The sequence below is a fragment of the Xenopus laevis genome, chromosome 2S, assembly GCF_017654675.1.
Source record: "Xenopus laevis strain J_2021 chromosome 2S, Xenopus_laevis_v10.1, whole genome shotgun sequence".
In the NCBI taxonomy this organism is placed as follows: Eukaryota; Metazoa; Chordata; class Amphibia; order Anura; family Pipidae; genus Xenopus; species Xenopus laevis.
In genome coordinates, this window is record NC_054374.1 from 111,197,353 (window position 1) to 111,485,710 (window position 288,358).

Below are 288,358 nucleotides of genomic sequence, written 5' to 3' on the forward strand. Positions count from 1 at the left end.
TCCATTCAAATGTTACAGTCTACTTCACTATCCATAGCCAGGCAGTGAACCCTGCCAGAAAGCAGAAACAAAGGCATACAAAATAATCTGCTACGATATATGCTGATAATGCTGCACCAGCCTCCTTTTTGTTAGGAGATCATCCCTTTATAGCAAGGTGCAGAAGTAGAGGCCTACCTGATCCCCAAACATTGCACTTTTTCAAACCATTGTACTTACGGAAAGATGTGGCAGCTTTCCCTTGGCATTACAGTTTCAGGTATGCAGCCAACAGGTTAGAAAATCTGAATCCCAATCGAAGCATATGTGCACGGTTGTCAAAAATGTCACGTGCCATGCACATTTAAATACAGCACATTCCAGTTCTGTCCTTAAAGGCATCCAGAAGGTGCAAATGCCAACAAAATTAAGAGGCATGATATGTTATTGAAGGTGGATTGTGAAACACACCACTATGAGAAACTTTATATTCATGGGCACATCACAGCAATGTGATAGTGGGCAATCAGCACCTAGAAATGGAATAAGAGGAGCCTTGGTCAATAAAAGACAAATCTAAATTTACACTACATAGTATTTTTTCCTCCAAACGTATAAACGTATATGCCCGAAGACAAGCAACACATTCTCTAAGTTCATATTTTTTGATTCACTTGGCTATTACTTGAAAAAAAAACCTTAATGAATGTGAATAGCCTGGAATGCAGATTTACTCTTCTTCTCTTGTGAAACTTTGATCTGAAATACAACGCTGGAATAGCATTCCAGCATTACTTTTGGATAATACAGTGTGAGGCAAATTTGCTTTACTTAAATAATAAAAACAAGCAAAAAAAAATTTTATGCCATGACCCCAAACATCTGTAATCTTCACTTTGCTTAAAATAATATTGCTACGTGAGAGGCAGAATAAATTGCTGGGACACTTGCAAATAATTGAGACTACAGTGACAGGGCTGTCCAAGCATGTGTGTTCCAAACAAAAGCTAACCACCTGAGACCAAGGGCTACAGGATGTGAGCTACTTATAGGAATTCTCAACCAGACTACAAGAATTGCAGGAAAGCATTGCATTCTTTTTATTTGATTTTTTTGTGAAAACAGCTTTGAACTGAGCCGTTTTACAAATATTGATACCTAAAACAAAAATCTTTGAAGGCAGGTTAACGTCTATATCAAAGCCCTGCCACATGTACATGAATAGTTTCCTTTTCCTAGATTTTCTGACATTCCTGCCTTAGGTGAATTGAAACAATAGCAAAATTAGACAATACTATTTTTAATTCAAATGAACGTATGATATAAAACTGTGATTAGAACTACAGGCTACACATGTTTTCATAAATGCTAGATTCAAGAAATATGTTAATTTCTTTATGCAGAAGGAAATAAAGCTTTTAATTTTTCTTATTTGAACATTTATGTTCGTTATAAAACATTCTGCAAGAACTGCTTTTCATTATTGTGCACAAAAACCATTGGTACTATAAATATCATAAACATAGATTGTGAGCCCTTGTGGGGGGCCTCGATACATTCTGGATTGCATTGTCTTTATGTCAATCATTATGTACCCTAAGCAGAGCAGAATATGTTGGTGCTTTATAAATAAATGTAATAATTATAATGTTGCAACATGCAAAATTTCCTACATTTTGCAAAAATGTCAATTTTTAGAATCCCACAGAAAAGTTTAAAGCTTAGATTCCTGGAGAATGCACATTTCCAGTAGATTTAAGAAATGTTTTTATGCAAAAGAAAATAACACCATGAGTTTTTCTTTTTTTGTACATTACTTTGTCTTGTTTAAAATGTTACCAGAATTATTATCAATGAAGAACAGTGCCCAAACCATTGGTAAGCGTAATGGGGGTAATAAGTAACATGGACAAAGTTTGCCCCAGTCTAGCTACCCATAGAAAACCATCATCCCGGACTTAGCAACTACAATTACCCTGAAGCGTCTGATGAGATAGTAGGTACACGTTTATTCTACAGCTGGTAACCTATAGCAGATGTTTCTGTTCAAACGGAAGACAAGCAAATATCAGCTATGGGTTTCTGAGCAAGCTTTGTACTGTTATTAAATTACATTACTCTAAGTATGTCACTATTTTGAAAACAAATTTCTAGTTGAGTGCTGTGAATTATAGAAAATAAGAACAATATTTATAGATGAACATTAATGCTGTGTGTGCCTGCTTCATGGTTTACTTCAACTTTTTTGGTTTACAAAAATGAAATAAAATCAAACAAAATGAAATCTGTTAATAAATCTGGTAAAGTCAATGGCAATCTTTACAATTAAATTCAGCATGGTTTGAATGATGGCATACAGACACAGGCTATACTGAATAAGGAAATTAAGCAGATGAGTGTTTGGTTTTACGTCATGGTTTGTATAGGAGACACTTATCTTTTAAATTATGGATGTAGCTGATGCTGGCCCATGGGCTCCACAGAATTCTTATCATTATATTGTTTAATATAATCTGGACCGCTAATATGTGGTCAGATAATCAGTCCACAACATGGAACACCACATTATGAAATTCAGAGATGACATTCTAAATATGAATGGAATTCAAACTTCAGCAACAAGCTTTGTCATAAACAACAATTTCACTTCCTTGTTGTTACTTTTCTGGTTTTGTAAGAATATATTGTCCATACTGCATGTACATTCCTATACAGGGTTACATATTTAAGCAACACATTAAAAAAAATACCAAGTCATGAAAGTCATGTTTAAGAATGTTTATAACATGACCCTACAGATAAACAACAAAAATATCTACTGAAAGCACCAGGGGAGAAGTTTCTGAAGCAATTGTGGCCAATGTGGCAAAACTGAAGTGGCTTGCACTTCGCAGATTGCAATTGCAGTTGCAAATTACCCCTATAAACCGGGATGGGATGTTGTCAGAGTTTGCCTTCCAGCACTAATAAAACAGTAGAGATTTATGGATTAAACTCAGTTGTAATCCTAGTAATCCATGATCAATGTCTAATAACCCATACAAACGTATTATTGTCTACAATTTACTGATATGTTGCATAAGTATTCATAACCCTAATTTGCCCTCTTTCAACCTGGACTACTGTGTTGCCATGATTTATATACCTATGCCCCAACCTCCCATCTCTGATGTTAGGTGGAGCAGGTTGTTAAGTCCTTATGGCACAAATTGCAGAGGCTTTGCCAGAAAAGTTAAAACAAGCAAGAAGTGGAACATCACCAAAGGGACTGGGTCAGAAAACAACATCCTCAGTGTGGAGGGCCCTGGGAATAGTTGTGACTTCAATTTCCAGAAGAGTAATTTGTTGCCCTGAAACCACCTAATGCACAGGTCCAACAGGTTTTGGGCCAGCACACACAACAATAGTCTGTTGTTTCACAGCAAACATGGTTGGTTTCTGAGAGTCACTGGACCATAAGCAATCACTAGAGATAAGCAGTCTAAATAGTAAAAAGTGTATAGCAGGTACTGGGGATGTTTCTGACAACCGAGCAGCCACTTGGGGAGTGCCCCATTTTTTTACCTCCTGTTCATTACATTAATGTTTTCTACTTCTACTGATCTCTGATGCTTCATATTTTTTCTATAATATTTGGTAAATGCTTGAAACAACCTAAAACCCACAAGCAGTACTAAAAAGATCATTTGTTTTTTATTTCTGCTGGCAGAGGATACAGAATAGTGACCGCAGAATCACAGAAGGAGATGGATCAATATTAACTAACCCAGAAGGTCAAATGGCAGATACATGTTGCTCCAAAATAATTCAAATTAGGCCCCCCTCTGGTTAACTGTATAAATCTTTAAACATCAGTCCATAAAAACACATGGAAAGAAAACTATTTTAACTTCAGTTAAAATATCAGAACAGGGGCAAAATGTACATGACACAACACAGATAGCAGCATTTAAAGCTACTAACAAGGAAACCTGAAATCTATTAACCTTGATGTTCATCTGTTGAACCATCAAGCAATACGTGCCAGAATATTAATGTACTCCAGAGATCTCATAAAATGATTAAAACAAGAAAAATGTTCAATCTTAACTTTCTTTTCATGATGGTTTTTTTTTTATGTAGCCTCATTACAATGACCTTCCTGCCCAGTGTGTGTTACCATAAAAAGTAACCAAGCCCAGAAAAATTAAAGGAACTGCTTAGCATCCAAGTGTTTTATCTAAGGAAGACCACAGTGCCAAGCAAAACAGTTTGAGAATCAAGAATTTAGTTTCAAAGTTTCTTCAGGTGCAGATCATTTTTTTTTTGCAAACCCTCCCTACGTTATATTTTTAAACTACAATTTAACTCCAATTAAATGTATTTGTACAATTCAGTGATACATTAAAGGACCAGTAACATAAATTTTAAACAACTTTAAATATGCAAAGTATTTATATTAAGAAATAACTTACCAATTCTCCGCAGAAATGGCGACATGGCGATGATCCATCATGCGGTGATCAATTTCTCCTCCCTGCCTTCTATAGGAGATAGCCAAGGAGGAGAAATCTAGTGCCGCACAATGGATCGTCGCCCTGTCGCCATTTCTGAAGAGGACCGCAAGCATAGAATCGGTAAGTAATTTCTTCATAAAGAATTCAAAGTTAAAAGTGTCTTGGTGGTTTTTTTTTCATTAAGTAGAAACTAATTTTTTTTAAAAACAATTGATGTTACTGGTGCTTTAATAGAAAATTAAAAACTCCATTGAAAAAAAACATGAGTGTCTCAGCATCTCAAGCCCTTTAATTTCAGCAAAGTACAATGACATCTGCCACAGTTTTTTTTACCAACAACTGACCTAGGCTTCATGCGATTTTGCTTTTTTTTTTTCCAACCTAAATAACTATGTTATAACTTTATATAAACAGGACAGATAACATCATGGAAATTCACTCAGAAATACCCCAGGTCAGTGCAGTTTTCTGATAAGAGAAGCAATGTCCCAGGGTATCAGGTAAGTTATTATAATTATTGAGGGGTTTTTAACATTTGGCACCCCACACTGATTTCACTTTTTCTTCTTCTTTAAAAATTTGCAATTTGTCTGAAGCATGTCATTCTTTCATTATCACCTCCCACAGGCCTCAAGTGGCCATGGACTAGGTAAGTGACAAGCTTCCAATGTCCATTGTCCACTGATAAAATCACTCAGGCAAAGCTGTCAATGAAAAAATTATAGTTTCATGACCTGTAAAGATATACAGATGTACCATAAAACTATATCAGCATTGGTATGCCCTTCTATAACGTTCAGTTTTTATTTTCACTGTATATTCAACCTAAAAGTGCAAGACCAGGAAGTCTGCCTGCTCAGATCTACAATGTAAGTTTTCAAAATGGATGACTAATATAAGGTAAGAAATGACACTCTTAAATTTTGTTTGAATAAACCAAACTAAAAAAGTATGCCTCAAAACCTTGAATTAACATGCAGCATTATGACATAAAATATTAATATTCATTGGCAAGAGGCAGACACTGATTAAAGGCAAGGCACCACACAAGCTTCATCTCTTGCTAATTAAACAAATCAATTATGAGGCTACCGTTGCAACTGCGTAACTGCTGTTCAATAGTAGCAATAACAACCCCACAGGGAGGTCTTTTTACTACATTAAAATGCTGTCCTCTTCAACTCCATTTGATATTATTAGAAACAGTTATTTGCCTCTTGCTGTCATATTAGTAGCAAAGGCAAATTATGGAAATATGCAGACCAGAATGGTCCCAGTATGAGATCAAGTTTGTTTTTCAGCCTCCAAGGGAACAATTGCTGAAATTCCAAAGTTCCCCAAAGTTCGTTAATAGAACTGATAAATCTATCAGCATAGATTCCATTAAAAACTAGGTACGGGTCATATATTTGCATATATCCCTGCTATGCTGATACCATTCAGCAAGATACATTATCATATTCAATGCATCAAACTATATTACACTGATTGGGTTTAAAATTGTTTTGGATAGTAGCATTAATATCTGTTAGATTTTAAATGCTTGCATTGACATCTCACTGAGCAGATACAGATGGGTCAAATTAAAGACAATATCAATGATTTCATTTGGAAACAGTGACAGAACGTGTGGATGTTGATATTATCTGGTGATTTATAGGTAATGCAAAATGCTATTCCTGCCAATGTAACATGTATCCATATGCCATGTACCTAATTGTAAGAATGTATGAACATTTTCCTTTTGTTGTCATGTACCTAGACCAAATGAAGCTTGGTAATAATTCTCTCGTAGCAGAAATAGAATAATAGATATACCCTAAAGTATAAGAAACTTTGGCCTAGCATTTGTCACATTCACTCATAACAATAACCACCACATTTGGTTAAATCTTTACTGTTGGGACTAAAATTCTTAGTTATAGTTAACACGCATGCCTCCTTATTTATTGCAAACCCGTATAGTGCCACAAATTAGAAAAACTATATGCAACTTGAGTGCAAGAGGGCTGACTGTCCAATATCTGATCAAGGATCAGGGGCCAATAAGATATCCTAAATAAAGCCTTCAACCCTTAACTAAAAAAAACCTTACCACCCTACCCTACGTAGACCCCCCCTCCCCCCAGCCTTTTTACAGGGATCGCAGTTCATGGCAGCCATCTTCCAGGTCTTTGTGTCTTCTTCCGGCGATTCGGCAATTTCCATCTATTTCGGCGCATCCGCAGTTGTCGCGGACTGGGAAATGATCAACTGCGCATGCGTCGTTTCGCCGGTCTCAGTCTCAGATTACCGAAGACCCAGAGGATGGCTGCCGCAAACTGCGATCCCTGAATCTGCACCGAGGGGTTGCTGCAATGCTGGATGAGATGATTAACCCTTTAAGTGCCACAGAATGTAGAATCTACGTTCTGTGGAAAAGTATCTTGAAATGCCACAGAACGTATATTCTACGTTCTGCAGCATATGCGTGCGGGGGAGCTCAGGAGCGGCTATAAATGCTGCTCGCTCCTTCCCCGCTCGCTCAGAACCCCCTAGGCAACGAGCGGAGCGGGTGGGAAAGGGGCTCCTGGGGCGCGATCGTCCAGGGGCCCCATAAACGCAACAGACGCATGTGTCTGCGCGCTGCTGCTGCCTGCACTTCCGGGTCCCTCCAGCGACGCCCACGCATCGGATCAACGGATCTGGCGACTCCCTCCTGCTTCTCCACTCCTCCTGCCATCATGGACACAGATCTGCAGCTACACACCCCAGGTTAGTGTAACACACACACACAAAATACACTTACACACACTTTATACACTAATACATGGTTAGATTTACACTTACACACACTCACATAAATTTTTTGGGGGATCAGGGGGGTCACACACACTTGGGGGGGGTACATACACTTGCACACACAAACACATGCACATAACATGCAATTTACCAATTGTACACATGCACACACACATACACTGTTGTGTAGCTTTTTTTTTTTTTTTTCCATATTGCATTGTTGTGTTTTTGGCTGAAAAAAATGTTTTATTGCTTTTGCGAATAGCGTATTTGCTAACCGTACTGTGCAATACCTTTTGTATGTTATTTCGGTGATTATTTTGAAATTTTGGGGATTTTGGTGCATTGTTAGCCATTTTATTGCATTTTCAGCGCTGCATAACTGTTGCTTGCTTTATTCTGTCCTTAAAACCTATTTTGCCAAGCTAAAATATTCAAACTGTAATTCTGATGTCTGATTACACTAGTCTGAAAAAAAAAAGCATAGATTTTTGTGGTTTTATTGGATTTTAGTAATTTATTTAAATTTCACACTTTCTGTATTATTTTGTTATGTCTTGTAAATTTTATCTACTATATATCCAATTGGGCGTCTCTGTGCGCCACATAGTTTGGTAAATCTGTGAATATTGGGCATGAAAGTGTTCAGTAGACACCTGTCGTTCATATTTAGGATGGTTTATGCGGATACTTTACGAAATGTGGGGCATATAATGGGGTAAAATTCAAGCTTTGTGACGATTTTCAGAAGTTTGATAAAAACCGTTACGTTCAGCATTGCTTTGCAGTTTGGCAGTTTGCAGTAGAAACACATATTTACCCATATTGGATTTATCAGAATGTGTACTTTCTGAAAATATATGGTTTTCTGGGGTCTCTGTACTGTTGGGGGGTCTAATGTCGCATAATACACACAGCAGGTGCTTATATTGCAGCAGCCAGAGCGTCAGCCGTGAAAATTTATATACACTATTGTCATTTGGGGGTCTCTGTGGGCCACATAGTTTGTTATATCTATACATATTGGGCATCAAAGTGTTCAGTAGACCCCTGCCGTTCATATTTCGGATGTTTTATGCTGATACACTACGAAATGTGGGGCATATAATGGGGTAAAATTCAAGCTTCGTGACGATTTTCAGAAATTTGATAAAACCCGTTACGTTCAGCAGTACTTTGCAGTTTGGCAGTTTGCAGTAGAAACACATATTTACCCATATTGGATTCTTCAGAATGTGTGCTTTCTGAAAATATATGGTTTTCTGGGGTCTCTGTAATGTTGGGGGGGTCTAATGTCGCATAATACACACACCAGGTGCTTATATTGCAGCAGCCAGCGCGTCAGCCGTGAAAATGTATATACACTATTGTCATTTGGGGGGTCTCTGTGCGCCACATAGTTTGGTATATCTATGCATATTGGGCATCAAAGTGTTCAGTAGACCCCTGGCGTTCATATTTAGGATGTTTTATGCTGATACGTTACGAAATGTGGGGCATATAATGTGGTAAAATTCAAGCTTTGTGACGATTTTCAGAAATTTTATAAAAAACGTTACGTTCAGCATTGCTTTGCAGTTTGGCAGTTTGCAGTAGAAACACATATTTTCCCATATTGGATTCGTCAGAATGTGTACTTTCTGAAAATATTTGGTTTTCTGGGGTCTCTGTACTTTTAGGGGGGTCTAATATTGCGTAATACACACACCAGGTGCTTATATTGCAGCGGCCAGCGCGTCAGCTGTGAAAAATGTATATACACTATTGTCACTTGGGGGTCTCTGTGCACCACATAGTTTGGTATATCTATGCATATTGGGCATCAAAGTGTTTAGTAGACCCCTGGCGTTCATATTTAGGATGTTTTATGCTGATAAGTTACGAAATGTGGGGCATATAATGGGGTAAAATTCAAACTTTGTGACGATTTTCAGGAATTTGCTAAAAACAGTTACGTTCAGCATTGCTTTGCAGTTTGGCAGTTTGCAGTAGAAACACTTATTTACCCATATTGGATTCGTCAGAATGTGTACTTTCTGAAAATATATGGTTTTCTGGGGTCTCTGTACTGTTAGGGGGGTCTAATGTCGCATAATACACACACCAGGTGCTTATATTGCAGCAGCCAGCGCGTCAGCCGTGAAAATGTATATACACTATTGTCATTTGGGGGGTCTCTGTGCGCCACATAGTTTGGTATATCTATGCATATTGGGCATCAAAGTGTTCAGTAGACCCCTGACGTTCATATTTAGGATGTTTTATGCTGGTAATGATACATGGACAATACGATGCTGGAAAGTTGAAGCTTTGAAGCAATTTTCAGATATTTCACCAAAACCGCCAAATTTGGCAAAGCCTCGCGACTTAGTAGTTTGGAGCAGAAAGGCATGGGTACCCATTTTAGATTCAGTAGATTGTGTACTTTCCAAAAATGTATGGTTTTGGGGGGTAAACATATATTTCTGTGTTTTTACCCCGCAAAAATGTAGTCAATATGTTGATTTTTCATTAGCTGAAGTTACCCACAGGACTATTTGTATGCGCTAACTTCATTTTGGGGCCTCTAAATGCCAGATACTTTGGTAAACCTATGCACAGTGGGCACCAAACTGTTTGGAGGACCCCTGGCAATCATATTTAGGGTGCTTTTTCTTGGTGCGTAATGATACATGGGTGATATCGTGCTGGGATGTTGAAGTTTTGAGGCAATTTTCAGATATTTCACTAAAACCGACCATTTTGGGAAAGCTTTGCGACTCAGTAGTTTGGAGCAGAAAGGCATGGGTACCCATTTTAGATTCAGTAGAATGTGTACTTTCCAAAAATATATGGGTTTGGGGGTAAAAATATATTTCTGTATTTTTACCCCACAAAAATGCAGTCAGTGTGTTGATTTTTCATTAGCTGAAGTTACCCACAGGACTATTTGTATGCGCTAACTTCATTTTGGGGCCCCTAAATGCCAGATACTTTGGTAAACCTATGAACAATGGCCACCAAAATGTTCAGAGGAACCCTGGCAATCATATTTAGGGTGCTTTTTCTTGGTGCGTAATGATACATGGGTGATATGGTGCTGGGAAGTTGAAGCTTTGAGGCAATTTTCAGATATTTCACCAAAACCGACAATTTTGGGAAAGCCTTGCGACTCAGTAGTTTGGAGCAGAAAGGCATGGGTACCCATTTTAGATTCAGTAGAATGTGTACTTTCCAAAAATATATGGGTTTGGGGGGGTAAACATATATTTCTGTATTTTTACCCCACAAAAATGCAGTCAGTATGTTGATTTTTCATTAGCTGAAGTTACCCACAGGACTATTTGTATGCGCTAACTTCATTTTGGGGCCCCTTAATGCCAGATACTTTGGTAAACCTATGAACAATGGCCACCAAACTGTTTGGAGGAACCCTGGCAATCATATTTAGGGTGCTTTTTCTTGGTGCGTAATGATACATGGGTGATATGGTGCTGGAAAGTTGAAGCTTTGAGGCAATTTTCAGATATTTCACCAAAACCGGCAATTTTGGGAAAGCCTTGCGACTCAGTAGTTTGGAGCAGAAAGGCATGGGTACCCATTTTAGATTCTGTAGAATGTGTACTTTCCAAAAATATATGGTTTTGGGGGGTAAACATATATTTCTGTGTTTTTACCCCACAAAAATTGCAGTCAATGTGTTGATTTTTCAGTAGCTGAAGTAAAGACCTGAACAATTTGGATGCGCTAACTTCATATTGGTGTCTCTAAATGCCAAATACTCTGGTAAACCTATGCATAATGGGTATCAAACTGTTCAGTGGACCCCTGGCAATCATATTTCAGGTGCTTTTTCTTGGTACCTAATATAGTTTGGGATATGCAGAGCAGCAAAATAAAACCTTTGAAGTGATTTTTCAGAATTTTGAAATTTTCCAGAAAAACCGCTATGTTCAGACAAGCTTTTATGTTTGGTAGTTGGGAGTAGAGAGGCATAGTTACCCATTTTGGAATCAGCAGAATGTGTACTTTTCAAAAATGTATGGTTTTCTGGGGTAAACCTACGGTTTCAGGATTTTTTGCCTTGGAATCTAAAGCATGCCGTTTTCTGCCTTAGTGCTTTCAAAATTCGGTAATATACTGCAGGGAGTTTTTGCTGTACAGAAGTCCTAAATCTCCCTAAAACTATACATATCTGGTATTGGCACGTTCGAGAGACATAAGGCTTTCCAAATCAGTTGGATTTTCATCCGTAAAATGAAATATTTTTCTGGTATAAATTGATATACTATGAAAAATGGTAATTTTTCATTTTTTTTTGGTATTTAGCACTAGAAATTTTTTTGCACAGGTGGAAATACATAAAAACTCGGGCAGATTTAGAAAGCTCAGTTTCTACCGAAAAAAACAATGTATAGTTTTCCTAGGTAAACTATAGGTTTCCCCTCAGAAAATGCCCCTAAAGTGAGAGAGCACAAAATGTTTAAAAAACGGCTGGCATTTCGCGTAACCAAAATGTGAAATTCTGCTGGCACTTAAAGGGTTAATTACATTGTGTGTCTATTTTTGGGCAAAGTAACCCAAATTATACCTATACACTATTAATCCTTCATTCATTTATAAGTGTGTGGTAAGTAACGATTCTTTATGATTTTTATGTTTAAGTGTGATATGATTATAAAGTGCAAAATTCAGAATAAACTACTACAAAATAAGCAGTACTATATGAGAGTATAATAAAAACCAGATAACAGGCATAGAATAAAGGATTATTAATTGCAACTGAAATCAACATTTTACTTACCACTGTGCCCATGAACTGTATGCGTAGATTTCCTGCAGCATCACAAGCAAGACACTAAAAAAGTAATGAAAGCCTGAGTGAGCGATATTTCAAAAGCTATAGAGACAAGAACAGAAGCAACCAATTATCATTTGTGTCGCTTTCTATTTGTTTATCACTATAAATGACTTTGATTGTGCCGACATTTTAAATAATATCGGATTAAGGGAACTTGTGTCACACAAAAAAAAGAAATCGCCTCTTTAATGGGGCAGTACAATCCATCTTCTGAACTCCTTAAACAAGCACCTGTTGTGAAGGTTTATCATGTGTTTGTTGCTGGTAGTGTACCATAAAATTGTATGTGCAGCATATTCAAATATGCAAATATTCCTTAATGTCATGTTTTCAGCATTTTCAAAGCATGGTTTACAAAATCAAATACTAACCTATTCTTACCTTTTTGAGAAAAGGCACATTGTAAGGTTGACTGAATTTTGTAAATTGGCTGTGATGGCTATTTACACTATAAATTAAAGCCAGTGAGGACATTTTTGAGATTGCAAGTGGCAGACCTTCTGGCTGTGATATATGTTGATTCCAATAATGGGTACCGCAACCAGCTGCACCATTTTTCACGATTTTTTTTGTACTGGTTGCCTGATAATGTTCCCTGCCATGATTTGTTCAGTCAAAAACTGACAGCAGATGAGACCAATACACTCAAGGAACTCAAAGACATGTTGTTTGTCCATAAGCTGTTTTCTAATATCTCCCTTTATTTTACTTGTATTTCTATATAGGGCACCGTTTGTCAGAATAAAAGGCAGTATCGGAGGGATTACCAGCCAGGAGTCTGCTACCCGAAAAAAGTCATCTGTATATGTAACTACTCACTGCTAACATGCTGTCACTTTAAACATGTTGTTATGTTGGGAAGGGTAAGACAGTCAGGGGCAGATTTATTAAGGGTCGCATTGAAAATTCAATTCAAATTTTAGAATTTTTTTTATGGCCGAACTCTCAAATTCGATTTATCATACTCTGGCCCTTTAAGAACGCAAATTCGACTATTCGCCACCTAAAACCTGCTGAGTTCATCTATAAGTCAATGGGAGATGTCCAAGGACCCATTTGGACATGTTAGTAGCCTTTCTGACATTCAAGTGTTTTTCGGAGAAAAAACTCAAATCGAGTTTAGTTGAAATTCATTCAAATTCGATTCGAGTTTTCGAGTCGTTAAAATTAGTCCAAATTTTAGATATTCAATTTGTTTTATAAATAACCGCCCAGTCAAATTTCGAGTATATTCAAATTTAAGAGAGCTTTAAAATACCACCTTTAATAAATGTGCCTCCCCAAGTGGCAATGGGGATTAGTTGAGTAGCCATAGACTATGAAGATGGAATGGGAGAAGCTAGATAGAGGGGTTGAGGAGTTCCAAGTATTTCTAGGAAAGCATGTGTAGATCAGTAGATTTTGCACACCTACAAGTTTTATGTGATTATGGTTGGGTCGCTAGGATTGCCAGTTTTGAAAGCATTAAGTCTAGTCATTGCATGCGTTTGACTACCTTATCTGCAGCCACCAAAAAAATCACAGTACCTCTAATAAAACTTGTGTAAAGGCAAGGGCACTCTATTCATCCAGCAAACTAAAATGTATTTCCTCCATAAATCCCTTAAATTTAGAAATCAATACTACAATAGGCACTACCATGTATATTACAATAATGACTATGTGGGGTAAATTCTGCTGCAGTGACGTTGACTTTTCCAGTGATTAGAGTTCTTACTTTATATGCATCTGTTTTTATTTGAATGAGATATGTTTCAAATAGTGGAAAATCTAGCTACTATACAAAGGTTTATGTAAGGTGCAACACTTTTATATTATTATAGTATAATAATGATTTATATTCTGCCATCATGGAAAAAATAAATGTTTCTTCCAAATGTATTACAACATATGACTGCAGTATCATGTGAAAAACACAGGAAGCTGTGCCAGGATCTAACATATTTCTATGTCAGTGATAAATGGGATGGAAAAACCGGTATGAAAAAATTTTGCACAAATCCCAACATTTGCTTTTATAAAAAGGAAACTGGAACATGCACTTTTCCCATAGCTTCTAATAAACAGAACACAGGCCCTTTTGGAAAGTGCAAAGATGAACAAAGCACTGAGTTCCGACACTGAACAGAGTGAGTGCCAAAACAAACAGGGGCCGCAGGCTTGATAAGTTGTCAGTATGTGGCAGCATGAAAAAAGAAAATAACAGACCTTTTATCATTATATTAACACTCCACCCTAATTACCCCTCTTTGGACTATTGTGTTTAATTTGGTCCAACAGAAAAAAGCTATTAATGCTATTTCAGAACAGCATTTGATTTTTGTTGTTCCTGGTTTAACTTTACAATTCTAGCAGAGAAATAAAACAAACATAATTTTTAAAGTAACAAGTAGAGAGACGACAGTATAAAACAAGTCAGATAAGGAATTTATACCCTTATGTTTTAGCTAATAGACAGTCAGGAACTTAAGACAAGTGACTAGTGGAGCAGACTGGGGTCACTGCCCACTCTATAAAGAAAGGCTGTATGGTCTGCTAAGAAGAGAGTCTGCTATTAAACAAGACACTAAGAAAACAAGGTGGTCCTCAATTTAGTAGACTAAGGCTAGATAATTGGAGCACCTTTATATTGAGTAAAAAACCTTAATCTTTATTCTGCACATAGGGCAGGGCACTTGGAATAGAGATCTTCAGCAAACACACAGCCCAGCTGCTTGTAAAATAACCCAGCCATACATTGAATTCACTATGCCTTGTATTCAGAGCAGGACAATGCATAAAATACATTTCTTAAATTAACAATGACATTTGGGGTCAGCTTTCAAAGAAGTAAAATGTGGGGGATGGAAGTGTCTAAAAATCTCAAGGAAAAAAAGCAAAGAAACAAGACCAGACAAAAAGATGCAAGCATAATAACTTTAGTGTGTATATTTTGTATGTGTGCAATTGCTAATATGTGCAACATTAACTTGCTTTACTAACAAACAAATGTTCTGAAAGCTTCACAATCTGTAAGCACACACACACATATATATATATATATCCACACACACACATATATATATATATATATATATATATATATATATATATATATATATATATCATTTATATAGGACATTATTTGGTGTACAAATGCTTTTCCAGCCTCAAATAAAGTCCGTTTTTAATTTGATCTTGTATCGGCCAGTTTATGATCTGTACAACTCAATACTACAATTGAAAATCAAAACAAAACAATGCATATTTCTGCTGAAAATTACTACGACAACAGAATCTTTCTGTTATGGGTTTTTAAAAACTTGAAATATTGATTTGATTTGATTTGATTTGATTGTTGATTTTAATTGCAAAACGCTAGAACACATTTATCTATTTTTTAATGGAGGAGTTACCAAAAAAGCTCCTGATATATATGCTTTTTATAACTGAAAAGCCCAGTGATCGAGAATAAATGTAATGAGAAGTGATGGTGAATATGGGGGTTCCTTTCTACAGAAACAAAAATGCTCAGTGCTGGAGGGTGGAGTAAGAGTTAATTCAATACATTCTGAAATGTTATAATGTTTTGCCTCATCCCAGCAAACCATATCAGGGCGAGATCCATGTCGGCCTTAAGGAGAAGTGCAGTTTTCCACTTCACTACATATATTAATGTAACCTTTGATCAGATTGCAATTAATGTAATTTGTCACTTTCTTTCAGGCAACAAGAGGTCTGAACACAACTACTTGGAACTCAGCTGCCTTGCCACAGGAAATTAGTTCCAGCTAGTTGAGTATCAATGACTTATTCAATGAATTTCAGTGCTACTGCTTGTTGCAATCTGCTTAATACAGAGACTTGGAATGGGCGCATAGCACATTCTCAAAGAGAATACAATATTGTGCTCTAACTAGACATTTTCCACAAGCAGGAAATAAACTAAGGGAAGATGAATAGCAGCAGTATGCAGGTGGATGTCAGCACCATTGAAGAAGGAGGGGGAACTGTAGTCAGGAAGGATTATATTTGAATCCTGGCCATCTGAAAACAATACTTTATACAGAGCATTGCTTGTGTAATGCTTCTTATGGACCAAGCCAGCCAGAAGTTATTTTCTGCCCCAACAAAAAATGGATCATTAGGCCACTATAACAAATATTTAGCTGATAGTATCTTTAAAGGGACATTTAAGTTGCTCCCTGTCACTTCTTGCTGAAACAGGTAGTAACAGGGTCGGATTTACATAGCGGACGCCCCTAGGCCCACTGCCATTCGTTGCCCCTGTCTCCTTCCCTTTAGTCATGCAAATTTTCATCATAGGGACCTGAGCAATGGGGATTGGTGTATAGGAAATTTAAAAAAATGATTGTATCTCCAGCACATCCCAAACAGCATGCCGCCCCCTAAAATCCAGCCACCCTAGGCCGGGGCTTTGGTGGCTTTTCGAAAATCCGGGCCTGGGTAGTAACAAGTCCTTTAAACCAAAAACCATGGACACTATAGAGCAGATTTATCAAAATGTTAGAATAGAACTCCACACAGAAAAAACACCCACTTTCTATTCATTCCTATGGAATTTTTAGAATCGTTTTTATCAATGGAGTTCACCATTTGATAAATATGCTTTTAAATAATCCCATAGGACTGAATAGAAAGTTGGTGAGTTTTTCTGTGGGTAGTTCTATTCTCACATTTTGATAAATCTGCCCCTATTTTAAAAATGTAAATTTCTAAGAAAACCATTCAAATTGAACCATTTAGGGGCCAATTCACCAAGCTCAAGTGAAGGATTCGAAGTAAAAAAACTTCGAATTTCGAAGTAAAAAAACTTCGAATTTCGAAGTGTTTTTTGGGCTACTTCGACCATCGAATGAGCTACTTCGACCTTCGACTATGACTTCGAATTGAAGGATTCGAACTAAAAATCGTTCGACTATTCGACCATTCGATCGTCGAAGTACTCTCTCTTTAAGAAAAAACTTCAACCCCCTAGTTCGCCACCTAAAAGCTACCTATGGGGAAGGTCCCCATAGGCTTGGCTAAGTTTTTTTGGTCGAAGGATAATCCTTCGATCGTTGGATTAGAATCCTACGAATTGTTCGATTCGAAGGATTTAATCGTTCGATCGATAGATTATTCCTTCAATCAAACTTTTTGCGCAAAATCCTTCGACTTCGATATTCGAAGTCGAAGGATTTTCATTCCTCAGCCGAATATCGAGGGTTAATTAACCCTCGATATTCGACCCTTGATGCATCGGCCCCTAAGTGTTTGATGTAACAATAATACAAAAGGCAGAAAAAAGAAGAAGCATTTACCTGAATGGTCTTCTGTATGTCACCAAAGCTGACTGACAATAAGGATGAAGAAAGGTTCTACTCACTGGACACATTCAGGGGCCGATTCACTAAATTCGAGTGAAGGATTCGAAGTAAAAAAACTTCGAATTTCGAAGGTTTTTTTGGCTACTTCGACCATCGAATGGGCTACTTCGACCTTCGACTACGACCTTCGACTTCGAATCGAACGATTCGAACTAGAATCGTTCGACTATTCGACCATTCGATAGTCGAAGTACTGTCTCTTTAAAAAAAACTTCGACCCCCTAGTTCGGCAGATAAAAGCTACCGAAGTCAATGTTAGCCTATGGGGAAGGTCCCCATAGGCTTGCCTAAGTTTTTTTGATCGAAGGATATTCCTTCGATCGTTGGATTTAAATCCTTCGATCGTACGATCGCAGAATTTGCGCTAAATCCTTCGACTTCGATATTCGAAGTCGAAGGATTTCAATTCCTAGTCGAATATCGAGGGTTAATTAACCCTCGATATTCGACCCTTGATGAATCGGCCCCTCAGTGTTGTCCTATCAATTTCCACCTGTTAGGATAGAATACCAGTCTGTTAGATAAAGACAGACATAAAGCTTATCTGAAGTTCATTACTGCACACAAAAGCAAAACTTATTTTAAACAGATGGCTCCCACACAACCTGTCAATTCTGCTATAAAAGACAGGGTCCAACTATACAAGCATCCAGTCATCTCTGGGGAGAGGTGAGAGACCTGTGAACAGCTGCCTCTGAGTACTGCTGCATCAAGTGATTTACAGCAAATAAACAGCCAACCAACTTTTAAATATTTGTCGACATGCTACATTTAATGCAATTCAACAAGTAATATGCATAAACTGAGATGACACAATGTAATCCCTAGACCAAGTTTTGCATAAATGATGCTCCCCAAGGAGCATAACAGAATATTTCTTGGTGTATTGCTATCTTAATTATATATTGAAAAAAATGTTCATTATTAAATCTTGTTGAGTGAAACTTAAATAAATATGCTGAGAAATAATTACCATATTGTAGGAAAAGGTCTGACAAGTGGCTACAATCTAGACTGATTATTCATATTAGATTTTCTCCCTCAAAATACTGATATTTAAAAACACCATACATTTTTCTAAGCTTTAGCTACCTATCACTTTAAATTACCTTTAACCAAAAAAACATAATTTCTTTGCACTAAAGCCGGATCTGTGTTCCAAACAAACATTAAGGAAGACAACATTCATATTTCTACAAAACAGCTTCTTTGTGCTCAAAATCTGATTCAAGCTGACCATATACGCAAAGTGGTACAAATCGAAGGTTCGTACAATTTGTGTGGATCATCTCAAAATTTTTTCGTACCCACATTTTTTCCATACCATGGAGATCAGTCAATTAGTTGATTGGACAGGTTAGAAGATTTCTGTTAACCAATGATAATATATTTGTATGTATTGCCTATCTGACAATATCAGTGGGTGATTGTCAATTCTATTAGTTGGATATAACTTTCGTTCGATTTCTTTGTCAATTTATGGCCAAAACATAGTCTGATTTGTGATTTTTACTACTTTATTTAATCTGAATTGTTAATGGTAGGTCGGTAGAATGCAATGAATGATCGTTCTTCGTACACAGGAATAAAATCTGCACATCTATAACCAGTTTAAGTTTTAAGAAAATCCTTTTGACAGTGATATCATTTTGTCCATTTGCAATGAAGGCAGGGAATTGTAATATGTTAATTTAAAAAATAAGCATGGATTGATGTGGTTATGAAAGTGGTATGTGTACATGTACTGTACAAGAATGCTTATATAGTAAATATTTGTTGGAAACAACATAAGAGTGAGGAACCGAAACACTCTCAAACTGTAGGCCAAAAGTACTTCACTCATAGGGGGTTATTTATCAGAATCCAAAAAGTTCTCACTAGTTTCTGAAAAGGACTGACCAAATCCGCACAGATTTTTTCCCCCTATTTATCAATACATATTTCTGAAAATTTCTTGCGCAGGAAATTTTTTTTATAAAATCGTGAAAAAAATCTGAATTGTACAAGCCACAAAATCTTCAGATTATTGAATGAAATCAAGTGCAGATCAGCACATCTGCCATTGACTTCTACATGAACTCGGCAGGCCTGAGTTGAAGTACTTTTTTATTCAGATGTTTAACACCATCGAGGTTTAATAAATCCCATGAAATTTGAGGGTTTTTTTCTACAAAAAAATGGGTTTTTTTTCTCCTATAAAAGTCAGACCAGAAAAAAAATCAGACTTTAATAAATAACCCTCATAAAGTCAAAAGTGAATGTGAAATTTATGTAAATACAGCCTGTCCATGTTTCTAATATAGTTCGTTAGCCAGCCTTTACACATAGGGGCTGATTCATTAAGGGTCGAATATCGAGGGTTCGACTAGGAATTGAAAATCCTTTGACTTCGAATATCGAAGTCGAAGGATTTAGCGCAAATTCTGCGATCGTACGATCGAAGGATTATTCCTTCAATCGAACGATTAAATCCTTCGAATCGAACGATTAAATCCTTCGAATCGAACGATTCGAAGGATTTTAATCCAACGATCGAAGGAATATCCTTCGATCAAAAAAACTTAGGAAAGCCTATGGGGACCTTCTCCATAGGCTAACATTGACTTCGGTAGCTTTTAGCTGCCAAACTAGGGGGTCGAAGTTTTTTTTAAAGAGACAGTACTTCGACTATCGAATGGTCGAATAGTCAAACGATTTTTAGTTCGAATCCTTCAATTCGAAGTCGTAGTCGAAGTAGCCCATTCGATTGTCGAAGTAGCCCAAAAAATACTTCAAAATTCGAAGTTTTTTTACTTCGAATCCTTCACTCGAATTTAGTGAATCGGCCCCATAATGTAATTTGTAAAGGCTGGAGTGACTGTATGTCTAACATAATAGCCAGAACACTACTTCTTGCTTTGCAACCCTCTAACTCTGAGCTAGTCAGCAACTTGAAGAGGGGCCACATGGGACGTAACTGTTCAGTGAGTTTGCATTTGATCATCAGCATTCAGCTCAGATTCAAAAGCAACAGTTCTGACCCTTGTGCCCCCCCTCAAGTCTCTGATTGGTTACTGTCTAGTAACCAGGGTAACCAGTCAGTGTAAACCAAGAGAGCTGAAAAGCAGAAAGTAGTGTTCTGACATCCAGTCACTCCAGCCTTTATACATTACATTTTTGGCTAACTAACTTTATTAGAAACATTTACCCAGTTTTTATTTTTACACTGAACAGTTCCTTTAATAAAACATTTATAATAAATGTGCCACATTCCATCTACTAGCATTCAAAGATAGACTGACATCTATTAGCAAGACAATTTATTAAAGGGGAAGGAAACCTAGTCGGCGCAAACCCCCCACCCCCCTCCCGTTTGTTGCCCACCCTCCCTCCTCCCCCCTGGCCTACCCGTCCCGCTGGGCAAATGCCCCTAACTTGTTACTTACCCTTCTGCGCAGGTCAAGTCCAGGGAGTTCACAGACGACATCTTCTTCCACGCGATCTTCTTCCTGCTTTGAACGGCGTTTTGGCACATGCGCAGTAGGATCATTTCGCCGGTACGGATCTACTGTGCATGCGCCAAAAGTCACATGCATGCGCAGTAGATCGTACCGGCGAAATGATCGTACTGAGCATGCACCATTCAAAGCAGGAAGAAGATCGCGTGGAAGAAGATGTCGTCTGTGAACTCCCTGGACTGGACCTGCGCAGAAGGGTAAGTAACAAGTTAGGGGCATTTGCCCAGCAGGACGGGTAGGCCAGGGGGGAGGAGGGAGGGTGGGCAACAAACGGGAGGGGGGGTGGGGGGTTTGCGCCGACTAGGTTTCCTTCCCCTTTAAGGGCACAACACCTCATATTTCACCTAGGAGTTACACCAGGTGCAACTCTTTGCACTTCCAGTATAGAAAACAAAGTGGTCCATCTGCACTTTTATGTTGTAAACTTCTATTGGCCATGAAAGGGCAGTGCATGTGGTTGGCCCATGGGTATCCACTGGAATACCCAATACATCAGGGCTGTGGAGTCGGTGCATAAATCCTTCAACTCCTCAGTTTATGGTCCCTCTGACTCCAACAAATCCAAAATTAACTAAAGTATTGTTCTTAGTATTACTTCTTCCATATCCTCCTTCATAGAAGCTATTTCATTTAATTGATCATTTTCAGAGTGTTTTTAAAATTATTAGGAGTGGGCAAATTTGTGGTGACTCCGATTCTTGACTGCTTGGTGGTTGCAAAACACTTTCCCTTGCCCCACAGGGTGTTTTGATCTGTGCCAGGAAGTACTTTACTAACATTAGGTGCAAGTGTTTAGTGTATTGTACTCCAGCATTTTACACTTCAAGCTTATGGTGCACAATGCAAATAAACCTATCGTGGGTGCTAGTTTTGCTTATTTGAGAATTAATTTCACCTTTTTGTATGAAAGCATAAGCCAGTTACAAAATGCTAGGTTTAGGAGATTAGAGAGAAAAAGACCCTTGGCACACAGGTTTGTGTGTACCTTGTTCTTCTCATTGAGAACATAAGTTGGGATCAGAATATCAATATCTGTTTGCTATTGCTCAAAAAAGCTCACTTCCGTGTTCCTGCCTGACAGTGCTAATTTCCCATCTAGGTGTACTGAAGTTGCTGTATTTCATTCACTGCAGCTCTCACAGAGAGGACCTCTGCAATCACACAATCCCATGTGGGTGCCAAATAGAAGAAACTGTATTAAAAACACAGTGGACAATGGTACAGAATCGTGTCACAATGTTTTATACAAAAACACATTTGTCACAATGTTTTACTAAGTAGAAAAAATGATCAAATTACAATATCAAATGAAAAGTAAAAAATGATTTTAAGAGTTTAAGAATATGTCATAGTTTAAGAATATGACATACTGTATGTAATGAATTCAAAAAAATTTATAAAATACATTACAGGAACAAAGATACAAAACTGCATACTAATTTGGATGGGGGATTGAGAAAAAAACATTTTATTGTTACTGAGCTTTGAAGAATACATATCAATAAATAAAATGTTAAACCTTTAATACACATATTTAGGTACTGTATATTTATAACAATGAATGACAAAGAGTTTCCTTAAACTGTTCTGAACATTTAATTTTCCAATGTACGTAAATGGGGAGGAACAAAGCACACCCAATAACAGTTTTAACACCGGAAATTAATTACCTATTTCCTCTGTCATAATAAAAAAATGATAAATCACCCAATTAAGGTCATTTTTATTGCGGTTTGCTGAAACATCATATAAGCCATAATACCATATCATATAAGCACATGCTTGAAAGTGAAGCCATTCATAATATTTAGCTCTTTTATACAAGTTGGACATTTTTGTAATTTATAGTGATGAATTATTAAAGGGCAACTGGCATTGAGATGAACACACATCTAACCTACAGGACATGCTTAATTCTTTTTTGAATATACATTTTTTATTCTTATAACTATCGAGATATAAATGGGTTACGCATGTGCTTTCTCAAACCCAAATAAATGAGGTTCTTACCCCCGATTCTCTGCCACAACCTCACTTAAACATTTCCAATAAGGATGAAAAATATTCCATGCTGTGTTGCTTGTCAAACCATCAGCAAAGTCTATCAGGAGAAGTTTGATATAGAATACATTTTTTTCACATTTTTTTTTCACAGTAAATTTCCCAGTATACAACCTTGGTAGCTTTACTTGCCAAGTTTTTTTGGTAACTTTTTTCCAGTATTTTTGACTGCTCATAGTTTCAGAAAATACATGCGATATTATTTGACTGTGTGTTTTTTTCTTCTGTATATTTCTTGAATTGAATTTTGATAAACTGGCTCCTAAGTTTTTCACTTTTTAAAAAATTTCTCTCTTCCTGTTTGCATTGTTTTAATGCCAAAAATCCTTTAGATCGCCGTCATTTCAGGACTCCTCAATATAAAAACAAAAGTGATCAGTGATCTCTTAGGATACACCACTCCAGTAGATGTAATTAGTCATGGCGGAACATTTATCAAAAGTCGTATTTCGAATTCATGTAAAAAAAAAATTCTTTACTCTAATTACTCAACTGGGTGGATATTTAAATAAATTTGAATGTCGAATATTCAATATAATAGTTCCGACCCGAAAATTTTAATTATATTCGAATTTTAAATTGAAACCTTGAATGTCAGGAAGGCTATTTACAACTCCAGATGGCTCAAGACACCTCTGCCATTGACTTGTACATGAACTCTGCAGGTAATAGGTGGTAAATATTCAAAATAGGGCTGTTTTCATAGTCGAGGTGTGACGCATTCAAATTTAAATTAGAATAGGGGGATTAAAATTCCAATTCCAATTCCAATGTGTGAATTTGAATTCTAATTTACTATTCAACCCTTAATAAATCTGCCTCATAGAGTAAATATTCCAATTAATTTTATTTTCATTTTCTCTCTCCTTTAATGAGAAAAAATTCAATGTATGCTTTCATTTTTAACCAAATGGATTACCACAAATTCCTGATGCATCATGGATGTCCCCCAACACCATTTATAATATAATAATTAGAATAATTAAAATCTTCTACTTGACTCCACTTTAAACAAAGTTTATTTTTGACAACCCTGGCTGGATTATATTATATATATGACCTCACTTCTAGACTTCTGTTATCTGTATAACCATGTTGGGGTTTCTTTTTCCTACCTTTTAGAGTAGTTTTACATTCTCAGATATATTTTTATAGCCCTTCGGAACTGGTTTACACTAAGGGGCTGATTCACTAACTTCGAGTGAAGGATTCGAAGTAAAAAAACTTAGAATTTTGAAGGGTTTTTTGGGCTACTTCGACCATCGAATGGGCTACTTCGACCTTTGACTACGACTACGACTTTGAATCGAAGGATTCGAACTAAAAATCGTTCGACTATTCGACCATTCGATAGTCGAAGTACTGTCTCTTTAAAAAAAACTTCGACCCCCTAGTTCGGCAGATAAAAGCTACCGAAGTCAATGTTAGCCTATGGGGAAGGTCCCTATAGGCTTGCCTAACTTTTTTTGATCAAAGGATATTCCTTCGATCGTTGGATTAAAATCCTTCGAATCGTTCGATTTGAAGGATTTAATCGTTCGATCGAAGGAATAATCAAAGTCGAAGGATTTTAATTCCTAGTCGAATATCGAGGGTTAATTAACCCTCTATATTCGACCCTTAGTGAATCAGCCCCTAAACCTTAAATTCTGAGAGATATATGGTGTACCTAAATTGAATTTAATCTTACAAATTGTGTTACTCAGATTATGAATGTCATAAACATTGGAGCTTTGCCGATGATACTAAATTGTGCAGAACTATAGGTTCCATGCAGGATGTTGCCACTTTGCAGAGTTATTTGTCTAAGTTGGGAAACTGGGCAGCAAACTGGAAAATGAGGTTCAATGTTGATAAATGCAAGGTTATGCACCTTGGCAAAAATAATATAAATGCAAGTTATACGCTAAATGGCAGTGTGTTGGGAGTTTCCTTAAATGAGAAGGATCTAGGCCTCATCTCGAGTATTCAGTGCAGTTTTGGACTCCAGTCCTTAAGAGGGATATAAATGAGCTGGAGAGAGTGCAGAGACTTGCAACTAAACTGGTTAAAGGGATGGACGACTTAAATTATGAGGGTAGACTGTCAAGGTTGGGGTTGTTTTCTCTGGAAAAAAGGCGCTTGTGAGGGTATATGATTACACTTTACAAGAACATTAGAGGACATTATAGACAAATAGCAGGGGACCTTTTTACCCATAAAGAGGATCACTGTACCAGAGGCCACCCCTTTAGACTAGAAGAAAAGAACTTTCATTTGAAGCAACGTAGATGGTTCTTCACAGTCAGGACAGTGAGGTTGTGGAATGCACTGTCGGGTGATGTTTTGATGGCTGATTCTGTTAATGCCTTTAAGAATGGCTTGGATGATTTTAAAATTAGGATTTTTTTTTCTACTTTGAAGGAACAGTAACAGCAAAAAATGAAAGTGATTAAAAGTAATGAAAATATCATATACTGTTGCCCTGCACTGGTATAACTGATCTGTTTGCTTCAGAAAAACTACTTTAGTTCATATAAACAAGCTCCTGTGTAGGCGGAAATTGAAAAAAAGGCTATATGGGACAGGTTAAATAGTGGATAACAGATAACACCATTATGTTCTACAGAGCTTATCTGCTATCTGCTGTGTAACCCGAGTCTATTCTACTTCACATGGCTGCCCCCAATGCTACACAGCAGATTATTTATATAAACAATAGTAGTGTTTCTGAAGCAAACACAGCAGCTTACCAGTGCAGGGCAACACTGCAATATATTTGTATTACTTTAAAACACTTTCATTTTTTCATGTCACTGTTCATTTATAACTCGACCAGAAACTTTTGAGGCTTCATAAATAGGCCCCTTGATGTACCACGCTCTACTAAGGAATATAATGGAGAAATATTAAAACCAAGATAATAATATGATAATATTGCTAATGACATCTATATCTGAGGTTGTCTACTTTGATGTAAATATGACATGGAATAAAATTTTAATATAAATAAATTATTGCACTAAAAAAAGCTACAGGACTGTCATTGTTACAGCTCAGTGCAGTGGAATTGACATTACTAAAAAAAAAAATTTCTAATAATGTATATTCATTTAACACTAGACATTACCTAACAATTTCTAACATAAATTACATCCGCTTTTTTAAAAAAAATGTTAAAAAGAAATATAATATAGCAAGGAGACACTGTTCATCCCCACATAAATATCATTCCCCAACAGCCTAAATATTTTATGAAGCCATCATTAAAACCTTAACTCCTCTGCATGAGCGATAAGAAAAGCAATGCAAAATGCGCTGTTCACCTGTCTGTAATCAAGGCTAATCACTTGTCTATTCTCAGAGAAACACAAAAGACAACGTATGTATGAAGGAACACAAGAAATCTCATTATCTGAATTTTTCTTTAAAATCACCATCTTACAAAAAAAATAATATACAAAGGCATGTAATTATATAGTGAAATAAAAATGGACTTACATGCTCCTGAAGTTATGTGGTTATTTTTTTTTCATAGAGCAATGTAAAAATTTAATAGGCTCTTCACCCACTGCTGTGAGTTATAAATTATTACTATAAATTATAATCCAAGATAAATCATGTAGCCCCAAAAAAATCTATAGCACATGCTTTGTCAGTGTACAAAATAATATTCAATAATTAACTGCTTTTGAATGGCACACTGCTAAAGAGGTCTGTAGCAGCAGGAGGCTGTTTGAACCAATCATTAGGTACTATGTATGGTATATCCTGAGCACTCACTGTTAACCAGAAAGAAACCTTGATAGGTTATTTCTATAAAGATCCATGTTATTAAATTAAAGTCAATGTTGCATTAGGAGAAAAATATTAATACTAATGAATGGAAATGGAGATAAGAGCTTGTGGGTACATACACAGATCATTTAACTACCTAGAATCACTGGAAATGCAGGATAGTGAAAAAAATATTAACGCTATCCCACAGTAAAATGCACACTGCATATTCTGTATTGATTATTTATATTTAGATCTCCTGTCATGTGATGTTTTTCAATACACTGTTAAAAAAAAGGCTTTTCGCACTACCTGGACTATTCTTGCAAACAGCCAGATACAACATTATACAGAGTCTTAAATATACTTTAATAGTGTCTATTCCAACCATACCCAGGAATTCTCTGCAGGTGTCCTGGAGACTAAAGATGAAAAAATAAATGTACAAAACCCATCCATTCTCAAATTAACATTTTTGACACACAGAGATTCCTATCACCATAATATGAAGTAGTTCGCCTAGTGATGCAGCAATTTATTAAGCTTCTAGCTATACACAAGAAGCAAACCTCTTATTTCAGCTTAACATATTGACAGATATTAGTGAGTGGAGTGCATCATGGCGTGTGAAAACTCCATACCGCATCCAATGACCAAGGAAATTCTGTGTTCTGCTTCTCTGACCTACGACACCCATATATATACCAAAAATCCTAGTTTGTATTACAAATAGAGAATAATAGAACAAAAGAGTGGCAGAGAGGTTAGAAGAATGTGTTGTTTGGAAACATGAATCTATTTTCTTAAAGGGGAATTAAAGTCTTAAATAGAATATTGCTAGAAATGCTGTATTTTGTATATTAAATATAAACATGAACTTACTGCACCAGAAGCCTAATTAAACAAATGATTTATGCTTTCAAAGTTGGCCGCAGGGAGTCATCATTTTGTACTTTGTTAAACATCTTTGCAAGACCAAGACTATGCACAAGTGTGGTCTGGGCTTCTGTTGGGAGGTTAAGATTAGGGATTGTCATAAATTATCAAAACAGCACAAGTCAAATAATATGTGCCATAGAAACCAATACAGCAAGACTGATTTATAATCAGAATATGCAGACTGCACTGGGTCTGTGAATAGGAATCTCTACACATTCGCCGGCTGCTCTACAGGGAAACAAACAAAGCTGCACAAGTTCTGGGAAGTAAGGTGGAGGGGCTCCCCCTGCAGAGCAGTTAGGGACCATCTGCAGCAGTCAGAGCAAGTAAAATAAAGGGGGAATTTCACTGCATACAGTCAGGTTTATTATAAAAAAAAAGGTAGCCATTTTTTAATTAAAGTATATTGGAGATAGATCTCTATTTCATTAAAGAAAGTAAAGAGTAATTTTATTTTTTTTCCCTTTACATTCCCTTTAAATCCACTTCGACCACTCTCCCATGCACATTTTTAGTGTATTTATCAATAGATTTACTCGCAAAAAATCTGGTGCGTAAAAAATTCTGAATCGTATAATTTTCTTCAGATTTGGGGGCAGATTTATCAAAGGTCGAAGTGAAAATTCAAATTAAAAAAATTAAAATTTCGAGCTAGCTAGTTTGTTGTTGTTTTAGCTTATGGGGGACCTCCTAGAACCTATTTGGAGTCAATTGTTGGGGAAAAACTTCGAGTCATATGATTCTAATTCGATCAAAAACTGACCTATTCGATCAAACACGGACCTATTCTGCCAAAAAAAACAAACTTAGATTCAATTTCGGCTGGTCTTTTTGAATTCAAATTTCAATGTTTTTCAAATTCTAAATTCGACCCTTGATAAATCTGCCCCTCGATGTCCACAACTCTGATTTTTTCAGTTTTTTGCCCAAAAACCACAAATTATTAGGATTATTGTACGAAATCCAGCGCAGATCATGATATCGTCCAATTGTAAATGGGACATCTGCCATTGACTTCTACATGAACTGAGCAGGTTTGAGATGGAGTACTTTTTTGTTTGTACTTTTAGCAGCATCAGGGTTTAATCAATCACCAAAAAATTCTAGTGTTCTCCCTTTTAAAACACTGACCAGAAAAAAAAATCAGACTTTAATAAATAACCCCCTTTAAATTCATTGTAATGGACATACCTTTGTCAGACACTGGAATCGTTATACTGTATATACCTTGATGGAGAAAATGGAATTAAGTGTTCCTAGAGTTTCCAATACAATCCCACTAGTGGATTTCTTCTAAGAGCCCCATGGTTGTTAAAGAAAATCCTATGTATGCACCCTAATGTAGCATCTAAACAACAGAACTAATCCCCATTCTCCCAACACTTTTATCTATGGAAATTATTTGAAAATTCAAATCTTACCTAAAAACAAATGTGTTTTGAAATCTAGAACCAGATGAACATTTGTATGTGGGTGTGTCTTCAAATGACCTCATATCCTTCATATTGCACATCAAGGCTCCACAGTTAGTTTCTACATGAAAGACAATTCAGTGGCTTAAAACAGGGGGACAAAATCTCACTGACAAAAAATGGCAGGTGGTATGGCCTAGCAGTCAAAGAGGTCTAATTTGGTGTCACTGAATAATGGTGATGTGGGTGGGCAGCTATAATGGAACTGTACATGTATAGCTGCAACAGGTACAACCCCCTGAGTTTGCTCTGTGTATAGAAAGACACCAAAAAACTATGAGACCACATGTATTTCCCATTGTTAATAACAATATAAAAAATAATATGACAATAGTCTTTCAAAATCACAATTTGGATTGTATACAAGTTTAAACCCAATTCTAACATAGTTCCATGATTCAGAAATGTTATTTAACACACTTTCGGGGGAGGGGCAGCAGGCTGGCAGGTGGGAGATCACATAAGGTGTGTGCTGGGTGTGTGGGGAACCTATGACAAATATTGCACCAGGGCCCATGGTCTCGTAGTTACTTTTTAACAAGTTATGCTTTATCTGAACTTAATGTCATCTCCTAAAATGTTTCCGTAAAAAAGGACAGCCAGACCTGATAAAGCTAAAGATAATTTATGACACATAGAATTTATGTTAAGCACATCAAGAGTTGTGGTGGGAATTATTATGACCTTATGGACTTTGATTCCACACAGGATACATTACAGCTAAACTGTTTTTAGGTCACATTTCTTGTTAATCATTGCACAACTGGAAAGTGTGACTGAATTATGGTTCAGATTATTTAATTATTTTAGTGTATTATGGTGTGATATGGAAAACCCAATGTTTTATAAAATTATTTACCTGGTTGCTGTGAGCATTTCTACAACTGAGAGTTACAAAGCATTTTAAAATTTTATGTTAGGTCCATATTTATATATTAGTGATGTGCGGGCCGGCCCGATACCCACTTTGCCCCCCATTTAAGAGATTTTATAGAGGTAAAGTGGAGCTTGCCTCCAAAATTACAGTGCTCCAATACATACAAAATCCACTAATTGTAAGGTTTTTTCTACAATGACCATGTGAAGCTGTTTTTTAATAGTACAAATATATCTATATATTTAAAACTTGTTTTATAAATACAGTTTTTGTGCAACCCTTTGACAACTAACATAGCCTGAAAAAAGATGTTGTAGCTAATCTGGTTCATGGACACTTACTCACACCATAGTGGGAAAGTCCACCTTTTTGGCAAATCTCTCATTGATTAACAACCAAGGAAAAGGTGGCATTGTGGTATCACTCTTTTACAGATGTTTAAATTTTCAGAATTCTTGCCTTGAAAAAAATAAAATAACATGCTTAGACTCTGAGAGAGAGAGTGAGAGAGAGAGAGAGAGAGAGAGAGAGAGAGAGAGAGAGAGAGAGAGAGAGAGAGAGAGAGAGAGGATCAGCACTCACATTGTTGTAGATGAAGAAAATAGTATTTATTCAAATGATTTTACATCTTAATCCGACGTTTCGGTCCCACCTGGGGACCTTTTTCAAATATTTATCTGAGTGCTGGTGTATATACATACACATATATATATATATATATATATATATATATATATATATATATATATATATATATATATTAATCACATTAGTTGCTGTTTGTGATATACATACAGTATATGCTATTTTTGGAAACGCAAAGAATTGTAAATGCTAGTTTGGGCACAAAACTGAAATTAAGTAGATAAAGATGGATCCATGGCAGCCTATATCCCCTGTGCACTAAACTGCTTTCTTTCTCATTGCTAAATGTTATTGGCACTATATCTTCCTCTACAATCCTCATGTTCTACAATAGCATAGGACATTAAATAAACACTATACAGTAGATTTAATAAACAGATCAATTGTACTGAGCTTGTGTGGTACAAATTTGTGTGAATCTTGCCTCAATAGCTCTCAGAGAGAAAGCAAAAAAACCTTCCCCACCCCAGTCTAATTAGTGCCTCTCTGAATATAAGCCATTCTGTCCTATTTCTTTGTTACCGATCTGGTGAAGCATTTCAAGGACATCAGGGATCAGTTACACTTTGCTATCTTTGTCTGAGCTGTGCTGCCTTTTTTTTATTCTGTCTCTGTAATAGAACTTTCTGCTAAGGAGATGAACACTAAATAAGAAGGAGCTGCACAGGAAAATAATGGGGATTAATGTACATGCACAATAACAAACAAAAAAAATACATATTTGTAAAAAAGTAATTACACTTTCAGACACACAGAACATGTTAAAATAAAAACCTATACAATTCTGTTTAAGAAGGTCTGCTCATAGAAAACATGTATGTTAATTAACACACTGTAGCATTAATCAACCATAAAACAGTCCATAAAGTATATCACTTTGCACAGAGCAAACTGCATGAAAGCACTGGAAATGACCTCAAACACTGGGTTATTTAAATTTACCTCAATATTTTCTGCTACAAACTCCGATCAAACTTATTTAATATTACATTTTCCCAAAAATTTGCTTTGCGGGAAAAAATCTGATTTTCGCGCTTTTTTTTTGATTTTTCATCCAATTTTCAAGATTGTTTTATGATTTATCACCCGACAACTCAGATTTTTTTGCCTGAAAACTCTGGGGTATTGCACGAAACCCAGTTCACATCAAAAAATCATTGGGACTTCTCCCATTGACTTATATGCAACCTCATGAGGTCTTTTCTGATTCAGACTTTTCCATCCTAGGGGTTTAATAAATTTAAAAAAAATGAGTAATTTTTTAAATGTCAGATTTTATAAATAAAAATCACAAATTTTGGATTTTGATAAATACGGCCCTATGCAGCTGGATCAATATTTTTAACTGTTGTGTTATGCATAGACCCTAATAGCCAAGTCAAATACATAAAAAATATACGAGTATGATAGAAGAATCATATGGACTTAACTTAAGTTTGGCATACATGGGCAGATTAAAGCTTGTGTTGTTGCTCCCGAAAGGTCCTCCCGATCGATATCAGGCCACAAATCGGCCAGATATCGGTCAAGTTTGTTTTTTTTCTACGATCCAGGACTGAATCGGCTAGTTGATGCAGCCCTGCGACCCGCCGGCACCCATTCATAGCATTGTTATCCGATCGTTCGGCACTCTATTTGGATTCTTGTACGAAACGTGATATTGTTCAATTGCAAACGGGACATCTGCCATTAAATTCTACATGAGCATGGCAGGTTTGAGGTGGAATACTTCTTTTATTTGCACTTTTAGCAGCATCAGGGTTAAATAAATAACAAAAATTCTAGTGTTTTTCCTTTTAAAACTCCAACCTGAAAAAAAAAAATCTAACTTTAATAAATAACCCCCTTTAAATTCATTGTAATAGACATGCCTTTGGCACTGGAACTGTTGGATATAGCATGATGGAGAAAATGGAATTAAGGGGCACATTTACTATTGGTCGAATATCAAGGGTTAATTAACCCTCGATATTCGACCGTCTAAGTAAAATCCTTCGACTTTGAAAATCGAAGTCGAAGGATTTACCGTATTTCCTGCGATCGAACGATTAAATCCTTTGAATCAAAAGATTCGAAGGATTTTAATCCATCGATCAAACAATTTTCATTCGATCCCAAATTGGCTAGAAAGCCTACAGGGACCTTCCCCATAGGCTAACATTGATGCTCAGTAGGTTTTAGGTGGTGAAGTAGGTGGTCGAAGTTTTTTTTAAAGAGACAGTACTTCTACTATCGAATGGTCGAACGATTTTTAGTTCGAATCGTTCGTTGCGAAGTCGTAGTTGAAGGTCAAAGTAGCCAATTTGATGGTCGAAGTAGCCAAAAAATATTTCAAAATTCAAAGTATTTTTTATTCTATTCCTTCACTCAAGCTAAGTAAATGTGCCCCTAAGTGTTTCTAGAATTTCCAATACAATCCCACTGGTGGATTTCTTCTAACCCCCATGTTTATTACAAAAAACCCTGTGTATGTGCCCTAATGCCACTTTTATCTATGGAAGTCATTTGATAAAATGGTGTTTTCCCCTTTAAAACTTCAACCAGAAAAAATTGGACTTTAATAAATAACTCCCTTAAGATATGGTGAGCCAAATTATGGAGAGATTTTCTTATCCGGAAACACCAGGCCTCAAGCTTTCTGGATATCAGGTCCCATACCTGTACAAGTTTTTTTAAGTAGTTGAATTTGTAAAAATGAATGAAACAATTCATTTTTGTTGTGATCAAGTTTTTCTCCTATAACTTATCAACTTTTTTTAGATTTAATGTAAATGTATGCTAGAAAAATTCAGCAAAAAAACTCTGTGAACGTTTCCGGATTTCAGGTTTTATAAAAAAAAAATGCTAGTGATCAAGGAAAAAAAAACACAAACAAAATAAAAATCACAAAAAAAAACTCAAGTTCAGCCATGATTTTTTTTCACAAAATAAATCATAAATCAACCTCGAATTGTAGACAGCATTGGGTGATAAAAAGTATCTGAGGTAGAGTTTAATGTTTATAGTGGTTTATTATTAATGGCAAATAACTGCAATCCTTTCATAAGAAAGAAGACAAAATCCAGGTGAAGCATACGGTACATACTCTCTGTCCTCTAAAGAGGTGTGGTTAAGCTCCAGTTCCGAACATGCTGTTTAATACAGGATATTGTCCTGTGGAGGCAGTAAACCATCCCAAATGTATTTAAAAAAAAAATAATGTAATAAATAAAATAGAGGTCTAAGAATATCTATATTAATGCTAGAATATTACATATTTACTTGCTAGTTCAGCCATAGACAAATTTTAAATCAGATATATTTTACGATTAGGAAAATGCAGAAAATCTCCACATAGATGTAAATAACTATTTATTGCACTTTAAAATGATATTTTTCCTTTGTAAATTATTTCTTCAGTGCTAGGAAAAACTGTAATGTGAAAAAAGACACATATACCGTATGTAATTATATTTGTGCAAATATTACCACTATACTATCCCGGATGGTAATATTCAAACCTATTGTACAATGTGCATAGCAACATTTTCGTATACGGACTATTTGAAGAAATAAGACAATATCGGAAAACAAGATAAGAGAATTACAAAATAAACTGAAGTAAAAGATTGTTGATTTTTCAGAAATCTTTATAGGGCCCCATTTTAGTAAAGGAATCAAATGACAAATCTTTAGAAGACTAGCTAGTGGAAAGAGCAGCGTATTAGATGAAAAGAGTATGAAGTAATTCCACTCGAAATAAAGGTAAAACCATTTGGCATACCTGTAGCGATAACAGATTACAGAAGAGCTGTGGATGAATTTGCAGAAATACTGCAGTCACATAGAAGGCATGCATTGCCAATTGCCATTTTCACAGCTTGCCATGTATTTGTTCTTCTGCTGTAATTTTCCCTACCACTGGCACTGGCTAAAATCAAATGCTAAGTATGTGGTTTCAATCAAAAGAGCCAAGCTCCTTTATGCATTCAGATTTTTTGAGAGTTTAATTTCCGCTCTTTTCTAGAGGCACATGTGAAATCAAATAACTTAAGTGCAGTAGCTTAAATGCTAATTTGCTATTTATATTACCAACACATTACATTGCTCACTTTTGGGGCAAACTGCCAACATGCTATACGAATTACACGTGGAACAGTTAACTCCAAGTCTCAAAATATGTCAACGGCATGACAGATTTCATTAAATTGCATTTATTTTAACTTTCAAGCTTTAAAAGCTCAAATATGTGCATGAAAACTGCAAGTACTTTGCTTTTATTTATATATATAATTTATTTTTATTTTTTTTATAAAACAAAGGCTTTAGGATATTTATTTTACTTACAGCACAAACTCTGAAATGCAGAAGGTAATGAGAATAGCAGCTGATTTACAGAACAGAATAAAACAACCTTGTTTTTTGAACTTACAGGTAAATGTTCAGTAAGAGTCATTAGCGGCAAATTGTTCCTTAACTCACACACAAATGGCAGTTGTATTGCATCAACATTATTTGGCTCACCCAGGCCCCAGCAATTTCTTCCCTATTACCAGTAATAATAAACAAAAACTACAACTAAGGGTGGTATAGATTTAGGGGTGGGATCCAGGTAAGTGAAGCTTGAAGAGGGATGGTATGTAACAGTAGTCAAAAATGTGATTGAGGCATTATTTGCCCTTAAGTTTAGTCTTAGTCAGAAAGCCTCAGTATTCCAAAATGTATTAGGATCCCAACCCGAAAATCATTGGCCAGTAAGTCTAATAATTTGGAAGTATATTAAGAGATTGCATACATCATCAAAAAGAATTTCAACAGTCAGCACAGCCTTATGAAAAAAATACAGATTGTGTCAAACTAATGTTTCTGAAGCAGTTTGCATATTGTCCACAGCAGGGATCTGATATTTCCTGCTTATAAGCTCCACGGGGGCAGCAATTGATATGAATGATGGATCTCTGTAAAGCACTGTGTAAAATGTGGAGGATATATAAATAAAGTATAATCATCGTAATAATCAGAAGGAGGGCCTTATAAACAATAATGATGATACAGAGATATGCAAAATATTATATAGCAAAGTATTCCTTGGTAACTTGGTCATTCAATTATGACAATACAATTTAGGAGTAAAAATAAAGAAGCTATATATGAATTCACTGGGACTTGCTTAGCAGACTCTGCGTTAGGCAGACCTAAGAACATAAGGTTGGTAAACAAGGTAAAAACCAGTCCCTCAAAAGTTTTACAGGCACGTTCAGTACCTCAACAAAACCCTTAATTGAATAGAAATCACCAGTACTTCAATTAATACTCACGTATGCTCCCAGTTACATATTTTCCCCATTTCTGTTAAGTGCATTACTCGAAGAAAAAATGGATCTGGAAAAACTGTGACTTTTCCAGATTTTCGTGTTGCAAGTTGCACCCAGGTTTTGTGGGAAATATGCAAGTTGATGTGCTGTTACCAGGCAGTACATGCTGCTGGTCTGTTTTTGGCTTCATGTCAATAATGCATAGGTAAGGCTTATCAATTTGTTATTCCACACTGCTTTAGTTTAAGCTTTGTTTATGGCCACAATGGGTTAATTTTTTTTTTAATGTCTCTTTGGTAACTGGAAAACAATGTGTTTGAGATGTTTGAGAGGTTTTCTTGATTCTCCTGGAAGACAACTATATTATTGTTTTGATATGATCAAGCCAATTGTTGTTAGGCCATATGTAATACAGGTATGGGATAGTTACCTGTAAACCAGTTATCCAGAAAGCTCAGAATTAAGGAAAGGCTGTCTCCCATAGACTCCATTTTATTCAAATAATCCAATTTTTTTTTTAAAAATTATATTTTTTCTGTTATAATAAAACAGATCCTTGTACTTGATCCAAACTAAGATATAATTAATCCTAATTGGAAGCAAAACCAGCCTATTGGGTTGAATTAATGTTTAAATTACTTTCTAGTAGACTTATAATAGGAAGATACAAATTACAGAAAGATATGTTTTCTGGAAAACCCCAGGTCCCGAGCATTTTGGATAACAGATCCCATACCTGTATATCAAGAGATACAGTCATATGAAAAAGTTCAGGAACCCCTCTTAATTCTTTGGAGTTTTGTTTATAATTGGCTGAACTTTAAAATTAGCAACTTCCTTTTAATATATAACATGCCTTATTGAAACAGTAGAATTTCAGCAGAGACATAAAGTTTATTGGATTAACAGAAAATATGCAATATCATAACAAAATTAGACAGGTGAATACATTTGGGCACCCAACAGAGATATTAAATCAATACTTAGTTGAGCCTCCTTTTGCAAATGTAACAGCCTCTAGACGCCTCCTATAGCCTTTGATGAGTGTTTGGATTCTGGATAGTGGTATTTTCGACCATTTGTCCATACACAATCTCTCCAGTTATGTTAAATTTGATGGCTGCCGAGCATGGACAGCCTGCTTCAAATCATCTCATAGATTTTCCATGATATTCAAGTTGGAGGACTGTGACAGCCATTCCAGAATATTGTATTTCTCCCTCTGCATTAATTGTAGATTTTGAAGTGTGTTTAGGGTCATTGTCTTGTTGGAATATCCAACCCCTACGTAACTTTAACTTTGTGACTGATGCTTAAACATTATCCTGAAGAATTTGTTGATATTGGGTTGAATTCATCCAACTCTTGACTTTAATAAGGGTCCCAGTCCCTGAACTAGCCACACAGCCCACAGCATGATTGAACCTACACCAAATCTGACAGTAGGTAGCAGGTGTTTTTCTTGGAATGCGGTGTTCTTCTTCTGCCATGCAAAGCACTTTTTGTTATGACCAAATAACTAAATTTTTGTTGCATCAGTCCAAAGCACTTTGTTCCAGAATGACTATGGCTTGTATAAATGAGCTTTTGCATAAAACAAGCGACTCTGTTTGATGGCTTCTTTCTCATCACCCTGCCATACAGATGTTCTTTGTGCAAATTGTGCTGAATTGTAGGATGATACACAGATACACCATCTGAGGCACGATGTTCTTGCAGTTCTTTCGAGGTGATCTTTGGGTTGTCTGTAACCATTCTCACAATCTTCCGCATTCCGGATTTTGCTTGGCCTGCCAGGGATTTTACACCAACTGTGCCTATGGACTTCCATTTCCTGATTACATTCCTTACAGTTGAAACTGACAGTTTAAACATCTGAGATAGCTTTTTGTAGCCCTCCCCTCCCTAAACCATGATACTGAACAATCTTTGAGAGTTGCTTTGAGGATCCCATGCTGTCACTCTTCAGAGGAGAGTCAAACAGAAGCACAACTTGCAATTGGCCACCTTAAATACATTTTCTCATGATTGGACACACCTGCCTTTGAAGTTCAAGGCTTAATGAGCTAATCCAACCAATTTGGTGTTGCCAGTAATCAGTATTGAGCAGTTGCATGCATTCAAATTAGCAAAATTACAAGGGCACCCAAATTATTGCGCAGACAGTTTTTCACATTTGATCTAATTTCATACAACTGAATACTGCTTCACTAAAAATCTTTGTTCAGAAAACACACAAGTACCTGGGAAATGAAAGACATACCACTGTTATCTTTTTTTGTTGAAAGTGGAGTAAATCATTATGCAGGCTGAAAGTGATTTCCAAACTTTTTCAAATGAGTTGTAAAAGCCGTTCTTATTGGTTTTTCGGGCCAATACTGGTGAAGGTCCTTTGTTAATGAAATGTCTTTTACAGCTCTATGGCTTATTGTTTTGGAAGAACGAAACCTCTACAGGTGATCAGAGAAACACCCTGTAGAAAACCTGTGAACTCTTTCTTCAGAGGAAATGGACTGCTAGAGAAAAAGAAGAAGCAGGACTCTTTAGAGGCAGAACCCACACCAAAGTAATGATACGGAGTGTGAAGCCAACATGACACTTCCACCTAAAGGGAAACAACTACCTCCACTGAAAGAGAAGTTGAAAAAGAAGTGGATAAAAACCCAGAGTAACACTTCTCCAGCATCAGACTCCCACTACTTACCAGCGCAGCTGGGCCAACCTTGCACCAAACACAAGAGTGCTCAGAAGCTTAAACAGCTCATAAGCATGGTACCTGCAAAAGATGACTTAGTAGGGGAAAGAAACATTCCATCACCAGTATTCTACATGTCCCAGATATGTTGAACACTACATATAAATAGCATCGACTAGTGTAGCTCCCCGTCTCTTCGATACTAAAGTCCACAGGGCACATAAGGAACCTGTATTTGTCCTGGACCATAACCCATGCACCCTATCAATGAAAGGTCCACAGAGTGACACATGGAGATGGACTGCCGCCACTGCAGGCATACCTTTCCTGTCATGTGAGGTATCTAGGAGCATACAGCAGCCTAGGGAATCTTCATGTGTGGGTTGAAATTGTTCTTATCATTAGCTCACGATCCTCTACCAAACAAGTCTGGATATTAAAGATTTGCATGCCCTATGGAGTAGACATTGTAACAGAAATACATGCAGGTATGCATAACCTTGCCACGATACAGTCCTCTTGAGCCTTCAAGGATGTGACATGGACATAATTGAAGTTATAATATCCCATACATTTCGCCTAGAACCAAAATCTGTTTGGCATGCTCCAATGAGTCTACTAAATAGGAAGGAATTGACTGATTCCAGGAAATATAACTAACCAATACAATACTGCTAAAGATTAATTAATAATGAGACTATTTTTACGTATCCAAGATCAGAATTAATCTAGGTATGGGGATATGTATGTGTGGATAGAATTATCCACCTATTATTCTGGAATGTAACACCCCCTACTACCTAAACTAGAATGTCCAAAACTATAGTTAGATATGCCATTACCAGGGCCATTCCTAAAGGCAGACACTGCAGACTTGGTCCAGAATTAGTAAATTTATACTTACCGAAATTTACTTTTCCCTTAGTCCCGTTTCGGCAGCAACCATGAGATATATTTTGTTCCCTGGCTGGTAGGACAAGCAAAAAAAGAGTTAACAACCTCCTAGCCACACCTATAAGTAGGAGTTACCTCAACAGTCCACAGTGTAATCAAAAAGTAACCCAGACAAAAAAACATGCTTAATATCTTTAATAGGGTAGGGTAAAAGTTTGCTGCCGAAAAGGGACTAAGGGAAAAGTAAATTTCGGTAAGTATAAATTTACTAATTCCCTTTCGTCCCCTTCGGCAGCAACCATGAGAGTTAGCGAGTAATTAGGGTGGGTCTGTAGCTACACCGCCCTCTGGATTATGCCACTGCCAAAGGAAGCTTCCTGGGAGGCCAAAATGTCCACTCTATAATGCTGAACAAAGGTATTAGGATTGCTCCACGTAGCTGCACGGCAAATATTATCCATGGAAACTCCAGCAATCTCTGCCCATGACGTTGACATTTTCCTGGTCGAGTGTGCTTTTAATTTGAATGGTGGTACAAGATTATCCTTGATATAAGCCATCTGTATAGTCTCTCTCAGCCAACGTGCAATAGAGGGTCTCGAAGCTTTAAGACCTCTGTTTTTCCCCGCAAAGGTAATGAACAAATTTTCTTCCTTTCTGAAAGATTCAGTGCTTTTCAGATAGACCTTCAAAGCTCTACCCACATCTAGAAGAGACAATTTATTGTCTTGAGACTGAGAGTCTTGATTCATATTAGGAAGCACAATCTCCTGATTAACATTACTATTTGTAACCACTTTCGGTCTGAAGGAAGGTAATGTTCTCAACACTACCCTATCTGGTAGGAAAGAAATATATGGCTCTTTAGATGACAAAGCCTGAAGCTCTCCAATACGTTTAGCAGATGTAATTGCTACTAGAAATGCAGCTTTAAAAGAAAGACATTTGATAGAACAATCTTGTATAGGTTCGTACGGAGATTCACACAACTTCTTTAGCACATGAGAAAGATCCCAAGTAGGCAGTGGCTGCATCACCTTAGGTCGAATCTTCGATATCGTTTCACTAAAGGCAATGAAGAAAGAGGTTTGTCCATCAAAGCCGAAAGAGCCGAGATCTGGACTTTAATAGTATTCACTGCGATCCCTTTTGCAAATCCTTCCTGTAGAAATTTAAGAATTGTCTCTATCGGTGGCTGCTTATGGCCAATCTGATGATGAGAACACCAGCTTCTGAAAATCCTCCACACTCTAGAATATACTCTATTAGTGGATTCTTTCCTTGATTGAATCAGAATATCTACTACCTCTGATGATAGCCCCTGTGATGTCAGAATGGACCTATCAGTCTCCATGCAGTCAACTGCAGCCGAGCTAGATCTTTGCATCGTATTGGTCCCTGAGTCAACAATGTAGGTATCTGGGGAAGAATCCAGAATTCCTGTCTGGACATTCTCATCAAGGGTGCAAACCAGCTTCTCTTGGGCCAGAATGGTGCTATCAGAATAGTTCTCACCTGTTCCGCCTTTATCTTCTGAAGCACCCTGGGTATCATTGGAATCGGAGGGAATATATACACTAGGTGAAAATCCCACCTGAAGGACATGGCATCTAGAAAATTCGACCGATCCATCCTGTTGATCGAACTGAAGATCTCCATCTTGCGATTTTCTCTTGTCGCCATCAGGTCTATTGCTGGAATCCCCCAGAGATCTATTATCTTCTGAAAAATGTTGTAATTTAGAGACCATTCCCCTGGAGTAAAGGTCCTCCTGCTCAAACAGTCTGCCAGGATGTTGTCTTCCCCTTTTATATGAACTGCCATCAGTCTGGCTACACATCTCTCTGCCCAAGATAGAATTCTGTACACTTCCTGACTGAGTACTGGGGCTCTGGTCCCACCATGCTTGTTTAAATATGCCACTGTGGTGGAGTTGTCTGACATGATCTTCAGGTTCGAACCCCTCAAGTGATGTTGAAAAGCTTGGATGACCCTGAACACTGCCCTCATCTCCCTGAAGTTTGAAGACATGGAACTCTCCATTGAATTCCATAGACCCTGCGCTGTCATCTCTCTCATATGGGCTCCCCATCCTGTCTGTGAGGCATCTGTGGTAAGAACCGTCCATTCCACCTGATGGAAATAAGACCCGGTCGAGAGATTGTTCCTCTGGAGCCACCACTTCAGATGGATTCTTGTATCGCTGCTGAGTATAACCTTCTTCTCCAAGGATCCATAGACTTAGCAGATAACTTAACACCTTCCACAGTAGCATCACATAGGAAATCAATAGCCATACTGATCTTGGAAAGAGAACTAGATAACTCTTCTCTAGCTATGCGGTTAGTGATATCTTCATCCAGCTGCTTCAACCAGAATCTAATGGAGCGTGCCACTCCCGAAGCTGCCAAAGCTGGTTTACATGCTGCCACTGCAGCAATGTAAGATCTTTTCAGAATACTATCTGCCTTCCTATCCATAGGATCTTTTAATCCTGATCCGTCTTCTACAGGAATGACAGTCTTTTTGGACAGCCTAGCTATCGCTATATCCACTTTGGGAGGAGCTTCCCAGGACTGCAGTTCCTCCTCTTGTATTGGGAATAGAAGCTTATGTCTCTTAGTTATAGTAGGTGCCTTTTCTGGCTCTTTCCATTCTCTTTTCATAAGCTCTTTCATGACCGAATGTACCGGAAAGGTTTTAGACCTCTTTGTAACCTGAGAAGTCGAAGGTAGAGCTTCTATTTCCTCAAAGGAATCCATAGTGGATCTAACTTTCTTAATTAGTCTAGCCGTATTATCTGTTGAAAATAATGCTAGAGACTCCTCCTCCGAGGATGAATCTTCTCCTGACAATACTGGAGAATCCAGAGGACCTTCTGGCAGCCTAGAATCCTGTAATTCTGCCATCATCTCCTGCATTGTAGATCTTATAAAATCTTTTATCCAGGTAGTAGAGGGTACAGATTCCGAATCCTGTTTCTTGGCAATACACGTCATGCAATCCATGCACAATCTCTTGTCATAGCCTTCAGGGAAAGGTTGATCACATGCTCTACATTGCAAATGTTTAGACTTAAGTCTCTTAGCATTCGAATCCTCTCTAACAGGAGTGGACATCTGTAACAGAAAACATGCATCAGTCAGAATCTGGTTAAGTAAAATAAGATCATTATCCAACATCACCCTCACTCACACTACCTTACAGCCTAACCAGGAGGCTGCAGCCTAGGCAGGGAGACACGTCAAAATTCTAAGTCCGCAACCAGCTTAGGCGCCATTAGAATTCAAACCGCCGGTTAAATCCCTTCACTTCCGCATTTGCGTCTGACGTCAGAGGATTCAGCGGTCACTCCGCGCACGCTCTTAGCGTCGCACCCAATTACACGGCCGCCATCTTGGATAAGGGCAGCCCTAGACTACCCGGACTTTAGTGCGGCTCAACCTGGGGACGCGTCCTGCCTTCCCCGGATTTCCTGCCCCTTGGGCAGTCCATCCTACGGTCTTCAAGTCCCCTGGGGACCTGGAAACATTCCTTCTGCTGTTCCTAAAAAAAGAGGAGAGAAACCAACAGGATTAGAAGAAATTCTGCTTACCTACCATCTAGGACAAGAAAAACACTGTGGACTGTTGAGGTAACTCCTACTTATAGGTGTGGCTAGGAGGTTGTTAACTCTTTTTTTGCTTGTCCTACCAGCCAGGGAACAAAATATATCTCATGGTTGCTGCCGAAGGGGACGAAAGGGAAAGTATAATTTCAATAAGACAACTTTTCTCTCTCTCTCTCTCTCTGCACCTGACAATGACCTCCAGAGTAATTATCTAATTACCTACAACTGCTGCTCAGAGAACCTGCAGACCCACCTTGTCTGCTCAAAGAACATACAGATCAGTATAGAACATGCAAATTAGCATTGCATTAACATAGCATTACATTAGAATTGCTCATAGAATGTACAGAACAGCCACCGTTCCCGCAATGGCCTATCTGGCCGATCCATTCTTAAGAGTTAAGAGATTCCAACATCAGGATGGCTTTCCCAGCTAAGCCTAGTTCTTAACTGCTAGCAGAACAAAGGCCCCAGGGTTTTTTTTTTTTTTTTTTACTACCTCAACCTTGGGAAAGACTTGTGAGGGAGGCAGCTGGCTCTGAAACTGAAATTCCTCCAGAAAAAAAGAAAAGAAAATAATACCCCAGTATAGGGGAAAAGGAGAAGGAGGACATAAGGTTCAAGCTGCTAACATTCTGCTAACCCCACTCCCCAAGGCAAACCCGGGATTCCAAAAGATTAACCTTATCTAACTGCCACCTCCCTCTCCCATCCGTAAAAATCATAAGGGGTGTAGGGGCCATACACCACAATGCCACTGGACACATTTTAGACATGCCCAGGTAGGCACAAGGATGGGGGGCACAGTACTTGCCGCCGGACAGGTTATAATCAGGCCGGGAAGGCACATGGATCAAGGACAAACCAGTGATATAAGCCACAGTAACACTGTGCCTACCTGATCCAGATGATGAAGACTTCATACATGAGGTAAAGTGCTTAGGGGAAAAAGATCACAAAGACCAAAACCCCAGTCCCTAGGACGCTTTCCAGCAAGCTCTAATGTTTCCCCTAGGTTAAAAAGAGAACTGCTTCTAACAGGAGCAAAAATAAACTGAAGCAGAAGAAAAAAAGACACCGGATTGGAGGGTGGGGTTGGGCTTTAAAAGCTTTGGGGAGGGTCCTACTGATGGGAGCACTGGGGCGGGGGCTATCCCATTACAAATGACATGAAGTTGTCCAGTGAAAGTAGAGTTTTGCCTTTCACTCTACTGTGAGTGTGCACCCTTCAGGAAAAACTGACCCGGGTCAGTTCAGTTCTGGGGTATAAGTTAAGTCCCAATATTCAGTGGTAGATGTATAACATTTGGCACCTCGCCCCATGTGATTTTACCTTTCCTTCTCCTATAAGCCTTGATACCCTATCTATATCCAGAAGGTCCCGAGGTGCATTTGGAGGTCATCAGCTTAAGCGTTTCACCTACTTTTCTGAAATCATTCTTAAGAACTGCTAACTTTGTATATTCAAAGAAATTTGCAAGGATCCACATGGGGTCTGTATTTTAATTAATTTTTTTTCAATTATTTGCTTAAAATGGAATCTGTGGGAGATGGTTTTCTTGTATTCCTGAGCCTTCTGGATTACAGAAGATTCTGTACTTGTGTATGGGTAGAGGATGTATATTTATTTTCTGTTTCATCATTATATTTAGGTCCGATGTCAACCTATTCACCAAACCTACAAGCAGGGCAGCCATCAGGGGGGGACAGGGGGGAGAGTTGTAGGGGGCCCTGAGGGTATGGGGGGCCCGGCCACGCCACACTTACTTGATTATCCGGGCCCCCCATCTTTGTGAGAGCTGCTGACTTCGGGAAGGCATGGATGTTTAAGGGGCCCTGGCCACCAATTTTCTTATAATGTGGGGGGGGGGGCTGGCCACCAATTTTTTTTTCTCATGTGGGGTCCTAGCCACCAATATTTTTTAATGGGGGGCCCTTATTTGTCTTACAGTTGACTGGGGCAGATATAGAAGGGCAGAAATCTGATGAACTGGCTTGTTGGAAATCTATGATAATGCCATGCTGCAACTACCTGAACTCTTTAGTTGTGCTGGTAGTGTTTGTTGCTGGAGCTTACATGCTGTCTCTGAAACAGGTATGTCTCAAATAGCGATTTGAAATTGCCAGAAAGATTGAACTGAAGCATTTGTAAGAACTTGCTTCAAATTAGCTTTAAGTGTTTTAGTGCTTACATGTTTTAAATTACTCACAGTGAAAATATTCCTGGTCTGGGCAATAAAAATGAAGCATTTTTACAAAGCAAGGGTCAAAGCTTAGTATGCAATATGTAGGATTCCAAAAAAAAAAAAAAGTCAAGAACTACTACTTTGCTAAAAGATAATTACTCTCAGTTATTTTGGCTAGGATGCATTATGCACAGTTATTGTGGCTACAAGTATTGGCAATCGCAACACTCATGATTGGGCCCATTAGGGTTGTTTCGTATTGTCATTAAAGGGAAACAATGAGGTAACACAAGGACTACGATTATCACCAAGAAGCAGTTACAGGTGTATTTTCAAGTGATGAATCCAACACTACTCACTTCACATCCTTTCTCATTAATGGAAGTGGCCTGTGACATACTATGGGCGTTTGACTGCAACTATTTTTTGAATAAGAATTACATCTTCGTGTCCTCAAACTTTTTAGACCATTCCAAGCTAATATATAAAACAAAATATTGTCATTAGTGTGGGTACCAGCCAAGCATCTTTTTTGAAAACCTGCCACAAAAATCAAAGTGATCAAAAGGTATTTGATCACTGTTACTAGGGCAGCATAAAGCTATGAATTAAGTTACTTACTGTGTAGAGCAATAACAAGAATAGATGTAGAGCCACAATATTATCCCAAAATGCTGAGGTGCCAGAATACTTAAGGATACTTTATATAGCATATGTATATTAATTTATATTACATTGTTCGAAATAAATGTGCACGCACTCCTACAGCCAAGGCATTAGAGGTTAAAACTTGTTACTTTATTCCATCATGTTAAAAGATATGCGTCCTAACGCATTTTGTATCAAACGATACGTAATCATAGGCACTTGCAAGGAGTGCGTGCACATTTATTTCGGATGATTTGCATTGCCTAAGTTACGGTTTCGGGGCACGGCACCCGAGCCACTTGGCCAATTTGGTGAGTGTAAGCTCTGCTGACCTTTTTCATTATTGAAGTTAAATTGTTCATCTTTCAAGTGACGGACCTAGGGTTTGGACACCCAGGTCACTCTTTCCACTCGGTGAGAACTACCTAGTGGCTGGTTTTCCAACACTGAATGTTTTATAAGCAAGATTAGATTTTGATGCTTTTTGATAATATTTAATTGGTTTTGAGAGAGATTAGAGCCAGCAATTTCTTTTTCGTATGTGCTATAATACATTGTTCCAACAAAATGAATGATTGCCTTTGCTTATCCAGATATTCCATTTAGCAGTCAAAAATTGTTAAAAAAAAGGAAAGCTGTAGGGCACCGTTTTTTTAATTTATCAGAATTGTATCAGTATTTATCCCTATCAGTATAAAATACTGATGGTGATAAATATAGTAAAAAATGTAGAAAGGCCTTTTTTTTACAATACCATATTCTAGTATTTTGCACAGAAAATCATATCAGTACATATCAGGAATAAATGCATGAATTACCTGTAACCTGTCATTCTCATATAATACAGACAATCAAAATATAAGAATGATAAACTAATACTGTTTTATCCTGTTTAGAAATTAGTGTAAATTAGTGTAAATTATTTATCAAAAGTACAATGATTATCTTATCACAATTTTGCCCTATTGTCAGTCGCTGCCATTGCTAAATGATCCCAACTGAACGTGGCTATGTTTTCTTAATAATAACAGTTGTATAAACATAAGATCTTCTCAGTTAAAGGGAAATCAACATCAAAAAGCTGTAAAACATGCAACCCTAAACTCCCCTTTCTTTGAAGGAACCCGTTTGAAGAGAGGTGTTTCTAGTTATGGGGGAATGAAATGAGAATTCAGCTGCAAGAAATGGACCTCCAGTCCCTGTGAAAGACTAATTAGATCCATGTGAGGATCTGTGTCTGAAACGGCTTCCCACATTAAAAGAGAAGCCACTAGTCTCTCCTTTGAGAAGGCTGTATCAAAACATTTAGTCACAGCTGATGCACTTTCACACTACAACAGTGGCTTTTTTTTTTTTTTTGCAATACCGCTAGCAAGATCTCAATCGGGAAAACTTATCAGGGGAGATGTGAATTCTGAATGTTGGTGCAATTAAATTGTTCTTTCTGCCCATGTTTTGACACAGCTGAATGACAGTGTACATAGCAGCAACTGGAAAAATATAAACAAGAAGATGGAATGCAAATGATTAAAACTAAAAAAAGTACTTTAGTTGAGGCAGATTGTGAGACAGCACACCAAAGGAATCAAAAACAAAGCCCATTACATGGTGACACCAAATATCAAAATGTTGGAAAAAAGTGTTAATTTCAATGTGGGATTTAAAAAATCGGTTTTCAGAAAAATTCACATCATCAGGGTTTTTAAACTCTAATAAATTCGAATTTTATTCACAATTCGAATGGTATATTATTCATTAAAAAATGTGAAAATTCAATCAAATAGTCCCGACCAGAAAATTTGAATCAAATTCAAACACCGGAAGAAAAACTTGAATATTGTGAGTCACATTTTGACGTGCAACCTTTTTTTCTCCCATTGGAGTCTATGGGTGTCATTTTTGTGGCGAAAATCGGCAAGAAATTCTGCTCATCACTAGTATTAACATCTTCAAATAGTTCAAGGGACCTCTGCCAGAGGCTTCTACATGAACCCAGCAGGTTTTAGGTGGCAAATGTTCGAATTTGAATTTCTGAAGGGTCTGACTGTAATAAATCTCACATTTGAATTCAAGCTGGTGAATTTAGAAGAATTTAGTTTTTACCAAAAATCCCAACTCCAAAATTCGAATTTGAACTTTAGTAAATCTGCCCCCATGTATGTGTGTATAGATAAAAAATGTGTCAAATTACAGGGTGGTTTTCTGAAATAACATGTACATCAGCATAATAATGTGGAAATGTATAGGATGTGCCATTATTTTCTTACAGTTTGTATGCCTTTTAGTTATTCAGATTATCCTTTATCCCAGTCTTGGGTGTAGCATAACATTTTGGCAGAATGTATGATTTTCCATTTTCTTATACCCTACCCAGTATTGATTCATGGGGAACTGTGGTACAGTATATCAAAAATGAATCCAATCCATTCCCTTATAGGATTTATAGGGTTTAGAACTTCTTTAACATGTTTTGAGGTATTAAATGATGTTTTATTATAGCCATTAACTAATTTTTCCTAACCACTTGAACATGCTATGTAATAGTTCTGTAAGCAAATAGCGGTGTTATGCCACATTAATACATTTTAGATATATCAAACCCTGTAACAAATAAAAATTTTCAGTTTGAAGAAAAAATATGCATTACATGTTAATTTCAATTTATGGAATTTTTAATTGCAGTAATTTCCCTGTGAAACATTCAAATTAGACACAATACAAAAGATAATGACAACATTATACATGGCCATGACAGAGAAATAAACCAACATAAGTGGTCGCCAGGGAAGCTCCTGTCATAGGGCAAGGTGAGAACCGTGCTTCAGGTGGCAGCACCTCTCAAGTTGCCGAGGAGGGGGTGGGGCAAAAAGCAGCTTCTAGTAAATTTAAGAGTTGAAATATAAGATAAATCATGTAATCTCACTCTCCCCTATAAATACTTTCTGTTCTAACTACTGAAAAGTGCCTGAAAGCCAATGCAATACAAAGTTGTAGAAGCTCTTTATAACTTGCTCAAGGAGGTACCTGTATAAGAATGCGGGTGTAGTACAGACTGACACCTCAGCAAAAAAAATTACACATATTCCTATAATTTCATATACACTGTAGTATCCTTAAAGGAATTGTTCAGTGTAAAAATAAAAACTGGGTAAATAGATAGGCTTTTCAAAATAAAAATGTTTCTAATATAGTTATCCAAAAATATAATGTATAAAGGCTGGAGTGACTGGATGTCTAACATAATAGCTAGAACACGACTTCCTGCTTTGCAGCTCTCTTGGTTACCAGGCAGTAACCAATCAGTGACTTGAGGGGGGGGGGGAGCATGGGCCATAACTGTTTGCTTTTGAATCTGAGCTGCATGCTAATTATCAATTGCAAACTCACTGAACATTTATGTCCCATGTGGCCCACCTTCAAGTCCCTGACTAACTCAGAGAGCTGAAAAGCAGGAAGTAGTGTTCTGGTGTCAAGACCGCCGGGAGCGCGAGGAGTCGCGTCCGCTCCCGGCGGCGAAGATTCCAAGATGGCGGCGCCCAGGCAACCCACGTGGGTTCCGACGCCGGCGCCGTGACGTCAGCGCGGCGCGACGGTCGCAGGCGCGCTGACGCTGGCGCAAGGGCGCCAAATTCGAACATAAAAGGACGCCTGAGGCGCCAAGATGGCGCCCGAAAATAGGATTCTGTTCCCTGAGAGTTTCCTGGGTTCCCTTGCTGTTTTCCCTGCTTATATCTGCCTGATTCCTTGTTGTGACCCCTTGCCTGGACCTGGACTTCGCTGATACTCTGCCTGCCATTGACCCCCTGCCTGGCTCTGGACTTTGTATTCCGCCTGTCTTTTGACCTGTGCTTGGACTTTGATTATTCTCTTGTCTTACCCCTGGATACCACGACCCTGATCCCTCCTGAGGGGCTTCCTCCTAGATCCGGACTACTCCCCAGAGGGGGCTCCCGGCTCCCTGACATTATTTTCGGGCCTTGGATCCTTCTGAGGAAGCCACACCTCATGTCGGACGAGCGCTCCGCGGACTGGCATCCCGCATGGAGGACTACGAAAACCAGCAGGTTCGCATTGGGCAAGCACTCGATGTTCTGCTAGCTCAAGTGCCTTCTACGCCCTCCGCTGCTCCACTTACTGGAGATCCCCCCATGGCGGCAGCCTCTACGAACGCAAGCTACCCGACAGGTGAGCCTCACATTCCACCTCCCCCTCGCTTCAGTGGGGACCCACAAGCCTGCAGGGGATTTGCCACACAATGCCAAATTCAATTTGAGTTCCAACCCACACAGTTTCCAAGTGAGCGTTCCAAGGTGGGTTATGTGATGTCTCGATTGGAAGGCAAGCCACTGGAGTGGGCAACGTCTCTTTGGGAGAAGAATTCCCCGGTGACTTATGATGTTAAAGACTTTCTCCAAGCTTTTCGCACAGTCTTTGATGCTCCAGGTCGGGTTACGAACGCCCCTGCCCGTCTCTTGCAGCTCCGGCAGGGAAGCCGCAGTGTCAATGAGTACGCTATAGACTTCCGAACACTGATGGCGGAGACTTCCTGGTGTGATGACGCTTACAAGGCCGTATACTACCAAGGCCTATCCATCCGCATCAAAGATGATCTCGTCTCCAGAGAGACTCCTGACACCCTGGAAGGACTGATTGCTCTATCTATTAAGGTGGACATCCGTCTCAGAGAACACCAGGTGGAGAGAGAGCGCAGCAGACGATTTTCTCCCATGTTGGCCCCTCGCTTTCAAAGGCCGATTCTACAAGCACCCACTGTCCCTGTGACTCATGTGTCCACGTCTCCCCTGGAGGAACCTATGCAAGTAGGAAAGGCTCGCCTCTCCGAGCAGGAAAGACTCCGAAGACGTATGGCAGGTCTCTGTTTGTACTGTGGTGGGCATTCCCATTTTGCCAACGCCTGTCCTGCCAAAGCCAAGAGTTTTGTACCCCGAGGTATGTCTCTGGTTTCTCATGTAGGGGGCATCACTCGAAGGCCTCTGGAGAAGTATCAAGAAAATTCACGCAGACTTCTCCTTCCTTTGCAGATTCACCTGGCAAGTAAGTCTGTCTTCGAAAGGGCCTTCCTTGACTCCGGAGCAGATGGCAAACCCCTGGAGTTTGAATTCGTCACAATGTTCACGGCGGAACTATCTGTACAAGTTGGGGCGCTGCATCAAGAAAAACTTTCTTTCTTCATCATTCCCTGCCCTTCTACTCCAGTAATATTGGGTCTTCCGTGGTTACGTCTGCACAACCCCACCATAGACTGGTCCACTGGGCAGATCTCTCGTTGGAGTTTATTTTGCCTGCAACATTGCCTTCCGCCAAGACCCCTTGAGAAGGTGAATGTCTCCACTGCGGAACTAAAGACTTTGCCCTCCACTTACAAGGGATTTTCCGATGTGTTTTGTAAAAAGTCTGCAGAGTTCCTTCCCCCACATCGCTCCTACGACTGTCCGGTTGAACTCCTGCCAGGAGCTATGCCCCCCAGAGGGCGCACCTACCCTCTCTCTCCTGCAGAGACTACCGCTATGAAGGAGTACATCCAAGAAAATCTCCAGCGGGGGTTTATCCGCCCTTCTACCTCTCCTGCAGGGGCTGGGTTCTTCTTCGTGGAGAAGAAGGACGGAGGCCTTCGGCCTTGTATAGACTATCGGGGTCTGAATAAGATCACCGTGAAAAACAGATACCCTCTGCCCCTGATTGCCGAGCTCTTTGACCAGCTGAAAGGGGCAAAGATTTTCTCCAAGTTGGATCTCCGGGGGGCCTACAACCTCATTCGCATCCGGGAGGGTGACGAATGGAAGACGGCATTCAACACTCGGGATGGGCACTATGAATATCTCGTTATGCCCTTCGGCCTATGCAATGCCCCTGCCGTCTTCCAGGAGTTTGTTAATGATGTGTTCCGAGATCTCCTAGGAAGGTTCGTAGTCGTATACTTGGACGACATCCTGATCTTTTCCAAGGACCTTGAAAGTCATCGCTCCCAGGTGAAGGAGGTACTCTCTCGTCTGAGGAAGAACTCTCTCTTCGCCAAGTTGGAGAAGTGTGTTTTCGAGGTATCCAAGATCCCCTTCCTAGGATACATTATCTCTCCAGAGGGATTTGAGATGGACCCCGTGAAAGTGTCGGCCATCCAGGAGTGGCCTCTCCCACTGAGTACCAAAGCAATCCAGAGATTCATCGGATTTGCTAATTATTATCGACAGTTCATCCGGGGGTTCTCTTCCCGCATTGCACCTATCCTGGCCCTCATCCGGAAAGGGGGTAAACCCAGCCTGTGGCCTCCATCTGCCATAGAAGCCTTTCAGTCCTTGAAAGAGGCCTTCACGTCCGCTCCTGTTCTTCGACATCCCAATCCTGCACTACCCTTCTGCATCGAAGTTGATGCTTCTGAAGTCGGAGCCGGAGCTATCCTGTCTCAGAGACACTCCACTGATGGAAAATTGCACCCCTGTGCGTTTTTCTCCAAGAAGTTCTCATCCGCAGAGCAGAACTATGATGTCGGAAATCGAGAACTCTTGGCAGTCAAGCTTGCCCTTGAAGAATGGCGTCACCTCCTGGAGGGTTCTGAAATTCCTGTCCAGATTTTCACTGATCACAAGAATCTGGAGTTCATACAGTCCCTCAAGAGGCTAAATCCCAGACAAGCCAGGTGGGCCCTTTTCTTTTCCCGATTTAACTTTGTTTTGACTTATCGCCCAGGTTCCAAGAATCTGAAGGCCGACGCCTTGTCTCGTAGCTTCACTCCGGTGGACCGTGACCCTGAGAGACAGGAACCAATCATTCCACCAGTCAAGATCATTGCCTCTCTGTATCCCCAATTTGCCGACCAGATTCTGGCTGGGCAGTCCTCGGCTCCTCAAGATACTCCGATTGGCATGGCCTTCGTCCCTCCAGAACTTCGCCTGGCCATCCTGCAACAAACCCACTGCTCCAGGCAAGCTGGACATCCTGGTCCGGCCAAGACCCTTGAACTCTTGAGGCGCCTAGTCTGGTGGCCTGATATCCGCAAGGATGTAAAGGACTTTGTGGCTGCTTATAATGTCTGCGCCACTTCTAAGCCTAGCCATTCCCGCCCCAGCGGGTTGTTACAGCCTTTGCCGGTACCCTCTCGTCCATGGACGCACCTCTCTATGGACTTTATTGTTGAACTTCCTCCCTCCGGTGGGAATACTGTGATCTGGGTTGTTATTGACCACTTCAGCAAAATGGCCCATTTCATCCCTTTGAAGAAGTTACCCTCTGCGGTGGAATTATCCCAACTCTTTATTAAGTACATCTTCCGCCTGCATGGTTTCCCGGTGGAGATCGTCTCCGACAGAGGCACCCAGTTTACCGCCAAGTTCTGGCGTTCCCTATGTAAAGACTTGGGAATAACACTTCAATTTTCGTCTGCCTACCACCCGCAGACGAATGGGGCAGCTGAACGTGTGAACCAAGCCTTAGAACAGTTCCTGAGGAACCACGTGTCTCTTTGCCAGGACGATTGGGCTGACCTCCTCCCGTGGGCGGAGTTTGCTCATAATAATGCATGTCATTCCTCCACAGGAAGGTCTCCGTTTATGGTGGTGTATGGACAGCACCCTCAAGCCTTTCCTCAGGATTTCGTGTTGTCGGACGTCCCGGCTGCAGATGATCTGGCAGCCCATATGCTTGCTATTTGGGCTGCAACCAAGTCTAATCTGGAGAAGAGTGCTCTAGTCCACAAGACTTTCGCGGATCGCAGTAGAAGGCCCTCTCCTCCCTACAAGGTGGGTGATAGTGTCTGGCTCTCTTCCAGGAATATTCGCTTGAAGGTGCCATCTCCCAAGTTGGGTCCGAAGTTCCTGGGTCCGTTCCCCATCTTGGAGATAATTAACCCTGTAGCCATCAGACTTCAACTCCCACCAGAGATGAGAATCCCCAACGTGTTCCACGTCTCCCTGGTGAAGCCCACCATCTCTAACCGTTTCTCTGTTGTCCAATCTCCTCCTCCTGCCGTCTCTGTGGAGGGTCAACAAGAATTCGAGGTGGAGAGAATCCTTGATTCCAGAATCTCCAGAGGGTCCCTTCAATACCTCATCCATTGGAAGGGCTTTGGCCCCGAAGAATGCTCTTGGGAGGGACACCGCGATGTGCATGCTCCTCGTTTGGTAAGAGACTTCCACTCCAAGTTTCCCCAGAAACCAAGTCCCGGTGGTCCTGAGGCCCCCCGTGAGGGGGGGGTACTGTCAAGACCGCCGGGAGCGCGAGGAGTCGCGTCCGCTCCCGGCGGCGAAGATTCCAAGATGGCGGCGCCCAGGCAACCCACGTGGGTTCCGACGCCGGCGCCGTGATGTCAGCGCGGCGCGACGGTCGCAGGCGCGCTGACGCTGGCGCAAGGGTGCCAAATTCAAACATAAAAGGACGCCTGAGGCGCCAAGATGGCGCCCGAAAATAGGATTCTGTTCCCTGAGAGTTTCCTGGGTTCCCTTGCTGTTTTCCCTGCTTATATCTGCCTGATTCCTTGTTGTGACCCCTTGCCTGGACCTGGACTTCGCTGATACTCTGCCTGCCATTGACCCCCTGCCTGGCTCTGGACTTTGTTTGTATTCCGCCTGTCTTTTGACCTGTGCTTGGACTTTGATTATTCTCTTGTCTTACCCCTGGATACCACGACCCTGATCCCTCCTGAGGGGCTTCCTCCTAGATCCGGACTACTCCCCAGAGGGGGCTCCCGGCTCCCTGACATCTGGCTATTATATTAGACATCCAGTCACTCCAGCCTTTACATACATTACATTTTTGACTAACCAACAATATTAGAAACATTTACTTTTTTGCACAGCCTATTTACCCAGTTTTTATTGTTCACTGAGTTCTTTTAAGGTGACTATAATACTGTATAAAGGTTTAAGTAAATAAATGTAAAAAATAAAGTATTTAATTTAGAAAGTAAATGTATATTCATTAGATACCATTATAATTCATTGACTTTGTTGCATTTTTCTGAATATGTGAAATTTGGTCAATATGTGATATTTAATAATAATTTTTTATTAATATGTGAATATGTGATATTTGGTCAGTGAAATAGCATTTGCCTCCATAATAATATTTGCTTCCATTCAGCCACAAGAACAACCTACTAGAATTCAGGGCATTGAATAGGCCAGTCAATTTCATATCAATTAATCAGTAATTAGCCGTGTCACGCTACTTTAAATTTGCCATGTGTCACTATATGAGCCCCACTATACAACTATGTACTGTTAACAACCGATTAATACATATATTATGGGTAATTCTGACAAAACAATAAAGTTTCAAACACTTTGGGGCATATTTATCAAGAATTGAATTTGTGTGAGGGTTTTTCTACCTCGAATAACTCGAATTTTGAACATTTGTGTGTTCAAAGGAAAATCTGAATGTCAAAAACTCACATGAAAAACAACGGGGGAAAAAACTAACGATCAAGTTAATTTCCTGAAAACTCGAATTGATCAGGTTTTCGGATAAAAACTGAATTTTTACATTCAAATTTTTTTTTCTTATTAACTCACAGACATTCGAATTTTCGAAAATATAATTCGAATGTGTAAGTTTGGGTGCAAAAAATATTCAAATCGTGGAAAATAACACATTTGATTTTTGATAAATCTGCCCCAATTTCTAGGCAATGCACTCCAGTTACATTGGTAACACCACATCCAGCAGTTATTGCTAGTTTACCTCCTAAGGGAAAGTGACGAGATGCAATTTAACAAGCAGTTGAGTGCCAAAGGGCGCGTATACCCGCTGTAACACGCTGTTTGACCAAAGAAAGGTTTAATTGTACTTGAACAAAACTTACGGTGAATGTATCTTTTATTCTGGCGACTTTAACGGAGTGGCTTTTACCATCCAGTTGAACAGAGAGGTCCCAGCAGTTCACATCATTCTTGGCAATGGGAAGTCTATAAAAAAGGAAGATCAAAATGTTACTTTTTTTTAATTGCAGCAGCCACTATTTTTCTAAAAAAGCAATAATTTATTATAAAAGGAAATTATATATAGAACACTTTTATTGCATAAGCAGATGAGCAGTGATATTATTAAAATAATAAAAGTGTTACACAGATGTTGCCTTGCCTATCTATGATATTCCTCATCTTATTCCAAAGCTGTTTTGTCAAATTTTAGTAACCTATAATAATCTTTATTATTAGTGATGGGGGATTTTATTCGCCAGGCTTGAATTTGCGGCGAATTTGCGCGATTCGGCGCCAGCGAATAAATTTGCGAAACGCGCAAGAAAATTTGCGGCAAAAATTAGCCGGCGGCAAAAAAAGATTTTTCCGGGCGCCTGCGTCAAAAACGGGCGCCGGCGTAAAAAAACGGGCACCGGCGTCAAAAACGGCAAATTTTTCGGCGAAGCGAAACGGCGCAAATTCGCTCATCACTATTTATTATCAATCTATACAGTGCCAGCAAGTTACACACTTTACTTTAATTTATAATAAACAGGGGTCTTACATTTATCAAACAAGGGTTACAGAATAAAGATAGGATCAGAGAGCCCTGCTCACAAGAGATTTGTTTTCATTGCTAATCAACTGATAAAAATTAATCTTTGTAGCTTTGCCTAGCATCCAGGAGCATGTATGAATAACTTTTTTTAAAAAGCACTACAAGGATACAAAGCACTGTACAATCTTAGATGATAGTGGGGCTTTTGCCAAGGACAAAAGGATTATAAATTTAACATACCTCAAAAGATGACTCCTAGCCTTGACAAGATAGAAATTAAAAATATGTGTAGCTCTGGTTTCCCAAGTGTACAACAAAAATTTATTCTACAGGAATTCACATGGAGACAAACCTGACAGCCAATCACAGACAATGGCAGACCAGTAGTTCTCATGGGTTTATCAAAAGCCAAGCATAGCCTTTATTTTGGAATGACCAGGAACTCTCATCACACTTGTATGGCTCCCCTATATGTAATGCATTTGAATTTGTCTCAAAGGTACAAAAGGTTAGAAACTTGAGGCTTTAAACGATAGAGGCAGACACCACTAAACCTATACTGCTGACTAAACTCACCTGTCCAAGACCCATACATTTTAACAACTGAGGGTGTCAGTATAAGCTCAAGGCAGACTAAGGTCAAATAAAAACATATAAAGAAATGTAAAGCAGAGAGTAAATTAAGTTCAGTAAATAAGAAAAGACTTAAAAAAAAGAGTAAAAAACCAAAAGACATTGGGGCAAGGTTATTTCTTTCAAACATTAGGTCAGAACCAGCGTCGATAAAATGATGAGTGATCAGAAGAGCCAAAAGGACACAAGGTCAAAAGGGCAGCGATAGGATTAACGTCACCATGCAGAGGCAAACTGTCAGTTTTGTACTTCAAATGATCAGTGATCTTGGTCAGTGAGAATTATTCTAGTATTGATGGAAAAGGGGAATAAACACAAAATATTATATATCACTGATGCAGTATAAGTAAAGAAATAAGTGACATGGGTTATATATATATATATCAAAATCTGGAATAAAGCATTCCTGGGCCAGCACTTCCCTTTGTAAAACAAGTGTCTTTTTATTTCATTTCACACATCATATATATATATACAAGGAAAGCTTTCTATTTAAATGGATGCTCAGCAGAAGCAGGATAACCTTCTGACATGCTTACTTTTACAGTGCATCTGAGTTTTGATACAATTAAATGTGGCCTGTGTTTTTTCCAGGTGAAGGGGTACACAACTTTCTTTGCCCTAAATAAAATATGGATGTAATCAACAATGGCAAGACATAGCTGGAAGTCAACGAGATTCTACTTGTATCCAGCCCATTGCAAACTAAACAAATTCAGCATTACACATCCCAATATCTATCAGAGTGTGGAAAACTGCTGGAGACAGGGGACTGCTAAAGATGAAAACAAACCATAAGCAAAGCTTACAAGAACACAAAATATACAGCAGGTTACTGTATGCAATTTAGCTGTTATTAAACAGGAAACTAATACCGCTTCAAAGGCAAACCAGATCATGAAATGGTTTCAAAAAATGAAACATTAATGATAGTTCCCTTTAATGACAAACAAATAGGCAAAATAACGATAATATGAACGGGTTGTGAAAATTGGCTAGAAATTAAAACGATAAAGGTGATATATCTGTCATATTTATCTGTCCTGAAAAAAAAACCACGAGAAAGGATGAGTTTTATTTCTACGGGGCAGATTTTTCAAGGGTCGAAGTGAATTTGAGGGAATTTTCGAAAGAAAAAAAATTAGAAATTCAAAGTAATTTTTTGGATACTTCAACCATCGAATAGGATACTATGACTTGGAATTTACTTCGACTTCGATTTGAAGTAAAAATCATTTGACTATTCGACCATTCGATAATTGAAGTACTGTTTTTTTAAAAAAAACTTCAACTTCAATACTTCGCCAACTTAAACCTGCCGAAGTGCTATGTTAGCCTATGGGGACCTTCCAGAGCATATTTCTAAGTTTTTTGTATTTGAAAAAAAATCGTACGATCATACGATAAAATCGTTTGAATCGTGCCATCATACGATAAAATCGTTTGATCGTACGATGCAGAAATTCCTTCAAATTCAACTTCTAATTTCGTAGTATTCAATTAGATGGTCGAATTTCGAAGTATTTTCCACTTCGAAATTCGACCCTTGATAAATCTGCTCCTACATCTTAAAATATGGTAAATGTGCCTACACACAATGAAGATTTAATGGGTCTCTTTCATGAAACCTGCTTTTCTAAACTGTAACATGCACTGTGGGTTGTATCCTCAAATGCAAATCTTTGTGCTTCTAAAATATAAAAAGTTGCACCTTTCTTTGAAGGCAGAACTGCCTGCGCTTCTCAATAGTGAATTGGAGTTTAGGGGGCAGATTTACAAAATTCGAGTGAAGAATTCGAATGTAAAAAAATTCGAATTTCGAAGTATTTTTTGGGTACTTCGACCATCGAATTTGTTAAATTCGATCGAATTCGATCGAATTCAAACGATTCAAACGATTCGAAGTACAAATCGTTCGACTATTCGACCATTCGATAATCGAAGTACTGTCTCTTTAAAAAATACTTCGACCACCTACTTCGGTAGATAAAACCTACCGAAGTCAATGTTAGCCTATGGGGAAGGTCCCCATAGGCTTGCCTGTGATTTTTTGATCGAAGGATTTTCCTTCGATCGTTGGATTAAAATCCTTCGAATTGTTCGATTCGAAGGATTTAATCGTTCGATCGATCGATCGCAGGATTTGCGCAAAATCGTTCGACTTCGATATTCGAAGTCGAACGATTTTAGTTCCCAGTCGAATATCGAGGGTTAATTAACCCTCGATATTCGACTCTTGATGAATCGGCCCCTAAATGTCATAAACAGCATCACAATAAATTGTAAATGATCAAAATAGTTGAAAGAATCTGTTTATATCAACCAAAGTTTTTTTTGGCATATTAAAATTTTTTTAAATCGGTTCAAATATTTCAGTAATAATGACAATAGAAACAATGGAAAACAGAAACAAAAATGGAACAAAAAGAGATTCTTATAGAACATATGATAGACAGATAGCATGACAGACAAATATAGATAGACAGATAGCTATGATTTTTAAATCCACTGTGTTTGCGTAAGGCAAGTCTGTAATGTGAGAGGCAAAATGGATGCTTTTAGAATGAAATGGAAATACAATTCCCCCTTGAGTTGTAGGTACATGGAACACTTCTAATCAGTGTTTTGACAGGTGAGTGTGGTGAAAAGTTCAAAGTATCCATGACGACGGCTGAAGACATCAGTGAGAGTTGTGCAAGAGACACCTGCTGGGTGAGAGAAAAGGTGTCAGAGAAAAGAGGAGTGAAATATTTTGATTGGATAATATAGAACGCCTGATTTATAATGCTGAAATACAACCATATATTGACACCCCTTAGCACCTTTCCTGGATTAGAAAGGCTGAGAATTGCTTGTGTGTGAAACTGATGAAAATATTTGCTGTGCTGAGAATCATATGAAACCTGAATGATTTAATAAGCCCTCAGCTGAATTAATCTCTGCTATCGATTCTGTAGTTCAACACGTTTGTTCTCTCAGGTCAGCAGGCAGTAACCATTTTCAGCGCTTGCAGCCTGCTACCTGCTAGCCTCATCTTGTGTGTGTGTGTGTATATATATATATATATATATATATATATATATACACAGAGAGAAATGTGACAAATTCAATCATCAATAAGGTAGAGATGGTGTACATTATGTTTTAGCTTCTGTACCAGCCCAAGGCAACAAAAGTCCTTTAGCAGTGAACATATGTGCCTCTAAATATATGCCCTTGTAGCTCCCCAACTTCTTTTCTGCTATTTACAAAACATGCCACTGTCAGTTACCTAAGCTAAGGGACCAACTCACAATATACTGTATATACACAAAATATACATTTCCCAATACAAAGCTGCTTAGTAATACATTCAGATTCTTATTAAATAGTAGCCGAAAAAACCAATGAACCTCATTTCCTTCTTGATGATTTGCAGTGAAACTTAGCTTCTCAACAGTTGTCCAGTTCACACTGAGCATGTGCGTGTCACTTAGACTCCATGATAGTGAGCTCCTGTCCACAAAATTAAAGGCCTGGATCATTAATGCAACAGAGATGCCGAACCTTTAGGCTGCAGCAGTAAATTCAGTATGCACTAGTTTTTAGGGTTTAGTTCTGCTTTGAGGAAATCATAACTGTTTGCAGGTGATATGCTTTTTATTTACATCCAGTAAGAATCTATTTGTCATTGGCATCACACCCAAAATACTTATAGTATTCTGTCAATCCTTTACTGTATTTGATTGCTTGCTTTCTTTTTTTTTTTTTTTATCTTAACCGGATGGGGTGAGTTCGGCCCAACCGCGCACCCCCAGTTGCAGGTGGCAGGCAAGTCCTGGTTGAGCTCTTCTTCCTGCTCTCACCGATCACCACCTTGCACTGCCAGTCTGCCGGCTTTCGGCTTCCTTTTATGTAGACGTGCTTGTTATCGCCCCACCCTTTTTGTGATGTCATCGGCAGGGCGGCCGACAAAAGGAACCAGGAAGACACGGGTGCAGGTGGAGGGAGGGCGCAGGTGGAGGGAGGGCGAGTTAGGGTAAGGTGCGGGTCGGGTAAAACCCAATCACTAGTGTGCAAGGTGTTTCCACTCCTGTTTCCTCTTTTGCTATATAACCTCAATGAATGTGACAAATCCTTATTACGAAGAACCAATAAACATTTGTTCTATTTTCACAGTGCAGTGCAGCACAGTTTTTCAGTTCAAATTACTCCATAAGGTTATGCCCCAATCTAAGATGCATTCCATATATATGTATATGTGCATGTGTGGTATAAACACACAGGTATGAGATCTTATAGTAGTTGAAAACATAATATATAAATCAAACGTTTATTACACTGGAATGCTATTTTCCAAGGCTCACCATTTAAACAAGCAATTCTTTGTTTTTGATGATATATTCTTGCTTTACAACTAAGACAGGACCTTGATTGACAGCATAATAACTTGTATATGCCACTCATGTTTAATTATAGATGTACCGTGCAGTATTTCCAGACATGTTTGATTTTTTAATCAACTATTGTATTTGATAGTCACAAAACATATGGAATTGCTGCTGCATTTTTATGCATGTTCCCTGCTGAGCAAGAAAAATTATGGAGGTGGAGTTGTGCTTAAAAGAATGCAGAAAAGAGATATTCAGATATTTAATGCCACTTATTTAGTGCAACTTATTTAGTGCAGAATTAATTTGCAGAAACACTAGCACAAGAAAAGCAGAATCCATGATTTGATCCATATGTATTTTTGTTAAAGGAAAACTATACCCCCCCCAAACAATGTAGGTCTCTATAAAATATATTGCATAAAACAGCTCATATGTAAGACTTTCCCTCCCAGTCCTGTCATTCGTACCTGCGCTTGGCAGGAACCCTCCTCCTGCAATAGCCTCAGCAGAGACAGCCAGCACGAAGCCGGCGTGCGCTGGCCTTGTCCCCGCACACCACACACTCGATGTGCTGCTGCTGACTCTGAGCCCTGCTGCCCCTTGTCTCGGCCACACCCGGGGTAATAGAGGTCCCTGCAGCGCGTGGGAGCAGCGGAGAACGCTTGTTGTTGCTCCCAGGTGCTGCCGTCTGAAGTGAAGCAAACTCCCCAGTCCCAGGCAACCTGAGATGGAGTGGAGAAGTGAAGGAGGAATTGGCCGTGACTCAAATAACCAGACTCAAGCCAAGCGCCCTCTCCTTTCCGCCGCATCCCAGACCTTTTCTTTTTAAAGGAAAGGAGATCAGAGAAAGGTATGAGTGACAGGATTCGGAGGAAAAGCCTTTCTCTATTTGTGTTAGTCTTTTATTGTTCCCCCATCTTCTCTGTCCTCGCAGCCTCTTCTCCAGAGCCAGAAACTTTGCAATACACGGTGCATAGTATTTCACGGAAGCTGTCTGTCTCTGCTGAGGCTATAGCAGGAGGAGGCTTCTGGCTGGAGAGGCGACAGGTTTCACTGCCCCAATCTTGCCGGCAGAGCAGAGCGCATAAGACATAGGGCTGCCTGGTGAGATAGCCAGGGAGAAGAAATCAACTGCTGCAGAATGGATGGTCACCCTGTCGCCTTTTCTGAAGAGGAGTGGAAGCAGAGTTTCAGTAAGTTGTTTTTTAATAAAGGCTTTGCAATTTAAAAGTTTCATTTTTGTGTTTAAATTTGGTGTTTATTTTTAATGTATACTAATGAATTTTTATTAAAAAAAGTAAGCTTTATCTGAAAAGTCTATATAAATACACCAGTAAACCCTCAAAATAATGCTGCTCCGAGTCCTCTGTCAAAAGAAACACAACATTTCTTTCCTTATATTGTGTAGACATGGACTTCAGACTTCCAGTTTTCATCTTAAACCTCTTTGCCTTGGGCGTGAGCATGCTCAGTTTGCTCCTCTCCCCCCCCCCTTATCTGCTGTAATCTGAGCCCGGAGCTATAAGTGAGCAGGGAGAGACTCAGGCCGGATATGATGTCACACCAAGCTTATATGGCAGATGCTATGGTAAACAAACAGAGAGCTTCTAGAGCTGTTACTCAGGTATGGTAAAGAACTCTGCAGAATAAATAGTTTTATAGCTTGCACTATTGTGGATAATCTATTGGCAATAAACTGCTTCGGTATCTTTCCTTCTCCTTAAATGTACTTAATGATGGTAATGGCTCAGTTAAAAAAGGATTTATCAAGTTATTTAATTGAGCATGAAAAAGAACATTCATTAATATGCCTAACATACATTTTACCACAATGTTTGTTATTTCTGGGGGGTTAGCGATTTGGTGGGATGTTAAAGCAAGTCACCCTATAGAAGAGAACTACTTGAAGCAGTTGAATTCATTTTGGTGACTTGACACACAAATACAAAATAAGTTAATAATTTGTAAAAATGGGTTAATGATAGTCTGCTTTGCTAAGAACATCCTTTATGATATATAGTTCTCTAATTTAAATAAATAATCCTTCAGTACTAAATATCTTTTGAGTCCTTAGTGTAGCAAAATTTAAGGAAGAATTACTGTAAAAGTTGTTCCATGAATACAATATCATTTGTTGGAATATTTCATTCATATACAAATGTATGTACTGTAAGCCTTTATTCAATAAAAAAATAAATTAAGATGACTTTAAAGAAGTACAATTAGTTATTCAGGAAAAAGCCAAAATATTGGCTTAAAACAATGGTCCAAAGTGAAATCATCATTAAAAAAATCATCATCATAGAAATAACAGCAGGTGGGATGTAAAATGATCAAGAATAATGTGTTTGGCTCTGTGGAAAGTGAGGTCAGTTTCACACACAAATCCTTGAAGGAATTTAAAAGAAAAAAAGAAAGAAAAATAAGAAGAGGGGGGACATCCAGCATGCAGACCATTCATCTGAACTATGTTTAGACAATTTCTAGCACTGTGTAATATATGTTAAGCAAGCACATAGATGTATGCAGTGGGGGTAGACTGAACCATGCTACATGGAGACTACAAAGGAGCCCTCCCATGGCTCATGAATAAGTTGAGGAAATGATCAGAAAAAATAGAGAGATGTTTAGACAGATGGCCCACTTAAAATGCCTGGGACAGGGCATCAGCAATTTTTATGAAACTTTAGATGTAATCATAGTTTTTTTTTATTTTCTAATATTTTCAACCCCGCCCCAAGTGTTAGACATACAAACAGAGACTCAATAAAAATGGCATCACATTTGAAATACAATATTAAGAAAATGAGACTTCTGCGCCCTTTTGATATAATAAATTCATATGTGCAAAACAGATTTTTGAGAACCTTCAACAACCTAGATGAAAAAGCATGCACACAGAATGGCTAGATAAAAGGAATTCTTAAAAGATGCCAGCCGCCAATAAAAACACAAAAACTAGCTTTGCTATCAGAGTACTTTCAACATTTTCAAACATAAAAGTTCACCACTGCATAGGAAAGATGAAAGATGAATTTTCACACAATTGTTCAAATGCTAAAGCCATGCGAATAAGACTAAGCAGTGTTCAGAGTCGTCAGGTAAGCTTTCAGCATTTGTGCTCTTAATTCAAAGTCAATGACATCTTCACCTCTAAAGAGGTCAGTTTACTACTGGGTAAAGCTAAACTACAAAAATGCAGCCCAAATGGTGTGTTCCATAGTACATCAACTATAAAGCCATCCCTTTTGCAAATAAAAGAATGAATACAAAGGCTTATTAAGGATCAATTTCAATTTGCTCCATCTAAATGACCTCTACTGCCTTCTCTTCTACCATTAATTTTCAATTTCAGACCGTAACCTCTTTAGTACATGTGATATTTAAAGCAACACTAATAACACTAGTATCATTCAAAGCTACACTTATACCGTTGACAGATACAGTAAATACAAAGTGTGTATACTGTATGATCTTACAATAAAGGGATACAATTTTTTAATGTTCATTAAAGGGGTTCTTCACCTTCAAACACTTTTTTCAGTTAAGTTGGTTTCAGAAATAAAGACTTTTACATTTTTTTACCTTTATTTTTATATTGTTTTATTTGTGATCATTTTTCTTATATTGAAGACTAAAGTTTCCATTTTCACCTTCTTATATCTTTCTGTAGCAGCTCTGGGGGAGGAGGGTTGCAGACTCTGTAATTGTTCTAAATTGATAAATTTAGTTGCTACATTTATTATCTTTGTCCCTGCCAAGCTGAATCCCTGAGCTTCATTAGAGGCAAATATAAAATACAAGAGTTGCTAATACTCCAAAGATACTGCTGAGAAATGTATCAACCAATGTATCAAATAGTAACAGTTCAGAATCTGCACCTGAATTACTGAGCTGCCGTACTGAAACACCAGAGACAAGAACATTAAACTTTAAACTTCAATTTTGGAAAAAAGGTAAAAATAAAAGATGGAAAGCCATTGAAAAAAGTCTTTATTTCTGATGATAATGAAAAAACTAAAATAAAAAAAAAATTGTTTGGAAATTGAACATCCCCTTCAAAACAAGAAAGCACATTAAAGACAGTTTTGAATATACTTATTGTGCCAATCTTTTTCTACACTTTTAGGGGATGGGTGGAGCTCTGCAAATATTTACAGCAAATGGCTCAGAAGAAAATAAGTAGTACCTAGGCAGATGATCATTTTTAAAGAAAGCAGTGTTATTTTGTCAGATGTTGACATTGCATTAGGTGTACTAACAGCAGCAACAACTATTTTCTGCAATGGCTGTATTTCTTTCTCGCTTTAGAACACGTGTGTTCCAAAATCATTCATCCACACTATATTCCCACTTCTTCATACCTACATTTGACAAAAAATAATTCAAAACAGTTCAGCTTGGAAAAGAAAGTAATAGAAAATGCCCAAACTCAGCCTATCATATACACAGCACCCTTAAGCCAAATCAGTTTCTTTAGGGACAATAATTCAACTATTTGACCAACTGTGAATCATTTATTTAAAACTTTTGGGTACTATCATATTCCTTATGCTTACATCAATGATGCAGGAAACAGTATCAAATAGCTGCAGAGGGGGTCTATCCATATCCCTTAGTTCCTTCAAAGCGATGTGTCCCTTTAAAGCCAGTGTTATGTGATGGAAACGATTTCTTAGATAAAATTTACTAATACAACCATGCTATTCAGTATTCTTTTGAGACGAATGGCTTTTTCAAAGGCTGTTAAAGATGTTATTGTTTAAATGTTATTCAACCCTTTTAGTTTAATAATTATGAGGTATCCGTTCCAGCATACCCCTTTATTGTGTAGCAAACAATTAAATACAATGTATATTTTATATGAGATTCCTATATGAGAATGTACTTTTTGGTGGGCTTTAATAAATACATCATCAAAGCAGAAAAAATATATATCGTACTAGCAAACATTAAGGGGGCTATTTATTAAATTCCGTAAACTTCTCACTACTTTCTGGAATGACTCCGACCAAACACATTTTTCTTGAGTGGAAAAAATCACGATAAAATTGCTAAAAAAAATCAGAATCCTACAATTTTTTCATATTTTGCGCACGAAAGCTAAGATTTTTTCGTAAAATCGCCCCAAAAGCTATGATTTTTTTTTTGGAAACCCAGCGCAACTCAGAAATCTTCCAATTGTTAACGGGACATCTGTCATTGACTTTTATATATGCTCAGCGGGTCAGATTTTGAGTACTTTTTTCATCTGACTTTTAATACCATCAGACTTTAATAAATCCTTGAAAAAACAAGGTTTTTCTATTTTCCCCTTAAAAGTTCAACTAGAAAAATTTGGAGCTTAATAAATAACCCCTAAATTAAAACAAGTAACTCCAATTCAGCCACACCCACCCTGAGTTCTGACCTAACTCAACTATTATCCACAATAAAACTGCAGTTCTGGAAAGACCAACCCTATTTCTAGGCATGGATATCCTATGCAAATGGAACATAAGCAGTTAGGTTGAAAGGAAAAACAATTAAATACAGTTCAACCATCTTAAAGACACAATAAATTCATTGAGTGGGGAAAAACAGCTGGCCATGTGTAGCATCACAGAGGGGGAAATGTTTCTTTTTCACCCAAAATATTATTACTATCATTAATTATTATTGTTATTACTATTCTCTATACCCAATACTACTCATTGTTTAACAAATTATTCATAAATACCCCCTTGTTTTTTAGGAAGGTATTTCATAATTGTATTGATAGTAGGCGGGAATCTACCATCTGAGCTTCCCAGCAGTTAGCAGAATGCACCAAGTTTAATGGGGGCACAATAATATAGATAAATAAATAACAAGAATGATTAAACTAAAAAGTTCTGGCAAAAATGGAATGATTTTGAACAAAAATAGTTTCTATTATGTTTAAATTAATGTATCCTAATTTACAATATCCTAATAGGCAAGTGCACTGCACTACCAACAAAGAATTACTTATTTTGTGTCAAATACACATGAATTACTGTACAAAAGGTAGGAAAATTTGCACATGGTCTACCACAACTACACTCACCTAATGCAGCGTAGTAAACTAATTTCATAGTCCAGACTTTAAAATAATGATTTGTATATTTACTTTTGGTAGTTGTGTGTGTTTTCTTTGTACCAGCACTTAAAATGAACATCATATCAGGCTGACCTATGACTCTTTGTAACAACACTGGTCACTTTCACTAAACACACATAGAAATTGTCCTTAACGAACCAAGCTGCAACTGGTATTATTCAAAAACAAATGTACTTAGTGAGAACTCTTACAATATTACTAAAGTAATTATAGGTGGTACTAATATAAAGGTATTGGATCCGTTATCTGGAAACTTGCTATCAGAAAGCTCAGAATTATCATCTTCTATAGACTCCATTTTAAACAAATGATTCAGATTTGTAAAAATTATTTCCTTTTTTCTGCAATAATAAAACAGAACCTTTTACTTGATCCCAGCTAAGATAAAGGTCATCCTTTTTAGAGGCCAAACAATCTTATTGGGTTTATTTAATGTTTAAATTATTTATTTTTAGCCGACAAAGTGTGGTAATTCAAATTACGGAAAGATACCTTATCTGGAAAACTCCAGGTTCCAAGCATTCTTGAAACATAGAAAAACAAATGATAATTTTTCAGCATTTTGGTCAACACCTTAAAAAGACCTGCAAAAGCACTGCTAAGTAAATCTGCCATATTATGGAATGGCGCAATCTCATATATGTAGGTGTATAGTAGGTTGCGAATTCTGGCCTTTTTTCTACAAATGAGTTTGTCTGTAAAGGATTTTTTTACATCCTATGAAATGCTATAATCTGATCAGTCTGAAAGACAGGAAAACCATTTTAGGTACGGGGTCAATGTTTTTTTAACTGGCCTCCTCCCAGCCCCTTAAAAGCGTAGCTTTATTACATATATAAATGAATGGTATGTGGTAATGTGACATTACACAGGGACCCCTGCAGGTTGGGGCCCAATGTTTCTTTATAAGAAAGGTGTTGTTGGCCTCCTCCTGGTTAACAGGATGGTCCCTGGAAAATTTCACTACATTTAGGGGCAGATTTATAAGGTCGAGGTGAATTTATATGGTCAAGGTGAATTTTCAAAGTTAAAAACTTCAAATTTCAAGCTATTTTTTGTGTTCTTTGACAAGGGAATAGTCCAAATTCGATTCGAATTTGAAAAAAAACTTCGAAATTCGAAAATCGAAATTTATCATGTACTGTGTCTTTAAGACTTCGACTATTCGCCATCTAAAACCTGCCTAGATGCCCCTATAGTGGGACCTCCTAGTACCTATTTGGAGTGAATTGGTGGACTTTGAGAAATTAAAGTTTTTTGGGGGAAAAACTTAGAATCGAGTTCGATCGAATGCGCTATTCTTTTGATCGTATGATTAGAATTCGGCCGAATACGGACCTCTTTGACCCAAAAAAACCTTCGATTTCACTTCGGTTGGTCTTTTTGAAATCGAATTTCGAAGCTTTTTCAATTCGAAAATCGGCCATTGTTAAATATGCCCCTTAGTAATTTTTTGTTGGATAGTGATGGGTCGGATCTGCCCCCTTTCGCTTCACCAAAACTCATGAAACAGCAAAATGTTGGTAGTCAATGGGTAAAATTTTTTTTTGATGCGCAGCAATTTTTTTCATCTTTTTCAAAGACCAAAACCTGCTGAAAAATGTATCTCATCACTAGTGTTGGAATGTATTAAGAACAAAACCACCACAAAGCATAATCTTTATATATAATTTGGGGGGGGCTCTTTTAAACAATTTGTAAGTAATAAAATAGTTAAAATTGGGGAAAAAAACAACGTACATGCTTTAAAATAATATACAACCAAACAGAGCTCAATTTCCTACTAGAAACTAGACTACTGATCTACATGCAAACTAATGACAGCTCATTCCAGTGCCATTTCTAATAATAATAATATGACAAAACCCAGAATAAAAACATTATCCAAAAAAGACCCTCTGCAATAATCAGCATATGAAAAACTTTGATACAAAATAAGGAGCACTAGCCTGTTACCTAGGAGACAAGTTAAAAGAGAAAGAAGGGGGGATTCTGAAATGAATAGACGTATGATATGAAATTAAAATGTTTCAAGTTGAACAATCCAAAATGGATAGGGAAAGGTTAGAAGGAGAGAGAAATCAATTCTCCAATGGCAATCATAGATGGAAAAGAAGTATGAATAGGATTTGCCGGTGGGGTGCAACACCTGCCAAATATCCTGCAGCCAAAGAATTACAATAATACTGATGAAGTGTGCAAGAGCTTTTGGAGTCATTGCAGGGAACAGAGAAAAAAACTCCCGCAATCATGAGCCTATTCTATTATATATACCAGCCAGCTCCTGTTGCTGGCCTAAAACAGTCAAAACACTGTGAACTAGATAAACCTGTGATATTTGAATGAATGTTTAAAGTATTCAGTATATTCTGAGAATGCTAGGCATCATCCACCAACCCTGCTCAAATGTTTATATAAAAAGTAAATGCTATTGTTTCCATGTTTAACCAGGAAAGGCCACAAAAAGTTACGCTGTGACTCTGACCCATATGGTTGAATAAGAGTTAATATACACAGATAATAAGCTCTGTTTAAAGGACAATTTTTTAGGCACCCTACTTGAATTCCGTAAATAAGTTCTAACCTAGGCTGGTTCTCCTTTTAGCAATAAAATATGCACCGACATGGGGAAATATATAGCACAGTGCTGCACTGCCATTTTACTTACTTTTCTTAGGCTTCCCTCATTAGACTTAAACACGAGCATGTGTGTTCGAGTAAAACGTTCAGAATTCACTGCACATGCATGAGTCTAACCTCCATATGTAATAACATAGCAACAAATCAGATCTTTGCTTTTGTTTTCAAACTCGTAGGGGATGACTTTTGCTGATCAGTATTCTAAACTGGTTATAGGGTGAGAAAAAAAGCTGTGTTTAGATCAATATGCTAACATGTCTGAAATCTCCAGTTCCTGTACTGGCCCTATCACTAGATAAAAGAGAAATGAGAACAACCAGGCCTATAGGAACATTATAACAATGAAGCTCAATTTTTTTAACTGAAATACAGGCATGGGATCCGTTATCCAGAATCCTGTTAACCACAACAGCAAGGCCATCTCCCATTGACTCCATTTAATCCAGATAATCCAAATTTTTAATAATGATTTCCCTTTTCTCAGTAATAATAAACCAGTACATTGTACTTGATCCAAACTAAGATATAATTAACTTTAATTGGAGGTTAAACAATCCTTTTGCGTTTATTTAATATTGAAATGTATGACTTAACCTATGAAGATCTATATTATAGAAAGATTTGCTATCCGGACATGCAGCCACTAAACCATGGGATTAATGGGGAGCACTAGGAATTTATAAAGGTCATACGGGCTAAGAATCACAGAGAATATAGAAAAATCCCTCATGTACCATACAGTTATGAAAAATGTATTAAAACCACAATACAAAAATCTAAGGGGCAAATTTATCAAAATTCAAGATTATTTGTTCAACAACACTTGACCACAACTATTCTGTCCATGTTTTTCCTTAAATATGTTAGAGCTCGAGAATTAAAAACTGCGTAACCCGGGGAAAAAAAATTTAAATTTGTTGCAGGCTTTTTCCATACAGTCGTGGTTTTTTACTTTGATCAAAAGGTAAGTCAGGATGGCATCTTGCAATTAAAATATGCAACTGTTTTACTTCAGCAGACAGTTGTTATATATATATAAATATGCGAGATATGTCAGATATTAGAACTGGATATTTATTTTCTTTGTGTTCATAAAAGCTGAGGTTTTAAGAAGTTGTGCCACATAATATGTAATATCAAAATAAAGAAACATTCAATCAAGGAGTTTTAGGGGATATTCTGACTCCATGTTTCTGGTTACAGACGCAGCCCTAGGAATGCAATTAAAAACACAGCTACATATTTTACAAATGAAAATAAACCAAAACAATTCTGTATAATCTGTAATCTTAGACACAGAAGTTACAGTCTGAATGTGGCCAGAAGTTTAGCCAACGCTAATAAAATATTAAAGGTAAAAAAAATGAGAGAAATACTAACTACAGCCAATATAAGCAACACATAGGAAGTGCTGTGGGTAATAGGATTTACAAACGCAAACACTGCATTAGTGGACCCATGAGGCACTATGATGTAGCCACATCTGGAGAGTCACTTGGTTACACCCACAAAGCCTGAACTGAAAATAGTTGAGCCAAGCCACCAAACTTTTAAATGTAAAATTGGCTGCTGTATATAGATACCAGTGTACCACACCATGCCGTAAAAGCAGTGAAGAAGAATGCAAGATAACCGGCATTAAGAAAAAGAATGATTAAAATCCAAACTGTTATTTAAACTAATGCTAAAACTGGAAAAATTTGGGGGTTTTTTACTATAAAATCCACATTTTTAGTGGAAAAAAAAAAGAGGAAATTTTTTTTTTAGAGATTTATTATACCTCGAGGCTGGAAAAATTCTGAATCTGAAAATACTCCATCTTCAACCTGTCGATGTCCTGTAGAAGTCAATGGCAGAGCTTCTATTTGCAGTTTGAAGATATTATTGTCTACGATTTTGAGTGTCAAATCCAAAAAAATCAGATTTTTCACATGATTTGGCGCAGTTTTAGTGCAACAATCCAAAATGTTGTGTTTTTTTTCCTGATGCTGTTCTTTCGTGTTTTTTTAATGATAAATAAATGTAAATTGTGGATTCTAGTTTGGTTTGACTTTTTTTATTTAAAATATAAAAACAATTTGGATTTTGAAAAGTAACTCCCAAAATGTATGAGATACAGATCATATACTTTTTACAAACAAATAGGTAAATTAACACTATGGTTCAAGACCATATAATATATGTAGTGATGGGCGAATTTGCGCCGTTTCGCTTTGCCGAAAAATTCGCGAATTTTGCAAAACGGCGAAAAATTCACGAAATGGTGCTGGCGTCTCGTTTTTGACGGCGGCGCCCGTTTTTTCAACGCCGGCGCCCGTTTTTGACGCCGGTGTGCGTTTTTTCGAAAAAAAATTTCGAATTTTTCGAATTTTTTTGATTTTTTTCGAATTTGCGCCTGGCAAATAAATTCGCCCATCATTAAATATATGTATCATTTTGTAATTATAGCAGAGCAAGAATTTCACTGGATGCTCTTTTTCTGAGCTGTCCTCATTATTGGTAGTTTGCACAAATAAAAAACAGCAACTTGTTAATCAAAAAAAAGTAACAAACTTTTCAGTATAGGCACATACCTTGTATTGCTCACAAATTGAAGTGAACACCTCTGTAAAGCTACGTACAGTATATTGATGCAGCACTTCCAATGAGTTCATTTTGTTCCTCAGGTAACAAGTATGTCCTGTTAAAATAGAAGATCTATACTAATTAATTTTAAAGAACACACTTTAAATCTGTGCATAAAAGTTAAACTTTAGAATTGCACGTAATCATCAGACAAATGTTTATTTTGCCAGTGATGCAGTAACACTTCGAATGTTAGGGTTATGTAATTTTACGCTAATAAATTATGTAATTTTACTCTAATAAAAAAAAATGTTATTCACAAATCGAATGTTATATTATTTATAAAAAATGTATAAAAAATGTTAACGCCTAAAATTCAAATGCATAGTCCCAACCCAAAAATTCTAATAGAATTCAAAATTTCACTCATCACTACTAACATCTTCAAATAGTTCAAGGGACCTCTACCATTGACTTCTACATGAACTCTGCAGGTTTTAGGTGACGAAAATTCAAATTTGAATTTTAAAGGGTCTGACAGTAATAAATCTCATATTTGAATTCATATTTTGACTTGGTGAATTTAGAACTTGAAAGTTCTTACCAAAAAACCAACTCCAAAATTCTGCCTTTAAATGTTCAATAAGACATATGTGTACTGATGATGTGAACTCAACAATCTTGACAAAGGGGAGGGTCGGATACAGTTCAATTAAGTTAATTAAATTCTAACAGCTATTATGAAATGCTATTATTTGGTTAACCGAGGATCACAAATAGACAGAACAACAAAGGACACAATTACAAAGCAAGCAAAATAATAGCTGGGAAAGGCTACAAGATGGACTATTATCAAGGACTCATCAACTTGTAATACAAAGGCATTCAGAATTTGACCCTTTATCAGCAACTTTCTATATATAACAATGGGCTATATATGTCCAAAGTGTACAAAATTCCAGAGGACCAAGGTTGTGGGCATACAGACTGAAGGCTCCAGCTGCTGTCAGCCTGCATATTTTTGCAGGCTGAGAGAAGCAGATCTGCTCCTTGCCCCTGCTCCATTGATTTGAATCTGATCAGCCTGTGTGCCCTCACACACAAGGGAGCTGAAGCTGAGGTCAGCACAAATATGCAAAGGAGGCATCTCCGGGCTGACCTCAGCTTCAGCGACTTGTGCGTGAGCCCACACAGGCTGATAAGATTAAAATCAATGGAGCAGGGCTTATCACTTGTGAAAACTACCAATATTACCACATTTCCCTCTGCAACCAAGATATGAGCTAATGCAATCACCATGATCTACCTCAAAGAGAAAGAATCAACAATTTAAGTGAAAGGGAAGGATTTTTACAATATAAATGTGATTGTCACCAACACACAGTTTCCTCTGCCTTTTGATTTTGATGCACAATTGTATAAAGATCTTGATCACATGACACCTTCTATGATACAGTTGTAGGGGTCTAATATTGGCAGGCAAATCCCCAGTGGTATAGACGCCTAAATGAGTCCTAACAGGGGACCTATTTCATTATTCTGTTTTAAGCTATGCCCTTGGTGTTCACACAGTGACCAGTAGATGGCACTGTGCTAAAGTATAAAACCCTTGGTATGCATGCGCTCAGGGTCCATCTTGTACTGGCTCTAGCCTGAGCAGGTAGGCAAAGCTCAGGTGGAACCTAGACAGGTCAGGTCTAGTAAGGATAGGCTACTCACCTTAATAGGTTACTCTAGGAGTGACAGATAGACAGGCTATTTAGCTGAGCAGCCTAAGGCTCCGATGAGGATAGTCAGAGGGATTAAGATCCCGGGTACTAATTGCCCAGACATAGGGACTAATTGTGACCTAGGGATGTAGAGATTCCCCTGGGTTCCACTTAGGGAAAAGGCTGAAAGCTGGGTGAACTTTCATTGCTGCTGTGTATGTTCTCTTCCCTGAGGGGACTGATATTGACCAAAGGTGCTGTGAGTATATACCAATCCACTGTTCTGTATGATCATGTTTGTTCTGTATGTACACTCCATTGAGGATTGTTCTTGTACAATAATTATGTTCAGTGGTTAAGTTATAAGAAGCACTGTGCCTAATTATTGCACCCAGCATCAAGTTACAATTACACTACTCCCTGCCTCCACACCATTTGCGAGGGCTTACTCCCTAAGATCTAAGTTCTCATTCGGAGCACAGTATTGGTAGTGGAGCTCATAGTTAGAGAACGGTGCACTTAATTTACTATAGCGCTACACAGTGATAAGCTCTGGTGCAAGTAGTGTTTGTAAGTAGGCATTTACACTATTGATCATAGGAAAGTCACCAGCTGCATGCTTTCATAATGTAGTAGTCTGAGGAGTAACCGTAATAAAACTTTGTTAAAATCAGCTGTGTAAAAGTTCACCATTTCAATATTGTGTACACACACACACACTTGCTTGTGGGTGGTTATTATTTAAGACTGCCTGCAAAAAGACTATATATATATATATATATATATATATATATATATATATATATATATATATATATATATATATATATATATATATATATATATATATATATATATATATATAGTTTTCATGATTAAAAAATATATTCGGCACAAGCCCTATTCAGTGAACAAGTTGGTATACTGCCCTCATCAATCACAGGTGAGGTTGATAAAAAAAAATAGAGTACAGAGCAGCTGGAGGTCTATGACTAAAATATAAAACAAAAGATCTAAATGTTTCTATAGAAAGGTGCTTAAATGTTGGAAAAAGCATAATACACACACAAGGGATTTACAAAAACTGCTGAAAATGTATTTGATAAATTAAAGTTGTCAGCAATACTTTTGAAATAAATACATAAATGTATTTTATGTTTTCACTGTATTTAGAAATGGCATTAAGTAACTCAGACCAACTTTGAAAACAGTGATACAGAGATGATTTGCAATTGAACACCAAAATCAAAAGGGAAAGCTGCTGTTTCTGCTTAATGATTTGGCGTCCGATTGGCACCTTTTACTGTATATAAACCAAGAACAGGCACAGGTCAAGTTGTAGCTGCGGCAACAGGTCAAGAAGGGAATGCAAAAATAAGTGGCCTCTAGTTCCTGTCTTATCCCTTGAAATTAATATTAGGAAACCTCACCCTTATCCAAAGCTCACTTTTTGCTCTGTTATGAATATGACATATGCTTTAAACTTACTTTAAATTTAAAACTCTGCAGCCAACTGAAAAACATTTCTTATATTACAAAACAGAGCAAGATAAAACATTTTTTCTTTTCTCTTCATATTTCAATTTCTTTAGTATGTACCATTTTTCTTAAGAAGTAAAATAGCATAATTTATTTGAGTGTTTCTTGGAATTTTATTTCACTGTGCCTAGATTAATTCTAGGGGGCACATTTACTAAGGGTCAAATATCGAGGGTTAATAAACCCTCGAATTCGACCCTCGAAGTAAAATCCTTCGAATATATCGTATTCGAAGGATTTACCGCAAATACTACGATCGTTCGATCAAAGTAAAAATCGTTCGATCGAAAGATGAAATCCTTCGGATCGAACGATTCGAAGGATTTTAATAGATCAGTCAACTGATTTGTCTTTGATCAAAAAAACCTTAGAAAACTGATGGGGAAGGTCCCCATAGGCTAACATTGTACCTCGGTAGGTTTAAAGTGCCGAAGTATGTAGTCAAAGTTTTTTTTTAAAGAGACATCGATTTTTAGTTCGAATCGAAGTTGTAGTCGAAGGTCGTAGTAGCCTATTCGATGGTCGAAGTAACCAAAAAAAATACTTCGAAATTCGTTTTTTTTTTTTACTTCGAATCCTTCTCTCGAGCTTAGTAAATATGCCCCTAGGAGTCCACTCTACAACCTAATAATTGGGCTACAGTTAATTATGTAACACAGTTTAAGAGAGATTCTCTGTAGAAGCAAGACATTTCGCCAGATTAAATAGAATCATGAAAGCACACTTTAAAAAGCTTGAGGACCCATTTTTAGCTCACAACCCACAGGTTAAGAATGCCTGTAATACATGTATACATACATATTTTCTTAAATTTCTTTGTCAATTAAAACACTTTCTAAAAATGATGTAAACACTATGATTGATCCCAGACTCATGCAACATAAGTAATGGTTGTCCAACTGGAGGCTGGTAGCCCATATATGACATTTCAGAAGTTTTTTTATGGCACCTTGACCTGTTCTTATTTATTTTGCTATTACATGTATTTGTAATAGCAATTGTGGATAACTGGCCTATCTACACAGAAAAAGTTGGACTGCCCTACATTATTTCTACTTCAACTATTTATCAAATAGTATTACCCCCTATTCCTTTTGTAACTCATGTACCTAAGAAGAATTCAGTTACACCATATATTAAGTTTTATTAAAACAACTGTTACATTCATGGGCTTTACTTTCTACATACAGTATTCTCTTTTGAAAAGGAAATGAAAAAAATCAGACCATTAAATCCATCAGGATATACTTCTGGGAGAAATTTAGTGATGTCTCCTTTTATAAAAAGAGGATGGGTAATGATTTCACATAGTAGAGGAATATTGAGAGTCACGCCTAAAAGAAAAAAAGAGAAGAAAACAATTATAATTAAATATAAATAGACACATAACCTTTTGGGGAGGAAGGGTTAAAAAATGTATAGCATAGTATTAATATGCATGCACCAAGGGCTTTATTTCCTGGTTCATATGAAATAGTCGACTTGCTTTTCTGCAGCAAGTAAATTGGGAAATATCTCCAAATACAATGAACTGCTCCCTGTAGCCATGCAAGTGTGCATCTTCAGCTTAGACATTTATGAAGTCAACCTGCTTGATGAAAATTTTTTAAGTCATTTCATGTTTCCCCCATATAAATCTGTTTGCTATTTAAATTTCTAATGGCAAGGTGCTACTGTGTAGCACAACATTTTGCACTCAGAAAATGTTGAAATAAAACTATACATGAAGTCAATAATATAGATAATACATAAACACAAAGGCCTTTGATGCAAGTTGCACTGGTTTCTGTGCTGCCATGTAGTAATTATCTGTATTAATTACAAATCAACCTTATATTGTGACATTTATATTCTTTGTATACTGTATATTTTTAGTTGGTCTCTAAGCTCAGTAATTGACAGCAGCACAGAGCATGTGCAGTGAATCAGCAGAAAAGATGATGGGGAGCTACTGGGGTATTTGGAGATCTTTAGTGCTAAAGTGTTGTGGTTATCTTAGGCTGGTACAGTAGCCCAAAACATAATGAACAACATTTCTAGCTTACTTCTTTAGTTAAGCTTAATTTCAAGTTTAGTTCCAATTAATGTCAGCAATATCTAGCCTACATAATAGATTAAAAGACAACTAAAGCTCCTAATTAACTTCTAGTATGTCATAGTGCTGGTTTGCTCGTGGCCCTACAAAACATATTTATCCTTTGGCTCGTCCAGCACACCAATCATTGCCATTTTATTCCACAGCAAGATAAATACTTGAAATGCTGCCCAAGACACTCCAAGTTAGTACACTTAAAAGTTGATCGTATTTTGCCGAGAGGTTTGTTTTTGTAAGCAATTGTTAGTTGAAGTTCATAAACCTGACTGTTTTGACAACCTGACTGTCCCATCTCAGCCTGTCAGTTAAAGTTTCTAATGCTAACGGACTCCTGCTGCACAAATATGGCAGCCCCCTCATAGAGGAACATGGGGCATCAGACAGGTGATGTAAAAGCATCCTGCAAATACTTTATGGCAAAGTTATAAGTAGCTTTCAAAAGCAATATTATGATAGATGTAAAAAAGTTTTACATTTATCATATAGAAGTTTAATTTCTGGTGTCTGTATCTCTTTAATAAGTTATTTAGTCAGCACTCACCCACTTATTAACCTCTTAGTAATTCTGGCGGTGCACGTGTCCAGTGGCCCACTGTCCAACCGATTTCACGAAATATTCCAATATATGACACAGCTCCAGTCAAGATAATAATCTAAAAAGCCTTTATTTGCACATGGCTTCAGGATCTACAACAGACATGATGTTTCGGGCTCACCTGTAGCCCTTTTTCAAATTTGAAAAAGGGCTACAGGTGAGCCCGAAACATCATGTCTGTTGTAGATCCTGAAGCCATGTGCAAATAAAGGCTTTTTAGATTATTATCTTGACTGGAGCTGTGTCTGTATCTCTTTAACAACCTCTACTGTTTGGTAAAGCATTATAAGCATCAGTTAATTGGCACCCAAGCAGGGCTGGATTTACATAGTGGGCGCCCCTAGGCCCACTGCAATTCGTCGCCCCTGTTCCTTCCCCTTTATTCGTGCAAATTTTCATCATCTGGACCAGAGCAATGGGGATTGAGCATACGAAATTTAAAAAATGATTGTATCTCCAGCACATCCCCAGGGTTTTTGAACCAAAGTGGGTGTGGTTGGGCAACATGCCGCCCCCCTAAAATCCTGCCACCCTAAGCCCGGGCCTTGGTGGCCTTAACCACAAATCCGGGCCTGCACCCGAGTACTGAACTTAGAAAAGATATATTCAGTTTTAAGGATAAAACTTTTGAGTAAGAAACTCTTCCTTTGCAAAAGTATGATTGAAATCCTTAGTTATAGAGGGCTACGAGGGAAGAAACAGGTTGCTTTACATAGAATAAGCCCCAAAACCCTTAGCAGGCAAAGATTATGCAGGCAAAAAAATGCATTTTACAGATCTCCCATAAGAAGAATGATGTATCATAAGAGAACCCACAGATGGTTGTACTAAACTTCCCAAGAGTTTGTTGGATAGCCAAAGCAGAAAGTGGAATGAAAATATTCCAAAGGCACACATTTATATAGCTATGTTGATAAAAAAAAAGAGTTGAAAGACACCATTTATATATTAACACCATGGTATGCTTTGTAAAACAGTATTTTAAAACAGAATAATGATTTTATGCAAATGTGTTGCAAAGTGTATAAAGAGGTCTTAATTTACAAAAAAAAAAGCTGTGTAATAACTAATGCTGAGCGCTTCTGCTTTTTTTCACAGCATTTTCACCACTTTTTATGCCAGAAATTCATAAACTTTTCCAATCATTTTAAAAGGTTACACCAACTTTGAAGAAGCGTAATATCATTTTCAGCATATACACCTTTTTAAATACATCAGTTAAGGGCAGATTTATAAAAATGTGTGATTAGAACTCACCACAGAAAAACTCATCCATGCTCTATTCATTACTATGACATTTTTAGAATCATATTTATCAATGGAGTTCACCATTTGATGAATATGCTTTTATTGTGATGAGTTCTAATCTCACATTTTGATCAATCTGCCCCTAAATCTATGCAATGAATTATTTCTATGACTGCAATCACATTTTATAAAAGGTTTTAGGGGAAAAGGTGGTAACTATGAAGAAGCAGACTTTGTTAAATCTGCTGACTATTCACACCTTATAAACAAGTTTTATTCATGAGTAGATTGACTCAGTTCAATTAAATAAGTTGCTAAAGGATGTAAGATTAAATATACAGCAATTGAACAGTAGGTTAAAATACAACTCTGCCTATTGCTTGATATGACCCTGATATTAGGTTCATATAAACCTAAATGGATGTGGAATACTAAAGCATGGAGAAGACTCAATTTCTGCAGACTACTGAATGCTCTTTTTCCTAAATGACATTATATCAATTTCTATTGTACCTTAAATTATTAATATGCATTTGAGATCCCAAAATATTAAACTCAAATAAAGCACACAGTTTGCAAGATTTGAGCATCATTTTAAAACATTTTAGTGCTGCCTGCTTTTGTGTCGTTGGAACTGGTATAAAAAGACATACAGACTCTACAGATTCTGCCATTGAGCTTATGCTTAAATTATGTTGTGTCATACAACACGTGATATGGCATGATGGAAGGGAAAAGGTATGGGACCTGTTATGCAGAATGCTAAAGAACCTGGGTCTTTCCGGATAATGGATCATTACATAATTTGGATCTTCATAACTCAAGTCTACTATAAAATCAAGTAAACATTAAACAAACCCAATAGGCTGTTTTTGCTTTCAATAAGGATTCATTATATCTTAGTTTGGATCAAGTACAAGCTATTGTTGTATTATTACAGAGAAAAAGGAAATCATTTTTAAAAAGATTGGATTATATGGATAAATGGAGTCTATAGGAGATGACCATCCCATAATTCTGAGCTTTCTGTATTTGTTGTTGCTTTGTAAAAGAAAGACAGCCATCCCTTTGTTAAATAAAAAGTGGCTTTATTTCACATTTTGATAACAGTGCCCCTTTATTTGTTATTTTTAAATCACAACATTTGTAAGGGTGAAACTGCATTCCATGCCCTCACTTTCATAACAAAAAGAGATTTTTATCCTGAATAGAAATGAAGTTATGTAAAGAAAGAGGCAGAAAAAAAATACATATTCCCCTTAGGATATAGAATGACTAGAGCAAAATCTGCTGAAACCAAAGATAAAAAAAAATATTTAATTTAGAATAAGAATAATTTTATAAATCTGTTTCTTAAAATTCTTACCAGGAACTGGTGACATAAAGAAAAAAGATTTTTACTTTCATCCCTGCAAATGTTTGGAATGTATAATTAACACACAGAAGAGTTGATTGCAACCAAAACAAAATTACAACCCAACAGTCTTTTTATTTTCTATAAGTTACTCTCAGAATCCAAGGGAGATGAAAACTGATGGCAGGATCTCCTTTTATGAATTGATTCTCCAAAATCATATGAATTTAAAGGCCTCCCTGTGTATCTTAATTCACTGCAAATGATGTGCAATCGCTACTACAATATAAGTGTTTAAATAAATACAATGCAAACACATTTGATTATTTTGGAAACAGAGTAACAAAATCCAAATGTATACATTCTAAGGGAATAAAACCAGCATTTCTAATAATGAAATGCAAATTGCAACTAATTTAGCAATAGAATTTAACACTACAGAAAGAAAAAGTGCACATCATGCAGCAGCTCAAACCTGCTATTTGGTTTATAGTCACAGGAAAAGAGCCTTCATATGAGGTAAATATATTAAAAGTGTGATTTCATTTCTAATTTATTCACTGTATCACATTTTCCAATTACAAAACAAGCTTGGCGCCTTAATCCTCAACATTATGGAGGCTTAGATCTAAAATATATCATGACTTTTGCAAGGTTCATAAGGTCCCCATCTGTGTGTGTGCGTATAACTTCCAGGCTACAGAAATAGGCAACAGAGAACAGCTTTCTTGGGCTACCTGCTGTTTCCAAAACATTAGCCAGACATTACCACTAAACACTTACAGGATCAAGCAGAGGCCAGCAAGTAATGGTCTGCTTTATACAAAGTTGAGATTCATTTGGGTATCCTACAGTCCTCCAGCTGCTCTTGAACTACAAATCTCAAAATCTGCTAAAATTTAGTTTAGGATTATGGTAGATGTGGTTAGTTATAGCTGTAGAATTGATCATTTCCAATACAAAGACAATCAAACAACATTGTGTAGCATCAAGCTAATACTTTTATGGCAAAATAATTATCATGCAAAGACAATGTAATAAAAAAAAAAAGTTTATTTGCTGGTGTCAATTAGTCTTTAAGGTGCCTCCTGCCCAACCTTTCAAAATGCTTATGTGACAAAACAGGTTTTAAAAAAGAGCATTCCATTCAAAACATGTCATGTGAGCAGAAACAAATACATTTGCAGTTTCATCACTGCCTGCGGGTTGTCCTCTCATTTAATCTTTTTAGATATTTGTAGATACATTATATACCCTGAAGTGAGGGCTCCTCAGGTCCATGGGGATAAAAAATACTTGTATATCAGATCAGATGAGGAGACAGTAAAGGTAAAAACAAAATAATTCATAACAATCCATCATTTTTGGATTTGTCTGAGGCCAACGTAATTTTGAACCATATTCTATTTTCAAAATTTGAAATTTGAAATTTGGCTTGCACTTGATTCTGCTAAACATTATGGATTTGGTGGAATCTGAACCTTGCAAAAATCCATCGGTATTAGATATTAATTCAGAGCTGTATTGGACTAAACAATGAAACTTGAAACACTTTGGGGAACATTTACTATTGGTCAAATATCGAGGGTTAATTAACCCTCGATATTTGACCCTTGAAGTAAAATCCTTCGGTTCATTTATGCAGAGTTAATAATCTCTCTTCAAACTAAAATTCCTGATTCCAGGTGGAGGGAGAGAGTGGGAATAAATGTAAAAAAATATTGAATTTGTATTTTATAATGGAAAAAATAAATATAAAACTAGGCAAAGTACAATATCAGTACAACACAGAACAGTAACACCAGAAAATAAAAGTGTTTTAAAGGAATGACAATATAATGTAGTGTTGCCCTGCATTGGTAAAACTGGCGTGTTTGCTTCAAAAACACTACTATAGTTTATATAAACAGACTGTTGTGTAGCCATGAGGGCAGCCATTCAAACAAAGGATACACAGTAGATAACAGATAAGTTCTGAAGCATTCCATTGTATTCTTCAGCGCTTATCTGTTATCTTGTGTATCCTGTGCCTTTTGCCCTTTTTCAACTTAAAATGGCTGCCCCCGTGGGTACACATTAGCCTGTTTAGTAAAACTGTAGTAGAGTTTCTGAAGTAAACATGCCAGTTTTACCGGAGCAGTGCATCAGGACATTATATGCTCATTACTTTAAAACATTTTATTTTTTTGGTGCTACTGTTCAGCTCTGGTGTGGCTGAACACGTCTATTATGTCCTTTAAAACAATAAACAAGAACAGGCAAAAACACATTATTAATACAAGCCTTATTTATTTGGTTTGTGCTGAACACAGTTGTATATTGCCCCTCTAGTCATAAAACACTGTACGGCCACTCAGCCCTCAGCGAGGGTAAAACTCTTGGCAAATTTTTAATGAATTAAACTGTAGTAAAAAAAATATCATACTGTGTAAATACAATCTTGTACCAGGACATACCAGGCTTTACTTTGTGAATGAATGTGGATGTTTTATTCTGGCACTTTTAAATGAGATAAGGAGCTAACATTTTGCAATTATGGAAGACTGATAAAATGGAATTAAATATATTTATTGTGGATACAAGAAAATGTTGGCAATGATAAACTAAACAGGAGCCTATCTGACACAACAGGTATTCCCATAACACAAGGTAACTACAGCCAAAGTAATCATAGCTACTGCATGCCTTGACTGAAGATTGGCTTGGGGTTGCATATATCTAACAGTAAGTCTGCCAGCTTCACAGTTAAAAATCAACTTCAAACACAAACACAGCAGCAAAGAAATTGATTCCTTAGTAACCAACCTTTTGCAAAATATTGTGCATGCATTTTAAACCCTTGCATCAGTTTGTCTGGATTGATTTACTTGTGTCTGTACTCATCTCTCTTGGAAACATAAAGGGAAATACTTGGGTGACGGCAGCACATTATTATTATTTGTGCCATACGAGAAAAACAAAAGTATGGTCATAAAAAGAAACAGAGAAGCCATTCCACAACTGAAAACATAGTTAATGCTTTTATCTAGTAAAACTAATTCTAGAGCAACTGGACTTGCCGAGTAATCATTGAAGAAGTTTTACTTCTTATCCGAGCAGCTTCTTAAGTTTAGCTGACTGGTATAGGACGTCCTCAGCATATACATTAATCCAATCACAATGTCACATTGTAACTCTTTATAGAGGTGACACCTGAAACTCACTGTGACAGTTGCATGAATGGATGTGTACAGACTGAGTACAGCATTGTATGTATCAGACAGGTGGTGTTGAAGGCCTCTGCTTCTGTTTAGGGATGGTTTCTCCACCTGAATCACCTCTTTTACACCATGTTCAAACCAGAGGTCTTCTTTATCCAAAATTTGGACATATTTATCTTTAAAGGAGTGTCCCTTGTCTTTTAGGTGTAGTAAGACAGCTGAATTCGCAAAATAGTTTCAATACATTAAGGGGCAAATTCATCAAGGGTCGAATATCGAGGGTTAATTGCGCAAATACTTCGATCGAATGATCGAAAGAATAATCGTTCGATCGAACGATTAAATCCTTTGAATCGAACAATTCGAGGGATTTTAATCCAACGATCGAAGGATTATCCTTCGACCAAAAAAAGTTAGCCAAGCCTATGGGGACCTTCCCCATAGGCTAAAATTGAGCTTGGTAGCTTTTAGGTGGCAAACTAGGGGGTCAAAGTTTTTTCTTAAAGAGACAGTACTTCCACTATAGAATGGTCGAATAGTTGAATGATTTTTAGTTCGAATCCTTCGATTCAAAGTCGAAGTCGTAGTCGAAGGTCGAAGTAGCCCATTCGATGGTCGAAGTAGCCAAAAAAAACACTTCAAAATTCGAAGTTTTTTTTCTTCTATTCTTTCACTCGAACTTAATGAATAGTTAAATTGGGTTGAAAAAAGACAAAGTCCATCAAGTCCATGGGCCCCTAAAAGTCATTTTGTTAATACACTGTAAGTGGAGCCACTCAAATAGAACTTCCAATTAACCTGTCTGTATGGCATCCAATATTCATACAACACCTATAAATGTACACATTAGGGCTCAACTACAAACAGAGGTGGCAAATTGTGCATATGTAGATCCAAACTGTATTCTATGCTCTATAATATATATGTATATATATATATATACATATATATATATATATAATTGCAGTTTGACCACCCAGAACTTGATGGCTCTGTTGTACCTTCAGTGCATCACAGCTTCCACAGCTTCTTTAGACATATACTATATGCTCTAGATTTTGCCCATCTATAGGATGGTAATTGTGTTTCAAACTATGTACATCTTAGATGATAGAAAAAAAGATGCAGTGCCTTCCTAGTACTATAGAACCCAAACAAGTTGGTAATGTCATTACCCAAGCAAGCTGTTTATTGCTATTGTGAAAGCACTGTAAAAAAAAGATTTAGATCGACTTCAACTGCAGATTTATAGCAACTCTGCCAACTGTATGGACTTTAGTTTTGCTATGATTTTGTGGCCTGGATCAGGTTTTCTACTGGTAGCCGTTGCAGTGAGATGTGAAGAAAACGTTGAAATTACATTTTTATCCATCCTTGCATACTGCCGTCTTCTTTAAGGGCCTACTTTAGACCCTCAACTAAGTAGCCTCCAGGCTGACAGGTTTTATCTGACAACAGTTTGATACACAGTGCACACACGTCACGCCAATAGCAGATTTGGCATCAATGGCCTGAGTGAAGTTGGTTTTCCCATGTGTGCATGCATTAGAACTAACAGAAAAGGAGCTGCTCACGTGTGTCTTAATACATTTTCCCTGAACCTGCTAATTGAACAGAGCATAATTTAAAAATCTATTAAAATATTTGTCTAATGTGAGTTTTAATTGTAATGTTATGAAAGACTTAAGTCTGTAAGAGTGATTTACATGTGGCTGACAATGGGTATGCAAATAGCAGTTCTTTCCATTTCACTTAACACAATTAAATTTCTCAGCAAGTTAAACATATTGAAACACGGATTCACAGTAGAGCTTGTAGGACTCCAATTAAGTCGAAATTGATAAAATTCAGATTTATGTTTGAAACTGTCAACCTCATTGAATTCAAAGCTGGAAAAAGACCAATTAACGCTGCATTTGCTTAGGGTTAGTAAATACTATGTTAACTAAAACAAATATACTGCTAAAATATGTTTGGTTGTATTATATACTTTTTTTCTCATTAGGGCAGGCTTTCGTATAGCGAGAGTAGAACAATTAGTAGTAAGGATGCCTTGGAGAGATCTAGCTGCAAACAGAATTGAAAAATGTTCTTATTCATGACCTTGAACTAAAGCTTCCGAGAGTGTTTATCCATTCTGATAAGATGCAGGAACTATAGTCATCCTTATACCCTCGATTTTATTTTAGTATTGGTGTAAAGAGGCAATAAAAAAAGAAAACTATAATTATATTTATGGTAGTTTGGTAATGGGGGTCTCTTCCTAAAGTATCACATTCTTTGGTTACAAATTATTCATTACAACTGAGAACCATCTTTGTGTCTTTATTGCATACTCTTCCAAAATATTACAGCTAAATTTTTTTGTCTAAGTTATGTATAATAATCCTTTTACAAAAATTCATCAAGTTGCCATCTCCTAGGTATAGGAATTTATAATGTTGTTTGTCCTAAGCATGGCCAAAACAGAAGATGACAAAAGTTAATAACAAGCAGCACTGATCCAAGCCTAGCCATTTTGGTGCCCGAACACACATGCATGTGCAAATGAATGAACATGCAAATGTTGAAAATAGCAAGTATGTGTCCATGTTGCCAATGGGGGGGGGCGGTTTAAATGATTTGAAGGTGGTGGGGGCATTAGGGCCTAGAGTAGTCCCCCCCCCACACACACACAATTAAGCCCTTGGCAAGTGCCTCTTCTGCCTACCCCTTTTTTAGGCCTGGATCCTAAAGACTGACATACCTCATAATTTCACTGTGGAAAAAGACATAATCACATCTAACACATTTTGTTTTTTCATACAAAACGAACGTACCAGGAAGACCAATACTTTTTAACTGTCAACAACACCTTTTTTCCACAGCTCCAGTAGTCAAAGCATTATAGAGGTGATAGGTACCCTTTAAAGGCTAAGTTCAAAGAGATAACCAAAAAACTATGCACTGCTATTGCATCATTACTAATCAGAGGTCTACAGAAATACAAATGCAGTAGGACTTCTATAATTTGCAGTGATGTACAATTTTACAATATAGGAAGTACACACAGCAACAATAGAGAGAGATGTATTTGCAGTTAGTAAGAATTAAGAAAACTCCTGGGAGAAGGGAGAAAATTATGGAGCTGTGAAGGAAAATACTCCAGCACAGAGTGTCTTTTAAACAAGAGGCAAAAAAAAAATGGTAGTGATATAAATCAGGGGGTGGCAGAGGTGTCTTAAAGCAGTGATTTAGGCTTTGAGTCCCCTTTAAGATATTCTATTCAAGAGAAGAGAGAATATAGAGATTATCAATATGATTTATGCTTTTCTTCTGCTAGCCACATCTGATCTTTTGTGAGGAGGTAAGAAGTAAATTGGCTTATGGCAAGGCTTCCACGGTGATATATTTAGATATTATTTGAAATAGAAGAATAGTGTCAAACATTATGGTACAAGGACTAGGACAAAGGGGTTGGAATAGACAATGAACAAGTAAATCATTCAAAGTAGCTTAATCTAAGGGTCAGTCCACACAAGCAGATTCGGGAAGATTAGTCACCCCAGCGACAAATTGCCTCTTCTTCGAGGCGACAATCTCCCCGAACTGCCTTCCCCCTGCCCTCCGCCAGCTAAAATGAAAATTGCCTGCGGCAGTGCACACATGGCACTTTGTAACTAGGAAACTTCGAGCGACTTCAGAAAACAAAGTGCCGCGGGTAATCTAAAATGCTCTGGATAATGGATCTTCCAATATTTTCGATCTTCCAATATTTTCGATCTTCATTCTGTAAATCTACCATAAAATCATGTAAACATTAAATAAAACCAAAAGGCTGGTTCTGCTTCCAATAAGGATTAATTACATCTTAGTTGGGATCAAGTAGACAGTACTATACACGTACAACAAAATGACAGAAATGCCCTGCCTTTGCATGCAATGTAAATCGTCACAGGCAATTTATTCAAATTATGCAATTGTGTGAAAATACCTTAGAGAGAATTTTTGTGCAATTAGGCAATCTGAATTATTTATTCAATATGAGTTAAACTGACAGTAATGATATGGCATTTTGTTCACACGAACCGTGTGCCCTAAAGTTGTGCCAGTTTTCACAGGAGAAATACGTAAGTCTTGACTATGATATTGTACCTCGAATGACATAGTTGTCTAATGCATCTTCCATTCTCTTCAAGGCTTCAGTTCTATCTCGACCATGTGTCACCAACTAAAGCAAAATATTGCAACATGATACTTACATGAACCCAAACATTTACAAGATGAATATGCAAACAGTTTGCCTAGTAAGAAAATATTTTATAAGGAGCCTTAAAAACTAAGCATTTCTTGTTTAAAAATAATGACTGTATAAATGATATTTTAAATCAGAAGATGGCTATGCACTCATGTATAGTGTGGCTAGCTATTCAGACAGAATGTTAATGTATGTATTGCATTAGTCAACTTAGTCCAATTTTCTTATGTTTCATAAACAACAAAGTTTCCCCTCAGGGTTAAGACACATCTGATATTCTTCAGTTTCCTGAATAGATCACTACTTCTCATTAAGTTAAAGCAGCTTCTGCAGACAAAACTCGGAGCCTAAAAAGTAATTATGTATCAATAGGCAAGTTCACCTACTGTTTTTTGGTTATATCAAAAAGCATACATAAAGAGGGATGTTATCGACATGATCTATTTGTAGTCATTTTCTGGGCTTGTTTTCAAGGTGAATGACCAACATTTAAAGCACAAATCTGCTGTGCCAGCTTTAATATTTTTCTTTGTACTACCAAATGAAGAGATGTTTGAATGTACTCACTTTTCAGATCATGGGATCATAGAAAATACTGATGTCACTTCCTTCTTGAATCCCACTGTCAACTCGAACCTGAAAGAATAGCACAAAAATATATCAAAGCATATTTATTTAAAATAAAAGAAAGCAACAGAAAAACCTGCTGCTCTCTAGAATGGATAGTTATATCTTCTTCACATATAGACCATAGATCTACAGTAAATGTACTTTGCTGGGAGCTGTACTTCTGAAACAAAGGTTATATATTTTATATATTTTTTTTTTGCAATATGTCCAATATCAGTGTGTGTGTGAGAGTGTAAAATAATTGCTTTCATTAAAGACCAGCAAGATAAAAATTAATTTTTTCTACTTTGGTTGTAATACATAGCAACTATGTATTAATTAAATTTTTATTAATTACTTAATTTTACTTTTTTATTAATTACTTAATTAGCTTTTTTTTCAGTCAGAGTCTCTTTCGCTAGCGAAATGGGGCTTGTGCCCATTGGTAAACTGCCGATGTCACCATGGGCGGTAACACTAGCGAATTGACACTAGCGTTAGCCACTTCGCCCTTTAGTAAGTCTGCCCATTGGTTTTCACTTATCAGCCAGTAACCAATCAGTAACTTGAAAGGGGTCCATATGGGAAATAACAGTTTGCTTTTGAATCTGAGATGCATTCTGAGGACCAAAGCAAACTAACCAAAAAGTTATGTCCCATGTGTCCCCCCTTTAAGTCGCTGACTAAGAGTAACGAAATATATAAGAATGTTTTTTTTACTTTGCTCCATTTCATTTAGTGATATGTGGAAGTGACTGAAGGAATATCAAAGGTTCCAATTATAACTTTGATAACTGTTCAGAATTTTTGAATCTTTAGGGTTTAAAGAATTTATATAAAGGGAAAAGCATGAAACATGTTAGGCCATGCTAGTCCTCCAGCATCATCAAATTATCTTTTGGTAAGGAAGCCCCTGACTAGGCATGAAATCAAAGTGAAAAAAAGATACATTTCAGAACTGGGGACATGAACAAAAGCAAGTATGCTATAACTTTCAAGGAAGTTTGCTAAAAGCCACAAACCAGACATTATTGACCACTTGCTTTTCACAACCTTAGAAACATTGGATAGCTTAACGATTTAGAAATAAGCCCCCTCATTTAGTAAAGCTTAGTCTCTACTCTACTCTACTCGTACCTTGAAGCTTTTATTTGTACATACTGCATTGAACATTATTACACAAACATTATAAGAGCCCATCTATGGGAAATTCTCAATGAGTTCTAGGTCAGAAAAACGGTTTCCTCCTGGGTATCCACAAAGTTTAGTATGCAGTCTTAACCTTTACAGTAAATGGTGACGTGGGTTGTATTCCACACTACTTCATGCCATCTACAAATACTGGACTACAGAACCATCTGCATCTCTGCTGATGGTGCCATGTGAGTGAAATTCATTTATATAACGAGTCTTCACATAAAATCACAAAAAATGTTGAACTCTCTGCACAATATTAATATGAAATTATGTGATTGACTATGGCAGACTTTGGCATTACCTGTGCTGCTTTGTGGAAAGATGTGAGAGGCTATTAAGGGAGTTTTGACAACAGTCTTGACTCTGAGTGCACTGTGATGGTAAAAAAAGGCACCCATAGCCTTACAGCAGGAAATTATAATTTATAAAATAGTAATATTTGCATTGCACTTACCTATGTACAATCAAGTTACAACTGTTTTAAAATGTAAAAATTTTTGTCACTTTATAAAACATTAAACAGTTTTCAGGCACAAGAAAACTTTTTTTATTATTATTGTTTCCCATATAATTAAAACAGACAAAAACCTAGAAAAATGAATAACAAACAAAATAACCTGATTGCAGTTAATGAGTCAACATGTTTGGTAGTTCTATTATTATACTACCAATTCCCTGTTTTCTTCTCTCTTTTGGATTTCATTAGCATTAAGGTTAATCTGCTGAAACATTGTAAATGAGAAGTTCCTGGGAATAAATATTTATAAAACTGACAAATTAAGAATCTGAAGGATAAAAAAAACAAAATATTAGACATATATATGTCCTACTGATCCAAGGGACACAAGAATTCAGTCAAAGCAGAAGAACAACAGGAAATAGATGGGTAGGCAGAAGAACAGTATATTGAAACTCAAAGGGGCTTTCACTTGCGGGAAGAAACTTTCCTAATAAAGTGCAAAAAAAAAAGGTAATTGAAGCACATGTTCAAAGACACATGTATGCACCAAAGAAAGACACATCTGTAGTACAAACAAAAAAATAAAGTAACTGTAACATTATCTACCATATTATAATATACAGTGCCCACAGAAATATATGCAGTACATTAACATTCAACAATCAACTCATTGAAAGTTTTTTTTGTTTTGTTTTATAACTCTCCATCGGTTTGCAGTCTTGATTGATGCTACTATGAATGATGCTATTCCTTTCCATTTTGGGTTTTTGGAAGCAAGTTGTTCTTATGAAAGTTCCTTAATGTCGCTACAGTTAAAAAAGAAACGTTTCCATTACACAATACTACTACCCCCTTGTCTTGCAATAGGAACACTTATGTCAGAACAAGGTCAAATGTAACGTGGGACATAAGAAATTGATTCCTTGTTGCCACCCTACAGTGCAGGACAGATATATGGACTGGGAGTATTGTAAGTCACATATTATTAATAACCACTGGAAAATCTTTGCAAGTTGCCATTGGTATCTTGTTTAACAAAGCAACAGGGGCATAACTGTAGAAGAAGGAGATGCTGGAACTGCTAGGCTGCCCAAAAGGTATATTGGATTCAACAATGCACTGACCAAGAAGTTGTTACAATATACATTTACATCAGATAAAGCTAAAATAATATGGAGTGTGTGATGTTGAGGGGACGATTATGCTCAACTAGAATGCCTATACAAAAGAAGGGTCACATGTATTTATATTGTGTTATTTTAACAACTCCCAGCATTCCTCAAAATCTGCAATGTAATAGGCATGTTTGTTTTGCCACTGGAAGCACAAGTTTGCCTTAATTCTTGTGTACAGGCAAAAAAGTTGGGAAAATAACAACTCATAAGACCTGTCTTATATTATTTTTTACGTAGGCTATTACAAATATTTCTACTAACAATTATGACTATATTGTGACAATAAAAATACAGATAGACAGATGGCTATATGGCACAAGAGAGACTTTAAAATCTAACTTGTCCTTGCTAATATAAAAACACCATCAAAACATAATTAAATTACTTGCAATTAATTCTGTGATTAGGCACTGAACACACTGCTGACTAAGAAAATGTGGCTGATTTTAATGAAAACACAGCCAGGTAATATGAAACAGACACATGCCACTATAGGCAATGTCCTCACCCCAGTACTGAAGTCTCTAGCATAATTAAAATGTATTTCTCTTTTACTGTAATAGGCCACGTGAAGCTTTCAAGTAGTCTCCCATACTTGATTTTCATTTCACCTCTCCCCAAAACACAACTCCCAGGCTGCCATGTCTACCTGACAAGTGACAGCCCTATCTGATTAAATGCTTGCAAGGGAGGGGACAAGTGAGCCTCCATGACAGGCCAAAAGTGATCACCATGGAGATACATAATTACGGCTGTCAACGTGTCTACTGTCCTGCTGGTATCAATTTGATTGCTCCCCGCAATAATGATAGACAAAGCTTAGTGTGCACTCTACTGTACCCAATCACTTTATCTATTCGTTTGTCCATTTAGCTGACATGCAACATTTACACAAGCGAATAGCAGCAGTAAGCAGAACATTTAAGGCATTTTAATTGTTTTTTCTTTCTTTCTAGGGATCGCTCACAAGCACAAATGTTATTACACAAAATTCCTGCTGCAGCATTAATTGAAGAAAGATTTGGTGGGACATTGACTGTAGGGGGTACAGCTTGTCCATTATCACTTACACTTGCAACAGGTCTCACGTCTGAAAACTGCAAATTGCAAAAACTTGCAAGGGCAAAATGTTTGACATCTTGTTAGCTATTAAAATGTGAAGAGAGAAATAACTTAAAAAGCCTGAATAATTAATGTACATTTTAATTCAATGAATCGTTGCTTGGTGTTCAGAAATGATGTTTAAGTACAACCTCTAATGTATGTCTTCTTTTCTAATATTTATCAAGACATAATGCCTGTTAAAGCCTTTGCAATTTTTGTTCTGCTTGCAGGCTTTGAACACAGCATGGAGCCTAAGAGCCTGGAAAGGGTCAGGCCCCATTAGAAAGAATATAGGAAAAACAATTTTAAGTAGTGAAATAAATCACATATCCAATAATATTTTTACATTTTGAGTTCTTCCTCTCCTCCATGCAAGCAAACTGTCTGAATAATTGTATACCCAGATGGTGTAGCCCGATCTCTCCAAGAAAATACAAGTGTCCAACTAAGTCACATCTACTTTTGTAACTCAAAAAATGGGGACATAGTTGTACTTTTAAAACAGCATAAAACTGTTTAACAAACAGTCTGCTATAGCACATTATATCTGTCCTTAAAGAATTACTAACCCATTTTTTTCTAATTAAAAGAAAACTATACCCCTAGAATTAATACTTAACCAATGCATATCAGGTACCATAACTAGTACCAAATACTACTGAAAAAGTATATTTTTATGAAAACTGTTTATATGAAGCAGGGTTTTACATATGAGCTGTATTATGCAATATATGTTTATAGTGACCTACTATTGTTTGTGGACATAGTTTTCTTTTAAATAAGAAAATGTACAGTTATGTCATGATTTCCGTATCTGCCTATTCTATAGATGCCTCATCTGATTTGTCTATCCTTATCTACTGCCAAAGCTAGTTCAACATATAAAACATTTTTCACACAGTCTGACAGATTTCTGATGGAAACTATTTAGCAAATCACTCTGGCGTGCTCATATAAAAACAATGGGCCAATAAGAAAGACGCATCATGCATGGCTACATTTCCGAAAAGTAATTCAAATGATTGGCCAAAAGCCAATTGATTGTATTAGTACAACTTTGCCAATCTACTTTCCAACATGCAGTAATCAAGCTGATTCACTTATAAAGCTGGCCATAGACGCAAAGATCTGATTGTCCGAATCCTCGATTCGTACAATTTTCGGACCGTTTGTGGAGAGTCCCGACATTTTTCGTCCCATGGAGATCGGTCGTTTGGTCGATCAGCCAGGTTAAATATTTCTGTCGGCTGCCGATAATATCTCTGCATGCATTGCCGATCAGACGATTTTCAGTGGGAGACTGTCAATAACTTTCATACGATTGCTGTTGGGAAAGAATATCGGCTGATCTGTTCTTATACTTCTTTATTTGATCTGAAAGGTTAGTGGCAGGTCTGGAGCTGGAGAAGTCCGATCGTTTGAGGATTCTAACAATCGGATCTCTGCGTCTATGGCCAGCTTTAGCCTGTATTTGTACAAGACAATAGCAAAAAGCGCAAACAGAAGACACGAGGGCTTATTTACAATGCCCAATGCATAGTGTTAAATGACTGCAGACATGGTGACTGCACTATGACACTTTAAATTAAAACAGACTGGGTTAGGCAGCGCTCATACCAAAAGCGTCAGCACTCAGTGCAGGGTGCTGGAAGGAGGAGCAATTGCTTTCCTAAATAAGCACAAAGAGATGTGCTCCTTGGTGCTTTTGCACCCCACTATGATCTAAAGTCCTTAAAGGAGTGGCCAGGAAATAATCCCTAAAAAGCTTACACCATATGTGAAACTTTCTCTAGCAGTGTGCAGATACCAGATCATTAAATATATCCATAGAAGTAATTTCAGGAAAAAGCCATGCTGAGTCTTTGTTCCATATAAATATTCTTCTGCTTACAGATATACTAGTACATTGATAACCTACTGTATAAGTTTACCACCATGAAGGAGTTCATACAACTTGCCTGTATTGGAAGACTACATTTTTATTATGGAAAGATTTAACAGGTTCAATTACTTCTTCAGAAAAACCTGGTTACCATAAGTGCAGATTTCAAGACATATTCGATAAGAAGAATGCATGTACATAGCAAGGTTTCAGAAATAAATCATTAATATGAAATGACTATACTCCGTAAACTATGTAAATTAAAATTCTAATTCCCAATGTATACATCCCTTTGTTCCTTAAATTACTAGGTTATCACAAAAATAGCAAGATTACAATGATTTACCCCTGGTAAATGATTTGGCTCTTTATACTGAGAAAGACGTCCAATAGAGGGTAATCCAAGTGATTTATATGGATCCTAAAGAAGAGTAAAAGTGACATTTTGGTTTGATCATTGCAAAATGGAATGTTTCAAAAAGGTAGAACATATGGAGAGCCAGTACCTGTGTGATGCAGCAAACAGGGTAATCCCAACACTATTGTGTATGAAGTGTTTGAGCACCATATAACAAAGTTGGCATCACCCCAGTTGCTGGAGTGTTGGTTCTTGATTACTTCTATTATTAAATCACTGGCATGAGGCTAGGTCAGTGCAAATAACTGTAATCCTGCTTCTTATATGCTTCAAAAGGGGACATCAAATGTATTGAGATATGTATTGATTGATGTACTGAAAGATAGTAGCGGTTTATAAAAAAAAAACATTTTAACAGTTGAAAATGTTTTTAAAGCGTATGAATATGTTTGAGTTTGACTGGTACATAGATATTTTACAATTACAATGGCAATATCAGCTCTACATAGAGCCTTAGATGTAGTGGTAAACAATAATAAATTAGGTAGGAAGGGCTTTGAAAGTTGAATCTGAAACAAGAGAACCATAACGAAAAAAAAACACCAAGACACATTTAACTTTAAATTTGCAAAGTCTTTATTAAAAAATAACTTACCGATACTTCGCTTCAGCTCGTCTTCAGAAAAGGCGACATGGCGATGATCCATCATGCGTTGCTCGATTTCTCCTCCCTGCCTTCTATAGGAGGTAGCCAGGGAGGAGAAATCGAGCACCGCACAATGGATCGTCGCCTTTTCTGAAGAGGAGCACAAGTGGAGTATTGGTAAGTTATTTCTTAATAAACACTTTGCGAATTTAAAGTTAAATTTGTCTTGGTGTTTCTTTTTCATTATGTAAAAACTAATTTTTTAACAAAAATGTTTTATGTTACTGGTCCTTTAAAGGGGTGGTTCACCTTTAAGGTAACTTTATGTTATAGAACTGCCTATTCTAAGCAACTTTTCAATTGGCTTTCATTATTTATTTTTTATAGTTTTATAGTTATTTGTCTTTTTTTCAAATGGGTGTCGCTGAAACCCCTCTAAAAAACAAATGCTCTGTAAGGCTACAAATTTATTGACAACAGGTGGAGCATAGACTTGGTTTTCTTCCACACCAGAGAGCTACTGAACATGAACAAGCTAAATATTCAAAATATAAAAAAATGAAGACCAATTACAAATTGTCTATCTCTCTATTTTATCTATATCACACTAAAAGTTAGTTTAAAAGAAAATTCCCTGTTTAATCACTATACACAAAAATATTTGCAGCCATACATACATCTCTATAATTGTATCAAAACTCTGGCTGCTAATAATTTGTTGCATTAGAACAGGGACCAGCAAAGCCAGGAAGGCCTGAAATTAACACCTACCTTTAAAGAGATTCTATCATGATTTTTATTATGTATTTTTTATTTCTAAATTACACTGTTTACACTGCAAATAAGTCATTGGTGTGTAGGCAGCCCTTTCCTGGGGGGGAAAGGGAGGGGGATGATATCACTCCAACTTGCAGTATAGCAGATTTCAAAATCAAATATTAAAAAATCTGTTTGCTCTTTTGAGAAATGGATTTCAGTGCAGAATTCTGCTGGAGCAGCACTATTAACTGATGTGTTTTGAAAAAAAAACATTTTTTCCCATGACAGTATCCCCTTAATGGAGGTGTTTCTTTTAAAGCTCCCTTTGTGTTTTGCACCTAGTCACTTGCACCTAATGACTCAATGCTAATTAGGGATGTAGCGAACTGTTCTGCTGCGAACTAGTTCCCGCGAACTTCGACCGTTCGCGTCCGCCGAATGTTCGCGAACGTTTGGGAACGTTCGCATTTTGAGTTCGCCTTCGATTCGAATACAAGTCGTTCGACCATTCGAATTCCTTCGACCGCTAAAAATCGAACGATTTCCATACGTTCGAACGATTGTAAGCATTCGATCGAATGAAAATCATTCGATCGAATGGCTTCGATCGTTCGATTCGAATGAAAATCCTTCGATCGAACGATTAAAATCCTTCGATCGTTCGAATCGAACGATTTTAGCGGGTGTTCGAAGTTCGCGAACTGTTCGCGAACGTTCGCATTTTTTGCCGGTGTTCGCGAACGGCGTTCGCGAACACCAAATCGGCAGTTCGCTACATCCCTAAATTGCTAATGTAGTTTCCGTTGCCTCAAGCCTCACTTTGCCAAACACGCTACCAAAATACAACTTGCATTTGCTTTACCAATGCAGATGATAATTTGCATAAATCTTGGTAAATTGCTTGCAAAATGTGGTGCTTGTGCTTTTGCAGCAGCATTATAAGAATTCTGGCAAACAGTTTTGAAATGTTGTTAAAACATGGAAAATTGAATAAAATGTTTGCACTTGCTTTGTAAATGAGCTATACTATGTAATGCATATTCAACAAAAACTGTTTCTATAGTGATAACTATGGAGAATTCAGATGTGGCAAAAAATATCAGATTCTATTCCTCTTGAAAAAAAATAGAAATTCACACAACTATGACATATTTAAGTTCCTTTAAAATAGCTTATTTTGCAGCAGCCACTATTATCCAAATTCTGGCAAATCATTTTGCAATGTGATAAGAACATGGTCAATTGCATGCAATGTATGTACTCCTGTCATAAATGAGCTCTAACATGTAAGAAGACATGCTTATATACATTTGTACATGTCAGTTTGGCATATATTTATTAAATATTATATATTAAACAGACTGTATTGTTTTGTGATGTCTAGGAAAACTTAGATGTAGGAAAAAACGGCTGCTTATATTTGTCTTTAAAAAAAAGTGCAAACAGCTATGCCCTATTTAAGGTATTTTAAAATAAGTCGTTGTTTTATAGCACTTGGTAAGTTAAGACTACTTTGTGCAGCCATCGCCACTTATTTTACCTCAGCATAGACATGACATTCAATTGTCCAGCCATTTATGGAGATATCAGCTTGTTTGTGCTTGAGTGGGTAACCCTTAGCAACACGGATCATTTCTTGGACAAGGTCCAGGCCTGTGATGCATTCTGTGATGGGATGCTCAACCTGCAGGGTTAGAACCGTCAATCAGTAAGCAAGAATAATACAACAGCAGGACGTTTAAAAATACAAAAGTTAATGCTTATGGTGAATCAAAAGGTTTTTAACATGCGGAACACATATAGCTATAGTACGGCATACAGTTGATTGTAATTCTGCACCTGCAAATGTTTGTTTAGACACTAAGAGGATGCTTTTATGGTAGGAGAACAGTTAGAGGGATTCATCTTAGACGTGTTCTCTCTCATAGGTAGGCTTTGTCTTTTTAATTCATTGAGTTAATCCTTGATAGCATAAGCAATATTTTTATTTTGCAATCTGTTGTCGTTAACTGTAGAAGACCAAGTCTATGCTCCACCTGTTCTGCTACACTCAGCATGGCATGTACAGGAGCAGCTTGCCTCGCTGTAAAACTTGTCTACTCTATATCGAAGCCATTTGCCTGCTTTCACTAACCTGTCTTGACAAGCAACCAGATTAGGGTAATCTTATATCTGAGCAGTGTAGCAGAAATGAGCAGATGGATCCTTCTGTTTTTTCCCCCTCAAGACTTATCTGTGCAGTGCTTAGCATGCACAATAGCTAAAGGGATACTGTCATGGGAAAAAAAAATTTTTTCAAAATGAATCAGTTAATAGTGCTGCTCCAGCAGAATTCTGCACTGAAATCCATTTCTCAAAAGAGCAAACAGATTTTTTTATATTCAATTTTGAAATCTGACATGGGGCTAGACATTTTGTCAATTTCCCAGCAGCCCCTAGTCATGTGACTTGTGCTCTGATAAACTTCAATCACTCTTTACTACTGTACTGCAAGTTGGAGTGATATCACCCCCTCCCTTTTCCCCCCCAGCAGCCAAACAAAAGCACAATGGGAAGGTAACCAGATAACAGCTCCCTAACACAAGATAACAGCTGCCTGGTAGATCTAAGAACAACACTCAATAGTAAAAACCCATGTCCCACTGGGACACATTCAGTTACATTGAGAAGGAAAAACAGCAGCCTGCCAGAAAGCATTTCTCTCCTGAAGTGCAGGCACAAGTCACATGACATGGGGCAGCTGGGAAATTGACAAAATGTCTAGCCCCATGTCAGATTTCAAAATTGAATATAAAAAAATCTGTTTGCTCTTTTGAGAAATGGATTTCAGTGCAGAATTCTGCTGGAGCAGCACTATTAACTGATTCATTTTGAAAAAATTTTTTTTTCCCATGACAGTATCCCTTAAGATAGACCAGAGAACTAACTCTGTTATCAGCAAATTACTGCTAACAGCTTTGGATGATGCCATCGTGGGAATAAAACCAGCCATTCACACAACAACAACTGGCAGCTTACAAAATATCTCAGCCTCCTTGTAATTTCTACCTCTTTCCCATATCCACTAATCCCCAGAAAGTTTTTCTCAGAATTACTGATAAAAGTGGATAAAAATGAAAATGTCTGAATTAGCCTACAAAATAATATGCTGTAAACGTGAAAAGTACAACTGATACGTACATTCTCAACATTCCCTTAAAGATGGGGCTTTCCGGATAATGGATCTTCCCTAATTTGGATCTCCATACCTTAAAATTTAAACATTTAGGGGCAGATTTACAAAATTCGAGTGAAGAATTCGAATGTAAAAAACTTCGAATTTCGAAGTATTTTTTGGGTACTTCGACCATCGAATTGGTTAAATTCGTTCGAATTCGAACGATTCGAACGATTCGAAGTAAAAATCGTTCGACTATTCGACCATTCGATAATCGAAGTACTGTCTCTTTAAAAAATACTTCGACCACCTACTTCGGTAGATAAAACCTACCGAAGTCAATGTTAGCCTATGGGGAAGGTCTCCATAGGCTTGCCTGTGATTTTTTGATCGAAGGATTTTCCTTCGATCGTTGGATTCAAATCCTTCGAATCGTTCGATTCGAAGGATTTAATCGTTCGATCGAACGAAAAATCCTTCGATCGATCGATCGCAGGATTTGCGCAAAATCGTTCGACTTCGATATTCGAAGTCGAACGATTTTAGTTCCCAGTCGAATATCGAGGGTTAATTAACCCTCGATATTCGACTATTGATGAATCGGCCCCTAACTAAACCCAGTAGGCTTGTTTTGCCTCCAATAAAGGATTGATTAGATCTTAGTTTGGTTCAAATACAAGGTTCTGTTTTATTATTACAGAGAAAAAGGAAATAATTTTTTACAATTTTAATTATTTGGATAAAATGCAATCTATCGGAGAGGGCCCTCCTGTAATTCAGGATCTTTCTGGATAATGGGTTTCCGGATAATGGATCCAATACCTGTATTTAAAACAGAAGTAATTTGATGGAGCAATAAATTCACCATACAGGATGAACACTCTAGAAGCATTTGGTAAACTCTCTGAGACCAGATGTAATCCTCCAAGGGATTTTATGTCCTTAGCCTGCTAAAAAAACATCTCTATTCCTTTACATCAATCTTTCGATAGATTTAAGCAGAAACTTCTGTGAGAACATACATAATTGGGCCATTTTAAAAAAAAATGTGGTTTCACTATGCTATTGGTTTACTAACTTGATCAAACTGTGTGTGACAGTGTTGGTGCCCAGCTGACCTAAACCACTACAAATGGGCACAGTATATATTGAGTTGCACAGACTACAATAGAAAATCAATAACTTCCGCTATATTTTCCTCCTATATTTAGGTCCTCAAAAATGTAGACACACCGGCGCCGCTTCGCGAATTTTTCGCCATTTCGCGAATTTCTCTGGAAATTTGTGAATTTTTCGGTGAAGCGAAAAGCCCCAAATTCGCCCATCACTAATAAGGATTCATACTCATATTGAATCTGTTGATATTTTCGAGGTCTAATAAATGCATGTTTGCCTATAACTGCTCTTCGGCAACCACAATCTTCTTATTTTGATTCATGCAACCTTTATTAAACTAAGATTCAACTCTATTTCTCTAAAATCATGAATGCCTTGCAATTTATTAAAATAGTATGAACAAAAAAAATAGGGTATCCCCTTTTCCTTTTTTGCCCGTGCTATTCCAAATAAGCTTGGTTTCTGTGGTTTGACTCTGACCCACTTGTGTCTGCACACATCGCGTGCGGCTCTGACCCACTTGTGTCTGCACACATCGCGTGCGGCTTCCGGGGCGCTTGGGGATGAAGTCAGGTGCCTTTGCCTTACGCGTTTTGTTGCGTAGCAACTTCCTCAGATGCTACTTGTACATCTGCCACAAAACAATTTCTCATGTTTTTTTTGTTGGTGCATCTTGTCTGACCTTATCTCCATAAGATTTCACCATACTGAATTTTAGTAAGCCTGACAGTTCCAAGAACAGTCTGTACAGAAATTTTTAACTCATATGTAATCCCTGTAGATCTGATCTGCTGGATAGTAGGTGGAGCCACACTGCTTCTCTAACTGTCCATAGCAATGATTATTCCCTCAGTGCTTCATTATTTTATCCACAACTAATTTAAAATAAAGATTGCAGTATTGCCAGATTTATTGTAATTGATATTTAAATGTGGCATTTTCTAATATCAACAAAATATTTTTTGCACAGTACCATTAAAATGACTCGATATAAGTGAACAAAAAAATTACAACATAATCAACATAATATATTATATTTGTTAAGTGTAGAGTTTGTTAAGAATTTAAACATGTACAGCACAAAGATTTTTAGTAAAACCATATCCCTTCCTTCTAGTTACCAGCAGAAAAAGCTAAGACGGAAGTGACTAGAAAGTAGACATAGGAAATACCCAATAAGAGAGCTAAGAAGCTAAACATTTAAAATAAAAATATTGCTAATTTATTTTTCAGCTCTCTTATAAAAGTTTTAAGGGATTGTTCACCTTCAAACACTTTATTCAGTTGTTAGTTTCAGATTGTTCCCCAGAAATAAAGACTTTTTCCAATTACTTTCTATTTGTCACTGTTTTTCTAATATCAAAGCATAAAATTAAATTTTTCACCTTCTAAAGCAGCTCTGGGGGGGGGGTCACTGACTTTTCAACTGTTCTTAATTGATACATTTAAGGGCAGATGTTTAGGGTTGAATTGAAAATTTAAATTCGAAATTCAAATTTTTGAGTTTTTTTATGGTCAAAACTGTCAGTTTCGAAGAGGGAGTTAATCAAATTCTATTTGAGTTTTTTTAAAAATTCAAATTAGATTTTCAAGATTTATCACACTGGCCTTTTAAGAAATCAAATTTAACTATTCACCAGAAAAAATAATTTTTTTTAATAAATTTCAATCAGAATGTTCCTGGATCACTGAGCTGCCTGACTGAAACACCAGAGCCATAAACATATTAAACTTAACACGTAAATTTTAGGAAAACTGTAAAAAATAAAAGATGCCAAGCAACTGCAAAAAGCATTTGTTTATGTTGAAAAATGTGAAAATAACTGAAAAAAATGTTTGGAAGGTGAACAACCCCTTAAACTTCACAGTAATGGGGAAACAGTTCAGCAGTTTTGTAACCTCTTAAACAGACATGGTTGCTGTTATGATTTTGTGGATAATGTCATTTTAAAGAACTTGTGTAGAATATATTACAGAATTATAATTATATCTGATTATAACATTCTGCAGAATGTTACTTTGTGTCTCCCTAAACAATCAGAAAACCAGTATCCTCTGTTATGCATGAAAGGGCTAAATTACCACTCTTCAATTAGCATTTGTAGACACAAGGGGTAGGTGAGTGTAAGACTGAGACTATGCTTTCCAGCAAGTAATTCCCTACTTCCTTGTACCTGGTACATTGCAATTAACATGTCTGGTTTGCAGCAGGTTTGGGCATACTGGAGGCTTGCGAAGGCCTGCCTGACTGATATCTATCCAAAAATCGGACATATATCAATTGGACAGGTTTGAAAATCTCATTGGACGAAGAGCATGTCACCACATTGATGCAGCCCTTATCTAACAGACCTCCATAGGCTGTTACATGCACTAGCCCTGGCATGGGTGGCCAAATCAGACCCAAATTGGCAACCTTACTGAACAAGTCGTTCTGGCAGTGTGTTTGCTTCATAAACTCTACTATAGTTTATATAAAAAAGCTGCTGTGTAGCCATGGGGGCAGCCATTCAAAGCGGAAAAAGGAAAAAAAGGCACAGGATACACAGTAGCTAACAGATAAGCTATGTAGTTTACAATGAGATTCTTCTGAACTTATATGATATCAACTGTATATCCTGTGCTTGAATGGCTGCCCCCATGGCTACAAAGCAGCTAGATTATAAACTTTAGTTTTGTTTCTGAAGCAAACTCACCTGATTTTCCAGTGCAGGGCAACAGTACATTATAGTGTCATTACTTTAAAACACTTACATTTTTTGGGGTTACTGTTCCTTTAACTCTGGTAAATTTCCCAATAGTGACTATGTTTATGCCAGAAGAGCTGATTACTGGTCAAGGCTGGTGATCATTTTGAAAAGTTAACTGGGAATAAGTTTAGGATCCAGAAGCGTAACTAGAGGGGGGCGGGCCCTGGCGCAGGATGCGCAGCTGTTCACCTGGAAACTGCCCGGGGATGTGCGCCGCGCAGCGGCCCGCGTGCTGCCGGGGGGCCCTGAGGGGGTGCGGGCCCTGGCCCGCTCGCACCCCCTGCTCCCACGGTAGTTCCGCCACTGTTAGGATCTTAGAATAGATCCGATTTACTGCAATAGCAATATATGCAATTGTTTGGGATCATACATTTGTGAAAAGTGATAGTCATAAATTATTATTATCAATCTGCTGAACCTTCAAAATAGTACTATTTGTTATGTAATCAGTTCCACAGATAAATATAAAAGATGTGCAGAAAATCTGTGCAAACAAATGTATACCTGCACAATTTACAGCCAATACAAATTCTGCTTAAAAGATTAATTTGAAAACAAGCATTTAAGATAAATGTTTCCGATAAAAGTGATTTTGTTGAGCTAAGCTCAGAGTGGCAAACTGAATACAAAACATGGAATAAACAAAGGGTCTACTTACATATTGGATGAATAGTTTCACTCCCATAGTGCCCCCATTCAAACAGTATAGAATGAACTTTCAATGCAACTTGAAAAATGACATTTTGCATAAGGTATCATGCAACAACTACCAAATAACAGGCTACAACATAAGCTATCTTAGCAAATGTATGGCATCTGTTACCACTAGAAGGAGGTTGATGTGAAAAATTGTTAGCTCTCTGCAGGATACACACCCACTGAACAAATGCTTCTGTAATGTGTCTCTGGCAGAGCCAAAGGATAAGCATATGGGGAATTCGGAGTCTATTTTCAGTGCTTGTGGTTAGAGGAAAATGAAAAAATGAATAAATAAAATGTTTGTAAACAGCACAAGCAAGCACAGTATGATGGCAGTTCACTAAGAATGAAATATATTTCAAAGCTGCTATGTGTTTAAACAAAGAAAAATAAAAACACAAGACATTCAACCAAAGTACGGCCACATAATTTAGAGAAAGTACTTACAGTAAAATGTGCAAATTTTGATAAAAAAAGTCCTAAAATTTGTGACTTATGCATATGTCTAGGATATTGGCACAGAAGCCATTTTTACTGCCAGAAGACAAGTCGGTGGCAAAGGCTGGTGAGAAGGACTTGGAAACAATAAAGCCAACATGCCAACAAGAACTTCAATTGCTAGTGTCTTCACAGGCAGAGTTCAATAGAAGGGCATGACAGGCTGGGAAAGGCATTTCGACCACCATGGTTGTCACAGAAAGCACCTTGGTGCTCAAAACATCTGGTGGGGAATAGCTATTAGGGAAGTTCAGACATAACTGTACTTAAAGGGAAACTAAAGTCTAAAATAGAAATAATCCTAGAAATGCTGTATTTTGTATACTAAACATAAACATGAACTTACTGCACCACCAGCCTAAAAAAAAAAAAAGGATTTATGCTTTCAAAGTTGGCCACAGGGGGTTACCATCGTGTAACTTTGTTAAAGGGGAACTCCAGCTTCCAAACCAAAATTTTTTAAAGAGGCCCACATAACACATAAACCCCTACTATATCCATCACAGTTACCTGTTTCTTCAAAAAGTATGAATAAATGCAAGTGTCTTTGCTGAAATCCAGCTGTTTAACAGTTCTTCTCTTTCTGCATCATTTGAAATCCTGGCAGGGAAGGAGGAACTAAAACACTGATGTTACAAATTGTAACAACTTCTCCTCAGCTTACAGACAGCATGCAGGAACTACATAACCCACAATGCATTGCACTATGATGTTCTGTTCCTTATTGAAATCACGTGTGCAGGGAATTGTGGGGTTTGGTGGATGCAGGCTGAGGACAGTTGGCTGTTGATACAAAGTAACAGTAGTCAGCCAGTTTAGCAAAGTAGTCAGAGAGATCAGAACATATGTGTCCGCGATCTGATGGGATTTTTTACCCTGCCAGAACGACATCTGGCCTCGACATAAAAACCACAAAAACTTTGCCATGTAAAAGCTGTTGAGGTACTATAAAAGTCAATGGGAGCTGTGCTGATCCTGTTAGACCATTTAAAACAATTTGGACTTTTAGAGGTTTTCAGATTTTTTCTCCGCTAGGAATTTTCATAGTTTCTGAGGTATTCTAATTTGTTCAGTGCTTTTTTTCCCGTTTTTACTTTTTAAATTTGAACTTTTAATAAATTCAATGACATTCATGGTTTTAGAGTTTAGTCAAGGTATCAAAAACCTCTAAAATCACTAAAATCTAACCGTAAATAAGTCTCCACATGTCTGACATACCACTGTAAATCTAATATAACTACTGATTTTATTAACTGTACTGTTACACTTCCGTTAGGTCAATGGCACACTGATCTGCTCCTTGTCTTTTCTATTCACCTCTGTTTTTTCCCTAAATATCATTTAGCAGTGGGAGTAAAGTATACAATCAGATTTTTCTTTTGCATCAAAAACCCACCACTTGCCAACCCCAACAACTTGAAATGTAAAGGAAACTAAAAGTCAGTAAAAACCATGCCCTTGTACATATAAATAACTATCTATGGAACTGAAAAATACAATGTATTTTTGCACTTATGTTCTAAATGCATTCAAGCTTCCTACTTTTTCTTCACTGTAAACCTATAAATGCCTTGATGATATTCCCTTCTATTTGCAATCGCAATGTTATGTACTGCTAGTTTATTTAGTTTTGGCTCAGCATCTAATCTTTCTAGAACTAAAATTTTAAGGCCCATGCTGCAATCCAAGTCTCTGTATAAAGGACAGAAAGATGTAAGGCTAAGACACTTGTTATTTCTCTGATGTCTAAGGACTGATGTCATATTTTAAACAGAAAACAGATTGAATATTTACAACTCCTGTAATAAATGAAGAGCAGTAAACTATCTTTAAAAGTACATTCAAATTCTCTTTGTAGATATAGTCTGTTTATGCTCTGTGCTGACACACCAATTTATAATATCGCTAAGCAATTTTGTGAAAGTTAGCCAATAACTGGAACATACTGAAGAAAAAAACAGAACATTGTTATGTGTAATAAAACCTTTAATTCATATCTGGTAAGGGAATAGTCCACTTGGGAAAAGTGGTCATATTACCATCTGAAGGTTCTCCACACAGTACATACAGCCCCCTACCTGGGATAACATTTTTAACAGCATTTGTCATGCACCCAAATGGTAGTGTATGTATCAGATGTTTTCACAACTATATTTTACACTGGTTTGTTGATCTTTGAGACATTAAATGGCTACTTAAAATGTTCCTCAACCCAAAATTTTTTCCTACTGGAAACAAATTCTATTTGGCAGTCTGGAAATTCCAAATAACGGACTCATGGTAGAATCCTTTTGGAGCAGGTATCTCTACTCCTACAGTTTCATTCAGTTCTTTGTGCATTTAACTATAATGTACCGTTTACCCTGCACTGATAAAAAAAGGTGTCATATATAGTGATGGGCAAAACTGACTTGCTTCGCCGGAAATTTGAGAAACGGAGGAAAATTTATAAAAAATAGTGATGAAATGAGTGACAATTTTTTTATGACAAAAAACAAACTTTTTTTTTTTTGATGTGAGGCAATTATTTTTCCTCCATTGGAGTATATGGGTGTCTTTTTTTTACCGGCAAAAATTTTGCTCATCACTAGTATACAATATCCCCATACAGAAGTGCAAGAGTTTCTGCTCTGTGCATGAACAGTTACACAGGCAACACTGTATTCATGGGACAGCCACAGGTTTCTGTGTCCTAAATTTAGCCAGGTAGACAGGGTGCAAAGTGTTTCGAAATGAGCCCTTATATGTTTGCTTCAGAAACACTACTATACTTTTTAATAAGTAATAATAAGCTGTGTGGCTACAATGCAGCCATTCATGTAACAAACGGTTTGCTATACATGCTCTGTATTAACGCATTATCCAACAGTAAAGCAAACTTACAATCCCACACAGCTTCTGTATGGTGACAAAACTGCAAACAGGTTCCATGCATTACAGTATATATAGAACCATGTTCCCAAAGCTCTCCTTCTTGGGGGAGTGGCTTACAGTCACAACAGATCTCTACCAGTACAAAACCCTTTCCTGCGATTCAGAAGAGGAACTACGAGGAAGGCATCATAACATTTCACAATGTCAATTTCAGCATAGCATAATAATCAATGCAACTTGGGAATGACAAGTGAAGTTTTCTAAAAGGCTACATGGCATAAGCATTAATTGTAATCTATAAAAAAAACAAAGTCCCCAGTATTATAGCAGAGCCTTCTTGTTTTTGAAGATTGTGTATCCTTACCAACTAGCACTGTTCACCTCCTGCTGAATGTTATAAGAATGGAACAGAGGTGTCACACTGCTAAAGTTGGTCTTTGACATGTTGTTAGGCTTCTGTTCTAAGACAAATGGATTATCTCTGCATTCAGTCAGGTTAATAAAGTGAAGTTTTCATATTCCTCACCAACTCCGTATACTTCAAAATTTCACTGCATATTAGTACTTAACACTCACCAACCACTTTTTCCCTTTTCATCTACTTCCTTAATCATCATTTCCTTCTAGCCTAATTATTTAGCACTTACATGTAGTGTGTGTCATTTGACTCCAACGCCTCCATAACTGTAGAAGAACAAATTGCATTGAGGGCTTAAACTGCATCAACATTTTCCTTCATCTTCACTAATTTCGTTTTTTCTTCTGATACTCAGAACAAATAGGCAAAGACTTCCCAAAGTCATTAAGACATTCCGAATCTGCTGTATGAACTTCAAAAGGAAGATTATCCAAATAATGAAAAGCTCTACCCCTTCTATTTCATTAGTCACTACATTAACATGCCAGATGGCAGTGTTCCAATAAGCCGAAGTAGAATGATGGGGCATGTAGTGCAGCATTTGGGGGTTGTAGATTACCAGGGGTGCTTGGCCAATGAGGCGAGTTGAGGCTGTTGCATCAGGCGGCAGCGCCCCACTAGGTACCAGGGGCGGCAAAAATGCCACTCCTGGTACTTTAAGAGTGAAATTTTCGGTTTTCAAAACGGAAATTCGGCTCTTCTAGCGCAGTGAGCTGGTGTACTGGCCCTCTCTGCCGCCCTCGTGGACCCCCTGGACCACCTCAGGCGCAAAAAGGTAAGTGCACGGGGGAGGGGGCGGCAGCAACTGAGGGGCCAGGATCACCCCTGTGGATTACACAAACCTACAGAAGATCAAAATATGCTTACAGCGACAGTAGCTATAAGTAGGGTATAAACTAAGCACACTCACTGGGATGACAATTTCTTTTTTGTATTTTATAATAAATAGAATAGTTATTAAGAAATTAAAGTGATACCCTCTACAAAAATTTGGTTATAATAGTATTAGCAAGTTAGCCACTATGAATATAATCAGCATATGCATACAGTAAATATTGATTGAAAAGCTATATACTGTATGAACTAGAAGAAACAGACTGAAACACTGGTTGATAAAATTGTAAAGAAATTGTGAAAAATTTATCTAAATGTCATTATCAAAATAAGTAATTTCTCTTATTTTGATTTTTAAAAATCAATTCACATTACAGTATGGGATTGATTATCTGTTGACTCAATACCTTTTAACATACAGACCAAATCACAGGAATACTGTAATACTGCATAAAATTCTGACATTTTGGCATACTAAATCTTGTAGGTAACTGATTAGAAGCCAATCCAATTTAAAAATCCATATATGCGGACTGTTTAAGATAGAAACGGGATATTTTCCTGAGTTAAAATTAAAGCATAATGGGAGAGCACAGAGATTAATTCTGAAGCACCAATGCACAATGAAACTTATGCCATATACTCCAAGACCAGTGGCCCAGTTGAGGACACTTCAACACTGTCTGCAATGTTTATGCTGGTCTCCCTCTTACTGTTTTCACACTGAAGGCATAGAACATGCATATAACATATTTATGTATGCGAGAAGGCATCTTTGTGCGACTACCTGATTTGTGTGCTTTACTAGAGGTGATTTTCCCAACCCACAATGGGTAGGATTTTTTGGCAATTAACAAATTAACAAAAGAGAGACAAAAAGCTCTATCTATCACAGCCATAACATAAAACTCACCTGGGAGCCTCCTCCACAACTTTTTGATTTTGTCGCTGAATGGAACATTCTCTTTCATTTAACCAAAGTGCATTTCCATGTTTATCTGCCAGTACCTTGTAAACAAGGATGCATTCCACTTTAACAGATAATAATGATATCAGAGAAAGCTGTAATTGTTATGGAAATTTCTGGGCTCTACATAGATTCAAAACAAAACCACAATAATAATGGGGAATGCATTTTTTTCGTTAATGCATATACAGTATATTGCAAAAATAAGGAATTAGGAGATATCTACCATGCTAATTCCCAGTTACCACAATTAGCATATCTAAATACTACCGATCACATTTATCTTCTTCAGTTCGGCTTACATCACACGCAGTTTGGGCACAGCTTGGTTCAATCGATGATGCACATGTCCCATTGCCTCTTCAGTAGTGCATGCTGTGATTCTTTGGACCACATCAAAGCTTGAAGCAGGCTATGCATGTGACGTAAACTGCACTGAAGAGGACTGAGAAATTGTGTCAGAGATCCCCTGTGTTAATCATGCTTCAGAAGTACTTTATGTGGTTAATTGGGATTTAGAACAGTGAATATCTTCTAAACCTTTTATTTTCACTAATGCATATATTGGAAAACCGATTATTTTAGCACGTGAAATCCTTATATGAGTCTTATTGTGAAGTTGAACCACCCCTTTAAACCTACTCACCTTTTATCTTTTATTGGGTATAATATAACTTCTGAAGTACTGAATATATGTACATTCACAGCATTTACAGTCACTGAATTGTATAAACAAAAGGATTCCAATACAGCTCATGCTTGCTAATGATAAGGGATTGGCTCTGCTGCTCTCAGCATATGCTTTCTTGCAGGTTGAGAGAAGCAGATCCGCTTCTTCCCCCAAGCTTTGTTGATCTGCACAAGTGCAGTTTCTTCTTGCATGTAGGCACATGCAGCTGAGTGGAGATTAACCTGAAAAAGCTTGATTTCCCTTTTTTGGGCTGACCTCCGACTTGTGCCTGCATGCAAATAGAAGATATGCAGATCAACAGAGCTGGGGCAGGGAGTGGATCTGCTTCTCTCATTCTGAAAAGAAAACGCAGGCTGAGAGTGCCCTCAGCCTAAATCCTGCAAATCCAATCAGTATATGTGCATACACATGCAGCAGAGGTCAGCCCAAATGCCTAAAAGCAAACATCTCTGGGCTGATCTTCTCCCCACTGTGTGCACACCCAGGCTGATTGGACTTAAATCAATGGAGCAAGGGTAGGGGGCAGATCCGCTTCTCTCAGCCTACAAAAATACTCAGGCTGAGAGCAGCTGAGCCCTGTGCCACAGTCTAAACTAGCAATGCTTGACAAGGTTTGATTGCACAGCCTGGACAATGAGAAACATACTGTTTGGGTATGAATCTATGGATTGCAAACCTGAATTTCTATGTGTCAAGGATCATCAATAGATTTTTCTATTAACAGCCGATCATCTCCAAAGCTCGATGCTGCTTCTTGTGATGAAAATTGAAAGCCTTCCCTAAAAGTTAAAGAGAAATATTGTTGTTGTTTTTAAAAACTTTTTAAAAGTGAAAGTGATGTGTACTTTTGCAGTACTATGTGGCATATTTATCAAGGGTCGAATTTCGAATTCAAAAAATTCTAATTCAAAAAGACCGAAATTAAGTCAAAGTTTTTTTGGGTCGAATATGTCCATTTTCAATCAAATAGGTCCGTATTTGGCCGAATTTGAATAGTTCGAATCGAAGTTTCAGAGTTGCCAAATGGATTAAGCTTAACTTGATATGCCCACAATAAGAAGGGCTATATTGGACTGATATAATCTTTTGCCCATTGGGAATGGGAACAAGCCAATGGGATTTTAAAGCCTGTCCAGTTGAGATCTGCCTCGTTTTTAGCCAGATATTGGTCGGGCAAGATTGTCAGTAGACCCCATACACAGGCCAATAAGCTGCCAACTTGGTCTAGAACCTTAAGAGTATACAGATGTACTGGGAAATTTAAATTGATAATAATCCTTGGATTCATGAAGACTTCATAAGTGAACTGGAGCAAGATCATTTTATTAAAGCTTCAGCAGGGTGTAGAGATTTGTATTTTTCCTTGATTTACATTGTGTTGTATCTTAGACAGTGTTATTTACAAGACTCGAATGATATAAGAGGCCCCTTACAATGGGTTCGCCTACATATTTTTAAATGATAGGGATGCTTTTAACTATACGGTTGATGTAATAAACTTTATTTTTTAAGTTATTTTCTGAATAGCAGTTTTTAATGGGATTGAAAATGGTTTTCAGAATAAAGTGAAACCTCAATTTTAAGTACCTTGATTTTAAGTTAAATTAAGTTCATTCTACTGCGCTTGCGTCTGTGCTGGGAAATTTGAAGAAAGAAGAAGCAGGAAGACGTTCACTCCAAGGTGCTCGCTAGAATAACCCTGGGCCTGTGCAGTTTTCTCCTGATAGGAAATCGGATGAAAAAATCCGAAAAAATTGTGACAATCTGATTTTTACCTGCAAAGCAAATTTTCGGGAAAATGTAATAATAAATAAGCGTAAAAAACCCAGGCAGATTTGATCGGAGTTTGTAGCGGAAAATATTAAGATAAATTCGGATTTGATAAATAACCCCCTGACTAATTAACTGTTGTTATTAACCCAGTAAATCTTGTATTTCAAGTAGACTGACTCTTGTGGTTATATGCTTTGAATACTTGAAGAATAAGTTGCTTCTACATTACATACATATCATTTATTTTCCTGATTTTATATTTCCACAGATTTTTTCATAGACCAATGAAGAAAACGTAAAATGGAGGTTGTACTAAATAGACTTGCTAGAATGTTAGTCATATAACTTAGTTTAGTTAAGTTTTTTTCTTACTGCTGTTACTAGCTTTTTACATTTCATAAGGGGAATGTGATGCAGTAAGTTACTCCCCTGAAAAATGTAAAACAGGGGTTCTACTGTTTAACAAATTAACACAAGGAAACAGTAAAAACTATAGGATCTAAAGTTTGAATGATCTTTTTCTTTATGGAAAATTAATCTTACCAAATTATGAAAGGCAGGGTTCTCTAGCTCATTGGTACTTGCCCCAAAAGTCCAGACTGAACAAACCAAAGTTCAGGAAGTCAGTCCAATACTATTAAAACTGCCTGCCATATTGATGTATGTATGTTTGTATATATATTTTTATTCATATAGCACTACCTATGCACGACATGCTATACAGCAGAACAATAAATTAATAGAACAAACAAGGATCATTACAATAATAAATACAAATAAATTCAAAATACAGTTACATTCATGATTAGTTAAGTGTCAAAGAAACAAATGGAAGGAGATCCTGGCCTTAACAATGTGAAAAAACATAGACTACAGTTCATGCACTGCTGCAAACGCAGAGTTCCCTTCTTTACCCTTATCATGAAACTTGCTGGTGGTTTGAGAAGGTAAAGCTGACTGGATCATCTTAGATAAGTTAACCATATACTATGTTAATTTGTCAGAAATGTTTCACATCATACTTAAAAGCAGATGGAGTTTATTAATAAAAACACACAGAAGCAGTACACATCAATTTCGTAGATTTGATTTAACAATAAATCACCCTCCAGATGAGCCATTGATTTTTTTTTTTTTACTAGCACCGAGGCTAGTGTATTGATAACCAAATAAGAGAATCCTTCTTAAAAATCAATTTGACTAATTACATAATCATTCTTTCAAACAAAGCTATAATTAATTAATTGCTAATTCAATACCACGGCAAGTACTGGACCTCACATAAAGATAGTTACTTGATAGATGGGTTATCATTTTTTCAGATGTGCAGTAGAACACTTATTCCTTCACTCGAAGTAAATGAATTGGCCCCTTAAACTGGCCATACATAGGCCGACTATGTCCATTATTTAAAAAATGTGTTCTATCGCACATCTGAAAAAATTATAACCCAAATATCAAGTAAGTATCTGTATGTGAAGTCCAGTACTTGCTGTGGTATTGAATTAGCATAAATTAATTAATTATAACTACAGGATATCTTCCCAATTTAGCCCCTATCAGGCCAATCCATTGTTTTGTGCCCTGGGGTCAATAATCATATCATAACAGAGGCCTATCAAGACATATGGGGAGATGACTGCATCACATGATGATTCTCTCTTCATGTTAGATTTCTCAGTCAGCACCTGTAACCTCCCAATTCTTAAGACCTGATGGACGTCCAACGGTTTCCACCATGTATCCGTTCACTCACAATTTACAGATATTGACAGCACCAGCCATGGATTCCTTTGTTTAAAATGCCTTAATTGAGACATGGGTTTCAGACCCCAATACACTTGGCAACGTTTCAGACCGCCATTGGTCTTTTATCAAAAAGCTTGATAAAAGACCGATGGCTGTCTGAAACGTTGCCAAGTGTATTGGGGTCTGAAACCCATGTCTCAATAAAGGCATTTTAAACAAAGGAATCCATGGCTGGTGCTGTCAATATCTGTAAATTGTGAGATTCTCTCCTCATGTACAAATAGTTACTTGATTGGTTATTTTTTCAGATGTGCAATAGAACACTTAACGAGGTGGTAAGTTAACTTAAGTATGTCATAGAATAGCTAATTCTAAGAAACCTTTCAATTTACCTTTTTTTATAACAGTTTCTAAATTATTTGCCTTCTTCTTCTGACTCTTTCCAGATTTTTCAGACCCCATCTAGGCGCTAGAACCCTGGGGCCTTGGGCAGGGAAATCCGGCCCTGGGGCCCAAACAATTAAATATCCCTCATTTGGCCCTGCAAGTAGGTGGTTGAATTGTGAAGTAATAAACTAGTTTGGAACCTTGTCAAAAAACAAATCTTTATGTGAATGGCAGTTTTTTAAAAACTACCTGTAAGACTGAGGGCTGGAGTAGCAAAATGGCCAATGAGGTCCTGTGTTGATTAATGGAGTAATGCATTTAAAAAAAAAACATGCATTCTACAAACACACTGGAATAGCATTGGGAACTCCTTTTTGACCTCCTTTTTTGCTGGAGAAAAAAGTTTGTTACATTAGGCAGTGCCAGTAAGTGTCTGCTGAAGAGAATAAAGCAGGGCATGGACTTGAGGGATGAAAACATAATTTGTCTTTTTTAGAGATCCCTAGTTAAGACCTCACTGTGAGTATGCTAGTGCAGGTTTGGGTACCACTCCATATAAAGGATATTAATTTGCTGGAAAAAGTGCTGAAACATCTCTGGAGGGTGTTAATATGTGTCAGATTGCATGACATCTGGTTGGCCCTAGAGTAATTAATAATCCTTTGATATCATGTAACAAGCTAGCTGGCTAGTGGGATGGTCGATTTTATGATTTTGGTCATTCAGAGCTGATATGATCATATTAGTTATACAGGAATGGGATCCATTATCCAGAAACCCATTATCAAGAAAGCTCTGAATTATGTAAAGGCCCATTTTATCCAAATGATCCAATTTTTAAGAAATTATTTCCTAGGTGTCAAATACCTTGGTACACTATATGGAGCTACTATTATACTAATTGCAAGGAAGCAAAATGTGATTAAATTCTGGCTGCTTTTTAGTCCCCATCTTGAATGATTCAAGAGAAATCTACTTTTGTGAATCCCTATGCATAAGTTTGTTTTTTTAATGTGGTTTTGAAGGTTTGTATGAAAATCTCAACACAGAAAATCTCAACACAGAAATGAAAAATATCTCAATCACATAACTATAGTTATTTATTTCCAATACACATTTGAAATAATTATTTTTATTGCTTTTTGTACTGAATTTCTTTGTCAACATGTTTGTTAGGACTCCAAACCCTAAAAATGATAAGATAACAAGGAATAATATAAGCCGGGTCCCCCTTTTAGTACAATCACATCTATAGGTTACTTTCCTGAAGTGACATTTTCTTGGAAAATGCGGACCTCCAAATCTTCATTGTTGGCCACATCTCAATACTGAATGAAATATTGACTGTCGCTAAAGAAATAGCAATATATATAGGTGTAACCAATTACAGCCAAGTTATAAGTAGTCACTGGAGCAGGCTTCATCGGTAATGGCCAGAATGGGAGACTGAAGCGTGAACCAAGAATTAAGATGGCCAGGAGGTTTAAATTAATAGGCAGTATCCAATTAAGCTGGTCATCCATTGGCTGAATTAGACTGACAACTTGCCCAAAATGTAAGGCTCCCTGAAATACTTTAATCAGTCTCAGCTATCAAACTGGACTGGCAAGAAAATCCTTTGGGACTAAGGATCTTATTGGTCTCTGCAGGCCCATCCATGAGACCAAATTGTTGCCTCAGGGCCCAAAAAATTAGATCAGGCCACCATCATGGATTTATGAGATCAAATAATGACCCAAATATAAATGGGTAAGCAACTTTATATGTTTTAAATACCAATTTTCAGGCAAGGCAACTTTGGCTACTACACGATACATAAGTGGTGATTTACAATAATGCTGATAGGAAAGTGACACAGATGTTTTGTTGCCCATGCTGGAGCACAGTAGTAAGAATGGGTGACAAAATGTCCCATCTGCCAGGGATCTATCTGTCAAAAGCAGAACTGCACAGGATCATTTACAAAAAAATACATATTTGTGAAGACGTAAAGATCGGTTAACTGGACTTTGTTCCATAAGTAATATCCACTTGGGTTTCTCCCAGTCTTTTCTCCCAAGTAAGTCAGAAGAAAAGGAAAAGAAAATGGACAGACATTGTCTATTCAGATTAGATTTATTAGATTTCTTTGAAGTGAGTGCTTCGCACATACACAGATTGCTGTGATGTAAGATTTGGTAGGTGTAGCATTAATCAAGGTTAGAATTGTGAATGGCATCTCACCTGGTCTCTTCATCATCCCAAGCAATTCTCATGCCTTTCCCACCGCCACCTGCTGAGGCCTTGATCATAACAGGGTAGCCTAACAGCAGGGAACTATTAGACAAAAGTTCAGACTTTGATCATTTCGTCATACGAACATGACAGCTTGCCACATGTCCCATGTTACAGTAAACAATACTTCATTTTACAAAAGTCTAAATATTAAGCTTCAAACAGACATTGTGTAGTGGTTACTCAAAAAAAACTAAAATCAAAGCGCTACATGGTCTCTACACAGTAATAAATATAACACCACAAATCAAGACACCATTGGATGTAAAATTTGTAGCTTGTGACAGATGTCTTGATTTGTGGTGTTATATTTATATATAATGACAACACAAGGTTGTCATTACATTACCAACAAAGACAAGTAACCCCTTAACATTTTACTTGGTTAATTGTAGGGATGCACCACTATTTTGGATTCGGCCGAACCCCAGAATGTTTCGCAAAAGATTCGGCCAAATACCGAACCGAATCCGAATACTATTTAGCATATGAAAATTAGGGGTGGGAAGGGGAAAACATTTTTTACTTCCTTGTTTTGTGACAAAAAGTCACACGATTTCCCTCCCTGCTCCTAATTTGCATATGGAAATTCGGATTCGGTTTGGCCAGACAGAAGGATTCATCCAAATCCGAATCCTGCTGAAAAAGGCAGAATCCCGAACCGAATCCTGGATTTGGTGCATCCCTAGTTAATTGTGCCTAGAAAAAATAAATATTTATGCTATGTGTGTGGGTATATAGTATATGGCCAAAACATGACCAGTCTAGTAACTTATAGCAATAAACAACATATTGTTGAATACTAAAGTCTTGTTGGTTGGTTGCTTCAAGTTACTATATACCAATCTTTCAATACTTTGGCCAGGTGTGGTAAATAATAGCAACTAATAAGAGGTTTGCTGTTAAACAAGTAATCACTAAACGCTGCCTGTTGATTGGTTTGCTTTGGATCACTACACTTTGGGCAAACTTAGGGGTCTATTTATAATGCTGTGCCAAACATTGAAGAAAAACATCAGCAGTGACGTTATCCACAACAACCAATCAGATCTTTGCTTTGTTTGCTAACCTGTAGGAGACTGTTGAAATCTAATTGCCAGTTGGTTGCTATGGGCAACATCATCGGTGATGTTTTTCTCTAATGTTTTGCACAGCATGATAAATATGCCTCTTAGAATCATCTGTTCCATAACCCCCATTATTGCTTTATTCTCGGTTTTCTATACTGGCTATTACAAAACGGAGGGGTTGGGGTCATCTTCACAGTGCAAATACTGTTTAGCTTTGTTTTTTGTTTTTAAATAGATACCTAAAGACACTTGGTCTCATTTATAAAACCTGGGCAAATTTGCACTTGGGCAGTAACCTATAGCAACCAATCAAAGGTTTGCTTTCATTGTTCAACTTGCAGCTGGCTGAAAAAAGCCAGCCACTAATTGTTTGCTATGGGTTAAGCTGGCCATAGACGCACAGATCCTATGGTACGATTTTCGGATCGTGTGTGGAGAGTGACGACATCTTTCGCCCAGCGGGATCCATTGCACATTGTAATCGGATCTTTCGGCTATACGGCCAAACGTTCAGATTACCCCCCGATATAGCCATGCTCGTTAAAGGCATATCGGGGAAAGATCCGCTTGTTTGGCGAAGTCGCCAAACGAGCGGATCTTTGCGTCTATGGCCACCTTAACTTTGAATTTTTGGGAAACTGATCCATAGACATATTAGAATACACATTGGATATTAATGATGCAACAAATTAAAGCCTTTTTAGCAGGACTCAGATTTGGCCAAGTCGATGTGCCTGGCTGAAGTTAACCTTTAAAATTATATGACTTTTTGTCACAGGCAAAATCTTAATTTTTAGGGCAGGGGCACACGGGCAGATTCAGGAGATTTAGTCACCTGGCGACTAAGGAAACTTCGGGCAACTTTGGAAATCGAAGTGCCGCGAGTGCATTGGCGCAGGAATTTTTTTTCATTTTAGCAAGGGGAAGGCAGTTCGGGGAGATTGTCGCCCCACAGAAGAGGTGATTAGTCAACAGGCGACTAAATCTCTCTGAATCTGCCCATGTGCCCCTGCCCTTTGGGTCTCAGGAACAACGCGACTACTACATATGAGCTACTATAAGGCAGAAAGCTGCCAAAACCCAGGCTTTAGTGAACATTTCACATCCTGGTAAATAAATGTGGTTAGGAACAAATAGCAACATCCTATTGGCTACAGAAGTAACAACAAACACAAGGAAGTTTAAAATGCAAAGACTTCTTTTTCCTAGCAAAGTAAAAGTGTTCAAGAAATCACATTGAGGTGAAAACAGAACACAGTGCTGCATAATATGCGGATGCTTTCTTAAAACATGTTAATAACAAAGAATAATAAAGCACAGACATCTGACCAAATAGAACAGTTTAGATATATCTAGCAAAGCAGCACCCTATATAATACAGAAAAGTATAATTAATTGTTTTGAAGAACTGTAAACTACTGAGCAAGGGGTCCTTTATTAGTAACCTTTCCATACTATATATACTATATACTTTTTTTCGGAGGGACAGAGGCAATAGAAAAGGAGGAGGGGTATGTCTGTATGTTAGGCAGGATTTAAAAGCTTATATAAAGGAGGAGGTTATGTTAGAAAATGAGAGGGCAGAAGTCGTATGGGTGGAGTTCTTCACCAATTGTAAAGAGTCCAGCAAATTAATTGTAGGAGTATGCTATAGACCCCCTAATGTAAGTGAGGAGGAGGAGGTGAAGCTCCTCATTCAAATAGAAAAGGCTGCTAGTTTGGGTAAAGTAATGATAATGGGGAATTGTAATTACCCAGATATTGACTGGAGCAACAATACTGCCAGATCAGTTAATGGAAACAAGTTTAGAAACTTGTTGCATGACAATTTTATGGCACAGGCTGTTGAGGAGCCAACCAGAAAATATGCTATTCTGGATCTAGTGATCTCAAATGACCCAGAACTTATAGCAAATGTGCAAGTCATTGAACCCCTGGGTAATAGTGACCAAAATGTTATATGATTTAATGTCTGGTGCAAAAAACAAATATATACTGGGGCAACAAAAACCATGAATTTTGGAAAAGCTAATTTTAGTGCCTTGAGGGCTGCCCTACAGAGCATTGATTGGGGCATTAGGTTTTCAGCTAAAAACACAGAACATAAATGGTTGTCATTTAAAATGATATTAAATTATTACTGTTCTCAATTTATTCCCTTAAGGAGTAAATGTAGAAGCTCTAAGAATCATCTTATGTGGCTTAGTACAGAAGTAAAGAAGTTAATAGGAAAGAAGAGAAAGGCATTTAAAAACTATTAAACTATTAAAACATTATTTGTTCTTTAGGGATTAACTATTATGTATTTAATTTAGTCAACCATGCCTGCTAAAAGGCATACAAATCCCACCATGGCTAATTGAAGGAGTTACCAATTTCCCTTGCAATTCTGACAGCTTCATCGGCATCCTGTAAAAGCAGGAAATGAGACCCAATGTTAATCCCATCAGCCACTGCACTGTGTCCTTAGGGCAGTCGTATATTGCACTACTGTCTCCTCCGATTCATTTAATGTTTGATTTTACAACCTTCTGACCCTTTTCATTCGGAGGAATGTAAAATTAATACCATAAGTGGAATGTAAATTCTACCTCATCATTATTATAGGGCGAAAAACTCAAAGCCTTCCTATCAGCTGACAGGAAGCGGAGCTGCAAATTTTTAGGTGACTTTCTGCAGTGGAAAAAATGATGTGATTAAATGCTGGAGTTTACAATCAATAATGGGCTGTAAATCAAAGCATTAAACCCTGTCTGCTACAGCTTGTTTCTGTCTTCTCCTCTTTCAGTGTGTCATGTTTTCCATGAAACAGTCAGCAGGGGGAGTTGATTCTCTATTGTTATATGCCTTGTAAGTATAATGTCTGTTTAGAATGGGAAACAATGAAGTGAAAATAAATAAAATTCTGGATCCTACATCTCACTCAAAGCTGGAACCCACTGCATGGCTTAGCTTGAAAACAGAAGGGTGATGTTCACACAGTCTAAATGCAACAAAAAGGCCACTAAACCGTAGTTAGTCTGTGGGTGCAGAATCAAACACAGCTTTTTTGCCAAATATCTCAATGACGCTACTTTGTTTCTGGGAAAATACTGTAGGCTGGTGCTGCCATACACACTACAGACTGCAAGATGCAAGGTGCTTAAAATGAAGCCTATTGGTGCAAACCTTTATGTTATTTGACCCAAAAGTGATGTTTAAGTTAATACTGGACTCTGTTTAGACTGCTTGATCACAAGAAACACAACTTGCTGCTCCCAGAGTATATTGCCCAATGCAGGGTTACATCGGGCATAACTGTAGCCCATCTGACCCTATCCTAATCCTGTTTACACTATACTTGTAGATTATTATTTTTATTTTTAGGTAAAGTTAGCAGCTTTAATATCTATGTGCAGTACTCATATTAAAATATACCTTGTTATTATACCTGTTTGTTTATGTGTGGGCATCAAATATTCAAGTCAATTATATAAGCAAAAGGTCCAAATAAAGAAAAGAAGAAAAAAACTAACCCTATTGGGTACGAAAACAATAGGGACCTTAGATCACTGCTCTGGGGAAGAAACTGATATATCATTTCTGTAAAGTGATGTGTAAATATGATGGCGCTATATAACACATAATAACAACATTGGTGTAACTCATGAAGCATCGCAGACAGGTTAATGTCAAAGCCATTTGTCTCTTTAGAAAAATACAGCTACAAATTTCAAGCTAGCAGTTTCAATGTTTACATATATTTATGCTTGCACCACATTACAATTTTACTTTTTAGCCTGTTTTTCAGAAAAATACATATACGCTCCAATTTACCAAAATAAACAAATACAATGTTAAAATAGAAATGTATATAAATATAAGTGGAGCTTTGGTGCCTTGCTACAAGCCCAAGAAGGACGCTAGTAGGGGAAGTTGGGAAAAAAATTTAATTTCCTTTCATTAACTAGTCTGCTCCACAAATCGGTGCTTGTTAAGTTCAAAGCAGTTTTGAGAAAAACGTTAGTTTTAAGTCTCGTTATTCTGAGCAGTCACATCTGCTAATGAGATTTCTTCAAAATAACCATTTTTTTTAAATCACAGGCTCATAGATAAATTCAGAAGAAGAAAAGGAAATATAGGTTTACAATTTTATGACACCAGTTTATTATTTTCTATGTCCTTGCTTTCTTAAAAAGTCTAGCTTAAAGGGACAGAATTCATGATCAAGAAGTAATTTAGGGATGTTAGTGGTTTGTGCATATTGAGTTTGAAGGTTCTTTGTTCCAGCCTGTGACAGTTATGCGAGAATACTGCCCTCTAATAGCCTCTCTGTCAGGAAGTGTTAAACCTGGCAAATGCAGACAATTAGAGCCTCTTGAGTAAAATGCAGGAAGAGTGATGAATGATGAAGGGTCATGATTAGAACAGAGTTTGAAACTTTTTGCATTTCTTTTTGCTTGCAAATCTGATCACGTTTGCAAGAATGCAATTAAAAGGCAAAGTCAAACAAAACCAGTTTTTGTTTAGATACCTGAACAAGCAGGGCTGATAGGGGGCCAGCAATCAGGGTAAGAAGCAGATACTGTAATCAAAACTTACAAAAACAAGCTAAATGAGAGATTTGCCAGAGCTTTAGTTGAACCCAGAACTCTTTCAACAGCAGAAGAATATAAAAAAGAGAGTGTGTAAAAGCGTCAGGTATTAGGAAACTTTCCTTGTGACCATGTGCAATATAGTCCTGCATCATGTTTTATAAACTTTGAGAAACTATCATTACAAAATACTCACTTATTAAGGTACAGGTATAAGATTCATTATCCAGAAACCCGTTATCTGGAAAGCTCTTAATTACAAAAAGGCTGTTTCCCATAGACTCCATTTTATCCAAATAATCCCAAATTGAACTCATTTTCTCTGTAATAATAAAACAATACCATGTACTTGATCCAAACTAAGATATAATTAATCCTTATTGGAAGCAAAACCAACCTATTGGGTTAATTTAATGTTTATATGATTTTCTAGTAGATTTAAGGTACGAAGATCCAAATTACAGAAAGATCCGTTACCCGGAAAACGCAAGGTCCCGAGCATTCCTGATAGCAGGTCCCATACATGTACTATCATAGTGCAGCCAATCAATCACAGTAGAACATGGATTATTTTAACCCAGAGAAAGGGTAAATCAAAGTTGAAGAACAGTTAAAATAAGACACTATTGGAATATTGCAAAACTTTTAGGATAACAGGTTTCTGCATAACAGATTCCATACCTATAATATAGAAGAGACCCAAAGATCAGTTCAGTGGAAGGAGTTTAAATAGCTTTGTCGTTACAGTATGTTAATCTGTCTAGGCCAGATAACTGCAAAGTACTTTCTCACCTTGACCACTCCATCAAAGCCAGGGATGCTGTTGACCTTTGCATTCTTGGCTAACAGTTTGCTTTCAATCTTGTCTCCCATGGCTTGAATAGCATGTGTGTCAGGTCCAATGAAGGTGACGCTTTCTGCTGCCTGTGGAGACAATGAAGGTTTACTTACATTTGCTAGGAAAATATATTAGGTGTTAACTAGGAGTTCACACTTCAAAGTAAGTTTTAAAAAGAGGAAAATCACACTTGTGCTTCAATATCATTAACAAAATACATTAAGAACAAAACAGAACCAATGTTTATATCCGTATAGCAAACTTCCTTTATTTGAAATACACATTTTATTGTAATTTGAAGTACAATAATGGGGACTTTTTGTCTGTGGTTTGGCTAAATTCTCCTCCTAAAAAAAAAGAGGACGTAGGATGGTCAGATTTGAAAGAACTAGAAGACCAAGGGGCAGATTCACTAAGTGCCGAATTTGCACTAGCGTCTGCTTCGCTCACATCACAACACTCCGGCAAGCAAAGTGGAGTTGTGCTAGCATTGGCTAATTTACATACGGCAGGAAGTGAATGTTGAATGCACGAATATGTTGCAGCAAATACATTACATTACACAAGCCCAGGTAATCTTAAAAAAAAATCTACGGACTTTTGCAGCCTATCACTCTGAAAACATGAAAAGACACCAGTTTTTTTGGGACTTAGAAAATTTTGCAACAAAAAAATTGAGGAAGTCCTATACACTCCATTGCACTTCAGCTGGTCTGAGCTGGCGAAGGCAAGTCTGGCGGAACAGCTAACGTTCAGTAAAATCCGCATCTTAGTGAATTTGCACAGTTACGTCCGTTCACCAGAGCGAAAATTCGCCTGGCGTTAGAGTGCAAAGTTGCGCTAGTGTCTATCTCCTTCACTAGCGAAGTTACGCCTGTGCTGTTAGTAAAACGGTGAAGTATCGAAATTAAGTCACGCTGGCAGATTTTCACCAGCGTTAGTTACTTCGCCCTTTAGTAAATTTGCCCCCAAGAGTAAAGTCGGTAATTCAACCACTGGGGCTCTGTTTTTAGTGGAGGCTACAGATTTTACTATTACCCTGGCAGATAAAGCAGCTCCCATAATATTAAAAAATACACATGCAAGAACAGAAGACTCTAAGTTCATAACATATGCTGATATGATTTACACAACACTGTGAATTTAAGCCCTTATCATTCAAAATACTGTATATGGGTATATTTTGCCTTATGTATTTCTTAAATCTTTGCTTTAACTGAAAATACAGAGCCGAACTATCAGAGACAGAAAATGATAGTCATGTTGTTTTGCAACCCACATGTTCTCAATTTTTGCCTGTCATTCATATACATCTTGGGCATTCAAGAGATAGAAGTCTTTATGCTCATACCATCCACAGATGGACAGAGATTACACAATGAAATGTGTCAATGCAACTGGACTGGATATTTATACATACTTGTTTTATGCAACGACATAAGAATAAAAAATTCTTAAGGGCTGAATACTTTAAAAGGTACAAAATGTAGGACATGTCAACAGTCATCACTTTATTAATCTTAAAAGTTTTGTGTTTTACCAATTTCTTTTACATATATGCTTTGCTAGCTGAATATATTCCAGTTTTCACCCGCAAATTATTTGTTGTCTTTTTTACCAAAAAAATGTTTTTTCCTTAGAAGTTGGCTTAAACCATTACCATCTACCATTACCAGCTATAGAAGCATTGATCACAAAGTTATACAGTCTGTTTAAAAATATAAGCAAAACATCTGTGAAAAATATTTTTATACATAGCTTAACAACAAAACAGACCAATATAAGAGTTCCTTTAGTGATAATAAACTTTTTTTCCCACTAAATTTACAAAGGCCCATGATACTTGTCAGTTTTGGGCAATTTACCTGAAATGTTACTTCTGTGATACAATTGTAGGCAAAAATTCACTCTGGAGAGCCAATTTGAATCCAGTGATTTTTTATTCAGACACACAACATGTTTCGGACAGACATGTCCTTCATCAGGTGCAGACATGTAATGAAGGACATGTCTGTCCGAAACATGTTGTGTGTCTGAATAAAAAATCACTGGATTCAAATTGGCTCTCCAGAGTGAACTTTTGCCTATTCCTTGGATACTGTGTGGCTTGGACGGTGCCACTGACTCTGTTTGATAGAGCCTTGATAACTTTGGAGTGAGGGACCACCCAACATATGATTGAACCAACAAATTGTCCCCACCCCACACCATCAGAAACTGCCTCTGCTGGTGTTTTACTTTTTAGAACAAAAAAATGTGGCAAACACCATAACAGGTCCATATTTGTTTCAATAAAGAAAAACAGAATTCAGAATTGTGCTGCAAAAAAATAAATAAATAAATTAAAAAAAAAAAAAAATATATATATATATATATATATATATATATATATATATATATATATATATATATATATATATATATATATATATATATATATATATATATAGACACATACAAGAGTCCTCTGCACTCAACCCATTGTATATATCTTGAAGAAAGTAGGAGCACACTGATTGTTTTTGAAAAAATTTAAAAATACACATTTTATTTATCCATTTAAAAGGACAGGCCAACGTTCTGGTCTCCATCTAAGACCTTTATCAAGACCTAGAATCTATATATATATAACCTCTGATATAGATTTCCAAACCTAAAATAATGAGGCTGGCACAAATGTTTGTAGGGTATATATTGTATTGAATTGAGTCTAAATAAATGAAACAGGGATTGTTAAAAAAAACAAGAGATCTGTCTGACTGTTAAAAAGGTAACGAAGCACTCATCATCAAAAACTGTCAATGGAAAATGCAAACCAGATTCTCCTAATTAGCAGAGAGACATTGCAAGAAGCGCGGTAATTAATCTCACCTTATAAAATACTTAATTGTCCCTTATAAAAAGTACTGTGTTACAAACAATAGGGGCAGTTAGGTTTCTATTTAAAATACAAGACATAAAGCAAATGATTAACACTGCACAGTCTGCAATATGAACTTACATGTGTGGTACATAAGGAAATAAAAAAAATGCATTCTCATAGGACATGGAAGAATGCCCTACACGAATTACACACAGAAATCCGTTGTTTTTTCCCCACTATGCTCAAACTGGGCCAGTTTAAAGGTAACAACCACCATTAGGGCTTCTCAGTATATTCCTGAGCGCAGTCCAACCCAAGCCTTCCTACTGTTCATAAAAAAAAACTCCCAGCAGCCTCAATGAAATGCAGTCTATTAACAAGATTGTGGAAGAGAACTGGGAGTTATAAACCAACACAGTTGGGTGGCTCTTTGTTGGACATCTACTTATTATATACGCCCCTAGCTTTCCGGCATCACCTACAAACAGGGCCGACATCAGAAATCACAGGGCCCCATACAACAAAATTTCCTGGGCCCCATGGGATTCGCCAACCACAAGCCCCACCTACAGGTCCACCCTCCCCACCCCACAGGCCCACTCCCCACCACACAGTAAAAAAGAAAAACATTGGTGGCTAGGGTTCCCAAATGTTAATAAAAAAAAATTTGTGGCCAGGGCCCCCCATTGAAAAATATTGATGGCTAGGACCCCACATGGGAAAAAATTGGTGGCCAGGGCCCCCCCCCGCCAGGCCCCCTCAGGTTATAAGAAAATTGGTGGCCAGGACCCCCCTAAAACATCCATGTAAAAAAAACTTGCCCCCCACCCCAGCAGTTTAAAAAAAAATTGGTGCCCAGGGCCCCAACACACAACAGGGACCATAAAGAGTTACCTTTAGGGGGGCCCTGCCATGTTACACTTACTTTATTAGTGTGGCCCACCTGCTGTAAGTGAGCTGCCAACTTCAGAAGGGATGAGGGGAGCACAGGTGGCTGCATCTTCTTCAAGTGACAGCATTTTCTTCCCTTATTGGTCACAGAATTAAAAGTCCCGGTAAAGCTGCATGGTGATTGGATGAGCTGGAGGGGAAGTTCAAACCTCAGCTATCCAATCCCTGAGCAGCTCAACTGGGACTTAAACTCTGTGACCAATAAGGGAAAGTAATGGCCAGAAGATACCTCCCCCTGTGTTCCCGCCTTACCTTCCTGAAGTTGGCAGCTCTCAGAAAGCAGGGGGGCCCAGCTAATCAAGTAAGTGTGGTGTGGTCGGGCCCCCCTTACCCTCGGGGCCCCCTACATCTCTCCCCCCTGTCCCCCCCCTGATGGCGGCCCTGCCTACGAATGCTCTACTATAACTCTTACATATAAAATCAACAAGCAAGTCCCACTCTCTCTGTAGGGCAATGCAGGAGAAAGTTTAATTGTGTCTATATCAAATTTAAAAAAATAAGTGAAAATTAGAATGTTTATCTTATTACAGTATATGATTCAAAATGTTACTACAGGTATAGAATCCGTTATCTGGAAATCTGTAATCTAAAAAGTTAGAATTACAGGAAGGCCATCTCCCATAGACTCCTTTTTAATGAAATAATTCAATTGTCAAAAAAATGATTTCCTTTTTCTCTGTAACAATAAAACAGTAGCTTGTATTTGATTCAAATTAAGATATAATTAATCCTTATTGCAGGCCTATTGGGTTTAATTAGAGATAAAATAATTTTTCAGCAAACTTAAAATACAGTGATTCAAATTAAAGAAATATCACTTATCCAGAAAATGCCAGGCCCAGTGCATTTGTAAAACAGCTCCCATACTGTGCTAAAAACTTGCACCTTCTCCTAAACAAATATATTTTTGCAGATGGTAAACTGAATGGCTTATTGGAGTTTTGTTGGAAACTATCACTGTTATAGACTAGAGATTTCAAAATGTTTCTTTAACTGTGAGACTTGCAATCAAATCTAATGAGGCTATAGTGGACTTAGATGGTCATTTAGGGCCGGACTCAGGGCTAGATGTAAGTTCAGGAATTCTAGGGAACATACAGTAAGCTATTTATTTTATCTAAAAATATTTATTTATTTAAATCTAAAATATTACTTTCCCTTCAGATTTTCCAACAGCTTGAGCACTTCTCTGTGAAACAACCAATGGACAATAAGCATGTGTTTCAGTAGACACCAGGAACATGAATTGTGAATTGTGCAGATTTATGAACACCTGTAAAACTATATCTACAGAACATAAAATTTACCAACAGATCATTTATAACCAAAAGGGTATGAGTCACGATTTCTCTTTTACATTTTTATGTAGAACAACTATTTTGTGATGTTCTGCGTGTCACTCACTGATCACCTGACAGGAAATATTCTAACTGTACCAGGATGTGTTTGGGAGTAAAAGAGACAGCTCTGTTCATTTACTGGTAGATATAACCTATCCTGTAAATATACATTCCCGTGGTTTGTGTGAGAGCACAGGGCCTCAAATGAGCCAGAGGGCCCATTTTAGTACTTAAAATGGCAGTTTTTCTATAAAAGATTATCCAATGGCACATACTATTAATAAAGTATATTTTTAATGAAAATGTTTTATGTTTGGTAAGGTCTGCCAAAACAAATTCACATAAAAAAGGGGTTCAGCGGGCACCTGCCATTTAACAAGCGATTGGAGGTTTCAAAGCAACAGCACATACAGAACGGTAATATTGAATAGAAAAGACACTAAGGTCCTGCATGTTTATCAGGAAATAGTAAGAACCAGGTCACGAGATTTGCTGAGAATGGTGTAGAGTAAAAAAAGCACACAAACCAATACCAGTCCTATATATGACATGTTATTCTCTGTTAATGACTTTGGCAACAAGCACCATTTTCTGACTGAGCGAATAAAATACCTGCCATGAGGCTAATGCCATATCTTTGACACAAAATATTTAAATAATAGTGCAAAACGACCATGACGGCAAGAGTACATCATAAAGGTGCAATAAATGAAATAAAAATATATTAATATTTTATTCAAAAAGATTTAACTATTTTTCCCTGATAAGTTGCTAATAGTTTGTAAAAGTATTAAAAACAGTGAATGCGTATTTGAAAGGTTGGATATTTTTACTTATCTGACATATACAATATTAACACACAAAGGCATTCCAAAAGAAAAAATATATTATTTTTCTCAAGTGGTCAGAACAAATTGACAACCGTTTCCAAGCTCTTGAAGGACTCTTGGATAAAGGAGATAAACAAACATACTGCACATTCCCAAAGACAGGGAGCTGCAGCTGCATTGAGAGGGTTTCTTTTTAATGGCTCAAGCATATAGAGGAAGGCAAACAAATGACATGTATGCAATTTCCCTGGATGTTTTCCATATAGCTTTTATATTAGTTTATGGCATTGAAAACTACTTTGGTTTTTTGCATGAGAAAGGAAACCTGTGGAACTAATCCTACTAAGTTCTTTCTGTTTTCCTGCATAACACCTCAGGGCAACAGAGGAGACAAAATACTTAATTTGCATCCTTAAACATTACAATCTGAGAAAGGGCCCTTTCAGCTGCAAATGTTATTGCATCTACATTTCCAGAGGAGAAAGAAGGTTAAACAGCTTACTCAGGTTTATGTTAACTTGTCCCTTTTTAGCACTGAAAGCAGGACAAAGAGCAGGGAACGCAAAGCCTCAATGGACCTGCCTCTTTTTTCATTACATTCAATTAGACTCTGGAAATGGATATAGCTGCTGATTACATGGAGATAAAAAGAAGGTATCTGGCACTCACAAAGGAAATGGCAAACACTGACAAGTATAATCTAGGCATGTTCTTTCTTCCACTGCTTTAGGGAATATTTATTTGTTTTTTATTGAGCAAAAGATTCCGCTGGTGTTGTTTCATGTCAGACACTTTTCCCTATAGAGCTGAAATACTCAGAACGGGTTTCTCACTTCTGTAGCAGCTGTAGCAAGCCTTTGGCTCAAAGCAATAAAAAAATCTATATTGGAGTTTATAAGTATGTTTGTAGCCCATAAATTAGCAAAGCCAGCATCGCGTCAGCCCCACAAATCCTGAAAATGAGGGAGCTTTCTATACAAGTCCTGACTGCCAGGAAATGAAATATGAACATCCAGTGGCCTTCCAAACTTCTTTTTTTAAATTACATTGTAGGTCATTTCCCGATTAAATAAAAATGTATATTATAATAATTATATTATATCATATAATTAATTTATGATGTGGTAACATGTAATAAAAAAATTCAAGTTTAGCACATTTGTGATAGCAAAGTCAGTAATAGAATACTTACATGAAAAAATGTTCACAAAGACAATTGCGAATGTAAGCGACCATGTTTGCATCCCTTTTGACCGATTACAGACCTCGATGACTTCCTCGCAAAGTTTGCAACCAAATGGCTTTTGCGAAAATTCGCAGTGTATGTAAAAAAATTTCACAATCGCAAAGTTTGTTTTGTGACAAAATATTCAATGAAACAGCAGGCGTTAACGCTAATCTTTGCTCTGCAATGCAATATTTGCCAGGGAATAATTTTAAACATTTGCAAAAACACCATTTTAAATAACACAGCAATTTTTATTTCAGTCCCCCTTATGAATTGCAATGTACAGAAGCAAGGTTTCTCAGTTTCTTTTAGGGTCCAGAACTGAACCCTGTAGCAGCTCCATGACATGTGGCTTTGGATCCAGACCTCAAGTTTCCAAGAGCAAAGATACAGAAACACAGATTTCCAAGTGTGACATTCTATTTACGTAATGGAGATAGATATCTCAGTTCAAGTTTATTTTCCCCCCAAATCTAGCATGGTACACATGGGGGCAGATTTATCACGGGTTGAATTTCAAAGTGTAAAATACTTAGAAATTCGACCATCGAATTAAAATACTTAGAATTCGAATATCGAAGTCGAAGTATTTTTCACCGAATTTGGCCATTGAACGATCGAAGTAAAATCGCTCAATCGAACGATTAAATCGTTCGAATCAAACGTTTCAAACTATTATAGCGTACGATCAAACTATTTTACTTCGATGTGTAAAGACTTGGAAAATGCTAACATAGCGGCAGGTTTAATTCGGCAAGGTATTGAAGTCGAAGTTTTTTTTTTAAAGAGACAGTACTTTGATTATCGAATGGTCAAATATTCAAACTATTTTTACTTCCAATCGAATTCGAAGTAAATTCGAATCGTAGTATCTTATTCGATGGTCGAAGTATCCAAAAAATTACTTTGAATTTCGAATTTTTTGAATTCGAAAATTCCCTCGAATTCACTTCAACCCTTGATAAATCTGCCCCATGGTGTTTTTTTAGGAGATAATTAATTATTAATTACTTTGTGAAATTATGATTGCATGTCAGATAGATAAAAAAATCGATAATGTACATGAACACAAATAAGGGAAAATCAAACAATTAGGGGCCGATTCACTAAGGGTCGAATTTCGAAGTTAAAAATACTTCGAAATTCGACCCTCGGATTGAAATCCTTCGACTTCGAATATCGAAGTCGAAGGATTTAGCGCTAATCGTACGATCGTACGATCGAAGGATTATTCGTTCGATCGAACGATTAAATCCTCCGAATCGAACGATTCGAAGGATTTTAATCCAACGATCGAAGGAAAATCCTTCGATCAAAAAATCACAGGCAAGCCAATGGGGACCTTCCCCATAGGCTAACATTGACTTCGGTAGCTTTTAGCTGCCGAAGTAGGGGGTCGAAGTTTTTTTTAAAGGGGAAGTACTTCGACTATCGAATGGTCGAATAGTCGAACGATTTTTCGTTCGATTCGTTCGATTTCGTTCGAATTCGAACGAATTTAACCAATTCGATGGTCGAAGTACCCAAAAAATACTTCGAAATTCGAAGTATTTTTCATTCGAATCCTTCACTCGAGCTTAGTGAATCAGCCCCTTAAACTTAGTTTAAAAGGTGACAAACTCTTTTAGGATGTGATTTACACTGGGAAGTTTAAAGTTTGTTTTGGCATTGACACGCTGCTTCAAAGTTTTTCACTGGCTTGATTAATGAAACCACTTTGTCCCCGCACTCATATACATATGCAAACCAGGAGAATAGATTTCAATTTACAACTGCATAAAAGGCTGATCTGTGCCTAAAGGTACACAGTCCATAAGTCTCAAGTATGGAACACTAATTGGTGTGAGAAATACACAAAATGACAAATTAACGTTAATGCAAATTGGAAATACTCAGCTTCAAATGTCAGCCAAATTACTATTGGGCTATCCAAAAGTCGAAATGTTTTGGTATAAATTCCCATCTGTTATTTATTATATTTAAACTTATTTCAGTTTTAAATGTATACTGAAAAATTGTATTATAAGCTCGATGGCTAAGTTTCGGTTACTTTAGATACCTTAAAACTTGGAGGCCTTTGTATTAAAGGTCACATTTTAGTGGTTTTACAGGTTTTTGAAACTACAATTAAACACTTTTCTTCTAAAACTACAAATTCCATGGCATTTTTATAAAAGTTCTGATTGTAAAAAGTAGAATGGAAAAAAAATGCTAAAAAAACTGCACAAATAATACGATTCTAAAAATCCCTTAGGATTTATTATAAATAAAATAATCCCTTATTATTATAAATCTCACATTTTGATAAATCTGCCCCATAGTCTATACTTTAGAGAAATCAATATCAGTATTTTGTGGTCCAACATTTGACCAGAGTTCTTCTTTCCCTTAGTAAGTTTATATATAAATCTGTGTGACAGACTTTCTCCTACAGATTCTTAGATTATATAGGACCACAATTGCCCCCATTTGGCAAAAGCAGTGGGTAGTAGGGATGTAGCGAACTGTTTGCCCGCAAACTAGTTCGCGCGAACTTCGACTGTTCGCGTCCGCCGAATGTTCGCGAACGTTTGGGAACGTTCGCAGTTTGAGTTCGCGTTCGATCGTTCGACCATTCGACCATTCGAATTCCTTCGACCGCTAAAAATCGAACGATTTCCATTCGTTCGAACGATTGTAAGCATTCGATCCAATGAAAAGCATTCGATCGAATGGCTTCGATCGTTCGATTCGAATGAAAATCCTTCGATCGAACGATTAAAATCCTTCGATCGTTCGATCGAACGATTTTAGCGGGTGTTCGAAGTTCGCGAACGTTCGCATTTTTTGCCGGTGTTCGCGAACGGCGTTCGCGAACACCAAATCGGCAGTTCGCTACATCCCTAGTGGGTAGCTTAGTCGAAAGAACCATTAGGTTAAAACTTGGGGAGAATGCTCATTTCGGATCCTTACCACAGTTATGATGTCTGCTTCAAATGATGCTAACATCAACTTTTATTATATTAGTTTGTTTATAAAGCATTGACTGTTTCCTTATCTTGTCTTGAAATCTGACTACTGGCCTCATAAAACAACTAACTGCTGCTTTAAAGGTATCAATGCACAACTGCAGTGATTTCTCTACTAGCACTGAAAGCTGCACTGTGTGGCATTACTCCTTCAGTTGCAGCTTATAGTTATGATTTAGGGGAACAATGATCTAGGCAAGGGGCAAAAAAACCTTTTCACCAAGGGTTTTTGCAGCTTAACTATTTATTGCTTCACTTTTTTTTTTTAAATTGTTCTACAAAATAAAAAAGGGTATTCCAGGACATATGTCTAAAATAATGCTATGTCTGTATGTCTAGCAGTAATGTGTGTGATTAGGGATGGGCGAATTTGACCCATTTCACTTCGCCAAAAAATTTGCCGCAGGCGAAATGTTGCAGACGGGCATTAAAGTCTATGGGCATCAAAAAAATTTTGTCGCACACCGATTTTTTTTAGACGCACGTCATTTATATTTGGACACGAAACGCCATTCAAGTCTATGGGCGTCATTTTCTGCTCCCCTATCCCAAATCTAATCTACGACTGAACCGTCCAGTCCTAATCTGCTCCTGTCTCCTGATCTGATCTACGCCACACCATCCTGTCCTATCCTTCTAGTCTGCTCCTGATCTACGCCCATACTGTCCGGTCCTATCCTTCTAGTATGCTCCTGTCTCCTGATCTGACCAACGCCTGCTCCGTCCTTGTTCCTGTTCAGTCTGCTCCCCATCCTGTTGTGACTCTACACCCTCGTCACCCTGTTCCTGCCTTTTTCTTAACATGTTCCTGCCTCAAGGACTCAACCTTCCCATCTCTGCCTCCACAGCGCACTCTACCTAATCCTTGACATCAAGTACACAAAGTTCCTCTACCAGCCCACTAGATAGTGACCATCAATGGCATCTTACAGTAGCCCCTCTGGTATTTGCCACAATCCACAGATTGGAAGTCAGTGAGAATCTTGGCCTCTATTTAGGCGTCAGGAGAAAAAAACAGTAGCCAGATTATGCCATTTTTCGCTCATTATAAGGCTATCTGATGTGAGGCCTTTTGATTATAATGATTTTCTAAAGGCATTGGTACCAATGTCACCATTGGTACCAATGCCTTTAGAAAATCATTATTGCCTCAACAGCAATCCCATAAATGTATTCATACAATTGGTTCTTGGGTGATAAGTCCTTGAAAAAGTGGTCAGCTATGTTTTCAAATGACCAGAACTTTTGTGCAATAGTCAATATAATTGATTTTTGGTGATTTGGCAGGCTCTTAACATTCTACTGAATGAGGATCGCACTAACTGTGGAAGACCATCAAAAATTAGCAATAAGAATACATAATACAATACAATACAAAGAGTTGGCCTGTAAACAAGATTTTTGGGGGGAAGGTCTTATGATTTATTATAGCAGATTTTCATTAGTCTAGAAAACTATGTGGGTTAAGAATTATAATATGTGGACCAAATTTTTTTTCTTGGACAAAACCAAAAGGAGACTCAATAGCCTCATATATTAAGAAAAATAATCAGAAAAAGTAACAGAACAGATGATCTGTTGAGTCAGTACTAATTGTAAGCTTGTTTGGAGAGGGCCCCAGGGCACCTTTACCTCTTGTATAGTTTATGGTTTGTTTTTGTATGTTAATCTGTATGTTCAATTTATATAGATATTTATTATATAGCAATGTGAAGCACGTTGGCACTTTATAAATATGTCTTAATAATATTAATAAGAGAAAGTAGAGCTAAAAGTGTATGTTACATATAAAATCTAAATATATTTTCATATACTGTATGAAATTTGTAAATTAAAAAAATCTTACCTACCACTTAAGAGCCTTTGCTTCCCCAAATAAAGTGGTTAAATAAAGAAATACCCAAACATGGAAATAGTAACCCCAAGTTTGGGTCGAGTTTTATTGCTTTTGTGTTAAGTCTCTGCCAACTAGAGATGTGACTTTTTCAGTTGTATGAGAGAAAGTACAGCTGCTATTTTACTTTATTATCTTATAAACATCTAGGTAAAGATCTGTATATATATCCCAGGTGGTACTAAACAACTACTCCCACCATCTGCTGTCACTTGTAGTATGCAGTGCTGTTTTGGACTCCAGTCCTTAAGAGGGATATAAATGAGCTGGAGAGAGTGCAGAGACTTGCAACTAAACTGGTTAGAGGGATGGAAGACTTAAATTATGAGGGAAGCCTATCATGGTTGGGGTTGTTTTCTCTGGAAAAAAAGGCAAGGGGACAAGTACATTAGAGGACATTATAGACAAATGGCAGGGGACCTTTTTACCCATAAAGAGAATCACCGCACTAGAAACCACCACTTCAGACTAGAAGAAAAGAACTTTCATTTGAAGCAACGTAGGGGGTTCTTCACAGTGAGGACAGTGAGGTTGTGGAATGCACTGCCGGGTGATGTTGTGATGGCTGATTCAGTTAATGCCTTTAAGAATGGCTTGGATGATTTCTTGGACAGACATTATATCAAAGGCTATTGTGATACTAAATTCTATAGTTAATATAGATATGAGTATATTAGGGATGCACAGAATCCACTATTCGGCCGAACCCCCGTATCATTTACGAAAGATTCGGCCGAAATACCGAACAGAATCCGAACCCTAATTTGCATATGCAAATTAGGGGTGGGGTAAACATTTTTTACTTCCTTGTCTTCTGACAAAAAGTCACGCAATTTACCTCCCTGCCTCTAATTTGCATATGCAAATTAGGATTTGGTTCGGCTGGGCTGAAGGATTTGGCTGAATCGGAATCCTGCTGAAAAAGGCCGAATCCTTGCCGAATCCCGAACCGAATCCTGGATTCGGTGCATCCCTATATAATTTATGTGAAGGTATGGATGGGTGTGTGTATGGATGCTGGGTTATTATTTGGAGGGGTTGAACTTGATGGACTTTGTATTTTTTCAACCAGATTTAACTATGTAACTATTACTAAACTACAAATTCCATCATTCTGTATTATATTAACTAGATAAGTCCATTTGCATGCTTTCTTTGCTCATATTCCACATCAAGCTCACATATCTGCATATTGTGCAAGAACACTGTTGTACTACAGTTAACAACACCCCTTGTAATTTGTGGCCAAATCTCCACCCCCTTTAAAGTGGACCTGTCACCCAGACACAAAAATCTGTATAATAAAAGTCCTTTTCAAATTAAACATGAAATCCAATTTCTATTTTTTATTAAAGCATTCATAGCTGTTGTGAGCTCATTTAAACATCTCAGCTGTCAATCAAATACTGTCTGCCCCTTCTCTATGCCCTGGGCATAGAGGCGTAGCAGACAATTACTTTCACTTTCCATTCAGCACTTCCTAGATGTCACTGCTCTCCATACATTCCCCCGTTCTCTTTACCATTTAATTGTGTAGCCAGGGCATGGGAATGGACATTGGGTCCCCCCATTCTGGTGCACAAACAAGATTCTGAGATGATGCAAGGCTTGTCTTAATAACAGTGTCCACAAAATGGCTCCTGTCTACTTGCTATCATTTTGAATTCCCACATTGAAAGAAACAATATTCAGATAATTTATATAGTGTTAAAGTTAAAGTTCATTTTGATTGAATAATGTCATAAAATAGGATTTTGAATAATTTTTTTGGCAGGCGGCTCCCCTTTAAACATGCAAATAAGCATTTCTGGAAAACAAGTCACATTCATATAAGCTAATGCAGATCCCTATGGGATTGAGAAGCATAGCAAGGATGCACAATGATGTGATTCCATCTCAAGACAGATATTGATTGAACCTATAAAAGGAATATAATCTATAAAAGGAATCAGATCATTCATCCCTTACAACTCAGCGGCTTAGCATTACTGTACCTTTTAGGGGTTTCCACTAGAATGGAAAATGTGAATCATGGAGAGTATTTCAGTCTCAAGGGTAAGGTTTTGCACAACCAAACAGACTTTTGATCACATTATTTTTCTATCAAAAATGCAATCTATATGAATTTGCTTAGTTCACATTCACTTAAAGGGGTTGTTCACCTTTAAACACTTTTTTCGTTCAGTTGGTTTCCCTTTGCACCTTCTAAAGTTGCTGTTTAGAAGCCAACTCTTTAAGGGTAAAACTCCACTATCGCTTTTGTAGAATCGACAAAACTCTTCCGACTAGTCAGGTGTAGTTGCATGGGTCAAAATATAATGGGACGGATATAAAAATAAGATATACTCCATCGGACTTTATCGGATCCAACCTTGCATTCTAGCCTAAGGGGATCAGATTTTGTAGCATCCTAAAAATCTCATGTTGTAGCACAGTGTTGTGTGATGTTGCATGTAGGATCAGATAAAATCGGACACAATATATATGATGAAAGCGCTTGTAATTGATACATTTAGTTAATACATTTGCTATTTTTAGCCCTACTGAGCAGAATCCCTGAGTTTCATTAAAACCAGCTGTTAGAATTGATACAATAGTTGCTAACATACCACAGATACTGCTAAGAAATGTATCAACTAAATGTATCACATTGTAACAGTTCAGAATCTGCTCCTGGATCACTGAGCTACCAGACTGCAACACTAGAGACACAAACATTAAACTTACATTATGGAAATATGGTAAAAAATAAAAGATGTACAGTAACTGAAAAAAGTCTTTGCTGATAGTTAACATTGAAAACTGAACTGAAAAAAGTGTTTAATGGCTGTACATTAGAAGATTTATTAAACTAAAGTTGTTTGGTTGGTGATGTTGTAAAAATCCAGTCCGACAGCTAGTACTTAGTAATATATGTTGCAAAAACCTTGATATCTAAGCACAGAGTAAGGTTAAAGATTTAGCTGAGCTCACCCATACCGTAGCGCGGCGTCTCTCCCTCCAGTTGCAGCTCTCGCGGGAATTCGCCCACTTCAGTCCGGAGTTACACAGTCACAGAAATTTACCCGCTGTACAGCGCTGACCGAAGCTTTAATTGTGCACACCATGTGAACATTGGCAGTGGGTTGGAGAGAAAACCTACGCCTTTCGTGCCCTAACTCTCCCGGCACTTCATCAGAGTTAAGTGTTTGTCATGTGCTCTAGGCTTTAAATAGACTAAGGGACAAATGCATCAAGGGTCAAATATCGAGGGTTAATTCAATATTCAACTGGGGAATGAAAATCCTTTGACTTCGAATATTGAGGTCGAAGGATTTTGCGGAAATAGTTAGATCGAACATTTTGAAGGATTTTAATCCAATGATCGAAGGATTATCCTTCGACCAAAAAAAGTTAGCCAAGCCTATGGGGACCTTCTCCATAGGCTAACATTGAGTTTGGTAGCTTTTAGGTGGCGAACTAGGGGGTCGAAGTTTTTTCTTAAAGAGACAGTACTTCGACTATCGAATGGTCGAATAGTCGAACGATTTTTAGTTCGAATTGTTCGATTCAAAGTCGAAGTAGCCCATTCGATGGTCGAAGTAGCCAAAAAAACACTTCGAAATTCGAAGCATTTTTTCTTCTATTTCGTCACTCGAACTTAATGAATGGGCCCCTAAGTGATTGGTGTTAATTAGAAAATTCATTGAGAAAATTTGTTACAAAATTCATATTAAATGTGCTGGCAAAACATATTATTTCAAGATCAACATACAGTGCTATATGTGTGAATAAATAAATATTTGATATTTTATTAATATTACTGTGATTATTTAAATACCATATTTAAATACCATGTTTAAAATACCATTTCCTTAAGAACACCCTTGTAAAAATGTATTATCAAATCCAAATACCCATCACTATCAATCAGTTATCCTGTCAATTCATTAGAACTTCATTCCTGTTTGTATATATAAACCCATACATAATTATGAATTAATCTACACATACAAACTAATAAAAACAGTTCATCGATTATCTAGATGTTCGGTTCAAATTATATTAAAAAGCAACAACAGACTGATCAATTATTTTTTTTAAAAAAACCTTGATGTGCATAATAGTTCTCTTAATGATATGTTTGAGTGATTGATGTAAAATAATTCCCAACATGTACAGGTGATCTTTGGGTTGTGGACAAAAGCCAAGTGGTAGTTGATTACAGGTCAAGAAACATTGATATAACCCTAAAGATGGCCATAGACACACCAATAATATTTTACAAAACACATTTTCATACGATATTCAGTGAGTGTATGGTGGGAGTCAAGCTGACCAATATTGGCAGAAGACTTGGATACCACTCGATTGGGCTGGCCTGAAAATTTTGATTGGGCGCCTTTGAAGGCACCTGAATTTCAGCCATTGTAAGTGCTCAACCATCAGATACAGGTAGAATTCTATTGTTTGTACCTGTATATCTGATGATTCAGCTCTATGTGTGTGTATTGAAATGAACAATCTTCATATTTCAGGAAAGATCGAAATTGTAACGTCTATGTCCACCTAAACATATAATGCTGGCTAATATCAAACCAACCCCCACTTTGCTATGCAGTGTTACACATAAAACACAGCAAACACAAGTTAAAAAAGCCCAGGGACACAAACCGTAATGGCTCAGATAAATATGGTTGCCTGTTCAATAAAACATGATATGAATAGGTAGATAAAACATTTGTTTAAGGTTATCTTGAAAAATAATTCTTGCCAGCAACAATTTGATTGATTAGTTTTTTACCATTTTCCAGTTTAGGCAACAGTCATATTCTGGTTAAAAGCATGCAGGATACCAGGATATTTCGTTTCTTTCCATCAAAGCTATAAAGTAGTGTCCTTTCTCAAATAAAATATTTGAAGCGTTTTATTCTGTTAAATAACCTCTCCATTTATACAAATCCAGTAACTTGTGTTGGCACGCTTTATTAAGAAACAGATGGCTTGTAGAGTTCAAGCCAACATGTTAAGTCTTCAATTCAACTTGCAGTACATGTTCTTATAAAATATATAAAGTTTGCAGCTGGAATCTGGAAGCAATAGCTTTTATCAGAACAGTGAGGTCTATATTTAATGCAGCATATACATTGAACTAAAACAAGAAACAGGTGTAAAACAGTAACTCACATTACTAAACTATAATTTTGCCCTTTTTTTAGCAAATGTCTGTGGAAAAGGTTTAAACAAGTTGTTTACTGAATGTTTTATTGAAAATAAGCCACGTGTGGTTAGCTGTGGTCTAACACACTGATTTCGTCATATCATTAACTCATCTAACATGTATTATTATTATTACTCTACCTTTACTGATCATCATATAATTTGTCAGAATATAAACATTTCACAAGACTAAACACATAAATGTTGTTTAATATGAAGTATCTTAGAGTGACGAAAAGAGTGAAGAAAAGTAGTTTCATTTTATGAGTGTCTTAACTTAACTATACTATATAAATATACTTATACATACAGTCCCTTCTCCAACAGAGCTTGCAATCTAAATGTCCTATTACATCCATGGTCAGTTTGATCAAGAGCTAATTTATCTTCCTGTATGTTTTTGAAATATAAGAAGAAACTCAAACAAGCAAGGGGAGAATTTATGAAATGCAATAGTACAATTAACACAATAAAAACTGCAATGAATAAGATTTTTTTTTTGCTTTGTTTGCATCTATAACTAAAGCTTTTGAGGTATGGCAAACATCAAAATAAAGAATACTGTGTAATAGGGGCATTGGTGGGACAGGGAGTTGCAGGCTGTTGCTGAAAAATGGGCAGGTTGATGACCCAAACAGGCAAGACAATAATAGACAGCATGAGTCAGATCGGTCACCAATCTTGAAGGAATCTGGTGAGTTTGGAAAAGGGAAGGGCGGGGAAAGGAGAAGAGGGCCAACCTATATGCAGGGATTGGGTGCAGGACAACAGGTCATTAACATTTAAAATCTCAACAGAAACATAATTAATACATGATTCTGATTTCTGTTTGATAGTATAATTTATATAAATATTCAATCGTTTGTAAATATACATACATTTCCATACAAATGAATTACATTCAGTGACTCAGGGCACTGAAGCTAGAAAAGAACCAGGAAAATGTCAGTAAAAAAGTTGTTTATCAATGCATCAACACCCAACACAATCAAGCAAAACAAACACCATTAACACTGTTCCATGTTCTCCACGTGACTTCTGTTATGTCTGTAAATGGAACAACTGGAAACAGATTTAGGATTTGCCACCCTGGGGTCTTTCGCTGTTAGGTTGTTTTGAGAAAGCACCTATTTGCCAGTGTGTTTTCTTTATAAAAGCCTACAAAGAAATAGGGTATAAAGAAATATTTCCCCTGAAAAGAACCATGATGACTGGTCACTAAGGTAATAACAGGGCACAGGGTAATGGTCTACACAAAGTAAGTAGACCTATGTAATGGAGGAAGTCTCCCACTGTTACCCTGTTTGTGCCACAGCAGTGGGCTGTTCTGTGCTACAGATTAACGACAATCACATACAGTAGCACAACAGGGGGAATTGTCCACATTCTATGTCTAGCAGCTTTATGAGGCCCTCGGTTATAACCTACTCTGTGTAGCTGCTTTTCAAAAAGGCATTCTTCATATTGTCTTCTGTATAATTAGGGAGAAGAGTGGAGTTATATGGGAAGGCCTGACTTTATTGGACTGTTTAAAACAAACTGTAAAATGAGATAACAGAGTAATTGAAGTATTTCATTCACACTTCCCTAACGACTGGTTAAGCCATTCCACAAATTACTATGGCTACTGGATTAGGGAAATGCATTTATAAACAAAAGTGCCAATGGCAATATGATCTTGAAGTGTGTTTGATGCCAAATATACTCTAAAGTTTATAGATCTTTAAAGATGTTAAAAATATGAATACATTTGAATAGAAAGAGGTAAAAAAAAAAAGAGACAAAGGAAATGACAAGGAAAGGCTATTTTTCCTCAGGCCCAGTGCTCTTTTCGAAAAAATTTAACAAAGTTCCGCTCTACCATTCTAGTTATTTTCCCAGGCAACTCATACATTCACAGTAGAGTAAAATCAGAAAATTTGTATGCACAAGCCCAAGTTGGGGGCACCCCGAAATAAGATAAACTGGAGACAGGGGCACTCTGAGCCAGGCAGTTTTTTTCCCAAAGGGATCACCAGCCCAGAGAAATATTATATCTTATACAAGGGGAAAATAAGTATTGAACACATCAACATTTTCCTCATTAAATACATTTCTATTAGGGCTATTGACATGAAATTTACACCAGATGTCAGTAACAACATAAGTAATAACAAAGAAATCCATAGATTAAGTTATGTGCAGTAAGGTGAAAGAACAGAGAATAAGTATTGAATACATAAATAAAAGGAGATGCAAAAAGGCATGGAAAGCCAATCCTGTGCAAATAAATATCAGCTAGTTTAGTCATAATTGATGGCCTATAAAAAGGTTTCTCATTGTCAAGGTATCACACAAAAAGCATCCCAAGATGGATAAAAGCAAAGAGCTCTCAAGACCTTCTCAAAGTTATTGTGGCAGAAATATATTTACTGAGAAAAACATTGACGTGTTTAATACTTATTTTCCCCGCTGTAACACACAAGTTCAGTTTAAAGGTAAGTCACTAGAGAGAAGACCAGCACAACTGAGATTATGATTGATAAAAGTAATGTGTATTAATTCTAGCATTAACAGCCAATGTGAACAAGACCAACATATAGACACACAACAAGACCATATATATATATATATATATATATATATATATATATATATATATATATATATATATATATATATATATATATATATATATATATACACTGTATATATGGATATCATGTGTAGATTCTGCACTCCGCTTTCAAACCATCCCCGGGGGCACGGTAAAAAGTTCCATATTTGCTACAAAAGACCGGTACAAGCTACAACACCGGTATTTCTTGTAATCAAAATGAATGTATTATAATGTGCATGCACAGCTGATGTATATGTATACCCTAAAAGACATCTCAAACACAACATGCGCAACTGATAGATTGTGTTTTATATAGACCTTATGTTGGATTATTTCTTGCTGTACTCTATTAATTATGTAATACTGAGGGGTTAGTTGAGAAGATTGGCACTTTACAATATATAATGCGAAAGGCATTTTATATGAAATATAGTGTAGTAGCTTATATAAAGTATAAAAGCAAAGTGAACCTAAAAACTAGCAAAAAATAATTTTGAAGAAATATCATATAAATACTTGTTAAAGTGATACTAACATGAAAAACTCCCTTTTAAAATAATATAGGTCATGTTAATCAATTCTTTACCAATGGGGTTTCTTTGTATATAATTTACAACTTGTTTTGCAAACCTGACTGTCCCTTTCAACCTGTCAGTTAGATCACTGCTACACAAATACAACAGCCCCTCATAGAGTAACATGGGGGATCATATAGATAATGGAAAAGAACCAGGAAGTACTTTTATGGCAAAATGATAATGTTCATGTAAAGACAATGCTATGATATATATATTTTTTAAAAAAGTTTAATTTTAGGTATCATTATCTCTTGAACTGTGCTGGTTTCTGATATTTCTCAAGTTCACCGTATGCAAAAGAAAGCAACAAATAACTTTTTTTTTAATGAAAGGTTAAATTACTGATTTAGAAACTATATTAAAAGTGCTGTGATTTCAAAGCACAGTGCAATAAAAAATGTGTTCTTCCCAATGCAAAGAGCAATTTGTAATTTGTACAACATACTGTTAGAACTTTAAAACAAAGTTTATTTTTATAGCATAATCCGTGAATACCCCAAATGACATATTACTAAAAAATCATGTCTGCCAGCTTAGAAGAAACAATAAAATTAAAAGCCTCCATAATTTCTTCATTTTATAACTGAGCCAGCAGTTTATCAGCTGCCATGTGCTGTAGTAGTCCACATACAACATTTCTAAAAACCCATTTAAAGCTGCCAGTAGGGGGTAAATTAAAGCCTCATGCACTAAGAAGCTAATAATTTTAAAAAATGTTCAGGAGCAATGAACCCTGATTATATCAGACATTGAAATGACTATAAAAATGCTTTGTATAGAAACTCATTTTTAGGAGAAATAATGTATAATATTTCAGTAAAATGGAGGTGCCACATTACTAAAGCCAATGACATTTAGCCTGGGTTTTATTCTTTTATACCCAAAAAGTCTAATATGTCTGAATTGCTGGATAGTAAAATTGCTATATGGAATGGTCATATTATTATGAATAAAGACAGATATTTAGCTTGCTTTTACTAAGCAAGTGTTGAACAAGACATTTGCCATACATAGAAATGCCACTGTTTTGGTCAGGAGGTAAAACATCATAAAAGCATTCTGTATTGCCAACTTTTAAATGGGCACAATCAAATACAAAAACTTATTTTTTAAGATAAATTAAGCCAATGTAATTTTATTACATTATACTAATTTTAAAAAATGCAGTATATTTAAACACTTCAAAATGCAACACATATAACTATTGACAACAAAATAACACATACACTAATATTGTAAGCAAATGAGAGGATGTCTAGACAGACATTTTGCCATAGTCAGTGTCATCGGATAATGGGCATGATCACACAACGTAATTATCATATCATCATAGAATGGATACTGTTGCCATTCAAGACTTTTAGTGTGAGAACATAAGTATAAAAGGGAGTGTCACTCTATACAGGGCTGTTTTGTCACTGATATCATGAGTATAATCAGCCATTTAAGCATCAACAGTAAATGAATTATATAAAATTAAAAAGCATGTCAGTCAAAGAGGACAGTGTGTAATGACACTGCTTAGTCCAGCAGTTTATAAAAACATTCAAAGTCTACTGCTGGATTATAAAAAGATACAGTGAAACGTTTGCCCACATAAACATTGTTCTGCATTATCTCTTGACGTAAAACAAGTGATTGATGCTATTATTTTAATAATGTCTTTGCTGGCCCACAGACAGAATGATAACAGAGGACTGGAGACCCCGAGATTTGAAAAATGTTCTGGTTTCTGTGTGATGCTTACTACTTATATATATTCTATAGACTCTATAGCTGTGATATGGGTTGTGACACTGGATAGGCAGAGTTTTTGATACAGGTATGGGATCCGCTATGCAGAAAATAGTTATCCAGAATGCTCCAAATTACAGAAAGTCTGTCTCCGATAGACTATTAAAATCAAATGATTAAAATCAAATAAATGTCCCTTTTCTCTGTTATAATAAAACAGTAACATGTACCAAACTAAGAAATAATTAATCCTTATTGGAAGCAGAACCAGTCTATTGGGTTTATTTAATGTTTACATGATTTTCTAGTAGACGTAAGGTATGAAGATTCAAGTTATGAAAAGATCCATTATCTGGACAAACCCCAGGTCCCAAGCATTCCGGAAAACCAGTTCCATACGTGCAGGGTCGGACTGCTGTCCAGGGCCCCCCTCTGGCCCCGCTACCTACTTTGAGCCGAAGCGCCGATCAGCATACTCCGTCAGGCGGCGCATCGCGCATGCGCAAAAATCACTAAGCGCGCATGCGCAAAAGGCGCTAGGCGCGGGTGCGCAAATGGCGCTGCGATGCGCCGAAATAGTTTTTTTCCGAAAAACTGTTTGGGAGAGGTGGTCTGGCCCGGCGTTGGCCCACTAGGGTCAGGGCCCACCGGGTATTTTCCCGGTGTCCCGCCGGGCCAGTCCGACACTGCATACGTGTAATATGTAGAGTCATACTGATGTATAATGATCATGGGGACATCTTGTTGAGTCCATCTAAATTTTCCATCTAATGTTCTTTTACAGTCTACCATAATCATCAAGTAATTTGCTTCCTGTTTTTCAATTGCTTATGCATTATCGCTCTCCTTTCTTCTACAGGTTTACAAAGTACAAGATAAAAACATAGAGCTGGCACATAAATATAGGGAGCTATTCAGTCGACACCAAAGAAAATATTCTTAGCTTACAATAGGAGTAAATGTGATTCCTGAAAAATGGGTAGTAAAGGAAAAGTTGATTATGGAATCAGTGTGAAACCAAATGAAGAAATATATATCCAGGACCTCTATGGCTATATATTATTGCTTGGAAGTAGATGCATCTTCTTCAGAAATTTGGGAGAGTTCCCAAGTTTAATGAACTGAATTACTTCTTTAATTTATTAAAGAAAGTGCTAGCAGAGTCACAACTGAGATAAAGACCAGGCCCATGTAATGGTTAAATATTACCTTTTTTAAAAAAAAACAACTAGTGTAGCAAGTATGATTATTGGGATCATATATGTCCATTACCACAGTTTCCCCACAGTCAATAAAACCCTATTCATTAAAGGCATGTGCTCTAAATATGTGCTCTTTGCACTTGTTTTTTAGTATAGTTCCATTCAGACCTATTGATGCACAGAAACCATGAAGCTACTGCCACCTCTGGACCAGGAGATAGCTTCATGGTTGTCTCAGCTACCTGCATCAATATGCGCAGTGCACTTGTGTGTAAAGAATCAAATGCGCAAGTCACACTCACAATGAACACAGGCAATTGTGTCAACAGGACTTGGAAAGCTTTTAGTGCAATTGAATTAATGTTGCACCTACGATTGGCCCTTGTGACCACTCTAATACAGGCACGTTAGAAAAGGAGCCAAGCCAAAAGCAATCATCTTTTAGATGTACCAAAAGGGATTACAGAAAATGTAATAACTTTTGCAGAGACTTTTCCTTATTAAACAGAACTCTGAAAAGTCTACTGTATTAAGAATGGTTTACCCAGGGAGTGGTCTAAATACCTTGGCAGACACAGTGGTTCTTGGTGCTTTCACAAGAGAAGGCCGATGCCAACATTGGGGTTGACTCTTTTAGCCTTATTTTATCCAAAGGCAAAAAATCAGCCCTGTGTGGCATTAGCAAGAATCCAGGACTGAATCCAGGAAAATGTGATGTGACCATTCCTTTTTTTCAGCTTGGTTGCCCTTCTCTGGACTTTGTCTATTTAAATAATGCACCTTTTGGTGGTTTACTGTTAATCTGTTTATGGCCATCTAAGCAGGATATACATTAATTTATACACATGAAAGGATATTTATTTGGGTTGCTATGTCCATTCGACATTGGTATTTTGGAGCCATATTGTGGTGCTGGTTACTTACAGCTAATACTATGAAGGATGAAACTGCGGTTTAATAAATTTTTTTAGTTTTTTGCTTTTTTAACAAGACCAGTGAGTACAACGTTTATGATATTTTATACACACACACATTATACATAGCATCAGAACAAATTTTTTTGAAAATATTGCACAGCAACAGTTTTTTTTTAAATCAATGCCTTTAGATGGAGTTTGCCTACAGAAAGCGGAAATCAGTTGGAAACTCTATCAGAAAGAAACTCTATCAGAAAGAAAAATAATCAGAATAATAGTACCTTTGGTACTCCAATGTCAGTAGAACTGTTTATCCTAGAGACATGTAATGATATGGAACAATGTCTGCTCCAGCCCAATATCAGAGCACCCACACATCAAATAATATGCACCATAACAAGGCAATTATTCCAAGAATCTCACAACAGATGATTCACACAGTCGATCAAACACCTGCCGTTGCCTTGTAGTTTCTTCTTATTTAGCTTCCTATGTGGTTAGAAAGTGAATAGTACAGTATGTTACTGGTGTTTTCATCCACATATAACAAACTGAGAAATAAACATTTTTTCATTCTGCTCATTGTATACAAAAAATGGGGCAAAAAATGAAGTGTCAATGTACCATGCATATTTACTTTGAATTAGATCATCTAGTAGCAGAAATTCTACTTGGGTATTAAAACAAATGTGTGAACCAAAGCTTATATTGTTCCAACATCACAGCCTAATGCAATTTACAATTTAATGATGCATTCACATTTGTATGTACAAATGTCATTAAATAAATAGGTTTTCATGATTTTTTTTTTGTTAAACCTTTTCTCCAGTGGGCCCAGTCTGACACTAGCAAAACAGTACCGATTATGGACATGGCTCAAAGGTGCAGTTAAAGTTTTGTTTATTTGGGAACAAAACATATTGATCAATGGATCTGAAATTTTGAAACAAAGAAGAGGAGCAAAATTAGATTCATTTTGATTGCTTTCCCCCTGATTAAAATGCAACTTTGGGAATGAACACATTCCTTGTGTGACTTTTGTGCTGAAAATATGCACTGCCTAGCTATTTAAAAATTCAGACCCAGTATAGGGAATGGCACTAGTGTCAGGGGTATGGCACGAGTGCTAACATTTCCTAAGTGCTAATATTTCACAAGTGCTTAGAAATGGCAGATATACAAGGAAGTTGGACAAGGCATTAACAACCGGATTATCTTCTATCAACTTTGAACCAGCTGGGATAAGAAGAACACAGATTTGTTTGTACCTGCCAGTTTGTTACTTCTTACTCCAAACATGCTTTATCCTGTATTTCTCCTCCTTTCACTCTCATGCTTCATAAAACATTTTTGCAAGAATGCAATGAATTTATTTATTTATTTGATGAGATCGTTACCTCAATGAATTTCTTTTAGAAGGTTTATGTAATGAAAAAGACTAACCCTGGTGGTCTAGTGGTGCGGCGGGGACTCCAGCCACGCTGCTCCTCTTATCTTGCACTGCACTATTCTGACTTCTGGATCCTGACCCTTGCCTGATTACCGAGTACCTCTACTGATTAACCCTCTGATTGACTTCCTGGTTTGACCCTTGCCTGCCTGACTACGTTTATTCTCTGCTTGCCTCGACCCGGCCTGATCTGACTACTCTTTTGCCTAACGCCTTGTACTACAATCTTCGGTCCAAAGACTTTGCTTTACAGTCGTGCCCCTCTGCCTCTCCAGAACCCTCATCTTGCACCTCTTGTTTAAGTCCTGGTGGCATCCAAGTAAGCCGAGGGCTCCTCCCGAGGCCCAAAGGTGGTCACACTACTGGTGAAGCACGAGCCGAGACCAGGGTGTCTGGTGTTTGTTCTGGTGTTGGGTGCCGACCGTGACAGTTTACCGCATCAGAAATAAGAAGACGCTAAAATGCAATGAATACATTTATTTATTTATTCCTTCCAAATGTAAAATATTGAAGTAAAGTTTTTTCACTTGTTAAAAAGCCTTTTGCAGCAAAAGGGTTAATATGCCCTAATCTGTTTGAACTCAACTCAATTGCTGAGATCATGTCCGGAATGTTAGTTTAAAAAGTCGTTGGCTGCATGTTTATGTAATACCTATGACTACGTATCGGATGATATGAAACTTGTCAGGGAATGCATGTTTTTAATATGCTGAAATAAATATTTACTTCTTTTAATCGAACGGGTGAATGGAGTGCTCGTCAAATCTTTTCTATTTTTCACTACCTCCCCCATCAAATCCCAGTTCTATACAAATCTCAGCCTCTCTACTCTCCTTCCCTCTCCACACATGAAGTTTATAAAGTACTCTGTTTAGCTATTCCACAAAACTCCTCTTTTTCATACAAACTAAGAACTTACAAATCCCGCTCTCACTTAGTCTATCTTTACTTTCTATTGCTGGCAGCTGGGGACATTTCCCCAAACCCTGGCCCTCACCCCATCCCAGTTATAACACGGCCACAAGCTCCTTCTCTTCGGTGCAAATTCCAACAGTACAGAACTGTTATTCCTATACCCAAAAACCCAGTTAATCTTTCCTGTGCTCTCTGGAATGCCAGATCAGTTTGCAACAAACTCACCACTATACACGACCATTTCATTGCAAATTCCTTTAACCTACTCGCACTTACTGAAACCTGGCTTTCTCCTACTGACACTGCCTCACCTGCTGCCCTGTCCTATGGGGGCCTACACCTTACTCATACTCCCAGACCTGGTAACAGACCTGGAGGTGGGGTGGGTTTAATTCTCTCTCCCCGCTGTACTTTTAAAATTCTTCCACCTGTTCCTTTCCTATCATTCTCCTCATTTGAGGCTCACTGCATTAGGCTCTTTTCTCCTGTTTCACTCTGCATTGCTGTTATATATCGACCACCAGGACCAACTGCACAATTTCTGGACAACTTTGCTGCTTGGCTTCCTTACTTTCTCTCATCTAACATCCCATCCATCATATTAGGTAACTTTAATATACCCGTTAACAACATTAAAAACCCTTCTGTCTCTAGACTTCTTTCACTAAACTCCTCCCTAGGCTTATCTTTGTGCTCAGACTCCCTATCTCACTCCAATGGTAATGCTCTGGATCTCATATTTACCAGACTCTGTTCAACCACCAATTTTACTAACTCACCATTCCTCCTCTCTGATCACAATTTGCTCACATTTCAACTCTCACTAACTCCCTCCTCAACACCTGCTATTCCCCAAACACGTACTTACTGTGACTTGCAAGCTGTAGATGTATCACATCTCTCTTCTTCCTTTGACCCTTTTGACTCTAATATCTCAGCCATCTCTTGTCCTAATGTGGCTACCTGTGTCTACTATAGTACTCTCACCACTGCCCTTAATGAACTTGCTCCTACAAAAACTAAACCCAAACCACTTCAACCCTGGCATACTGCTCATACAAAAACGCTCCAAAGACATTCACGTGCACTCGAGTGTCGCTGGCCCAAATCCCGTTCAGAATCAGACTTTTGGAGCTACAAATCTGCCCTGCCTTTAACACCAGCCTCTTCCAAGCCAAACAAACATACTTTACTTCACTCATTAACTTCCTTTCTAAAAAACCAGCACAACTTTTCTCCAACTTTAACACTCTCCTTTCCCCTTCTCCACCCCCTCCATGCACATCTGTCTCTGCTCAAGATATTGCTGAGCACTTCAAAAACAAAATTGACACTATCAGAAGGGACATTACACTACTCAAACCCCCTAGATTTCCACCACACTCCCTCCACACTCCCCAGTCTCTCCTGTGCTCCTTCACCCCTGTCACTGATGAGGAAGTCTTAAAGCTTCTGGCCTCTTCTCACCTTACCACCTGCCCGCTTGATCCAATTCCCTCAAAACTTCTCTGCAATACCAATCCTTTTCTAATCAAAGCCTTAACTCACCTATTTAATCTCTCGCTCTCAGCTGGACTGTTTCCTTCTCAACTAAAACATGCTCTTGTCACCCCCATTCTGAAAAAGCCCTCTCTTGATCCCTCCAATCTTGACAACCTCCGACCTATCTCTCTGCTACCTTTTATCTCTAAACTACTTGAGCGCCTAGTCTACAACCAACTAACCTCATTCCTCTCTGATAATAACCTGCTGGACCCCCTACAATCTGGTTTTAAGCCACAACACTCCACTGAAATGCCCTGACCCGACTAACTTATGACCTTTTAACCGCTAAAGCCAACAATCATTTCTCACTACTAATACTGCTTGATCTCTCAGCTGCATTTGACACTGTAGATCACCCTCTCCTCCTCCAGTCCCTCCATTTGCTTGGCCTTTGTGACACAGCCGTGTCCTGGTTCTCTTCTTACATCACCAATCGTTCCTTCAGTGTCTCCTACAATGGAGTAGCATCTTCTCCCCTACCTCTTTCTGTTGGAGTTCCTCAAGGCTCTGTCCTGGGACCATTACTATTCTCCCTCTATACTTCCTCCCTCGGCAAATTAATCAACTCTTATGGTTTCCACTACCACCTCTATGCTGTCGATACTCAGATCTATCTCACATCTCCTGATCTCAACCCAGAACTCCTAACTTGTGTCTCCTCCTGCCTGTCCGCTATCTCTAACTGGATGTCGCAACGCTACCTATAATTAAACCTCTCTAAAACTGAAATGGTTCTATTTCCTCCAACTAACACCAGTAACATCCTGGAAGTATCCATCATAGTTAACAATTCCACTATCACCCCCTCTCCCCAGGCCCGGTGCCTTGGGGTTATCCTAGACACTGCCCTGTCATTCACTCCTCATATCCAGTCACTTATTAATCATGTCACTTCCACCTAAGGAACATATCCAAAATACGATCATTCATCACCTAAGATGCTGCCAAAATTCTTATTCACTCTCACGTCATATCACGTCTAGACTACTGTAACTCTCTTTTAATTGGCCTTCCCCTTCAGAGACTGTCACCTCTCCAGTCCATAATGAACACTACTGCGAGGCTCATAAACCTCAGCAACCACTCCTCCTCTGCCTCGCCATTCTGTCAATCCCTGCACTGGCTTCCACTACCTTTCAGAATCAAATTCAAATTAATGACCCTGACATTCAAAGCACTTCATAACTCTGCCCCACCCTACATCACTGAACTCATCTCTAAATACTCACCAACTGCTTATTACTCTCCTCTACTGACCTGCTACTTAACTCTTCTCTCATTACCTCCTCACATGCACTCATTGAACCCCTCCTCCGGAACTCTCGCCCACGGTCTGTCGACTTTCTCCCAACCTTTCTGCTTTTAAGAAATCTCTGAAAACGCACTTCTTTCGAGAAGCCTACCCTCACTCTGCTTAACTACCAAACGCAACACCACATACAATACCACATTTCTCACCCACTTAATTCATTCAATCTTGCCCACTCCCACACCTTGTGTATTACTCCCTTCCCTTTAGAGTGTAAGCGCTTTCTGCATAGGGCCTTCCTCACCTTTTATACCGGTATTGATTGTGATGTATGTAACTCCATATGTTCTATGTATATAATTCATGTGATTTAGTTGTGTAATCACATTTACTTTACAGTGCTACGCAATATGTTGGCTCTATATTAATACATGTTAATAATAATAATAATAATAATATTTAAAAATATATAATGTTATTTTCAAACATTGAATATATTGTTTTTCTTACACTGCCATTCTTCTTTCTGCCAGAAGTGATAACCTCACTTCTGACAGCATTCCTGCTAGGGCAGCTAGGGGCCACCTCAAAGATGAGCTACATGTGCAGGACAAAAATCCTTCCTGTCCTGTTTCAAATGGGAGGTTTGACTCTTACCTGTTTCAAAAGCATGACTACCCTATGTTCAAGACTACCCTTCCAAATAAAAGGTGCCCAGAAAGACTGATGGTATAATTAAGGTGATCTGTGGTGAACAGCAGGTGAACCCACTTTAAAGGAAAACTATACCCCCAAAATGAATACTTAAACAATGGATAGTTGACTTCATATTAAGTGGCATATTAAAGAATCTTGCCAAACTGGAATTGATATTTAAGTAAATTTAAGCCCTTTTAAGGCTTTTACCTAGAGCCACCATTTTATGATATTCTCTATGCTGCCTCAGAGATCACCTGACCAGAAACAATGCAACTCTAACTGTAACGTGAAGAAGTGGAAGCAAAAGGCATAACTTAGTCTGTTAATTGGCTCGTGACCTAACATATATGGCTTGTGTGCAGGGGGCGGCCCTTATTTCTTAAAAAGGCAATTTTCAATTTAGAATTAGCCAATGGCACTAAAAAAGTAAATTATTATGAAAATGGTTTATTTACATGAATCAGGATTTTACATATGAGCTGTTTTATACAATACATTTTTATAGAGACCTACATTGTTTGGAGGTATAGTTTTCCTTTAAGTCAGCAAAGTGAAGCAAATATCTGCTGCCTAGTTTGATCCTGCTTAAGCCCTGTAACAAAGTTAGGCTTCCTGTGGTGTTTAAGTTTCCTTTAAATTCATGACAAACGCTATATTTGTGTCCTTTATTTGATTAGTTTGTAGCATTGCATATTGACAAACTTAAACATGGTTTGTTTTACTTCTGGACAGTATGGAGAAGAATTTCTAAAACTGTGATTTGAAATTTGAGGAGGGTTACAAATTAAATGCTATGTATTTCACAGTGGGCTTCAGCACAGTATGAAGCTTTGGTAGGCTTATTTAAGTGAATAAAAGGTTATGAGAGTAATGGTTTAAGCCATATTTTGAACCTATCAGAGTGCAAGAATGTATAGGGCCATCACATGATTATTAATTGCAAATAAACTACTGCATTTAGTAAAAAATATAAAGACAACACATTTGCAGTAGTGATGGGCGAATTTTGGGCGTTTCGGCAAAAAATGAGTGAATTTCCCACGAAATTCGCGAAACGGTGAAACATTTGCGAAATGCCGATGGCGTCTTGTTTTTGAAGCCGGCGTCCGTTTTTGATGCCGTCGTCCATTTTTTTATGCCGGTGAATTTTCGCTGGCGAATTTTCACGGCGGTTTATCAAATTTATTCACCGGCGTCGAATCGGGGGAATTCGCCGCAAATTCGCTCCTCGTGAATAAATTCGCCCATCACTAATTTGCAGTCAGTATTACTTGTATGATTATTTTGCTGCTATTCATTTTAGTACACTCTTATATCCTTGTATATGTTGTTGTGCTATACTATTGTTAACAATAACAGGCTGCTGAGGACTGCAATCCTTACCCTAGGAATCATGGAACACAACCTGGGAAAAAATATCAATAATAATAATAATAGATAAAATGTTGATAATTTTCCATGGTTTAGTGATAGAAAACACATTTGAAAACCTTTGTTAGCTGATGTGTATCAACAAGAATCAGAAAAACGAGTGCCAGAGAAAATATTTGTGGAGATGTCAATTATTGTAATCTTAACCATGGGCTGTAATTGCCCTATCAAGTCCCTTTGTTTCTCCAGAACACTTTGCATAACAATCAGTATTTGCCTCACAGCTAGAAGGGCAATACTTGTCCACCACCCTCTGAGCTGGATTTTTAGAAGAACAGCAGAATAAGGGGTTGAAAAAGCAGTTTATTTAGTCCAAAGCAATGACTTTATTGGAAAGGCCTACCTGTGACAGTATTTGTCACTGATTTTTTACTTATTTAACCATCATAAACATACTAATGCCATTATAAAGGAATAGCCATGTTAATACCAGCAACTTACTGCTATCGCAGAGATCAACATTAAATATCCTATATTTTTCATTTGTTCAGGCATTTTGAATTTGATTTTACAAGACATATTTGTCCTGTAGACTCTTACAAAATACTGTATACTATTCAGAACTCATTGTGACATATTTACAAAATTGGAGTTAATAGGTACACTACATATATTTTACGATTGTTACTTTTACTCTTGTTAACTTTACTCTCAGAATTAACAAGATCATTTTTCATATGACAGTGGTCGGAGAAACAATGATCGTATTTCTGAAAAACACCACAACAAACATAACAGCTGATTTTAAAGCAAAACAATAATGCTATATTCTCACTATTCACGTGTCTCAGAAAACAATGATAGGCAAAAACAGTAGAGGGGGCTCCATAGCCTGATGTAATACAGAACACATGTAGCTGACTGAATGGTAGGAAGAGGAAACCCTTCTCAGTGAACATCTAAAAGGTACACTATAGTGATTGGGTAACTATAACTGTTACTTGTTTCCGTTCTGATAAGACACAGTCCAGCAAATCTTTTTCTGGTGACTTTATATCTGTGTTTTACTGCACTTCACTTGAATCCATTTGTGTCATACATCAGCAAGGATACAATTAGGGATGCACCAAATCCATTATTTGGGATTCGGCCGAATCCCTGAAACTTTTGTTAAAGATTCGGCCAAATACTAAACCGAATCTGAATCCTAATTTACATATGCAAATTATGGACAGAAAAGGAAAAAGTGGAAACATGTTTTTCCTTGTTTTGTGACAAAAAGTCATGTGATTTCCCTTTCCACCCCTCATTTACATATGTAAATTAAAATTTGGATTTGGTTTGGCCAGACACAAGGATTTGTCCGAATCTGAATCCTGCTGACAAAGGCCGAATCCCTAGATACAATTTAGTTGTACAGGCTTAAATACCAGTGGACAGGAAGTGTAACTGCACCTAGGTGTAACACCCCACCTTGGAGGTCATCAGAATATCAGTAATGTTGCTACTGTAGTAGCAACATTTTTTCATCTTATTTTTTTGTTTCCATGGGATCCCTCACGGCTGTTTTGTATGTGCAATAGATTAAAAAGATACATTTTGAAGCAAAACAGCCAGCTTTTTGCTCTACTGCACAAATGTACCAAGCAGGGGCAAACAGGGTTCAACAAAATACAAGAAGATGGCAATGTGGAGTTCCTACAATAGTGCTCTTAGCTAGTTCAGTTTGCAGCAAACAGGAGCACAGGCCCCGGGTAACTGATTATAATCACTGGGGGTTGTCTAAACATTGAAATCTTCCAATGTTACACCATTCCTTCTCCTCTAAGTATACTCAAAAGCAGTGAAACATTAAATGAATCAAACAAAATTGATTTGCCACCAATCTGAATGTTAATTATTAGTTACCATCAAGTATAAGGCACTATTTCATTATTAGAACGAAAAAGAAAATAAATAAAGAAAGTGTTATTTTCTTAAAAATGACTCTATAGGAGATGGTAGTGTGTTTACTCTGGCAAAAATACAATTAATATTGTTGTACCCTTATAAGTAATCAAAATAGTAAAGCTATTGATTTTAACATTGCCGTGAAGTTAGGCAGATTCATGTGACAAGCTGACACCGGATAACTAAATTTGAGTTTGCTCTCAACATTTGCTCTATGGGAGATTGCCTTTCCATAACACAGAGCTTTCTGCTTTCCATATAAGAGAGCCCAAACCTGTACTAAAAGCAGTCTTACTGATATATCCTAATAACTAATTTTGAAAAAATTAAAAGTCCAAAAGACCTGTGCTGTCACGCTTTAGAAAAAAAAAAAAAAAAAGAAAAAAAAAATATATATATATATATATATATATATATATATATATATATATATATATATATATATATATATGATGCTTTCTCCAGTATGAAGACTGTTGACAGAACAGGTCAAGTGATTTTAACAAAGTTTCTGTCCACAGTAATACGTTGTTTGACATTGTTTTGAAACATACAAGACCCTTCTGTGTATCCCGATTTATTAACAATTGTACAAAGACAGTTTTCCATTTCTGCTGTAAAATAAAATGTATCATATAATATTCAGTTTCATAAGTACCAAGATTAAATGTATTAGCAGTAAGAAATGTCCAGTGTGCAAATTCATTTATGAAGAAATGTGGAAATATAAAGTGGCAAGGAAGATTATTAAACACTTTAAGTTTTAAGATTGTAAGCCAACAAAATTAAGAGAGAAGCAACAGGGAAAATTACCGAAGAGGATGTCCTGCTAAGTGGATTGTGAAATGCTATGAGCGACCGAAAAAAATATTTCCCATTAAACAGATTAGCATATCACACACTGTGCTTCAATATGGTGCTGTGGGGATCTGTGTAACAATAGCTTTAGATAATGTCCAGTCCATAACTAAACCCTGGCAATCATTGAATTACTTCTGCCTCCCTTCACATTTACCACAGCATTCATTGATAAAGTTTACTACTTGGGTTTCTTTGATGTTGAAGAGTTACATTTAGCTATTGAGTTTGTTGAATGCTGTCAGCATTTCATGCACCTTAAACAAAAACAAAAATCAAGTATTTATTAATTACAGGGGGGAGGGTGAAGTCTTCTTTGTTGTATTCTGTTGGGTTCCATGGTGACCTTCAATCCACCCAGCTCTGCAAAGGCTTGATTCCCAAGCAATGGAAGACTTTAACTAACTAAGCATTCCTCTTCCCAGTCTCTTCCCTTTATTTTATGTACAAGTATTATACTTTACATCTTAAAGGAGAAGGAAAATCATTTTATACTTGGTGGTGACAAAACTTAGGCACGCCAATTGATTGTATTTACTTACCTGACACTCTAAGCTGGTGCTCTTATAAGCAGAAAACTGCACCGGCCCGGGGTTCTTTTAGTGAGCACCACAAGTGCTTCCTGCTTCTTTTTAGCTTGCGCAGTAGATTGAAAAGCCGAACTTTAACAAAAAAGCCGACTACTTCATTCTACTGTGCATTTGTCTGCCCCAGGAAATTTGAAGAGCAAAGAAACAGGAAGAGGATCACTCCGTGGTGCTTGCTGGAAGAACCCTGGGCTGGTCTAGTTTTCCGCTGATAGAAGCACTGGTCTAGAGTGTCAGGTAAGAAAATACAATCACTTGGGGGATGGTTTGACTCAAAGGTTGACAGCTCTGCATCAAACCCAGAGATAATTCAAACTTGAATGGAGAAAATCAGTTTTACAAATAAATGTTTCACTAGGTGGCTGCTTCAGCCATCTGTGTTAACGTTCTTGTTTAGAAAAGGGACATGTTAAGGTGTCATCGCTGGAAGTAATTTCAACAAGCAAATATTAAACTCATTCTGATTAAAGTGGGACAGAAATGGGATAATCCAACCTTTTATTTACATACATTTATTTTTTATCTTTATCATTGTTAAAATTTAAATCAATATGATGGATATTTAAAAATTCTGCACAACAGACAAAATACTAAATATCATTAGCATAAATATAAATATTCTCTATATCTACTCTACGAAGATATTTCCATGTGCAGAGTTTTTCAGATAATGTAAAAACTGGCAAACAATGCTATAAGATTTTACTATTCTCCTATTCACAAATAGCATAATGTTTCTTAAATCCTTAAAGGGGAAGGAAACCTCTTCGGCGCTAACCCCCCACCCCCCCTCCCGTGAATTGCCCCCCCTCCCTCCTCCCCCCTGGCCTACCCCTCCCGCTGGGCAAATGCCCCTAACTTGTTACTTACCCTTCTGCGCAGGTCCAGTCCAGGGAGTTCACAGGCGACATCTTCTTCCACGCGATCTTCTTCCTCCTTTGACCGGCGCATGCGCAGTAGGATCGTTTCGCCGGTACGATCTACTGCGCATGCGCGTGACTTTTGGCGCATGCGCAGTAGATCCGTACGGTGAAATGCTCCTACTGCGCATGCGCCAAAACGCCGGTCAAATGAGGAAGAAGATCGCGTGGAAGAAGATGTCGCCTGTGAACTCCCTGGACTGGACCTGCGCAGAAGGGTAAGTAACAAGTTAGGGGCATTTGCCCAGCGGGAGGGGTAGGCCAGGTGGGAGGAGGGAGGGGGGGCAATACACGGTAGGGGGGTTAGCGCCGACGAGGTTTCCTTCCCCTTTAAATCACCCAAGTGGGATTAAATGCTAACCAAGCCCACCATGTGTTAGTTGAAGACAAAGCCCAACTTCTGTCTCATTATGTCTCTACTGTAGGTAACAGGTTTGCCTTCTGAGTTAAAGAATATCGCACCCACACTGATCTGACACAGAAAATGTATTAAACCCGACAGATAGTACAAGGCACACTCAGGGGGCTTATTAAATGAATGCCAAAAACTCTAAAAATTCGAGTGATTTATTGTACCACAAGGATGGAAAAAGTCTGAATCCGGCATCTCAGACCTACCATGGTTGTATATAAGTAAATGGGAGAGGTCCCCATCCTATTTGGAAGTTTCTGTGGTCAGCGCTGGAATTAGCACCAAAATTGAACTTTTTCAATTTTTTCGGGCAAAAATCAGAAAAATCTGGGCCATTCGGGAAAAAACTCAGAAATAAATTGGACAATTCGGATTTCCGCTCAATTTTTTTTGTGTTTGTCCCTGATCCGATTTAATCGTGCTTTTTTAATAATAAATTGGGTCCAGTCGTGGATTCATTCATTTTCATATTTTAGTTCTGCAATATAACATTTCTAAAGTAATTCTGCAAGGCAATACAAAAGCAGGTAAAACAATTTCAGTAAGTCAGATTTGAAGTCTTTAGACATGTAACCTGTGCATTCTTTCCTTCCCAATTAATATTGGCCCATGAGGTAAAGGTGAGCTTTTAATTAGCTAAGGGTATGTTGGCATATAATAATATGAAAAGTACCTTGTAGTCAAAGTTGACACTAATCCCAAGAGATAGGCAGCTATGCCAGTGGAAAAGAATATCTCATGTCACACGCTCTGTCCCTGAAGTCACTTGCCCCACCCCTTTGCCGAAGTTCAACACGACACAAGGTGGCAACCCTATATAAAATGGCATGGCATTACCATGCTCTGCAGGCATAGAGGCCTCCAGTCCTGTTCATTATTTCAAAAGATTCATAAGCCTGCCTTAAAGGTCAGCTACTTCAGCCTCTCTCATTAGGGTCAACCTGGTAAGGGTAATTTAACTACCTACCAACCCCATCTTCCGCATCTTTGGTTTTCTTCAGATTCTCTTCCTTCCCTTCAGCCATTTACGGAGCTTTCTGGCACATGCATAGTTGGCACACACACCGGACCTTCTCCAACTGCGCACAAGCCAAATAGCTCAGTGTCAGTTCCTAAAAAAACACTGAAGATGCGGAAGATGGCACCCTTGAGCTCCTCTGCACTACTCTGCATGGATATGTGAGATTTACTGTTAGGGACACATTTTTCACTAATGCACTATGCAGAGAAGAAAAGAGGGGGCACTATGGACAGTAGTGGATGAGGCTTTAATTACGGGGGGGGAAGCGACAACAGACAAAAAGGATTTTCAATACAGACCATATTTATTCGCTTTATTATTACCTTTAAACAAGGGTGTATTTTAATTCAAAGCTATCCCTACTAGAAGACTTAGCACATTTGTTTGGTCAAAACAACTTTAACAATTAATTATACCAACCAATCAAATTATTAAACGGGTTGTTCACCTGTTTTCAAATAGATCACCAGAAATAACGACTTTTTCCAATTACTTTCTATTTTCTATATGTCACCGTTTTTCTAATATTGTAGTGTAAAGTGTCATTTTTCACCTTCTAAAGCAGCTCTGGGAGGGGGAGGGTGCCGACCCTGTAAACTGTTCTACCTTGATACATTTAATTGATACATTTCTTATCGTTGTCCCTGCTGAGCAGAATCTCTGGGTTTCATTACAGGCAGCTGTTATGAAACCCAGACAGCCAGTCCGACACTGCTTATGGGCAGTAACCCATTGCAACCAATCAGATTGATGCATATATTGTTCTACTTGCAGTTGGCTTTAAAAAGCTAATCACTGATTGGTTGATATAGGTAACTGCCCATGGGCAAATTAGCTCAGTGTTGATAAATGAGCCCCATGTGTTTATGACATTGATCACTTTAAAGCAAATTTGAAGTCAGCCTCAGAATAAAGTCCTGAAAGTGACAGACTTGCAACTAAATGATAGTTGGCTTGATAAAAAATATGACATATGGAAATGCATTCTAAACAGAATTTACATCAAGGTGTTTTGTGATTACGTAGGCATGATTATACATTATACAAATAATAGCATCTAGGACATGCCAGCTCTAATAGCAAAAATCTTCAACAGTATTTGAAAACAGAGTAGACTTTATAACTGTAAAATAAATATGGTAAGTTGTGCAGTTTTTACAAAAACATGATCTAGTATTATGACCAACTACTACAGAATTCTCTTTTGATTTTATTATTAGAACAATCTACATAGAGAACTGCTAGAGAATTCTCTTTTCATTTTATTATTAGAACAATATACAGTAATGAGGCCAGGTTAAGCTCCAAATGGGCCATAACAACAATGTTTTTTATCCAGGAGCATAATCAGACACCTTTCAGTGATGAATGCATCTATAACACCCTGCTATGCTAGTGTTTTTGCTAAAGATTCATTACCAATCACAAAAGAACTCAACTTACCAGACACCGGGCAAATTCTTTGTTTTCAGAAAGAAAACCATATCCTGGGTGGACCTACAAAATAAAAACAGTGGATGTTATCACAATAAGCACTTACTCCATTCTTCATTTATAGAATTTAACCCTACAAATCCTAGCCTGGAGTTTACATTTTGAATTAGCTTATGTACAGACAAATCAGGATAGAAAGAAAGATAACCACACACAATTAAAGAAAATTCATTCATATTTAAAAATATATTTTCAACGTTATTTTTAGCATGAAGAAGGATATTCTATTTTAATGCTACCGCAAATCATTTTCTATATTCTATTTTTAGATGCCATTTGGCATTCTAGAAAATGAGTCTGTGTTTCAAAATTTAACAATTTGTAATACTTGAATTGATGAAATCATCGAAGTGTTGAATAAATGATTCAATGTATAAGAAAAGGATGAATACAGCAGCACAAAAAGAGTTAAACATAATTGGGATTTTTTTTTGTTCACCCTTTAGCATATCTGGGAATGAACTGAAGCTGCTCCCTGGTGTGAATTTTGAATCCAACACCACCTGCAGGAACTGCCACTAGCCCTGCCAGATGCTTCAAAGCCTTTGATTTCCAGTAAAGATTTCAACCACATTTAACTCATGTGACATGAACCAAATGTACAAAATATTCAACCCTTTTCTATTACTCCTCCTTTTTTTGGTTTAAAACAAATTCTTGCTTTCCTGTCATCTATATCTGAAACAGCAGCAGCAGATAGATCCATTCAGACTCACAGCTTGTGCCCCGTGTGCTTAATGGCATCCATGATGGCATCCATGTTGAGGTAGCTTTTGCTTGTGGGAGCTGGGCCAACACAGACAGCTTCATCGGCCATTTTCACATGAACCTGAAGAGGCACAAATGCTGTATTAACAGATGCTCACAGCAAAAGTAATTACCATTATCTTATAACATGGTTAGGAAGTTGGCAAATGTAATTGTTTTATAGATAAGGAGCCTGTTTTTATCTATTATTAATGTGAACTGGAATCACAAGCACAAAGAACTCCCAGCCAAGTATTTGTATACAGCAAATCTGCAAATCTGTTACTGTTTAAAACAGTAAAGCATTTTAACATCATAACATTGTAAAACAAATATTTTATATGAACATTGCTGGCACAAAACTTTTACATTTTCAATATAATTTTTAAATTATTCCGTTTTCAGAATCAGTTTTCTTATCATTTAGAAATGCAGTCTGAAAAATACAAATGAAATAATGAAATGTAACTCTTAAGGGTCCAACTGAATTGCGATTTTTTTTCCCATGAATCATGAAAAATTAGTTGTTTTCCGATATTTCTAAAAACCTCTAAAACTAGAGATTTATCAAGTGTAAGGTGTGCTGATCCTATTTGGACCATTTTTAAACAAATCAGAATTTTTGTGGTTTTCAGATTAAAAAACTCAAGTTTTTAGAAGTTTTTGAGGTATTCATATTTATTTTTTCAGGTAGTTCAGGCCTTTTTATAATTCTAATTTTTAATTTTTAATTCAATAAAAAACATGGTTTTAGAGTTTGTGCTTTTAGTTGTGGTTTCAAAAACCTCTAAGACCCATAAAATCCCACCTTAAATAAATAAGCCTCTATATCTTCCATTACAGGTAAAACATTCAAATGGACCCATTTCTAAACAGAATTTTCATTTATTCAACAAAACTGTTGTAAAGAATTTCTATAAATGACCTATAACACAGGTATGATACCCAATAACCTGGAAACCTGTTATCCAGAAAGCTCCAAATTACAGGAAGGCCATCTCACATAGACTATATTTTAAGAAAATAATTCACATTTTTAAAAAATGATTTCTTTTTTCTCTGTTATTATAAAACAGTACTTTATACTTGATCCCATCTAAGATATAAGTAATCCATTTCGGAGACAAAAAAATCCTATTGAATTTAATACAAGTTATAATAATTTTTTAGTAGACTTATGGAGATCCTGGGGCTGCTGCTGCCAGAGGAAGCAGCCCCAATGCTGCCCTCACTCCCACTCTGCGCTTAAAACATCAGCGTCAGAGTGGGTCAAAGGTGGGCCGCATCCCTCGTGAAATGAGCACAATAGCGTCTGTGCACTAGCTGAGCTGAATTTCCAGGTCGCAACATGGAAATTTGGCTCTTACAAGTGGAAGTTTTTTGTCACCCCTTCCAACTGCCTGCTTGCTGCCGCCTGATGCAAGGTTCTCACACAGGTGTCAAATATTTCTTAATTTGTAAACTTATTTTTCCTAGCAGTAGAATTATTAACAATAATTAACTTTGTATGACAATTTGTTAAAACACCAACACAGTTCACTCTGTTGTTTATGATGTGCCTTCTAATAAATCTGAAACAATTTAAAATGATGTATGCACAAGGTCTTCAAATAAATGGCGATTTTGATTAAGAACTTTTAAAATGTTAAAAGCTTTCAATTTCTTTATTTGTATACAAGGCGTTCTTTTAAAATAATAAACACATACAGTATATTGAATGATATTTTATTTATAATATTATATATTATTATAAAGTATGTAGGAAGAAATTGGGTAGACTGTTCTATATTTGGTGTTTGGCATTGTCACATGGGACATTGAACAGCTCACATCTCCAACAATGACATTAGAACTGTAATGGCTATTAAAGTGATACCGACACTAAAAAAAACTACTCTTCAAAATATTAATTAAGGGCCTTATTTACGTATACAAAGTCCGAGTAAACTAAAATCTGTGATTTTACCTTTAATTTATTAATAATAAAGCACAATCGCGACAAACTCGATAAAATCGAGTGAAAATCCGAATCATATGTATTTTTCAAACACCAAGGGGCCGATTTATCAAGGGTTGAATTTCGAGGGTTAATAATCGAATTAAAATCCTTCAAATTCAAATTTCGAAGGATTTTAGCGCAAATACTTCGATCGATCGAACGATTTGAAGGATTTTAATCGATCGGTCGAACAATTTTTATTCGATCAAAACCTTAGAAAAGTGCTGGGGAAGGTCCCCATAGGCTAACAATGAACCTCGGTAGGTTTAAACTACCAAAGTATGTAGTCGAAGTATTTTTTTAAAGAGACAGTACTTCGACTATCGAATGGTCGAATAGTCGAACGATTTTTAGTTTGAATTGTTCGAATTGAAGTCGAAGGTCGTAGTAGCCCATTCGATGGTCGAAGTACCCAGAAAAATACTTCGAAATTCAAAGATTTTTTCATTCGAATCCTTTTTTCATTCGAGCTTAGTAAATGTGCCCCCAAATGACCCATTTATATATATTTCTGCAGCTAGAAGTTTACTTATTTTATGGAAAATGACAAAACGTACAATCTTCAAGTAAGAATAGCAGGAAAGTATATGCTAACGCAGGCAGCATTTTGTTGGGGTCTTCACAATTCAGCTGACACTAATGTACTCTATCTTAATTTTTCTGATCATTAGATTCCAGTTTGTTCAGCTGTAAAGCTACAAACACTAATTGCTTCAACATCAAAAAGTCATAGCTGTCTACTCCATCTCCCTAGACAGCAGGGAGAAATTATCAGGGATAAGCATGATAATATCTTGATAAATGATTAGAGATGTCGCGAACTGTTCGCCGGCGAACTTGTTCGCGCGAACATCGGGTGTTCGCGCTCGCCGGAAGTTCGCGAACGTCGCGCGACGTTCGCCATTTTGGGTTCGCCATTGTTGGCGCTTTTTTTTGCCCTCTCACCCCAGACCAGCAGGTACATGGCAGCCAATCAGGAAGCTCTCCCCTGGACCACTCCCCTTCCCTATAAAAACCGAAGCCCTGCAGCGTTTTTTCACTCTGCCTGTGTGTGCTGAAGAGATAGTGTAGGGAGAGAGCTGCTGCCTGTTAGTGATTTCAGGGACAGTTGAAAGTTTGCTGGCTAGTAATCGTTTTGATACTGCTCTGTTATTGGAGGGACAGAAGTCTGCAGGGGTTTGAGGGACATTTTAGCTTAGGTAGCTTTGCTGGCTAGTAATCTACCTTCTACTGCAGTGCTCTGTATGTAGCTGCAGTGGGCAGCTGTCCTGCTTCTGATCTCATCTGCTGACTGCTGCAATAACAGTAGTCCTTGTAAGGACTGCTTTTATTTATTTTTTGTTGTTTTACTACTACTACTACTACTACTATAAGAGCCCAGTGCTATTAGTCTAGCAGTGTTGGGGAGTGGGACTGGTGTGCTAATCTGCTGCTCCTAGTAGTTCAGCAGCACCAACTTTAATTTTTTTTTTTTAATATTCATTTTTTTTTTATTTTACTTTTTTTTATTTTACTACCGCTGTAGTAGTGTATAAGTTGACCTTTTAGGCATTATTTGCCCTGTAGGCATTATTTGCACAGTGTTTTCTTCAACCCGCCATCTAGCTGTGTGACCTTGTTCACATTCTGTCTAAATATCCATAATATTACCGTCTCCAGAAAAAACACCGGAGTGACTTTTTTCAAGCAGCCATAATATATTTTACGTAATCCGTATCCACCGCTGTAGTAGTGTATACGTTGACCTTGTAGGCATTATTTGCACAGTGTTTTCTTCAACCCGCCATCTAGCTGTGTGACCTTGTTCACATTCTGTCTAAATATCCATAATATTACCGTCTCCAGAAAAAACACCGGAGTGACTTTTTTCAAGCAGCCATAATATATTTTACGTAATCCGTATCCACCGCTGTAGTAGTGTATACGTTGACCTTGTAGGCATTATTTGCACAGTGTTTTCTTCAACCCGCCATCTAGCTGTGTGACCTTGTTCACATTCTGTCTAAATATCCATAATATTACCGTCTCCAGAAAAAACACCGGAGTGACTTTTTTCAAGCAGCCATAATATATTTTACGTAATCCGTATCCACCGCTGTAGTAGTGTATACGTTGACCTTGTAGGCATTATTTGCACAGTGTTTTCTTCAACCCGCCATCTAGCTGTGTGACCTTGTTCACATTCTGTCTAAATATCCATAATATTACCGTCTCCAGAAAAAACACCGGAGTGACTTTTTTCAAGCAGCCATAATATATTTTACGTAATCCGTATCCACCGCTGTAGTAGTGTATACGTTGACCTTGTAGGCATTATTTGCACACTGTTTTCTTCAACCCGCCATCTAGCTGTGTGTATTATCGTTTCCAGAAAAACCAACTGAGTTTTTGTTGTTGTTGTTGTTTTTTAAAAAATAATGCCAGGCAAAGGCAGGCCGCCACGCAGAGGCCATGCTAGGGGCCGTGCTGCTATGCAATCCTGTGGCCCTAGCAAATTGCCCAGTTTTAAAAAGCCAATGACCCTGAACTCCCAAAATGCTGAAGAGGTAGTTGACTGGCTTACACAGCACACCCCATCCTCTACCGTTTCTAACTTTACCACAACATCCTCCTCATCCTCCACTGCTATGGCCACCCCACGTAACACTTCCTCCACCACCGGTGCCCCTTCTTCACTGGGGTCAGAGGAGTTATTTTCCCATGAGTTTCTTGAACTGAGTAATGCGCAACCATTATTGCCAGAAGAAGATGAAGGAGATGAGGACCTTACACCAGATTTAATTCTGGCAGAGAACACGACAGAGATGGACATAATGAGTGATGAGGAGGAGGTCCCCGCTGCTGCTTCCTTCTGTGATGTGTCAGAAGAAATTGATGCATCTGAGGAGAATGATGATGAGGAGATTGATGTTTTGTGGGTGCCTAGTAGAAGAGAGCAAGAGGAGGGTAGTTCAGATGGAGAGACGGAGAGTCAGAGAGGCAGTAGGAGAATAAGACTTAGAAGAAGCAGGGAGGACAGCCCGCAGGGATCAGTAGGGCAACAACATGTATCGGCACCTGTGTTCAGCCGGCCAACGCACCCGCCATTGCCGCCAATGCCGCCAACTTCTACTGTTACCGCCAGATCGCACACTTCCAAAAAGTCAGCAGTGTGGGATTTTTTTAATGTGTGTGCCTCTGACAAAAGCATTGTAATTTGCAATGAGTGCAGTCAGAAACTGAGCCTTGGTAAGCCCAACAGCCACATAGGTACAACTTCTATGCGAAGGCACATGAGCGGCAAGCACAAAGCACTTTGGGAGCAACACCTCAAAGGCAACAGGCAAACTAAAAGCCACACTCCTTCTGGTCCAGCATCTTACTGCTCTACCTCTGCTCTCCTTGACCCGTCTGAACCACCCTCCACTCCGCCTTCCACCTTGACCACCTGTTCCCATTCCCAGTCATCTGCCACCAGCCAAGTTTCTGTGAAGGCCATGTTTGAGCGTAAGAAGCCAATGTCTGACTGTCACCCCCTTGCCCGGCGTCTGACAGCTGGCTTGTCTGCACTCTTAGCCCGCCAGCTTTTACCATACCAGCTGGTGGACTCTGAGGCCTTCCGCAAATTTGTAGCAATTGGGACACCGCAGTGGAAGGTACCCAGCCGCAATTTTTTTTCTAAAAAGGGAATACCACACCTGTACCAACATGTGCAGAGCCAAGTTACCGCATCTCTGTCACTTAGTGTTGGGCCAAAGGTCCATATGACTACTGACGCATGGTCCTCCAAGCATGGTCAGGGCAGGTATGTCACCTACACTGCCCACTGGGTGAACTTGGTAATGGCTGGGAAGCAGGGAATGGGTAGCTCAACAACAACAGTGGAGTTGGTGTCACCGCCACGGATTGCACGCGGTTCTGCCACCACCTCTACTCCTCCATCGCTCTCTACCTCGTCTTCTTCTTCTTCTTACTCTGCTGCTGGGTCCTCCTTCTCCTCCTCCACACCTGTGCACCCCCAGCTCCCCCTAGGCTATTCGACGTGCCAGGTACGCCGTTGTCACGCTGTCTTGGGGATGACGTGCCTGGAAAGCAAAAACCATACCGGATCTGTACTCCTGTCATCTCTGCAGTCACAGGCCGATCGGTGGCTGACCCCACACCAACTGCAGATCGGAAAAGTGGTGTGTGACAATGGAAGCAATCTGTTGGCAGCGTTGAGACTAGGCAATTTAACACATGTGCCCTGCATGGCACATGTGTTAAATTTAATAGTCCAACGTTTTGTCTCCAAGTACCCAGGATTCCAGGACGTTCTCACCCAGTCCAGAAAGGTGTCCGCCCATTTCAGACCTTCCTACACAGCCATGGCACGCCTTGCTGACATTCAGCAGCGCTACAACATGCCAGTCAGGCGTTTGATTTCTGACAGCCAGACTCGCTGGAATTCAACGCTCCTTATGTTGGAACGTCTGCTGCAACAACAAAGGGCCGTCAACGAGTACCTTTTTGAACTGGGTGGTAGGACTGGATCTGCACAGCTGGGGATTTTTTTCCCCCGTTACTGGGTGCTTATGCGCGATGCCTGCAGGCTCATGCGACCTTTTGAAGAGGTGACAAATATGGTCAGTCGCACCGAAGGCACCATCAGCGACCTAATACCCTTCGCTTTATTCCTGGAGCGTGCCGTGCGACGAGTGACAGATGAGGCTGTAGACCAGCGTGACGAGGAGCTGGAAGCGCACGATTTCTGGTCGGAATCACCAGAACGAACCCAGGCACCTGCTGCAACGCAGGGAGAGGTGCCAGAAGTGGAGTCAGAGGAGGAAGGTGGCTTTGTGGAGGAGGAGGAGGAGGACCAACAGGAGCAGGCTTCCCAGGGGGCTAGTGGTGACCTTTCGGGGACCCCTGGTCTTGTACGTGGCTGGGGGGAGGAGACCGTGGATGATGCAGTCCTTGATAATGAGGAAGCGGAGATGGATAGCTCTGCATCCAATCTTGTGAGAATGGGGTCTTTCATGCTGTCATGCCTGTTGAAGGACCCCCGTATCAAGAGGCTTAAGGAGAAGGACCTGTACTGGGTCGCAACGCTACTAGACCCTCGGTACAAGCATAAAGTGTCAGAAATGTTACCAACATACCACAAGTCCGAAAAGATGCGGCATTTACAAACCAGCCTGCAAAACATGTTGTACAATGCTTTTAAGGGTGATGTCACTTCAGGAACTCATCAACATTCCAGGGGCAGAGGTGCCAGTAATCCTGCCACGAGCACACCTGCAAGGACAAAGCCCTTTGGCCAGTCTGTAACGTCAGACATGCAAATGTTTTTCTGTCCAAGGCAGCGCCACAACCCTTCTGGATCCACCCTCAAAGAACGCCTCGACCGGCAGGTAGCGGACTACCTGGCATTAACTGCAGATATCGACACTCTGAGGAGCGATGAACCCCTGGACTACTGGGTGCGCAGGCTTGATCTGTGGCCAGAGCTGTCACAATTTGCCATGAACCTCTTGTCTTGCCCAGCCTCAAGTGTGCTCTCAGAAAGGACCTTCAGTGCAGCAGGAGGGATTGTAACTGAGAAGAGAACTCGCCTAGGTCACAAAAGTGTCGATTACCTGACCTTTATTAAAATGAATGAGGGGTGGATCTCGGAGGGTTACTGCACGCCGGAAGACTTGTTCTGACTTCTATGCAGCTGTCCTTCTCTTCAAGCCTCATGACTCCACACACAGCTGTCCTTTAGCGTCCTCCTCCTCCCTCCGCCACCGTTACAAACTAGGGTGCAAACCCTACTGGTTTAATTTTTTCTGGCCTCTGTGCTTCAGTGGCTGCAACCAAAAAAACTGGGCAAACAATGTCTACAAGGTCAACGTATGGCAAAAAATGACTATTTTCAGCATTTATATGGCATATTTTTTCTGGCAACTGTGCTTCAGTGGCTGCGTCCAAAAAAATGCATATTTTCTGCATTTATATGGCATAATTTTTCTGGCCTCTGTGCTTCAGTGGCTGCAACCAAAAAAATTTATATTTTCAGCATTTATATGGCATAATTTTTCTGGCCTCTGTGCTTCAGTGGCTGCAACCAAAAAAATTTATATTTTCAGCATTTATATGGCATAATTTTTCTGGCCTCTGTGCTTCAGTGGCTGCAACCAAAAAAATGCATATTTTCAGCATTTATATGGCATAATTTTTCTGGCCTCTGTGCTTCAGTGGCTGCAACCAAAAAAATGCATATTTTCAGCATTTATATGGCATAATTTTTCTGGCAACTGTGCTTCAGTGGCTGCGACCAAAAAAACTGGGCAAACAATGCCTACAAGGTCAACGTATGGCAAAAAATGACTATTTTCAGCATTTATATGGCATATTTTTTCTGGCAACTGTGCTTCAGTGGCTGCAACCAAAAAAACTGGGCAAACAATGTCTACAAGGTCAACGTATGGCGAAAAATGACTATTTTCAGCATTTATATGGCATATTTTTTCTGGCAACTGTGCTTCAGTGGCTGCAACCAAAAAAACTGGGCAAACAATGTCTACAAGGTCAACGTATGGCGAAAAATGACTATTTTCAGCATTTATATGGCATATTTTTTCTGGCAACTGTGCTTCAGTGGCTGCGTCCAAAAAAACTGGGCAAACAATGCCTACAAGGTCAACGTATGGCAGTTGTTTAAAGAGAACAGTAGATTACTAGCCAGCAAAGCTACCTAAGCTAAAATGTCCCTCAAATCCCTGCAGACTTCTGTCCCTCCAATACAGAGCAGTATCAAGCAGATTACTAGCCAGCAAACTTACTATCATCTGTCCCTGAAATCACTAACAGCTCTCCCCCTACACTATCTCTTCCAAGCACACACAGGCAGATTTTTCAGATACATTTTTGCCCTTGATCCCCCTCTGGCATGCCACTGTCCAGGTCGTTGCACCCTTTAAACAACTTTAAAATCATTTTTCTGGCCAGAAATTTTTTTTTTAGATGTTAAAGTTCGCCTTCCCATTGAAGTCTATGGGGTTCGCGAACCGTTCGCGAACCGCTCGCGTTTTTGCGCAAGTTCGCGAATATGTTCGCGAACTTTTTTTCCGACGTTCGCTACATCCCTATAAATGATGATTCACATCAATACTCGGACAGTCAACCACAAGAGCTAATGCAAGACACCACTCAGTCTCATTACTAGATCCTCGGGCAAAGAGTAGACATAGGCAGAAGAAGATGGTGTTGGCAGGGGGGACCAAGATGAAGAGTACACGCTGAACGCGCCACAGCAACATTTTAGCCACTCCCTTTGGACTCCACCCACTTTCCCATGTGCTTTTACTGAATTTTCAGGAAAAGCAAAATTTGCTTAAAGTCTGGCCCTGCAGGATTAACGTTTCATGTACAATTTTAATTGAAAGCAGGGTGTAACTATAGAGGAAGCAGACCCTGTGGTTGCAGGGGGGCCCGGAGTGTAGGGGGCCCAGTGAGACCCTAAGTAATTAGCAATTTTAATATATCTTGGTAAAATAGGCCAACTTATAAATATTTTGCGGCCCTAAATTGAATTTGCTATGGGGCCCAGTAACAACTAGTTACGCCACTGATTGAAAGCTGTGAATGCTGGTACTACAAGCACATTATAGGGGAAAAAGATTCTGGCACCTAAAGTACAATACATGCAGGGGTACTCAAAAGACATACAAAGGAGCAGTAGGTACTGATCTCCCAAGAACATAAAAAGAAGGCACCACAAGCACTATAAAGACATTATATAGTAAGAAGCAGAGGGCAATGGCACACCAAATACATACATGGAGAGCAATGGACAATGGCACAATGAGCATTAAGTTATAGAGAATACTGGCAGGCCAAGCACAATATACAATAAAACAAAGTGGGTATAAGTAAAGGAATGCATTATATACTGTAGTAAGAATCAGTGAGCACAGGCACTCCAAGCCTATTATAAGTTCTAGCACCTCCTCATGAACTGCCTCACTCTATTGCTCTGCCAAAATACAAGGTATGAGGATAAAAAGACACGACTAGCCTATTGACTGTGTAACCTCTAGCTGATACAAAGGAAGGAAGCTTCTCCAATTTGCTTCAAAAAAAATTCTTCCTGACTCCAAGATGCAATTGGACCATTTTGTGGATTAATTTTGTACTAAGATCTTTAACCCTGTATTTTCTGCAAAAGCAGGCTTTCAAAGTTTAACATGGCAGCAAAGATTTTCACCAATGAAGTAAATATTAATTTATTTTACATATTAGAAATTAGAAATTTCACTACTGCTCATTTATTACTACTAAATTCAACATCCCTATGTGAAAAAAGCAAATTCATTCAAACACTCAAATGCAGCAGCTTTGGATTATTATTTTTTTAAAAAAATTAAATTTTGCAATTATAACTCAAAACACATGCCAGGAGACATGCTAAAAACTTAGATCTAGGTGGCATTTACCCAAAATATATCTGCAAGAGCCAAACATGAATCAAGAGAATGGGCTGTTTAAAGTTGGTCATAGAAGTAAAGATAAAGTTGTACAAATCAAAGGTTTGTACAATTTACGGACTGTGTGTGGATCATCCCAACATTTTTCCTACAATGATGATCGGTCGTTTAGTTGATCGGACAGGTTAGAAGATTCTTTCGGCTAACGATAATATCTCTGTATCTATTGCCTTTCTGACTATGTCAATGGGTAACTGTCACCACTATTTGTCAGACATAACTTTCTTACAATTGCTGTCACGGACAGAACATCGTCTGATTTGTTCTTTTACTACTTTATTTAATCTGAATGGTTAGTGGCATGTCAGAAGATTGCGACATATGATCATTCGTCGATACAAGGGTAAAATCGGGTAAAGTCTTTGTCCAGCTTTAGTGAAGGAGCTTACTCTTCCCAATGAGCAACCCCCATCCTCATGTCAAGGCTCAAGGAGATGGGTTAAAGGTGGCATGGCTTTACTGTCTCAGGCAGCAAAAGGGCTCACGGTGCATCTGCTTCAGAATGCTTCATGTAAATACAACATATACTGTATTTAGTAAATGTCCTGGTGTATGACTGTAATACATTGTTTATTTATAAAAACAAATAAAACCCAGGCAATATTCATATTTAGATTTGGTTTGTAATATCTTTAAAGGTATGTATTAAAGGGTTGAATAAACTTTCAAGAAGTGTGCTTTTACAATAAAAATGTGAATCTATAATAAAACCAAATGAGAGAAAAAGCAAAACAATACGAGATTCCTGGAAACTAATTGACCTTTGTATCACAAATCACTACGATCTTGCCATAATTACAACTCAAGTGCTCAGGTTTAGCCATTATTAAATGTAATTGTCCCTTGCAAGTCTGTGTCTGCAGAATCTCATTGTCTCACTGGACCCATGGACATGAAATGAATTTGTACAGAAAGGCCAATCCTGCTGGGCACCACAGCTGTCCCACAAAGCCCCTGCTAGTTCAACTCCAGAGAAACATTAAATGATCACAATCTCTACAGTTGGAGTAAAAGAGGAAAATATGTCTGTTAAAGATGCAATTCTTTATCAACAAAATCCACGTTTTATTTATAAATGTTAAAAAGGCATAATTCATATTCTTTTTGTGTAAGAATGATAAGAAAGGCCTCAAAACACTGTGGCTAAATATTAGAAAGCTGTTTAACTGGAGGCCAGAGAACATAGCAAGAATGTAACCCCATTCTGACTGGTGAGTATATCTAAATTGGAGTCAGCCCTTAAGCTACCATTGGACCACAACTCCCAGAATACCCTGATAGAATTCTTGATGGGTGCTGAATAGTCATGTGCTGATCAGGAAAACCCAAACCACACCCAACCATAACACACAAAATGATGCCATTGTAGGACCCATGCCCAACCTGTACCCACGTCTTTTTGCTCTGTATGGTACTCCTGCATGCACCTTTGATTCAAAGACAGGGAATTTTTGGGAATAGTAGAGGAGTGTACATGCTCAGTCTGACCCACACCCAACCCTAAACTGCAACGGTTGGCCAAATTGCAACCCCAACCTGCCTAACCAGTGGGCATTACAAAGCAATATATGGAGGGCTGCACACTGGATATCCCTAATAAACATGAACACATGTCGTAATTGTTGCAAAATGTAAGCCTATTATAATATTTCTAAAACTCCAAGGAAACTACAGTATATCCTACCCTGTCGGCATACACAGTAAATGTGGTGTGGGAGAAACATGGGAGAAAAAAAGATTATTTCCTAATATGCAGTAACCAAAAACAGTTTGAACAAGGATAAATATTATACAATATATCATATAATTCACAAAAGGCTCAGTCACAAACGGCCCATCATTATTTGCATTGCTCATTTGCGTTTAGGCTAAACCAATTTCTTTACACACATGAAGCATAACCATCCACCAAGTTGTCCTTGCTTCAAACAAAGTTAACAATAAAAATTCACATCTACTGAAATTGATATTGGTATGAATAGTTTCCTGACAGACACAGCACAACAGGAGGTCAACCCAGTTCCACTCTCTCTAGCAGAAACCAGTATTCATAAGCCTAATCAATAAAATAAAGAGAGTGGGATGAGATCCACCCAGCGTGCTTGAAATGCTTCCTAACCAATAAAAAGACAATCAGGTCTCTCTAATTAAATAAAATAAAGTGTATTGATTCCTAATTAATCTTTAATATACACTAGAATAAAACAGATTTCTCTTTCTTTTCCAATGGTCATGTTATATTTTTAAGCGTTACATAGTTACATAGTTAAATTGGGTTGAAAAAAGACAAAGTCCATCAAGTTCAACCCCTCAAAATGAAAACCCAGCATCCATACACACACCCCTCCATAATTTCACGTAAATTCTATATAGCGATATCTATTCTAACTATAGAGCTTAGTATCACAAAAGCCTTTGATATTATGTCTGTCTAAAATAACATCCAAGCCATTCTTAAAGGCAGTAACTGAATCAGCCATTCAGCGTTATCTCAATTTCAGTTTTAACATTTATGTTTTTGGCTAAAACAATGTAATTTTGAAATCTCCTGCCCTTTACAAGTACTCAACAGAATTGGTTTCCCCATCAAGTACCAAACAGGCTATAAAAGGTAGACTCTAGCTAGAATACTGCCAGCTCATGCCCTTATTATCTATATAAATTACACAGTACAAATGCTTTTTAGCATTCTGTTCATTCTCTTTCTTACTGCATTAAAATAGGTAGTATACATATATATCAAAACAGAATTTAATAAAGAAAAAATACAAATATATCACATAATAACGCACATGATGATGTGTCTGTGTATATGAACATACATCTCCCATGAGAAAATATGCATACAGCTACCTTAAAAACAGGTAATAAGCACAGTACATTAGAGGTTCAAGGTACTATAATAAATAATTATGTGAGGACTGCTTTGTGTAACCTAATATAATTAAAATAATTCCAAAAAATTTGAATTTTAAATTAATTAAACTAAGATGTCCAAAACATACAAAGTTAATGTAAAACAGTAAACAGGGAAAGAGTGCTATATACACAAGCCATGAATACAATGTAAAATGTAACTGTCTCAATGGTGTTTATTGATATTATCAGTAGTAGGTAAAATTTAAAGGGGTAGTTCACCTTTACTATAAGGTTACTGGTCATTGGAAGTTTATGTTTACTTGTTTCTATTCAGGCCCTCTCCTATTAATTTCCCAATCTCTGCCTGGTTAATAAGGTACATAGTTACAGTCAAGTTGGGTTGAAAAAAGAGCAAAGCCCATCAAGTTCAACCCCTCCAAATGAAACCCAGCACCCATACCTACACACTCTCACATACAAACAACCCCTCTGTACACTCATAGACTATATATACCAATATCTATACTAATTGATTTTACTAGCACAATAGCCCATGATATTATGCTTGTCCAATAAATCATCCAATCACCACTTAAAAGCTTTAACAGAAACAGCAATCACTGATGAAGAACCACCTACATTGCTGCAAATGAAAGTTCTGTTCCTCTAGTTTAAAGGAGTGGCCTCTGGTGCAGTGATCCTGTTTATGGGGGAAAAGCCCCCACCCCCTGTCTATAATGCTTTCTAATGTACTCGCTAAGAGTAATCATGTGCCCTTAAAAGCATTTTTTTCCAGAAAAAACATCCCCAACCCTAACAGTCGACCCTCATTATTTAAATTTCCCATCCCTTTAAGCAGTTTGGTTGCACATCTCCGCACTCTGTCCAGCTCATTTATATCCTTTATAATGACTGAAGACCAAAACTGTACTATATACTCCAGATGAGGCCTTTCCAGGAACTTATCAAGAGGGTAAATTAGACACTAGAAATCAGGGCGCTCCTAAAATTTCAATCCAGAGAATTGCTGAAAATTAAGGCCATTTGCAAAAAGGATCTGAATAGTCATCTTCCACTTAGAGGTACCCCGACAAATATCAATTACACCAGAAAATCCTTCTTAGCTCATTGTGGTATCTCTATCCTACTATTTATTTGATTTTTTAACTTTTGAATTAATTAAAGGGATACTGTCATGGGAAAAAAAACATTTCCAAATGAATCAGTTAATAGTGCTGCTCCAGCAGAATTCTGCACTGAAATCCATTTCTCAAAAGAGCAAACAGATTTTTTTATATTCAATTTTGAAATCTGACATGGGGCTAGACATATTGTCAATTTCCCAGCTGCCCCAAGTCATGTGACTTGTGCTCTGGTAAACTCCAATCACTCTTTACTGCCGTACTGCAAGTTGGAGTGATATCACCCCCCTCCCTTTTCCCCCCCAGCAGCCAAACAAAAGAACAATGGGAAGGTAACCAGATAGCAGCTCCCTAACACAAGATAACAGCTGCCTGGTAGATATAAGAACAACATTCAATAGTAAAATCCCATGTCTCACTGAGACACATTCAGTTACATTGAGAAGGAAAAACAGCAGCCTGCCAGAAAGCATTTCAGTCACAAGTCACATGACCAGGGGCAGCTGGGAAATTGACAAAATGTCTAGCCCCATGTCAGATTTCAAAATTGAATATAAAAAAATCTGTTTGCTCTTTTGAGAAATGGATTTCAGTGCAGAATTCTGCTGGAGTAGCACTATTAACTGTTAACTGACAGGATCCCTTTAAGTGGGAATCAGGAGATATACATTCTTAAAGGGGTTGTTCACCTTTGAGATAACTTTTAGTATGATGTAGAGAGTGATATTTTGAGACAATTTGTAATTTGTTTTCATTTTTTATTATTGAAGATTTTTGAGTTATTTAGCTTTTTATTCAGCAGCTCTTCAATTTGCATCTTAACCAATCTGGTAACTAGGGTCCAAATTACCCTAGCAACCATGCATTGATTTGAATAAGAGACTGGAATATGAATAGGAGAGGACCTGAATAGAAGGAACAGTAATAAAAGTAACAATAACAATACATTTGTAGCCTTACAGAGCATTTGTTTTTTAGAAGGGAGTGAACGACAACCATTTAAAAGAGTCAGATGAAGAAAAAGACAAATAACTATAAAACTATAAAAAATAAATAAGGAAGACTAATTAAAAAGTTGCTTAGAATTGGCCGTTCTATTTAATAATAAAAGTTACCTTAAACACGAACCACCCCTTTAACTGAATTTTATTTAATTAAGACACTGTATGAACTTAAACTGATAATCACATTCAATTAATAAAACTCATTAATTCAGTTATTTACATATTGGCTTTTAATTTATTAAAGCACTTGCCACTCTAAACCATTTTTTTGTTCTTCTTTAGGCACATCAAAGAGGGTTTTATTTCAGTCCTTGGGGACAGTGGGAAACCCTCTAAAGGACTATCTTTGAAAGAAAAAAAAACATTGTATATTTACATAAAAAATATTACTATGTCTAAAACTATTTATGTATAAAGATTATATTTTAAAGATGTGAACTCCACTGTAAATTAAAGAAGTCACTCCCAAAGAAATTATGTTATAGTTGTATACTGTATGTCTTTAGAAACTCAACATTTATTAAAAATATTAACCAGGTGCTTGAAGTTAGAAGTAAAAGAGAAGTTATATGTAAACGCATTGTAAAGAATTCTTTAAACAACAAATCATACACTGAATTATTATTCTCTGTGGTATTTTACTGCAAAGTGTCATTGTGTTATGCTGTGAAAGAAATATGCTATTTAATGTTTTGTGCAGGCACCTTTGCAGCAGTACTAGCTTTCATTAACCCTCAAATTCGACCCTCGAAGTTAAATCCTTCGAATTAGAATATCGAATTTGAAGGATTTAGCACAAATACTTCGATCGATCGAAGTAAAAATCGTTCGCTAAAAATCAAAATTAACGATTCGAACGATTTTAATAGATCGATCGAAGGATTTTTATTCTTAAACTGCGAATGTGCACTGCCGTCCGAAAAAATGGACACCGGTGTCAAACAAACGGACGCAAATTTTTCGCCCATCACTAATTATAATGATACTTTGGTGCTGCACTTGCAAACATTGGGGCTCATTTATTAAAGCAGCGCAGCGCATAAGTGGACGCAAAAGGTTGTCTGCGCCATCACAAGCGTGATCGCTAATATATTTGCGTGATATTGCGCATAACACAGAGCTTTTGCGATGGTTTTGTTTATGTGCATTGCGCAAAAGATTGGGCATTTATGTCGCAAACGATGCCGTGGTTGTTAGGGGCGTGGCTGTGGGCGTGGCTACAATGCGCTTGCACTGCGGCCGTCGCAGATTTGCGTCTGTATATGTGCAAAACTGCACCCGGGCAACAGCACCACAATTTTTACGCCTGCCTCTTCGTGGCGTAATAGTAACGCTCTTCAAAATGCGCATTCCTGCCCAGCTGCGCTAGTATATTCAAGATGAACAACCCTTGTAAAGTGCATATTAACCACGCCTTCCACCCAACATGTTTATATTGACCAAGGTTCCTTTAAGGGTATCAGGTAGGCTAAACACCTTTGCAACCAAACAAATATTAGCACAGAAACAAATGCAGATGCGTCTAAGTGAACGCAATATGCGCAATATGTGACGCAACTAATTAAAGCAGCGCATTCATACATGAGCACAACTAATCCTTACCTTTGCGGTATCTTCCTGTGCGCACAATTTATTATAAGCACTGCGACAGCTGATACGCAGTTTCACACGTCGCACCTGTCTTGTGTCTACATTAGCGCACAAATCGCACTGTTAAGGTATCGTGCGCTACATTATTAAATACTCGCATGCGCTGGGCAAATGTCTGGCCACTGCGCTCTTTTTAGCGCTGCGTTAATAAATGAGCCCCATTGTCTTAAGGTAAGATGCATTTTTGTCCAAGCTTTCATTTTTTAGCAAACTGAAACAGGTTGTCTCTTACTGTCCTGTATTTTGCACCATCCATTCGTCCAGCTTTTTATGACCAGTCCCTGCTGATGGAAAACAGACCTACAGTACACACACCCGCGCACATTGTCATTTTTCATTACAATTCAAAATGAATGCAAATAGAGAGAAATCAATGATATTACTCCTCTTTTACTCTGTAAGACTTGCAATAATTTATGTTCAATTCACATGGGATTTTTCTAGTCCTTTATAGTTCATTACATTCTCTGGTTAGAGAACCCCCTGCTGTGTTAAAAATGCCAAATAAAATTACATCTCATTCACTGCTTTATGCCATAACTTCTTTTTGTTCAGATCCAATTAGCATTAACCTACTCTTCACTTAACATAAACTTTTTGCTGATCTTGTTTAAGCTTTTAAGAATTGACATCACAATGGAATATTTAAAATTCACATTGGTATTCTAAAGAGGAGAAAAACTGTCATTCATCCAGTAAAGCTACTTCGATGAAAACAAATGTGAAATGTTAAATAAATGTTTTTTCTATAGAAATATACATTACTTTATGGAGTATTGTTACATTTATATTCAAACTTGATGTTCAGAATGCTAAAAGACAAAATATAAAGACTCAAAATATTCTCTGAAATTCAAAACTGTAAACAATGCTACTAGATCACTGTATCAGGTGACGGATAATTTACACAGCATCTTGATAAAAAAAAATATAGCTAGAGTTTCGGCAATTCGCAGTGTTTTTTAGTCCACTTAGCTTCTTGCTTATGTTCTGACTCTAAGGGGCCGATTCACTAACTTCGAAGTTAAAAAACTTTGAATTTCAAAGTTTTTTTTGGGCTAGTTCGACCATCGAATGGGCTACTTCGACCTTTGACTACGACTATCGAAGGATTCGAAGTAAAAATTGTTCGACTATTCGACCATTTGATAGTCGAAGTACTGTCTCTTTAAAAAATACTTCGACCCCCTAGTTCGCCATCTAAAAGCTACCGAAGTCAATGTTAGCCTATGGGGAAGGTCCCCATAGTCTTGGCTAACTTTTTTTGATCGAAGGATATTCCTTCGATCGTTGGATTTAAATCCTTCGAATCGTTCGATTCGAATCGTTCGATCGAAGGAATAATCCTTAAATCCTTCGAATCGTTTGGTTCAAATTGTTCGATCGAAGGAATAACTATCGAACTATCTGCGTTAAATCCTTCGACTTCAATATTCGAAGTCGAAGGATTTCAATTCCTAGTCGAATATCGAGAGTTAATTAACCCTCGATATTCGACCCTTAGTGAATCCGCCCCTAAAGGTGGCCGTAGATGCACAGATAATATCTTATGAAACTAATTTCCGTACGGTTTTTGGTGCGTGTATTGTGGGAAAAGAGACAACCAATATCGGCAGAAGACTGGGGTATTGGTCGGCTCGCCGATCGGGCTGGACAGAATATTTTGATCGGGCGCCTTTGAAGGCACCCAAACATCGACCATTGTTAGTGCTGAATCGTCAGATACAGGTAGAATTCTATTGTTTCTACCTGTATATCTGACAATTCAGCTCAACACATGTGTATTGAAATGAACAATCTTTCTTGGAAAGATCTTTTCCAAGAAAGGATGTAATTGTTACATCTATGGCCACCTTTAGTTAGCAGATCAATTGATAAACAAGGGTTGCTTCTAATAAACACAGTTAAATCAGTTTAGTCATTGTAGTCATATCTTCTAGGAGAGTCTCGGATTCAATCTCTGATACTATAACCTTACTGCAAGCATGGGGGCCATCCAAAGGTCTGTGTCTATGGCTGCAGCTTCAGGATAATAGACAATAGGTGCTGTACATGAAACAAAATCTTCCAGGTATTTTTTTTAAGCTCTAGACCACCACTGAACACTTGCCCCTCAATCCAGCAGCACAGCGAAATAGGATGGGGGTTTCATTAACTGATTTACTGTCCAATAATCTAGGGCAGTGATGAGTTAGCCTGTATTGCCCAAACCCTAAAACTAAAAAAAAATTATGGAGAAAAGATTTAAAATCACTCATACATATATTTTCTGGAATATTACAAGAAATAAAAACAAAAAATACTATACTTTACAGATTCTGTCCTAATACACAACTGTACATATGATGCTTAGCTGTCTGGCAATCAGTTAATTTTCATACATCACATTGATTTCTATGTGACATGCAACTGATGTCATCTGGATGCTAATTGCAGCTAATGCTGCAAGTTTTTATGACCTGTAGCAAAAACAAATAAACATACATATAATAAAGGAGGGAGAATGGATATTCATTTAACAAAGGTCACTGCTATGGTGTGTTCATTCAAAAGCTATGGTGGTTTAGAGGAATGAGTGCATGCTTAGCACACTTGTGTCTATATATTATCACAGATAACTGTTTTTATTATTCATTAGTTTGTTTGTATGGTGCGGTGAACAGTGTACAAAACCTGTATGTATTAAAAATATTAATATCAGTGGTACACAAAGCAGAAATCAGGCCAAAAATTCCTGCTTTTGCATTTTTCTACATTCCACGTACCTGCACTCAGGCGGATATACAGAGGTGCGGAAGAGAGAGAGAGAGATCGGTTTCTCTTTGCCTGCAGAAAAACCACAAGCCGAGTGCAGCGGAGCAAACACTTCTCTCTACTGCAGGCTGAGAGCAGAGCAGTCAATGCTTTCTGTGCCCTTGACCTGAAGGGCACTTTTAGAACATCTAAATAAGACAATAAAAATTTTTTTTAATTAACAGTAGCCTTATTTTAATCCAACAGACTGCATAATAAATTTCATTTATTTGCCAAATAGATTTCCAAAGTATTTGGCATGAATAGGTACGGACTGTACCTGAATATGAAACAAAGCAGCCCATACTCAAACCAATTAAAAAAAAATAAAAAAATGCCTTTTGAAGAAAAATATATGTTTCTAATAATATATGCCTCTGGATTATTTGACTTATTCCCTTTGATTTATATAAGTAATTGTGAGCACACACACAAAGCTCAGTTACAAATGGATGGTAAAATACATGTCCCAAGAAATGGGCAGAGGCCAGTCTTTTACTCCCGCTCTTCATTTTACAGTTACCCACTTTTTTTACTCATTGAAGTTTGATTGAAGGCTTTATTGCATAACAGCAACTTTGGACATCTATGCGGTTCGATCCACCGGGGATCGTCGTTATCCTGACAACAGTCCCCAGTGGATCAAAACGCGTCAATGTCAAAAGTTGCTGTGATGCTGTGAAGTATTTGCTCCAATCATATTTTTCCATGAGTGATTTCATTATATATATATATATATATATATATATATATATATATATATATATATATATATATATATATATATATATGAAGAGGTTATCGGCACTCACCATTCATATGATCAATTGCTGGGTGCTTACCAATCAATAATTATTACAGTCCACAAAAGCACTCACAGCAGACGCCATCCAGCGTGTATCAAAAGATTATTTATTGGTGCATGGTGTATCAACGCATTTCGGCTCACCTAGTCACCTCACCAAATCTTTTGATACACGCTGGATGGCGTCTGCTGTGAGTGCTTTTGTGGACTGTAATATCTATCTATATATATATATATATATATATATATATATATATATATAGTCCAAAAATGCATATAGTCCACACGCCATAAGGTAGATATATATAATATCCTGTAAGTACCTGCACTCTTTCCTTAAAAATCCAAAATGGGTGCTTAGTCAAACGTGGTATGTAGATTTCAATATGGACCAGCACTCCAAAAAGGCCCCAATGTGGGCCGAAACATTGGACACAAGAGTGATGTTTGAATAAAGAAATTTTTGATAAAAACTTTTGGAGTGCTGGTCCATATTGAAATATATATATGTGTGTGTTATTATTATTATTTTTTTTTCAGAATACACAATTTTTGAGTGTTCATGTGTAACCGGTTTATGGAGAGGGGCTATTCACTGGAGTTTCTTAATGGAGAGATTAAGAAGGCTTTTGAGATATCGGCAGCACAGCAAAATAACAAAAGATCTAAAGTGACCATACAGACCCAACGTTCGGATCATAATGCAGGAGTACGGACGGTCAGATTGTGGGACCGCATCAACAAACAGATGTGGTCCAACAGGATTTTTAGCCCTGCCCGATCGCCATCTGCCCGACCATCGGGCAGATATCGATCAGGGAAGCCCGTCGGAGGGCCCCATACATACATACATACATACATACATACATACATACAATAAGCTCGGTCTGTCTGCATATTTTATCGGTTCGTGTATGGCCACCTTAAGACTGACTTTGGAAATTTGGTGTATATAGCAGTGAGTGGCCGAGTAAATTCTGTAATCACGATTCATTGGTCAATTTAACAACTGGATGCTGGGTTGCTATTTACTGACATGCCAGCTCATCTATCGGCAATACAGGTATTGGACCTGTTATCCTGAATGTTTGAAACCTGGAGTTTTCTGGATAATGGATCTTTCCCTAATTTGAATCATCATACCCTAAAGCTACAAGCTGAATTTGTAACAGGAACAGTTCAGTGTAAAAATAAAAACTGGGTAAATAGACAGGCTGTGCAAAATAAAAAATGTTTCTAATATAGTTAGTTAGCCAAAAATGTGATCTATAAAGGCTGGAATGAGCGGATGTCTAACATAACAGAACAGAATACAACTTCCTGCTTTTCAGCTCTATAACTCTGAGTTAGTCAGCGACTTGAAGGGGGGCCACATGGTACATTTCTGTTCAGTGAGTTTGTAATTGATCCTCAGCATTCAGCTCAGATTCAAAAGCAACAGATATGATCCATGTGCCCCCCCCTCAAGACTCTGATTGGTTACTCTCTGGTAACCTATCAGTGGAAACAAAAAGAGCTACAAAGTAGTGTTGTGGCAATTATGTTACATATTCAGTCACTCCAGTCTTTATACATTAAAGTTTTTGCTAACTAACTATATTGAAAACATTTTTTATTTTGCACAGCCTATCTATTTACCCAGTTTTTATTTTTATACTGAACAATTCCTTTAAAGAGTCAGTATCAGCACTACGGGAAATGAGGAACAAATATTGCTTAAATTGTAATTACATTTACAAAACTTTAAATCCCAACATTTTTTAATTAAACTGGAAAGTTGATAAGTGACATTTTCTTTCTTCTTAAGTTGCTATTGTTGACAAAGGTGGTCCTATTAAATACTAACAAAGAAATGTCCCATTAAAAAAATTAGATTAATTAGAACAAAATGAAACACTGTAACAAGGTCGTCTTGGACTGCTGCACATGTGAATCTCAACAATAGCCCTATGCTTTTGTTTTCTTCAAGTTTATAGTTGTTTATTTTGAGGTCTCATATTGGTGGACTATTACACCTTCATTTATATAAAGGCTGAATATTATTAAAAGTGCTTTCATTTATGAGATATGCTCACACTAGCATATTTTGAACCACCTGTCACAGCTAAATGGCATGCAAGGCTATCCAAACTAGATATAAATGCACTGAAAGCACAAATCTCTAATGTTATATAACCATCTGGACCTTCAAAGCCTGTCCCATTTTAGTAGGTTTAAGTTCATCTGAGTGTTTGTAGGAAGCTCAAAGCTAGAGTCCAAGGAATGTTTTCCCATAGTCTTTGATAGATATCTTTAAACCAGACTTCCTGAAAATGTAAAAAAGAACTTGCAAAGCTTGTTATTGTATGTTAATACTTCTGACATGATACAAACATAGATCTAAGGCACCGAACATAAAAAGGAGCAAAGTTATACAGCAAAGAGAATATTTATTCTGTTTCTGCAAATAAATGTGCATTTTGATCTACCTAAAAGTTGCAAATACTTCTGCTGCTCCCAAAAAATACGAATTGCCCACTAATGTTTGTTTTTTGTTTGTTTGTTTTTTTTAATTCTCTTTGAAAGGAAACTTTGTCTAAGTGAAGGGCAGATGTATTAAGACTAAACTGGGGGAGACAGAATGATTCGCAGCAGTTTTATCTTTTTTTAAGTGTTAACTATTTGACATGATTGCAAAGAAGATACACATATCAGGTTCTATAATCAGTGGGGAAATGTATAAATGTAGAACAATTACTTTATCTGCACTTATTCTCCATATTTTGTTTTGAACAACTGCAACCCATGTATAGACACACATCATAATGTGTGCATCATCTTTCCATGTCACTAAAGTTTTAAAACTTTATTCTTGCACGTGTTTCAAAACAGCTGTGCTCCTTTCTCAAAGCACAAACAATTATCACATAACAAAACCAATAGTTTTAAAGCATCAAACCAGAGCACATATTGACATCATGCAAAATAACTACTTCTCTACAGATCTTGATAGAGAAAACAGTGTTTAAATCTTTTGGTTCCATGGTCTAATGGGTATTTATCCAAAAACTCCCACATAGTAGAGGAACATGGTTAACAACCATTATACAAAAGTCATACATATTATAGTCTCTTTCAGGGATGTCAATATAAGGTGTGCTTTGATGCTATAAAACTACTGTCCTTGTTATGGAATGTAATTGCTTGCGATCTGAGAAACAACCATAAAGTGGTTCCAAAAATCATCAAGAAGTTTCCTAACTTTAGTACCCTGGAAAGATTGTGATTTTGAAATTATATTGTAGTTCATATTCAGTTAAACCCTCACAGTTGTTGCTCTTTAAAACAATTCCAAGAAGGTAGTGGCTGACTATAGCACACAAATTGAAGACGTTTCCGATTTTCCCATGGCGTATCCTGTGCTGATCACCAAACTAAACTAATCCAGGTAGTAGCATCTCCTCAATAAACACTTTGAAGTCGAAGAAAACAGCCTTTTCTTTTTCCTACCGTTTGCTACTATCCTCTTCACACTGAAAGGCAGATTTATCAAAATTCTAATTTTTTTGATTATTTTGATAAAAAATTCTGATCAAACTAGAATCCATTATTAAAAAGCACAAAAGCACAATAAACTATTAAAAAGCACAATTTAAACGGATCGGGGACAAACACAAAAAAACTAGCAAAAATAAGAATCGTACGATTTTTTTTGAGTTTTTTCCCCAAATCACTAGGTTTTTCCTGGCTTTTTCCAGAAAAGCCCGAATTTTTAGTTGGATTTTTGGACTTATTCCAGCACACACCACAAAAACTTCCAAATAGGATAGGGACCTCTCCCATTGACTTATATACAACCTCGGTAGGTTTGAGATGCCGATTTTCGGATTCTGACTTTACCATTATCACGGTAAAATAAATCTTGAAAAATTTGAGTTTTGTTTCCACTAAAAATTTAGTTTTTACAGTAAAAAAAACTGTAATTTTTCGAGTTTTTGGCATTTGGCCTTTAATAAATAACCTCCGAATGTTAAAATAAAATAAGGTCATTAAAATGCCCATAGTGGCTCATTATCGCCCAATGACATGGAGTTATTTGTCATCACTGACCTCAGTGACTTTAGCCAATTTGTTAAACTGCAGAAAGTGTTCTTTGATTAGCAATGAGTACAAACTAGAACATTCTCCTTCATTATTCAATTCAGGGGCCTTTTTAGAAGTTATGGCACTGCACTGAAAAACACTGCATGCAAAACTACCAAAATCCATACCGTTTGGATACTAACACCAAAGAGAAGGGACTGTGTGTAACTGTGCACAGTCTAACATATTAAGTCATCACTCCTGTGGGATAACCAAAAATAATGCTGCATTCTTAAATAGCATTAACAGATTAAAGCTTATTAGTAAGAAAAATGGCTAAATGTGTAGTTAATACTTTGAACTAAATGAGCATTTGATTTGATTTTTACTATGGGGCACATATGGTAGACTTGATCTTTTCTGTACTACATATTAACCTGTGGACAAACCCATATGTAGACCTACTCAGAGCTTTCCAAGAAGCTCTCAGGCCAGCTATGTCCAGCGCCGTTTCTGTATGCATTGCCGCCTGAGGCGGCTCCAGTAATGCCGCCCCCCCAAGCCCGATTCGATTTCCGGGGGGGAGGCAGCAACGCTAGTGCGGAGAGCGCAATTGCGCTCTCTCGCCCTAGTAAAGCCGAATTTCCGGTTCAAAAACCGGAAATTCGGCTCTTAAAGGCACCAGGAGCGGCTTTTTGCCGCCCCTGGAAACCTAGCTGGCGATGCCGCCTGAGGCGAGCGCCTCAGCTCGCCTCATTGGCGGATCACCCCTGGCTATGTCTAGTCAATTATATAGTATATCTATCCTGCTCTGCTTTTGAAACAGTTGGCCATTCTGTTCTAAAGCAAATTCTCCATTCAATTAGTACCTGGGATTGAGCTGCATCCTGGTTTTCTTCCTACCTTTCAGACCGCTTCTTCTCTGTTACCTTTGTAACCGCTTCACTTGTAGCACTGTACATTCTTGTTTGTCTTCTCTGCTCCTCTCAGAGCCAACATCCACATTCACATCTTGCTGCTCCTTATCTCTGGAATTTCATCCCTGAACGCCTCCGTAAGGAGGACTTTCTCAATCTCTTCAAGACAATTGATTGTACTTATTTAGTGTTACTGTTAAATGTATTTCTTGCTAAACCCAATTAAAATGCAAATTAAAAAAAACAAACCTATACAGTTATAAAGGCACTGTATGGGCTTTGCGGAAATGTTCTAGAGATAAAATGTCGCAGAGAAGTTACATTTAATAGCTAGACACACAACTGTATATTTTGGACATTTTAATACTTAGTACAAAAAAGGAAGATGTAAGGAATATCTGCAACCATATATAAGCCATAATAAAGTCAAAGAACTTAACACACAGTTGGCAACACAGACTTTTCTCTTTCACATTACATCCCGAACATAAATATAATGTTAAAAAGTAACAGCTACTGGTAGCTCTGTGTGTCATTGCCCTAATGGAGACATATACCCCCCCCCCCCATATCATAAGCATTACTGAATACTATATGGAGATGTCTTTACTTTAGAATAAAAATTAATGTTATCTTTAAAGAGACCCCTTTATTGGAGGTTCCTATATATCTACTACAGTCCCTGACAGAGTTTCAAATGGGGGTGGGAGTGTCCTAACTGTAGGAGGGGAATAGCCAATCACAGCCCTGTGGTCACACAAGCAAAGGCAGGATTCAGTTCCCTATTAGGTCAGCCTAGCTTCTGATTGGTTCCTATCCAACAGTGCAGTGTGCGAAGCTTTGCCAGCTCCATAACATGGACTGGGAAAGGAGCAGGAAGTAGAGCAAATGAGCAGGACTAGTAGGCATTCTGCAGACATTTTCAATAAATCAGCCAAAAACACATTGCTTCAATATTGAAAAAAGTATAATGCACTGGCACATTTTTCACAATTACCTTTAACTTTATGTAAAAATACATTTCAAATCATAGTTAATCATAGTTAAATTCTAAGAATTGTTTTTTTTCTCATCTGTCCCAGTAGCAGCTCCGGAAAGCAGACCACTGACTTTTAAACCCATTATGATTGTATACATTATTTGATACATTACTCAGCAATAGCTGTATTTAAATCTGTCACACAACTGTGTTACAACCAATATATATATCAGTTCCTGGAAGCTCTCTGTATGAACTACCAATATATCATATTTTAACAGTATACAATGTCAGCAACCTATAGGGATGCACCGAATCCAGGATGCGGTTCGGGATTTGGCCAGGATTTGGCCTTTTTCAGCAGGATTCGGGCCGAATCCTTCTGCCTGGCCGAACCGAATCAGAATCCTAATTTGCGTAAGCAAATTAGGGGTGGGGAGGGAAATCGCATGCCTTTTTGTCACAAACAAGGAAGTAAAAAATGTTTCCCCACCCCTAATTTGCATATGCTAATTAGGGTTCGGATTCAGTTCGGTATTTCGACCAAATCTTTCACAAAGGATTCGGGGGTTTGGCCGAATCCAAAATAGTGGAATCGGTGCATCCCTAGCAACCTAGCTGACAGACCTTATTGAGGAAATTAACATTTATTTTTTATTAACATTTATTTTTATAATAGTAAAAAGGAACCAATTGAACATTATTCATGGCATGCCATTTGAAAATAATGTATTTTGGGAAGGTGGATTGCCAGTTTAATATCTGTAAACTACAGTTTCCATCTCTCTTATTTCACATTGGTTCTGCAGGTCTGATGTCCAATCAGTTACAAAATTATTATGGTAATCATTGAGAAAATGAAAATTAGATATGCAACAAAAATATGCCTTGAAAACGTTTGACTTAAAAATAAGCCCTTATACAAGTCCTTTTTTTCAAATGTTAGATTAGCAAAAAGTAAGGTCATTGTATCAGTCTTCCTATTATTTGACCTGCAGAGTTACTCCGTACACCTACAAAGACTAGAAACAGTCTTCAGAACCTCCGTCTGTATAGGAAGGAAGGAAAGATTTATTGCCAACTGACTTGGGTTACAAGTTTTGATGAATTGCTGGAAGCACACACTGCCTGATAAAGAGGGATAGGTTTGTTTTAAAAATAAGTTTCTTTTCTAAAGCAAATAAATACTTCTCAAAGAGGGAAGGGCTGTAATTAGTAATAGACATAGTGTGTGTGGTTTATATATTAAAAATGTGCAAAGCCATTTTTATTATTTGCATTTTAACATCTAGAACAGGCTATTTGTCAGTCTGTGGCTGGAGCAAGACAGTCTACTTATGTCATTAGTTTAGTTAAAAAGACACATGGTTCACTGACGGGCAGATTAATCAGGGGTTGAATTTCGAATTCATAGGAGATTTTTAAAACTCCCATGAACTTGAAATTCGACCAATCTAAATTTATTAAAAAAAATCTAATTTTCTAAACTGGGGTGAATAGGCTCGACCTGAAAACTCGAATCGATTAGAATTCGATTCAAATTTAAAAAAACTGCATTTGAATTAGAAAAACTGCATTTGAATTAGAAAAAGCAATTTGAATTAAAAAAAACTTTCCAATTAAAGAAACTCGATTAAATTTTTTTCTCTAAAAAAAAACTTGAATGTCAGGAAGGCTGCAAACAACTCCAAATTGATCCCAGGACATCTCACGTTGACTAAAACAGCAATTCAGCAGGTTTTAGGTGGCAAATAGTCAAATTCCAGTTTTTAAAGGGCCAGAGTATGATAAATCTTGGAAATCTAGTTTGAATTTTTTTAAAAATCTCGAATCAAATTTTAACAATCCCCTTGTCACATTTTTTTGGTCAAAAAACCCTTGATAAATAGGCCCTGGAAGTATTTGAGGATTCCAAATTCTGTTCACAAGAAGTTCTCATACTGCACCTTTGTATGTGTGATCCAAAATGTGTTTCATGAGCATTTGTAGATGACTATTTAACAAAATTTAATTACCTGTCTCACTGTAGGAGGTGTATGACACCTTTACATATAGTAAAGGTGGCCAAACATGGGCCGATAAAAGCTGCCCCCAGACAGGCTTCCCCGATCGAGATCTGGCCGAAAGTCTGAGCCAGATCTCGATCGGATGGGACTAAAACTCCCATCAGATCGCCGCCGCATCTGTTCGTTGATGCGATCCCGCGATCCGACCGCCCGTTACCATTTGTTAGGATCCGATCATTCGGCCCTAGGGCCCACGATGGGATCAGCACGATATCAGGGAGAGATCCACTCGTTTGGCGACATTGTCAAACGAGCGGATCTCTCCGTGTATGGCCAACTTAAGTTGACAGTGAAGGAAAGCACTGCCTCAAGTGCTGTTCCAAGGTTTGTACTCAACAGCATATGGTGCTTGTACTTTACAGCTTTGTGAAGTTCATCAAGCTACTCCATGATCATCCAGATAAGTGAGGGCATTGCTATTCCATGGTCGTCAGCAATGCCTTATTTACTAATTTACTTTGAACTAACGGTTTGATAAAATCATTAAACTATTGCAGTAGTGGACAAGTTGATAAGTTTTGTTTAGGCAACAACAGAATATGTCAATGGAAAACATTTGTCGATTGTGATCTTACTGTGCATATGTGGGGATGTTCATTTTCCCAACAATAACATATAAAACAGAAACAACATGACAGAAATCCTATACTGTACCTATGAACAAACTAAAAAACACCAATGATAAAATAGTCCTAGAAATCTATCTTGAAAGGTTGTTACTATAGCAGCAGAACAACTGGGCATTAGTTGCAAAATCAGCATAAATACAAAGCTAAAATTTGGCAACAAAAAGCACTAAGTGCCGTGGCATTCCAATAGGGAGTGTGATATATTACAGTGAAATCTTTTTAAATGCTTGCTTTTTTATGTGAGGTTGTAAACGATAGTCACCTATGAACTACAAAATCATACCATATACAGTCACGTTTAGAATGGTATTGTAAGTTTGATCATGCCAGTGGGGTTAAATCACAATTAAATTGTGTAAAATCAATTTTCCATAAAGCACAACCCATTATGGTGGAAAACAAGTACTCAAAGAAACAGTTTATATGTGCCACTTACAGTATGTACCGGTGTTTGAGAACAGGGTCAGTTCTTGGTTGATCCTAATTCACTGTGGATTCAAATTTGCTGAACTTTATCCCCATGGACTTCCCTAGTTGATTTGCAGCCACATTCACCCAACACTCACACACTTCCCTGCATGTTCAGAGCAAAACTATCCCTTTTGGTTTATTTACATATATACACATAACAGGATGTTTTACCTACCTGCTCTCGATATAAATATGACTGTATGGGTCATAAAGGGAACAAAAATAATTAGGCATATAAGCAGGTTAGTGACAAAGGCTGTATTTAAACAATAAAAAAAAAGTTAGTTTCACCCTTGCCTTAAATCCACATTATCCCAGCAATAAGGAAAGGAGGGTAAAAGCCAATGGCTTTCTCAATAAAGGTCACTAAAATAAATGCTGCTAAGCAAAATAAAGCCCACAACTATTCAGTTTTATTACATTCAATAACATGTTTGTGAGGCAATGTTCTACTTTACGATGCTACAATGTTCAAATTTTAATGGGGACCATGACAACTTGGAGTCAATAAATGGAAACTACAAAAATGAATAAGACATAAAGAAGGATTGTGATTTAAACTGGAAAATATACTTTGATAATTTACACAAAATGTCTTCTACACCTTTCAGTAAAGTTGGCTCCCCAAGATGAGCTATTTGCATATTTAGCATTTATTAATAATACAATGGAGCTACCATTCTGTTTTCCACACTAAGATCACATACAGTATCATCCATAGACGCCAAAAAACTAACACTTTCTTTGTTTAAAATGATTATGTGATACAATAGTATTTTGTTTGGCTTTACCAAGCACTTAATATAACTACCGTAAGTAACTTTTAGATGTGGGTACCTTAAGAGAAGAGTACACACAACACAGAGTGATCAGTACAAAGTGTCATTGTTCCTAGCTCCAAAATATTTGAACATAATGCAAGAGTATTCAGGGAGTAAGTTTACCTTTAACACAGTGATTCAGCTGTTTCAAAAAGCAAAGTTGTCTAAAGTCTTAAATAGAGTATTAATGACATCATACTTTTATATGGTTGTGCTTATACATTTGCACATTCCTGGCATATTTGCAAAATGTCCTTGGAAAATATGAGTGTTCCTACAAAACCACCATTCTTTAATTTGGAATATTGGTCAGATTAAGCTATTTATCATAAAAGAATTGTGTGTGTCCTTTAGTTATCATAATCATAACTGAGATTGCCCTGATAAAAAGTTATACACTCAAGCACACACGGGTTGAGATGGCAATAATTGTCACTCCAGCCTATTTCTATTTACCCACTTTTATTTTTATACTGAACAATTCCTTTAAATATTTTGAACTTAACTGCATGTTACTTCTATTAATTGTCTGGAAAAAATCTCAAAAGCTGAAGCCATGTTGTATGAGAATTTTTTTACAGTAGTCAGTGAACCTGAGGGCATACTCTCACAACAATTACATGTAGACAGTGCTATACTGTATATACTAGGTGTCATAGTGAACTATACAACCAACACCTATTTACTTGTACTGGTAGGCCATTCTCAGTATCCGGGCTGGCCAATAACCATTATCCAAAGAGCCAGACAAAATTGGAACATTTTCTACAGAAGCCAATGGGACTGTAGGCTTCTACAAAACACAGTGCTACCAACTTCTGTAAAAAGCTTCTGAAAAAGCACAAAGCTTGAACCTCTGAACAACCCATGCAGAGTTGTCAAACTGTAGCTCTCAAACCAGCTTGAACAAAAGCACAAATGATACTATATGCAATTTACATCCTGGATTCCGTTATGTTCCTTGCTAAACTAGATCTGAATGCTAAAAGTGACATTATGTTAAAGCACTGTAAAATTGAAGGGGCTATATTGTGTTTTTGTTGTCTAACCTAAAGGGATGATAGCTAATTTGATTTGTATGGGATCTAAGCATCAGTATGTATACACCTAAACTGAAAATACACAGAGCATTTTCAGGTGGCAATAAATGGTTCAGTCCTGGCACTTTCAGACCAATGCTATTTAAAGGGGATCCGCATCCAATACCTGTTTTTGTGTAATGAAAGAAATTTATAAATCGAAGCAATTCTCCAATATACAAAAACTACAACTACAAAAACACTACTTCCTACTTTTCAGCTCTCTTGGTTTACACTGACTGGTTACCCTGTAACTTGTACCCAGTAACCAATCAGAGACTTGAGGGGGGGCACATGGGTCATATCTGTTGCTTTTGAATCTGAGCTGAAGGCTGAGGATCAATTGCAAACTCACTGAACAGAAATGTACCATGTGGCCCCCCTTCAAGTCGCTGACTAGTTCAGAGTTAGAGAGCTGAAAAGCAGGAAGTAGTGTTCTGACTATTATGTTACACATCCAGTCACTCCAGCCTTTATACATTACATTTTTGGCTAACTAATTTATTAGAAACATTTTTCATTTCGCACAGTCTGTTTACCCAGTTTTTATTTTTACACTGAACTGTTCCTTTAAGTGCCCTGGATCATACATTATACAGTCTGAAGAACTTTGGAATGCAGAAGTAAGGCACTGCAGCACCAAGTAGTGAAAGAGAACAAATGACTCCGGCTCCTGGGACACAATTGTTGCTTGGGCTACTAACAACTGACACCTGCTGTTGTCATTGTCCCAACAGAACAGGGCTACCAAATACAGTTCCAAACCATGGAATAGCCCAAGAATAAAAAGGCAAATGATAATGAATTTGTGCCACTTGATCAGCACAGTAACTCACTTCTGCCTTACAGCACTGAAATCCTCCGTTTGACTTCAGTCATCTGTGCCCGGGTTTTCCCTGTTTTTTCTCCTACATCCCAAAAACACAGTGGATGGTTAATTGAATAAAACTGACCCTAGTATGCACCAATTGCAGAAGATATAAGTACCAGGATTTTTTTATTTACTCTATAGGCATCTGACAGCCTCCCTAGGCATGGCTGGTTGAATGTTGGGAAAAGCAAGTCTGTATTTTAATGCCAGCAACCTTTGTTGACTAATAGAACTTTGCAGAAAATGCTGCAGATGCAAGACACACTGGAAATTTGGCTCAGCCTATAAAGATTGCATCAAATATATTAAAGGAAAACTATACCCCCAAAATGAATCCTTGAGCAACGGATAGTTTATATCAAATTAAGTTGAGTATTAAAGAATCTTATCAAACTGAAGTATATATTTAAGTAAATATTGCCCTATTACATCTCTTGCCTTGAACCACTATTTCATGATGGTCTCTGTGCTGCCCCAAAGATCACCTGACCAGAAATACTACAATTCTAACTATACCAAGAAGACGTGTGGAAGCAAAAGACAGAACTCTGTCTTTTAATTGGCTTATGTGACTTAACATGTATAGCTTGTTTGGTATGTTTGTGTGCACCGTGAATCATACGATCTCAGGGGGCAACCCTTATTTTTTAACATGGCAATTTTCTAATTTTCCAATTTTCCATTGGCACATACTACTACAAAAGTACATTATGAAAATGGTTTATTTACATGAAGCAGGGTTTTACATGAGCTGTTTTATGCAATATATTCTTATAGAAACCTACATTGTTTGAGGTGTATTGTTTTCCTTTAAGATATTTTGGCTTATTGAATGCTGAATAATAATTTATGCTAAAGCTGAGTTCTATCTTTTACTAGGGATGCACCGAATCCTAATTTTGGATTCTGCTGAACCCCCGAATCCTTTGCGAAAGATTCAGCCAAATACCGAACCGAATCCTAATTTGCATATGCAAATTAGGGGTGGGAAGGGGAAAACATTTTTTTCTTCCTTGTTTTGTGACAAAAAGTCACGTGATTTCCCTTCCCGTCCCTAATTGGCATATGCAATTAGGATTCAGATTCAGTTCGGCCGGGTTAAAAAAAATCTTTCTGAATTTTATCAATCTGGCAGCAGGTGATTAGACTATGGCCACACCAAGCTGAATCTTGGCCTAAATATAAGCACAGGCCTAGATTCAGCCCCTACACTCCGATCAGCCAATTTCTGTGACTGCACCTTGGCCAACAGTGGTTCTGGGTGCTGGCACAGGGGTAGACTTAATGGAGCATAAGGACTGAATCTTGGCCTGTGTTTTTCCACAGGCCAAGATTCAGTTTGGTGTGGCTGTATGTAGCTTTAGAGTTTACCATAAGCCTGCCTTTATAATACCAAGGACTGTGCCCACTCACTGCCTATTGTAGGTCAAGTCGGCTTGTGTCTTGGTGGTCTGGTTCCTGATCTGCTATATTGTGATTCATGTCCTGCTACCAGGTCCAGTACTTTGTGTTGATTTTCAGGTTTTTGATCCTTGTCTGTTCTTTTTGGTGTATCTGGTTCTGACTAGGGCTCACGTGATTATGTCTAGTTCTGTCCTTACCAGCTCCTTTTCTGAATTTATACTTGCCTATCTTGCTTTCCCCTGTGGGAGTCTCTGGATTCTCTTGTGGTAAAACGTGGCAGGGCCAGTGAGGGCCAGGCCCAAACCCAAAAGTAGCTGTGAAGGGCAGTATAACACACACAAACTAGAATTCAGTGCATGTTTTTGTGAGGGTAAAGCATAATATCACCATGTGTATTACAGGCTTGTATTCATATACAAGCCTGTAATACACATGGTGATATTATGCAAGCAAAGTCTTTTTTCATAATAAAGCTTATTTGCTAAAATGAAGATGCAATGTGCACTTTTTACTCATATTTTTCAGAATTCCAATGAAATTGTGAACAGATGAATACAATTGCACCTCCTCTTGTACCCTAAATTACCCTAGTAATGCACTGTTTTTAATGATACTGAATTATGAATATGAGAGGACCTGAATAGCTATATTTAAAAGTAGCAATAACAATACATTTCGCGACTTACGGAGCATTTATTTTTTAGATGGGGTTAGATGGAATCCCACTTGAATGCAGAAAAGTCCAAAGAAGAAGGCAAATAATTAAAATACAATAAATAATTAAGATTAAAGTTGCTTAAAATTAGTAATTCTGTAGCTAAAAGATGCTAAAAGCTAGCTGGAATGCAAACCATCCCTTGAGCAGTCTATGGCAAATATTTAAAATATTATTTTAAAAAATGAAGACCAATTGAATAGTTGCTTATAAATTGTCATTTTGTAAGTAAAAGATACTAAACGTTAACTGAAAGGTGAACCACCCCTTAAACAGTCTATGGCTTCTTTTGTGTAATGTTGAAGTATGTAACAATTTATTAGTTTCAGCACATATATAATGTTATGTCAGTTACTTACATTTACCTCACAAATATTACACATCACTGAATACGATACTGTTCTATTGCTAATAAGGAAGCTATACAGAAAAGGGTGAAAGGGTTAAAATATGCTGTGTAAATGGAACCCTTTATTATAGTTACCTTAAATTGATACTGACACTAACAACTACTTTTTAAAATATGTATGTACATTAAAAGTTACCTATAGGTCATGTAATGTTGATCATTCTTTGTGGAGAGGTTTGACAGTTTTGCAAACCTGACTGTCCCATCTCAGCCTGCAGTTTGTAATGCTAACAGACTCCCCCTCATACAGGAACATGGGGCATCAGACAGGTAATGTAAAAGCATTGTGCAAATACTTTATGGCAAAGTTATAAGTAACTTTCAAAGGCAATATTATGATAGATGTAAAGAGCAGTTTATTTTCTGGTGTCCGTATCTCTAAGTGTGCTAACTAATCTTTAATGGAGCAAATATTCTCAGAGTCCCAAAAAACAGACACAAATTTTATAATATTAACTGCTTTGGCAGGGCCAAAATATAACAATATTGCATGGTTTGCATTTCATCATTCTTTGGAGAAAAGTATGGACTGATAGAAAGTGAATTTCCATGACAAGATTTCTGCTCTAAGATGATTCGTACTACTCCGTAACAGCTACAATTCTGATATTTGAGCAGAGGCTTTTGTAACTGCTGACTACTAAATTGACCAAAAATAATAATTCCTGCCCATGGCACTTGCATTGCATACACAACCCTGAATCTTGTTCGCTCTTCTGCCTGCCACACCTGATGTGCCTGTGGCTGTTGCTGTTTATATTGCAAGTGGGACTCCTAATTATAATCTTGCAAAACCATGAAGAAATGTTCCAAAAGTATTCTGACTGGAAAAAGCCAAAGAGTGGGTAGAAAAAGATGAAGATCTAGCTGAAGAGTGCCGCTGGCGAAAACTGAAGATTGGGTTTGAAAAACATGACTGTCCCACAAAATGTGGAACAGTTGAGATGTATGGACTATTCAGATTAAACTATACTACTGTAAACGTTCTCATTAGCACATTAAACAAAGAAAATAACTTACCTAGGCAGGCAATTGAGGCATTATCTGCCATGGTTTTGCAATGTCGGAAGCATGTGTGTGTTTGTGTGTATATACAGGGCCGCCATCAGGGGGGGGACAGGGGGTACGAGTGTCCCGGGCCTGAAGGGGGCCCTTAACAGCGCCGAAGCTTGCGGCCATTTCGAAGTCCCAAAATGCGAAAGTGCCGAAAAGCCGAAGTCCTGAATGGCGAAAAAACCCAAAGCCATGAAAACAGCTGAAGCTGAACTCCCAAAGCGGCGAAAAGACCCAAAGTCACGAAAACAGCCGAAACTGAAGTCCTGAAGCGGTGAAAAGACCTAAAGTCATGAAAGGAGGTGAAGTTGAAGTCCTGAAGCCACGAGTTCAATTCTACTGAACACCAATTTGTGTTTTTTTAAATCCCCTGGCCACCAATCAGGTGCGCTCCGCCAATGAGGCGAGCTGAGGCGCTCGCCTCAGGCGGCAGCGCCAGATAAGTTTCCAGGGGCGGCAAAAAGCCGCTCCTGTCACTTTAAAGAGCCGAATTTCCGGTTTTGAAACCGGAAATTCGGCTTTACTAGTGCGAGAGAGCGCAGTTGCGCTCTCCGCACTAGTGTTTCTGCGAGGGGAGGGGCGGCATTTAAGGAGCGGCCTCAGGCGGCGTCTTCATTAGAATCGGCGCTGCCACCAATGTATTATTTTAATATTCTATAGGCCCCTGCCACCAATGTTTTTTTAAAAAATATTCTTCGGAGCCCCAATTTTTTTTTAACTTGTAAGGGGGTCCCTGGCGCCAATGTTTTTTTTAAAAATATTCTTTGGGGCCCCAATTTTTTTTTAACTTGTAAGGGGGGTCCCTGGCGCCAATTTTCTTTTTTTAACTAATAGGGGGGCCCTGGTCACCAATTATTTTTTTCAACTTGGGGGGCCCTGACCACCAAATTTTTAAAAACTTTTAAGGGGGGCCTGGCATCAAAGTTTTTTTTTATAACTTATAAGGGGACCCTGATCATCAATAGCTTTTTGTAACTTGTGCGTGTGGGGGGTTACCTTTTTTAGCACTGATGTCTGTGTGGTCTTTTAATTGTTGCGTGGAGTGGGCGGGATCTGGGATGGGCTTTTGTTGTAGAGGGCCCGTGATTTCTAATGGCGGCCCTGTGTGTGGATAGATAGATAGATAGATAGATAGATAGATAGATAGATAGATAGATAGATAGATGATAGATAGATAGATAGATAGATAGATAGATAGATAGATAGATAGATAGATAGATGATAGATAGATAGATAGATAGATAGATAGATAGATATTATATAGATATGGGTGTCCAAAGGGCACGATATTGTGTGTTATTTCACCAGCATTAAGCTGGTGAAATCAAAACTCCAGGGAAAAGTGTGGTGCTGCAGCAAGTAAAGCTGCGGAAATTCTGAACCGGCTTAGTAAAAGCAGGATTATGGGTGCCTGGAGTGGATGGAAGAGAGCAGGGTGGGCTTCCATCCCTTGCTCCATGTAAGGGCTTTTCAGCTGCCAAGCTAAAGGCAGTTAGAGGTAATTAACTACAGGAGTGTTAGGGCTAGTCCACACGGGGAGATAGCGACGCGTTTGCGGTCGCGGCGACAAAGCGCCGCGACAGTCGCCGCGACCGGCGCAGGCGACAGTTTTGTATGGGCGCCTATGTAAAAACGCCTGTGCTAACCACACGAGGCGATGCGCTTTTCAACAGTCGCCTGAAAAAGCCTGGCGAGGCATTTTCAGGCGACTGTTGAAAAGCGCATCGCCTCGTGTGGTTAGCACAGGCGTTTTTACATAGGCGCCCATACAAAACTGTCGCCTGCGCCGGTCGCGGCGCTTTGTCGCCGCGACCGCAAACGCGTCGCTATCTCCCCGTGTGGAATAGCCCTTAAAAAGGAGGTGTGGAGCAACACCTCAGGGCTGCTTCCCTCTAGAGACCTCCTGGAGTGGAGGAGGGTGAGGGACCACGGAAGGAGTGCTGGTGAGCACCAGGGAACAAGAGAGTGATTCCCCTGAGTTGGAGAGAGCTCCAAATTACTGGAGAGCGATAAAGAAAAATCCCTCCCAGGAGACAAGAGTGTCTCAAGTGTACCCAGAGAGGATTCTGGGATTTGTGGTCTGCTGAAAGCCATTGAGGGCTAAACTCAACTGTGAGTAAAGTGAACACCAGTGAGGGTGTTAGAATTGGGACTGTTAATGCTATGATGTGAAACATATGTGATTCCCCATGTGAAGTCAGTGGGCTGAAAATTTTGTGTTTTGTGTAAATAAAAGCCAGCATAGAGGCATAGAGGCAATTTGAACTCTTTAAGGTGGTCAGTCTCCATTTCTGTGCTGAAATCTGTACCGGGGCTTTGGGTTTCCACACATCTCTGAATTGTTTTGTTTTTGTTTTTTCCAACATCCAACTTTGTATTTATTTCCTTTACTTAAAAGGATATGTGAATAATAGATGTCTTGATATTTGTAGTTTATTTTTGAGTGTTTTCTCTTTAATGTGAAAAAAGGAAATGAAGCATTAAGGAAGGACGTCATAACACATCTGATATTTGTAGGGTAATTGTTTTATTGGTAAAGGAAAGTGTATTTTACATGAATCCAAAGACTAGCTCTGTGGGAAATTCCCTGAGAATTGTATTCCCGTTTACTAAAGCAGAGAAAATCTGAAGTCTAACAGATAAAAGACTGGGTTTGAGTTCTTGCATTTATTTTTAGAAAATGATGTGTGTATAGAACATCAGGATATGGTTTGTTTTTCCATAAAAATAGGTTAAAGTAGAACTATAGCTCAAAAAACAATTCTGGTCAATATGGTACACATGATGGGATAGACTTATCAAAATGTGAGATTAGAGTTTACCACAGAAAAACTCATCCATGTTCTATTCATTCCTATGGGATGTTTAGAACTGTATTTAACAAATAGTGAACTCTAACTTTGACCTATTGATAAATGCAGTTCTAAAAATCCAATAGGACTGAATAGAACATGCATGAATTATTGATAAATCTCACACTTTGAAAAAGCTGGCCCTATGTTTTGGGGTTCTGTATGATCCTAAATCAACCACATTTCTTTAGCGGTGAAGATCTGCACCTGTCAGGATCAGCCCGGGACTTGAACTCTGGTGGTGCTGTTCTGCTCATTGCAGCACTTACCTGATGAGCCACTGGGGGCTCTCAGGGCTGATTCTGAACTTTGGTGTGTATTGTTTTCTGTTATCTGCCATTCACAGTCTGTTTTCCACCCACCTCGTTTACCCTCATGTGTTTCCCATTTCCTAATCACCTTCCCTTTATAAACCCCGCCCTGAGCTTTGCTCAGTGCTGAGTCATTGATTGTATCCTGTTTGTTCCTGACCTGCTATTTTGAATCTGAATCTGAATCTGAATCTGAATCTGAATCTGAATCTGAATCTGAATCTGAATCTGAATCTGAATCTGAATCTGAACCTGAATCTGAACCTGAACCTGAATCTGAACCTGAACCTTGAAAACCTTGTTTGTCTTGTTCCTGAAAACCTTGTTACCTTGTTTCCTGAGTGAGTACTTTTGTTCCTGTGTTCCCCTTTTTTCCCTCACCATGTGGATTCCTCGATCAGCCATTCTGCTTGTTCCTGCCTTTTGTGTTTCTGTGTTCCGTCTGCAATAAACCTGCTATAACTTCATCACCATCATGTTTTTGCCTACTATTACCTATGGCTACACCCCTGGGCGTCCACCATATCCACTCCCCTTGGAGTGGCTATCCTCGGTCACAACAGTTCCTAGTTGTGAACGTTACAGAATGACTCAGCCCAACTACAGGAAGCCTTTGGGAAAGCCCTCCATGCCTTCTGACTCTGTTGTTAAACTGCAACTCCCTTGGGATGGAGAGGGTAAGGCAGAAGACGCCATCCATTTCACTGATGATGTCTGGCAGGATTTTGTCTCCGATGATGATTGGGAGGATTCTGCCTTCGATGAGGACTGGGAGGATCTAGACTCGGATGAAGATGAACTACAAACCGCTATCTGGCCTGTGTCAGATCGGCCACTTCCAGTTTTTGGGCCCTTGTCTCCTCCACAACCTTCTGCTCCTGTGGCAGCTGCCAAACCCAGGTCACCCTCTTTTTCTCTCAGACCTGAACCCCAGTTTATTAGTCTTTCTACAGTTTCCCAGCACCCTCTCCAGTCTCCAGCTCGTGTGCCGGCTCTTCAGTCACCTGCTCCTGTGCCGGCTCGCCAGCCTCCAGCTTTGGTGCCGACTCTCCAGTCTCCAGCTTTGGTGCCGGCTCTCCAGTCTCCAGCTTTGGTGCCGGCTCTCCAGTCTCCAGCTTTGGTGCCGGCTCTCCAGTCTCCAGCTTTGGTGCCGGCTCTCCAGTCTCCAGCTTTGGTGCCGGCTCTCCAGTCTCCAGCTTTGGTGCCGGCTCTCCAGTCTCCAGCTTTGGTGCCGGCTCTCCAGTCTCCAGCTTTGGTGCCGGCTTCCCAGCCAGTCCTCGCTCCTGTGCCGGCTTCCCAGCCAGTCCTTGCTCCTGTGCCGGCTTCCCAGCCAGTCCTTGCTCCTGTGCCGGCTTCCCAGCCAGTCCTTGCTCCTGTGCCGGCTTCCCAGCCAGTCCTTGCTCCTGTGCCGGCTTCCCAGCCAGTCCTTGCTCCTGTGCCGGCTTCCCAGCCAGTCCTTGCTCCTGTGCCGGCTTCCCAGCCAGTCCTTGCTCCTGTGCCGGCTTCCCAGCCAGTCCTTGCTCCTGTGCCGGCTTCCCAGCCAGTCCTTGCTCCTGTGCCGGCTTCCCAGCCAGTCCTTGCTCCTGTGCCGGCTTCCCAGCCAGTCCTTGCTCCTGTGCCGGCTTCCCAGCCAGACCTTGTTCCTGTGCCGGCTTCCCAGCCAGACCTTGTTCCTGTGCCGGCTTCCCAGCCAGACCTTGTTCCTGTGCCGGCTTCCCAGCCAGACCTTGTTCCTGTGCCGGCTCCCCGAAAGCTGCCTGTGCCGGCTCCCCGAAAGCTGCCTGTGCCGGCTCCCCGAAAGCTGCCTGTGCCGGCTCCCCGAAAGCTGCCTGTGCCGGCTCCCCGAAAGCTGCCTGTGCCGGCTCCCCGAAAGCTGCCTGTGCCGGCTCCCCGAAAGCTGCCTGTGCCGGCTCCCCGAAAGCTGCCTGTGCCGGCTCCCCGAAAGCTGCCTGTGCCGGCTCCCCGAAAGCTGCCTGTGCCTGCTCCCCGAAAGCTGCCTGCAGCCCAGCCGGTTCCAGCCTCCGTGCCTGCAGCCCAGCCGGTTCCAGCCTCCGTGCCTGCAGCCCAGCCGGTTCCAGCCTCCGTGCCTGCAGCCCAGCCGGTTCCAGCCTCCGTGCCTGCAGCCCAGCCGGTTCCAGCCTCCGTGCCTGCAGCCCAGCCGGTTCCAGCCTCCGTGCCTGCAGCCCAGACGGTTCCAGTCTCCGTGCCTGCAGCCCAGCCGGTTCCAGCCTCCGTGCCTGCAGCCCAGACGGTTCCAGTCTCCGTGCCTGCAGCCCAGACGGTTCCAGTCTCCGTGCCTGCAGCCCAGACGGTTCCAGTCTCCGTGCCTGCAGCCCAGATGGTTCCAGTCTCCGTGCCTGCAGCCCAGACGGTTCCAGTCTCCGTGCCTGCAGCCCAGCCAGACTCCGTTCCCGTGTCAGCTCGCAGAAGACTGCTTCTTCCCGAGCCAGTTTCTGTACGGTTTGCCCTGGCCTCCGGGCCTGAGGACCTGTTTGCCCTGGCCTCCGGGCCTGAGGACCTGTTTGCCCTGGCCTCCGGGCCTGAGGACCTGTTTGCCCTGGCCTCCGGGCCTGAGGACCTGTTTGCCCTGGCCTCCGGGCCTGAGGACCTGTTTGCCCTGGCCTCCGGGCCTGAGGACCTGTTTGCCCTGGCCTCCGGGCCTGAGGACCTGTTTGCCCTGGCCTCCGGGCCTGAGGACCTGTTTGCCCTGGCCTCCGGGCCTGAGGACCTGTTTGCCCTGGCCTCCGGGCCTGAGGACCTGCCTGCCCTGGCCTCCGGGCCTGAGGACCTGCCTGCCCTGGATAGTGCCACTTTCCCTGCTACTGGACCTGGTAGGGCGGTTAATCCTGTCTCTATCAGGTCTATTGCTGTAGGTGTTGGTATTGCTGTCCTGGCTTGCCTCTTCCTATTTCTAACGGGTGCCTGTGCTCCTGGTCCGCCACCTGTGATGGGTGCCTGTGCTCCTGGTCCGCCACCTGTGATGGGTGCCTGTGCTCCTGGTCCGCCACCTGTGATGGGTGCCTGTGCTCCTGGTCCGCCACCTGTGATGGTGCCTGTGCTCCTGGTCCGCCACCTGTGATGGGTGCCTGTGCTCCTGGTCCGCCACCTGTGATGGGTGCCTGTGCTCCTGGTCCGCCACCTGTGATGGGTGCCTGTGCTCTTGGTCCGCCACCCGTGATGGGTGCCCGTGCTCCTGGTCCGCCACCCGTGATGGGTGTCCAAACTCCTGATCCGCCACCCGTGATCGGTGCCTGTATTCTTGGTCTGCCACCTGTGATGGGTGCCCATGCTCTTGGTCCGCCACCTGTGATGGGTGCCCGTGCTCTTGGTCCGCCACCTGTGATGGGTGCCCGTGCTCCTGGTCCGCCACCCGTGATGGGTGTCCAAACTCCTGATCCGCCACCCGTGATCGGTGCCTGTATTCTTGGTCTGCCACCTGTGATGGGTGCCCGTGCTCTTGGTCCGCCACCTGTGATGGGTGCCTGTATTCCTGATCCGCCACCCGTGATGGGTGTCCAAACTCCTGGTCTGCCACCCGTGATGGGTGTCCAAGCTCCTGGTCCGCCACCTGTAATGGGTGCCTGTATTGATTTTGTCTGTCTTCATGTCCTGGTTTCCGACTCTGGCTGTGATATCTTGGCTCCTAATTCTGCCAATGTTCCTGTTCTGGCTCCTGACCCCAGCAATTTCTTTGTTTTGTTTTCCAATCCTCAAGAAGCTCCTGTTCTCGTTTCTGGCGAGGCTTCGGCCCATTTCCCCAGGGTTTGGACTAAAATGGATGGGGGACCATTTGATCCTGGGATCGCCCGGAGGTCGATCCTCAAGGGGGGGGTAATGTCAGGATCAGCCTGGGACTTGAACTCTGGTGGTGCTGTTCTGCTCATTGCAGCACTTACCTGATGAGCCACTGGGGGCTCTCAGGGCTGATTCTGAACTTTGGTGTGTATTGTTTTCTGTTATCTGCCATTCACAGTCTGTTTTCCACCCACCTCGTTTACCCTCATGTGTTTCCCATTTCCTAATCACCTTCCCTTTATAAACCCCGCCCTGAGCTTTGCTCAGTGCTGAGTCATTGATTGTATCCTGTTTGTTCCTGACCTGCTATTTTGAATCTGAATCTGAATCTGAATCTGAATCTGAATCTGAATCTGAACCTGAACCTGAATCTGAACCTGAACCTTGAAAACCTTGTTTGTCTTGTTCCTGAAAACCTTGTTACCTTGTTTCCTGAGTGAGTACTTTTGTTCCTGTGTTCCCCTTTTTTCCCTCACCATGTGGATTCCTCGATCAGCCATTCTGCTTGTTCCTGCCTTTTGTGTTTCTGTGTTCCGTCTGCAATAAACCTGCTATAACTTCATCACCATCATGTTTTTGCCTACTATTACCTATGGCTACACCCCTGGGCGTCCACCATATCCACTCCCCTTGGAGTGGCTATCCTCGGTCACAACAGTTCCTAGTTGTGAACGTTACAGCACCTCTGAAAATGCCCCTAGTAACTCCCCATCTTCTTCTTCTGCTGATTCACAAGCAGGGCCGGCCTTAGGCCAATTGGACCAATTGGGCCCAATTGGGCCCCGCACCTCTGGGGGGCCCCGCACCACAGGGCAGCACAGATAATATTTCCCTCAGCACATGATGCTGCCTGGCCTGCCCCCAACTTTGAGAGTCCAGCCCATCCCCAAATCCATAGGTCTAGCCTGCCCCCAACTCTCATAGGCCCAGCTTTCCTCCAACCTTGATAGGCCCTGCCTGCCCCCAATCCAACCAAGCCTGCTCCCAAGCTGAATCGGCCCAGCCCCAAACTAATTGGCCCAGTCCACTCTCCTATTTCCTCCCTCTCTCTCTTACCCTGTGTGCCCCTATTATGTTACCTTGTCTGCCCCTTTCCTTTCTATTTTGTGCCTGTATGCCCTTATTTTCCTAAATACTTGGCGTGTCAGTAGCCAGCAACACTTTGTCTAGGGGCCCCGCCCACATGGTCCCAATTGGGCCCCACATTTGATAGGACCAGCCCTGTTCACAAGACATGTTCTCTGCAACTTTGAGCATATAAAAGTAGTAATACAAGGCTGGTTAGTAAGTCATTCATGTTCTTATTACATAATGTCTCTGAAACAAGCACAGTTAGCTTCAGAATGTAATAATCAGCCCTGTAGCTTCATCTTACAGGCAAAGCTCTTATTCTGCTTGGTGATTGGCGACAACCCCTAAGCTTAGCTTGTCGACAGCTTCTCCAAGCATAATTAGCATGTGCGTGTCACTAAAAAACGCCTAACAAAATCCGAGATGGTTTTCTCCAGAGTGAATTTTGTAGGCTTGGATCATTCGTTTTATAGAGATGCTGAACGTTTAGGCTGGTACATACAGCTTAATATATAATATATGGCATTTCTATCCATATTTGTTATTGTGGTTTAGTATTAAATATTAACTTTTTAAAAAACTTTTTTGGTATTTGAAATCACCACAAATTTCACCAAGCCAAGGCACCCCAATATTGTTTTAGCCAACTGAAAGGGGAAGTAAAGTCTTAAATGGAATAAGGCTAAAAATGCTGTATTTTGTATACTAAACATAAACATGAACTTACTGGACCAGAAGCCTAATTAAACAAATGCTTTATGCTTTCAACGTTTGCCACAGGGGGTCACCATCTTGTAACTTTGTTAACATCTTTGCAAGACCAAGACTGTGCACCTGCTCAGTGTGGTCTGGGCTGCTTAGGGATCGTCATAAATGATCAAAACTGCACAAGTCAAATAATATCTGCCAGAAGCCGATACAGCAAGACTGATTTATAATCAGAATATGCAGACTGCACTGGGTCCTGTGTTGTCATGTAATCTAATGTGGATTTTATAGTTTTTGTATTGTTTAATACAAACTTTCTCCAAGTGGAGCTGGAGTTGGAAACAGTAAAAGGGATGTGAAGGCAAAAATAAAATCCAATACAAATCTCTACACAGTCGCGACTGCTCTACAGGGAAACAAACAAAACTGCTTGAGTTCTGCATGGATGGGAAGTAAGGTGGGGGCTCCCCCTACTGTTCATAAGTATGATTGTTTCCCTGCTAGCCCCTTTTTAAAAGACTGTTCTGGGACATCTCCACTTGTTCTGCACTGACTGGTACGATCATATATAAAATAAGACATTTTCTTACCTAAAAAACACTTTCTCATAGGCCTATGCTATCACTGGAGCATTTCAACCCTGACAAGGGTTTTTATTTTTTTTTTATTTTGTGCTGCTCATCGCTTTGTTCATTTAGGCTATTTAGGGATCTTATCTCCATCAGCAGGCTTCAAAACTAAACTGGGGACAGTAGAACTTAACCAGTGGAGTAACTGTAGAGGAAGCATAAGTGAAGGGGGTGGGCACTATAGCATTAAAATCCCCCCCACACACACACATACACACACTCTTCTTTGAATTGATGCGTGCCTGCTCAAGCAAGATTTTTTTGGTGGGGGTGCCCGACATGCTCTTGTTATGCCACTAAACGTAACCAAATCATATTCTATACCCATTCAACTAAAGTGCTAACTTCAGCTTCCCCAGAGGGTCCCTTTAAATAGCCCACCTACAAATGCAGAGAATGCCCATCAATGTATGTCATTACTCATATTATTCCCATCTGACTTGATTATAGTATCTTAGATTTTTAGGGTTTCTATTATTTAACCCACTGTTCTGTACAAATAGTAAAAGTTGAAATGAATGAAACTAAAGGGTGTTAAAAAAAAGTCAATAGTGCTTGAAGCTCAAGCTTTAAAATAACTGCTGAACTAAGAGAGGCTATTTTATAGGAACACTTTTTTTCTTTGGAGGATAATTGTTGTGGTACATAGCCCCCTTACTGATGGTTTTAGTGTCTACTGTATTTTTAAGTAAAATAAATCAGAAGCTGCTACCAAAAAGCAATGTCGTTTTCTCTAAAAGGATGGTGGCCATCCACCTGTCATGTGTGCAATCAGCCTTAAAGCCAATATACATGATAGAAGTCAATGGCAGATGTCCTGTTGATATCCTGACCTGTTTTGGGTTTCATTCTATAATCTGAAGATTTTGTGGTTTCTGGCATCAAATCCGAAAAAGTTTTCAGGGACAAATCTAGAAAATGTGTGCGATTCAGATTTTTTTCATGATTTTATCGAGTTTTTCCTGCACAAGAAATTTTTTGAAAAAGTTATTGATAAACGGGGAAAAAGTTGGATTTGGTCAGAGTAGTTTTCAGAAAATAGTGAGAACTTTTTTGGATTTTGATAAATAACCCCCTTAGTGTTGTAGTCACTTAAGACAAATTATTTGTAATTTAGCAAACAAAAAAAAAAAGCAAACAGATTTAGATCAGCCAATCAAGTTCTATTCCGCTCAATAGCATTGTGCAGACAAAGGTTCAAACTTGGTAAACAAATGAATGGCTGTCACGTAGGAGTAATTATTCTGATTCAAAGAGCGCAACGTTAGCTCAACCTTTGGGGTTCCAAATCAGTGTAAAATGTTTTCTACAAAGAGATTTTTTTTTGTCAAATGTAAAGTCCAAACACTTTCACCGGTTTCTTAAATGTGGCTTCTCTGGTGGTCACTAAATGGATCATTGCACTCTTTTCAGATGTCGTTATCTTGTCTTTTTGCATACCTTTCCCTTTGGTGATAATTAAGGATCCAAGACTGTAATCACCATCAGTTGCATGTACACGTTCCACTTGCAATTTGTTGGGACTTCTGGCTTGTCCAATTAATGTAGTCTAACATTCCACAGTCTAGTAGCATGGAAAGAAGCTTTTATAAATAAGTGAAATACAGGGCAAGCCCTACAATGGGCATAGCCATGTTCGGTCAAGCTACATCCAAATAAAAGAAATATCACAATATAGACTTGTGCAGGCTCATTCACTGCCAAGTGAATATGTATTTGAAAGGCATGATAATTAGGTGTAGATAAAATTTTAATAGGCATAGGTGCCCTGGAAATCACAATGAGAACACCAAGCTATTATGATTCAAACTTAATATAGAGCTAATATGTGATGGTGCAAGAACACTTTAAGGTTTTGCAAAATACTCCTAAATAATAACAAAATCAAAGCAAGCACTGATCTATGGGTCTATTAAATGATACTAAATCTGTTTGTTTTTTTAAATAATATATGAAAAAACAAAACTCCTTTTTTTTAATTATTTTTTTTTTTTTAGAGAATTTTAAATGTTTTATTAGCATGTTTCCTTGCTATTTTTTATTTTTCCTGGATGTTAAAACTCACTCATTTCTCTGACTCATGCTAGAGTGAGAAGGTTAACACCACCAATGTTTGTTATTGCATTTTTAAATGATTAATATTGTATACTTGTATACTCTTCCTTCAGGAAACAAGTAATAACATGAATGTTTCATTATGCAATCATGATTGTACATGAAATATCTTCCGTAACGTAATTGCTTCATTCATCAAGTCAAGCTTAATAAAATAAGTAACTGCAACAATGATTGCCTTTTCAATGACTTAAAAAAAAGGATTGCAAATATTCAGTGACTTGTAAAAGTAATTGTACACTTGAGAGCTGAACTATTGCATTTCAGGATTTTATTTTGCCACATTTTGCACAATTTACTTTAAAACAAGCAATTCTGTTTAACAGATTTGACTAGGATAGAATTGTGTGCCCAATATTTAAATCTATATTTGAAATGCAAGTGAAGCACTGCTCACATCAGCATGACACTCGTGTGTCACACATGTGTTGCAGTGTTTTGAAATAAAAATATTAGAAAACAGCATTTCAGTGTACAATTTGTTGCAATGTATTTCAACATAATTGACCGCTTTTAAAAATGATTCTCCTTGAATCTTCAGCTTCAAGCTCCGTTTAAGAAATTCCTCCAGTTACTGGGAGGCAATTTCAAACTCAAAAATGTGGATAAGGTGTGTTATTCAAATTTGTGAATTTGAAAAGTTTCTTTTTAATTTGAATAAACCAGAAAATTTACCAAATACAAATGTTTGATCATTTATTCAAATACACAAATTCAACCATGAAAATAATGCAAATTAATGCATTAACTTTGTATTTACTCATCATTTTTAGTGGATCTACAAACTCAAAAAATTAAAAACTCAAATTGAAAAAATCCCTTAAATTTTGGTTAGAATAGCTCCCATAGACTTGAATTCACATGCTTTTTCAATGCCAAAGTTTTGGTCTTAATATAATATAAAATATAAAAATATAAAAATAAATATTGAACATCCGAGTTTTGGCAAAACTCTAAATTGTACATTTTGGAGCAAAAAAAATTTAATTGCGGTAAAAATTCTAATTCCAACTTTGATAAATCAGCACTTTCCCAAAATGTCAGAGCATTAAAAGTATTTTAATATTCTTGGGACTCAAGTTATTTATAGAGTTCAAAGTATTAAGCAGCAGTGTTTTATTTGTCTAAAACAGAGAAGGGGAAATAGTGGAATGCATATGTTGAGGGTGGATTACATACAGACAGAAAGTGACATACTGTATGGATGGTGAGGAGAGAGAGCTGGTACTTTGGAGGAGTTGATATGCACTTGAGAGTCTGTGGCACAGCGACCGGTCAGGGGACACGATTGTACCATATAGGGGGAGTAACATTGTGGGAACCCCTGATTACAAAAACTGCTGTGGAGCTAAGTGAACTCTGAGATAATATAAAAAAAAAAAATATATATATATATATATATATATATATATATATATATATATATATATATATATATAGTGAATAAAGTACCCCCTCTTGTAAAATATAAGGATATTATAAGTTACAGGTCATGGAACTCTGAGGTAACTTATAATATCCTCATATTTTACAACTGGGGGTACTTTATTAATTATAATACACAAATTTTAGTGAGTCATGTGACAGAAATTACATCATTACTCACCGTTTATAACTGATGACATCGCTACTCACCGTTTATAAGGATATAATTTACAAGATATTCATGGCTTTTGTGTATTATATATATATATATATATATATATATATATATATATATATATATATATATATATATATATATATATATATATATATATATATATATATATATATATATATATAGATGGTGCCTGGTCTGCTTCTGCACCTTCATAAAGAATGGCTGCACTAAATACATACATATGTTACTGTTAACACTATAAATTAACTCATTAACTTCAGATACCCACAGACTGCCTCAGAGGCTTACAACCATCTGGTCAAATAAACTGTTTGGCAAAATATGAGGATAATAGAAGTTACCTCGGAGTTCCATGAACTGTATAAAAACACTCGGCCTTCGGCCTCGTACTTTTCTATGGTCATGAAACTCCTCAGTAACTTATCCTTATATTTTACAAGAGGGGTACCTTATTCACTATATATATATATATATATATATATATATATATATATATATATATATTTACAAGAGGGGGTACTTTATTCACTATATATATATATATATATATATATATATATATATATATATATATATATATATATATATATATATATAAATGTTCATAAAGTACCTGCACTCCTTCCTTTCGGTATGGGTGGGTGCCTGGTCAGTCAGGGTATGTAGATTCAAGATGGACCAGCACTCCAAGTTTTTCAATCAAACAAGTGTTTATTTTAACATCACTCAAGTGTCCAACGTTTCGGCCCACATTAGGGCCCTAAAGGCCCTAATGTGGGCCGAAACGTTGGACACTTGAGTGATGTTAAAATAAACACTTGTTTGATTGAAAAACTTGGAGTGCTGGTCCATCTTGAATCTATATATATATATATATATATATATATATATATATATATATTACACAAAAGCCATTATCTTGTAAATGATATCTGAATAAACAGTGAGTTCTGGAGTTCTGATGTCATCAGTTACATGAGTCCTTTGTCACATGACTTACTGAAACTTGTGTATTGTGGCTGAAGGTTTGGGGCATGGCACCTAATAAACCCAATTTTGCTGCTGGTGAGTCTGCTTTACTGATTTACTGCATACCTGGGTTCACCTCTCTAGAATGTTTTGACAATAAGATTGTCTCCTATAAGAAGGGCATATTCACTCAAAAAATCTTGGGTTAGGTTTGTTTATTTGTTAGTTCAAAAATCAGCCTTAGTTGGCATAGCAAGTATCTCATTTTAATTTGGATAGGGGTTTAGATTATAGTTTAGGTGAGTTTGTTTTAGAAATGTGTGTCTCTTGGGAACATAGAATATCAGCACTGGTGTGAGCTTTACTGCACACTTCATATTAATTGGACTATTCATCCATTCACATTTAGGAAAAAGTATACTATGTATGAAGGAAAACTTAAAAAACAAAACCATAAAAATTAATATGACTAAAAATGCCATAGTTTATATACTTAACTTCTTGCACGAGCCTAAAATCTCAACTTGTCAATAGCAGCAATGATCCAGGACTTTAATTTTGTCACAGGGGGTCACCATTTTGAAAAGTGTCTGTGGGCTCTGGGCTGTTGAGAAGCTAAGCTTAGTGGTCATCACAAATTATCAAGCAGAAAATGAGTTTTGTAATATAAGCTGGTGCAACAAGGCTGATTATTAAATTCTGATGCTATTTGCAATGGTTTCTGTGCTGCCATATAGTAATTATCTGTATTAATTACTAGTGATGGGCAAATAAATTCGCCACACACACATTTTCTGCAAATTGCCAACTTTCACGGCAAGCAAATTAGTTTGCGAAATTGCAGCAACAATTTAAAGGCGAAAAATCTGCTGCGTCAAAAAAAATTGTTGCGCGTCAAAATTATTGGACAAACCATTGACGTTAATGTATTTGGACCAAATAGTCGCGCATATAAAAATTGTTGCTCACGTGACGTATTTTGACGCCCATTGACTTAAATGCGTTTTGCGAACGGCACAGATTCGCCCATCACTATCAATTACTAAAGAGCAAACAGATTTTTTATATTCAATTTTGAAATCTGACAAGGGGCTAGACATATTGTCAGTTTCCCAGCTGCCCCAAGTCATGTGTCTTGTGCTCTGATAAACTTCAATCACTCTTTACTGCTGTACTGCAAGTTGGAGTGATATCACCCCCTCCCTTTCCCCTCCCAGCAGCCAAACAAAAGAACAATGGAAAGGTAACCAGATAACCGCTCCCTAACACAAGATAACAGCTGCCTGGTAGATCTAAGAACAACACTCAATAGTAAAAACCCATGTCTCACTGAGACACATTCAGTTACATTGAGAAGGAAAAACAGCAGCCAGCCAGAAAGCATTTCTCTCCAAAAGTGCAGGCACAAGTCACATGACCAGGGGCAGCTGGGAAATTGACAAAATGTCAGCCCCATGTCAGATTTCAAAATTGAATATAAAAAAATCTGTTTGCTCTTTTGAGAAATGGATTTCAGTGCAGAATTCTGCTGGAGTAGCAATATTAACTGATGTGTTTTGAAAAAAACATGTTTTCCGATGACAGGATCCCTTTAACAAAAGTAGCAACATATTTACATTAAACTTAAGTTTAACATACGTTAAAGCAAAATGGAAAAGCTGGGAAATTAAATATAGCTGTGAGAGAAATCAAACACTTGATTTATGACCTTATACAGTACATTTATCCAAAAATTGATAAAATAGGAGTGCTTCACCTTTAGGTTTATTTTTAGTATGTTATAGAATTACTATAACATACAAATTTTCAAATGGCCTTTATGTTTTCTTTTAGATTTTTTCATAATTATTATTATTATCTTTTTCTGCCTCTTTCCAGCTATTAAATGAGGGTGACTGACCCCGTCTAAAAACACAAATGCTCTGTAAGGCTACAAACATATTGTTTTTTTTAGAAAGGTTTAAAAGGAGTTTTTTTGTTTTCTAACCCTACTACATTTAAAAAAATTATACATATTTCATGATAATTTAAGTTTGATGTGGTGACACAGGTGCAGCATTACTCTTAATTAGAAGTTCCCTCACCCCAGGACAGGAGGGAGGGGATGACCAAATGTTTGATGGGGAGCTCAGAATGGGGTCGTCAAATTTGAGTTTGTACCACAATCCAATTTTTATTGCATTAAAATTCTCGAATTCAAATTGGAGTTTCCAAAACTTGAATTTTACAGTTTAATGTTAAGTAAAAAGCAAAAGTAAAATAATGTAAATATTAGACATCTAAATGCTGGCAAGTTCATGTAGAAGTCAATGGGAGTTGACCTATGCAGTGTAAGCAATTTTTAAAAAATCTTTTTGAGAGCTGATAGACCCATTGAAAATGAGGAGTAGACTGCTGCTTTTGAGTTCTTTTTTGTTGTTCTTAAAAGGAATGTAAAGGCAAAAAAATAGAATCCAATTTTTACTTTCTTCAATGAAAAAGAAATCTATCTCCAATATACGTTAATTAAAAAATGTGTACAGTTTTTATAACAAGCCTGACTGTATGCAGTGAAATTCCCTTTTGTTTTACTTGCTCTGACAGCTGAAGATAGGAAACTTTAGACAGTCCCTGACTGCTCTGCAGGGAAACAATCATACTTTCAAATGGCCCTCCCCTCCCCCCACCTTCTCTGACCTCCAGCATTGCTTAGACCTCCAGCTTTTGTTTGTTTCCCTGTAGAGCAGCTGGTGACTGTGTAGAGATTTGTATCTGCAGACTAGATGTGCGCAAACTCAAGACTATTTATTAAAGGTTAAACACTGAAAGCAATCAAATGATAGGTTGCCATGGGTTACTGCCCAGGTGCAAATGTGCCCACTGTTAATAAATTAGCTCCAGTGAGAAGTGACAGAGCCAGATTCCATGTTCACCGAGTCCGAAAGCCCACCTGCTTAGAGGTGCTATACACGGCAGCAGGGGTGCTTCGCCAATGAGGTGAGTTGAGGCTGTTGCCTCAGGCGGCAGCGCCCCACTAGGTACCAGGGGCGGCAAAAATGCTGCTCCTGGTACTTTAAGAGCGAATTTCCTGGGGTGGGGGGGCAGCAGCAACTGCTGGCCGCTGCACGGCAGTCACTCTGCGGACATTGGGGCTCATTTACCAACACTGGGCACATTTGCCCATGGGCAGTTACCTATAGCAACCAATCAGTGATTAGCTTTTTGAAGCCAGCTGTACGTAGAACAATGAATGCAGCAATTTGATTGGTTGCCATGGGTTACTGCCCATGGGCAAATTTGCCCAGTGTTGATAAATGACCCCCATTGTGTGTTAGGCGCCGAACGCAGGAAAAATGCAGCATGTTGCGTCTCAACATGCGTTCCGCCTACACGCGCCTGTGTGAGTACAGCCCCATTGAAAAAAGCTAAATTTGTCTATTCCTGCACTCCCCTGCGGCTGAACGCAGAAAAACAGAACGCAGGGGAGCGCAGCTTCAACCGCTCGTCAGTAAGAGCCCTAAAATATACAGTACATAGGGGCTAGGTATAGAATAAAGCACTGACCTCTTTGGGAGCTTTCGGGGCAATAGACAGCTCAGTGTCTTCCCTTATTCACTCATATAATGGCAGTGCAACATATTCAAACGCAGCACAATTCAAGAAACAAGTAGCAGCAGCAAGCAGAAGAGGAGGGGTGGAATTGTCATGGGGGCTTGTTACATCACCCTAAATCAGCGCAGCGCTACTTGAACTTGAGTTTGGCTTTGTGTCTGCGAGACACTGATGATTCTAATGAAATGGACTGTGGATAAAAGCGCTAGGTTGTATTTCTGTGCAGGCAGCTGGCGCTTGTTGGCTGTCGTGTTTGACTGAGTTCAGGTTGGTGCGCTGCGCAACCTTAATTCACCGCTAAGAACAATGTACCTTGAAAAGGAATCCATTAGCACATTGTGCCAGTTTGCAGCAAAACCCTTAAAGGAAATATGGATGAACAAAACCCGTGTGTATTGTCTTATTTATCTAATTTAAAATACACTTAATGGCACAATGGGAAGACTTTCAATCAGACCCTAGAGAAATGGGGAGCTACATTAGGACAGGTCCAGTACAGCCTCCCAGAAACAGCGCAAAGGACGCAGGAAAGCGAGGGCTGGGCACCAGATACAGATACAGCATAGATTGACTCACACAACAAGGAGATATTAACTGGTCCTCTCAGATCAGCGTTACATTGTCTCCAATTGGCTGCAGTATCAAGATTGTGTGCTTCTGTATAAATTCGTAGAATTGTCGCGAACTGTCACGTATGCTCAGTTCCAGTTGTAAATTGCAAACTATTTAACGTACGATTTGTTTTAGATCAGGAACAATATTGCTCCTAACATACGTTTTTTAAACAAAACTCTGCCCCAAAACTCCTATACGCTGTAACTAGAATTGTACGCACAATCAATTAGCGGGGAATTTATACCCACTCACACTTCTCTGCGATGCCTTTTATTTTAACTGTTGGCATTGGGGTAGAGCTAAAATGAACTCATGTCTGTATTAAACAGACATTTCTATTCCGCGTAGGGTTTTATTTGACTGTCAGCGCAGGACAAAGAAACTTATGAATGAAGCTGGTGATATTTTATTTCGTTACGGTTTTCTAATCTTCTTATCCACCCATTTACTAAATGAATACGAATATTGAGAGATAAATCATTGGAATAACCTTAATCTTGTTTACTTTGAGAAGTTTATTATTATGTACTGAAGTGTATTTAATCCACGAAAATCTAATTATTTTAGTTTATATAAATTTATTATGTACTAAAGTGTATTTTATCCACGATAATCGAATTATTTTAGTTTATAGCGAAGTTAAATTAATCGTTAATTGCATTTCCTGTGATATATTCCGTTAGTATTTGACTACATTTTTCTTTGCTTCCAATGGTCTTTTCAATAACAGGTCTATACATAAATATAAAAAAAATATGATTTAAAAAAATAAATAAAAATATGCTTTGGGGCATATTGTTTAGAGAAGCCAAGGACCCTTAACAAAATGATGTTTTCAACCGTTTGTCATTTTAAAGAAAGTCCGTGTCGAAGGATTTATTATAAATGTTCTATTTTAATTGCAAATATGGGAATTTGTTTAAACAATGACTAAATGTAATTTTCCCGGCGCGTATGTATAGTTTTTTTCCAACATTGCTTTACAGTGAATATAGGAAAGAGGAAAATGAAAGTCTGATATAGAACACCCAAGGTAATAAAATACCCATTTTTGAAGTCTCTTTTCCTAGTAGCGCCACATAAATAATGATATACATGCATACACAACCCACTTTTATCAGGGCAACACTTTGAATATGCATACATCACCTTTCACCAAATGTATATGTGAGTTATGTATCTGTAAATTAAATATTACTAAATAATTGGCTCATGGTGTGTTGATATGCTACATTTCTATCTTGTATCCCAACTAAAGTTTCAGCTATAGTGACAGCTTTAACAATGCACAATTTATTTGTTGAAATGTGCACCAACTTTAAGTTTGAATACCCTTTCTACTTTATCTAGAAGTCCTGGTTGGAAGGCATCCATCCAAAAGAAAATTAGTGTTTGCATGAGGAGGTTAAAGGGTTTCAGAGCATTTGTGCTTGTTCGTAGCTTTGTTTTTTGCATTGAGACGTTTTACTTTTGTTCAACTTGTGCAGCACTTTAGCAAGGTTTCCTGTGTTCCCCAGCTCAACAATGTTTCATCCCAGCTAGAAGTAAAAGCCTGTCTGTTTGGGACCTTGTTGTATGTGGACATGGTCTTGGGGCAATGTAAATATAACTATACCTGCACTAAGATGATAGCTCGCTGGAGAAGACACATTCAAAGACACGTCTAAAAAATCCAGCTGGAAGAGCTGCTCTGATTACAATCAGCATGAATGCAATCAGTGCAGCCCTTGAACATGCATATATTAGGTATGTCCCTGCATTTTTCCATAAGACATTGTTAACGGCATCAGAAATATCGGAAATGAAAAAAAAAAATGAATAAGCCTTGTCATCTGCCATAAGGCAACATAGAATGTAGAAAATAATAGGAAACACGGTAATAAAATAAAAGGCGCAACGTTTGCGTAAGATTAGTAACTCATTGCCAAGAATGATATTTCAATGCCAATGTTTCAATTACTAAGTTCTGTAAGGGGAAAAGAAACACAATCAAGGTTTGTGACTTAAATGGCAGTTTTAGAAGTAATCGTGTGGTTTTGAAATCCCTTTTTAAGGTGTTCTTCTCCTGTTCTAATAGATCTGATTTTAAACTTTGGATATGCGTAAGGGTCATGGCAAGTGCACGCCCATACCTTAGAGCAGTGGTCCCCAACCAGTGGCGTGAGCAACATGTTCCTCATGAACCCATTGGATGTTGCTCACAGTGGCCCCAAAGCAGGTGCTTCTTTTTGAAAAATTGACTTGGAGGCAAGTTTTGGTTGCCTAAAAACCAGGTGTAATGCCAAATGGAGCCTCCTGTAGCTGCCAGTCCACATAGGGGCTATCGAATAGTCAATCACAGCCCTTACATTGCACCACTCTGGAACACTGTTCATGCTTGTGTTGTTCCCCAACTCTTTTTACGTCTCACAGTTTTAAAAAAAAAAGGGGGTTGGGAATCCCTGCCTTAGAGATTTTATTTGTTTTGGATAACTTTCATGATCGATACATACATCATAGATAAAAGGTTAACAGTGTCGAATATGAATACAAATCTAGGTTTTTAAGATGTTTGCTTTTAAACCAGTGACCAGTACATTCTACTACTGATTGGCAGCTATAAGTTACTGCACCTGGGCAAACGTATTGCCTTTTATGACATTATCCCCTGTCCTATTGTTGATCTTAGTTTTCTGTGTGTTGTTAAATACAACTGACTGCTCCATTCTAGATAGCAACACTTTCTAGATATGAGGCAATAACTTTACCGAGAGAATATACTTGAATTGTTGCCATTCAGTGTATTACAATTATCTTTCTACTCCGGATCTCTCACCAATTTATGTTTCAGTCAGCCATTCAGACCAGTGCATATTGCTATAGCGCTTACAGACACAAACACATGGTTGTGAATGAGCAGGAACCTGTGTTTTCAAATGTGTAATAAGCATGCTTAAAACAGAAGATTTATGCTTATTTAAATACATTTAATTGCATTAAAACATTGAAGTTGTAATTGTTTTGTTGTTGCAGACAGGTTTATCTACATGGGACTTCCCCTTTAATTCCTACACTCCTTTAAATCTAGTTGCCATGCCCAAAAGTCAATGAGCCTTTCAACCATAAAGCAGTCATGACTCTAAAATGAATTGGAGAACAAATACATGATACAAATTTCACAAACATAAAAAATAAAGTGCATCTGTGTTGTCCCAAAAAACAATACATCAAACTGAGAATTTGCTGAGTGTGTCTTATTTCATTATCTGCATATTTATTAAATAGGGCTGCTTCTATGACACCTAGAGGTACTTGAACATGACCAAAGTGTGCCAGGCTGTAGGTCCTATTCAAGGATCTCAGAACAACAACTGACTTTATCTTGTAAGACCTTGTTTGTTATTACTGGGTATCCAGATTTTACTGGACTACAACTTCCAAATGTATTTTATCCATGACTATATATTACAAGATGATGGGAATTGTAGTCCAGTAACATATGGGGCTGTAGGTTAGAAAACAGTGCTGAGTGTCAAGAGTATTAGCCAAAGCTCCAGGCTTATTGGCACTCGCATGGTTAATAATTGTGTTCTTCAGAAGGCAAGCAGCACTGATTCTTATAGCTGCCAGAAACAGTATTACTGACTTTGTATGGTTGCTTCCAGACACACACACAAAGCTGTGAATCCCTGAACCTGTGTTTTCAAATGTGTAATAAGCATGCTTAAAAACAGAAGATGTATATTTATTTAAATACATTTAATTACATTAAAACATTGAAGTGGTAATTTGTTGTTGCAGACAGGATTATCTACATAGGACTTCCCCTTTAATTCCTCCACTCATTTCAATCTATTTGACCTAATCCAGTCTAAATACTGTTAATTTTATGCGGAATTAACCTTTGAACAAAAGGGACACATTAATGATAATGTGTGTATGTGTTATAAATATAATTGGATCTGGAGATGCATTATCTTCTGGTTCACCTGGCAGAGAAGAAATATCATGACAGTTTGATGCAGATATGATAGCGTTACGGATTAACATACATCAACTGAGCCTTTAGCGTGTGTAGGGCGGTTAGGTATATATATAATTTATTAAATAATGAAAGTGCAACTAGAGCCTTTATTCAAACAGGCACAAAGGAATTTTAGTTGATGTGATTCATTATTTATTCGGCGCTAAGGTGGTTTGATACTTTGCGATTGGTCAGATATGCTGGAAGAACCGCTTACAAAGGGCGTCTGGTTTTCTGCAGGTTCTCGAAAAACTACGGATCGCATAAAATATCAGATCAGAAGTGGCGCCTGCTGAGCGATCCTGATCAGTTAGCAGCGATAGGGTTAATCCCAGGCCAGTTCCCACGTGGGAGCGGAGGGCTCAGACAGGCCTTTGCTGGAGAGTCTACCCCAGTTATAAAACTTGCCCATGTCGCAAACAGACTTCTCCACTGTGATGCGCTGTGCATGTTTCCGCGCTAAAATATTGCACTAATTATTTTCTGCGTGAGCCAATTAAAATGCCCAAACAGCATTCATTGGTATTCACTGCACAAGAACTAGCTTTTGTATCTTGTTCCGTGGATCAATATCGGAACAGCATGAGCAGGAATGTGGACACTGCATGGGGCTGACCTTTCCCCCTCTCCCTCCAGGTCACAAGTCTTCACAACCAGCCAATGAGGTGAGAAGGAGCGAAGCAGCGCCCAGTGCATTTTGGGTAACCACATGATGGCAGAAAACCAAATATGAAACTATCTAACTCTAAAGCATACAATATGACCCTTAGCTTTGTTGTTAGCTATACTCTTCTAATTGGAATGATTGCTACTTTGTATCTTTGTATGCACTGTTTTACTGCTGAGATACAGTAGCTTGAGGTCTGAGAAGTGAGATATATATTGAATAAGGTACCCCTTCTTGTAAAATATAAGGATATACGTTACAGAGGAGTTTCGTGACCTTATATAGGTCATGGAACTCCGAGGTAACTTATTATGTCCTAATATTTTACAACTGGGGGTACTTTATTTATTATAATACAAATGTGACAGAAACAACATCAGAACTCACCGTTCATAGCTGATGACATCAGAACTCACCGTTTATATAGTGAATAAAGTACCCCCTCTTGTAAAATATAAGGATATTATAAGTTACCAGGAGTTTCATGACCATATAAAACATGAGGCAGAGTGTTCTTATACAGGTCATGGAACTCTGAGGTAACTTCTAATATCCTCATCTTTTGCAACTGGGGGTACTTTATTTATTGTAATACACACATTTCAGTAAGTCATGTGACAGAAATGACATCAGAACTCACCGTTTATAAGGATATAATTTACAAGATATTCATGGCTTTTGTGTATATTTTATTTATATATATATATATATATATATATATATATATATATATATATATATATATATATATATATATATATATATATATATATATACAGACAGACAGACAGACAGACAGACAGACAGACAGACAGACAGACAGACAGACAGACAGACAGACAGACAGACAGACAGACAGACAGACAGACAGACAGACAGACAGATACTCACTCTCTCACCTACCAGGACTTGGGCCCATCTGGAGATCAGAGGTTTTCCTAAAGGGCTTTGTTTGTGCCCAGAATCTTGTCTGGTATAAAGCTGGCCTATCTGAAAGCTACGAAATCCAACATTTTAGAAGAGTTATATGAGCTTTGCCCAAATTATCCTGTACAGAACCCCTGAAAATTTCAGTGGAGCAGAGTTTGATATACTGTCAGCGTTGCAACCCATCAGACCTTTAGTTTCATTGTTTCATTGTAATATAATCGTGTTGCTATATCAGATATCAAGCCTAAAGTCTGCGATTGAATTTGAGCATGAGGACTATTAATGAAGGAAATATAAGCTCATACACTGGCCACTTACCGCTGATCAGGTAGGGTCTGTGAGGGATATCAGTGACTTCTCTCGTCTCTGGGGTCATTCCTGTCTGAAGGAATCAAAAGAACGAACTGATTATTGAGGTATACTTACTAGTACTGGCTCAAGCTGGGGAAGGACCAGTAGGCGCTGGTTGTGGCACATTAAACTGGGGCATGATCACTCCACCATACTGGCCGAGTCGGGTATCAGGGGTGGGCCTGGTGGGGGTTGTTTGTAACTGAATTTTAATGCTAATTTAAATAAAATAACGCTTTTTATGGAAAAGAAGCCTTGGGACAGTTATCTTTGGATAAAGGAATCTCGAGTCGGGTATCATCCTGTTGCAACTTTGGGAGAGTGGTGGAAATTGGAATCAATGTATTCATCTTATTTAACGTATTTCTTTTAGTTGCATTGAGATGTTTTAAAAGGCTGTAAAATATTGTATTCATGTTTTAATATAGGTGTAGTTTGTGAGAAGACTTTCCAGCATGTGTGCGAGTGACTTCTGTTTTCCTTACAACCCTGGTGTCCATGCACAGTAACTATTAAAGGGATACTGTCATGGGAAAATATGTTTTTTACAAAACTCATCAGTTAATAGTGCTGCTCCAACAGAATTCTGCACTGAAATCCATTTCTCAAAAGAGCAAACAGATTTTTTTAAATTCAATTTTGAAATCTGACATGGGGCTAGACATTTTGTCAATTTCCCAGCTGCCTCCAGTTATGTGACTTTGGTCTGGAACAGTGGCGTAACTAGATGTTGCTGGGCCCTACAGCAAATTAATTTTAGGGCCCCCAGTCTGGAATATGGAATATATGCGACCTGATGAAATTGGGATGGTGGCATTTCATACAGTGTATCAGGGGGAGGTAACCCAGGAGTCACTCAGATTGATTTATATAAGCGCAATACGATGACTAGGATGTTGGCGTGCAGCTGGGAGTGGTAGCACTGAAGTGATTTACGCGCAGGGTCAAGTTCATGGCCACACGCGGCTAAGGTGCACAGTCCTCGAACCCCCCTTTACCCCGGCCGAATCTGTAATGCTGCACTCTGAGCACTTTATTTGTTACAGACAGCCTCGATTAAGCTAATTTTGAAAATCTTTAGATCCGATTGCTGTTTGCATTGTGTGGCACTTCTATAAAATACTCAAATGTTTATCAATACATTTCTTTACAGTGCTTGATGTTTTGAACTTCTTTAGTACTTTGAGAAGATGAAGTCATAGTTCGCCCTCGCAGAAATGGTGTGCCTGCGTTATTTGATTTTCTGCAATTAGATGTTGCTTTGCTTTAATCCGTCCTCCATTCCGTTTTATACAGCAAAACCGGATGAAATCTGTAAGCAGTCATCTAAAATAGTCTAGAGGAGTAGATATTAAAAAATGAAGTCTCACATCAGATCAGGGTTTATTTTTCCTGGTCACTACTATTCCAATAAAGCGGCAATCAATTGCACAGGAATCATTTTCCGTCCACTAGCGGCCAACTGGCACGGCTACTGCTGCTCCCCTGTGTGCACTTGCTACAGCTTATACCTCCCAACAATTATATATATATTTTTTTTTACCCTGATACCATTTTTAAACAAAATTCCAAAATTAGGCGGCCTCTGGATCTGTGTGTGCATGGATGCTGCACTCACACAAGGGAAAATCCTAACCTGAGAGATCATTTGCAATAGCCCCAGTGCATTTATATGCGCCTCACAAAACGCAGGTATCACGTACAGAGAATGTGTTTCATTTACCCTATACATGCACACAGTTTAATATCCGTGTCAGATCCAATCACTCCTTTTGGCGCCTACCTTTACACGGTGTATTATTTTTTTTATTTTGCCAAAATGTGTCAGAAAACTGTCACTGGAGTGTTACATAAATGCTGTCCATTATTTTGGGAGCACAGATTGCATCTCCACTCCCTTCAACAATACTCATATTTTCCTACACAAATATTGCTATAACAATCATTCTCTGCTTTGCAAACCCTCTGACAAAACAACCCCTTATAGAAAAAAAATAATAATATCGTTTCCTTTTGGTGTTTGATGTTGCAGTTTCAACACATTTTATTGGAGGTCTGTATGCATTACTTTTAAAAACATGTCACAAAAAATGAAGAGACCACATAAAATAAGAGAGAAAAAAAATCTGAAAGCATTTATGCTCACAAATGTACATATTTATAGTCAAGAAACAATCTTTATAAATAGTGTTTCCTCTGTTGCAAGTTAATTCCATAATTTAATTACAAATGGATAAATATGGAAGCGATTATTTACACAAGGAAGGCTGCTATAGGGTGATTGCACAACGGCTACTTTTTTTTTTTTTGCCTCGGCGCTTTTCCAAACGGTAACGAACAAATTCAACTTTGCAAAAGCACAGAAAACGTCACATAAAGCCCATTTAACAGAAAAGTACATTCACAAGCCTTTTGTAGAAATGCCTGCCTTTTAGTAAGAAACATCTGGAGACTTTGGCACTTGTTGTGTCCCCCTCCCCATTCCAGGGCATGAAAATGACAGTCCGGATTCTTCTAATAAGAGTAAATTAAATAAAGCTTCATATTAAACGGATGAATCAAGGGTACGTCCATCATATATTATGTAAAACAATCTAAAAACCAAAAAAAATGTATATACACCAAGGGAGGCATCCATCAACACGTCCCTTTTGTTTTTTTAATCTGCAAAATGCGTCAACTCTGTATTCACACCATTAGGCAGGTCTGAGGAGTAATAACAGGTTCTTTTCTTTTGGGGAGGGGAAATAAATACTTTCGGTTGGGTGATTTACTCTCTCCATGCGGATAGATCATTGTACACTGAATGGTTCGGATGTAATCCTTGCTGGTGTGTGTACACTAGATCCCAGGAGATTCTGGCTTTAGCGCTGGTGAAGCTGTGGCCACAAAAAGTCTCTAGTGACCGCACAGTTGTCCCAGGGAAGTAGAAGCGTGTCCCTTACACGTACCATTCATTGAAGTTTGAGGCGAGGGTTCCGCTAGCCCCACTGGATACACTGTGTACTGCAGACACTGCCGCTGGGGACAGGTTGGGGTTCTGCGTTTCAGAATTTGGAGAGACCAGACCTGGTGGGGTGGAGGATTCATATCCAGAACTTGCAGCCGGAGAGGACTCTGAACCTTGAGGAGAAGATTCATGCACCTAAGAAAATGGTCAGAAACACGAGGTCCTTAGTTGATCTGCAATGCACATTTCTAATACACTCTTACTCATAAATAATGCATTAAAGAGACTGAGCATCCCACTGAGCCCCTGCTTTGGCTCTACATAGACAATTAGCCCTGGCATTTAAACGAAGTATAGTTTATTTCTATGTAAATATCCCTGAAACATTTAAATATACCTCAAAATGTAGAAACCATTCAATACATAATCATATAAATGGAAAAAAAAAACATAAACATAAAAAAATAAATGATCTGCCATATCCCATTTCCCCAAGAAATACAATCCGTTGAATTTAGCACTGCATATTACCTTCATGTGTTTTCTGAGAGAGCTGGGATGAGTGTACGATTTGTCGCACATCTTACACAGATAGGGCTTGTCCGAGGTGTGCACGTGCATGTGCTTTTTCCTGTCGCTGCTGTTAGCAAATCGCCTGTCGCAGCCTTCAAATTCACACTGAAAGGGCTTCTCTCCTAGCAAAAACAAACATTCACAATGAGAATGACACATTTGTAGCAATCAACAGAGCACAAACCCCCGCAGATTTGCTTTTCTACACGCTAAAGGTGCGCTAAACAAAGCCAATCCCTGCTTGTGTGTGAGTTATAGGCAATGCTTTTAGCCCACCAGCAGCTAGCCAAACGAAATAGCCTGAAATAAAAAAATATTCCGTTTCCGCTGTCGATTGGAGAGAGCTGCTAATTGCTCTTCATTAGCAAACGATTTAAGAGCGATTGTTCTGCTGATACGTCCAGGTGGGGTAAACAAGCAGCTTGCAAATGCACAGAGCTTCAGAATGCATTCATTTGACTTTCACAGCCTTCCCCCAGACAACATATCCAAATGTTATGTTGTTTGGAACAATTTAAAGGCGTGATAACTCAAATATCCTCCATTTGGAGGGAATCCATTTAGCATTAAATTCCATTAGCACCTAAATTGTTTTAAGAAACAGCTGCTCGGAAACAATGAATTTCATTCTGAATATCTGTGCACTGACCTGGCCCATATTCTGAACCTCGTTAACTCTCGTCTGTCATGTAAAATCGATCTTTAAACAAGACTATGTGTTGCATATCGGCCTCAGCGGAGTGCGTAATAAACGCAGACGTATGTTTCCACGCAAAACCTATTGGATTATTGTATCATTGTAAATGCTGGCAAAGAAGTATAGCATGGCGGAAAGGCATGATCCATTGGCAAGTGGCACAGTAGTCTGTTCGAACATTGCCACAGGCCACTAGAAAGTGCGATCCTGGCAGAAAACGTGTATATATAGCTGTTCAATTTGGAAGTTTCCTTTACATTTAAAACTTCGTTAGGCCACAGTATGAAACAAAAAACGAAAGTAGGTTGGAAATATAAAAGTGGGCACAGAAGTATTAGGGGATAGTTGAACCCAACAAGTTATTGCAGCGTTGTGTGAACAGTTGTGGGTCGATGCGTAAAATGACTACAGAAACAACCGTATAGTCGTGCTATAGACTGAAGCCTACCTGTGTGAGTCCTCTTGTGGATTTTAAGATTTTCCGATCGTGCAAAGACTTTGCCGCATCCAGGGAAGGGGCAGGGGAAGGGCTTCTCGCCAGTGTGCACTCTGATGTGATTCACCAGTTTGTATTTGGCTTTGAACGGCTTGCCCTCCCTCGCACACTCCTCCCAGAAGCAGATATGGTTGCTCTGCTCGGGCCCCCCGACATGCTCCACAGACATATGGGTAACGAGTTCGTGCATTGTGCTGAAGGTTTTGTTGCAGCTTTTCTTGGGGTTGTTAAGTTGTTCTGGGTCGATCCACTTACAGATGAGCTCCTGCTTGATGCACTGCTGCCTCATGTACCTGAAGAAGGCCCCCGGGTGGTGGTGGTGATGATGATGGTGGGCTGCCATGTTCATGCCCATGTTCATAGGGGAATACTGGTTGTGCAGCTGGGCGGCTGTGTATGGGTCCCCCCTGGGGCTGGATACCTGGCGGTATTGATCAGTCCTACCGAAAACCTCTCCGGGCAAACCAAGGCGCATCTGGCCACCCAATGTGTTCTGGGAGGCAGCCGCATGTTGATCGTGTATCCCGGGGAAAAGTAGATGACCTTGCGGGTGCTCCCCGTGAGACAGCTGGTGGTGGTGGTGCGGGTGGTGGTGGAGACTTCCCGCTGGGGGCCCAAACAAGCCGTGCTGCCCCCCGCCTGCAGCTGCTGATCCCTCTGTGAAACCGCGTCCGCGAAATAAAAAGTCCCGAGGGCTGTTGAAGGCAGCGGCTCCGGTGTAGGCTGAATGTGGTGCCAGGGCGGAGGCGGGGTAGCCGGCCTGTGAGGTGAAAGCAGAGGTTTGCCCTGGGGGAGACAAATCGTGGGGTCCACTGGCCCCGGCTCCCCCATTTGGACCGGCTCCTCCTCCACCGCCGCTCCCTCCCCCGGAGCCGCCACCGGGATTCATCTTAAATGCGCCCATGTGAGTAGGTTCCACGAAGCTGTTCTGCGCCAGACTCAGCTCCCTCTCCTGCATCTCTGCGGCTGCTGCTGCCGCCGCCGCTACCGCTGCATGGTGATGATGATGATGGTGGTGATGTCGGGCAAATGTGCCCACACCCAGGGCCGGGAACTGGGGACCAGCGTCTAGTAGCATGTCCGTGCGATTGTGCCCAGGATCAGTACTGAGTGTCAGTGGCGAGGGCTACACCCTGGGATGTACTATACAGGATGCAGGTCATAAAAGCACAAGGGAAAAATACAAAACGCGAAACGTTAAAAAAAATGATGGGCAATGACGGGATTCCAAGTGCCCCAGTATAAATGTGTATCCTGTGCTGGGAGTGAATCTAAATGAGTCCTGCTCCACTTGCTCTCATCCTCCTCCTCCTCCTCCTCCTACTCGCTCTCATGCGGGGAACTTAGTCCACATTCCCCCCAGATGAAGGATCGGGCGGCAGATGCTCCTCTCTCTCCTCTTCTTCTTTCTTTAAGTTGCAGCTCAGGATGGTGGGAGGAGGGGGAGGGATAGAGGGGAGGGGGCTTTGGAGGAAGCTTCACAAGGGGGTGCTGCTTGGAGAAACCGAGAGGAAAAAAAAGAAAGAAAGAAGGGTCATAACAAACAATCAGTGAGTGCAGCCAGTGTGAGAGATAGAAAAGCTCGGGACAGAAGTAGCCAGTGCCCTGCGTATCACACGCGCCTGTGGATTCCGGGCTCGGCTTCTCCCAAGCGCTTTTGTTTCCTTTGGCTTTTGCCTTTCCGCGGGTTTCCTTAAAATGGGTTCTTGTTGCACTGGGGAGTTAATGTTTTTGTTTTGTAGTGTTCGCCTTCCCCTCACTCTTATCAGGACCCCTCCTCTCGTGCCTGTGCTTCTCTATGACTGGTCTGCAGCGCCTTTAGCCAAACGCCCCTTTAACAGCTGCTCGGTCACGTCCTGGGCACTCTCCCATTGGCTGCAGGGATCCCACTGCTCCTCTTGTCAATCATTCCTGCATTCCCGCCCCGACTGACAAACTGGGCGCTTTAGGGAGATCATTTTCACTACTCTGCTTTTGCCCGACACTATCAAAACAACTAAATGTGCGTGTGTCTCACACAGTCTTACTAACAATGGACTGAAGTATCATTCCCAACGTTTCTTAAGCGCTACAGGTATTAAACACTGGAGATTCTTATGCTCTATACCCTGTTGCACTCGCTCCGCTTCACTTCATCTTCGCTATATATATAATATATATGTTATACCAGGTCTGGACTGGGATTCAAAATAGGCCCTGGCATTCCAAGTACACACAAGCCCAAATAGTCCTCCACCAGCCCACTTAATAGCCACTTATTATGGCATCTTACAGCAGCCCTCTGGCATTTGCCAGAACCCACAGATTGCTGGTATTAATGCTCAGCTAGTTGTACCTTAAAGGGGTTGTTCACCTAAGAGTTAACTTGTAGTATGACGTAGAGAGTGATATTCTGAGACTATTTGCAATTGGTTTTAGTTTTTTATTATTTGTGGTTTTTGAGTTATTTAGATTTTTCTAAATAACGGTTTCAGCAATCTGGTTGCTAGGGTCCAAATTACCCTAGCAATCATGCATTGATTTGAATAAGAGACTGGTATATGAATTGTGGAGGCCTGACTCGAACCACGAGTAATAAAAAGAAGTAAAACAATAAATGTGTAGCCTTACAGAGCATTTGTTTATTACATGGGGTCAGTGACCCCTATTTGAAAGCTGAAAAGAGTCAGAACAGAAAGGCAAATTATTCAAAAACTATAGAAAATAAATAATGAAGAACAATTGAAAAGTTGCTTAGAATTGGCCATTCTATAACAAATCCTTTTAAGCTCCTAGCCTGTGCCTACCCTACACAGATAAAGCCCTTTTTCAGCTATCGCTGGTAATGGTAGAATGTAAATAGTCCCAGAGCCACCTGCAGTGCCACTAGTTAACTATTTATGTGCTGCTGCTAGGAAGGCCCAGATGACCACCGCTTTCCCCACGGACACGTGTGTGGGGCTCACTAGACAAGTGTACATGTTAAACAGGCAGATTCATACAAAGATGTGTTTGTAGCCCAGGTAACAAGGAGACATTGATCTGTAATTAACGACATAATCGGCTCCTCTCACTAATTACTGTTTGTTTTCTATGCCAGAGGCAGAGACAGTTCTGTGTGTCTGCCACTAAAAAAGATGAACGGGAAAGGTTCCTCTGGTTCTGTAATAATCTGTGCTTTCCACCTGTATCACCTACTGAATCCAAAGGACCCAGAGCATTGTGCCCAGACAATACCAGGCACTACACCCCCACCTGTAACATTAACATGGAATATATATATATATATATATATATATATATATATATATATATATATATATATATATATATATATATATATATATATGGAATATTTTTTATTGTGTTGTATCAAAGTCCAACGTTTCGGTCCTTGATTGATTTGATATCCTGTGAATTAGGAATTCTGTGAGTTTATCCTTTTTTGTCCAGCAGCTGCGATTTTGTCGGTTAGCTCCTTCGGAATCCATACCACTGGGGCGACTGATGGAAGTGATCTAGTCCGAAGGGGATGCACGTACTATAGTCTGCTTTGATTCCGCACAGACACAATCTGATGGAAGAACATACCAGTCAGTATTAGTTGTATCGTTCTCTCCTCTGTCCCATAGTCTCGGTCCGCTAGGCAGAGTTCAGTAGCCAGTCCAGCTAAACTTTATGATGGGAGGCACAGGCTGCAGTGAATGTGCTTTTCTCTCAGGGCTGCAGTCCTGCTTTCTCTGCTCTCTCTCTCTGCTCTCTCTGCTCTCTCTGCAGGACACACAGGGAGCTGATCCAAGTTCAAAGTCACTTCTGCCGACCCCTCTAAGAAGGGCTTTATTCCCTACTCACCACAAAAGCCCCTTTTCCTCAGTGTCACGAGGTGAGAGGGGGAGAGAAAGGAGCCGGGGATCATTTGTACAGTTTTACCACAATCCTAGGCTGCTTGACTTAAAGCAGAAAGCCGACAGCAAGGCGTTTTCTTCTCTACTTGCCCCAGCATAAATCAGGCCTTCAGGACGCGCTGCATTTTACATGGGTAAACATTTATTTTCTATTCTGTTCTTCTTTTCTATTCTCTGACTTCCCCAGTACTTCTAATATCACAGTAGCTCACGTGCCGACTGATCTGCTTTCACTGGAAGCTCGTTAAACCTGCAAGCTAAATTTCACTCATTATTTCAGTTTTTTTCAGTCATAAAAACACAGGCTAGACAGAGTAATGCGCATATTACAGTATAAAGGAATTTTACTAAAGCTTATAAAATATCCCCTGTTAAATCAAATCCGTTTCTACTCAAAACAGTGTATTTTGGGGATGGTTAGTCGAAAAAAAGGACAACATATTTTGTATGTCAGGCATGGTATTTATTATAAACAAATTCTCGCAGTCTTCCCATATGGAATCTATTGGCTTTTTGCTGGAGATGAAAAGAAGAGGATGCCGAAGCGTTGTCTGCTTGACAGACACTAATAAAATCAACATGGTCACCCGACAGGATATTAGGTTGCAGGTTACCTTTGATTTCTGTGACCTTGGGCCACCTCTCCGATATTGGGCCCCTGACCCCTGGGAGATCACATATATAGTAGCAAAGTCTTGGTCTGGGCACAAGCGGCTTCTTTGTCAGGCTGTGTAATGTTATGTAAAGGGAAACCGTGCAAGTATGTGCCAAACTGTAGAAGGATTGCTGCACAGTGCCAATAACGGTACCATTATTCATCAAAAGCAAATATCCAATACAAATAATGAAAGGAGAAAAAAACTCACTGCTCACCATAGTCCATGGGTGCATAACGTCCAAAACAGCAAAAATTTGGAGTTTTCTCCAAGAGTAAAGACCGAAAATATAATTACAAATTCGAATAATTTATTATGACATACAGGTGACAGCCTGACGCGTTTCGTGCCTACTGGGGCACTTACCCATAGGCTACATCATTTTTTCTATCTTCCAGTCCCAAGTGTAGTCTAACAAATAAGCAAGCATTGCTGATATTCGTGCTTTTTCCTTATTATCTCTCGCTGCCAGCGTCTAATATCTCCACTTGGTCTGGTCATTTATGGCAACAACTCTCACCCACATATATATATATATTTATTTCCCCCTCTTTGCTACATACAGATACATTTTATTTGTATTTAGATGTTGTTATTGAGGCTGAATATTTCGATGTTTTATAAACACATCGTGCTGAAAAATATAAAGATTCGTGCTGAGCGAGTTACAGTAGGTTAGCAAGGCCTTTAGAAATGCGTTACCACGGCGTAAAAACGCATGAGTGTCTTTGCCCTAATCCGCATAAGCGAACCATATTGCGTTTGCACATAAACCAGTCACTGCTAGAAGCATCTTCCCAAGTAGTTGCTCCAATGCGGAGACAGGACTGGCTGATGGCCTGACACTGCCTGCTAATTGCCCTTGGGGGGACAGGGACAAGAAACTGTATCCCGTGCAGTTAAATGGTAAAATGTGGTTTCTGGCAAATTGAAAAACAGATTAAGCCTGTGTTTGGTTAGGATAAATTATTTGTAAGCGCTTTGGAGCTCGGCATGGTCATATATCGCTTTTTGATTTGAGCTGCACGACTATCTCTGGGGATGAAATAATGGCAGGTTGAGTAGGTCATGGCCATCCATTAAGTTAGGGCGCTCCATCGCCTGTCCTAAATCACCAACGGAATATTCCAGACAGTAACATGAAACACCTTATATGTGTGTGGAGTATTTTATTAATATAAAGGTTATTGTTGGGGAATGGATGGTCAATACATTTGAAATGTAGGGATCATATTCACTTACTACAGGAAAATACTTAAAGATAATTTGATTTTCTTTTTCTTCCTTTTAGACCGCCTTATTCTTTTGAACAATGTGCTCTGAATTAGTCTGTGTGCCCTGACCCTAAACAGATAACTATAGACATAGCTGATAAACACATGTATGTGTGATATATGGCTTTTATTAGTATATAGATGATGACAGATATATAGATGATAGACTGATTGATAGTATACTGATGGACAGCAGCATAGGTGGAGATATATCGCCATTTACAAGTGTATATGAGTGAGAAATATGGATATACTTCACAGAGGAAACTGACTGAGTCAGATATAGCTGTATTATATTTTTCTTTATATGGCACAGATTCTGCCACAGCATTAATGTCACACCTGAATTCTACCAATTGAGTTTGCAATCTAATTTCTCAACAGGCACACTAGGGAATGATCAGGAAATCCAGTAATTGGAGAAGAAAATATGAACATGGAGGGGAATTCAAAATACATACAACATACAGACTTACATATAAATATTTATTTTTGTTGTTGTGACACCAAGAATTAGCATTATCATCAAGACAATAAGATCACTTAAGCATGCTTTTGATTAATAGGAGAAGAAGACATCATTGTATACAAATGCAGCATACCCAAATATACCAGTGGGGTGTGTGTAATGCAAACTGACTATAAATACACACTTTAATAATATGCATTTTTCAGATATAGAGCTTAGACAACATTACCAATACTGCTACTAATAACCACGATTACCTATCATCATGTAACTGTGATCCTTTTAAAAATCATTGTGCTCTTTGGGGCCTACTTATCAAGTTGCATAAAATATCTATGTAGGAAAATGTAAAAAGTAGTGTGAAACAAATGGTGTATTTATATAGCTGTGTATTACTTTTTATATGTGGTTTGATGGAGTCTATGGAAGTCATCTATTAGAGAGAACTAGCCATGGTGTATATAAAGATGTGTGCTTTGCTTTACACCACCTGGTTTTGGTGATCTTGCTCATTAATTTACACCACCTCAGTCCTCATGGAAGCCATTGAAATAAATGTAAAACTATGCTGGCAGGTAGATACTGGAGGAAGTCACTGTGTATATAAATGCATAAAAAGAGGTGATTGCAAACACCATTTGGTCACATCTTTTTATTCTGGAATTTAACACAGAAGTATGAGATTACCAAATTTTAACACACAAATAAACGTGACACATTTTTTGCAGATATTCACATGTTACTATATTTGAGTGTAGCTGTCTCAATAAGCCCCTGGTTATTGGGTGTAGATTGATATTTCCTTATATATATCATTGGCTTCTGATGAATCTGTCCCAAAGATGAGATATAGGTCTAGATTTACCAAGAGCAGTGTCAATATTACTTAGCAATTACATGAATTATTTCCGCCATTCTGATATTGCCAGTGTGATAATATCATTTTATACATTCAGCTGAAAAACGTGCAGTTTAAGTGATTGGATAGAGGCACCATCACACATAGGAATATATTTCTAGCAAATCAGATTGTGTGTGTTTGTGTGTATAATACAAAACTATTCATAAACATATTAACACCCTTCTTCTTTGAATACAAGTTTTTAATCTTTAAATTTGTCTCCCTCGAAGTTGACTAATACAGGCCCTAGGTCCCTCCTTTGTTTTGAGGGCAAATCTGTGGCATTCTATGAGTGGTTACAATCAAAAATTAAAGGAACTTACCATAATATCAAGTAGAGATTTCCTACTACTAGCAGTTTGCTGATTAAAACATGTGTAGATAGAGCTAGTGAATCTGGTCCATAATCTGCTCTATAAATGTATAATAACTAGACCTTCTTGCTGGTACAGAGTTTTTCACTCTGTATTCCATTATCTATTATCCATTATCCATTCCATTATCTACTGTGGTAATTAGCAATGTATTTAGGTCTGGTTCCACCATAAGCAAAGGACATACCTGCCCACCCAATTTACAGAAGTGATGTCACTTCCTGTTAGTTTAAAGGGATGCTGTCATGATTTTTTATGATGTAGTATTTTATTTCTACATTGTTTACACTGCAAATAATTCACTCTACAACATAAAATTTCATTCCTTAACCAGCAAGTGTATTTTTTTTGTTGTAATATTGGTATGTAGGCCGCCACCTCAGGTCATTATGCCTGGTCATGTGCTTTCAGAAAGAGCCAGCACTTTAGGATGGAACTGCTTTCTGGCAGGCTGTTGTTTCTCCTACTCAATGTAACTCAATGTGTTGCAGTGGGACCTGGATTTTACTATTGACTGCTGTTTTGTTTTTTTAAAATCTACCAGGCAGCTGTTATCGTGTGTTAGGGAGCTGCTATCTGGTTACCGTCCCATTGTTCTGTTGTTAGGCTGCTGGAGGGGGGGCTGATATCACTCCAACTTACAGTAAAGCAGTAAAGAGTGACTGAAGTTTATCAGAGCACAAGTCACATGACTGGGGGCAGCTGGCAAACTGACAAAATTAAATTAAAAAAAAATCTGTTTGCTTTTTTGACAGTATCAGTAATCAGTAATTTACAAATATATTAAATATATAATAAATATTAAAAAGCTGCTACCCTAGGCACAAGCCCTTGAGTACTTATCAATAATTACTGACCCTGGGGGTATTATTATTTTTCATTATTATCACTGACTGATACACTGGATTGTGGCTATCCAACAGGAACTGAAAAATGAACATTATTATAGCACAAGTGTTTTTATCCTGCATTCCTCTGCACTTGATCTTTCACATGTTCATTCAGGGGAACACAAGAAAAAACACCCTTAGGGCCCTTACACACACATGCATTTCAGACAGCATTCCCCTGCAATGGATCTTTCATGTCTGCTGCATGGGAACACAGAAAGAAATATAGTCCATACTTCTGGATCTCTCTGTACTCACTGAGGTGCATACAAGCAATGAATGCAAATGGAATGTATCAAAATGCCCCTGTGTAAAAGCCCTAAGGCAGGAAGAAACACAGGCCTCTATTTTCTACAAGATTGTACACATTGTGGCACAGGCAAGCAACAAACGCAGGTGGAACACAACGTGATGCAGATTGAAGCCCACATAAATGCATCAGCTAACTGGTTCCAGTATATTCTGCCTGGTTGTACTCATGAATGTTCAGATGCGTTTTATTACTTTCGTGTTTCATTTTTTTTTAATTGCCACATGCTGTATTTCCTTGTGTTTGGCACAATCAAAGACCAATAGAATAAAGGGGTGCAGTTGGAACTCAAAAAAGAATTGTTTTGTTTCAAAAACCCATATAAAGTGATTTATGTGTAGACATTGTCACCAAGTGTTTCTAAATGCAAAAAAAGCTTCTACAACTGGGGGCAGCATTAACAGTTATTTCTATGGCACACTCATATTGTCTGTTCGGTTATGACTACATCCATTCCTTATCAATAAAATGCAATCTCCACTAAAGACCTACCAATGCATTTTTGTCTTAATATCACCAAAAACCTTATATTTCTTTGGTGCTAATAATCCTAATTGCTGATGTCATTTAGACATAAAATGATATTAAAACAAAAAGGGACCCATTTAGAAGAGGGAGGTCTATATTAATTCCTTTTTAGAGGGAAGTTCTACTAATATATATTCATTTATATTTATTGGTGGATGATTTTCTATAATATCCAGTAATAATAATGTGTTTTTTTTTTAGTAATGCTTTATTACCTCTGGTAAGTATAATGCATAATTGGTGAAAATGATGCATCGTGGGTAGCCATTGGTAAAATAGGTAAAATTAATTTTATTAAATATGGTAGTCATTATAAATAGCAGCCATGCACACACACATATACTGATAGACATACACAAATGTGGGAAACTATAGCAGCATCTAATAATAAAATATGTTTTACAAAGCTTGGTCTGACCTGCCATTACTTGCAATGAATTGTTATTTGAGCAGAATTGTCTCAAATACCTGCAAATTCTTATCCATTCTGCTATTGATGAATGGAGCCCCATTCAGTTAGTATGTAGTAAGCTATTATCCTAAGAAAAACAGCTCACAACTTTGGGGGAATCTGGGACAATATGTGTGTGGAAGTTTACTAAAAATTTAAAGTGACATAAGGGTAAAAAATGACAGCTCCTAGAGAAGTAAAAGAAACAAATACAAACCCCAGCTTTCTCTGTCTAACGTCTCTCTGAATCCTGTGTGTAACAGTGGCTAATTATTGTGCAGGACAGTTGGGTACAGATCTAGTGGATTCCATTACTGAAAATTTTTTATCTCAATTTGTTTTTCTTGAATGGCAGGCCCAAGGCACCCGGGTTTAACATGCTGCCTGCTAGTCAGGTGGTTGTGACTTGAAACATTTATTGTTTTCACAATTGTTTCCATTAAATATTAATATAGGTAATTGTTTGGCTAAACATACAGGGAATTGCGAATCTGCCATAATCACTTAGACTGATATTGTTGTACGACAATTTATGATAATAATGTTGCACCTGTTAATGGCCCACTTGGGATTATAACTTTTTTTTTTTTAACATATATTTACACATATAGCTCAATTAGGTAGGGATCCTTCGCCTTTTAATTAGGAGCCTTTCCCATAACGTTTTCATAGGAAATTGCTTGACAGATGTGAGACTGGGCTGTGTGTGTGCGTGTGGCCCAGTGTCAGGGTAATGTTCCAACGAACATGGCACGAAGCCTGTAGATTCTGCCCATCACCTCATGTACTGAGATCCTTTAAGTTTCATTCCTCGAAATGTCGGCATTTATCTCTTAGGTCAATTAGCGGCTATTAACATTTATTGACTTCTGATCCCTAATGGTTGCTGGTAACATCTCATTTGTTTTCTCTTTGCTGCAAATGTTATGAGTTGCTCAGAGCTAATATGTTTCGCAAAGTATTCGCAATAGCTCAATGTGACTGGCTTTTATTTGCTTTAATCCTTCCAACGAAATCCCACAGACACGGCTTCATTTCCTTTTTAAATACGAAATATTTATAATCGACGTACAAATCTAGTTTATTGGTTACAGGAAAGTTATCTGTAAGTGTGAGTATAAAGTGTATTTGAATGTATGCATATCAATCAATATATATTATTTTTCAGTTCCACTTTTCTCCCAAAGGAAACCATGCCAGGTTATCAAAAAGGGAATCATTATCCGAATCATTATCAGAGGCAAACAGTGCTTTACTGTGCTTTTCTTGGAGAATTCGATTCTAAATTCACTAAATCAAGTGATCTCTGCTTACTGCAAATGCTGCTGCTACAGAGCAGGGCAGAACAGCATTTGCAGTAAGCAGAGATCCCTTGATTTAGTGAATTTAGGATCGAATTCTCCAAGGAAAGCACAGGAAAGAGTTACTACAATTGGCAGTATGTGAGTGCGGCAAGGAAACGAAGTTATTCTGTGTTGGGGTAACATAATGGCTGCTGCATTGTAGGTCTGTGAACTTTTTGTATTGTTCCTCTAATAAATATTCTCATAGATTCTACAGTGGCTATAAACTATTGATTGCTGTGGGCATCAGGATGGGGGTGAACAAGCCTCAGACTCACAAGCAGATCCTCAACTCGTACAATGGATTTGCAGTTCCGGAAAGTTCCAGTGCGAAGCTTCTGTGGCTGTAAAGAATCAATGTACATTGTGCAAGGGCAGTGGTCTTTCTCCCGTATGATCAGTGCAGCGGCCAGTAATAGCTTGAGCTCAGCTTGGGTATTTAGTATTGGCAGTGCCATGTGCATGCTGGGGGCTTGGCTCGGCTTCCCCTGTCTATTGCATTCAAGGTTCCCTCTAAACTTTCCTACAAGTGAAACTTTGAAGAGTGGAATGCAGGCAGAGAGCATGGGGCGGATCCCCGCTGCGCGGCGGCCTGACAGCCAGCCAATGAGAGAAGCGGGCCTCCTGCCAATCCTGGCAACCCGTCCAATCCCGGCTGTGCCATTGCTAAACTCGATGCCCCCACTGAGCTCCTCTAATGCGGCGCTTTCTGCCAATCGCTGGAGGGACAGAGTGGAAAAAGGAATAGGCAGAGTTGGGAGGCAGACAAAAGAAGTTAAAGAGCGCCTAATCTGCCCATGTTTGGAAAGGATGGCAGAGGGGGGAAAATAAGAACAGTGAGTGTGGATGGACTTGATTGTGCGCTCATGGAGCCCCCTTTGAGCAAGAGGAGTCAGACTCTGAGGTTAGCGGACCTGGCAGCGACTCAAGCCCATCCTCATCACAATATGACAGGCTTCCCGGGGTTGGGGAGTCACCAGTCTCACTCTCTCCCTGCCCACATGCACCCTGGGGAGTTGGGGAGTGACCCTGGAGTTGCCCTGACTCCATTCGGACCTGAGCACATGGCCCAAGCCACTGCTCTGAAACTTAGTCCCTCAGCTCATCCCGAGGCGCAGACAGCTGCTGCATTTGCGTCGCCGGCCACAGTCAGTTACCCCGTGGCTCACCCTCACTCTGGCTACTCTACCAGCAGGGACTTCATCCTCAGGAGGGAACTCTCCACTTCTGCCATGTTAGGGGAGCAGCACCCGGCCGCCGGCTCCCCCCATCATCACCATCATCACCATCCGCACAGCATGTTCATCAGCTCCACTGGCTCCTATGCTCACCCGGAGGGGGTCGGACACCCTCTCTTCCCTGCCATCCACGAGCAGGCGGCCGCGGGAGTCCACCACCCCCTCAATGGGCAGATGCGCCTGGGTTTGGCCGGGGAACTTTACGGGAGACCGGAGGCTTTCAGAGCAGAGCACTATGCAGCCTCTTCCCTCCACCACAGCTACAACTCGATGAACTTAAATGTCAACATCGCAGCCGCCCACCCGGCCACTGCTGGGGCCTTCCTGAGGTACATGAGGCAGCCCATTAAGCAGGAGCTCATCTGCAAGTGGATCGATCAAGATCAGTCTTCTAAAAAGCCCTGCTCTAAAACTTTCAGCACCATGCACGAGCTGGTCAACCATGTGGCGGTGGAGCATGTCGGGGGGCCCGAGCAGAGCAACCATATCTGCTTCTGGGAGGAGTGTGCGAGGGAGGGCAAGCCGTTCAAAGCCAAATACAAACTGGTGAATCACATCAGAGTGCACACTGGCGAGAAGCCCTTCCCCTGCCCCTTCCCTGGATGCGGCAAAGTCTTTGCTCGCTCTGAAAACTTGAAGATTCACAAACGAACTCATACAGGTGGGTGTCATTTCCTCCTGCTTCCCCCTCTCTCTCCCCTCTAGCTGCCAGCTCTGTACACGTATTCTGCCATGTGACGCTGTTCATGAATAAGTCATTAAAGGAAACACACTCGCATCTTGTTATCGTTCGTTCCAGCAAACCGTACTGGACAGCCCTGCTGAACATCTCCAGCTCCTCTTATGTGTGTGTTTTTCAGTTACTTCCTGGAGCTGCAACCATTCACCGGTTATTAGTAGGCCACTAGCAAACGAGGGTTTGAGAGCTACTCTGCACTGCATGGGTCTTTAACCCTCCTCTCTAGAGAATCTACTGGCCCGGGCCCAGTTAGTGCTTACTTTTTGGCACACTCTATAACTTTTCGTTAGTTTCATCACAGTCTTTATATCTTTAAAATCTACAATTTGGTCATTTTCCTAAAGGACCAAACTGTACATTGTATCCTTATAAACGGCGAGTTTCCACGTCACTACAAGCCGATTATAAGATAAAGAGAGCACTTGCCCCAAAAAAGAAACTACAGGGAGAAAATTGATTCAGCAGGGGGGGCAGACGCAAAACAGCCTCAAATATGTCATATAGCATATAGAGCAAAGCCAAAACACTGCATATACATATTGTAAAGGGAATAAGACACTGGACACACTGACTGTAGATTATAATGCATTATGTACCCCTTCTTAATGTATATAGATATTAGTAGTCTTTGAGTTATGTGACCTGCGGCCTCCTGCTTTTATATGGTCACATAACTCGTCTGCGACTTATATCTTTATAAATTACAGTAGGAGGTACATTATCCACTATATAATTATTAACTATCTGTGTGCAGGAGATCCACAGACTCCAGTTGCTGACAACACTGGAGGAAATTATACTCATAAACACATATGCCCAGGGGACTGTCTTCTAACCCCATCATGTAGTTTGTTCAATATGACCAATGGAAAGTCAGCCAAATACACAGTGAACTTCCTTGTTTATTTATTTCTGCCTTATCCTAAATTGAGCTCTACAATTCCCACATGCTGTGTGGCATAGTAATGTTCCCCCCACCTCCATTAATGAGGATACGATATAAAACCATAGAAGTTGGGCATTTCTTTTTCCAGATATTAAAAAGAAAATCAGTTTTGTGTGTATAATATTTTGGTTAACTCAATGAGAATACCTGCAGTGATTTAAACCATTATAGACCAATAAATAATGTTTGTATTGTTGAAAACGAATAAAAATTGTACACACGCATAAAGTCAAACTTCTCTGGGTTCCAGGCATAACAGATGCTCAATTAGACAAATGTTGACGAATTTAAGTTCATTACAAGTTGCCCAGCTTGGAATCCAGGCGATACTGAATGTATGGCTTCATTGCCAAATAAAATAAATAAATAAATAGCTGAATATAGTCTAGGCCAGGGTCTCAGATTCCTTATTTTGGTTCATTAATGTCTCTGCGTTTCAAATGAATGCGTGGTACTATACAGAAGAACCTATATAACCATGCCATCATGTAAAGGTACTTTAGGCCTGTGCTTGTATTCCCGGGGGGTTAGGAATGAGCGCTAGTGATTGTGTGGGCAGCTGTGATTCTGGGGGTGCGGCGTGCTGGGCTGTGACGTATGCCTCTCGTCACAACTCTGCGTAATAGCCAACTGCATCTTATCTTTTCTCTCTTCTACACAGAGACTCATTCCCTTTCTTTAAAGCTCCCTACAACAGAGCACCACTGAAAGGCTAATATTTTGCTTTAATTTTCGGCTTCTGGTGCTAGACAGCTGTCAAGCCTCCTCTTGGCATGTTGGTGTCGAAGAATCCAGTTAATGTGAATCGGTTGTTAACTGTTTGGCCTGTAGAATCCCATCTGACAGACAGCACCAGTTTCATGTTATATGCACCTAGGGAAAGACTTATAACTGTATTGATTTACAGTAAATCCTCAGCATTTCCACCCTCTCTCTTCAACGTGTACATTAGTCTTTGAAACATGTTTTATTCTGCTTTAAAGGTGCTCTTCATTAAAGAACAATAAATCAGAGTCGTTCATTCAGTAAACAGGAGAATTAGACAAGATAAACTGTTGCCTAGTTCATTTCAATGATAAATCCATATGACATGTTGCTCACTATTACATTACCTAAAAAAAAAAATTTTTTTTTTTTAGTGAAAGCATTATATTAAGCAAAACACCTTTTTTTTGTCCAAGCATTGAATGTCTATAGAAGTAAGTCAAATCAACTGGACTTGCTATGTGAAAAAACACAGCAAGTCCAGTTGATTTGACTTACTTCTATAGATATACCATGATCTGGATGAATGAGAACTTTCACAAATATAAGCATTGAATGCATTGGATACAAAATGCAGCCTACATTATTTTGTACTGAGACAGTTGAGAGTAATCTGATATATGTTCTAGTATCTAGCCAAAATATCACACATACTCCTAATACATATTAAATTACAGAGACAAGAGGGGATGCGAGATTACAAAGCAATTCCCCCAGGCTGGTCTTCACTACCATCCTAATGCGTAAAGCTATTAAAATAGATTTGCTATAGATTTCTTGGTATAGATTTGCCTGGGGTAAAAAGATAGGGTTCTGGTTTTCTGCTGTTCCTTTTCTTCCTGACGCCTGCAATTACATTATAATACATTTATAGTCACGTTAGGGCCAGCGATTGAGACGTCAGCAGATGTATTTACATTTTAAATGATGCAAATACATTTCCAGGTACAGGGGATCGCTGCTAATGGCATATACAATGGAAGATGCATGCTTCTTCACGTTTCACTAATATATCAGGATTTTTATAGTAAAATACAAGATACTACAAGATGATATTATGTATATTATCATATTCAATCAGTATCTGCAGCGATTGTGCATATATGAGAGGGATGAAAGAGTTGGGGCCGATTTGCGCTGCTCTGAGACACACTGGCGCAGCTGTTTGCGCTACCTATGCTGCATTTCATACCTAACCTCTTCAATCTGTGTACCTTTTACACTCCATTATATCTTTTGATTTCGTTTTCTACAGGAGAGAAACCCTTTAAATGCGAGTTTGATGGTTGCGACAGGAAGTTTGCGAATAGCAGCGACAGGAAAAAACACTCGCACGTCCACACCAGCGACAAACCTTATTACTGTAAAGTGCGGGGTTGTGATAAGTCTTACACACACCCCAGCTCCCTGAGAAAGCATATGAAGATACACTGCAAGTCGCCCCCTGGCTCCCCCACTAATGGGAGTATGGGCTATCCTGCTGTTGGCACTCCTTTAGACGACCCCTTATCTCCTGCTCAGGAGCAGGTTCGAGGGCGATCTTCTAATCTGTCGCCTCAGGTCACCAACCTTAACGAGTGGTATGTGTGCCAAGCCACAGGGGCAACCGTTAATATGCACACGGCCTCCAGCAACGCAGACTCCTCCGAGTCCGAAGATGATGAGGAAACTTACAGACACTCAGAGAGGACTATACGCTAACCACTACTTGTCCCTATAGGGACCAACCCAAACTCTCACGTGGACTGGAGAGAAATAAAGGCCTTTTTTTGGGCATACGATATTTATTTCTGAAATAAACACAAATAATAATAATAATAAAATGATGCAGTTAAAAAAGTTCCATAAATGTGCCATGCACACTGCAGGTTATCATTGCTGGTGACACAAACAGTTTACTCATTCACTGCCAAATACTGCAAAGTATTCTTTTTTATGTTTGTGGATATTATACAGAGCGCCAGTGTTCTCTGCTCTCATGTACCTCAAACACAGGTGACATCACAATGGAGGTTTCAGTTGGCCCCAGTTCTGCAATGGGGATTATAAACCATCACTGATAAACTTGGATTTAAATGTGCACTCCAGCAAAGGCCAGCCAATTCATCTTAAATCTTGTTAAACCATTACTGACCCATTCTTTTCCAGGATGTTTACAGTCTCCCAGGATCACGTTTATTTACGTGGAGTTCTAAATATAATTCATGTTATTTATACCGTCAGACAGATGAAAGAATCGCAGTTTAATCCTTTGGGATCCTTGTTTTATATTGAAAGACGAAAAAAAAAAAAGAAAAATATTTATTATTGTATAAAAAAAATCCATGTTTGCTGCATTGAATTGATTTTGTTGTGCCCTAATGTGATATTTAATCTGGTCTGGTGAGCATTAAATGTACCACTCTCCATCAGATTTAAAATTTCAATTGATATACGTCTTTAGCATGCTTTCTGTAAACTGATCGAAATCAAATCAAAAGCAGAATTCACTTCTAGGCCAGGCTGTTATTTTATCCTTGTTTAAAATAATCTAAATTATATGTACAGACTCTATATACCTGAGTGGGCGAGTCACTGTTAAATATATACTCAGATGATCAGTTATTGTGAATCCAGATTATGGAGGGAAAAACAGTTGGATGCTGTATATAGTCACGTGAAAATAAGATTATTTGTTATAAATCACATCTATAAAGTAGTCCCTGATAGTTTATTACAGGACAAGAATAATCAAGTAGTAGCAATTTCTATCCTTGTTCTCTATAAAACAATAGAGCTTAACAAAAACACAAGTATGAGGTACAGTCAAAGGTACAAAAAGAAACAAAATTAAACATAAATACACCATGTAAATTGTAAAGTGTGGCTTGAGCCACATTTAAGTGGAAATCTTCGGTACCCATAATGGAAAAGCGTTGGTAAGGAGGTGTAAAGGAAAATAACATTTGGCCTGCACTAGTTACATTTTTCTTATTTATTTATAGTTTTTTTTTAGTTTATCTTTTTTCTTACATTTTCTTATTTATTTATAGTTTTTTTTTAGTTTATCTTTTCAGTAATAAATATTAGATTTTATTTTTAAAATAATTTGCCTATTGCTGTTATAACATAAAATATAAGTACTTATAATGTGTACAAATACAAACTGCAACACAGAATGAGCCAGCATTGGGTGACGTCAGAGCCCTCCTTACCCTAAATGGTTTCAGTTCATATTTGTATTTACATTGGAACATAACAGGCCAAGGCATTATTAACGAGGTAGTCTTATAGTTTAAATAGATAAGAAAATCGGGTCACATCGCTATCGTGTATCAGGCAGCTCCACAAATCATATGCTGGATTGAGAACTGACCTCATTTTTATGATACATATTTTTTTTTCTCTTTATTTATTGTGTTTTTCCAACAAATACATACATTGACATTTTTATGATATTAAAGGTACGATGTTGAGGTCAAGAACGAAATACATGTCCCCATATGATCCAGCTAGGGAACAGTGCTTATTGGGTGTTTATTCCCTGAACGACCCTATTAGCTCCAGCACCAGACCTTTGCTGTCAGACCTATAGATATATATATATATAGCTATATCTCCTGGTCACGTTAAACACTCCTGCTAAAGACTACTAATTTACCCTCAGAGACTGGGAGACATCTACTAGTAGACTGCCCTTCCCTGGGGTCTATAGAAAAAATGTTGTGTGTGCTGTGATCGATTGTGCTAGCTTTGTTATTGTCCATAAAGTGTCTGTGAACGATGTGCTTTGGTAAAAAGTTGAATTAATTTATTTTCTAACTGGATTCCTTTTCTGCAAGAGTGAGCATACACCAAAGACGTACATTGTTATTTTTCAGTGAAATCTCTGTGTTTGATTCTGGTTTTTTTTTTTTTTTTTTTTTTTAAAGAAAAGAACTAGAGTTCAGGAGAAATCTTTGAGGTATATCTATTTTGCATTTTACTTGAATCAGTGTAATGTGAAAGCAGCTGTTGGTGCTTGTGTACTGTGCAGTCTGTGTCTCCCAAGTATTGCTTAGGACTTTCCTAGTACAAGTGTGTGCTGCTATATCTCCTTTGTGTATATTGTCCTGTGAGTTGGCTTTTTTTTTTTTTTTTAAGTTCCATCTTTGTCGAGAAAAAACAATACAATTTAAAAAGAAAACAAAAATAGTCAAACGTCTTACAAGAACATTCACTGTGTCTTCTTTTCAGATTTCCTATTGTTTAAATAAACAAAGAAAAGTACGATTAAAACGGTTGGTGTTTGTATTGTTCTGTACTTAAATGGCTTTGTTTTTTTAATAGCTACCTTGAAGAATTCTCTTTTTTTTTAAGAAACGCAATAGCTGGTACTGCTATATGGCAATCTGTTTGTTAAAACTCCAGGTCATCAATTTCTTCCAAACTACGTTTCCCAGCAGCCCCCCCACTGGGGTTGTTCTCTGAATTTTAGTAGATTCCAGATTCCACCTCTAAATCATAATAGTATAGCTCGGAACTTAATGTTCCAGCAGCCAAGCTAAATGTAACATATACAAGAGGCAAGGAGGAATCCAAATAATCAAATAAATGATATTTCTCCTACAGTCTGAATGTCTAATCCAAAGTAATGGAATTTTGTGATACCATAAAGGCATTATATTTTTTAAAAAATATATTATTAAAAGGATTGTTCACCTGTATGATATATCTAGTGATATTATGAGACAATTTGCTACTGGTTTTGATTTTTTATTATTTGTGGATTTTGGGTTATGTGGGTTGTTATTCAGCAGCTCTCCAGTTTGCAATGATTAGCTAATTGGTTGCAAGGGTCCAAATTACCCTAGCAACCATGCATTAATCTGAATAAGAAACTGGACTATGAATAGGAGAGGTCTGAATAGAAAGATAAGTAATACAAAGCAGCAATAACTATAAATGTGTAGCCTTACAGAGCATTTGTTTGTAGATGGGGGTCAGTGACCCCCGTTTGAAAGCTGGAAAGAGTCAGAAGAAAAAGGCAAAATAATAAAAAAAATATATAACAAATAAATAATGAAGACCAACTGAAAAGTTGCTGAGAATTCCCCATTCTATAATTTATTGATATAATCTGAATAAGAGACTGGACTATGAATAGGAGAGGTCTGATTAGAAAGATAAGTAATACAAAGCAGCAATAACTATAAATGTGTAGCCTTACAGAGCATTTGTTTGTAGATGGGGGTCAGTGACCCCGTTTGAAAGCTGGAAAGAGTCAGAAGAAAAAGGCAAAATAATTAAAAAAAACTATAACAAATAAACAACGAAGACCAATTGAAAAGTTGCTGAGAATTGCCCATTCTATAACATATTAAAAGTTAAACTAAAGGTGATCCCTTTAATACAAGTAAGGGAAGATACTATGAAGCAACAGCCCTACAAAAGGACTAAAGTCGCACCTGGATATTAATGGGCTACAGGTGCGATCCTACATTTAAGCGGATTCGAAAGAAAATATTTACAAGAGCACATCTGTATCATTTCATATTTGCTCAGCTAATGCGCCTGAAAGTGATATTTATTGGGCTGCTTAACGCCGGTGTAACTGCAGCGCTCAAAATGTCAGCAGCATTTTTGTCAAAAGGTTAGTGTTTCTCAGAGTCTCAAGACGTGATGGGAGGGTCAGAGGTGTGGGCTTCTGCAAACAGTCTATATAATATAAACTGATCTGTGCGACTCCCTGCGACAGGAGAGGTTTGGCAGTAAAAGCAGTCCCAGGCGAGGCTTATTTAGAAGTGAGATAGGGAGGACATCTTGCATTAAAAAGAAATCCCCCCTTTGGTTTCATCTCAGTGGCATCTGTGAGTCCCGGTGCTGTAAGTCCAGCCAATAGAGATAAACATGAGCAATGTCTGTCCGACTACACAGAGCAGAACGGAAGGAGTGATGGCGCTAATTGCTGAGCGCATTCTGTAAGCTTCCCACAGATAGCCTCTTATTGACACTGAGCTGCTCACCATCAAAGGCTTCGTCTGCAGCGGGCGAAACGTGGGCTTCTCATTTCCAAAATCTGTCAGTGCAAGTAGATTTGCTTACAAACAATAAACGTTATTAATAAGCAGAATTCACATATTTTCAGTTACTTTAGGCTTTCATTTAATGTCTTTTATTGCCGCTAGCCTTGGGTTTCCCTGAGGATGTACTATGCGAGGGGCAAAGGGATGTCTTTTTTGTTGCTTGTTGAGAGTTGTAGTTTAAAGGAACAGTAGCATCAAAAAGTGAATGTGTTTTAAAGTAATAAAAATATAATGCCATGTTGCCCTGCACTGCTAAAACTGTTGTATTTGCGTCAGAAACACTACTATTGTTTATATAAATAAGCTGCTGTGTAGCAATGAGGGCAGCCATTCATTGGAGAAAAGGCTCAGGTTACACAGCAGATAAGCTCTGTAGAACATAATGGTGTTCTCTTTTTTTTTTATGTTACTGTTCCTTTAACTTGGGTTGTACAGACATATAGCTGGACTTCCATTCGAGTATGACAGTAGAAAGGAACAATAGTAATGAGAGAGAGTACATCTTGCTCCCCCCAAATCTTCCTAAACCCCAGCACAGACAAGGCGCATTATTATAGGAATGGGAGAGGCTGAAGGGCAGCTTTGTTTGAATGTCAGTGGTACTTTATGTGCCAGAGTAAAGGCAAAGTTACATTCACAGCAGCCCATCTCGATTCGAGACACTCTATTAACATACACTTGCCTTGACCCCAACTTTCATGCCCTGTTAGTTCAGTCAATTTTCACTTCATATTTTTGGCCGCATTCCATTTGGACCCAGTGGAGACCCCCCCCCCAAAGGTCCATTTTCAGCGCAGCACAGTCCTATTTGCGCCCGAGCACCTGCTTATTGGCAAAGGGATTGTCCCCTGTTTATTTAATACAAGTACTGGGTGAATGGCGAAAAATAAACACCATGAAAAATAACCAAACAGATGAGTCCTCCGTGTGAAAACCCGGCACTTAATAAAAGTGAGAGGAGGCAGTGAGCGCTGAATGAGAAGCCCTTTGAAGTGGAACTTATTATGGGACGAATACTTCTGGGTTGCCCTAACGACGCCGCTCAATTGAAATCTCTCTCCTTTGTCAGCGATTTGTTCTCCTTTGCTGGGATGGCCGGAGTAGTGACTTGTATAGGAGCCTTCCATGCAGCCCGCACATCTCCCACTCCCGCCTCAGACTTGCAGACGCCTCTGACTTCAGGATAAAAAGGAGTCAGGGGGGAACACAACGAGCTTTACTCAGCCCCTGTTACTTGTTTAGGAGCCGCTGTGTTGGACCACTGCACTGTCATTCAGCTTCTTAGAAGATTCGGGGCTGGACACTGGGTACAATAGGAACATTCCAGCCATTGTGTAGCACTTATGGCCATGATAAAGGTTCTATCATGACAAGTTCTGCACATAGCCAATGTACAATCCCTTGCTTTTAAACTGATATTTCCTAATTCTCTCTAGTTAGCCTGGTGCAATTAAAGGGATACTGGGAAAAACATGTTTTTTTTTCCAAAACGCATCAGTTAGTAGTGCTGCTCCAGCAGAATTCTGCACTGAAATCCATTTTTCAAAAGAACAAGATTTTTTTATATTCAATTTTGAAATCTGAAATGGGGCTAGACATATTGTCAGTTTCCCAGCTGCCCCCAGTCATGTGACTTGTGCTCTGATAAACTTCAGTCACTCTTTACTGCTGTACTGCAAGTTGGAGTGATATCACCCCCCCCCCCAGCAGTCTAACAACAGAACAATGGGAAGGTAACAAGATAGTAGCTCCACAAGATAGCAGTTCCCTGGTAGATCTAAGAACACTCAATAGTAAAAGCCAAGTCCCACTGATAAAGATTCAGTAGGAGAAATAACAGTCTGACTGACGTGTTTTGAAAAAAAACATGTTTTCTCATGACAGTATCCCTTTAATGAATATACCCCATCTCCCCCACAGTGCCTCTAATATGAACAAACCGCTTCTCCCATTTATGGAAGCAGAATATCTTACACGTGTGTCTGTCAATTTCCTACCTTCCTGCCATCCACTCTGTCTACATGTGGAGTCACAAAAATGTATGTACTGCTGGCTCTGCACTCTAAAGCAAATAGATTTAAAGGGCTTGTTCACCTTTGAGATAACATTGAGTATGATGCAGAGAGTGATATTCTGAGATAATTTGCAATTTGTTTTCATTTTTTATTATTGAAGGCTTTTGAGTTATTTAGCTTTTTATTCAGCAGCTCTTCAATTCGCATTTTAAGCAGTCTGGTAACTAGGGCCCAAATGACCCTAGCAACCATGCATTGATTTATATAAGAGAATGGAATAGGAATAGGAGAGAGTCTATTAGCAATAACTAGCAATAACAATACATTTGTCGCCTTACAGAGCATTTGTTTTTTTTGGAAGGGGACAGCGACACCAATTTGAAAGCTGTAAAGAATCAGAAGAAAAAACTATAAAAAATAAATAATGAAAACCAATTGAAATGTTGCTTAGAATTGGTTGTTCTATAACATACTAAAAGTTACTTTAAAGGTGAACCACCCCTTTAATAATATATTTAATAATACCAGCTCCATTTACTGTGTCTCACAAACTAAAGTGCCAGCTCCCTGCTTCAGACAAGTGTCAGATCAAGTGAGTCCTTTGTAAAGCTGCCCACACCCCACACAAAAGCACCCATCCACGTCCAGAGTAAACTGAGAGGCCTATAAAACAATGCTCCCTTTTGTGTTCCATTATTACACGGACTGTGTTTGCTTTGTAACCGGTGTTAGTTGTTGCGCTGCTTTAGGAATGCTTGTGTCACACAAAAGTTACAAGTCACACACAACAGCAGCAGTAGCTGCAGACATTGGGCTGAAGGGCTTCTAGTTGGTACAGGCATTACAGATAAATACGGTACTTGTTTCTAAGGAAGGAGAGAAAGCAGCAGAGCTGCATTAGCAGAAGAGCAGTTTATAGCGTGAATAGCACAATAATAAGCAGCTTGTTGTAGGGCACTCAGCCTTAAAGTCTTTCTTTTTAGCCTTGTCTCTAGAGACTGTTGAAGTGTTTGGGATCTTGTTAATTAAGTCCGCCTGTTATTTCAGTAACCCCAAACCTTTGTATGCATTTAGGATCTGGTCAATAGACGTTTCTAAAGCCCCCACTCCTCTGTGCCCTGAATCATCATAGAACATGCACTTCACTTTCTGCCGAGTAACTATTGTAGGGCCAGAGTGCTGAGTTACTCTCTACTACAGTCTGTGACATGATGCCAACCTACAGCCCAGTATTGAGTATTGAGTAACAATACATAAACTACATTTTCATCTGTTGCCCTTTGCCTACCACAAATATAACCAAAGCAGCTTAAAAAGATTGTTCACTTTCAAATAACTTTCTAGTATGATGTAGAGCAGTGATTCCCAACCAGTAGCTCATAAGCAACATGTTTCTCTCCAACCCCTTGGATGTTGCTCCCAGTGGCCTTAAGGGTCAGTCCACACAAGCTGATTCTGAGAGATTTAGTCGCCTGGCGACTTATCGCCTCTTCTTCTGGGCGACAATCTCCCCGAACAGCCTTCACGTGTCTTCTTGTCCTCTATAATGAAAAGTCGTCTGCGCTAAAGCACATGCAATGCTTCGTTTTCCGAAGTTGCCCGAAGTTTCCCCTGGAGACTTTTCATTATAGTGGATGGGAAGACACGCAAAGGCAGTTCGGGGAGATTGTCGCTCAGAAGAAGAGGCGATTAGTAGCCAGGCAACTAAATCTCCCCTGAATTTGTTTGTGTAGACTAACCCTTAAAGGAACAGTTACACCAAAAACGAAAGTATTTTAATGGAATCACAATATAATGTACTATTGCCCTGCACTGGTAAAACTGGTGTGTTTGCTTCAGAAAGACTAATATAGTTTATATAAACAAGCTGCTGTGTAGCAATGGGAGCAGCCATCCAAGCACAGGATTCACAGTAGATAACAGATATGTTCTGAAGTGTCCTTTGTATACTACATAGCTTATCTGTTATCTGCTATGAGTCCTGTGCCTTTTCTCCATTTTTCAGCTTTTAATGGATGTCACCATGGCTACACAGCAGCTTGTTTAAATAAACTATTGTAGTCTTTCTGAAGCAAACACACCAGTTGTACCAGTGCAGGGTCAAAAGTAAATTATATTTTTATTACTTTAAAAAACCTACAATTTTTGGTGTTACTGTTCCTTTAAGCAGGAGCTTAGTTTAGAATTCCAGGCATGGAGGCAAGTTTTGGTTATATAAAAACCAGGTGCTCTGCCAAACAGAGCTTCAATGTAGGTTGATAATCCACATAGGGCAACCAAATGGCCAATCACAGCCCATATTTGGCACCCCAAGAACATTTTTCATGCTAGTTTTGCTCCTCATCGTCTTTACTTCTGAATGATGTTCTCTGGTTCAAAAGGTTGGGGATCCCTGATGTAGAAAGTTATATTCTGAGACTATTTGCAACTGTATTTCCTATTTGTGGTTTTTGAGTTATTTAGCTTTTTATTTAGCAGCTCTCCAATTTGCAATTCCAGCAATATGGTTGATAGGGTCCAATCACCCTATCAACCATGCATTGATTTGAATAAGAGAATTGGATATGCATAGGAGAGGGCATACATATAAAGAGGGGTAATAACAAGTACCAATAAAAATACATTTGTAGCCTAACAGAGCATGTAACTTAAAACAGTCAGAAGAAAAGGTAAAGGATTAAGAAAATAACTATAAAAAAGAAAGAATGAAGGTCAATTGAAAAGCAATTTGAAATGAGTCATTCTAGAACAGTGATAACCCAACCAGAAGCTCGCGAGCAACATGTTGTTCTCCAACCACTTGGATTTTGGTCCTCAACAGGCGCTTATTTTTGAATTCCGAGCTTGAAAGCAAGTTTTAATTGCATAAAAACGAACTAACTAACTTGATGGTTGTCTGGTTATTTATATTCTCGTTATTCCTGGCTCTGATTCCTGAAACGATGTAGCAGAAGCCAGTTCACCTGGAGAATAATTGAGAACAGAATGGAATAAACAAACAATGTTTTCAGTTACAATGACAAATAACTTTAAAGGGATGCTGTCATGGGAAAAAATTTTTTTTTCAAAATGAATCAGGTAATAGTGCTGCTCCAGCAGAATTCGGCACTGAAATCCATTTCTCAAAAGAGCAAACAGATTTTTATATATTCAATTTTGATATTTGACATGGGGCTAGACATTTTGTCAATTTCCCAGCTGCCCCAAGTCATGTGACTTGTGCTCTGATAAACTTCAATCACTCTTTACTGCTGTACTGCAAGGTGAAGTGATAGAGCACTGGTTTGTGCATATAGTAATGAGCACTAGACACAAATCACTTCATTTTATATATAACAAATCGCTTCATTTTATATATATATATATATATATATATATATATATATATATATATATATATATATATATATATATATATTTAATACATTTTGGAAGAAAAGACGATCTGAGTGCATGCTATCCCTTGTTTCTGTGAACACTTCAACCTGAGCGCAGCACCCGACATCAATCAGCACTCAGAGAGCGTGTGCGGACTTTGTGGACATATATATATATTTCCTGATTTGGGCAGCACTCCGCTTCAGTTTTATTACCCGGGTGCACGGTAAAATGTCCATATAAGACCAGCAACACCGGGATTCCTTATTACAAAATCAAATGTATGGAAAAGTGCACATACAGCCAACGTGACGTTTCGGTCCCATCTGGAACCTTTCTCAATATATATATATTATACGGATATACCATTTAGCTTCGGGGGGTTGTTTGGAATGGTTGCTGTTTTATTTACAGGAGAATAACATTTCATAAATAGAATTACCTGTTAGAACTAGAAATATAGGCCCCATCCAGCTGTTCTAACTGTTCTAGTTACTGTACATTAGTTGATTCTATTCTATCTTTTGTCCTGCTGAGAAGAATCCCTAATAGGTACTAGAATTGCTACAATAGTTGCTAATATTCCATAGTTAAAATGATAAATGTAGCAACTAACGTAGCAACTAAATGTAGCAAATTGTAACCATGTGCACCTGAAAAACATTATAGTTTCCACTTCAATTTTAGAAAACTTTTTAAAAAAAAAAAGGGAATAGAAGGCAACTGAAAATGACTCTATTTCTGGTGTAGTCACTGAATGCACCGACTGAACAAAAATTTGTTAGGAAGTGAGCAACCCCTTTAAGTAATGTAACAATAATTGTGAGCTTTAATTACTTATATTACCCATATCATTGCTATGTATTGGCAATGAATGGACATAAACAATTACTTTCATGAGTATAGATGAAAAAAGAGGCCATGGTCCCCTCCATATATGTTATGAGAACTTGCTTTAGCAAAATTACTGGTGCCTTTCCCCCCCGCATTAGCCAAACAAAAGAACAATGGGAAGGTAACCAGATAACAGCTCCCTAACACAAGATAACAGCTGCCTGGTAGATCTAAGAACAACACTCAATAGTAAAAACCCATGTCCCACTGAGACACATTCAGTTACATTGAGAAGGAAAAACAGCAGCCTGCCAGAAAGCATTTCTCTCCTAAAGTGCAGGCACAAGTCACATGACAAGGGGCAGCTGGGAAATTGACAAAATGTCTAGCCCCATGTCAGATTTACAAAATTGAATATAAAAAAATCTGTTTGCTCTTTTGTGAAATGGATTTCAGTGCAGAATTCTGCTGGAGCAGCACTATTAACTGATTCATTTTTTCCCCATGACAGTATCCCTTTAATTAAAAACATCATTCAAAATGATGAATGAATTACTATTGGGAAGTTGAGTACCATTAGAATGCATACATTTCATTCTGCAAAAAAAGATGCTTTAGAGAACTCCTTTAATAACAGTGTTGAACCCAACTAACCTTATGCACTCCAGTCACTAGAGACAAGAAATGAGCTTAAAGGCACCAGTAATTTTGCTAAAGCAAGTTCTCATAACATATATGGAGGGGACCATGGCCTCTTTTTTCATCTATACTCATGAAAGTAATTGTTTATGTCCATTCATTGCCAATACATAGCAATGATATGGGTAATATAAGTAATTAAAGCTCACAATTATTGTTACATTACTTAAAGGGGTTGCTCACTTCCTAACAAATTTTTGTTCAGTCGGTGCATTCAGTGACTACACCAGAAATAGAGTCATTTTCAGTTGCCTTCTATTCCCTTTTTTTTTTTAAAAAGTTTTCTAAAATTGAAGTGGAAACTATAATGTTTTTCAGGTGCACATGGTTACAATTTGCTACATTTAGTTGCTACGTTAGTTGCTACATTTATCATTTTAACTATGGAATATTAGCAACTATTGTAGCAATTCTAGTACCTATTAGGGATTCTTCTCAGCAGGACAAAAGATAGAATAGAATTGTCAGGGAGCCGGGAGCTCCCTCCAGGGAGGTTGTCTGGATCAAGGAGGAAGCCCTCTTGAGGGAACAAGGTCGCGGTATCCAAAGGGTTAAACGGAGAATAGTCAGGATCAGGCAAGAGTTCACAGGCAGGCAGAATACAAACAAAGTCCAAAGTCCAGGCAAAGGGTCAGGATACAAGGCAGGAACAAGATTAGGCAATAAGGCACACAGGAAACCCAGGATATGCTTCAGGAAAGTAATCCTATTCTTGGGCGCCATTCTGGCGTCTAGTTGGCGTTTTTATTTTCAAATTTGGCGCCATTCTGACGTCATTGACGCTCTTGCGCCGACGTCGGCGCGCTGACGTCATCGCCCGGCGCCGCTACCCACGTGGCGGCCATGGGCGCCGCCATTTTGGGAGCGACGCCGGCGAAGATGGACGCGCCGCCCGGAGCTCCTGGGCCTGCTCCGGGCGGCGATCGTTACAGTACCCCCCCCCTCACGGGGGGCCTCTGGACCACCAGGACTTGGCTTCTGGGGAAATTTGGAATGGAACTCCCTCACCAGACGAGGATCGTGAACATCACGGTGTCCTTCCCAGGAGCATTCTTCAGGGCCAAAGCCCTTCCACTGAATGAGGTACTGAAGGGACCCTCTGGAGATTCTGGAGTCTAGGATTTTCTCCACCTCGTACTCGAGTTGACCCTCCACTGAGATGGCAGGAGGAGGAGACTGACCGCCAGAGAACCGGTTGGTGATGGCGGGTTTCACCAGAGAAACGTGGAACACGTTGGGGATTCTCATCTCTGGTGGAAGCTGGAGTCTGACAGCCACAGGGTTGATTATTTCCAAGATGGGAAATGGTCCCACGAATTTTGGACCCAACTTGGGAGAAGGTATCTTCAACCGGATATTCCTGGAAGAGAGCCAGACATTATCACCCACCTTGTAGAGAGGAGAGGATCTTCGACGACGATCCGCGAAAGTCTTATGAACAAGAGCACTCTTCTCTAGGTTCAACTTGGTCGCAGCCCAAATAGCAGACATATGGGCTGCGGAGTCGTCAGCAGCCGGGACGTCAGATAGCACAAAGTCTTGGGGAAAAGCTTGAGGATGCTGACCATACACCGACATGAACGGAGACCTTCCTGTAGAGGAATGACAAGCATTATTATGAGCGAATTCCGCCCATGGGAGGAGATCAGACCAGTCATCCTGGCAGAGGGATACGTGGTTCCTCAGGAACTGCTCCAGGGCTTGGTTGACACGTTCAGCTGCCCCATTCGTTTGCGGGTGGTATGCAGATGAAAACTGAAGAACAATTCCCAGGTCTTTGCATAAGGAACGCCAGAACTTGGCAGTAAACTGGGTGCCTCTATCGGAGACGATCTCCACCGGGAAACCATGCAGGCGGAAGATGTACTGGATAAATAGCTGGGACAACTCCACCGCAGAGGGCAACTTCTTCAGAGGGATGAAATGGGCCATTTTGGAGAAGCGGTCAATAACAACCCAGATCACAGTATTCCCACCGGAGGGAGGAAGTTCGACAATAAAGTCCATAGAGAGGTGCGTCCATGGACGAGAGGGTACCGGCAAAGGCTGTAACAACCCACTGGGGCGGGAATGGCTAGGCTTAGAAGTGGCGCAGACATTACAAGCAGCCACAAAGTCCTTTACATCCTTGCGGATATCAGGCCACCAGACTAGGCGCCTCAAGAGTTCAAGGGTCTTAGCCGAACCAGGATGTCCAGCTTGCCTGGAGCAGTGGGTTTGTTGCAGGATGGCCAGGCGAAGTTCTGGAGGGACGAAGGCCATGCCAATCGGAGTATCTTGAGGAGCCGAGGACTGCCCAGCCAGAATCTGGTCGGCAAATTGGGGATACAGGGAGGCAATGATCTTGACAGGTGGAATGATTGGTTCCTGTCTCTCAGGGTCACGGTCCACCGGAGTGAAGCTACGAGACAAGGCGTCGGCCTTCAGATTTTTGGAACCTGGGCGAAAAGTCAAAACAAAGTTAAATCGGGAAAAGAAAAGGGCCCACCTGGCTTGTCTGGGATTTAGCCTCTTGAGGGACTGTATGAACTCCAGATTCTTGTGATCAGTGAAAATCTGGACAGGAATTTCAGAACCCTCCAGGAGGTGACGCCATTCTTCAAGGGCAAGCTTGACTGCCAAGAGTTCTCGATTCCCGACGTCATAGTTCTGCTCTGCGGATGAGAACTTCTTGGAGAAAAACGCACAGGGGTGCAATTTTCCATCAGAGGAATGTCTCTGAGACAGGATAGCTCCGGCTCCGACTTCAGAAGCATCAACTTCGATGCAGAAGGGTAGTGCAGGATTGGGATGTCGAAGAACAGGAGCGGACGTGAAGGCCTCTTTCAAGGACTGAAAGGCTTCTATAGCAGATGGAGGCCACAGGCTGGGTTTACCCCCTTTTCGGATGAGGGCCAGGATAGGTGCAATGCGGGAAGAGAACCCCCGGATGAACTGTCGATAATAATTAGCAAATCCGATGAATCTCTGGATTGCTTTGGTACTCAGTGGGAGAGGCCACTCCTGGATGGCCGACACTTTCACGGGGTCCATCTCAAATCCCTCTGGAGAGATAATGTATCCTAGGAAGGGGATCTTGGATACCTCGAAAACACACTTCTCCAACTTGGCGAAGAGAGAGTTCTTCCTCAGACGAGAGAGTACCTCCTTCACCTGGGAGCGATGACTTTCAAGGTCCTTGGAAAAGATCAGGATGTCGTCCAAGTATACGACTACGAACCTTCCTAGGAGATCTCGGAACACATCATTCACAAACTCCTGGAAGACGGCAGGGGCATTGCATAGGCCGAAGGGCATAACGAGATATTCATAGTGCCCATCCCGAGTGTTGAATGCCGTCTTCCATTCGTCACCCTCCCGGATGCGAATGAGGTTGTAGGCCCCCCGGAGATCCAACTTGGAGAAAATCTTTGCCCCTTTCAGCTGGTCAAAGAGCTCGGCAATCAGGGGCAGAGGGTATCTGTTTTTCACGGTGATCTTATTCAGACCCCGATAGTCTATACAAGGCCGAAGGCCTCCGTCCTTCTTCTCCACGAAGAAGAACCCAGCCCCTGCAGGAGAGGTAGAAGGGCGGATAAACCCCCGCTGGAGATTTTCTTGGATGTACTCCTTCATAGCGGTAGTTTCTGCAGGAGAGAGAGGGTAGGTGCGCCCTCTGGGGGGCATAGCTCCAGGCAGGAGTTCAACCGGACAGTCGTAGGAGCGATGTGGGGGAAGGAACTCTGCAGACTTTTTACAAAACACATCGGAAAATCCCTTGTAAGTGGAGGGCAAAGTCTTTAATTCCGCAGAGGAGACATTCACCTTCTCAAGGGGCTTTGGCGGAAGGCAATGTTGCAGGCAAAATAAACTCCAACGAGAGATCTGCCCAGTGGACCAGTCTATGGTGGGGTTATGCAGACGTAACCATGGAAGACCCAATATCACTGGAGTAGAAGGACAGGGGATGATGAAGAATGAAAGTTTTTCTTGATGCAGCGCCCCAACTTGTACAGATAGTTCCGCCGTGAACTTTGTGACGAATTCAAACTCCAGGGGTTTGTCATCTATGGCAGTAATTCGCAGGGGAGAAGACAATGGAAGCAGAGGAATCTTCATGCGTTCGGCAAAAAAGGCATCCATGAAATTGCCATCCGCTCCGGAGTCGAGGAAGGCCCTTTCGAAGATAGACTTACTTGCCAGGTGAATCTGCAAAGGAAGGAGAAGCCTGCGTGAATTTTCTTGATACTTCTCCAGAGAACCTCGAGTGATGCCCCCTACATGAGAAACCTGAGACATACCTCGGAGTACAAAACTCTTGGCTTTGGCAGGACAGGCGTTGGCAAAATGGGAATGCCCACCACAGTATAAACAGAGACCTGCCATACGTCTTCGGAGTCTTTCCTGCTCGGAGAGGCGAGTCTTTCCTACTTGCATGGGTTCCTCCAAAGGAGACGTCGACACATGGGTCACAGGAACAGCGGGTGTTTGCAGAATCGGCCTTTGAAAGCGAGGGGCCAACATGGGAGAAAATCGTCTACTGCGCTCTCTCTCCACCTGGTGCTCTCTGAGACGAGTGTCCACCTTAATGGATAGAGCGATCAACCCTTCCAGGGTGTCAGGAGTCTCCCTGGAGACGAGATCATCTTTGATGCGGATGGATAGGCCTTGGTAGTATACAGCCTTGTAAGCGTCATCACACCAGGAAGTCTCCGCCATCAGTGTTCGGAAGTCTATAGCATACTCATTGACACTGCGGCTTCCTTGCCGGAGCTGCAAGAGACGGGCAGGGGCGTTCGTAACCCGACCTGGAGCATCAAAGACTATACGAAAAGCTTGAGAAAGTCTTTAACATCAAAAGTCAGCGGGGAATTCTTCTCCCAAAGAGACGTTGCCCACTCCAGTGGCTTGCCTTCCAATCGAGACATCACATACCCCACCTTGGAACGCTCGCTTGGAAACTGTGTGGGTTGGAACTCAAATTGAATTTGGCATTGCGTGGCAAATCCCCTGCAGGCTTGTGGGTCCCCACTGAAACGAGGGGGAGGTGGAATACGAGGCTCATCTGTCGGGTAGCTTGTGTTCGTGGGGGCTGCCGCCATGGGGGGATCCCCAGTAGGTGGAGCAGTGGAGGACGCAGAAGGCACTTGAGCCAGCAGGACATCGAGTGCTTGCCCAATGCGAACCTGCTGGTTTTCGTAGTCCTCCATGCGGGATGCCAGTCCGCGGAGTGCTCGTCCGACATGAGGTGTGGCTTCCTCAGAAGGATCCATGGCCCAAGAATAATGTCAGGGAGCCGGGAGCTCCCTCCAGGGAGGTTGTCTGGATCAAGGAGGAAGCCCTCTTGAGGGAACAAGGTCGCGGTATCCAAAGGGTTAAACGGAGAATAGTCAGGATCAGGCAAGAGTTCACAGGCAGGCAGAATACAAACAAAGTCCAAAGTCCAGGCAAAGGGTCAGGATACAAGGCAGGAACAAGATTAGGCAATAAGGCACACAGGAAACCCAGGATATGCTTCAGGAAAGTAATCCTATTCTTGGGCGCCATTCTGGCGTCTAGTTGGCGTTTTTATTTTCAAATTTGGCGCCATTCTGACGTCATTGACGCTCTTGCGCCGACGTCGGCGCGCTGACGTCATCGCCCGGCGCCGCTACCCACGTGGCGGCCATGGGCGCCGCCATTTTGGGAGCGACGCCGGCGAAGATGGACGCGCCGCCCGGAGCTCCTGGGCCTGCTCCGGGCGGCGATCGTTACAAGAATCAACTAATGTACAGTAACTAGAACAGTTAGAACAGCTGGATGGGGCCTATATTTCTAGTTCTAACAGGTAATTCTATTTATGAAATGTTATTCTCCTGTAAATAAAACAGCAACCATTCCAAACAACCCCCCGAAGCTAAATGGTATATCCGTATAATATATATATATTGAGAAAGGTTCCAGATGGGACCGAAACGTCACGTTGGCTGTATGTGCACTTTTCCATACATTTGATTTTGTAATAAGGAATCCCGGTGTTGCTGGTCTTATATGGACATTTTACCGTGCACCCGGGTAATAAAACTGAAGCGGAGTGCTGCCCAAATCAGGAAATATATATATATGTCCACAAAGTCCGCACACGCTCTCTGAGTGCTGATTGATGTCGGGTGCTGCGCTCAGGTTGAAGTGTTCACAGAAACAAGGGATAGCATGCACTCAGATCGTCTTTTCTTCCAAAATGTATTAAATATATATATATATATATATATATATATATATATATATATATATATATATATATATATATATATATATATATATATATATATATATATATAAAATGAAGCGATTTGTTATATATAAAATGAAGTGATTTGTGTCTAGTGCTCATTACTATATGCACAAACCAGTGCTCTGGCCTCAGTGATAGGGATGTAGAGAACGTCAGAAAAAAAGTTCGCGAACATATTCGCGAACTTGCGCAAAAACGCGAGCGGTTCGCGAACGGTTCGCGAACCCCATAGACTTCAATGGGAAGGCGAACTTTAACATCTAAAAAAGACATTTCTGGCCAGAAAAATGATTTTAAAGTTGTTTAAAGGGTGCAACGACCTGGACAGTGGCATGCCAGAGGGGGATCAAGGGCAAAAATGTATCTGAAAAATCTGCCTGTGTGTGCTTGGAAGAGATAGTGTAGGGGGAGAGCTGTTAGTGATTTCAGGGACAGATGATAGTAAGTTTGCTGGCTAGTAATCTGCTTGATACTGCTCTGTATTGGAGGGACAGAAGTCTGCAGGGATTTGAGGGACATTTTAGCTTAGGTAGCTTTGCTGGCTAGTAATCTACTGTTCTCTTTAAACAACTGCCATACGTTGACCTTGTAGGCATTGTTTGCCCAGTTTTTTTTGGACGCAGCCACTGAAGCACAGTTGCCAGAAAAAATATGCCATATAAATGCTGAAAATAGTAATTTTTCGCCATACGTTGACCTTGTAGACATTGTTTGCCCAGTTTTTTTGGTTGCAGCCACTGAAGCACAGTTGCCAGAAAAAATATGCCATATAAATGCTGAAAATAGTCATTTTTTGCCATACGTTGACCTTGTAGGCATTGTTTGCCCAGTTTTTTTGGTCGCAGCCACTGAAGCACAGTTGCCAGAAAAAATATGCCATATAAATGCTGAAAATAGTCATTTTTTGCCATATACGTTGAGTCAACGTATGGCAAAAAATGACTATTTTCAGCATTTATATGGCATATTTTTTCTGGCCTCTGTGCTTCAGTGGCTGCGGCCAAAAAAACTGGGCAAACAATGCCTACAAGGTCAACGTCTTGTGACGAGGAGCTTCCAGCTCCTCGTCACGCTGGTCTACAGCCTCATCTGTCACTCGTCGCACGGCACGCTCCAGGAAGAAAGCGAAGGGTATTAGGTCGCTGATGGTGCCTTCGGTGCGACTGACCATATTTGTCACCTCTTCAAAAGGTCGCATGAGCCTGCAGGCATCGCGCATAAGCACCCAGTAACGGGGGAAAAAATCCCCAGCTCTGCAGATCCAGTCCTACCACCCAGTTCAAAAAGGTACTCGTTGACGGCCCTTTGTTGTTGCAGCAGACGTTCCAACATAAGGAGCGTTGAATTCCAGCGAGTCTGGCTGTCAGAAATCAAACGCCTGACTGGCATGTTGTAGCGCTGCTGAATGTCAGCAAGGCGTGCCATGGCTGTGTAGGAACGTCTGAAATGGGCCGACACCTTTCTGGACTGGGTGAGAACGTCCTGGAATCCTGGGTACTTGGAGACAAAACGGACTATTAAATTTAACACATGTGTTAAATTGCCCAGTCTCAACGCTGCCAACAGATTGCTTCCATTGTCACACACCACTTTTCCGATCTGCAGTTGGTGTGGGGTCAGCCACCGATCGGCCTGTGACTGCAGAGATGACAGGAGTACAGATCCGGTATGGTTTTTGCTTTCCAGGCACGTCATCCCCAAGACAGCGTGACAACGGCGTACCTGGCACGTCGAATAGCCTAGGGGGAGCTGGGGGTGCACAGGTGTGGAGGAGGAGAAGGAGGACCCAGCAGCAGAGTAAGAAGAAGAAGAGGAAGAAGACGAGGTAGAGAGCGATGGAGGAGTAGAGGTGGTGGCAGAACCGCGTGCAATCCGTGGCGGTGACACCAACTCCACTGTTGTTGTTGAGCTACCCATTCCCTGCTTCCCAGCCATTACCAAGTTCACCCAGTGGGCAGTGTAGGTAACATACCTGCCCTGACCATGCTTGGAGGACCATGCGTCAGTAGTCATATGGACCTTTGGCCCAACACTAAGTGACAGAGATGCGGTAACTTGGCTCTGCACATGTTGGTACAGGTGTGGTATTCCCTTTTTAGAAAAAAAATTGCGGCTGGGTACCTTCCACTGCGGTGTCCCAATTGCTACAAATTTGCGGAAGGCCTCAGAGTCCACCAGCTGGTATGGTAAAAGCTGGCGGGCTAAGAGTGCAGACAAGCCAGCTGTCAGACGCCGGGCAAGGGGGTGACAGTCAGACATTGGCTTCTTACGCTCAAACATGGCCTTCACAGAAACTTGGCTGGTGGCAGATGACTGGGAATGGGAACAGGTGGTCAAGGTGGAAGGCGGAGTGGAGGGTGGTTCAGACGGGTCAAGGAGAGCAGAGGTAGAGCAGTAAGATGCTGGACCAGAAGGAGTGTGGCTTTTAGTTTGCCTGTTGCCTTTGAGGTGTTGCTCCCAAAGTGCTTTGTGCTTGCCGTTCATGTGCCTTCGCATAGAAGTTGTACCTATGTGGCTGTTGGGCTTACCAAGGCTCAGTTTCTGACTGCACTCATTGCAAATTACAATGCTTTTGTCAGAGGCACACACATTAAAAAAATCCCACACTGCTGACTTTTTGGAAGTGTGCGATCTGGCGGTAACAGTAGAAGTTGGCGGCATTGGCGGCAATGGCGGGTGCGTTGGTCGGCTGAACACAGGTGCCAATACATGTTGTTGCCCTACTGATCCCTGCGGGCTGTCCTCCCTGCTTCTTCTAAGTCTTATTCTCCTACTGCCTCTCTGACTCTCCGTCTCTCCATCTGAACTACCCTCCTCTTGCTCTCTTCTACTAGGCACCCACAAAACATCAATCTCCTCATCATCATTCTCCTCAGATGCATCAATTTCTTCTGACACATCACAGAAGGAAGCAGCAGCGGGGACCTCCTCCTCATCACTCATTATGTCCATCTCTATCGTGTTCTCTGCCAGAATTAAATCTGGTGTAAGGTCCTCATCTCCTTCATCTTCTTCTGGCAATAATGGTTGCGCATTACTCAGTTCAAGAAACTCATGGGAAAATAACTCCTCTGACTCCAGTGAAGAAGGGGCACCGGTGGTGGAGGAAGTGTTACGTGGGGTGGCCATAGCAGTGGAGGATGAGGAGGATGTTGTGGTAAAGTTAGAAACGGTAGAGGATGGGGTGTGCTGTGTAAGCCAGTCAACTACCTCTTCAGCATTTTGGGAGTTCAGGGTCATTGGCTTTTTAAAACTGGGCAATTTGCTAGGGCCACAGGATTGCATAGCAGCACGGCCCCTAGCACGGCCTCTGCGTGGCGGCCTGCCTTTGCCTGGCATTATTTTTAAAAAAACAACAACAACAAAAACTCAGTTGGTTTTTCTGGAAACGATAATACACACAGCTAGATGGCAGTTTGAAGAAAACAGTGTGCAAATAATGCCTACAAGATCAACGTATACACTACTACAGCGGTGGATACGGATTACGTAAAATATATGAATGCTGCTTGAAAAAAAGTAACTCAAGTGGTTTTTCTAGAGACGATAATATTATCAATATTTAGACAAAATGTGAACAAGCTCACACAGCTAGATGGCGGGTTGAAGAAAACAGTGTGCAAATAATGCCTACAAGGTCAACGTATACACTACTACAGCGGTGGATACGGATTACGTAAAATATATGAATGCTGCTTGAAAAAAAGTAACTCAAGTGGTTTTTCTAGAGACGATAATATTATCAATATTTAGACAAAATGTGAACAAGCTCACACAGCTAGATGGCGGGTTGAAGAAAACACTGTGCAAATAATGCCTACAAGGTCAACGTATACACTACTACAGCGGTGGATACGGATTACGTAAAATATATGAATGCTGCTTGAAAAAAAGTAACTCAAGTGGTTTTTCTAGAGACGATAATATTATCAATATTTAGACAAAATGTGAACAAGCTCACACAGCTAGATGGCGGGTTGAAGAAAACACTGTGCAAATAATGCCTACAAGGTCAACGTATACACTACTACAGCGGTGGATACGGATTACGTAAAATATATGAATGCTGCTTGAAAAAAAGTAACTCAAGTGGTTTTTCTAGAGACGATAATATTATCAATATTTAGACAAAATGTGAACAAGCTCACACAGCTAGATGGCGGGTTGAAGAAAACACTGTGCAAATAATGCCTACAAGGTCAACGTATACACTACTACAGCGGTGGATACGGATTACGTAAAATATATGAATGCTGCTTGAAAAAAAGTAACTCAAGTGGTTTTTCTAGAGACGATAATATTATCAATATTTAGACAAAATGTGAACAAGCTCACACAGCTAGATGGCGGGTTGAAGAAAACACTGTGCAAATAATGCCTACAAGGTCAACGTATACACTACTACAGCGGTGGATACGGATTACGTAAAATATATGAATGCTGCTTGAAAAAAAGTAACTCAAGTGGTTTTTCTAGAGACGATAATATTATCAATATTTAGACAAAATGTGAACAAGCTCACACAGCTAGATGGCGGGTTGAAGAAAACACTGTGCAAATACTGCCCACAAGATCAACGTATACACTACTACAGCGGTGGATACGGATCTCGTAAAATTTATTATGGCTGCTTGAAAAAAGTCACTCCGGTGTTTTTTCTGGAGACGGTAATATTATGGATATTTAGACAGAATGTGAACAAGGTCACACAGCTAGATGGCAGTTGGTTGAATAACACACTGGGCAAAAAATGCCTACAGGGCAAATAATGCCTAAAAGGTCAACTTATACACTACTACAGCGATGGATACGGATTACGTAAAATATATTATGGCTGCTTGAAAAAAGTCACTCCGGTGTTTTTTCTGGAGACGGTAATATTATGGATATTTAGACAGAATGTGAACAAGGTCACACAGCTAGATGGCAGTTGGTTGAATAACACACTGGGCAAAAAATGCCTACAGGGCAAATAATACCTAAAAGGTCAACTTATACACTACTACAGCGGTAGTAAAATAAAAAAAAGTAAAATAAAAAAAAATGAATATTAAAAAAAAAAAATTAAAGTTGGTGCTGCTGAACTACTAGGAGCAGCAGATTAGCACACCAGTCCCACTCCCCAACACTGCTAGACTAATAGCACTGGGCTCTTATAGTAGTAGTAGTAGTAGTAGTAAAACAACAAAAAAATAAATAAAAGCAGTCCTTACAAGGACTACTGTTTATTGCAGCAGTCAGCAGATGAGATCAGAAGCAGGACAGCTGCCCACTGCAGCTACATACAGAGCACTGCAGTAGAAGGTAGATTACTAGCCAGCAAAGCTACCTAAGCTTAAATGTCCCTCAAACCCCTGCAGACTTCTGTCCCTCCAATAACAGAGCAGTATCAAAACGATTACTAGCCAGCAAACTTTCAACTGTCCCTGAAATCACTAACAGGCAGCAGCTCTCCCCCTACACTATCTCTTCAGCACACACAGGCAGAGTGAAAAAACGCTGCAGGGCTTCGGTTTTTATAGGGAAGGGGAGTGGTCCAGGGGAGAGCTTCCTGATTGGCTGCCATGTACCTGCTGGTCTGGGGTGAGAGGGCAAAAAAAAGCGCCAACAATGGCGAACCCAAAATGGCGAACGTCGCGCGACGTTTGCGAACTTCCGGCGAGCGCGAACACCCGATGTTCGCGCGAACAAGTTCGCCGGCGAACAGTTCGCGACATCTCTACTCAGTGACAGTAAAAGGCCTATGAATCCGCGATTTAAACCCATATCTCTGTATAACGCTGGATACTTGAACTAACACGTTATATTGCTTTTTCTTTCTCCTCCTATGGTACTTGGCTTGTCCCTTCTGTGAGTTGGTTAATTCCCGCTGACACACACACCCGGGATCTGCTGTGCCAGGCTGAATAAAAGTGCTTGTTTATGCCCGTCAACCAGGGCCGGATTAACACGGTAGGCACCCCAAGGCCCACTGCTGTTCCCCTTTATTCACACAAATTTCATAATTGGGACCGGAGCAATGGGGATTGGTACATGGGAAATTTTAAAACCTATTGTATCCCCAGTGTTTCTGAACCAATGTAAGTGTGATTGGGCAGCATGTCTCCCCCTAAAATTCTGCTGCCCTAGGCCCGGGCCTTGGTAGCCTTTCCACAAACCCGGGCCTGCCATAAACTAGCGATTTAGTCACAAAGTACAGTGCGTGGGGATACTTGTAAGCCAATATAATAATTCTTTCACTTTTGGAGACTATTCCATTAGAAGCAGGTGACACTGGCTATTTCAGTGGACATTGTTTTAGACATTTTCCCCTGTATAAGGGACATTGCTTCATACCACTTGCTCCAATTTCCATAACGTAAGACTGCTCCATTCTCATCTCTGCTGTCCTACAACGGGACACACAGAGACTAAAAAAGAAACTGAGAGACGTAAGAGACTGATGGGAGAACGACTGGGTGGGGCAGAAGGAAAAAAGAGAGACAGAAACAGCAAAGAAAGAGAGAAAACAGAGAGAAGAGGGATAAAAAAAAAGTGAGAGAGAGACACAGGGGAGAAGAGAGAGAAAATGCAAATGGGGCGGGGCGAGATGGTGCCCGGCCCCTTTCATGCATTTAATAAAGCCGGCCAATAAAGCAGGTTGTTCCAGCATGTGTCATTAACATTTTATGAAAGCATCAGAAACAAGTAGTTTAATAGCACTGATTTGTTTTACACTCCGTATTACTTTTTATTGCCAATTCGTTTGGCAGAAAGAAAGCATGAAAAAATGATTGAACTGAGTTTTTATATACTCAGGAGCCCAGTATAAGCAAATTGTGTTCCGGAGTTTGAGTGGAGCATTTGCCAGCCTTTTATTAACAACCCAGGCGAATAATAGGGAAGACAGAGTGACTGTAGCGCACACTGATCTGCCACTTCGTTATCTGTGCCCAGACACTGGCATCAGCGTCTCTGCCAGCTCCAGCTCATGCCACTTACAGTGAATGAATTGCAGCCTCTGCTCATGGAAATCAAGCATGTCAACCTGTCATCAGCTAGATGTTTCTCAAATACATTTCCAAGTATTCTTGACAACAATTTGTCATTATTCAGATACCTACCTAAACTGTAAATCTGAGGGCAGAGACACACACTGCTATTTTGAGAGGTTAGTCGCCCAGCGACAAATCGCTTCTTCTTTATGTGACTAATCTCCCTGAACTGCCTTCCCTCCGACTAGAATGTAAATCACTGGCGGGCGGGATGGCACTCAGACGCTTCGTTTTCCGAAGTTGCCAGAATTTGCCTCATGAGGAAACTTCAGGAGACTTTGGAAAACGAAGCGCCCGAGTGCCATCCCGCTGGCGATTTTTCATTCTAGTCGGCGGAAAGGTAGGGGAAGGCAGTTCGGGGAGATTGTAACAAAGGTTATAGCTTTGGGACAGACAGTTTTGGCTTCACTGAGTAACTATTAAAAGATCACAGTGGGTTTATTATGAACATTAAAAAATGATCTCATTATTTTCTGAAATGTACCCCGACCAAATCTGCTAGATAACAAGGTAGGCAGCACTGATCTTTTGGCTCATGGTACTGCTGTACTTTAGGTGAGACAGACCTATCATTATTCATTAGGGTACATTCATTTATGTGGGGAGGGAGGAACACTGTTGTTTTGAAACAAGCCACTTGTATGTACATCATTATAATTTATTACCACTACAGCAAAGCAAATTTTAATAAACAAATATATGCCTTCTGACGTTAAGGCAGGGGACCTCAAACTTTTTAAGCAGAGGGCCAGTTCACGGTTCCTCAGACTGTTGGGGGGCCGGACTATTGTTTAAAAAAAAAAATGAACAAATTCCTATGCACACTGCATATATATCTTATTTGTAGTACAGGTAGTGCAAAAAAAATCATGAAGAAACAATACACTATTTAAAAAATGTACAATGAAGAACAATTTTAACTAACATAAATTTACCAGTATTTCAATGGGAAGTGTGGGCCTGCTTTTGGCTGATGAGATAATCAATATCCGGTTCCATGTTTGTCACTGCAAGTCGTAACAAGTGATGCAAGTGTGCATCAGTATGTCTGGATCTGGTTGGAGATTTCAGATTTTTCATTCGGGAAAAAGTCTGTTCACAGCCATAGGTGCTGCCAAAGATGGTTGCCATTTTGAGTGAGCATATATAATCAATTTTTAACACATTCATTGGGATAAAGAGAGATATAAAGATGAGGCAAAGGAGTAGTATGGAGATGGGCAGCAAAATAAATAAAATGGGGCAGAAATAGGGCAAACAGAAATTAAGAGAGCTCTGGGGTTTAATTGTAAAATTAAATTAAAACACTTCATTAATCATGTAAAATAATTAATTCAGTGAGGAGATGCAAGGGAGAATGTATGGAGAAGGGCAATGCAACAAGATTTAAAAAAAAAAATGGGGAAGAAATAGAGAAATAAGGCAAACAGAAATTAAGAAACCTTGTAAAATTAAATTCAAGAAGTTGGTGGTGGGCACAGTGTGTGTGTGGGTTTTGGGAATAATTAAGGCCGACATGTTCCCCCAATTCACTTTGCTCACCAGCGCAGTAGAAGAGACAGGAGCAGCAGATTCCGATCAGTTGGCAGAGGAGCAGTAGGTTACTTTTTAGCCTGCAGCCCACCAAAATGCGCAGCCACAGCCCTAGGATGTTAGGAAAAGCGCCAAATCCAGATCGCTCCCTCCCTGATGCGCCTCTTGCGCCCCACGCGTAGCACGCCTCAGTGACGTCATCAGGGGGCCGACGTGAACATGCGCGCATACATAACTGATGCACCGCTTGTTCAAATGCCCATACTTAGTCCAGCGGGAGGCCAGATTCGAGCTTTCTATATTTTTTTTAAAAAAAATATGGGGCAATTGCCAGCGGGGGCCGGGTAAATGACATTGGAGGGCCGTATCCGGCCCGCGGGCCGTAGTTTGAGGACCGCTGCGTTAAGGCATAAACCAAATTAATCTATAAATAGATGTTAAGATCACAATAGGTGTTATGCTTTGTTCAAAAAATCATCCAATCCTCTCGGCAGGGCATTCCACAACCTCACTGTCCTCACACTGAAGAACCACCTACACTGATTCAGATGAAAGTTCTGTTCCCCAAATTTAAAGGGGTGGCCTAATTCTTTGATCCTTTCAGAAAAGTGACCCTGCTATCTGTCTATAATGACCAGTTCCAGGTTTGGAACATTGCAGTGGCCATTCATATTGAGCAAATGTGATTATAGAAGAGATACTTTGTAAATATAGCAGACAAGCATTATGCAACCAAATGCGATCGGAGATAAAAATAATTTTTATATCATAATGTTAAGGAACACCATTACCTGATACATAATCATAGGCTCCCTCTTGAATTATAGAAGAGGTTTCCACATATAAGATGTAGCAATGCCCTCTTCTGAGCAAAAATAATGTGTTTTAATTTTTTTTTGGTATCTACAATGCGTTTTTTTTACCCACAAGGAACTGAAGCCACAAGTAATTTAATGTGTGATCATAATAACTTAAATAATTATGTTATAGCTACTGAAGATGACAGAATGAATGAACCGTTACATAGGGAGAATTCTCAATAGTATTTTTTGGAGTAAAAGTGCTGTAAGGGCTAAACTACATGGGAGATTTGGTTGAATGGTGTCGGTTCCACAGATCGCATCCCCATGTCGGAAGTAGTTGTGTAAATCAAAATATCACCTAGCAGACTGACAGGTTAAGGAAGAGCTAATTCACATATTCATGAAAAAAATGTGTGTACGGTTAATATAGGTATGGGTATATATAATTTGTGTGAAAGTAGGGAGGGGTGTGTGTATGGATACTGGGTTTTCATTTGGAGGGGTTGGACTTGATGGACTTTTTCTTTTTTCAACCTGATTTAACTATGTAACTATGTAAATATGTTTTGCTATGTGGGGCTGAAACACAGCCATTGCTTTGGCTTGGGTGCAGACAAATCCAGCACATTTAGGTGCCAAAATCCAGTTACTATGCCAGCTAACAACAGGCAAAATAAACAACAGAAGCGGCTACAGTATTTAGGTCATGAGTCATATCAGTCTGCTTCAAGTGTAAAAAGAATGAATAAGATATTAATGTAGAAACATTTGGCAGATCTGTTGAAATGGGAAATACTTGAAGCCCTTATGTAATACCTAGATCTGTTAAACTTCAAAAACAGCAAGAAGACCTCTTTTCTACTCCAGGACAAATAAGCTACATTTCTCTAGTATATCATATCTATTAAATATTGCTTATTCCACAGACCACCTAACGCGCAGTAAGGCTCCCTTTTAAAACCTCAACACATCTACACACAGGGGCCAGTAGTACATTCAAGTCCACAGAGGAGGACAATGGAAACGTGGAGACTGAAAGCAAGAGAATGGAAGATGAGTATCTCACATATAAAAACAAACAAAAAAACACAAAAGACCATACTAGAGGCCAGGGGACATTCTAAAGCAGGGGTCCCCAACCTTTTTTACCCGTGAGCCACATGCAAATGTAAAAAGAGTTGGGGAGCAACACAATCATGTAAAAGTCCCATGGGGTGCCAAACAAAGGCTGTGATTGGCTATTTGGTAGCCCCTATGTGGACTTGAAGCCTACAGGAGGCTCTACTTGGCACTATATATAGTCTTTATGCAATTAAAACTTGCATCCAAGCCAGAAATTCAAAAATAAGCACCTGCTTTGAGGACACAGAGCGCAACATCCACAGGGTCGGAGAGCAACATGTTGCTCGCGAGCTACTGGTTGGGGATCACTGTTCTAAAGCATAAACATAATATAAGATCTAATGTATTTTATTGGTGCTTATACTAATATCTCAGAAAAGCATACAAGCACATTGGAACATGTAGTTCAAATTAATGCAGAAAAACATTTCACATTTCAAAAACATACATTGTCTTTAATTAACTATTTGGAATTTCCCATTTAAGTGATTATTTCAGATGTTAAACCCTATTCAGCCTGCATCTCCAGACAAAAACTGCGCTCTCTGTACCAGAAAATTCAGCCCCCCCCCCCGTAAACCTATTCTAAGTTGAGTGTAGGGGCTGGAATTGGGAAGATCACCTTAGTGCATCCTTGAGCCCAGACTCACCCCTGTTCCCTATGTCACCCTTTCCCCATATGAAATCACTGAAAAGGCAATATTCATAGGCATTGCCGCCATTAGAAATCACGGGGCCCCGTACAAGAACAAGAACATTTTCTACAAGAACAAACAAGAACAAGAACATTTTCGAAATTGAACTCATGGCTTCAGGACTTTTCAACTTCGCCTCCTTTCGTGACTTCGGGTCTTTTCGCCGCTTCAGGACTTCAATTTCGGCTGTTTTCGTGACTTCGGATCTTTTCGCTGCTTCGGGACTTTAGCTGTTTGCGTGACTTCAGGTCTTTTCGTTGCTTCGAGACTTTGGATGTTCGGCACTTCCACATTTTCGGCTGTTCGGAATCAAAAATGGCCGCAAATCTTCGGCGCTCTTTTAAAAGTGCAGCACTGCCGGGCCCCCCTTCATGCCTGGGCCCGGGACACTTGTCCCCCCTGTCCTCTTCTGATGGCGGCCCTGTTCATAGGTAGAGCACAAAAACCTGGAACAATCCGAGTGCAGGACACAAATATGGTGGTGTGCACCTATTTTATGGACTCAGCACCCTATCTTGCACTTGGTAGATGAGTCCTAAGAAGACACCTTTGCTTTAGTCCATTAAAAAATATAGCACACAATTGTTGCTTTTGTTACACAGTTATATCTTTTCATAGCATTCCCCCTTTAAGTGTCCTGGAGGTGTAAAATGGAAGAAACATGCAATCTATTTTTGTTTGTGCCTGTGATGTTGCCAGGCAATTACAGATGTTAAAAAATTAAGGGAGTGGTGATACTGAGATAAAGAGGTAGCCAGGGTACCAAATAACAGATCCTTTTATCAGAACATCCATTGGGAAATTACTATAACAATTAGAAACAATTTCCTCACCCTGTCTGGAAACATATATAGCATCCTGGGGATAGTTACCAGGGAAAGTAATACAGATCATTCTTTTTATCTTTCATAGATTGATATATTTTTGCTAGTTGTGATTACTATCCTTCCATATCCTTATATATAATTTGTTTTATATATCCAAAAATGCTGGATCCCTCTGGGAACATACAGGCTGGGTTATTCCATTATTAATTTAAACAGAGGCTTCTTGCCAAGTAAAAACCAATGGCCATTGGGATCATTCTCACTGCCAATGAACTAGCTATGTGATATTTTACAGCAGCTGTTTAACATTTCATTACCTACTTATTTTACATTGCGGAGAGTGAATTAAAATGTTAAATGAAATGAAGGTCTCGCTTTTATTCCGCTAAAAGGCGACACCTAATTAGGGAATATTTAAATCCCACAAAAATGCAGACTCTCAAAGGTGCTGTAAAACCTTTCTTTATAAAAGCTTGAACAAAACTCAATGAATTATAGGTTGGCTTCTGGCTCTTAAGAGTTGTTCAGCTGTGTTTAGGGAATCTTAAATGAAACCAAAGCAGCAAAAGTGGAGATGCAACAATTGTGGCTTTTATTGTTCTATATTACCATCTACTTTGTTCACCAGGAAGGGTTCTAGTTACAGTTCACTGTTGTAGGGTGACAAAATGGAGTCACAGATACTGAATTCTTATTTATTCATTTTGAAGTCCTTTTGATGTTATGTCTTAACCGAGACCATCGTTAAACAAATGAATGCTCAAACAAACAATCAATACTATATACAATAGTTTGCGTTATTTTGTTTGTAACCACAGTCTCATTTTACAAGGGAAAATAACACACAAAAAGGACACTTTTCGGTGCATAATTCCCCCATAATACCATAGTCACCAAAAAGACACAGCACCAAGACACCTACACCCAGGGATGAAAGCAACCTGCTGAAATTTAAAGGTAAGTTCCACTGACCACCAATGTTCTTTTTTTTAACCTCTGACCACCCAAGTTTTTTTTAACTTGTGGAGGCGGAAGGGGCTGGCCACCAATGTATTTTTGAATGTGTAGGGGGCCTTGAAACTTGTAGGGTCCTGGCCACCAATGTTTTTTTAACCTGGGGAGGGCCTGGCCACCAATGTTTTTTAACCTTGGGGGGGTCCCTGGCCACCAATCAGTGGGATGGATTGGCTCTGGGGAGGGCAACGCCCAGAAAATTGTATTGTACGGGCCACGTGATTTCTGATGGCAGCCCTGCCTACACCCTCTGTCAATTTATAAGAATACAGGACCAAGATTCCTCTGACTAATGCTCGCCATTGATTCAAAGATAAATTTATACGAATTGAAGATTCATGTGATTTTTGGACCTTGTGGATTTTCCCAACATTTTGCGCACCATGGTGATCGGTCATTTAGTTGTTCGGACAGTTTAAAAGATTTCTGTCGGCTAACGATAATATCTCTGTATGTATTGCCTATCGGACAATATCAAGGGGAGATTTTCACTACTATTTGTCAGACATGACTTTCGTACAATTGCTGTTACGGGCAAAACATGGTCTGATTTGTTCTTTTACTACTTTATTTAATCTGAATGGTGAGTGGCAGGTTGGAAGATTGGGACGTCCGATTGTTCATCAGATACAAGGGTAAAATCTGCATGTCTATGGTCATCTTAAGGTAGCAGAGCAACATGGAGAAATTAGTATTATATTTTATTTATATAGCACTGACATGTTCCACAAGGTCACAAACAAAAATATAGTTCACTTGTAATTAATGTTCACTCACTTGTTTTACCCAATTTCAGGCTGTGTAGAGGTATATAAACCAGAATAGGGATACTAACAACAATAAAAAGCAGTAAAACCCCACACTACCTTACTAAAATTAATTGAGATCTAATTATATAAGTGCTTAGTGCTATTATAATCATATGCTTAGTTCTCAATCAATTTAGCACAAACACAATTGATTGTGTTATATACAAATAGTTAAAACCATTAAAGTGCTTAAGTGGTATAAATTAGGTGCTGTGACTTTCAATAAAATTTATCTACACACAACTGATGAATAATCTAAAAGTTCATGAATTAAATAAGGTGCTAGTACTGTAGTTATTTTAAAGTGAGTTCATGGTATCAAACAATTAAAAATAAAAGCGTCAGCAATTCATGAATAAAAGTTAGAAATGAGAAAATAGTAAAGAGGTGGAGTTTTCCCAAAGAAACTGGCTGCAGTGTTCTAAGCCCTGGGACACCACATGTGGGAGAAAGGCAGAACACTGAGGATTGTGGTCTCGTTACTACGTTTAACTGTCTTGTAAGGAGAGCTAACTTTGCTATAAAACCAACAAATCCTCAGTGCCTTAGAGATAAAAGAGAATAAAAGGAATGAATGCTGCGCTAGTAGTGCTACAATTCCATTAAATTTCTCTGGATCCGAGATTCAATTATAGTTTAAAAAAGGTAAGATTTCAATAATAAGCTTTTTTTTAAATTTTTTTTTTTTTAAAGGGGGTTTGAAGGCTCGCCGACGCACGTTTCGCTTACGCTTTATCAAGGCAAATGGGCTTTTCATCTGTCGCATGACTTTTTAAAGCTTCAGCATCTGATGTCATAGAGATCTCGTTGAGATCTCGCGAGATTCTCACACTGTGGAGCCTCATTGCTGCACACCTGTCAGCATGATACTCACTGCTTTCCTAACATGTCAATCACTCCAGTTTGTCTCAGGAATACAACCAGGCTCAATGATTAGGTAATCTCCTCCCATAAGGGGAGGATGTCAGGGTTTTTACCATGGATCTATGGGGAAAAGGGTTACCAACGAGATTTACCATGGCAACCAATATAATGTCCAGAAGTAACATTTCTGGTTCACTGGTTTTAATCAAACCGTTAATATGGGTGTATATAGACTTAGATGAATGCCTGGAAAAGCATATTTTTTATCATGAACAGGGTGTGACTGAGCTACTTTTGCTAAACTGAGGAAACGTTTGGTTGAATAGAATATATTCAATTCAATATATTCAAGTATTGTTACTCCTGACCTGAAAAAGTTTTTTCCCCCCAAAAAAATTGTGTTTTCTCCTTTAAAACTCAGGCCATAAAAAAATCTGACTTTAATAAATAACCCCCTTAAACTAGAATACAGGCAGAAATGGTTTGCTACTTTTTTACTTCAAATAATCTTTATTTAGTATGAAATGCAATAGAGTTTAATTTTGACAAAATAATGAATTCATTTTAATATTACCAAAACCCTTTTAATTCAGCAAACATAATAACAAACATACACACAGTTTTTTACTTTTCATCACACGTTGGAGTTTGTTGATTCTATTCTGTTGCTGGCTCTATTTCACAATTCCAGAACCCACCAGCACACCCTGGCCTCTCCAGCATAAGTTGGCCCGGTGCACAGTCAGAAGGGATCGGCAACCCCAATTGTAGTCAGCGTAATAAAAGAAAGACTGGCACTCAGAGCTCGATGCATGCGGGCAAAGCCCTGCTTGTTTATTACAATGTAATGTTTCGACGAAGGGGCCCGCCCCCGAAACGTTACATTGTAATAAACACGCAGGGCTTTGCCCGCATGCATCGAGCTCTGAGTGCCAGTCTTTCTTTTATTACGCTGGCTCTATTTCACCCCAAAGCACATCCAGAGAAAATTTCAGTTTTATTTCAAAAGTTTAAAAATAGGGTCCCATATAGGTCAAAAAGCTCCATGACGGACAATTTCTCATATACTGAGAATCAAACACTGATTTTTTTTTGTACTATACAATAGTGCCTTTTAATTGTTTGCCTAATAAAATGAAACCTAATTCCAAGCAACGTTGCAGTATACAAATGTTCTATGGTTTTTAAGTTATTCATATTTGTATTGCTATTGACAGCAGTGGTTGCCCCAGGGTCAATGTAACAATGTAAGACAAGGCAGCTGAAAAAAGTAACAAACTTTAAAAAGTACAACCAAGACATTAGCAAAATGCTGCTTTCTCTAGTAATTGTTTCTATAAATAACAGCAATGAATAATAAATGTATATTGGAAAGTGGCTTAGAATTATGTTTTCTTTTATTAGGTAAATCTTTATTTTGGGTTGCCTTGCCCTTTAAGCAAATACAATATGGTGGATAAAGTGATGTAATGTGCTGTATGTAATACTGGAATTTTACTACTTTTTTTAAGCTAATACCTCTTTTTTATACTTTGTCACACAATCAAATAATATCATTACACAGCTTTGTAACTATGCATGATTTTAGATGGCACCCCTATGGTGTTTACATGATGATGTTTGGCAGTGGCATACCTAGATGTTACTGGGCTCCAAAATAATTGGAGGGGCCCCCAAACTCTACAGAGGTTGTCCTATTTTAGCAATATATATTAAAATGACTCATTAATTAGTGCCCCATGGGGCCCCTATACCTCCCTGCAACCACAGGGTCTGCTTCCTCTGTAGTTACACCCCTGATGTTTGGTGTATGTTAACCCTGCTTTCTACACATCTTTATTAATATACTGAAACCACAATGTTGATCCAGAGTGTGAACTATTGTTATGTTAGATCCCTGTACATAATGTCCATGTGCATACACAAGCTTTAAAGAGCAAGCAATGGGATCTAACAAAACACAGGTAACAGGAAAAATCCAAAAACAATAAGGATAAGTATAAAACTTAGCTACATACTATTAGATAAGATTAGTAACATTGCAGCTTTGGCAATTTGGCAGTTTCCATATATTAAGAGCCTTAGCCCACTCATAAAGGAGAACTAAAGCTTAACTAAAGAAGTAGCTAGAAATGCTGTACATTATGTTATGGGATTCTGTACCAGGCCAAGGCAACCACATCCCTTTAGCAGTAAAGCTCCGTGTCTCCAAAGATGCCCCAGTAGCTCTGCATCATCTTTTCTGCTTTTCACTGCACATGCTCAGTGCTGCTGTCAGCAGTTGGGTGTCAGATATGCATTGACAGTTAGATTCAATATATCTTATAGGGGGGAGCTTCCTTTCTTAGCAGATGAATTAGAGCTCACTCAAATAACTGATTCCAGTACAAACAAAACTAACAAAATAACTTTTGCACAAATTCTGGATGTAAGGAGACATGGGGGGGAATTCACAAAAGTGTCGGTAAAAAAAGTAACCCAGAAGTGGCGGTCGACAAATTTGTAAAATGTCGTATGAACGGCAAATTCACAAAGGCAGATGTTACCATCTCTGAATGTCTCGTAAGTCTGACAATTTTCTAAAATGTCGTATATCTTTTCATCGTACAAACGACATTTACCAAGACTTTTTAAACGACAATTTGGGGGGAATTCACAAAAGTGTCGGTAAAAAAAGTAACCCAGAAGTGGCAGTCTACAAATTTGTAAAATGTCGTACGTACGGCAAATTCACAAAGGCAGATGTTACCATCTCTGAATGTCTCGTAAGTCTGACAATTTTCTAAAATGTCGTATATCTTTTCATCGTACAAACGACATTTACCAAGACTTTTTAAACGACAATTTGTCTGACATTTTCATTTTGGAGAGCCTAAAGTGTCTGAAAAATTGTCGGTAAAAAAAATGAGTTTACAAGTAATTCATAAAAATGTCGGGAAAAGTGGCGCCGAAAAAACCACGCCCACTTTTATCGACACTAATTCAAAAGTGTCGCACATGTCGGAAAACTGGCGGAGAAATGCTCTGTGAATTTGTCGGCTGTTGCTACGACACTTTCTACGACATTTTAAAGACATTTTTTCGTTCCCGACACTTTTGTGAATTCCCCCCTTTGTCTGACATTTTCATTTTGGAGAGCCTAAAGTGTCTGAAAAATTGTCGGTAAAAAAAATGAGTTTACGAGTAATTCATAAAAATGGCGGGAAAAGTGGCGCCGACCACGCCCACTTTTAACGACACTAATTCAAAAGTGTCGCACATGTTGGAAAATTGGCGGAGAAATGCTCTGTGAATTTGTCGGCTGTTGCTACGACACTTTCTACGACATTTTAAAGACATTTTTTCGTTCCCGACACATTTGTGAATTCCCCCCATGGTGTCTGGTGATTTTAATAGAGTGAAATCCAATACATCTTCTAGGCAAAAGGAGCCCCCCTATAAGATATATTGGATCATTCATCTGACACCCAATGGCTGAATGAAGACAGAATGAGAAGAAACAGATGCTGAGAGAGGAATAGTGAAGATAAACTTGATTATTTCAGAAACAGTACAGAATTTTTAGTTAATTGTATTTAGAACACTTATTATTTCAGTATAATGAAGCTTATACTAAATTTTAATTTTCGCGATAGCTCCCTTTTAATATTCAGCCTTGTAGCATCACCTTATACTACAGACAAACCTCATTTTTTTCTTGATATTTGTGACAACCCCTAAGTGTAGCTTCTCAACAGCTGAGTGTGAGTGCCACAGACACTTTCCAAGATGGTGACCCCCTGTGACAGGTTTAAAATCTTGGATCATTGCTGCTATTGAGAAGCTGAAACTTTAGGCTGGTTCTACAAGTTCAGTTTATAAAATATTGCAGTTAGCCATATTCTTAACGTTTAGTTCTCCTTTAACTACAGAGATTCCATTCCTTAGTAACAGACTTTGCCCAGATTAATATTGTACCACAAGCCCACAAGTGTTTGGACCAATAATGTCTTCCATCCACTTCTTTCACAGCAAGAACCCTCTGTTTACAGGCTTTTTCGCTAATTGCCTCATGTCTTTGGAATGCATTATCATTGTTCATTTGCCTGTCTCTCTGCCCATCACTATTTTAAACCCTTTTAATGGCGGTTTACAGCCTAGCACATTGAAGCAATGGTCCACTAAAATCAGATTCCATTTTAAGCCTGCTGACAGTGGAAGTTTTCACTTTAGTAAATAAATTCATTCTGTTTCAGTTCAGGATTTGCCAGTGAGTGCATGGTGTGGCCCTGGGTGTTCCAAGCATGTATTCACAGTAGCAGTATTGTACTGTGCTAGCCATAGACCAAAACAAAAAATATATGGTCAGTGATGCCTTTTATCAGCTAACATGGTTGACTATATAGGGGCATATTTAGCGAAAGATTGAAGTTAGAGATCTCCACAATCTGCTAGAGTGAAATTCCGGCACTCTCCATTAAATTCTATGGGATGTATGCCTTTCAAATTCCCATAGAAATGAATGGATAGTGGTGGAATTTCACTCTTGTGGTTTGCAGAGATCTCTAACTTCACAGCAAATAGAAAAAGGATGATGCGGATCGCATCAGAGCTCACCCAACAGACTGTGTCATCCCCGCTGCTGCCCTTGCGAGACGCCAGCTACTCCATGCCGGTATAATCCTTGCGCAACTAGATTATCCCGCATTTTGGGCGCTAATCCGGAGGACAATGTCAGGACTCAGTCTTTGTAAAAAATAAGTGGCTTTATTGAAGCACATACAATGTAGATTCTAGCGTGCGGGTGGGTATGCTGTGTTGTCTGATTTACGCGTTTCTTGTAGCCCGGCACTTCTCAGAATCTTTTATCGGCTAACATGGTTGACTATATAGGGGCATATTTATCGGAGTGAAGTTAGAGATCTCCGCAAACCGCTAGAGTGAAATTCCACCACTCTCCATTAAATTCTATGGGATGTATGCCTTTCAAAATCCCATAGAAATGAATGGAGAGTGGTGGAATTTCACTCTAGTGGTTTGTGGAGATCTCTAACTTCACTCTTTGATAAAAATTATCCAGTGACTATACGAGGTTTCAGGACAGCTGAGGTTTCTGCAGAAGGCAGGGTATAATACAGAAAAATCATGTCATATTTAAAACTGATTTCAAACTGTTTCAAATTGTTTACCCTGTGCTAGTGGGTATAAATGGACTGAAGAAATAAGCTACTGTAGCTTGCATTTTATAATCTACTAAATTAGCCAGTGAAAGCTATTACTTTCTGTATTAGTGCTGTGATGTGATTCAAACCATTAAGGGGGTGGGCACAAGTTTTAATCACGGGGTGCACACAAGTGCTTGAACACAGAGAGAAGAGCCATTAGTCCGCAGTTATATGGCTGCATTGAAGGCCCAATCTGCAAGTCTGGGTCTCACAGGCCTGCATCACCTGCTAGCACAGGGCCACCAATATAACTGCAGGGGCCAGTATTTTTCTTTTTGCAGACGTATCACAGTATAAATTGCAGCTGTAATTCAGTTTTAGCTGTAGAGAGACACGTGGCTGATCCTTGGCTTGTAGAACAATAAGGCAAGGTTAACCAATCACGGCCCAGTTGTGCTGCTATTCATTGGTAGTGCTAAAGTAATTTATTGGCAGGATGAATCTGTTCAGCCTGTAATAATAACAGACTGGGGAGTTGCATTGTTATCCTAGCAGAGTCGCTACCTGTTCCTGACAAAGGATTTGTTCCATATTATTTCTCGGTAATTAGAAAACTGTTATTGTACATTGTAGTGTGCTCTGAAGAATAATGCAGACACGGGAATCCTTTGTTCCTGACAACTTACAGTTTCAATTATTACTTGGTTTGGTATCAGCATCCTGAAATATATACAGTAAAACCCATCAGGAATTTTCATGGAGTCTGTTATTGTAAGGATATCAAGGAGTACAGCAAAAGTAGCAAATAAAGAAAGTAATTATATTTACCACATAAACAAGTCAATAAGGTGCCACCCCACCCTGGTATGAAGTGAAATATATACTGCTTAAGGAACAGTAATTAAAGTGCATATAAATGTATAGGTGCCCATGACACCATGACTGGAGGGTGGCTGGTTGTTGCTCACAGTGACAAATTCAATTATCCTGCCTGGTGAATAAAAATAGAGGGACACAAATAGAAACTGAGGCAAGACACATTTTTGACCCTTAATATATATTATATATATTTAATCAGAGGTTACATAGTATGGTCACCATTTTGTCTGCAATTGCATAAGCCAAAATAAAGTCAGGATGTGCTCTGTAAGGCTAGATTACAAAAACATCTTTATCCTTATGCAATTAAATATATGCCTATCATCAAGCAGTAGCCACTGTGTTCTGCTCATCTATATGCACCCTCGTTTGTTTAAATCAACATTGTCTGTAACTATTTAAAAGTATTTTGTTATGATTTTTATGATGTCCTTTTTATTTCTAAATTACACTGTTTACACTGTAAATAATTCACTCTACAATATAAAATTTAATTCCTGAACCAGCAAGTGTATTTTTTTTAGTTGTAATATTGGTGTGTAGGCAGCCATCTCAGGTCATTTTGTCTGGTCATGTGTTTTCAGAAAGAGCCAGCACTTTAGGATGGAACTGCTTTCTGGCAGGTTGTTGTTTCTCCTACACAATGTAACTGAATGTGTCGCAGTGGGACCTGGATTTTACTATTGAGTGCTGTTCTTAGATCTACCAGGGAGCTGTTATCTCGTGTTAGGGAGCTGCTACCTGGTTACCTTCCCATTGTTCTGTTGTTAGGCTGCTGGGGGGGGGGCGATCAGGGTTATATCACTCCAACTTGCATTACAGCAGTAAAGAGTCACTGAAGTTTATCAGAGCACAAGTCACTTGACTGGGAGCAGCTGGGAAACTGACAATACTGTATATAGGGTTGCCACCTTTTCTGAAAAAAAAAAATACCGGACTTCCTATATTTTTAACCTTTTCCCCTATTAATAACATTGGGATCAACCATCATTTTTACCGGCCAAGGTAAAATACTGGCCAGGTGGCAACCCTAACTGTATGTCTAGCCCCATGTCAGATTTCAAAATTGAATATAAAAAAATCTGTTTGCTCTTTTGAGAAATTGATTTCAGCGCATAATTCTGCTGGACCAGCACTATTAACTGATGCATTTTGAAAAAAAACAATTTTCCTTTAACCTGAATAGAGAGAGATACACATCAGGATGCACTCACCCACAGAAGAGGAGATTTATCACTGGTTATTAATCTCCTGGTGTTCCATCAGCCTTAGTTAATGTTTATTTATCCCCAATCAGGGGCAGCTTAGAAATCAAGAATGTATGATTTGCATAATTTACCATTTTCTTTTGAAAACTTATTGGGCCTTAGCTATCTGGATTTCAGATGCACCCAGACAGATCTAATTCCTTGAAAATGTGATCAGATCGATTCTATATGGAGTGTTGATATATGTATAGTATTCTCTTTTTATCTATGTGCTCCAACCAGCTAAACATTCTCTTTAAATCTACAGTGTTTGCTGTACTTTGTTTCCTTCCTTACTAGGGAGAATTTTAGCAATCATTGTGCTATCCCAGCAGTGTTTTGCCTGCTTTTTACCAAATTCAGAGGCAAAGTAGAGCTGTTTATCAAGGATATCTAAACTCTTTTATTGGGCTGGGGTTTGAAACAATCATTAAACAGGTGTATTTTCTGAATATGTCCTGCAATTAATCCACTGACTCATTCCAGTTGTTTCCTAGTGACCTTATACACAAACTCCAAAAACTTCACATTACTGGATCCACTAATAAAGTCTGGTATTTACCGCACTGGTCTTGTAAAGACAAACTAGAGTCCTATCAGCCAGGAAGGAGATAATGTAGACAATCAAGGCTAATTCTGAGGAAAAAACGAAAGGTTGACACTCAAACTCCTCTGCTACACTACTTCACTGTTGAGGAGGGTGCCTGCTAATTTTAATATGAACCCAGAGTGTTATCACAGGAACTGGAGGTCTGAACTGATATGTGCTGTTCCTGCACTACATTTCTCAGAGGAAAGCAGTGCCTGAGGATTGTATATGTTTTTCATGCTCTACCTTGTGTGGCATGTTGATACTGACTGTTGGAATGGGCACAGCAGCTCTATGATTATTAAAGCAGAATGTTACACTTTGGAGTTGCCCTGTAAAACCATTAACTAAATCCTAATTTTTTAGTTGCTCACACATTACACACAACAAAATGTCTGTGTGTGTGTGTTGCAGTGCATTGAGTGTTCTTTGCCAACAACAATGTGCCAAATGACACAACAGGTCCTTATGCAAAGTACTGGGGAAATTAAATTTAGGGAAAGACACTGGGGCATATTTACACATTTTGTTTTCAAAATGCATCTGTTAATAGTGCTGCTCCAGCAGAATTCTGCACTGTAATCAATTTCTCAAAAGAGCAAACAGACTTTTTATATTTAATTTTGAAATCTGACATGGGGCTAAACATATTGTCAGTTTCCCAGCTGCCCCCAGTCATGTGACTTGTGCTCTGATAAACTTTACTGCTGTACTGCAAGTTGGAGTGATATCACCTCTCCCCCTCCCCAGCAGCCAAACAAAAGAACAATGGGAAGGTAACCAGATAGCAGCTGCCTAACACAAGATAACAGATTCCTGGTTAATCTAAGAACAGCACTCAACAGTAAAATCCAGGTCCCACTGAGACACATTCAATTATATTGAGTAGGAGAAACAAAAGCCTGCCAGAAAGCAGTTCCATCCTAAAGTGCTGGCTCTTTCTGAAAGCACAGAACCAGGCAAAATGACCTAAGATTGCGGCCTATACTCCAATATTACAACTAAAAAAAAATACACTTGCTGGTTCAGGAATGAAATTTTATATTGTAGAGTGAATTATTTGCAGTGCAAACAGTGTAATTTAGAAATGAAAACTACAATCCCTTTACCTTACAGCACTGCGCAATATGTTGGCGCTCTATAAATACATGTAATAATTCTCCCTTATTCCCATTGACACCACTATCCCTGACTAACAGAGTAGCTCCACTGATAGTGTCCCCATGATAACACCTTCTCTTCCTCACGTAGTTACGATACTGCAGGAAACAACCATGACAAACCGATAAAACTTTTACAGAGGGTAGGTCCCTGCTACAGGGTACTTACAATCAAAAGACTCAATAAACATTACTGCTAGAGTGACGGCTGTCTGATCATTCGCCTCACTTTCGGAGACTCTCAATGAATTTCATAATCATTCTACAATACAGCGGGGAAGGAAAATGCCATTTACATGACAAAGCCCACTCTTCAACAAACAAACGTCAATTGTATGCATTAAAAGCGGAGGTGGAGTAGGGGGTTTATAGAACACACCACGGAGGGGAGATATAAAAGGACAGACATTATTGTTGCACTGTAACCATCTGATTAACATGCCCCTAACACTTTCTCTTACTTTCTTGGGATCCTAGCAACTGCAACAAAGAGGCTGGATTGTCCTGGGCACAAGGAACAGTCTTTGATCTGTCACCATTACAGTGAGCTACAATGACTGGGAGACATGCTTAGCACTAGCACGTCATCATGGTATGTGTGGCTGCAGTCAACCAGAGCACCTACATTGGGTGCCTGCAACTCCAATGTATGTATAACTTTATTTGTAAAGTGTTGTCAAAGGGGTTGTTCACCTTCAAACACTTTTTTTCAGTTCAGTTGGTTTCAGATTGTTCACCAAAAATAAAGACTTTTTTTCCAGTTACTTTCTATTTGTGACCGTTTTTCTAAAATTGAAGTCTAAAGTTTAATTTATCACCTTCTAAACCAGCTCTGGGAAGGGGGGGGGCGGCTCTTTAACTGTTTTAAATTGATAAATTTAGTTAATAAATTTGTTATCTTTGTCCCTGCTGGGCTGAATCCCTGAGTTTGCTGTTAGAATTGATACAATAGTTGCTAATATTCCACAGATACTGCTAAGAAATGCATCGATGTATTGTATCAACTAAATGTAGTAAATTGTAGCAGTTCAGATGCTCCTGGATCAATAAACTGCCAGATTGAAACACCAGAGACAGGAGCATTACACTTTAAACTTCAATTTTGGGAGAACGGTTAAAAATAAAACATGGAAACCAACTGAAAAAAGTCTTTGTTTATGGTGAATAATCTCAAATTAACTGAACTAAAAAAAGTGTTTGGAAGGGGAACAACCCCTTTAAGAGCCGCAGCACCGTACAAGCATAAAAGTTAAATAATAACTACAATAAATATACATAGTCCACAGAGCTCATATAAGGACACAGAGCTTAAAGGAACAGAAACTTAAAAAAAAATTTGTTTGTATAGAACGAAAAAAAACCCACCAAGACATACATATCTTTATATATCTCCTATAGAAGGCAGGGAGGAGAAATCGAGCAACACACGATGGATCGGCGCCTTTTCGCTTTTTCTGAAGAGGAATGCAAGTGGAGTTTTGGTAAGTTATTTTTTAATAAAGACTTTGTAATTTTACGTTACATATGTCTTGGTGGTTTTTTTTTCGTTCTATACAAACAAATTTTTTGTCAAAACAAAAATTGACGTTACTGGTCCTTTAAGTGCGATGTGGTAAGAAACACAGTGGGACAGAGGGTCCCTGCCCCCTAGAGCTTACATTCCAAGTGGGTGGGTGACTAACATACAGGCACAAATTGGTGGGGGAAAAGTGCAGAAGGTAAAGGCATTGTCCAATACAGTAGGTGCAAGGACTCGACTAATGTTCTAGTGCTCCAAAAGGTAGAAATTTTAGTTTTTTTCTTGAAGAGATTGCACTCCTTACAGAGGAATTCAGGGATATTATCTCAGAGGTACGGAGCAGCAAAATATGAAGGTTTGAGACATGAGGTGGCAGTGGATGTGGATGGTGTGAACAGGCCCGGATTTCTGGAAAGGCCACCTAGGCCCGGGCCTAGGGTGGCAGGATTTTAGGGGGCGGCAGGCTGCCCAACCACACCCACATTGGTTCAAAAACATTGGGAGGTGCAGGAGATACAATGGTTTTTATATTTCCCATCCACCAATCCATTGCTCTGGAACCAATGATGAAAATGTGTGAGAATAAAGGGGAGGGGATGGAGGCGGTGAACGTCAGCGGTCCTAGGGATGCCCACTATGTAAACTTGGGGCCTGGGTGCGAAAAGACGGTGGCTCTCAGAGGAGAAGACTACAGGAATGTACAGGGAGACAAGTGAAGAAATG

At 38.8% G+C, this 288,358-nt stretch overlaps 2 protein-coding genes, 1 long non-coding RNA gene and 1 pseudogene across 3 annotated transcripts in view; 2 read left to right on the plus strand and 2 right to left on the minus strand.

The window, feature by feature from the left end:
- Positions 1–76,802: 76,802 nt before the first annotated feature.
- Positions 76,803–188,567, minus strand: LOC108708974 (annotated as a pseudogene).
- Positions 188,568–225,704: 37,137 nt separating this feature from the next.
- Positions 225,705–229,763, minus strand: zic2.S (Zic family member 2 S homeolog; the record flags this gene model as incomplete). The annotated part of the gene is given in 3 exon segments (NM_001085959.1): positions 225,705–226,834; positions 227,171–227,334; positions 228,358–229,763. Coding segments are annotated over 3 exon segments (1,494 nt in total). The 3' UTR covers positions 225,705–226,630.
- Positions 229,764–240,228: 10,465 nt separating this feature from the next.
- On the plus strand, positions 240,229–245,463 carry zic5.S (Zic family member 5 S homeolog). The gene is given in 2 exon segments (NM_001085657.1): positions 240,229–241,384; positions 244,429–245,463. Coding segments are annotated over 2 exon segments (1,548 nt in total). The 5' UTR covers positions 240,229–240,282; the 3' UTR covers positions 244,875–245,463.
- A 40,934-nt stretch (positions 245,464–286,397) lies between these two features.
- LOC121400357 overlaps positions 286,398–288,358 on the plus strand; it is a 3,391-nt gene continuing 1,430 nt past the window's right edge. Inside the window, exons 1-2 of the long non-coding RNA XR_005965691.1 lie at positions 286,398–286,708; positions 287,518–287,597. This is a non-coding gene — a long non-coding RNA (uncharacterized LOC121400357). The remainder of the gene's footprint in view (positions 286,709–287,517; positions 287,598–288,358) is intronic.